The sequence below is a fragment of the Schistocerca serialis genome, chromosome 1 (assembly GCF_023864345.2).
Source record: "Schistocerca serialis cubense isolate TAMUIC-IGC-003099 chromosome 1, iqSchSeri2.2, whole genome shotgun sequence".
Classification (NCBI taxonomy): domain Eukaryota; kingdom Metazoa; phylum Arthropoda; class Insecta; order Orthoptera; family Acrididae; genus Schistocerca; species Schistocerca serialis.
In genome coordinates, this window is record NC_064638.1 from 32,286,124 (window position 1) to 32,574,481 (window position 288,358).

Genomic DNA, 288,358 nt, shown 5'->3' on the forward strand with positions numbered 1-288,358 from the left:
ATTCTCGATACAAACTTCTAGAACTTTTAGAGGCGACTGAGTAGATCCTATTCTCAACGGGAACCATTGTCCAGAAACATATCGTTTCCGCGTTACAACCATTTGATAGCATCCATAGTGAGATTTTCACTCTGCATCGGAGTGTGCGCTGATATGAAACTTCCTGGCAGATTAAAACTGTGTGCCGGACCGAGACTCGAACTCGGAACCTTTGGCTTTCGCGGGCAAGTCCTCTACCAACTGAGCGACCCAAGCACGACTCACGCCCCGTCCTCACAGCTTTACTTCCGCCAGGTTGGAAGGTAGGAGACGAGGTACTGGCGGAAGTAAAGCTGTGAGGACGGGGCGTGAGTCGTGCTTGGGTAGCTCAGTTGGTAGAGCACTTGCCCGCGAAAGGCAAAGGTCCCGAGTTCGAGTCTCGGTCCAGCACACAGTTTTAATCTGCCAGGAAGTTTCATTTGGTAGCATGTTGGTAACGCGACCGCTTTCACTACTAATTTATTAAGTGTGACCCAGTACATCATTTGCTCTATGTCCGCCCCCGGTGGCTGAGTGACGCCGGCACGGTAGCTCAGCGTGTTCGGTCAGAGGACTGCGTGCTCTCTGTAATAAAAAAATTCAGTCAAAGAATCAACGACCAACTTGAACGGATGTCTTGTGACGTCCGCCCAGACCAAACGCAACGAACAATATCGAACAAAATGAAAAAAAATAAAGAAATTTTAAAAAGTGGTCAGCGCGACGGAATGTCAATCCTAAGGGTCTGGGTTCGATTCCCGGTCAGGTCAGAGATTTTCTCCGCTCAGGGTCTGAGTGTTGCGTTGTCCTATTCATGATCATTTAATCCCCATCGACACGCAAGACGCCGAAGTGGCGTCAAATGGAAAGACTTGCACCCGGCGAACGGTCTACCCGACGGGAGGCCCTAGTCACACGACTTTTACGTTTTTATTTGTTCTATAATTCCACTCATTAATATCCAAAGAAGCAAAAGGGAAACTTAATCGCTGTTGTTTACAGTATGACCTCTGTCGAGTGTTAGGCGTCTCCTTGGAGCACCACAGTCAAGCCTGCTGATGGAGAAGTTACCCATTTCTCGAAGCTATTGCGTATTTGTGGCGATCAGGGTACGCGGTGGAGTCGGACGTTGTGGGTAACGACATTTATGAAGGCGACGTGCAGCCCTTCCATTACCATGTGCTTCACCCTACAGAAGGATCATGTCGATGTGTTCCGCAAATGTGACCTCAACCATGTTGCTCTAACACTCATGGATAGGTGAATGACTCTCGAACTAGGTCAGAGAGTTAGGATAGACGTAAAATGGCATCAGCCGATCCGACGTAAACAACTCCATCATCACTACCCTGCTGCATACCCACGTAGGAAACGTGTTTTCAAACGGCTGTAGCACGGGAACGGTACGTTTCCGGACGTGGTTTCCAACCCAGAACGTTGTCTGCTCAGTCCCCTCTACAAGTCTTAGAAGTTTATAACTGGAATTTCCGAACACCCTGTAGGTAACGATATTAATTCCGTCTGTATCGAGGGCGTTGTGTATGTCTTTATATTGGACGCCATTTCGGCAACTTCTGCACTCCTAACCTACACCATTTACCTATCCGAGGAAAGAGTGTAAGCTTATTCGTCCGTCGCAAACCTTCTTTCCTTCCCGTCTGGGCAAGCTGTGCAGTGACTAGAGTACATGTAAAGCTTACTGGGATAGTAATATTGGCATTTTAATTTGATATTCCCGACAACCGACAAAGTTTACAAAAAAATGTGAATCTCTTTGTCCACCCACACACTACTGAGAATGGCACATTAACAATTTGCAATTACCCGCCCCTATTACCTGCAGCTGCGTTGATAAATACTCGGCACTTGGCAATGATAACTTCTAGATCGAGAATATTAGGTAAGTTGTTGGAAGTGGTTAGGCGTTAGTGAAAATCTCGCTTCTGAGCACACAAAGAGCTCTAACCGCAGAACTCTGCACGGAACACGCGATGGTGCAATGCTGTGATACAGACCGTATATCTCCCTTCGAAGACGATGGCCAAGACGCCGTCTCTAAGTCCGTACGGCTCAATGGCTGAAGGCGAAGTCCTTCCACAATTCTCCTGTCTCTCACGCGTACGAAAACGCGGCGGAAGAATACTCTGTTTCGGCCAATGTCGAACGCTCTATCATCGCCGAAATCCCTCCACTGAGATTCTACCCAATGATCGAATAGGTCATGTCGCCCCTAGGCAAACGAAATTCCCGCCTTCGCCACGTGTTGCCCAGTACAGGTGGCTCCGGATGCCGAGCTATCTCCAAAGGCGCCGTATTGTCCCGCGTTTCCGGTGACCGCTACCTGCCGCCCACGGCGGCCCGGCGAGCTACGGCCATCTGCAGACTTTACATTCCACAATTCTCAACTTCCGACGCTTTTCACCAATGCTTCAAGTTTGTGGCTCAATCCTGCAGAGACGCAGGGAGTACTGCTCGAAAGTGCCTCATATTTATCATAATTCGATAGAGTCATGATCTGATGCCCTTGCCAGTTCCTTTATTATCAATACTAATGTTGGTAAGCTAACGTGTAAGTGCCCATGTCCTGGAACCTTACAAGAGGACCTACAGTTTAACGTGGGACACGACCTACGTGTTGTTTCTGGCTAGGTTAAAACGAAGATAAAAAAATCCTCGATACCCTTTTGGAGGAACGTACACTACTGCCAGTGTGTCAGACCAGATGTGTAGGTAAATAGTTTACTCCTAGGTTTGGAGGATTGAGTTGGCGAGTATCAGAAAATGTGACGAATAAGGTCATATGTTTTTATTACATTGCTTTAGACGCTTAATTGATTTACCCCGGTAAAGGACCGTAGGCCTTAGTATTTGACATAAATTTCAACTTGATATCTCTGACTGTTCTTGACAAAACGGGATCTTCACAGACGGACATACAAACAGAAGGTAGAAAAATGGCGAAAAAAGAAGCGTGTGGCATAATTAAAAACAAACATTTTTCGTAGTTTTCCTTTTCTAGTACCGTGAAACCTTGCTTCTTGACAAATTTTAATTTCTGATGAGTGAGTTTGTGAGTATCGAAATATGTGACATAAACGGCCGTATCTTTCGATTACATTGGCTTAGAAGCTTGAATTATTTACGCCGCCAAGAGACCATATACCTCAGTATTTTAAATAAATTACATCTTGATACCTCTTCCCAATACTGAAAAATACAGGTTTTAACGGACAGATATACAGACAGGCAATAAAGTTATCCCATAAGTGTTCCCTTTGTACCTGCTAAGGTGCAGAACCCTAAAAGGCATCAGAACCTACTCCACAGCGTATCACAGCCAACCATACCGTACGAGTTTGCTTTTCTCCTACGTTTTTCCAGTTGGTTTAGCATCCTCAAATTCCGTAACCAGTCCGCCGACCATCTGTTCGTGTCTGCGGCGATGATGTTCAAAAATGGTTCAAATGGCTCTGAGCACTATGGGACTTAACTTCTTAGGTCATCAGTCCCCTAGAACTTAGAACTACTTAAACCTAACTAACTTAAGGACATTACACACGTCCATGCCCGAGGCAGGATTCGAACCTGCGACCGTAGCGGTCTCACGGTTCCAGACTGTAGCGCCTAGAACCGCTCGGTGATGATGTTCCCATCAAGTTGTCCACAGGTATAAAATTAGAATTATGTCCATCATATTCTCCTCTTCCCTTACACAAACAAGTATTTAGTTGTACTTTCCACAGTGATTGCCGTTTCTGACGAACTGTCAGTTACAGTAGTTGTAATCCCTAGACGGCACAAAAACAAATGTAGTTACGAACGAACGTAAGAACTATCTTCATCTTTCATCACAATTGTTGTGTAATCATCTATAAAACCTCTCTCCCAGCAGTTACTTAAAATTCCAACAGAATTCTCTTTCATTACCGTAAATTAAAATATCCGACATGACATAAATGTGTATTCATTTCAGATGGAAACAAAAATTAAAAGATAAAGGAATGGAACCTTAATTCAGGCGTTCATATCAATGTACTAACAAGATTCTGGAAGGGATGACGTCCAGAACTGTGTAGTTTACCAAATTATGCAATAAACTGCAAAAAACCGTCGTAGTTGTAATATTAATTATCTTCATTGATGACTAGTTTCGAGCCCGAAGCTCATTTTCAAATCATCCACTAAGCTAGGCAACAACATCAATTACGACAGCCATATAGTTGTTCATTTCAGTTAAACACATGTAAAACAGTGTAGAACTGAACCTCATAAACCTAGGTTAAGTGTACGAGATTCAGTCCTGCCCTATTTAACATGTGTTTAACGGAAATGAATGGCCGTCCAAATGAATGGTATTGGAGAGTTTAGTGGATAATTTGAAAAATGAGCTTTGGGTTCGAAACTAGCCATCAATGAAGATAATTAATATTACAGGTTCGACGGTTTTTTTTGCAATTTATTGGATAATTTTTTTCATATTAATGACAGAGCTTTGGTAAATATTTTTTATGTAGTTCACGCTGACTCTTTAGTGATTAAAAGCCGATGCTAGTCGGGGGTTAACGTGTGCAGGCTCTCCGTCCCTCTTTGCAGTCCTGGGGTGTTGGGTAAGGCACCGCGCACTCCACTGGTGCCTCAGCGTGCTACGAGGTCGCTGCATCCTGTTTGTCGCGTTTGTAGGTCAGGCCAGTAGCAAACGCTGCGGCAAAACCATTCCGCCGCGCCTGATAAACTAGTCTGACGACTCCTCGCTGTCCTATTTGTGAAACTATGCAGATCGCATTACCCCCTGTTACGGTCACCTCAAAACTTGTTCTAGCAATCTAGCAGTAGCTGGCTGCTTGGCGAAACCTAGACGAGTGGCAGTTATTGCGAAGTCAGCACAGTCGCGACAAGGGAAGTGGCAGAATTCTTCTGGAAACATTTCAGTTGTTTCACAAACATTTCTGACCGCACCTCAATGAAATACGAGGTTTGCGAGGCACTAGTAGGCTCCGCATGAGTCGCCAACAAGAACACTAAAGTGTTTCGCTATGCAGCACACGTTTTATTACCACCAAGCTTTCGACGACACTTGACAAAACGCAAACATATTACTTCCTTTCATGTTCCATTCAAATAAAACTATGTCAAATGCAAAACCGATTTCTACGAAGCATGCGGCAGTGCCCCGACAGAAAAAAATCCGTGTGCACCTTATCACAACTGCCAGTGGAATATGTCTTCTTTTTCCCGTCTACATCTGGCGTTCCCCACTCATGAAAGCACTGAGGGCTTGGTTGTTTTCACCCAAACATCCTAGTAAACAGGAAATGGGGCAAAGAGATTTACAATTGGGAATATTCCCAGTTACAGCAATGGCTTGATAACCAAGGGACTTCTCCAGGAGACCTTGGTCAGAACTGAGCAATTAGAACTGCACTCGCTGACAAAAGAGTGGAAAAGCCAGAAGGGGAGCTGGTAACGAAATGGAAGTTAGTGGTCTGAGAAGATTGTGATGTTATTTCAGTAATTAAAAAATTGAGTCAAAAAAAGAGGTTTTCAGTGTTAGCTCACTTGTCTGTACGATGGTGCACCCACTCTGGTCTGAATTCCTGCATTGATTCAGCTGGGAAGGGTGTCTTAAGGCCGTTATATCTTCTCCCGAGGCAAACTGGCCACAGCTGTCCTAGCTGGTCCTTGATGCCCTGGGTACTGACGTCTGAGCTGGTCCCACACACGTTCTACCAGGGACAGGTATATCTTCACGGCTACAGCAGGACCTCAACATCACCCTCAGAACTACTAGACACTCATGCCACGTGTGGACGAGTGCTAACTTGTTGAAAAATAGCACAGCGACTGTGTTGCATGGGAGGCAATACATTAGGAGGCAGGATGTCACTGCCCTACCTTTGTGCCTTCGGAGTTCGCTCAGTCACTACTAGCCATGACATGAAGTGATACTCCATGGCCGGCCGGAGTGGCCGAGCGGTTCTAGGCGCTACAGTCTGCAACCGCGCGACCGCTACGGTCGCAGGTTCGAATCCTGCCTCGGACATGAATGTGCGTGATGTCCTTGGGTTAGTTAGCTTCAAGTAGTTCTAAGTTCTAGGGGACTGATGACCACAACAGTAAAGTCCCATAGTGATCAGAGCCATTTACCATTTTGATACTCCATGGCTCCCCATACCATGAAGACGAGACTAACACCACTGGTGCCTCTGCAAAATACTGCAGTAATGCGAGCTCTGCGCAGGCAGCCGCTGTACTCGTATACAGTGTTCATGTGGGCTGGTGCTGGATCGTAGTCCATCGCTCAGCAGGGTGCGACGCTATTCGTCAGCAGTCCGTGCTTCCCAGTCAGGCCACCACTCCAAACGATGTGTTGTGGTGTTAACGGCAGCCTGTGCACACCAATGCAGTTCGATAGTCTGGCTGCTGCTGGTTCAGGGTGACATAGAACGTCTCAGGGATGTCTGCACAATGTTGCGGTTCTGCTGTAAGCAGGAAGATGCCCATATCCGTCGCCGATTGAACATGTGAGGAACCAGCTGGGATGCCAGCTCCATCCCAGTACCAGTGTAGAGGTGGCAGGGGTAGATGAGGAGGGGCTACGACGTGCCTGGTGCGCGATACGGCGAACCTCGCTTGTGGTGGCAAGGCGACGTTGACGATGACCATCCCTGCTCTCCTGTTCCTATGCAGTCGATCATCGGTCCACAGTCACATCAGAATGCCCCACAAATCTGCATGTTACACGATACGACCGGCTGGCTAAGCGGAGACACACAATGAAATCCCTTTCAAACACTGTTAGGTGGTGGAAATGCAGTCTCATAAACTTATCTTAGATGATAGATTAATGAAAGGCAAACCTACGTTTCTAGCAATTTTACACTTAGTGAAAGCTTTTGACATTGTTGACTGGAATACTCTCTTTCAAATTCTGAAGATGGCAGGGGTAAAATACAGGGAGCGAAAGGCTATTTACAATTTGTACAGAAACGAGGTGGCATTTATAAGAGTCGAGGGGCATGAAAGGGAACCAGTGGTTGGGAAGGGAATGGGACAGGGTTGTAGCCTATCCCCGATGTTATTCCAAATGGTTCAAATGGCTCTGAGCACTATGCGACTTAACTTCTGAGGTCATCAGTCGCCTAGAACTTAGAACTAATTAAACCTAACTAACCTAAGGACATCACACACATCCGTGCCCGAGGCAGGATTCGAACCTCCGACCGTAGCGGTCGCTCGGCTCCAGACTGCAGCGGCTAGAACCGCACGGCCACTAAGGCCGGCCTATTCCATCTGTATATTGAGCAAACAGTAAAGGAAAAAAAAAGAAAAATTCGCAGCAGGAATTAAAATCCATGGAGAAGAAATAAAAACTTTGAGGTTCGCCGATGACATTGTAATTCTGTCAGGACTTGGAAGAGCGGTTGAACGGAATGGACAGTGTCTTGAAAGGAGGGTATAAGATGAACATCAACGAAAGCAAAACGAGGATAATGGAATGTAGTCGAATTAAGTCGGGTGATGCTGAGGGAATTAGATTAGGAAATGAGACACTTAAAGTAGTAAAGGAGTTTTGCTATTTGGGGAGCAAAATAACTGATGATGGTCGAAGTAGAAAGGATATAAAACGTAGACTGGCAATGGCAAGGAAAGCGTTTCTGAAGAAGAGAAATTTGTTAACATCGAGTATTGATTTAAGTGTCAGGAAGTCGTTTCTGAAAGTATTTGTATAGAGTGTAGCCATGTATGGAAGTGAAACATGGACGATAAATAGTTTGGACAAGAAGAGAATAGAAGCCTTCGAAATGTGGTGCTGCAGAAGAATGCTGAAGATTAGCTGTATAGATCACATAACTAATGAGGAGGTATTGAATAAAATTGGGGAGAAGAGGAGTTTGTGGCACAACTTGAGTAGAAGAAGGGATCGGTTGGTAGGACATGTTCTGAGGCATCAAGCGATGATTAATTTAGTATTGGAGGGCAGCGTGGAGGATAAAAATCGTAGAGGGAGACCAAGACATGAATACACTAAGCAGATTCAGAAGGATGTAGGTTGCAGTAGGTACTGGGAGATGAAGAAGATTGCACAGGATAGAGTAGATGGAGAGCTGCACCAAACCAGTCTCAGGACTGAAGACCACAACAACAACAACAACGAGAACACAGCATCTCCATACCATTCACAGTGACCACCTAACAACCAACACTGTTCGCATCATTATAATTTTATAGCCCACCACCTCTGGCGATACCGCTACACACGAACCACACTAATGCCCTCCGGTGACTGTTACCCATCACAGACAATAATTATTTACATACCCGTCTATGGTATGTAGATGTGTGATGATACACTGAGATCTGACTATGTCTTCTGGATGCTCCACTTTTTTGTCACGCAATCTATTTTTAATTTGTACGAGGACTGCCCAGAAAGAAATGCACCTTATTTTCTTTCTTCAACAATTCTTTATTGAACATAATGAGAATTACACATACGAAAGAATTGTGTTTTATCTTCACACACTATTTTTCCACGTAATCTGCATACCGTTGTATGGCCTTCCTCCACCGCGAAACAAGGCTGTGTGTGCCCTGTCGTTACCAGTGCTTATGCTGGTGGCGGTGCCGGCGCTTCACTGTGTGAATCGTCTCCTCATAGTCCTCAAAATGTCTTCCACGAATGGCATCCTTTAATCTGTCCTCGCGAATGACAACATCACCCCTCTGCTACATGTCAGGTGTGACAGGCGTGGATGGTCTCCCAGACCGCTGCAAATCGTCGAGCTCCGCCGAACCGCCTTCTGATGACATCACCCTCCGTACTTCTGTCGACGGCAGATGCTCCACAGACTTTGCACCTGCGTTCGTGAACTTTCCCCACAGTTTCTTTCTTTGCAGCGAGAAATTCAATTACGGCACGTTGTTTGTAACGTACATTACCTAAAGACGCCACTTTAAAACTGTCTTGCAGCTACACTATCTATCGGAAGTGACCGAAACTTGGCGTGCTCACTCGGCAGACTTCAGATAATACATACGTAACGTTTAGAATTCGTAGCATTGTTTTCTGTTGGGAAAAAATTGCGGTCCATTGCTTTCTGGGCAACTCCGCGTGTCTCAGACAATGTTATACACTGTGTGTACTAAAGTTTAGATACTGTGTGGGAGGAGGGCAAAGGGGAACAGTTCACTGAGATGCAGGATGTGTTGCAAAAGGTCATTGACAGTGTCGGCACAGTTTAGACTCCTCCGGAGACCACGAGCGTTGACCCATTCCAGACTAGGTGAATGTTAGAACTCCACAGCCGTGCTGTCCACCTGACGTTATAGGCAGAACACATTTCATACATGTCTGTCCAACAACTGGAGTCCACAATGTGACCAAACGTTCCAAGGTACCACCGATTGGAGTGTTTAGCCCTAGGCTGGTAACTAAGCCTTGTTACCCTGTAAGAGTGCATTTGATAAAGTTGGAGTGAGAACCATAAATCAACAGCATTATGTACTCTACTCGACTAGCTGCGGTTCAGTTTATTTAGAGACAGGATTCAGGTCAAAGTGGAGAATATTAATTTTATCGGCGTGATGGTACTGTCTGGCCGCATTGCATATAGCGAAAACATACCGTATCTCAGTGCAGCACGTTTAAATACGAGACTCGATCAGGTACGATAGCTATGGGCGATATTCATCACAGACGTCGGTGTTTCTACCTCATGTACGCATAAATAATGCCCTTCCCTTAACAGTTTATTGTTGACACAATCTGTTCACAGCTGACTGATTTTGAGCATCATTAGTGATGTTCAGAACTTCTGGCAAAAATGAGATCTCGTGTATGCGCACGGACGTGTAGTCACAATCAGACACACAAAACATTGTATCAGTCACGGATTCCTTCTGTGATAACATATCAGTTTGCCTAAATCCTAATCCCTTGCGCTGGACACATTTTATAGTGTGTGTCTGTCGATAGAAGTACACCACTCAGTGCCCTAGAAGAATCTGGAGCTGATAATAAAACGTCGGCTATGATTAAGCAAACTTTGACTATCACAATTTCCATAGTTAAATCGTTAGGTCACGTAAAAAAAACTTTCGAAATTAAAACAGGTGTGAGGCAAAGGGATGGGCTGCCTTCATTACTATTCAGTTGCATTTTGGTGGAAGTAGCTCGATGATATAGAAAAAGAAGAGAAGAAGGAGGAATAAATAAATACAGTGAAATAGGGTAGAAATAGAAGGAACCATGGAACTGACTACTCAGCTTTTTCTGATAACCTGGCTGTCTTAGAAGAGTCCCTGTCACAGGAAACAAAACATATATACTTTCTACAAGAGATGGCAGAGAAAACTGGATTACAAATTTAGTTTGAAAAAACCGTGTTCATGACCAACGTTACAGAGGCACCAAAATATACGAAATCAAAATATGGAAAAAAAGGAGAAAGTCTCGGTATATAACTACTTGCTACAAATAATCCAGGCATGTGTCTGGACAAAGCAGCTAACATAAACAGAGCCAGAAAAATGGAAATGGCGTTCAACTTAACAAAGAACATATATAACAAACAATCCTTATCTATCAATACAGGATTGAGTGCTAGTATGTGATTAAAACTTAATGTCTCTATGCCTCAGAATGCCTCGCCGTAGACAGAGCTAAGGATTTAAATAATTTGGAGAAGAAAGATAGAAGAGAAATTCAAAAAGTTTGGGGTTCAAAGAATGAAAATGGGAATTTGGAAATTGAAAAGCAACAAGCGGGTACACGAAAAAACTGAGAACATAGCAGGTATAATGAGAAAGTGAATAATTACATTTTATGGCCACTTAAAAGGAATGGAGAACAAGAGGCTGACAAAAAACTATTCAGCTTCGAGGACAAAAATACAAAACCCAAATTTCGTGGTCTATAGAAGAAGGATCTACAGGATCTGGGAATAATAGACAAAGACATAGAAAACAGATATTTGTTAAAGTAAAGGTACGAAAAGGCAAAGTTTCCCAGAATGAAACATAAAAGAAGAGGGGAACGACATGGATAGAAGGGAACAAAGAGCAAGTATGAAGTAGTATTGGAAAGCAAAATCAAGGAAAATAATATGAGACCATCAACCAGCTGTTTCACATGTATCTGAGTTGTCCAAATTCGAATAAAACAATAATAATAATAATGATAAATTGATTAAGTGATAAGATGGAGTAATGTAATACACCACATCAACTTTTAGTAACACTCAAGACAGTCCCTAATAGATAGTAAGGAAGACTTAAAGCGAAAAAATACGACGATAACGTAATCTACAACCACAAAGCCATACGGAGAGTTAGCTCGCAGGCAGGGAACGCGTGTTATGTCACACATGGACGTTGTGGTAGTATGCCTAAATCACCACTGATAAATGGTGAGTCACGTCGTTCAACAAGACCATGTTCGATCATCTCCCATACCCAACTGCCGAGAACTACCATGATGTCAGCGGGACGGTATATGCGAACTGTCCCTCCGTTTTTCCTCCGTCATAATGAGTGATACCTAGCTCACTCTAAGGGCAGAAACTTTACGATAATATGAGACACTGAATTATGCGTATTGCTAAAGAGATGTCATTAAACGAGAAATTTCACAGAGCACTAGGGAGGACAGGTACCGATGCACTCCAGTACTGGAACACTTTGCTGCGACGGTGTAACGTTGGACGCTTCGGAATTCCGCCAGAAGATTGCTCAGAACTTTGTGTGTCAGCCCAAGCAGCGTGACTCAGTCAGAGAGATTGCTGTTGGGCATCCGGTCTTGTGGAATCTGGGCACTCAAGCGCCGACCGCCGATGATGGCGTCTCACGCGATCAGTGCGAATACATTAGTCACTCAGTGGACTATCTGCTAGTGGAACGCACCAGCATAGCCAAGTAAAAATCGCGGTTCCCGTGATACACCTGTCTCAGTCAATAACGAGTACCAAGAAAGTTCCCCTCACATCACGATTACATAGTACAGGCAATAAAACCTTGAGTAATTAGCAACCAGTTTTCATGCAGACTTTTTTTTCAAAATATTCGAAAAAGTGATGCATTCAAAGGAGTCTCACATTTAAATAGAAACAATTTACGTAGCATATCGCAGTTTGAATTCCAGAAGGTTCACTCGACTGAGAACGTTATTCATACGTTCACTGAAAAAATATTACAAGCCTTGGATAGTAAAACATCACCAGTTGGTATTTTTTGTGATCTTCCAAAATCGTTTCATTGCGCAGATCCACATCATGTTAGCGTCTTAGAAGAACATAGTTTTATGGAATTGCTGGCTGTACAGCCAACTGGTTTGAACCAGTTGTTTGAACCATACGTAACCAAAACAATGCAAAAAAGTTTTGCTGATTTATTCAAACAATGTGAAAAATAGGAAAAGTTTCAGTGACTTAGGGAGAGGGGGCGGGGTGGAAAAAAATCACTCAGGGAGTCCCACAAGATACAATTTTCGGTCCATTCTTATTTCCCAATGTGGGAATGATCTTCCACTTAACTTTCATCGCGCAACATTTATGGTAGAGCACTTGCCCGCGAAAGGCAATGGTCCCGAGTTCGAGTCTCGGTCGGGCACACAGTTTTAATCTGCCAGGAAGTTTCATATCAGCGCACACTCCGCTGCAGAGTGAAAATCTCATTCTGGAAACGTCCCCCAGCCTGTGGCTAAGCCATGTCTCCGCAGTATCCTTTCTTTCAGGAGTGCTAGTTCTGCAAGGTTCGCAGGAGAGCTTCTGTAAAGCTTGGAAGGTAGGAGACGAGATACTGGCAGAAGTAAAGCTGTGAGTACCGCGCGTGAGTCGTGCTTCGGTAGCTCATATGGTAGAGCACTTGCCCGCGAAAGGCAAAGGTCCCGAGTTCGAGTCTCAGTCGGGCACGCAGTTTTAATCTGCCAGGAAGTTTCATATCAGCGCACACTCCGCTGCAGAGTGAAAACCTCATTCTGGGAACATTTATACGTCTTCCAGACGATATTAATGTTATATTAAATCTCACTAGAGAGAAAGCAAAGGAAGAAGTTGTTAACGATGTTCTCCAAAGACTCTTCGTAAATCTTGAGGAAACACAATATATTCACTTCTGTACAGCAAATAGAACCATACTAACAATTGATATGGAACATAAACAGGAGTCAGTTAAAAGGACAGAAGGCTAAAAATTTGTAGGTATGTATACTGACGAATACTTTAACAGGAAGAAGCGTATTTCTGAGTTTCTCAAACAATAAGGTCAGCTAGTTTTGCTTCTTGTATAATTGCTAGTTCTGGAAATAAACTAATCAACCTCTTGACATATTCTGCGTACTTCCACTCAGTAACATCTTATGGAATAATTTTCTAGGATAACTCATCACTTGGAAAGAAAGTACTGATTGCACAAAAGCGAGCAATAAGAATGAAATGTGGTGTTCACCAGCATTTATGAGTTAGTCATTTAAATGCATATTCACAATGGACATATCGCTAATGGAATTTGTCATAAAAGATCCACCATAATTGAGAAGACTAGTGATCTACACACCTACAACAGAAAAAATGACCTTTATTACTCATTATCATATCTGTTAGTGGCTCGGGAAGGAGGTAAATATGGGGCAACAAAAATGTTTAATCATTTGCCCAATAACGTAAAATATCTGACAGGTAGCAAAGCAAGTTTTAAATTTAGTCTAAAACTATTTATCCTGAACAATTCCTTGTATTTCGTGAACGAATTTCTGTTAACCAACCGGTAGGCCATAAAAAATATCTACTTTTTAAGTACAGTTGTATGATTATATGTGAAAGACTAAACAAATCCAAAGTTCATTAATGTTGACATTGATCATGTAACCAACCGTGTAAACTGACTCGTCAATACACAAAACTGCTAGGTGTTCATCACGAGCTGCACCCACAAGAGAAGAAACTGACAGAGCGCCGTGGTTTCTGCAGAGTCCGGACTAGTCCACGGACGTTATTTTATGATCCGTGGGCAGTCGATGCCGGCCAGTACCAATCATTTCTTTAGAAATATATGTGATTATATTGGATGATTAAATTATTCTCAGAAAGCAAACGGTCTACGCATCACCGTAATATGCTGATAATGCTGCGGAAATCTGTGAATGCCCAAAATGATTCTATATACGCTCAATTTGGCATTGCGTCATTTGATCTTCCGAGGTTACGAAACGAGGCAAGGGCATTACTCTGGTGAGTCTAGCAAAATATATTTTGTCTCAAAGAAATAAGGACCCACATTGGATCAGTGAACCAACAGTGGTATTGACAGTAATAACAAAGAGTCAGGTCAAGCTGCCCTATATGTAATTTCCAGTGTCGAGTTACTCTGCGCATACGGTAAGCGATGTTTAGTTAATTTATGTACCTCGCGCATAGAGGAATCAAGGTTGTCATTTATAATGGTCACTCACCCGGTACACTGTTTTTAAATATCATTTTTATACAATTTCTGCAAAATTCACAGGCATTTTATTGTTATCTCTTAAAGTATTCTTTATGTCGCTGTGATCTCGTTCTCTGCCTGCGGATGACCTTTACGTCAGTTTGCGTTGACTTACTCTTGTTTCTACTAAGAGATCAGTAGCACATAATTAACTACACGAGTTCGTTTCTTAAAGATAGCCTAATAACAACGAAAATGAGCAGAAAGGGGAAAAAAATAAAGGAGTACGGGCAAGTGAGAGTAAGACTAGCGCTCTGAGGGTTCCGTACAACATTAATTATCTGTGTAGAGGGTAATAATAATATTAGTGATAATAGCATTTATGTGTGATTCAATGGCCTGATGCAATTCTTACTACCGGATGCCACTTTTGCGGCTTGCCTCCCCACATCGTACCTCAGCTATGCAACCAGACGAAGGGGACCTACAGTTTAACGTGGAATCGAAAACACGAGTTGTTTCTGGTGAGTGCTCACGTTATCTGTATCCAGTAACGCCTTGGGCTGAGGATGACACGGCGGTCGGTCGTACCGTTGGGCCTACGTGGTCTGTTCGGGCGGAGTTACAATGTTTGTGAAAGACAATGGAAAAGATGTTACGCATCTAGATTGAATATATACATGTATTTTTCCAGTGTCATTTACAAACATTGTAACTTGTTTGGCGACAACAGTCAGCAAAGGTCTGAAGATGGCCTTGTAAGCCGAAAACCGGTTAATAAAACAATAATGATACCGTAGAACAAAAGAAAAGTAGTGCTCTTAATTTGTTATAATGTTTTTCTGCCAAGAACCGCGGGAAGATTCAGTTAACATGGTATGTGACTTATATGGTCGTACCTTTTGCTTGCATTAACTTTTGCTTGCATTACTTATTTACACCGCCAACGGACCATGGACCTTACTATTTGACAAAAATTTCAATTTGACATCTCCACCCGATCCTTAGAAATCGGATTCTGAAAGACGGCGGTATCGTTTGACTGCATTAACTAAGGAGTTTACATTTTTTGTACCGTCAACGAACTATGGACCCCAGTATTTGACACAAGTTTCTTCTTGATACTTCTAACTGTTGCCGGCCGTTGTGGCCGAGCGGTTCTAGGCGCTAAAGTCTGGAACCGCGCGACCGCTACGGTCGCAGGTTCGAATCCTGCCTCGGCCATGGATGTGTGTGGTGTCCTTAGGTTAGTTAGGCTTAAGTAGTTCTACGTTCTAGGTGACTGATGACCTCAGAAGTTAAGTCCCATAGTGCTCAGAGCCATTTGAACCATTTGAACCTCTAACTGTTCCTGAGAAAAGCGGTTTTAACAGATGGTCAGACAGACAAACAGATAGCAAAAAAAGTTACCTAGTTACACATTAATAATTTTCGGATTATTTCCTTTATTTTTACTGTGAAACTTTGCTCCCCCTTAAATTTTATGATTCCTGATCAGTGGGAAGTTCCCTAAAGTTTGTGATAATTGAACTTCGGAGTATCGAAATACGCGACATAAATGTGTATATCTTTTGATTGCATTAGCTTAGAATCTTAAATTTTTCGCACTGCCATGGTACCGTAGACCTCAGCACATGACATAAATTTTAAGTTCACACCTGTACCCGTCCGTGGGAGAAAGGTCTCTCAACAGGTGGGCAGTCAAACGGACAGACAGAGAGACGGATGGATAACAAAGTGATCCAAAAGGCTCCGTTTTTAGCGACTGAAGTAGGGAGCCCTAAAAAGAGAATAAAAATAAAGAAAGATAGAACTCAAAGATGACAGTTGTCAGTTGGTCGTAAGTAAAGTGAGTGGGTAGGAGACTCTACCTCCTGCTGCCTATTCCCTCTAGCTTGAGTAACCCCGTGGATCCGGAACCTAGTCGATGGCGTGTTTCCCGTTTCATCTCGGCGCTGAAAATATAGTCTTCTTTTCAAACTCGGGGACGGGTCAGAAGGCATGCTGACGGTTTAATGGGCCTGTTTCCCCTGTTTCTATTTATTTTTATCTTCGTACCGAGCAGTTCGCTGCCTCCAAGGCTCGTCACGTGGTTGCAGCCTTGACAGGCAGTACTTGGTTGGCACGCTACCGTTCGAAGGTGTGTGAGAAAATTGCCGGCGTTGCGTCCGAGAAGTTAGGTCCGTCACGCAATGCCTTGTAGGCAACAGTGTGCCGAAGCTGCTCTCTATAATAGAAGACCCATTAACTGTAGATTCCAGTAGGGCGTGGCGGTGGTAGGGTACAAAATGTGCGAGCGTTTACTTTCCCGGCGTGTACTACAAAAGAAAAGCTCTCGTCTTTGCAGCTACGGTGGCACCGCTGAGGTACAGCGACGTTTCGACGAGTGTCACGCTCGTCGTCTTCTGGCAGTACACATAACACTGCTATCCGGCTTGAAACCCAATAGTTAGTTACACCATCCATAGACCATTTGAACGATTCTTTTGTCGAAGTGATGTGGAACGACTCAGTTTACAGGTTGTGTATACGTGATTAGCGTTAACATTAATGAACACATAATCATTATGTTCCAACTCATGCAACTACATTTGAAAACTTTTTTTTTTTTTTTTTTTTTTCTCATCGTTAAAGTTATCAGTGGCTCAAAGAAGAGTTCAATATGTAGTAGTAAAATAGCTTTTAATCAACACATAATGAATACGAAAACCGACAGAGAACAGTACGAATAGGAGAATAAGAGAGAATTGTTTGGAGTAAAAAGGGTGCAATGCATAGATTCAATCTTTCTGCCCTACGGTTCAATCCGTATATCGAAAAAACAGTGGCAGAAATAAAATAAAGGGCGTAAAATTAAGGGTGAACGGATTTCAGTGGTAAGAATCGCTTACGACGTTACTACCCTTAGTGCCAATGGGCACCTCAGCCACAGTGTCTACAAAAAAAACGACACACACGGCTCAGTATCAGCACGCCTTCAGCCATCACCGCCCGGCACAGAAACCTGCCATTCTGAACACCCTCTCCTATTGCGCTACAGTCGTCTCAGACGTCGAAAATTTGCCGCTAGAACTAAGTCATCTCCGAAAATTCTTTCCTCAAAATGACTACAATCACGACTATGTATCACTCGCTGTCTCTGGTGAGACGTGCAGGAGAAACACTACCGAAGAGGAGAGCAAGAAACTTTCGTTTTTGCCTTTCTGTGGCTCAGTGTCGCGATAGATTAGTTGGCTTCTGAGAAGACACCGTTTTCAGGCTCCCAGCAAAAATGCAACAGCGCATGAGGTCTGTGAAGGACGATCTCGGGCTCAGAACGCCAGGACTGTAGAGAGTGCCATGTCAGTGTGGCTGCTACAACGTCGGCGGAAAGCTACGGACTGTGGAGCAGAGCCGAAAGTAGCTCGACAGGCGCTCACGCCTACGCTATAGCGAAAAATGAGCCGTCGCAGAACACGGTATGGAAAATCGACATCATCTTTTGTTTGACGAAAGATCTGTCGTTATGAGGACGAATAGATTCTGAGACAGTGCTGTAAAAGAAGCTATAGAAATAAATGTCATTACGAGTACGAATGGATTTTGACATAGCGCTATAAAAGAAGCTATAGAAATAAAAATATCTCAAACCAGCATCAACAAGGACGGCGGTCTGCCGCTCACCACACCCTGGGACCAGGCCATCGCCAGGCTGAGGCGGGGGCGGCGGATGCGCGACGAAAGCAGTATCTCTCGTATGTGATGAGGAAGAGAGCACCAGCAACGCGCCTATATAGCGGCGAGGCCCCGGCGGCACAGCAGTCGTGTACCGACAATGGTCGAGAAGAGCTCGGTCGAAAGCAGGTTGGATTTCGACCATCTGACGCAGCTAGAAGCCGGGCCATATTTTTTTATATTACAGGACACGTTGAACGAAATGAACAGCCTTGAAATATCTGCGTAAGGACTGGTCACGAGATTTTGCTTAGTTTAGATTGTTACTGCATCTCATATTGACATCTCTGATTTCGGAGAGCTTCTTGATTTAATCGGGGAGCAGAAAAAACGGTGGAGTATATTAGCTGAACAGCAGTTAAAGTTATCATGCAAATGACATATTTTCTGCATCACAAGGACTCATGGTTAGCCGTAGCCGCCCGGTGTGGCCGAGCGGTTCTAGGCGCTTCACTTCGGAACGGCGCGACTGCTACGGGCGCAGGTTCGAATCCTGCCTCGGGCGTAGATGTGTGTGATGTTCTTAGGTTACTTAGGCTAAAGTTGTTCTAAGTTCTAGGGGAATGGTCCTACGAGAAAATTCCCACTTCATCGCTACCTCGGACAAGCTGTGTCCCAACGCTCGTGCGCAGACTATATTCGCTTAAATCTTGATAACCTGCCATTTTAGCAGCAGCAACCGATCTAACAACTGTGCCAGACACTTGTCTTATATAGGTGTTGCCGACCGCAGCGCCATATTCTACCTGTTCATATATCTCTGTATTTGATTACTCATGCCTCTATCACTTTCATTGGCGCTTCAGTGTAGTAATAACAGGTATTTTCATGTAAACACATATTTATAATAGTGTCTTTTATATCATACAGAAAATGGCGTACACTTTATTCTGGAACTGACTGTAAGTGCTTGTACGAAAACGAAGACTGCATCGGACTGGTCAGAAGTAGCCAGTGTGATTCCTTTATGTGTCAAGGGGGGCCAAAATATGTGTCACTTACGTCCTAGATAAGTCCACAGTCACAGTATGGTGATGGTATGACGTGTTAGTTCTATGCAGGTGTTGTCAGTGGCAACTGTGGTTGAATTTCAGCCTCACAATAATAGTTACAGAACACATCTTGTTCCCTTTGCCACAGGTGCTTTCCAATGATTACTCCAAGAGTGAAATCCAACCATGACTGCCAACATACCACACCCGCACAGAATTAACACATCATTCTATCACAACACTGCCGCAGTTGGTAGATGCAGGACGTCAACCTCATATTCTCTGGCTACCATTGTCACAAAATGGAATCACAGGCAGCTTATGGGGCTGGTCAAAACGTAACAAGAAATCACCACGAACGTGAAGATCCTCTTGACAGCAGTGAATATAAATGTTTGTACATTGATTGAGGAATTCTAGCTGAAAGTTGACATGAAAATGTAATAGACCAGTCTGGTGTGTGTGCGTGTGTGTGTGTGGGGGGGGGGGGGCCGTGCTTACTTTGCTTATTCAGAAACTAGTTTGTTCAAAGATATTTCAGCTATTGTCCTTATTTAAGAGTCACTGTACATCTCAGTGAAATTTCTGTTTGGAATTAGTTAGCTGTTTCTAGATAGGCAGGACTGTAATTTCGAACTGGCTGCTTTGGTATACCCGACGTCCTGATAGAAAAAAAGAAAACAAAAAAAGCTTGTGTAAAAAGAAAAGAAAAGACAGACGGACTTGATCAGGAGTACCAATAGTTCCGCAGCACCGGCTTGGTAGCTCAATTTCACTAATTCTCTCTCTACGCAATTTCCACAGACAAAATTTCAAAGGCTGTCCGGTGACATTTTCTATTTTGGTGGAGTGGTCTTCAGTGGCTAGTTAGATAGTAATTGAATTTCATATATGCCAGATGTCACTTAAGTATGAGGTCACTGTAACTAGCATGAAGTACAGAAATAAAAAACTTCACAGCCAAGATCGCCTATTATATCTTTATTTATGAAGGGTGGTTTCCGCAAATCTAAATTGTCATTACTGGATCTGTAAAGAATATAGATCAAAAATACAAGCAGAATCCGGGTGTAGCCGGCCGAAGTGGCCGTGCGGTTAAAGGCGCTGCAGTCTGGAACCGCAAGACTGCTACGGTCGCAGGTTCGAATCCTGCCTCGGGCATGGATGTTTGTGATGTCCTTAGGTTAGTTAGGTTTAACTAGTTCTAAGTTCTAGGGGACTAATGACCTCAGCAGTTGAGTCCCATAGTGCTCAGAGCCATTTGAACCATTTGAACCAATACGGGTGTATACGCCCCGGGACAAGCGGTAAAGCCGGGAAAAACGCGGAAATTTTTCATCCGGAAAAAATCAAAGAAAAACCCGGAATTTTATTAGAGTTCCGGGAATTTTTCATTGTTTTAGTTTTCAGTTCAATTTTCTGTAATTTTGACTGGTAAATACTGGTACACTTTACAGCGCTACTGCAGAATAATACTGCAGTAATAAAACATAAACGAGAGATAGCACCAAAATAAAAGTTAATTTGCAAAGAAAATGCACGACTCACAATAACAGAAGACAGTGCACACACAACCGTATGCTGACAGCAGACCGTCACAAAGACCGAAGACTGTGAAGCACTTCGTAACAACAAACTGCTTTTGATGAGCGTGACGTCACAACTGTTTACAGTTCTAACAGCTCGCGGGAAAATGTGCGGATGGTGATTCGTGAAGCGTTACTTTCAAAGTAAATTTCCTTCTACGCAAGATGAATTATGTCATGTGTAGGAATTTTCGACGAATTTCTTCAATCACGGAGCGTCTGACTGTCATTCAAAACTTAACACTTCGAGGATAAGCCACTTAGTAAAAGTTTGGGCCCAGAAGACCAGCCATTTTTGCCGTCATTCAAAAATTTTAGTGGCACCTTTGTGCTTGATATCTTAAAGAGTAATACAGTACAAAAGAAGTTCAAGCTTTAAGATTAGTTTTCATATTTATTACAGTTCTTTCATATGTTGAAAATTATCCAATGACGACGACAAAATTATCCTTAAAGAAATGCGAGGTTTGTTCTTGAACGATTTCAAGCGTAATTGGCTTGTCTATGTGAAAGGCGAAGTTTCTGGCGTGCCGAGAGATATGTTCGAATCATAGAAATCCCCGGAGATCTTTCCATAAACGTGCTGTTCTTTGCCGGGCTTCCATTTCCTACAGTGCAGGAAGTTCTACGTTGGTGTGTAAAACCTTTACTATTCAAAGGACTAATAAATGTTACAGCTCCGAGGGAAAGTGTATTGTCACACCCTGATAATCAGGTTGGATATAACAGGGCGGGATACATATTTACACAGCTTGGATATATACAACGTATCTTATGCAAATACACCTCAAAAAATCCCCATCATGTGTACAAAATACAATGCCGAGTGACCACCTAAAACTCAAGTGATCTTCTGTAAGGTTATTCAATATGATAACATATTTTACTCATTGTACTTGCGTTACAACTACTTGACCATACAGAGAGGTGGCGCAAATTCAGAAGTTCCGCCTGTGACGGGGTCACCAAACGTGTTTTGGTTTCCTGAAATCGACAAGAGAGCGATACAAAAATTGGACGTGTGGCAGTATAAGAATCGAACCCCATTCAAAGGCTGTGCAGTATCGTGCTGCATCATCTACGCAACGAAAACAACTGACACTAATTGCACCCGGCGGGCCGCTTCAATCTCCGCGTGCAGCTGTCTGATTGGCTAACTTCAATGTTAATCCAAAGGTGGTTGAATTATTTTGAGAAATTGCTGAATAAAGAAAATGTAAGAGTGAAAACTGAGGAAGGAGGGGCAAACGAAGGATTAACGATGGATATAAGTAGAGATGAAGTCGAACGGGCAGTTGAAAAGATGAAAAATGGGAAGGCACTTGGCTCAGACCAGATCCCCGTTGAGGTATCGACGTGTCTCGGTAAAAAGGGAATTGAGCTCCTTTGGGATTTAATGAAGAATATTTGGTGACAGGAGGAGATGCCAGACGTAATGTGCAGGACTGCAGTAACTATAGAGGTATTAAGCTGATGGCACACACAATGAAAATTTGGGAAAGAGTTATAGAAGCAAGATCACGCAAGGAGACTGTGGTGTGTGAAGAACAGTTTGGGCTCATGCCTGGAAGAGGAACGAGTGTTGCAATACATGCTTTAAGGCGGATAGTGGACAGACACGGGGAGCTACAAACCGATATACATATGGCTTTCATTGATTTGGAGAAAGCATATGACAGAGTCCCAAGGGACGAAATATGGAGAAGCATAAGAGAGCAGTGCGTGCCAGAGAAGTATGTGAGGTTAGTGAAGGAAATGTACAGAGGAGCAATGACACAGGTGAGAAGTAGTGTGGGCATGACAAAGGAGTTTCCAGTAAAAGTAGGGTTACATCAAGGGTCTGCGCTTAGTCCCTACCTCTTTGACCTGATTATGGATGTCCTGGTGAAAGATGTGAAGAAGGAAGCGCCGTGGAATATGATGTTTGCGGATGATGTGGTTCTTTGTGAGCAGAGCATCGACAGACTTGAGGAAAAACTGGAGGATTGGAGGAAGGCACTAGAAGAAAGAGGGATGAAAATTAGCAGGACAAAGTCAGAATATTTAGCACTGAAGGATGTGCAGATGAGGTCTTGCAAGATCCAGGATGATGAGCTGAAATCGGTGAGCAAATTTAAATACCTGGGGTCGTACATACAGAGGAACGGAGGGCTGGAAAGCGAGATACAACACCGAATAAATTGCGGCTGGAACAACTGGAGGAAAATGAGTGGAGTGTTGTGTGACAATAAGGTGAGCCTTGGGTTGAAAGGGAAAGTGTACGAGGCGGTGGCAAGGCCTGCTATGATATACGGGGCAGAGGCAGGGCCAATCACAGTAGCCCAGGAAAGGAAGATGGAAGTGGCGGAAATGAGGATTATGAGGTGAATGTGTGGGGTAAGAAGGAAGGAAAGGATTAGAAACGAATTTGTTAGAGGAGCTGTGAAAGTGGGACCCATGGGGAAAAAGATACAAGAGAGCAGATTAGGGTAGTACGAACACTTACAGAGGAAAGGGGAAGAGTATATCGGAGACACAGTTGGAGATATAAAGATTGAAGGAGCGAGAAGGAGAGGAGGACCGAAGATGAGGTGGGATAAGATATCCGGGGACCTAAGGGAGAAAGGATGGAAGAAGGAAGAGGCCATTGGTAGAGAACTAAGGATCCAGAAGAGCAACGCTGACCCTACGTGACGTGGGACAAGGCGACGATAAAGAAGAAGAAGAAGAAGAAGAAGAATGTTAATAAACTCGGAAACGATGCGACGCATCGAATTTTTTGCTAACTATTATTTCTCAGTACAACCTACGCTGCACCACACTTACAAGCTTTCAATACTTTTTCTGAATACCCTGTATAAGCAGTAGATTAGTACAGTTGATGTACAATGCTTTGTTTTATATAATCACAAAGATTGTAATACTATTTTTTTTAATTTTAAAAGAATTATTCCAAAAAAGTTTTGTTATTACACTATACTCTGATTAGGATTATATGGTTTGACCTGATTGTATTTTCTATCTGTGTGCTTTACGGACTCTGATGCCAACTTTGATTTACCGAACTCTGTCATCACAAATGTAATAAGCGAGTTTGGGTATTGAAGTTTTTACTTCTGTGATTCATAACTAGAATTCGTTTGCTTTGTGACCCTCATTCAGCTCTTTATACGCACAACATTACAAATGTCAGAGGTATGTATGGTGTGTCTGGTTTGCAAGCAAACTTGTTTCTTTCGCTCACAGTTTTATCTGGCAAGGCAAACTGGTTTCCTGGCAAGGGTGGCCGCGCCGACGTGTTGTGTATGCCCGAGCAGTGGGAGGGGGGTGGGGGGGGGGGGCGGTGACAACGCACACTCCACTACTCTCACTAGACGAGCGCCGCCACACTTTACACTTCTACGCGCGCCATTCACTCAGCAGAACTCAGTTAGAACAGAAACAGAATCGGGACGTACAGTAATCTATACGAGGGCTATTTTTCTTTTCTCCGATCGGTGATGAAATGGAAACCACAGTGAATATGAGAAATGTCTTTTACGCAACATTCAGCTACACCTTACAACTACTTCTCTGCATAGTCGCGCTCCAACTTGGACATCTGTAGCAGCATGGTCTCAAATTTGCAATATCCTCATCAGAGAGGGCTCTATGCTGGCTTGCAGTTCGTTGTCCGTTCCAAAACGCTGTCCTCCTAGCCAGCATTTTGTGAGCAAAGAGATGAAAATCAGAGGGAGCCAAGTCCGGGCTGCATGGTGCGTGATGAAACACTTCCCATCGAAACCGCTGCAGGAGCGTCTCTGATGGAGCTGCAGTATGCGCCCGAAAACTGTCACCACGCCTGACGGCAGCATTCCTCTTTGCTTGTTCTGAACTGCCCTCCGTAGATGTTGAAGAGTCACGCTATATGAGGCTGCAGTGATGGTCGTACCATGTTCTATGAATCACACCAACAAAAGTTCTATTCCACAACACAGTAGTCATACACTTTCTTCTCATGGAGAAGGTTCACTTGCACGTCTTTGGTTTACTCCGTGAATGAGAAAACATGCACTGTTTAGATTACTCTTTTCTTTCTTCATTTTAGAAATGTACCCAATACAATGAGCGAAAGGCTATTTGCAATTTGTACAGAAAGCAGATGGCAGGTATAAGAGTCGAGGGACATGAAAGGGAAGCAGTGGTTGGGAAGGGAGTGAGACGGGGTTGTAGCTTCTCCCCGATACTATTCAATCTGTATATTGAGCAAGCAGTAAAGGAAACAGAAAAGTTCGGAGTAGGTATTAAAATCCGTGGAGAAGAAATAAAAACTTTAATGTTCGCCGATGACATTGTAATTCTGTCAGAGACAGCAAAGGACTTGGAAGAGCGGTTGAACGGAATGGACAATGTTTTGAAAGGAGGGTATAAGATGAACATCAACAAAAGCAAAACGAGGATAATGGAATGTAGTCGAATTAAGTCGGGTGATACTGAGGGAATTAGATTAGGAAATGAGACACTTAAAGTAGTAAAGGAGTTTTGCTATTTGGGGAGCAAAATATCTGATGATGGTCGAAGTAGAGAGGATTTAAAATGTAGACTGGCAATGCAAGAAAAGCCTTTCTGATGAAGAGAAATTTGTTGACATCGAGTATAGATTTAAGTGTCAGGAAGTCGTTTCTGAAAGTATTTGTATGGAGTGTAGCCATGTATGGAAGTGAAACATGGACGATAAATAGTTTAGACAAGAAGAGATGTGGTGCTACAGAAGAATGGTGAAGATTAGATGGGTAGATCACATAACTAATGAAGATGTATTGAATAGGATTGGAGAGAAGAGGAGTTTGTGGCACAACTTGACTAGAAGAAGGGATCGGTTGGTAGGACATGTTCTGAGGCATCAAGGGGTCACCAATTTAGTACTGGAGGGCAGCGTGGAGGGTAAAAATCGTAGATGGAGACCAAGAGATGAATACACTAAGCAGATTCGGAAGGATGTAGCTGCAGTAGGTACTGGGAGATGAAGCAGCTTCCACAGGATAGAGTAGCATGGAGAGCTGCATCAAACCAGACTCAGGACTCAAGACCACAACAACAATAACCCATGTCTCGTCCTCTGTGACAATTTTGTCCAAAATATTCCTTCTTCATCACGGCGCCGCTGGAGAAATACAAAGGTGGCGTCAATTCGCCGTATTTTGTGAGGGTCGGACAGTAACTTGGGAACCGTTTTCTCACAGCGTTTGCGATACTGAAGTCTCTCACCTCAGGATGGTATAGACAGCTGACCTTGATGTTTAGGATAACGAATCATACAACACAGAAATTGTGGACTGACGATTTTGTCCATTCGACCGATCAACGCGCTGAACAATATCATTGGTTGACACTCGCTTCCTTGCCAGATCGTCTGCATCATAGACGTCTGAACGTCTAGTTTCAAAGTTCCTGCACCGTTGCCGCACTTTTCCGTCGCTCATTAAAGTTTCACCGTACACATCAACATCTGCTTGCACCTTCCGACACCTTCTCTACCGGCACGCTCACACCTTTCTCCTTCTGATTTTGAGTAATATTAATGACATGAACAGCAAGTTGCCGCAGCTTCCCGTGACGGTATTTTCTGTGACCACTTTTCGCGCACGCTCGCGAGATAACAATGTGCGCTACTTGGAATTGGAAGGAGAAATTGTCACGTGACGAAATTTGTTTCCACGGCAGTCGGGTAACTGCTTCGCACTGCCGAGTAAAGCATGACAGTAGATACGTCCAGTTTACTTTTCCTCCTCAAGGTTGCACTGGGTACCGCTAGCTTCTGCTTCGGGTTTGTTTTCCCGACAGTGTTAGTCGTGCGTTAATACTGATACACAGTAGTATGGACAGGTTTACTAAGGAAGAGTTGTCTAAAGTGTATCTCGTGCACGGTTTCACTTACTCTAACGCAAGAGCCGCACAAAGGCGATATTCTGAGCTCTGTTCGTAGTGACAGGACCCACATCACAGTCCTTATCTCTTTAAGAACTACTCTGCGTTTTGCGTTGTACGGTTTTGTGACTGTGTATAACAGGCTTTTTCGCTCATGTGAAGGTCTTTTCAAAGAAGCAAAGGCAATTGGAGGAAATAAACTGAATAAATCATAATTATATTCTTAGTCTGTAACAACTACTATTTCTTCTGTGTGTATGCCTCGGGAATGGATGTGTGTGATGTCCTTCGGTTAGTTAGGTTTAAGTAGTTCTAAGTTCTAGGGGACTGATGACCTCAGATGTTAAGTTCCATAGTGCTCAGAGCCATTTGAACCATCATTTTGAATAAGGACAACATTATTTCAATATGCATTGGAAGGAATCGTGTAGTTATCGTCTGTGGACATAGGTAGATAAATGAAAAACTAAAATAAAATTAATAATCCGTTTTCGGACAAGGGGATGCAAGTGTGTAATACGATATTAAACTTTCTGTGTTATTCTGAATTAATGCATGCATGTCCAGAGGAAATCGTATCGTAATTCAGAATAACACAGACACTGGACAAGTGACTTTGAAGTAAGTTGTCTCACCTATACAGGAATATACATAACGAATGTGTGAGAAAAAGTTGTAGACATACGGTTGATGACGTGTGAAGGTTTGCGTCTGACCATGAGTCGTGGACGGTTAGCCAAATGATAAGGTGACCACTCGCGATAAGCGGGGAATCCGGTCCAGCACAAATTTTCAATGTCGTCATTCCATTCTACAGCTGATGGTTGTCCATATTGACAGTTGCAAATACATTAATGCCAAAGTGTAAAATTGCGACAGTAGCCGCTATGCCACAGCTTCGGTAGCGTACGTACTCGCTACAAGACACATAACGTATCTCGAAAAATTTGACTTCCCTTTTCTCAGAAGTCGTCGAGTATCTACAGATAAGAGGAGACATGAGTAGGCATATTTTGACCCCTCTTTCTCCACACAAAGTTTCTGGGAAATGGGGTTATGGCATTTTCCGTGTTTTCATCATTAGCACACTGGACTCGCATTCGGGAAGGGGACGATTCAAATCCGCGTCCGGCCATCCAGATTTAGGTTTTCTGTACTTTGCCTACGCCGCTCCAGGCAAATGCCAGGGTAGTTCCTTTTAAATGGGCACGGCCTATTTCCTTCGCCATCCTTGACACAATAAGAGCTTCTCCTTCATCTCTGATGACCTCAGCAAGCGAGGTGGTGCAGTGGTTAGCACACTGGACTTGCATTTGGGAGGGCGACGGTTCAAACACGGTTCAGGCCATCCTGATTCAGGTTTTCCATGATTTCCCTAAATCGCTTCAAGCAAATACCGGGATGGTTCCTTTGAAGGGGCACATTTTTATTGTATTTTTACAAAAGATGTAATTATGAGATAGAAACTCCTGTTGATTGTGATCGTATTGACTGATACGTCTGTGTGTCAAACTGTCCTTTATAAGCAGATGATTTTACACTGTTGACGTAAAATGAAACTCACACACAAAATTGAATAACATTTAGACAACAATTATAAACCTTAAGCGTCAGCAATATTAGAGATGAAAGAGAAAAAAACGTGGAAGTTATTCAGAAGATACCTACAGAAGACTTTTTTTGTGGCACCGCCATACTGGTTTTTAGCGCAACGCGGATACTTAGTGGCTTTCACACTTTTAGGAATTATCAAACAATTCCTGGAGTGATGGTGCGTCCAGCGTGGAACGCTAAGGCTGGAGGGAATTTTTTGTGACAGTGTGTACCAACGAGGAGACAGCGCCTAGTCGTCAACTCCAATTTCGCCCAAACGTATCGTATGTGCAGTGCTTGGGAGGAAATGAAAGTGAGACAAAAGTCAGAACTCCAGATGGCTCACGTTTTAGAAAAATGAATTTTTGGCGTAGGTCGGAGGAGGAACCATCCATTTATGGTTGTGCAGTTACCAGGCAGCCGTTGGCGCAGCGCAAAGAGCACAGAACAGAAATCTCAGGCTTGTGGAGTCAATCACTATGCTGGTACTTTTTTAAATAGCAATTTTTACCTTACTTGTACTGCATATAAACCGAAATAACGCTCAATATATTCTAATTATTAATATTTCGATGTTATTGTTGTTGTTGTTGTGGTCTTCAGTCCAAAGACTGGTTTGACGTAGCGATCCATGCTACACTATCCTGTGTAAGCGTCTTCATCTCCGAGTAACTACTGCTACCTACACCCCTCTGAATCTGCTTATTGTATTCATCTCTTGGTCTCCTCTGTGATCTTTATCCCACACGCTTCCCTCCAGTGCTACATTGGTGAGCCCTTTATTCCTCAGAATGTGTCCCACCAACTGATCCCTTCTTTTGGTGTTGTATCACAAACCGCTCTTCTCCCCAATTCTATTCAGTACCTCCTCATTAGTTCCGTGATCTTCTCATCCGATCTCCATCTTTCTTCTGTAGCACCACAATTCAAAACTTCAATTTTCTTCTTGTGTAAGCCGATATCCTTCTGCAACCTACCTAGTCCGATGGCACCGGTGACAATACTGTTTGGTCCCCTTCCCGTAAATCAACCAACCAACGAGTCTGATGATCTCGCTGGTGACTGGATGTTAAAGCCAGTCTTCCTTCCTTCCTTCCCTGTGGCCATGCAGATTTAGGTCCTCTGTGATTTGCCTGCGTCGCCCCGGGAAGATTCTGTTGTGTTGACAGAAGAGCCAACACCGTTTTACGAGGGCAGGCCGAAATGCACGCGTTTTAGCTCACACAGGCTGGCGTGAGGAGGGAAGGACTATACTGACGTGACGTCTGGAACATGACAAGGAATGAGAATTCAGAAAGCTGACGTAATTAGTTTGATACTTAACTTTAATCCATTAACGATGAAGTTCGCTCTTGACAGTACATGATTCACAATATTATCTGTTCAGAAGACATAGTAACTGGATATGGCGCCTTGCTAGGTCGTAGCAAATGACGTAGCTGAAGGCTATGCTAAACTGTCGTCTCGGCAAATGAGAGCGTATGTAGACAGTGAACCATCGCTATCAAAGTCGGCTGTACAACTGGGACGAGTGCTAGAGAGTCTCTCTAGACTAGACCTGCCGTGTGGCGGCGCTAGGTCTGCAATCACTGATAGTGGCGACAGGCGGGTCCGACGTATAGTAACGGACCGCGGCCGATTTAAAGGCTACCACCTAGCAAGTGTGGTGTCTGGCGGTGACACTACGGATTCCAGGGTGGTTCCTTTGAAAAGGGCACAGCCGGTTTCCCTCCCCATCCCTGAAACAGTCCGCCTCTAATGACCTCGAAGTCTACGGGATGTGAAACCATGACCTTCCTTCAAAGTCCAACGGTGCGAGTACTCGAGTACTCGCCGGGAACCACGTGAGGGGGGCCCGTGTAGTGACCTCGCCGTCACACCCGTACCTTCACCCAGCGCAACGCACGTGACCGGGCGTCCCGAACGAGGAAAAACTACGCCGGCCGCTCACGTGGGGGACCGCGCGGCCGCCAATTGGGAATCGCGGCTGCCGGTGGCGGCACAGTGGTTGGTTACGTAAGGGGGCGGCTAGAGCCGTTATGTAAGGCGGAGGTGCGAGGGAGGCGTCCGCAGCCAGAGCGGAATTGAGTAGGTGGTGGGGCGGGGTGGGGGAGGCGCCCGCTGCGTGCTGCTAGAGCCGGACTGCGTAGGCCGCGCCAGAAGGCGCGCTGACCGCCGCACGTGACACACCGTCTACTCCGTTCTGCACGCCGCACCGACGCTGCTATGTGCGCCCGCCGCTGCTAGACAGACGAACATGCCGCCGTTTCCGGACAAAGGGCGCGCTGCCGCCCCCGCCGCCGCCAGGTACGTCTGCCTTCGCGCGCGCGATGCGCTCTTGTCACCGCGCACCATGTGACGGCATCTGCCGCCTGCGGGCTGCGGGGGCGTACCCCCCAGGGGGGACCGCGGCGCGACAGTCGTCGCTCGGCGGGTCACTCCTCCGTGCTTCCTGCCTTTCTGCAGCACAGACTTCATTCTCGCAATCTCGAGGCGAGTCAGTCCGCCGCAGTACACCTCGCTAATCATTCCTGTACAGTTACTCGCTTTGTTTACGCGTCGGCGACAAAAAATGGTGTGCATGCTGACAGTACTGCACGGAGGAAGACAGGTGTTGAGGAAGTGTTCTTCTCACAAAAAAAATAGAGTACAGTGACGGCGTCAATGAAGTAGCAGTGATAATACGTATCACTATAACCGCTCCAGTTGTTAAAAAATTCCCTATTTTACTCCAGAAGCGGTCGCGGGGTTTTCCAATGGAATATGTAACTGACATTGTAGATACAGCCAAACATTCTACCTAGAGATGCAATGAATACTTAAATACCTTATATAGCAGAAACGCCTAGACATGAAAAAGAATTATTTTATTTATTTATTTAACGGCCGGCCGGTGCGGCCAAGCGGTTCTCGGCGCTTCAGTCTGGAACCGCGCGACCGCTAATGTCGCAGGTTCGAATCCTGCATCCGGCATGGATGTGTGTCATTTCCTTAGGGTGGTTATGTTTAAGTAGTTCTGAGTTCTAGGGGACTAATGACCTCAGATGTTAAGTCCCATAGTGCTCAGAGCCATTTCAACCATTTGATTTATGTAACTTGATTTGATTAGGGCCATCAGGACCTCTCTTCCATTGGACCAGGGTTCTACATCTACAGTACAATTTTTACATCATAGTTACCTGCGAAATAACAATTTTAATATTACAAATACCGTTAAAATTATCTGAATGCCTGAAGTGGCAGTGGCAGTAAATTATACTGACTATGAACTAAGGAAGTTAATAGTGGCTATGCTTGTTTTACTGAAACTGCTGCCACTAATAGTGACAACAGAAATAATAATAATAATAATAATAATAATAATAATGACAACAGTAACAATACTGACAGTAAATACATAAAACTGAAACCAGTCACTTTTTTCAATAGTTATTTATCATTCCATAAGCCGGTTTTCGAATCTTTTCAGGTTCATCTTCAGACGGTTTTCTGGATGTTTCTGTTTCTACTATAATGCTAGATGTTGGCTTGCGACTATATGGAAAGCACCCAGCATTATGCTACAAATAGTGATGTAACTTCCCGAAAACCTTCCGAAGATGAATCTGAAAAGATACGAAAACCGGTTCATGGAATAATAAATAACTATTCAAAAAAGTGACTGGTTCCTGTTTTATTTACATTCAGTTAACAGTCACAGGTTCTAAAATATCAATAATGGACAAGATTAAGAATGACAGTGAGGATGTGACAAGAATTTGTAGGTGAAGAAAGCATGTGTTTTGTGATATAGCGAGTTCTGGACGCAGGAACTTTAAGCTAATCAAATTTTTGCTGACATTAATAAGTGGTTCATAGCCAATTCACTGTCAATAAACTTTGAAAAGACCCATTATGTGCAGTTCAGAACTTGCAAGAGATTTCCTTCTGGTGTGTGCATAAAATATGATGACATGGAAATAGGAGAAGCTGAGAGTGTAAAATTCTTGGGATTACAACTTGATAATAAATTCAGTTGGGAGCAACATACTAACGAACTGCTAATGTGTCTAAACAGGTCTGTGTTTGCAATGCGAAGGATGTCAGACATAGGAGATATAAATATAACAAAACTGGCATATTTTGCTCATTTTCACTTCATTATGTCATATGGTATCATATTTTGGAGTAACTCCACAAACAGAGAAAATTTTTTTAGAGTACACAAGAGTATATATAATAAGAGTAATGAGTAGTGTAAATCTAAGAACATTATGTGAAAACCTAATCAAAGAATTGGGCATATTAACCACAACTTCTCAGTATATTTACTCCTTAATGAAGTTTGTTGTAAATAGTACATCTCTTTTTCTAACTAACTGCTTAGTACACAGTATCAATACTAGGAATAAGAACAATATACATAAAGATTTAAAATCACTTACTCTTACCCAGAAAGGAGTCCAGTATTCAGCAACGCATATTTCCAATAAGTTACCAGCAACCATTAAGACTTTAGTTTCAGACAAGGCACAATTTAAACATAATTTAAAAGAATTTTTGGTGGCCGACTCCTTCTATACCATCCATCAGTTTCTCAACAAGTGCAGTAGACCATTTTAAAGAAAATTTATTATACTTCAATATTTGACAATATTTGGTTGTAACAGCCAAGTAACTACCTACTGTGTGAATGATGGATGTATGGAAAGCAGATGTAAGTATTAAACCTGTAAATATTACAATTTTAAATTTAATTCATGTACATAATTTTACTATTTATTGCGTGAGGATCATTATAATTAATGAAACTCAAGTTTTTCTAATTACATTTTAGTAATGTGTTTATCTGACATGTTCCACACCCAGGAGTATTACCTCTTTTATGGGTCTGTGGAATGAATAATTAATCTAATCCAATCTAATCTAAGGAGAGCGTATCACCTAAGAACACTGGGAAGTGGAGAAGATCGGGTTGGAAAAAGGGACGTACAGGGTAACAAGTGCGTACAGAGACAGTGCCAATCACAACTGTTGCTTTAGTAGACATGTCAGTAACTGTCTCCTGCACCTGCACACGGTATTCATTTTACGTATTACGGGAAAATTACAGCGAACAGAAAAGAAATCTAGTTCCATTGCGCGACGCAGATCGTATGCCAAATTCCTTATATTGCGGGAAGCTGAAAAAATAGGAAAGGTGTCATCCAGGCATTTCAAAACCTCAACGCTTATTCGGTCAAGAAAATTTGCACATAAAGAAACATCAAACAGTATTTAGAAGGCAGTATTTTGTCTTCTGGTTTCTTTGTGAATAATGACAAAACTTATTTTTTACTTCAGGTAAGCCGACTTTTTCACAGTTCAAACAATTACATAAGAACGTAAACTTATGAAAAATGTTTTCATTGGAAATTGTTTCAGCAGTGAAGAAGTTGGTTACAATGAACAAGAAAAAGCTCGGATGTTATTTGGCTTTAGACGTCAGTTAGGCTTTTTCTTTGTTCAAGTATTCAAAAACCTGAACGACTTCTTTGTTTCAGACGTTTGGTCTTTCTTATGGAGAACATTCGTTGTCAGTTTTCAACACAACGTTGCTCGTGTGAAACAACCTTTTCATGGAGCTCCGACCTTCACCTCTGGTTGCTTTTAACAATTAACTTGCCAACATTAATGATAATTCCACTGAATTTAAATATATCTGTCCATTCATGGAGGTATAATCGTTGTAAACGTGTAGTGAATGTGAATTTTGGTTGATCTTCCTAACAGTTGTGTTTAAGCCTAAATTAAAATGTTAAGTTTGTGTGACATACACCCGCATTCGCTTGCTTATCAACACACTTTCACTACTGCAATTGTTAATAAAAAATTTAATCAACATTTGTTTACTGAATGAACCCATTCCTTGCTACCAAATTTCTCATAACAGTCAGAAATACTTGGCCTTGGTACAAATAATCCCTACTCTTTCAGTAACTAGAGTGTCATGTGGCTTCTCAATTCTATTACTTCACCTATGATTTGGCTTATTTTACGTTTGATGAAGTCGCCGTTTTTCGCAGAAGTTATGTAACTATTCATTTGTAAATAAAAGCCCTATTTCTTACTGCAATATTGTTGTTTCATCTCCGCGACGCATTTTGCGTTTGATGTGAAACACATCTTTAGCGGCTGCTCCGGAACCACGTTCAGTTGTGGTAAAAATTTAAATTTAAAACAGTTCAGGTCCTAAATTTTTATGTAGATAAAGCGGTATGAACAATTACATTTTGCCTTTTATGGCTATCTCTGTGGTTCTCGTCACGCGATCAGAGGCTGTAAAACCACTTACAGTACACTTATCGCAATTCCGACGCTAGTATGTATCCAGTTTTAAGCGTGGATTTATGAAATTTATGTCCTACGCAGATACAATAATACACACTATTCCAGGACGCCCACCGAAGGTGCTGTTCACATGAAAGGCGAAACGCATCTAGGATATTAAATACCGACATTTGCGCATGAAACAGGCGCCTTGTTTACACACGAATATTTACATAGTTTTGCAGTGGAAAATGGTCACTGGAACAAACTCGATACATCTCTTCTTTCTCGAACCGTGTTGATTATACACACAATTTATAATCGCTTGTTTGCGTGGCCATCTTCCGCAGAAGCTGTTAACATCTGTTAATATAGGTTATCCGTCTTCAGCTGACTGCAGTCTAATTAAAAAGAATTACACCAGACGCGTTTCGCTTTTATTTACAAAGCATATTCCGTGGTTATTCTGTAAATTGGATACATACGTTTGTACATTTTTTGATTGTTTTAGATAAAAAAACAGCGATTTCTTTATAAAGTTGGCCTGCGAGTTACTTGCGGTGTTTCTTTAAACAATCTTCTCCTTCGCACCTTGCTAGCAGTGGTCGGCGTCGACAGGTGTCACATCTCCACTTCACAGTTTTTGGCATTCTGCAGTATTTCCTGCTCTGCAATATTTACGGTTGACTTTCTTAAACTGTTTTTCATTCTGCACTGCCACCGTGTTTATGCTGTTCGTGTGTTGTCGTTCACGTTGTAGGTATTGACAACCTATGAAACGATTGTGTGTGTGTGTGTGTGTGTATGTTCACATTCTGTGCGCATTTCTGGTGCGCGTCAGGCGAGGTACGAGCCACTTATATTTCCATACTGACCAGGCAGCACCTAGAGCAGCGGAAACAGTTCAGTACGGTAATCCGTGAGTTGTGTAATTAAGTCCCTACATGGAAAAATTTTTCATTTTCTGTAATTTTCACTTTTTACGTTATTTACACAGCAAAAAGACATAAATAATGCTCAGTTAATTGGGTTTTCAGTAGCTTCATAAAGGCACGAAAAGAAATGGGAAGGAAGATTTTGGATTGAAAATAAATTTCTAAGAAAGGGTTGTAAGTATAGCGTCCACGTGGTCTCTGCAAATAAGATTCCAAGCAGGGATTGTAATTAAAGCATCAGGGACTTTGTATTCCGTAAGTTCCTTCCTCACCCCCTCGGCAGCTGCAGCAGAACACTAGTTTCCCACTGCAAGTAAAATAGGCCCATCGAGAGAGGAAAAAAAATCTCGTTGCGAGAAGACTGCATCAAAAAACACTCCATCACCATCTATCCTCTACAATATCTGGCGTTGTTTTCTGCCAAACTCTACGATGAGAGAGATAACGTTTCATTAATACAAACTAAGTTTGTTTTTCTACTAAATCTGTAAAAGAGTCATATAATTGTAAGAAAATGCGGATTTTATAACATGTGGAAGATGCCGATAAAACCACTGCTTCCTCTGTTCTAACGACGAACATCACCCCAGCACTTCAGAATAATAAAAGTATCTAATTTCGTATACCAAGTTCTCGTGTACGCCTTAAAATCTCCTCCTGAAAATTTACATGCAATTCCAAATTTTGCTTTGCCTTTTCTGTTTATGCCTTTTATGGAAATATTGACTGGCAATGGCAAGAAAAGCGTTTCTGGAGAAGAGAAATTTGCAAACATCGAGTGTAGATTTAAATGTCAAAAAGTCCTTTCTGAAAATATTTGTATGAAGTGTAGCCATGTATGGAAGTGAAACATGGACGATAAACAATTTAGACAAGAAGAGAATAGAAGCTTTTGAAATGTGGTGCTACAGAAGAAAGCTGAAGACCAGATGGGAAGATCACGTAACTAATGAGGAGGTACTGAATAGAAGTGGAGAGAAGAGCAATTTGTGATACAACCTCAGCAAAAGAAGGGAACGGTTGGTGGGACACATCCTGAAGCATCAAGGGCTCACCAATTTAGCACTGGAGGGAAGCGTGTGGGACAAAAAGTCATAGAGGAGACCAAGAGATGAATACCATAAGCAGATTCAGAGGGGTGTAGGTTGCAGTAGTTACTCGGAGATGAAGACGCTTACACAGGATAGTGTAGCATGGAGCGCTGCGTCAAATCAGTCTTTGAACTGAATACCACCACCACCACCACAACAACAATAACAACAACATGGAAATATTAATAAATAGAATATATTGATCGTTATTTCGTTATATATGCAGTACAAGTAACGTAAAAATTTCTATTTAAAAAAGTACCACCGTGGTGATTGACTCCGCGACCCTGAGAGTTCTATTCCGTGCTCTTTGAGCTGCGCCAACGGCTGCCTGGTAACTGCGCAACCGTAAATGGCCTCTTCCTCCCCCGACCGGCGCCAAAAATTCTTTTTTTTCTAAACCGTGAGCCATCTGGAGTTCTGATTTTTGTCTCACTTTCATTTCTGCCCAAGCACTAGACGAAACTGGAATTAACGACTAGGCGCTGTCTCCTTGTTGGTACACACTGTTAGAAAAAATTCCCTCCAGCCTTCCACGCTGGATGCATCATCACTCCTGGAATTGGTTGCTGGTGCCTAAAAGTGTGAAAGCCACTAAGTATCTGCATTGCGCTAAAAACCAGTATGGCGGTGCCACAAAAAAAGTCTTCTGTAGGTACCTTCTGAATAACTTCCACGTTTTTTTTTCTTTCATCTCTCATATTGCTGACGCTTAACGTTTATATTTGTTGTCCAAACTGTTGTCCAATTTTGTGTGTGACTTTCATTTTACGTCAACAGTGTAAAATCATCTGCTTATAAACGACAGTTTGGCGCACAGATGTATCAGTCAATACTACCACAATCAACAGGAGTTTCCGTCTGATAATTACATCTTCTGTAAAAATACAATAAAAATCATGGGCGAAATGCTACGATCTCCTCGTGATAGTGTTTAATAATGAAAGTCCTGACAATTTCTATTTTGTCGTGCTCATGGTAATTAGAATTTGTAATGAATCAACATAAGTTGAGAATGAATGAATACACGAGTAGTAGTTTTGCTCAAGTTTGTGGTCCGTGCCCTGCTATTCAATTAATCAGTCTTTTTTTGCCATTTTCGTAATTATCTGAACCATTCTTCATAGTTTAACGGCACGCAACGTTAAACCTCTGTGCGGAAAGTTGCAGTCCGGGTCGCCTCTCTGATGTGACAACGCTCGGCCTGGCGTCCTTGGGAAGCCTTGAAACTTTACCGGTGTGGTTTCCTTCCACGATGATAGGGTAAACTTTCACCTCAGTTGACGTTACTTTCTTTATATATTGATGATACAAGCTGGTGTTCATTTGATTCTGCACAATTACTGTACAACAATTATTATGCAATCTTCTTCATACCACAGTTGCCGTGTATTTTACGGAATTTTTTAGTCGGTGCTCAGAAATTATAATGATGTGAATTAAATGTTTAGTTACGAAGGATTTCGTCGAATAGACTTTAAAATAAAATGGATGGAAGTGTGTAAACTGTTTTGTTATGTAACACTGACGTTATGCAACGAATACTTTTCCTTCGTATATTTAAAAGCAAGAAAAACGCTGTTGAATATTTCGTCTGCAAGAGACGGCCTTATGAGCACAGCGACTGTTGATAAATATGAATAAAACAGTTTCGGCGTCAGTCATTTGTTTATTTGCCACTAAGCGTATTGATGTTTCACACGATCATATTCAGGTGGAGAACTGTTTATTTACACGGCTGCTGTTGGTGAAGAGTACGGACGTCTTTTCACAGTAGCTGAACAATCACCTGACCACGTTCGAAGTCCGTGAGTTTCGCGGAGCGCCCCATTCTGCTCTCTCACGATGTCTAACGACAACTGAGGTGGCTGATATGGGGTACCTGGCAGTACGTGACAGCACAATGCACCTAATATGAATAGCGTATGTTTTTTGGGGTGTCCGGATACTTTTGATCACATTGAGTACTTCCCGCGGAATGACCACGACGAGACATTAGAGCTAATACAGGGACTTACTGGCAATCATTCTTCCCACGGGCCATTTGCGAGTGGAACAGGGTAGTCATTTATACATTGATAACATTAGTAGCCCTATCACGCTTCCTTGGGAACACCCAATGCTTATTTCGTTTCTAATGGACAATCACCGTCCACCATGAAGTACTGCGTTATGTTCGCTGAACATTCTTTGAGTCAATCACATGTCAGAAAAGTAGTACACAGCAGAAGGCAGTCTTTAAATCTATGATTACAGAATCCGTCTGTTCAACTGCATGTGCTGTTTGAAAGGTTTTGTGTGTTCACGCAAGTGGTTTGTACCGAATCCGTGCAAATACGTTGAGAAAAGATTCGTTCTCTCAAGGAATGCTCTTGGATTCTGCAACAGACTTTTTTGCCGATAGTGGGCTGTAAATTTGTGCGTCCGCTTTTTAATTGACCTCTGCTCATTTCCAGATACGTGGTGCTATTCGGTACGGCAAACTGCACAGAGTTCTGGTGGAAGAGGACTTATTTGCACACTAGCATTCTCCTGTTAAAACAGTCCAAGACGTTGCGTAATGACAACCACTCACGATTTTACTCTTGGCCGGCCGGAGTGTCCGTGCGGTTCTAGGCGCTGCAGTCTGGAACCGAGCGACCGCTACGGTCGCAGGTTCGAATCCTGCCTCGGGCATTGATGTGTGTGATGTCCTTAGATTAGTTAGGTTTAATTAGTTCTAAGTTCTAGGCGACTGATGACCTCAGAAGTTAAGTCGCATAGTGCTCAGATCCATTTGAACCATTTGATTTTAGTCTTATGTAATTGATCAGCCATGACTGTGAGATCCGGAAACCGGTTACCATCTCATTTCTCAAAGACAAAAAGGTTGTTTTTTTTCGGTGCATTTGTTTTTGTTTTTTATTTTCGCCTACTCACTGTGTTTACGGATAGCTACGTCTGAGGTAAGCCGTAGTATATCAAAGTTTCGTCAACAGTGACCCGTCGACCTTCGGAATATGTTTCAAATTTTCCCAGTACGATTCAGTGACATCCAGTTTCGAGTCAACAACAGCGGTATCCAGCAGGTACTCAGCGTCTTCAGTCGAGACATTACGTAACCCGTTCGTATGGGGACTTACCTCTGCAACAATTTGCTTAAGCTTCTACAATCTTATCGTGAATATTAACGACTATTTCTTCAGCATGAAATCCAGTCAAGCATAGACAACGTTCCAGAGACCAAAGGCTAGGGCGACCACCCTTGAATTCCATTATCTAGTAGTAAAAAGGCTGAAAACTGTGAACAGCTAAAGTAAAAATGAAGCAAGCCACAATACCAATTATTGTAGACGGCACATTTCAACAGTTATGATTGCGAAAATTGTGCTAGCATTTCAAGATTTCTTTAAATATGCGTATCACTCCAAAGATTAATCAGAAACACAGCCAGATAATAGACAAAACATTACTTTATGACGTTACAAATTCGTTCGAGGGATCAAAAAATGAAATGTTCCTGGATGTGACGTTGGTTCAACAGGAATGGTTCCAAATGAAAGAATTCTACTTCAAAAGAAAGCCGCAAAAATGTTGTTAGCGAGCGAAGACATTTCTCTATCTCACTAGAAAGTAGACAGCATACATAAACCACAAGTACAGCCTCCTCTTCTGGACTGTACCCATGGTAGTCACTGTGGTTATCACCAACCCACAGGGGAAAAAAAATTAACCAGGTGTGGTAACAAGCTGCAATGTCCTTTTGTGTTGCCAGTTGACGGCCATCTAAACCGTGGAGCACTGTTACCAATGCCCGGCGGCAACGCTTATGTTCCCGCGACACATGGTGCATCGAGGTACGTTCCCCAGTGATGGTGTCGAGACATCTTGCCCGTATTGGGGTGCCACCCAGTCGTCGTCGCGTGATCGATAAACGTCTGTATGATGATCTGCAGACGGCACCTGGAATGAAAGCTCACGAAGCATGGTGTAATAATAAAGAGTTTGCCATCTCGTCTTATCCTGACCATAGTTTATTAGAGCTCTACTTTTGTTCCCGAGAGAGTTTGGCACCGAATTTGATTTTTTTTACTTTTTCTCTCTCTTTCTGTGTGAGTCTCTCTCTCTCTCTCTCTCTCTCTCTCTCTCTCTCTCTCTCTCTCTCTGTGTGTGTGTGTGTGTGTGTGTGTGTGTGTGTGTGTGTGTGTGTGTGTGTATGTGTGTAAGTTCCTTTAGCTGTTTGTGTTGCCTTTTCTGTAAAGTACCTTTAATGTAAGAAGCAAAACGAACAAAAACTTTTTTTAGTCCTCACTTTGTTGAATCAGTTATAAACTAAAATACTTTCACTTTTAACAGTTTTCAATAAACAAAAACTCACTGATGATGACACAGAAGTGTTGAGGGTAACAAACAAAAAACAGTGTTTGCAAAAAGGCGGAACCAATTCCCTATAATTTAACTGCAAATGTGGAAAGAAAGGACAAGAGTCGCACATTCAAAAGATTAACTTGCAGTAGTTTCTATCGACTAAAAACGGACCTAACCCCTCCATTTTAATATCGTCTTAAATAGAAAGCATGGAATATTGTATTGTTACTTCTATGACATTAATGGTGGCAGCAAACATTGTATTGACTGGGTGTTGTGTGCTGTCCTTAGGTTCGTTAGGTTTAATTATTTCTAAGTTCTAGGGGACTGATGACCATAGCTGTTAAGTCCCATAGTGCTCGGAACCATTTGAACCAGTTTTTGAAACATTGTATTGCAGCGACGCGAAACGAAACCGCGGTTTTCGACTCCACCAATTCGACACGTGGACGAAAACGGGATGCTACCTACAAGCCTAGTCGCCCGAAACCTTGTGAACTAAGCTTTATTACGGGGAAGTGAAAGTGTTACAAACTGTCGTTAGCTTCATGCGGCTATCTCTAAATCTCCAAATGATACTAGATTGTGAATTGGAAAAAGGTGGTGTGATACAGGAAGTTCTCTGCAGGCTTCCTGCGGATAAGAAAAGACCGAGATGACCAAATAATTGAACGTCGGTAGACGACATTAGAAAATATATACGCACTATCAGCAAGGACTCATTTTGCTGTAAATCGTAATGCGTGCAAGAGTCAATTTGATGACTTTATCCAACAGTGGGTGTCAAACGCGTGTGACGATGATCAGTATAAAAAGGTTGGAAAATTTCCCATTTATCCCAAAATGTGGCGCTCGATGAAAAAATACAACCAGAATGACAAAAATCGTTCATGAGTAAGTCGAGGTAAAATCGCTACAAAAATACCTACTAAAACGCGCCCCACTGCCTCGAATAACTGTGAAATAAATGCTTTTGAAGATCCCTCGCGCAGTGCCATACAAATGGCTCCAGATCTGTTGCATCAGTACAGGGTATCAAACACGGAGGCAGGCGCAAAATTCGGCTTCTTCCGGAAGCGACGAAGACTCGAAAAAAAAAAAACTGAATGTACTTGGAATCTTGAAAATTAACATAGCGGAAAATCTGTGTGTTAGGTGATATGTTGTCCTTTAGTACTAAGAGTACCAAGCAAAGGGCCGAGGCTGTTGTGTTTCTGTAGAGCAACGAGAGCTTTCAAGCAAGCAAAACATAATAGTAGTGCTTGCAGAGGCGATCTTTTTATTTTTGCTGATACCAGCTCTTAGCTGTCACGGCGTGAGTAACTAGCCCCATTCTAAAGCACGTTACATAACGCGGCGTTACGTCAGTTGAACAAGACGGCATCAGAGCAGGTATGCACGGACTGTGAGCCTTAATCCATAATCAGTATTACAATTTAAACAAATATTTATTTATTTAATTACTAATGGTTGGTGAATGTCTGCGACTGTTACGACAATGAGTTTGTTTCTAAAATAACTATTTCTTCTCCCAGTCTTGAGTTTCTTTCTACTTATCTATTGCACGACGCGTTTCAGGGAAAAGCACGGTGATCAGCACCACTGTCCCTGCAACTTAATCCTCCCCAAACAAGCGGCACGCACATCAGCGCTGCAGAGGGCAAATAAAATACATTTGAGAAAAAACAGCCCGCAAAAGGAAATGAACATAGATTGCTGTTGCCAATGACCGCACTGTTTTCATGGCTGAATCAGTTTCCGGCAAGGTAAGGAAAGATGCAGATACGCAGTACACTACAGAAGATGAAGAGGTAAACAGAAGTGTATACAGCTACATTCTCAATACATCACAAAAGAATGCAAATATCTTCAGAAACCACAAGACAAATACTGGATTCTCTACACGTAATAAACTACAACACAAACTAATATATAATTTAAAGTGTAATCATGACATATATTCAGATTCCGGAGTATACAAAAGAACATGCAGGGAATGCTCCCTCTTCTATCGAGAACAATCAGGCCGAGATTCCCACATTAGTTATACAGAGAACTTTACAGTATACACTTACAACAGAAAAACAACATTATAAATAGTCATAAAAATATACAATAAAAGAAGAAATTTGGAAATATAAAGAAAAATGTCAAAGACTTCCACTGACTAAATATATGGATCGTTTGGAAGAACTGGAGGTAGGCATGACAAAAGATATAAAGAAAAAATATTAAATGACTAACTGGAAAATAATTTAGTGAATTTCTTCAGATGCTTTGATTGTAGTGTCTTCAATTTTTTTATTCTGTTCTCAATTTCGGTGAAGGTGTCACATGCCTCTACTCGGTCGACTTTCCCGCTCCGCTGACGCAAGTTGCACCCCTCTGCCGCTAGTGAGCTCCGAACTGTAGCGTGGAACGTGGCGGCGGGTAGTGTTAACTGCGTCGGTGCGTGACAAGCAGCGTGCTGTAGTCGAGTTTCGAGTTTCGAGTTCGTGTCTGCACGTGGAGACGGTGCCAGGCCGCAGACGAGCGCTGAGACATCTGCAACAACCCGACGACACGGTCTCACTGACATCATACAGTCGAGACTTGGCCCCATCCGATTTTCATCTGTTCCCAAAATTTAAAGAACAACCTCGAGGACTTCTCTTTGATAGTGGTGAAGTGGTGCGAGCAGCGGTGACGTTGTGGCCCCATCAACGAAGTCAGACATTCTTCAGCGATGCTATCAACAACCTGGTCTCTCGTTGGGAGAAATGTGTTCGTCCGCAGCTCGTGGTCGTGCGGAAGCGTTCTCGCTTCCCGCGCCTGGGTTCCCGGGTTCGATTCCCGGCGGGTTAGGGATTTTCTCTGCCTCGTGGGTGTTGTGTGATGTTCTTACGTTAGTTAGGTTTAAGTAGTTCTAATTTCTAGGGGACTGATGATCATAGATGTTAAGTCCCATAGTGCTCAGAGCCATTTGAACCATTTTGAAATGTGTTCGTTGCCAGGGTAACTACGTTGACAACTAAATCTGTAGACATGAAGAATAAAGATGTAGTATGTTAAAGTTTGTTTTACTTAAAAAGCTTCAAGAGTTTTCATATAAAAAATTCGGGGGCATTACTTTTCAGCACGCCCTCGTAGGATAGCCCACGAGTATATCACAATCTGCGGACGATCTGTAGTGTTATCTACGCGAACTATCTGTAAAACTATCTTTGAGACTGTTTTGTTTTTGTACGTTTGTTGTTTCAGCGTGTACCGAACTCAGTAAGTTATGCATGGTACGTAATTTGTGTGGGTTTCTGCAAAAGTGGACTATAAGAAAACCGTTAAGTAAAAGTTTATAAAACACGATCGTTAATTAAAAATCGTGCTTATTTACATATTATAGTAAAGACAATAGAAAATATGTGAGCCTTCCGCTGTGGCCGAGCTGTTCTAGGCGCTTCAGTTCGGAAACGCGCTGCTGCAACGGTCGCAGCTTCGAATCCTGCCTCGGGCATGGATGTGTGTGATGTCCTTAGGTTAGTTAGGTTTAAGCAGTTCTGAGTCTAGGGGGCTGATGACCTCAGATGTTGAGTCCCATAGTGCTCAGAGCCATTTGAACCCTTTGAAAATATGTGAGCACACCGGAAACATCACAAATAAATGGAATAATATCCGAAAAACGTGCTGGAAAATGGGAATCATTTCGCGAAACGCATCGTACAAGAGCTAAAAGATTATTGTCACTGGCATCTGAAAAAGTTATTTGATAAACAAACTTAAATATTTATTTGTTTATTTGTCATTTGATCATATTGACCATAGAGCCATTTATTATTATTATTAGCGAATGTCGCCATTGGAGAACGATAAGCAGGTTATATTTAGTCTTTCTTATACTTCTTCTTATTTTCCAAATATTTCTCCATTTTCTCCCCGAAGGCGTTCTTTCGTTCGTCAGTCCACTTTGGTCGGTACGCTTTTGTTATACCTCTGGAATAAATGTCTATCAGTTTTGCTTCTGAATGTGTCCCTGTCTGATGTCTTTGTTACGTCAATTTTTGCTTTTGTCGAATCCTTATTAACTTTAGTTACCGAACGAATTGATGCTTTAAGGGATGTCAGATAGTCGAATAGACGAAAATTTGAATATTATTTTAGCCTCAAACCTAGAACAAAAAGCTCGTAATTCTTTACATATCAAAACGCTATGTGTTGGAACATGTAATTCTCGGATTGCAGGTTTACCTTCCCTCCAAATTGTGCACAGCTGTGTTAACCCAGACCTGTTCGTGTCACTGCGAAACTTCGACAAACCCCATGGCGCACACTACAGTGTGCTGTTGCTGCTCCTACTTCCTCCGGATCACCGTTAGCGCCGTATTCTAGGCTGCTAGCCAGGTTGGTTCCTTTTCCTCCTACTATAAGTACCTGGGCTACTACAGTGAAATCTCTGCACACTGCCCCACTCTTCGCTATCACCATCAAGCTGAGCTTGGCGGGAGGTTTCACGATGCTTGTGACCTGGTAGTCCACGCTTAACTTTTACTGTAATGTTTGGTCTACACCTCTCCCATGACTGCTACCTAGCAGCAGGAGTCTTTTCTTTCTACTTGACTTTTCTACCAACCTCCTCAAGGTCGTTCCTACGAATCTGTTGCAACCTACTTTGCTGAACAGATGGTCGAGCCTCTTGTTCTCCTTCTTCAGCTAACAAATCAAACTGAATACTAATCGGAATTTGAAATGTGATTTCTGAAGGTTTCTTCCGTTGCTTGTTACCTGCTACCTTTCGCAAATTCTCATTTTGTCTTCCCCCTTCAACCTCTCTCATTCAAAACACGCCATTTTTAATACTGGCTGAAAGCACAAATCTTTCTTCCTTGTTCCACGATTCTCTTGTCTCGACTGCATAACCTGCAACTCAACGGGAGGGCCTCATCTGATACTTTACCAGCCTCCCTGATACAACTGACGCAATGAAACACTAGACCATCATCCTGACATGTTTCTCCCATACTAAATACGGCAATATCTTCCTGTATCATACGTGACAGTTAACAGAGGAACATTAACTTACGCTTAAAATACAGAAAAGTAAGAACTGGCGAATAATTATCTTCCGACGAATAGTGCAGCAAATTTCTAGGCAGCAGGCATGCACGAGAAAAGGTACTCGTTGAACCTAAGTTTTCATTCACAGAAGGGACGAAAAGGATGAAAACTAAAAGAAAGAACGGTATTTTTAACAGCAATATTGAACAGACAGTAACAGTTAATTCTGTGAACCACTGTAACGTATGCAAAACAACGGGTAGCATTCCGCAACTACTCACATCTGATATTAGAACACTTAGAGACATTTGAAGTGAAAGAAAGGAAGGAAACAGGGATAATACGGATGGAACAAAGAAAGAAAGAATACAGTCAAAGAATGAATACGTTTCGGGAAGAGAAAAATAGAGTAAACAAGAAAACATTGAATGCTCATGTAACATTTAAGTGGAAACACATCAGGGCAAAAATGAATAGTAATAATAGTAAGAAAACAAAACTCTTGGACACCAATCGAACTAGCAAAAGGTCAAGGGAAGAGATAATATATTCCCCGCTATACATTCAAGTTGTCTCACTGGAGACAGATTATCAGATTAGTTTGTGCTTTGAGATGAAAAACAGGCAAGACTTCAGTTACTTGCTGAAGGTCTTGCTCATTCCAACATCAGTCCTGGAGTGCAGTGATCACCCACAGCACGTGCGGACCTGTTCTAGAGCCGGCATTTTCAACTCACGTAACACCGAGTTATGTAACTAAGTTTATAATAACACACGTCACTGGTTCTGCACATTACAACTGCTAGTATCAGCAATGTGGCCCAAATTCTACTGCAGAATTTCGACTGCGTGACAAACATTTGCTCCTGAAAAGCACAATAGCCATTTCCGCGGTTAACATACCTATTGCTCTGAATATCAAATGTTAATAGAATGCGGCTACAGAAATTGATTGTAAAACGCTTTCTGCAGGTCAGATTGTTATTTCAGTTTTTAAGCCGCAATGCGTGCTGGGCGATTGAATGCACTACAGATTTTGCTGCTCCGCAGCGGAAAAAGTCTGGTGGAGTCATGTCCGACGTGCGATGGTGCCATAAGTTTTCTGAGACGACACGCCCCCCCCATAAAACCTCCAGAGGACTCCCGGTGTTGTTAGCTGTGTGCGCAGCGGTGCCATCATGTTGCGATCATGAGTACATGCTTTCTTCCTTTAGCTGGCCAATGAAATTGTGGCTCACTAAACAATAACGCTCACTGCTCACGGATTTTTCAAAAAATAAAGCTCTATTAATGTACTGTGTTAGTATTTGTATCTCCACTTCAATTTTCTGATCAGCAGTGGTGTTTCAAGCACAGGATGAGTATTCTCTGTTGACATTGTCACGTGTCTTGTATGTTAGCATGACCAGTCAGGTGGAACGAGGCCGCAACAGTACAGAAGGTGACACCAAGAATATCTGTGGTATTCCTTCCAATGAAAGATGTAAACCGTTTGCAGTAACGGATTCGCTTTTCATGATCCACATGTTTGCGCTGGTGTCACTTTATACGGAAACAATAATCAATATTCTCCTAACCGCTTTATGAGCGCTTGCAAGCCCGATATCTTTTTCTTGCGTCAACTTGTTATTTATTTATTTATTTACATGTCAAGTTCCGTAGGACCAAATTGAGGAGCAAATCTCCAAGGTCATGGAACGTGTCCGCACATGAAATTACAACACAGAAGTAATAACAGATAAAAATAAATGTTCATGGACCTGAAAACAGTCAATCCATAAGTTTAAGTAAACGCTATCAGCAATACAATAAGAATCAGCTTAATTTTTGAAGGAACTCCTCGACAGAATAGAAGGAGTGACCCATGGGGAAACTCTTCCGTAATGGTCCAACTTCTGGAGCAATATTTTATGATCAACACAATCAAATGCCTTAGTTAAATAAAAAAATATGCCAAGCGTTCGAAACATTTTGTTTGGCCCATCCAGTACCTCACAGAGAAAAGAGAATATATCATTTTCAGTTGTTAAACGACTTCTAAAGCCGAACTGTACATTTTATAACAAATCGTGTGATATAAAATGATCAATTATCCGTACATACACAGCCTTTTCAATAACTTTTACAAATAGATCTAAAATTATCTACATTATCCCTTTCTCCATTTTTATAAAGCGGCTTTACTACTGAGTACTTTAATCGCCCAGGAAACTGACCGTTCCTAAAGGAAAAATTAAAAATATGGCTAAATACAGGGCTAACATGGGCAGCACAGTACTTTAATATTCTGCTAGACACTCCATCAGAACCATGAGAGTCCTTAGTCTTCAGTGATTTAATTATTGATTCAATCTCCCTCTTGTCTGTATCACAGAGGAGTATTTCAAACATCAGTCTCGGAAAGGCATTTGCAAGAAAGATATATGATTTCCTGTAGAAACTAAATTTTTATTTAATTCACCATCAATGCTCAGAAAATGATTGTTAAATACTGTACATATATCTGATTTATCAGTAACAGAAATATTTTTACTGCGAACTGACTTTATACTGCCAACCTTGTGCTGCTGACCAGACATTTCCGAATGCAATGTGATTGCTGTGCTCTGCTGCAAAGAGTCAGCAATGTTCAACAACTTCTGCTCGTTGAGTTCAGGTGGTCTTCGGCATGTAAGATTGAGCGTGTTTCTATAAAATTCTATGTTTACGAACCACATTACGATTAGGTACAGCTGTTTCCGACAATTCTTTTAGCCTATACCTCTTGCACTAAATCTGTGTATTTATCGTCTTCTCGAAACACATTCTCAACGATAAATATACGTTCAACAGTTGAAAACACAACAATTTAAAGGCAAATTGAACGTCTCAGCGCCGGCTGCTGTGGCCGAGCGGTTCAAGGCGATTCAGTCCGGAACCGTGCTGCTGCTACGGTCGCAGGTTCGAATCCTGCCTCGGGCATCGATGTGTGTGATGTCCTTAGGTTAGTTAGGTTTAATTAGTTCTAAGTCTAGGGGACTGATGACCTCGGATGTTAAGTCCTATAGTTTTTAGAGCCATTTGAAACACTTGAACAGTTACAGGAGACGGGGCACTGGCAGAAGTGCAACTGTGTGGAGGAGTTGTCAGTAGTGCTCGGGTAGCTGAGTGTGTAGAGCATTACCGCGTGACTGCTACGGTCGCAGGTTCGAATCCTGCCTCGGGCATGGATGTGTGTGATGTCCTTAGGTTAGTTAGGTTTAACTAGTTCTAAGTTCTAGGGGACTGATGACCACTGCAGTTAAGTCCCATAGTGCCCAGAGCAAGCCACAAGCAAGTAGAGCATTTGCCCGCTGAAGGCAAAGGTCCCCCGATCGAGTCCCGTTCAGGCACGTAGCTATAATCTGCCAGGAAATTTAAATCAGAAGGTATCTGAAAAGCAAAATTCCGAAACATACAGGATTAAAGTTTTATAGTACCCTTCATCTTCTGGTTGAAGATTACTTTTCACATCTTTAATAGCCAAATACGTTTCCTCGAAGTTTCACCGTCTTGATTTATTTTTAGTCAAACAGCGTGACATTTTGCAACATAGAATTGAAAATCCTGATCAGATGCAGACGACAATCTGGAGCAAAACATCGTATGTTATAGCCACATATGGATCAGTACGTGATATTAAGGAATATGTTTTTTGGGTTGATAATTTTTAAAATTTAAATACTATAATCTGCAAATTATGCAATTTGTAATGGAAAAAATTTTCACATGTAATTTGGCAGAATAGCAATAAAGCCACTGACGATGTCGCAACTTTACGGAAACGTGTTTGGTTGTTACACAAGACGAATTTGTGCTTGTTCAAGGCAGAACGGTATTTCTATAATTTTATGATTCTGTTGCCCTACCAACACTGCTGTACGGAAGTGAATCAAAGCACGGAGATGAGCTGTCAAGAGGTGTAAAATAACAGACAGAACCAAAAATGTTGACTGCAGAAACTAACGGAACCGTCTACAAACAACGGACTGCCTCTGGTCCAGATTGTATACCAGTCAGGTTCCTTTCAGAGAATGCTGATACAATAGCTCCATATTTAGCAATTATATACAGCCGCTCGCTCAAAGAAAGATCCATACCTAAAGACTGGAAAATTGCTCAAGTCAAACCAATACCCAAACAGGGAAGTAGGATTAATCCGCTGAATTACAGGCCTATACCATTAACGTCGATCTGCAGTAGGGTTTTGGAACATATACTGTAATCGAACATTATAAAGTACCTCGAAGAAAACGATTTATTGACACATAGTCAACACGGTTTCAGAAAATATCGTTCTTGTGAAACACAACTAGCTCTTTATACTAATGAAGTAATAAGTGCTATCGACAGGGGATGTCAAATTGATTCCATATTTTTAGATTTCCAGAAGGCTTTCGACACCGTTCCTCACAAGCGTCTTCTAACCAAAATGGCGCCTATGGAATATCACCTCAGTTGCGCGACTGGATTCGTGATTTCGTGTCAGAAAGGTCGCAGTTAGTAGTAACAGACAGAAGTCATCGAGTAAAACAGAAGCTTTTTCCCAAGGCAGTTTTATAGGACCTCTATTGGTCCTGATGTGTACTAACGACATAGGAGACAATCTGAGTAGCCATGTTAGAGTTTTGCAGGTGATGCTGTCATTTACCGTCTTGTGAAGTTATCAGATGACCAAAACAAATTGCAAAATGATTTAGATAAGATACCTGTATAGTGCGAAAAGTGGCAACTGACCCTGAATAAAGAAAAGTCTGAAATTATTCACATGAGTACTAAAAGAAATCCGCTGAATTTCGATTACGTGATATGTCACACAAATCTGAAGGCTCTAATTCATCTAAGTACTTAGGGATTACAATTACAAATAACTTAAATTTGAACGATCACATAGATAATATTGTGGGTAGAACAAAGACTGCGAATCATTGGCAGAACACTTAGAAGGGGCAACAGACCTACTAAAGAGACTGCTTACACCACGCTTGTCCGCCCTATTCTGGAGTATTGCTGTGCGGTATTGGATTCGCATCAGGTGGGACTGACGGATGACATCGAAAAAGTTCAGAGAAGGGCGGCTCGTTTTGTACTATCGCGAAATAGGGGAGATAGTGCCTCAGACATCATACGTGAATTGCAGTGGCTGTCATTAAAACAAAGGCGTTTTTCGTTGCGACGGGATCTTCTCATGAAATTTCAATCACCAGTTTTCTCCGCCGATTGCAAAAAGACTCTGTTGGCTTGCACCTACTTAGGGAGAAATGATCATCATGATAAAATAAGAGAAATCAGGGCTCGCACAGAAAAATTTAAGTGTTCCTTTTTCGCGCGCGCCGTTCGAGAGTGGAAAGGCAGAGAGACAACTTGAAGGTGGTTCATAGAACCCTCTGTCAGGCACTTTATTGTGAACAGCAGAGTAATCACGTGGATGTAGTAGTAAGAGTTAATCTACTGGCCTCTAAAATTGCTACACCAAGAAGATGACGTGCTACAGACGCGAAATTTAACAGACAGGAAGAAGATGCTGTGATATGCAAATGATTAGCTTTTCAGAGCATTCACACAAGGTTGGCGCCGGTGGCGACTCAAACAGCAGTTGACGGGCGTTGCCTGGTAAAACGTTGTTTTCATGCCTCGTGTAAGGAGGAGAAATGCGTACGATCACGTTTCCGACTTTTATAAACGTCAGATTGTAGGCTTTCGCGATTTCGGTTTATCGTATGGCGACATTGCTTCCCGCGTTGGTCGAGATCCAATGACTGTTAGCAGAATACGGAATCGGTGGGTTCAGGACGGTAATACGGAACGCCGTGCTGGATCCCAACGGCATCGTATCACTAGCAGTCTAGATGACAGGCATCTTATCTGCACTGCTGGAACGGCTCGTGCAGCCACATCTCGATCCCTGAGTCAACAGTTGGGACGTTTGCAAGACAACAACCATCTCCACGAACAGTTCGACGACGTTTGCAGCAGCATGGACTATCAGCTCGGAGACCATGGCTGCGTTACCCTTGACGCTGCATCAGACAGCAACGCCTGTCAACGACGAACCTAGGTGAACGAATGGCAAAACGTCCTTTTTTGAGATGAATCCAGGTTCTGTTTACAGCATTGTGATGGTCGCATCCGTGTTTGGCGACATCGCGGTGAACGCACATTGGAAGCGTGTATTCGTCATCGCCATACTGGCGTATCACCCGGCGTGATGACATGGGGTGCCATTGGTTACACGTCTCTGTTACGTCTTGTTCGCATTGACGGCACATTGAACAGTGGACGTTACATTTAAGATGTGTTACGACCCGTGGCTCTACCCATCATTCGATCCCTACGAAATCCTACATTTCAGCAGGATAATGCACGACTGCATGTTGCAGGTCCTGTACGTGCCTTTCTGGATACAGAAAATGTTCGACTGCTACCCTAGCCAGCACATTCTCCAGATCTCTCACCAATTGAAAACGTCTGGTCAATGGTGGCGGAGCAGCTGGTTCGTCACGATACGCCAGTCACTACTCTTGATGAATTGTGGTATCGTGTTGAAGCTGCGTGGGCAGCTGTACCTGTACACGCCATCCAAGCTCTGACTCAATGGCCAGGCGTATCAAGGCCGTTATTACGGCCAGAGGTGGTTGTTCTGGGTACTGATTTCTCAGGATCTATGCACCCAAATTGCATGAAAATGTAATCACATTTCAGTTCTAGTATAATATATTTGTCCAATGAATACCCGTTTATCATCTGCATTTCTTCTTGGTGTAGCAATTTTAATGGCCAGTAGTGTAAAATAAACGAAAATATGAATCAAAATGAAAACAAGACACTTGTAGAGCGGGGAAAAGATAGGATTCCTAAAAAGGGAGTTAACAGCTAAAACGGAAAGTGAACAAGAAGTGTTTGTGCAATGCAGTGCTGTTTTGTACCGTAATTCAGCAGATGCCCAGAGAGAGTGCGCTGTTGGCACGTAGCCTTCTTTTGCCAGACAGCCCCACGGGTACCTCCTACGCCCTTTTCCCAGTTAATTGCGCCACACTTTCTCGCTCCATCTGGCACCGCGGACCAGTCGCAATTTTCCTCGATACAGTGTTCGTCTCTCTGCCGCTGCTCCCCGTGTCTGTTAGGTTCTGGTCGTGGAAACATCGCCTACTTTTCGCAGCACCAGGACGACACCTGTGTCCCGTGCGAGCCTCGCAAACCGGAATGCTCGCCCTGGCCTGTGGAGGCGCCCCCAACTGCCAACGGTGGGTCCGCTGCGTCACGGCACCAGTTCTGAGACACGGCGAGGCCACCGGCCTCCTCCGACATTCCTTTGCGAGCCTTCCGCACGTCACTGCACCGACTACCAGCCTCGCCGGCAGTGTCCTACAGTACCTCTGCACCTCCATCTCTGCAGTACCTCTGACACCCACGTGGCTGCTCGGTGCGCAACAACTGCCTTTCCCCTGGACACCGACTAGTAGCAGCACAGTACATGCGGCACAGACGCCGACCTCACACTCGTACCACTTCAGTAGTACCGCTCAGGTTCTGTTCTATGTACGGTTGGCGTCACCGTGTGAGAAGCAGGAAATTTAACCTCTCCTTGGCAAGACGTTTCCTCCGCTACCTGCATCAAAGTCTACGTGGATACTCCACAGATCACACTTAAGGGCTGGTGAACAGTGAATTTACTTTATTTACTCGCGATTCATCGAGAACATTAACACATTTAATCACACTAGGTGAGCGTGGAAGTAGTTGCCAGGGAGTAACTGAGGAAAACGAAATTACCTTTAACAAATTGGAATTTTATTCATAAAAGCCTTTTCAAAAACAGATTTAAAATTTATAAGCAGGAAATATCAAGTTACAATTTTATTTAGAGGCAGAAAGAACAATTTTGACAGTACGAACCTTCGGACAAGGAAGCTTGCCGCTCCCTTTCGACACGGTCGTAGTCACGACCGCTCACAACCACCTCTGAAAGACTACACTGGTGCAAATCTGCAACACACCAGATTACTTTAAACAAAAAATTTTAACAACTCAAACAAACACATTAACTATGCACCCCGTAAGAGGGATGGAAATGGTACAAACACTCACGCTACGAAATTATTTGCCACCGAAAGTGCAATTTGTTTTTCTAAATGGGCTCTTATGGTGTAAGGGTGGCAACTTTATAAAAATGACTATTTAAATAAAACCAATGAAATTCAGACTTACATAAAATGTACAAAATGCTCTGCATTACACATATACCGCCTCGCAAGATGATAGGCAAGATAAAAACCTATTTCAGGAATTCGGCCTTTGCACCTTAACTATAGAAATTCGTTAACACTGAATCCGACAAACATGACAGAGGTAGCTATTAACGTATGGCAGATTGACAGTGGGATTATTGAACAACCCGAACCGCAGATTGCTCTAACCCTCCCCAACTCCACAAGGGAAAACGGACCACCCAATTCACAAATATGACCTTCCCGCGGGTCGGCAAACGGAGAAGAATGGTGGGACGACCCCAAAACAAAGCGGCTGGTGACCTCACCAAGAAAACAAGTAGAATTTAACAAGTAAATGAAACGACATATCTCCAATCACTTAACTTCTAATAAACTGCGATTTCTGGCGAAGACCTGGCGCAGCACCCCCAACGCTCTCCCGAACCGTCCGCTGCCAGCCGCTTCAACGGACGCAGGAAGGCGCGCCGATCTCCCGTCTCACGGCGTCGCAGCTCGCCCCGGCCAGCTCGATGTCCTGGTTTCACTCCTGTTGCTCCCGTGTGAACTGCGAAGCCACTACCCCTTTCTATACGGCGCGTTCCACTGGACTCACGTGGGGACCTCTTGCACCAACGCTCAAGGCGGACAATTCATCTTGTGTGTCACTGCGTGAACAACCAACCAACCGATCCAATCTCCAATGACCGTTGCCGGAGCAACTCGAGCAGACTGGCGGCCTAACGCGCAGACTCAGATGCAGGAACTAAGCCCCGACCTGGCGACCACTTGCTCAGTTCTGTTACTGGCGGAGTGGAAAGACTCTCATTTTCTGGCTTAAAGTTTTGATGCAAACGACAGACATACTCGCACTCCAACGTCAGACAGACACTAACTGCCGCACAAACGCGAACGAGAGACGGACCAACAAACGGTGACCTAGCCTCACCCCCGACTGACCAGCTGGCGAGCTCATAGCGCCCCTTAAATGCACGTCAGCAGGCAACCTTCCCCCTTTCCCACCAGAGGGAGACACCAAAGCTGCGATTGCCACAGCGGCGCCACCGCCAGAAACGGAGGGCGGCTACTTCACACAACGCGCTGCGGCGCGCTCTTCAAACAGCAATTGTTTTTTACCACGGCTCAGCTGGTTCATCGTACCACCTTCACAATAATTCTTTATTATTCCAATCTCAAACAGATCGCCGAAAAGACCAACACCCATATCTTTCCGTGCGAGCTCCGATTTGCCTTATTTTATTACGATGATCGTTTCTGCCTCTGTAGGTCGGTGTCAACCAAATATTTTCGCGTTCGGTGGAGAAAGTTGATGATTGAAATCTGGTGAGAAGATCCGCCGCAACGAAAAATGTCTTCGTTTTAACGACGTCCATCTCAAATTCCATTACATGTCAGTGACACTCTCTCCCTATTTCTCGATAACAGAAAACGTCCTGCTCTTATTTGAACTTTGTCTATGTACTCCGTTAATCCTATATATCCCACACTGCGCAGAGTGTTGTGTACGCAGTTTAGTAGAGCTGTTGCATCTTCTAAGTTTTCTGCCGACAAAACGCAAAAACGCTTTCTCCACAACATTTCCTATGTTATCTTTCCACTTTAAATTGTTCGTAATTGTAATTCATAGGTATTTAGTTGAATTTACCGCCTTTAGATTTGATTGATTTATCTTGTAACCACGGAGTGTAGCCATGTATGGAAGTGAAACATTGACGATAACTAGTTTAGACAAGAAGAGAATACAGCCTTTCGAAATGTGGTGCTACAGAAGAATGCTGTAGTTTAGATGGGTAGATCACGTAACTAATGATGAGATACTGAACAGAACTGGGGAGAAGAGGAATTTGTGGGACAACTTGACTAGAAAAAGGGATCGGTTGGTAGGACTCGTTCTGAGGCATCAAGGGCTCACCAATTTAGAACTGGAGGGAAGCGTGGAGGATAAAAATCGTAAAGGGAGACCAAGGGATGAATACACCAGGGTGCGATTTATGCTTCTACCAGTGGGGGGGATGTCTTAGGGGGTTAGTAGAATTATATGTGTTACTAGCTTGGACCGTGGCGTTACGCATGGTTAAACAGCTATTTATAAATATATGTTAATGCCGAAACTCACTATTGACGCGTATGCACTATCAGAAAAGCCATCTCTTGTTATATCTTTAAAAGTACATTATAGGTAAAGCTTATTTACAAAATCATCTACGTACGGGTACAGATGTACGAGCGGAATTCAAAACGTAGAGGCACATTTGTGAAAAGTTGTCTTATTCTGATGGTAGAAAACTGAAACATATTAATTCCGTTAATAGTAAGACTTATTAAAAACTTTCATTGTTCGGATCCACAAATTTACATTATATGTAAAGTTTTACTCCAATACGTGGGAAATAAACATCCCAGGTTGGGATGCATAAACTAAAACCAGAGGAGGGGATGGTCTGATGCAGAGGGGGGAAATCCCCCCCATCCCCCCCTGCAAATCGCACACTGGAATACACTAAGCAAATTCAGAAGGATGCAGGTTGCAGTAGTTATTCGGAGATGAAAAGGCTTGCAAGGGATAGAGTAGCATGGAGAGCTGCATCAGACCAGTCTTTGGACTGAAGACCAAAACAAGAAGAACAACACCAACATTGTATAATCTTTGTAGTAATCATGTGGATGACCTCACACTTTTCATGATTTAGAGTCAATCGCGAAGTATCCCACCATACAGTTATCTTTTCTAAGTTGTTTCGCATTTTGTTCTGATCTTCTAACGACTTTACTAGACGATAAACGACAGCACCATTTGCAAACAACCTAAGATGGCTGCTCAAATTGTCTTATAAAACGTTTAAATAGATAAGGAACTGCAAGGAGCCTATAACACTTCCTTGACGACCGCCAGAAATCACTTCTGTTTTATTCGATGACTTTTCGTCAGCAAGCTGTGACTTCTCCGACAGGAAACCACGAATCCAGTCGCATAGCTGAGACGATATTCCATAAGCATGCAGTCTGATTGCAGACCGCTTGTTAGGTACGGTGTTAACAGCCTTTTGGAAATCCAGAAATAGGGACTTAATTACAGATCCCTTGTCAGCAGCACGCAACACTACGCATGAGTAAAGAACTAGTTGTGTTTTAGAAGAGCGATGTTTTCTAAATCCGTCTTGATAATGCGTCAGAAGACCGTCCTCTTCGAGGTAGTTCATAATGTTCGAGCACAATAAATGTTCCAAAGTCCTGCTGAATATCGACGATAATGATATGGGCCTGTAATTTAGTGGATTACTCCTACTACCATTCTTGAATATTGGTGTGACCTGTGCAACTTTCCAGTCTTTGCGTACGGATCTTTCCTCGAGTGAACGGTTTTATGTGACTGTTAAGTGTGGAGCTATTGCATCAGCATTCTCTGAAAGCGACCTAATTGGCATACAATCAAGAACGGAAACCTTGGTTTTATCATGTGTTTTAATTTACTTCATTACACCGAGGATATCTACTTCTAAGTGACTCATGTTTGCAGCTGTTCATGATTGGATTCTGGAATATTTACTTCGTCTTCTTCGGTGAAGGAATCCGTTAAGGCTGTGTTTAGTAACTCTGCTTTAGCAGCAGTAATGTCCTATATCTGCCGCATGCTGACTGCAGCAGCAAAAGTGATCAGTTACCAAACAGTTTATTGCATTTCTGTTGCAGCTTCACCTTGGGCTGCATTCCAGGCTCCGTTCCACATCATTCCAGCTTTATATTAGTTGAGGCATAAGAAAATGCAGCGCGACGCAGTAGTAAATTTTTATTGGGTACTTATGGATACGTAATTGCTGTTAATAGCTGCTCTGAGCTCGAACTATGCAGAGCGCTAGGAGCCAACATGGCTGACTTTATGGTACTTCTTACTGCAGCGATGCACCGGATGCAGCGCGTTCCTCAGCCTCGAAACTCGCAAGTATTGGCACAGTGATACTTCAGCTGAATTGTAATGTTACGGCGTAATTTCTCTACTCGGATATTACTTCGCTGTAAGAACGCGATCATTCGCTTATCAGAACATGAGGAAGACGCGGAATACTGCGTAAGAACCTTATACACTCTGTGACCATAGAAGTCCGCACACAGCCCACGTAGTGTGGAACTCTTCACCAGACGTTTCAGCTACCACTGACGACGGCTGCCCTCTCAATAGCAGCGGGAACGTCTTTAGTTTTGCCACATCAGGAACCGGACTCACACCCAGAATAACCCGTAACCAATGCAACAAATATTACTGTTGTGACTTGGCGAGACAGCCAAGCCACTACGAGGTAGCCGAAAGGCACGCGTTTAAGCTCACGCAGGCTGGCGTGAGGTCTGGAACAGTTAAAGGAGTTGAGTCTAGTAAAAAAGGTACATAGCTGCTGGAATACTTACCTTTAATCCATAATTGGTGAACATCGGTCGGACGGTACATGCATCACAAGATAAATAGCAAATGATAATGGCGCCTTGCTAGGTCGTAGCAAATGACGTAGCTGAAGGCTATGCTAACTATCGTCTCGGCAAATGAGAGCGTAATTTGTCAGTGAACCATCGCTAGCAAAGTCGGCTATACGACTGGGGCGAGTGCTAGGAAGTCTCTCTAGACCTGCCGTGTGGCGGCGCTCGGTCTGCAATCACTGACAGTGGCGACACGCGGGTCCGACGTATACTACCGGACCGCGGCCGATTTAAAGGCTACCACCTAGCAAGTGTGGTGTCTGGTGGTGACACCACAATTACATAGGCCAAGCTGCCAGAAATTTGAGAATTTGATTTAAAAAACATTTATAATAATACAGACTGGATAAATTTAGCAAACCAGCAGTAGCAACAGACATTATAGACGCAGGCCTTTGAATATCGAAGACAATCTCGAAGTTTTGCACAAAATCGGAAAGAACAAACAAATGGATACCGTGTAAGAAATGGAAACTTTCATTCATCAACAATCTTAACGAAATAACAAAATGCAACAACTCAAAATTCTTCAGCAATCATAAGAAGCAAGTTCTAATGCAATACATTTAAGATGAACAAATGTGGAAAAAGCGGCTACCACACTGTCAGTATCGCGTATATCGATGTGAAATGCGATAATCGATAATTATTCACACACTGGAAGGTCACCATATTCCATTAAGTGTATAGTGTTTACATGTATATAGAAACATTTGTGCAGTTCAAAAATGGTTCAAATGGCTCTGAGCACTATGCGACTTAACTTCTGAGGTCATCAGTCGCCTAGAACTTAGAAGTAATTAAACCTAATTAAACCTAACACATCCATGCCCGAGGCAGGATTCGAACCTGCAACCGTAGCGGTTGCTCGGTTCCAGAGTGTAGCGCCCAGAACCGCACGGCCACTCCGGCCGGCATCTGTGCAGTGAATAACGTCGAAAAACCGTGCCAAAATAAATATTGCAATTGTGTAATGTCTCACTACAGTTCGACCTGTGTACCAATGACGCAAACGTAGCTTTAGGACGTCAAATTCGTAAGTGAACAACTGTGAAATAAAAAGCTGTATCACCCGGGTTTCGCACCACATCAACCGGTGCAAAATTACCCGCATCCTACACAGGCTGTGGTGTCAGCCATTTTAAACGACGAGACACAAGTCCACATCAGCAGAAGACGCCACTGGGCTTCAATTGCCGGCCGTTGTGGCCGAGCGGTTCTAGGCGCTTGAGTCTGGAACCGCGCGACTGCTACGGTCGCAGGTTCGAATCCTGCCTCGGGCATGGAAGTGTGTGATGTCCTTAGGTTAGTTAGGTGTAAGTTGTTCTAAGTTCTAGGAGACTGATGACCTCAGTGCTTAGAGCCATTTGAACCATTTGGACTTCAATTACTCGCCAACCATGAACCTCCCCACCTTCCAAATACACCAACAGCCACACCAGTTGCGAACAATAAACAGAACTCCTATGTTAATTTAGTTTAAGACATTGTATTTTTAAGTAACAATTTTCTGTGTGCATAAACGCCTGAAGACGAGGAGAACATACCTGTAACACGGTGCAATATGTTAAATGAAATATAAAATACATGACAGTGACTGGTAGCAGGAAATACAAGTAATTATTCCACGCAGTCATGGTTCCGAAACGTAGCCAGTCTGGCCTCAAGTAACAGAAGAACCTTACAGTAATTTAGTTACGTTGCCCACAGAAGCCTGTCCCCCCCACGTGACACCTGAACTCAATCCGTCGTTTCACAACACTGGGAGAGGCCTACGGCGGCAGGGCAGCCAGCACGAGGTGTCGGCGCCCGCCCGGCTTTCACCTCTCAGCACGTGATCATGATGCGGACGCACAGTTAGCCGGTCCTGCCTTCCTCCTGACTCTGACTCACCAGCACGCGGTTTGGTAGCCGTGGTGGGGACGGAAGTGTAGGAGCCGGGAGCGCCAGCGAGCTCCGAGAACCTGCGTGCCTTTCTGGCCTTCGTGTCTCACGACAGAGACTCACCGCGCAACACGCATACTCTGAGAATGCGGAGAATCCTCACGCACCGGGCCACGTCTCTTGCCGGCTCTGATCTTCATAACTGTAGCCAGCCGTTAGATGCTCTCCTACACCCTTTGCTTCCCGCCAGAGCGAATGTAAGCGGGCGAGCATCCGCAGAAAATTCGTTTTAGTCCCCCCCCCCCCATCCGCTTGTAAGAATAAATTAGTGTTTTCATTGGAAATATGGAAGAGAACACGGTGCACGAACGTTGAATCACGGGACCACGACAAATGCTTAGTACTTCCTTTTTCACTCCGAAACTGTGATATTCAGAGATAAATATCGAGTGAGGCGAGAGAGCTGCTGGCGATGCGGCCAAATGAAGCCGCACAAGAAATCGTTAGCACATAAATTTTATGGTATCATACACTGAAGAGCCAAAAACTGGTACACCTGCCTAATATTTTATAAGGCCCCCGCAAGCACGGAGAAATGCCGCAACACGACGTGGCATGGACTCGACTTACGTCTCAAGTAGTGTTGGAGGAAACCGACACCATGAATCCTGCAGCTATCCATAAATCCGTAAGAGAACGAGGGTTGGAGACCTCTTCTGTACAGCACGTTGCAAGGCATACCACATATGGTCAATAATGGTCATGAAACTTCCTGGCAGATTAAAACTGTGTGCCGGACCGAGACTCGAACTCGCGATCTTTGCCTCTCGCGGGCAAGTGCTCTACCGTCCGAGCTACCCAAGCGCGACTCACGCCAGCTACTGACAGCTTTTACTTGTGCCAGTACCTCGCCTCCTACCTTCCAAACTTTACAGAAGCTCTCCTGCAGGAGAGCTTCTGCCCGCGAAAGGCAAAAGTCCCGAGTTCGAGTCTCGGTCCGGCACACAGTTTTAATCTGCCAGAAAGTTTCCAACATCATCCACAAACAACATTAACCGTCCCTATATTGACTAAGTGCAACAGGCGTGGAACCCAGTCCCATAAAATGACATCCGGCACCTGTAAAACACAGTACATGCATATGTGCATGCTTGCATTAAACATCTGGCTTGTTAATGTACCAAAACTTCACATTTGCAATGACTTACCTCGCGCTTAAATTAACCTGTCATCTTGCAATGTAATCACTTAAATATGTCACCCAGAAAAATGAATTCCCGAAGTTTCATTGTTGTTGTTGTGGTGGTGGTCTTCACTCCACGGACTGGTTTGACGCAGCTCTCCATGCTACTCTATCCTGTGCAAGCTTCTTCAACTTCCAGTACTTACTTACACCTACATCCTTCTGAATCTGCTTAGTGTATTCATCTCTTGGTCTCCTTCTACGATTTTTATCCTCCACGCTGCCCTCCAATGGTAAATTTGTGAACTCCTCTTCTCCGCAATTCTATTCAATACCTCGTGATTAGTTGCTTGATCTACCCACCTAATCTTCAGCATTCTTCTGTAGGACCACATTTCGAAAGCTTCTATTCTCTTCCTGTCTAAACTATCGTCAATCTTTCACTTCCATACATGGCTACACTCCATACACATTATTTCAGAAAAGATTTCCGGGCACTTAAATCTGTACTTGATATAACAAGCTTCTCTTCTTCAGAAACGCTTTCCTTGCTATAGCCAGTCTACATTTTATATCCTCTCTACTTCCACCACTATCAGTTATTTTTCTCCCCAAATAGCAAAACTCATCTACTACTTCAAGTGTCTCATTTCCTAACCTAATTCCCTCGGCATCACATTATTTAATTCGACTACATAACTTTCATTATACTACATCAACTGTTTTTTTACTGTTGTGATTTTTTTCCCGTCAGTGCACACATTTCAAGAAAATTTGCTGTAATGATTGATTTATTAATGAAATTACTACCGCGAAAATGACAGCTTTTGAATAATTTTGCATGATATATACTATTTAACTTCTTTACTATGAAGTTAAAGACAAAAAGAGAAGAGGCAATATTTCAACTGTGGGAGCCGTGAACCTTAACCTCTGCACTACGCTCGTTTGGTCGAAACCTAACGAACATTACTGGTACAGGAGCTTCGCATAAAACATGAGCATCGATTTTCTCGGCAACTAGTGGCCGTTGCATGGAAAGCGTTTAACTAGTGCCTATAACATAGAGAATCCGTGATTAACAGGTTAGATGGCTCCCTCGTAAGCTTCGTGTGCGGGTAGAGCATGGGTGTGGCCAGCTCCCAAATTCTAAAGAACGCAGACTGTAGGATCTGTTTGTATTTGTAATATTAAATAAGACATTGATTAAGCACTCAGATTTAAAGCTGTCTGTTGGATTGCTTCGTACACTGCGTGCAAAGCTGCGACGGGGTTGCCTCCATTAACGCGCTGCATGGACGGGTCTTGATTGATGCACCGGTTTCTTACGTCACTGTGCGAGCTCGCTCGGCCGTGGAAAATAAATCAGCTCTCTGTGCGCGCCACAGCATTTTTCTGTGTCTTGTCGTGGCACTTCTTTTCATTCTTTATCCGTAAGTCCAATTTAGCAAGTCGAAACAAGTTTCGAGCTTTGTTAATCTGTTTGCACATAAGGACTGCGTCGCGTGTAATGACTTGCTAGTGGTTGTCGGATTCGCGTAAGTGATGCACCATCTTCGCATCCTGCGATCGAGCTACGTTGTACGAAAATAGATTTCCATGGCGCTAATCAGACTGAGTAATTTGCTGCAGGGTGCGTAACGACGTCATTGCACTTGACTGCTGTCACCGCAGTCGTGTGTGCGCTGCAGTATAGCCTACTCTACACAGGCCGGAGCCTACAATATGACAACACGGCGAAACTGTCAAATCGATAGCCGGACGCGCAAAATGAGCGTCTCGTTGCACAGTAGAAATTACTCGTTAATATATGTGGTTGTGCGTTTAACGTGTGTACGCAAGAACGAATCACTGATATCTTCCTCTTCAAATAACCACAAACGTAATTTTAACAAGCGTTAAAATTGTGAATTGTGCGTAGTGCAGACATCAAATACCTTATACACTAAAGCGCCAAAGAAACTGGTATAGGCATGCGTATTCACATACAGGAACATACATTATTGGCCATTAAAATTGCTACACAACGAAAAAACGCAGATGATAAACGGGTATTCATTGGACATATTATACATGAACTGACATGTGATTACGTTTTCACTCAATTTGTGTTCATAGACCCTTAGAAATCAGTACCCAGGACAACTGGCGTATTGTGACGAGCCAGTTGCTCGGCCACCATTGGCCAGACGTTTTCAATTGGTGAGAGATCTGGAGAATGTGCTGGCCTGGGCAGCAGTCGAACATTTTCTGTATCCAGAAAGGCCTGTACAGGACCTGCAACATGCGGTCGTATCATGCTGAAATGTAGGGTTTCGCTGCGATCGAATGAAGGGTAGAGTTCGACTACTTTTGAAGCAGTATGGACTATCAGCTCAGAGACAATGTCTGCGGTTACCCATGACGCTGCATCACAGACAGGATCGCCTGCGATGCTGTACTCAACGACGAACCTCGGTGCACGAATGGCAAAACGTCATTTTTTCGGATGAATCCAGATTCTGTTTACAGCATCATGATGGTCGCATCCGTGTTTGGCGACATCACGGTGAACGCACATTGGAAGCGTGTATTCGTCATCACCATACTGGCATATCACCCGGCGAGATAGTATGGGGTGCCATTGGTTACACGTCTCGGTCACCTCTTGTTCGCATTGACGGCACTTTCAGCAGTGGACGTTAAATTTCAGATGTGTTACGACCCGTGGCTCTACCCTTCATTCGATCCCTGCGAAACTCTACATTTCAGCAGGATTATGCACGACCGCATATTGCTGGTCGTGTACGGGCCTTTCTGGATTCAGAAAATGTTCGACTGCTGCCCTGGCCAGCACATTCTCCAGATCTCTCACCAACTGAAAATGTCTCGTTAATGGTGGCGAGCAACTGGCTCGTCACAATACGCCAGTTGTCCTGGGTACTGATTTCTAAGGGTCTATGAACACAAATTGAGTGAAAACGTAATCACATGTCAGTTCATGTATAATATGTCCAATGAATACCCGTTTATCATCTGCGTTTTTTCGTTGTGTAGCAATTTTAATGGCCAATAATGTATGTTCCTGTATGTGAATACGCATGCCTATACCAGTTTCTTTGGCGCTTTAGTGTATAAGGTATTTGATGTCTGCACTACGCACAATTCTCAATTTTAACGCTTGTTAAAATTACGTTTGTGGTTATTTGAAGAGGAAGATATCAGTGATTCGTTCTTGCGTACACTGGCCACTGGCTCCTCGTAACGCTAGCCTCCGCCACGGGAACATCGCGAAATCATTGCTGAGATTTTATCGGCGTGATTAATTGCTGAGTAATCTACCTGCCAGCTGAAATGACGGTACTTTTGAGCAGAACGTTTCAATGAGTGGCCCATTCGTCATATTCAGTTTTTACGTACTACGTGTACTCGCCTTCTAGACTGAGCTGCCAACACTGGTGATCTGTTTCGGTTTCACACGTCTACGCCGCCCTTTGAAGACCATTTGTTTTCCTGCGTTCGTGAAGCTGTTCCACGAAATTTCCATCTGATAGGCGTTTTTTCCCTCTCTTGAGGCTGAGATAGCAGGCGTGATATCAATAAACTGAGTGCCGGGTGCAAAGCTTTTCTTGGATTGAAACACCTGTCGTCCTTTATAATTTACCCCGGCGATTTTATTTCCATTGATCGCAGACAACGGTCAACTATAGTTAGTTTGCTTGGCTGTTTTAGTTTTGAGTGTTCAAAAAATGGTTCAAATGGCTTTAAGCACTAAGGGACTTAACACCTGAGGTCATCAGTCCCCTAGACTTACTACTTAAACCTAACTAACCTAAGGAGACAACACACATCCATGCCCGAGGCAGGATTCTTACCTAAGGCCGTAGCAGCAGCGTGGTTCGGGACTGAAGCGCCTAGAACCGCTCGGCCACAGCGGCCGGTTGAGTGTTAATTTCTTGAAAGTTTCAAACTATTTGCCAGACTGGACCTCGAACTCAGAACTGTGCGTATCAGTGGCAATGCAGCGCTCTTCAGACTGAGCTATCATCGCGCTCTCTCAGCTTCACTTCTGACAGCTCCTCCCGGCTACTTTCCAAACTGCCAAAAAGCTGTCATTCGTACCATGTTGGACTGGCGTTCCTGGAAGAAACTGCCTGGCCTAGCCATAGTTTAGGGAATTGTTTCCAGAATGAGGCAGTTCCATCTCCAGATCTTTCAATAGTTTGCCCGTATGCTACAAACCACATTTGGGCAGTATACACCCAGGTCTGGCAGATTTCAACACTACAAAGGAAATGAGTTACCTGTTTGAATGCAAATAAAGTCCCATGACTCTGTGGGACTGTACCGATTTTTCGACAAATTGTACCAGAATACAGCAAACATGTGCCTCTTGATATATCTTTCTCCTCCTCTCAGTTTCTCTTCCACTGGCATTACTGAATTTTCCAGCAATCCTTGCTGGATCTCAGTATCAGTTCCCCTGGAGAACAACATGAAGGTATATTGCAGTATGGCGATGTTACATACCGAGGCAGCACAGGAATAGCTGAGTAAACCACAGCCCAGCATTGCTTCATCACAGGAATGTGTCAACACAAGCCGATCACCACACATAAACTTTTCGATATAGTCATTCACCGGATTACGTCATCGCCACTTCTGTGTGTGAGTTTGAGCAAGTATAGTGGAAAAGTGTAGGAAAAACACCCGCTGAACTGCCTTCGTTACCATCATAACATCAAATAAGACGCACTAGATAAGACGTGACAACGCCTATCAGGGAGCTTACGGAGACCGCTGTCCGCTCATAATAAACAGGACAAATTTGGTCATTACGAATGATGTCTCACAGCAAAGCCTCTCCTGATTTCAATATAAATACAGAACCAGCTAGCTTAGACTCAGTCGATCAATAAGGTCCATGGTGTCCACGTCAATCACACGTGATTCTCTGATTATTAAATTGCAATTTCTCGTGTAAGATTGTTCCGTTATTGTCACACTGTCCCAGTCGCATTCTCGCTACCTGGCGTGATAACAGCACTGTAACCACAAACAAACGAAGCCACAGTCCAGGACTGCAGCTTCCACGGATGGGTTGTTCATAAGTGCTCCACCACCTTTCCAGTTCAGGACACGAGCTGCTCTTATACTTCAGTTTCATACAGACCTAACTACTGGGCCAGTGTGACAACATCAGAATTCATGGCATCCGACAAGGTGGTCCATCCGAAGAGACAATACAGGCAGAGACAGGAGGGACCGGAAACTCTCAGGGAGACGTGTGAATAAATTCTACATTCACCGCGGTCACGCCTTCTCCACAGCGATCTGCCGCATGCCTAAACGCCTATGGACCGGCGTGCGGGCAAGCCGCCGGTCCACGAACCACGTGTCGATGATTCGGCTAACACGGCGACCACCGTCAGCCTTGAATCTGCCACTGATGATAGCACATTCCATTACAGCTTACATAGCAACCGGCCTCACTGAGGCCACAGCTAGTACGTGTATAATGAACAATAAATTGTGTAATTATTACTCTTGTTTTACTGGTGTCTAACAACACCTTACATGTCCTGAGGCCACATTCTCTGACAATACAGTAGGAGTTCCAGCCCGGCAGTGGGCGACCCTTACAGCGATGAGACTATCAGGTGCTTCCAATCCCAGCATGGTCGCCAGATATTACGAACCCTCCCCTCCTCTTCTTTGATGTTACGCGAAGTGCGGAAAAAAATTTTCGCTACTAATGTCTGCGTTGTCATTCTCTTTGCAGTAATTACTCTGCAAGAGGTGAAAACGATCATTATTAGGCTGACACGCATCATTTACCTGCACTCGCACGTCCGATATTCGCTAATTTGTTTCCTTAAGGGCCGTCTGCGTCGATCACATCCGCTAGACAAAGTTAGATATTCTGATTGCAATTAGAGAGTTTTCTAATCCGATCACTGCTCAGGAAAAAGTACGCAGTTCTCCACTTAGCTTTCCAAACTGGCTCCATGTAACGCCCTCGGAATGTCGTAAAATATGAATCGTAGGATGACATTTAAAAGATACGTCCCACAAAATCAAACACTTTACTAGCAGACCTGTCTATTTACAATTTACCATACGTCGCAAGGACCGTTTCTACTAACCAACTTCTGCAGCAGCTAGCTATTAATTTTACAGTCTGACAGAAATGAAAACACCTGTCTGGACAAATAACAGCTCAGTGACCTTCAGAAATTGGCACCGCCTCCTATATGAGTCCGTTCTAGCAACTACAAACGTAACTGTGATATTACAGTTGTTGTCCGCATTTGAATTCAGCTTTGACGCTCATTGAGGACCACGAGTTGTTAACAAAATATACAACATCCAAAAGAAGGACAACTGTAAAGTACTGGAACTAAATTACAATCTTAAGAACGCGCGTGAAAACGCCAAGTAGTAACTCTTCGACAGAATGTGTACTGTCCTTGGTAAAAGTACAACTGATCATCTAGCCAGACCTGCTCACAGCGTAAACGAATTTCCACTCTGAATGGAGGAAGTGACAGTATTAAGTAAGGAACTACGCAATCTGTATGGCTAAGTTAGTAATTTATTTTCTCAGTGTTTCACTATTTTTTATTTTTCCTTCGTTTCAAACATGCAATCAAATAATGACTTTATAAGAAGTTAGAAACGATTGTAATTCCATTTTTGCACCCTGAGACCTTAGAAATACAATAAAAGAAGTTTTCTTAGAAGTTGATTAGTGTTCGTATTTGCAGTATGCGGAGCCCACACAAGCTTCACTGTGCAGTTTGTATGACTGTAGGATACGAGTTTATCTCCTTAATACACTGCCCGGCAAAAAAAGCTCCCAGAAGACATGATCGGATGTCATGTGCGTCCCGTGCGTACCAGAGGCGGTTAGAGTCGCAGTTCTCCGTGACGAGCACAACGGCCACCAGAACGCAACACTCTTGTTCGTTGTTAGTGTTGTTACCAGACCTGGTAGGTATGTAAGGGACGTAAGCAGCATCATATGTTGAGTGATTTCAGTGATCATTGTGGGGGTTACAGAGATGAAACGTATTCGTATGAGGCAGCGTTATCAGCAAATGACAGAGTTTGAAAGTGGCGTCATTTTGTCTCCATTCGGCCAGCTAGTCAAATCGTGGAGTACCCAGATGTGTGGGTCATACTGATCTGACACTCGCCCGATTTTGGACTGCATGAGACGGTCAACCACGTCTGACTACCGTAAGGAAAGATCACAGCATTGCGCACAAACCACCTAGTAACCCCTTCGCAGCTTCACCTGTCATCTGACAAAAAGTAAAGAACTCCCTGCAACATTCTGCTTCACCTCTCACCGTTGGTTGGAGACTAACAACATTCGGACTAGGCAGCTACCACCCCATGTGACAACACGAACGGCTGTCTTTCGAGTGACGACTCGAGTGGTGACACAGAAGGACGGAATGCTGACGTATGGCTTCGTTTTGTGTTCAAGGGTGCATCGCCGTTTTGCCCTACCCCGGATGACGGATGAGCATCATTGCCGAGCATGGCGGTGACCTGTGAAAATGTCCCATTCCTCCAACGTTTTGGCGTCATGATGTTGGGAGCCATGGGGAATGACTTTAGGTCACGGCTAGTAGTAATTGACAGAACTCTGCACAACGGCACGCTCACATAAATCTTGCGACTTCGGGAGTTGCGCCTCGTACGAACCACCGTGCTCTTGTTTTTCAGCAGAACAATGCTCGTGCACACAGTCACGTGTGGGAATGTACTGTCCCCATATACTGAGTTACTTCCCTAACCAGCAAGACGCTCAAATCCCTCCCTGACAGAAGATCTGTGGGATCAGCTCCGACGTCAAATTGATCCCAGTGGCAGCGTCCAGCACATGAGGGAACAGTTACAACAGTTGTGGCGTGGGACAACTTGCCTCAGGAAGGAATGCAACATCTTTATGACGCTCTCCCCAACCGATTCAGTTCCTGCATCCGGGCTAGAATGAATGTCTCATCACACTCATAAGTGGGCCCATACAGCCAAGTTCCCTGTAGATTTGGTTCGATATTGTAATTACTGAAATAACATGGCGTACCTTCTCAACCCGTCGAGGTTAATTCCGTTTCGTCCTTGGGTCAGATTGTGTATTACTATCAAATACCGCATCTCGAGCAAAGCACCGAGTCTAAAATTTAAATATACACTCCTGGAAATGGAAAAAAGAACACATTGACACCGGTGTGTCAGACCCACCATACTTGCTCTGGATACTATGAGAGGGCTGTACAAGCAATGATCACACGCACGGCACAGCGGACACACCAGGAACCGCGGTGTTGGCCGTCAAATGGCGCTAGCTGCGCAGCATTTGTGCACCGCCGCCGTCAGTGTCAGCCAGTTTGCCGTGGCATACGGAGCTCCATCGCAGTCTTTAACACTGGTAGCATGCCGCGACAGCGTGGACGTGAACCGTATGTGCAATTGACGGACTTTGAGCGAGGGCGTATAGTGGGCATGCGGGAGGCCGGGTGGACGTACCGCCGAATTGCTCAACACGTGGGGCGTGAGGTCTCCACAGTACATCGATGTTGTCGCCAGTGGTCGGCGGAAGGTGCACGTGCCCGTCGACCTGGGACCGGACCGCAGCGACGCACGGATGCACGCCAAGACCGTAGGATCCTACGCAGTGCCGTAGGGGACCGCACCGCCACTTCCCAGCAAATTAGGGACACTGTTGCTCCTGGGGTATCGGCGAGGACCATTCCCAACCGTCTCCATGAAGCTGGGCTACGGTCCCGCACACCGTTAGGCCGTCTTCCGCTCACGCCCCAACATCGTGCAGCCCGCCTCCAGTGGTGTCGCGACAGGCGTGAATGGAGGGACGAATGGAGACGTGTCGTCTTCAGCGATGAGAGTCGCTTCTGCCTTGGTGCCAATGATGGTCGTATGCGTGTTTGGCGCCGTGCAGGTGAGCGCCACAATCAGGACTGCATACGACCGAGGCACACAGGGCCAACACCCGGCATCATGGTGTGGGGAGCGATCTCCTACACTGGCCGTACACCACTGGTGATTGTCGAGGGGACACTGTATAGTGCACGGTACATCCAAACCGTCATCGAACCCATCATTCTACCATTCCTAGACCGGCAAGGGAACTTGCTGTTCCAACAGGACAATGCACGTCCGCATGTATCCCGTGCCATCCAACGTGCTCTAGAAGGTGTAAGTCAACTACCCTGGCCAGCAAGATCTCCGGATCTGTCCCCCATTGAGCATGTTTGGGACTGGATGAAGCGTCGTCTCACGCGGTCTGCACGTCCAGCACGAACGCTGGTCCAACGGAGGCGCCAGGTGGAAATGGCATGGCAAGCCGTTCCACAGGACTACATCCAGCATCTCTACGATCGTCTCCATGGGAGAATAGCAGCCTGCATTGCTGCGAAAGGTAGATATACACTGTACTAGTGCCGACATTGTGCATGCTCTGTTGCCTGTGTCTATGTGCCTGTGGTTCTGTCAGTGTGATCATGTGATGTATCTAACCCCAGGAATGTGTCAATAAAGTTTCCCCTTCCTGGGACAATGAATTCACGGTGTTCTTATTTCAGTTTCCAGGAGTGTACATAAATTCCGTGATCGGTATCTGTTTCACGACATTCAGTGAAGCACCAAAGAAACTGGAACAGTCACGTGTGTTCAAATACAGATGTACGTAAACAGGCAGAATGCGGCGCTGCGGTCGGCAACGGCTACATACGACATCAAGTGTCTGACGCAATTGTTAGATCGCTTTCTGCTGCTGTGACAGGTTATCAAGATTTAACTCAGTTTGAACTTGTTGTCGGCGCACGAGCGATGGGACACAGCATCTGCGAGTTAGCGATGAAGTGAGGATTTTCCAGTACGACAATTTCGCGAGTGGTTCAAAATGGTTCAAATGGCTCTGAGCACTATGGGAGTTAGCATCTGAGGTCATCAGTCTCCTAGAACATAGAACTTCTTAGACCTAACTAACCTAAAGACATCACACAAATCAATGGCCGAGGCAGGATTCGAACCTGCGACACTAACGGTCGCGTGGTTCCAGACTGAAGTGCCTAGAACCGCTCGGCCACTCCGGCCGGCATTTCGCGAGTGTACCATAAGTATCAGGAATCCAGTAAAACATCAAATCTCCGACACCGGTGCGGCGGGAAACAGATGCTGCATGAACGAGCCCAGCGACGACTGAAGAGAATCGTTCAGCGTGACAGAACTGCAATCTTTCCGCAAATTGCTGCTGATTTCAATGCTGTGACTTCAACAAGTGTCAGCGCGCGAACCATTCATTGAAATGGGCTTTCAGAACCGAAGGCCCACCCTGGTGACTGCAGGACAGAAATTTATGCCTCGCCTGCGCCCGTCGATCCGACATTGGACTCTTGGTGACTGGAAACATGCTGCTTGGTCGGATGAGTCTCGTTTCAAATTGTATCGAGCGGATGGAGGTGTACAGGTATGGACACAACCTCATGAATCAGTGGAAGCTGCATGTGAGCAGGGGACTGTCCAAGCTGGTGGAGGCTCTGTAATGGTGTGGGGCGTGTGCAGTTGGAGTGATGTGGGACTCTGACGGGTCTCACGTATCCTGTCTGCTCACCTCTGTCCATTCATGTCCATTGTGCATTCCGACGGATTTGGGCAATTCCAGCAGGACAATGCGACACCCTACACGTCCAGAATTGCTACAGAGTGACTCCAGAAACACTCGTCTGAGTTTAAACACTTCCGTTGGCCACCGAACTCCCCAGGCATGAACATTATCGAGCATATCTGGGATGCCTTGCAACCTGCTGTTCAGAAGAGATCTCTACCGCATCGAACTCATACGGATTTATGCACAGCCCTGCAGGATTCATTATGTCAGTTCCCTCCAGCACTACTTCAGACGTTAGTCGAGTCTATGCTACGTCGTGTTCTTGCACTTCTGCGCGCCCGCGGGGTACCTACACGATATGCGCTAGAGATGTCTTCTACGGACAAAATGGGTTTTGATTGCTGGTACATTTTGAAGACCGCGGAGCTTGTGGGCTAACAGATGCATGAATTCTTGTTGCAGGGTGCACGCAATGTTTTAGTCAATGCAATAACTGAAAACAGAACCACAGACATCTAAGCAAATAGCATTGCGGGCGACTGGAAAGTCTTAAGTTTTCCATATTTTCTGAATGCTGATCTTTTCGAGTAAGCTTCTGGAATCACTATAACGGTCAGGGCATGCAAATTACATTGAGTAGCCCGGCTATGAAGTGAAATGATCGTATGAAGTGTATCGTATAAAAAGCAAACATCAGACTTTGAATTTTTGGTATGGTAATGGGAAATGCAGTCTGTCTACGAAAAGCACTTCTACCCGAATATTTGCGGGAGGATATGCGGACGGACGTTCACGTCCTCTGTATGACATTTTCGCCCACAGGTCTTAAATAAAGATTTCCAGTGTCAGTAAAGTCTATGAGCCTAAACTCAGTTCGCCGGCATTAATTCTAGTGTAGCCGGTACCCCAATCTAATCCTCTTACCGCTGAGACATAACGCCACACATTAGTCAGGCAGATCCTCCGTGCCACTTTCCCAACACAGCAGTCACCCTTTGGAGGTCGTTATTGGAACAGTGAGCCGGACGCGACCTGTATCCCAAGTCTTTCCTTACTTCGACTACGCTCTTACCTCGTCTCAAACATTCAGACTGCTACTGCTTCATACTCGTTTCTCTCTCTGGACTAGCACGCCGGGGAGAATGGATACTATGAAGAGCGAATAAGCTAATGGCTAAACACTGTTTCCGGTACATATCTCTCATGATGGAACTTCCTAATAAACTGAGACTGTATGCCCGACTGGGCAGGGCACTTGGATCGTTTTCCCTCGAACCCAATGCCCGTCAACGCCTTGTCCAGGTCTGGATTCTCATTGGGTAGCAACGTTGCTCCAAAATAAGTTTTGTTTGGGTCTTTACTCTTTCGAATTGTTCGATGTGGTCCGCCACGAGTTCCTCTCTTGTGCCAAGCTATTCATCTCAGAGTAACAGTTGCAACCTGGGTCCTCAATTAATCGATAAATTTATTTCAATCTCTGTCCTCCCCCACAGTTTTTACCCACTGCAACTCCCTCTAGCACCATGGCAGTTATTTCCTACTGTCCTAACGGATGTCCTGTCATGCTGTCCCTTCTTCTTGTCTATATTTTCCACATATTTCTACCCTCACTGATTCTGCGGAGAACCACTTCATTTCTTATCTTTTCAGTCCCCTTAATTTTCAGTATCCTTGTATAACACCACATGTCAAACAATTCGATTCTCGTCTTTTAAGGCTTTCGCCGGCCGGAGTGGCCGAGCGGTTCTAGGCGCTACAGTCTGGAACCGCGCGACCTCTACGGTCGCGGGTTCGAATCCTGCCTCGGGCATGGATGTGTGTGATGTCCTTAGGTTAGTTAGGTTGAAGTAGTTCTAAGTTCTAGGGGACTGATGACCTCAGAAGTTATGTCCCATAGTGCTCAGAGCCATTTGAACCATTTTTAAGGCTTTCCCAAAGTCCATGAATAACAACCATACAATGACATTTCGTCCTCAAATTAAGTGCAGTCTTTTATATTAACAGACATACTTTCTGTCGGGAATGGCCCCTTTGCCTGTACTAGTGTGCTATTTCTTCTGTGTGCTTCGTCCGTCATACTTTAGTTTACTTCCAAGGAAGGAAAACTTCCTCACTTCAACTAATTAAAAAAAAATGGTTCAAATGGCTCTGAGCACTATGGGACTCAACTGCTGAGGTCATTAGTCCCCTAGAACTTAGAACTAGTGAAACCTAACTAACCTAAGGACATCACAAACATCCATGCCGGAGGCAGGATTCGAACCTGCGACCGTAGCGGTTCCAGACTGCAGCGCCTTTAACCGCACGGCCACTTCGGCCGGCTTCAACTAATTCGTGATCCTCAGTTTTCATGTTCATTTTATTACAACCTCATTTCTACTAATCCTCATTTTTTCGTGTTTCTTCGGTTTACTCTTATCCCACATTCTGTGTCCAGTAGATTATTTATTTCGTTCAGTATGTCCTGCAATACTTTCTCGCTTTCATTGACGATAGCAGTGTCATCTGCAAATCTTATCGTTCATATTCTTTCATCTCGAACTTTAATCTTCCTCCTCAACTCGTTATCGCTTATTCCATATCAAATTGAACAGCAATGGCGAAACACCGCATCCCTGCCTTACATGCCTTTTATGCTTTTTAATCCAAGTACTTCGTTCTTCCACTTCTGTTTCTTCGTGCTTGATCCTTATACATGCTGTAAATTACTCGTTTTTTCCTATAAGTTACCCTTCTTTACCTGAGAATTTAGGATACCTTGCACCTTTTAACACTGCCAAACACTTTTTCTAGGTCGAGAAGTGCTATGAAACTCTGTTTTCTTAATGTTCTTTCATTAACAATCAAAAAGACAGAACTGCCTGTCTGGTGTTTTTCTTTCACAAACTAAATTGAGTGCCATCTTACACATCTCCAATTTTATTTTTCATTCTTCTGGATAATATTCTTTTCAGCAACTTATATGCATGACCTTTTACGCTGAATGTACGATAATTTCCGCACGTGTCTGCCCTTGTTATGGCTAAAAATGGCTCTGAGCACTATGGGACTTAACATCTATGGTCATCAGTCCCCTAGAACTTAGAACTACTTAAACCTAACTAACCTAAGGACAGCAGACAACACCCAGTCATCACGAGGCAGAGAAAATCCCCGACCCCGCCGGGAATCGAACCCGGGAACCCGGGCGCGGGAAACGAGAACGCTACCGCACGACCACGAGCTGCGGACAGCCCTTGTTATCTTCGGCATTGTTGGGTGATATCTTTCCGGAAGTTTGCTGCAATGTCTCCAGTCTCATGGATTCGACACGCCAACTGTAACAGTCGTTTGGTTGTCATTTCCCTAAAAATTTGGCCGGCCGGAGTGGCCGTGCGGTTCTAGCCGCTACGGTCTGGAGCCGAGCGACCGCTACGGTTGGAGGTTCGAATCCTGCCTCGGGCATGGATGTGTATGATGTCCTTAGGTTAGTTAGGTTTAATTAGTTCTAAGTTCTAGGAGACTGATGACCTCAGAAGTTAAGTCGCATAGTGCTCAGAGCCATATGAACCATTTTGAAGCCCTAAAAATTTCAGAAATTCCGAAGGAATGTTATCAATGACTTCGCCTTATTCGTTCTCAACTCTTCTAAAGCTCTGATGCTAATACTGCATCAGCTTCCCAGTACTCTCTTTCAGTCACGCCATCGAACAGGTGGAGACCCTCAGTGTGTTCTTTCCACCTATCCGCTCTGTCCTGCTCGATTAACAGTGGAAAACCCCTGCACTCTTACTGCTGACTCCATTGCTTCTAATGACATAAGTATATACCACCGGCAAATTCACGGTGTCGTCTTTTTCAACGCTAAGTATAACAGTTTCTGATACGGGCTGATGGAAGAAGACATGGAGTCAGTGCTTCGATAATTCAACACAAAACAAATAGCGACAATCGGGATAAGTGCTGCAGAAAGCAATCGTTCAGAAAATGTGAATAGTATGGAACGTAACGAATACGTTACGGTGTGGTCGGAATTCAGTAAGACTGTTTTGTAGTATTACAGTGAAAATATATCTCATTTCTTGAATCTGAAGCTGTTAGCGGCCATCACCTAATGCGATGCCTTCATCCTACCATACTAAGCACTGTGTGTTTACCTTGCAGAGCATTCGTGTCAGAGAGAATTTAACGTGTAAATACATGGTGTAGGACAGGCCCCGAAATAAGCGTGCGATCACTGTTGAAGCCGGACAAGGTTGTTTTCCCCGTTTATGACCCTTACAGCCTCGCCAGACACATCTACGAATTAAATGTGCGCGGACACTTTAGGAGGTCTGGTTGTAAAACCGTAAAGAGTGTGGCTGATTAATTCTTTCTGGAGAGTTACGACCACTCCAAGGACAATAGCTGGAGGTAGGCTCTGCGTCTGCCGAGGTCGCTCACAGCACAAAAGCTCAGGAAGGATTCTCAGAACGCGGGTGAGGCTCGCGACAAAAAGCAAGAGATTTTTCACCTGGCATTCTACGCATATTTCGTTTATTTTTCACGCCGCCGCGTCTTTACAAAAGGCACCTGATAATGGGAACTTAATCTTTCTTCAAGACGAAGTCCCAAACAGCGACAGGTCGTCTGTCTAGTTACTATTTATCTCCCCATCTTGGGTTTCACTTTAAGGGGAGTTTTAATGTCTCCGGAAATACCTGTAACCAGCCGCCTTTTGTAATGGATCAATTTCATTAGACGACGACCGGTTTCGTATCGCCTAGCGACTCATCTTCAGGTAGTATACCCATTTAACGATTATTTGTAGCATAGTGGGGATCGTGTAACTGTGACAAGATAAAAGAAACGATCAAGTAAACACTGAATGTGGGCAGTTATCAGGAATTACTTGGATCATAAAATCGACTTGAAGCCATTACTTATAGTTATTAGCGTCCATGGTGCACACATTACATTGAGAAACATAATTTTGGTTTTCCAGTTATTTCACGGCGCTAAAGGAACTTTGCCACAAGGAACAACTCCCACACGCTTTGCAGGATGTAAAAGAACCAAAGAGAGTGACTAAAGTTGATGTTCGAAGAATGTGCATTGGAGCAGAGATTTTCTTTGCTCAACACATTCGTTAGGTGCACACTGATGACAGTAAATATATTTAACGATTTAAATTACCATCACTGTTACAAAAGTAAGATATATTGATTACTGCAACATTAACACCTACTATTCACAAAATCGATAAAATTAGAACAGAGGATGTTTCTTCAGTGATTGACTTTCGTATTGAAATCACGTTTGAGATGTTCATTCTAGCTTAATACACATTGATTATGACCTGTATGTCAAAGATCAACATGTTGGTGACTTCGTTTAACGATAATGGTAAGTTATGGGGGCATTTAGGTGACTGATATAAGGAGTGGGGTAGAGTGTGTGTGTGTGTGTGTGTGTGTGTGTGTGTGTGTGTGTGTGAGTGAGTGAATGTGTTAATTCTGGGTATTTAGCTTCTGAGTAACTACATAATTTTCCAAGGTTGAAGATTCTTTAAAATTCTCACAAACTGACTGTTTGCTAAGTCAGTTTGTTCATTCAAGATGGTATGGGATATCTAAGGTTATGATTAATTGTTCCAGAAGGTCCATATTTATCATATTTATTCCCTTGTGGTGCGAGCTTTGACGGATTGCGCGGTCCCTCCGTCCGGAGGTTCGAGTCCTCCCTCGGGCATGGGTGTGTGTGTTGTCGTTAGCATAAGTTAGTTTAAGCAGTGTGTAAGACTACCGACCGACGACCTCAGCAGTTTGGTCCCTTGGGAATTCACACACCGTTTTGTTCCCTTGTGTTCCACATATGGAGATTTGTTTTTATATTGGTAACAGAATGACTATTTTGTGCTAGGTGAAGGGAAAAACTGAATGTATTTCGATTTTTTAAGCGGAGATGCTGTTTCTTGAGAAAATCCTAATTCACCACAAGGCCAGTGTTCCACGTGCATATTCAATAGAAGTTTTAAGGGAAATTTTCTTCTCAGTGCATATATACCGTTTTCCTGACAGCAGCTGAGAAGTTTTTATGTTCCCACTGTAATACTGTATCAGCGACGTCCTTTTCTTACCAAGTTTTTCTTATGTAGCTTTTTTTCCTGTCTGTCTGTCAATTCGGTGCAACTTTTGTAATTGGTTTTAACTTCCGTATCAGCTAGAGACTTCAAAATTTTAAACATAGCTAAGAACTTGATAACAGTGCGGAATTAGCTCGTTTTCTTATCTGTAGTGTAGCGGACGGTACTCAGCGTTCCTGGTTCATTTCCCATCTTCCTGTTCCAGTCGTGAATGGGTATTTGGAAGAACGATTCCTGGTAAACTTCTGCGTTAGTTCGAATATCTCTAATTTTTACCTTCACGGTCTTTCCGCAAGATATACGTAGGAGGAAGCAGTGTATTGGCTGTGGACTAAAAAGCAGAAAATAATTATTTGAATAAAAATGAGTTTTCATTACTACACATTTTTAAATGAGATTCAGAAATATAAAATAATTTTTTCTAACTCATGCAGTTTACAAATGTATATAGACAGTCCTGAAAATTTACGACTGTGGATTTTTAATAGCTGTGAAAATACTTGTAAGATGTGAAACGAGAAACGTGGGGGGCGCGCAAAACATAGTTTTTGTGCATTAATAGTTCATCTTCTCACTTTTGTTGCATATGTCCTACATTTTTTATTTTATTAAATCTTGCAAGTACTTTCATAGGTATTAAAAACTTACAATAACAAATTTTCAGGACTGTCTGTATGGGATTAGGAATCTGTATGGCGGTAGGAGAAATTAATTTATACTTCTAGTCGAATTTAAAAAAGTGGCATATTAAAAATTCATTTTTGTTTAAATAATTATTGAGTTCTGTAGCGCGCGCCTGGAGCTCCCCTCACACCGCTACCAGCATATCAGATGGATGTGGGATAACCCCATCGGTTTGCTCGAGTAAGAGTTCAGTATGCATACACCGGGGTATAAGTCCGCGGATTTGTTCTCGTAGATATCCTTCGGGAATTCGCTTAATTACGATCTACCGTTATCCGTTCAGCCACCCATGGCCTACAGCATTCCCACCAGAGGCTGCATTGGAACATATCAGGTATTAGATGATTTCCCAATCGTGTAAACAACGCATGTTGTCAAAGACGCCTGCGGATAGCAGAAGAAGGAGATTCCTGCCGAGAAAGGTGTCTCCCACCGCTGCCTTCGTAAATGCCAGCCGGTCGACGAAATTGGCAGGTGGCCGACAAATTGGATCCTCGCAGCTGGTGCGGAAGGTGTGCGTGTCAGTTGAGTTTCCGGAACCGGATCGCCGGCAGCGCATTCCGACGCGTGAGGAGGCCGTCTCAGCGTGCGGCTGTGCGGTGCGGGGCGGTGCTGGGTTTCCTCGAAACTCGCGTGGGATCGGTTTCGCGTCAAAGCACGGCTCACTCCGATCCGCTCCACTGCAAGGACGCGGCGCGCGCCACACGCAACGCCGGCAGCGGCGCCGGGGGAGGGCAGGCGTCCAGGTCTGCCGCCACTGGCTGCTGGCATAGTCTCAAGGCGCCGTCACCTGCTGCCCCCAGCCTGGCAAAGCTCGACAGCTGCGCACCTTCGATCACTGACGGCGGTCAGTAGAAGAACTGTCTCTTTTTCCTCGTTTCGTTACGGCTTCTCTAGGATCGCAGACAGCCCCTTCGTGGACTGCGCTTTCCTCTTCTCCTGCCACTGCCAGTACCTCTTCATCCTCTCCCTTCCTCCCTGCAGCTCTTCTTCCGAAAGCCTCAGTATCATCGTCATTTGTATGCTCCACTGGTTTCTCTGCCTCATTTTCCTACATTCTCTGTCGTTGATCTCAGTCATATTGGTCACTGTGCACTCGCTTCACAAATTTTACTTCTTCCACCTTGATTCTAAATTCCGCACCATCCTTCTGCGTTAGAGAACTCCCACGATTTCTGCCCCTTCTCTTCTGCTGTCCCATCTTTCTTAGACTACTTCGGTCTTCTTAATCAAACGACCAACAAATCTTGCTCTTTACACTCTGATTTCTCCTCACCCTCCAATTCTCCCCTAGCTCTTGACAACCATCTCTCATCAATATAATGAATAATCTCTCATCAATGTAATGAATTTCCTTGAGACAGAGAAGTTGCTGTCCACGCATCAGCACTGCTTTAGAAAGCATCCCTCCTGCGAAACGCAACTCGCCCTTTTTTCACATGATATCTCGCGAATCATGGAGAAGGGTATCAGACGGATGCCATATTCCTTGACTTCCGGAAAGCGTTTGACTCGATGCCCCACTGCAGGCTCCTAACTAAGGTACGAGCATATGGGATTGGTTCCCAAGTATGTGAGGGGCTCGAAGACTTCTTAAGTAATAGAACCCAGTACGTTGTCCTCGATGATAAGTGTTCATCGGAGGTGATGGTATCATCTGGAGCGCCCCAGGGAAGTGTGGTAGGTCCGCTGTTGTTTTCTGTCTACATAAATGATCTTTTGGATAGGGTGGATAGCAATGTGCGGCTGTTTGCTCATGATGCTGTGGTGTACGGGAAGGTGTCGTCGTTGAGTGACTGTAGGAGAATACAAGATGACTTGAACAGGATTCGTGATTGGTGTAAAGAATGGCAGCTAACTCTAAATATAGATAAATGTAAATTAATGCAGATGAATAGGAAAAAGAATCCTGTAATGTTTGAATACTCCATTAGTAGTGTAGCGCTTGACACAGTCACGTCGATTAAATATTTGGGCGTAACATTGCAGAGCGATATGAAGTGGGACAAGCATGTAATGGCAGTTGTGGGGAAGGCGGATAGTCGTCTTCGGTTCGTTGGTAGAATTTTGGGAAGATGTGGTTCATCTATAAAGGAGACCGCTTATAAAACTCTAATACGACCTATTCTTGAGTACTGCTCAAGCGTTTGGGATCCCTATCAGGCCGGATCGAGAGAGGACATGGAAGCAGTTCAGAGGCGGGCTGCTAGATTTGTTACTGGTAGGTTTGATCATCACGCGAGTGTTACGGAAATGCTTCAGGAACTCGAGTGGGAGTGTCTAGAGGAAAGGACGCGTTCTTTTCGTGAATCGCCACTGAGGAAATTTAGAGAACCAGCATTTGAGGCTGACTGCAGTACAATTTTACTGCCGCCAACTTACATTTCGCGGAAAGACGACAAAGATAAGAGAGATTATGGCTCGTACAGAGGCATATAGGCAGAGAAGATCCTAGTTGTGGTACGAGGTACCCTCCGCCACGCACCGTATAGTGGATTCCGGAGTATGTATGTTGATGCAAATGTTGATCAACTCTTTCAAGTCCTAATATCTTTCTTAGCTTTTATCTTTCTTCTCTATATTTGTTCTGCACCGTGTGTTCGTGCCGTCATCGTGTCAGTCCTATGTAGTAGCGTATTCCTCACGATTGTCATAAGGTGTGAGATCTTTGCCTAGTCATATGATTGGATAGACACGAACCGTTCAGTGCAGCAAGCGCAAGAGCTACAGTGATGCTCATGCAAGTGCAGCGGTTTGCTGTTAAAGTTCTCGTACGTCGAAGAAAAGCTATGCAACATGTTATTACCTCAAACATGCATATTGCGAAATGACCATGACAGTAAAAATCAGGGGAGTGAGAACGTGTGCGCCGGCTTTCAAACTTCTCGCACACAGTTTTGGGATAGAACAGCAAAAGACGTTGAGAAAGCTGAGGAGGAAGGGTGGCAACGCGAAGTTCTTTCCACCGCATATCGAAAGATGACCGTGTGTGGTACAATTGTAGAGTAAACGTGAACTCTGTCCACAGGACCGAGGGCACGTATCGCTAACGCGTCATGCTCGGCAAATGAGTACTGGATACGGTATGGAGGGGTGGGGAATCGGCACACTGCCCTCCCTGCCCTTGTCGGCATTGTTGACCTCGCAGTCGCCACTTTTCGATCAGGTGGCTCCTAAACTGGCGTCAGGAGGCTGTGTGCACCTCCTTGCCGTCCTTCCACAAGGAAAATGTCCCTGTCACTACCAGGAATCGAACCCGTGCCCTCCGCATGGGAGTCAGCCGTGCTGGCCATTCAGCAGCACTCAAAGATATTTCGTATATCTTCGATGAAGCTGTACCGTCCGGCACTACCACGCAGCAGGTCTGTCTCTCCTCGGTCCAGGTCTTCTGCATCCGTGACGCTGTACATACCACACATATCTTAGAACTACGTAGAAAATCCGTGACTTCATCATAGCCGGCTGGGGTGGCCGAGCGGTTCTAGGCACTACAGTCTGGAACCGCGCGACCGTTATGGTCGCAGGTTCGAATCCTACCTCGGGCGTGGATGTGTGTGATGTCCTTAGGTTGGTTAGGTTTAAGTAGTTCTAGGTTCTAGGGGACTGATGACCTCAGAAGTTAAGTCCCATAGTGCTCAGAGCCATTTTGAACCATTTTTGAACTTCATCATAAGGCTTCATTTGCTGGGGATTTGCCGTTTACCGCCTACAGGCGACAAATCACCATATATACCAACAACAGCACAGTCTTTCTCAAGATGCTCCTCCAGCTGCCTCTGTGACTACACAGCTACCTCTCATTGTTTGCGCTGAATCCCTACTAATATTATGAGTGCGAAAATAACTCTGATACATTTTCACAACTAAATCGGTGAACCAATTCACGATAAGATAGGGTGTGCAGATAGCCTGAAATATGAGGTAGAACGTACTCTACCGTAATTTAGAAAGTGTACAGTAAAAGATATTTATTAATTTCAAAAATATTAGCGAGTTAGGAGAAATATTCAATCTTTGAAAAGCTGTTTACTCTTTGACTGCCGCGCGGGATAGCCGTGCGGTCTAGGGCGCCTTATCACGGTTCGCACGACTTCCCCCGTCGGAGGTTCAAGTCCTCCCTCGGGCATGGGTGTGAGTGTGTTGTCATTAGCGTAAGTTAGTTTAAATCAGATTAAGTAGTGTATAAGGCTAGGGACCGATGACCTCAGCAGTTTGGTCCCATAGGAACTTATCACAAAACTCTTTGACTTTTCAACTTTATCATATTTTATTTGTAAATAATAGATTTCAGCTATCAGTCGTCCTTTGGAATTTTTATTGGCAGATCTAGATTTCAGCTAGAAACTAGCTATTCTCAATGCACTATCCTTTATTGGTCAATTCATGTCTATGCATGAGTATTCAATGAACTGTGTACAAAGCCAGACCAACAGGCTTACATGCATTGACCAAAAAAAGTATAGTGCTTTGAGAATGGCTAGTTGCTAGCTGAAATCTAGATCTGCCAATAAAAATTCCAAAGGACGACTGATAGCTGAAATGTATTATTTACAAATTAAAAAAAAAAAAACTGTCTCTGCGTGCAACAGCCTCTGAATGGAGGGTAACCTGATTTATCATATTTGTGGAAATGCTTCTATTGGTCAGTATGTTCTACGTAATACGATTCTAACTAATGATTCCAATACTTATACAATCCTCAACGTCATTAATTCGTACGTCCATACTAATCTTTTTAAATGCGAAAGTAATTCTGTCTGTTACGTTCTCAAGATTAAATCGATGGACCGATTTCGATGAAATTTGGTGTGGGGATACCTTGAACCACTTTGGAAGGTAAAATAGAAAATCGGCCTCCTAGGAGCGTGTAATAGGGAATGAAACATCATTTTTTTTCACACCAAAGAACATAAACTGTGGAAAAAATGATTAAATTTGTTGTAAAATGAACATGTTGTGTAATGTACATCGACTTCAGTATCACCATTCCTAGATGGATTGGATTACAAAAAGTAGCTGAAATGCTATTATAATTCACACGGGACTTCACTGACAGACGTTCGTCTAGCATACACTCTCAATATTATCTCGCGCATCCCGATCACCTTCCTCCATACAGATGGAAGGTTTCGTACACCATTATCCATCTCTGTCGACCTCTCGAAAGAACTGTCCTATGGCACTTATGACTTCGTCTCTTGTGTTGCAGCGCACGCCACGAAGAATTTCCTTCGTTTTGGCGAATAGGGGGCTCATATCAGACGATTACGGTATTTCCCACCGAACAAACGCTGCAGCTCCTGCACAGGTTTCGCCATGTGGCATCGTGCATTATTATGAAGCATGATGGGATGCAGTCATCACCGATCCACATACAGCAGAGAGGCGAAGACGTCAACTGACATGTTGTCTATGGGTGGTCGTCCGAACAGACCAAACCTGAATGACGTCGCTGCCATCACGAAACAACTTCACCCGTCTCGCCACTGCATGATATGGCAATGCTGTATCACGCAGCCCCTGATAATATTATTGTGCGCTCCGACTGTATGCCATTTCAGTCTTCATCAATCCATGTTGCTAGGGCGCCTCAACCGGCCTTTGGCACTTCCAGACAGTACACACTACAACTGACTCAAACACAGCCGTCGTTGCTCATTCCACTGTTTCAACTGTGCTTTTGCTATCAGTTGCAGACAGCGCGCATACCTCTGGATGCACGTCCTTCGTGCTATGCCAGAGACGCCACTGCTTTTTACCCAACCCTAGTAGCTGCGCACTCCTCCCCACTGCCGTCCACAAGCGCCGCTCAGCAGTGGTGCTGTGCGTGCCGCATTTGTTAGCCAAGTGAGGGGGTGGGGGGGGGGGGGGGGTGCTGCCTGAACAGGCGGACACGTGAGGGCAGCTGATGTTATTGCACATACAGCAGCCTACTTACTTAACATCACTCATTACGACCAAACTGCTGACTTAGAGCACTGCTGCAGCTAGCATCTAGTCACCTATATTTTCATACTGTCCGGTCGCAGTTTCCATTGTACAAGACCTTGCCTCCGAACTGTTTTTATTTGAAAAGTCTTGAATCGTTTTACATAAAACAAATGTTAGTAACATTCTACTTCTTTATTCTTCCAATGAGAGACCAGTGTTATTACTGGGGCGGGACCAAACGGGAGCGGCTCGCGAACAAACAAACGAACGGGAGAGGACGGACAAGAACAACGACGGACGACCGAGCAAGACCTTACGAACAACAACACGCAATAAGCAACAGGGTCACAAGCGACAACCTCACGAATCCACTCGTACCCGGAAACAGAATAAAGTATACACGCTGTCTGTAGGCGATATGTCAATAGACTCACTCGAATATCAGACTGCCTCGCTGAGCGAGAGGCAGGCCCTTAAATACAGGATAGGGTACGTCGGTATTGGCTGCCGGGACCACGTGCTCCACCATGGCGCCCCCACGTTATATGCGGGGGCGGGAACGCATGCAGCCACGGCTTACGGCGCGGCGGCTGCAGAGACCTCTAGTGCTAACCGAGGTCCATGGCGTCGAAACCCGCGGCGCTCGGTACCAGAACCAGTTTGTTGATACTGTCACTGCAGAGTGTTTGACTTCGTTGACAGAGCCACAACCTCATCTCTGGTTGCACCACCTTATCACCATCGAAGTGAAGTTCTCTAAGTTGTTGGAAATATGTAAACATAAAGGAGAAACATTTAGAATCTTAATAAGGTTTGTTTTATTTAAATGGCTTTAAGAGTTTTCACATTAAAAAAATTGGAAGCATTACTTTTCAGTACCCCACTGTACTTCGTTATAAGAGTTTCACATGTTCCCAGCTAACGTTCAAAATGGTTCAAATGGCTCTGAGCACTATGGGAATTGTCATCTATGGTCATCACTCCCCTAGAACTTGAAACTACTTAAACCTAACTAACCTAAGGACGGCACACAACGCCCAGTCATCACGAGGCAGAGAAAATCCCTGGTCCCGCCGGGAATCGAACCCGGGAACCCAGGCGTGGGAAGCGAGAACGCTACCGCACGACCACGAGCTGCGGACTCCCAGCTAACGCTATTGACAACTATTCTACGTGCTGGTGTGTGTTCGGCCGGTTTTCGCCTTATGTGAGCATTTCAGGGTCTCGGCAGTGGGAACTGCTCGCTAAACTTTTCGATCGTGAACAGTGCGCGATGGTCTATATCAGTTCCAAGGAGAGAAGAAGTCTTAACTACTCTCCCCAATCATATATTTAAATAATACGTTAAATGATTCAAAAAGGTGTTCAAATGTGTATGAATGCTTACACACTACTTAAAGTAACTTATGCTAAGACAAACACACACACCCATGGCCGATGGAGGTCGTGGGGGTTAAATGATTGTTTATCCTCTGCTGCATATTTCAGACAAATAAAAACAAAGAAACCCGACAGCTGTAAATGTACTTAAAACTAAAAATTACAGGCAGTGCTGTGAGATATACAAAAAACAGCTTCAAACTGCCTCTAAATCCATAGTGATGCAATTGCTGCATTAATTCTTACATCTTCATTTTCACACCTCTCACAGCCATTGAAGGCGCTTGGAAAATATTTCTCAGCGCATTCAGACGAAGTATGCTATACGATAGCATGTTGCAGGAATATCTCCTACAGGTATGTAGAATGGTTAGTCGCGTTCAGTATTAGAGAAAAACAGCTAGTATAAATTGTTCGTGTGTGATACACAAAGGAGCAACTACAAGTAATGGTTCATTAATTACGTGCCGTCAGTTAAAGCCATTTGCGGAAGTCAATTAGTGTAACTGAAACATCAGGACACTCATTTTATTTTACTATCGTAATTGTTCGTTGGCAGCGACTTGAATTGTAAAACGTGTGTTTATATAAGATTCATCCTCCTTCCCCTTCTTAGTCTTTTTCTTCTTCACTTACATATTGCGCCATTTATTGCCTGTTACACAGCTCATTTTTCCTTTGTGCTACCAAGATCTTGCCAAGATCTCTTTATTTTCCTGGATCCACTCTGTGCATAGCGAGCATTTAGTTTCCTCCTGTTCGCCATGCTTCTCAATATGCTTTATGTTTTATGCTTTTGTTGATTTTTCGATATGGTACGTGTATGATAAACTCATAGTTCACCTCGTAAATCACTGTAATTGTCATAAGACAAGTCAGAAACTAAAACACTTTACCAGGTCTGATTTTATATTACTAAGAGTAATTTCAGTTTGGGTAGACCTTTGTGTAAGATAGTCAGTTATTTGATATTATGAGTTGATAATTTCGTATTATATTCAGCACAAATATCGGAGAACCAAGGGGGAACAGTAAGAACAGGTGTCAAGATTGAAGTTACCGGACTAAAAAGGACATAAATCGTTGGTGTTGCACGTCACACGCAGCGCTGCACCTGTGTGTTGTACGAGCAAGGGCGGAGATAAGTCCAGGAGCCGGATTAAAAATCATATTGAAAGGATACGAATGATAACAACTTCTGATAACATTTCTATTCTCAGCGCAAGTGAGGATGAATTACAAGTAGTGCTGCATTGAACGGCAGTCTAACGAGCACAGAGTATGACTGTGAGTAAATCGAAGAAACGCGTGCTTGAATGCACGCCTAGCAACGATGCCTGACTGACTATTGCTCCCTTTCAAACACACCTGGAAAACTGGAGTTTACCTTAGAGGCTTCCACAATTCGCGCTACCAGCTCTTCATGCGTCTCGATAGGTGTTTCGTAAGCCACAGAATTCAGGTGCCTCTGACGGAATACATCAAGGCGTGTCAAGTCGAGGCAACGTGTAGGCCGTGTCCCCATCCCACCAGGCGCTGTGCAGTTCTCAAGTTCTCACAAAAGGCCTATCCAAATAATTGCCCACCAAATGAGCGAAGTGCACAGATGCACCATCATGTTGTTATATGCGCTGTCGTACGTTGAGTGGGACATGTTCGAATAACTCTGGCAGTGTTTGTTACGGCGTAAAGTCAAGCGCCGGCCCGCCAGTCGGGAAGATAGAGAAGAGATGGCTGTGAGAAGACGTCAGCCGATCGCCCGCTGACCGACCCCTCTCCAGGACGACAACGCGACAGCAGCGGGCGCTGTGTGGAGAGGACACAAGCGCAGCGACCGAATGGCGAAGCCCCAGTTCAGTAGCTGCTTCAGGACTAGTGACTTGTACAGAAGCGTCGACGCTCGTTATTTCGCTAGTACTGTCTATGTAGCACAGACTTTGGAACTGTATATACTGAAGACCGCTTATTTTATATGTCGTCCTTTGCTTATGACGCATCGGTGTAATTGACAAAGTTAGTTATTGCATGTTTGCTTATTGTAATAAAACTCATTAGTACGACTATTTGACTGTTTGTCTAGCGAACCGAGAAGGCATGGTTCCTAGACACCCCATATTTGACAAAGAGACATAATAGTGTTTCCCGCAAGAATATTCAGTATCAGCTTGCTTTCAGTCGTCGGGTGATTGTGTGTGGAGCAGGCAGACTGGCGCCTACCGAACCAACCCATTCGTTGACGGCGAAGTGCTCTTGGTGACCACGAACAATGGCGGCGTGCGGATTTTTCCCACCCCACATTTGTTGATTTGTTGACTAGCTGTTGAATACACCTTCCCTTCTGAAGGATGTCACACCTCTAAAAAAATAAAAAGTACCAATTCCACACACGCCAGACCATGGAATAGCTTACACCAATTCCCGAACAACACTCTGCGAGCTTGTTGAGGTCATGTTTTGTAACAGTGCTGAAGTCTCTTCTTGAAACTCTGGTGCCGGCCGATGTGGCCGAAAGGTTCTAGGCACTTCAGTCCGGAACCGCGCGACCGCTACGATCGCAGGTTCGAATCCTGCCTCGGGCATGGATGTGTGTGATGTCCTTAGGTTAGTTAGGTTTAAGTAGTTCTAAGTTCTATGGAACTGATGACCTCAAATGTTAAGTCCCATAGTGCTCAGAGCCGTTCGAACCATTTTCTGAAATTCTGGTGTACGCAGTGTGCGATGACGGCCGCGTCTGTCCGGCCTTCGCACATACAACAAAATGAATGCACTGGATTTAGACGTTCGCGTTAAATACACATGCGCCATTTGGATAACTTGTCAGTAGATTAGTCACCTCAAGCGCACCTGTTTCTCACACGGACCTGTGGATGGTGGTCAACGTGCATTGGTCTGGCACTCGACTATTCGGAAAGCACTGTACATACAACTAGCGAGCAGGGAGAACATTTCCGTCCGCCGTCCCGTAAGCACAGTGCGTGTCTGCCCTCTGCTCCCAAGAAAAGTGCTCCATTTCCTGTCCACTCCGGATAGTACTAAACACGAGAGTGTCTCCATTTGTTGACACAATGACGCACGACGAATCAGATGTGCAGTGACCACAGGTGCCGACCTCTGTCCCACATTGTATCATACCGTCATTTGCGTTCACATCCCAGAAAATGCCAAAAGAATGTTGTGTTGTCCCACCCGAAATTCCTTCTACCATTTCGATTCGGATGGCGGACTGTTTGCCTACCTTCCCGGATGTGCGCGACGCTGTTAAATGACGCCTAGGTACCGAATGCTGAGAGATATGAACGTAAGTTGCTAAGTGAAAGTTGCTTGTTATGACCAGCTCTACCAGCCCTCTCATTTTCTACATGCGTTTTACAAACACCCCGTGTGCACTACAACATAGATTCAGCGTTTGCTAACAGTGCCATCTTATGATGAAATCCAAAATTACCAATTATTAGGAGTTTTCCTTTTCCTATTCATTTTTATACTGTATTTTTGACGTCTGCTTTGGAAAAACTAGGTGGCACTATGAACAAATGTTAGTTCCATATTCCAGCGTATATGAACTCCCCTGCGAATACTCATTTCAGGATGACGTCAGCGTAACAAGATGTTAGTACTGTGCTTTACTCGCTTGTTTTATAATTTATTTGGCAGGTATATTGTAGTTGCGCTTGAAAAAGGTTTCTTCATATTTTCATACCTGAAGATGACTGAAATCAGTCACTGTGCATCACTGGTCCTGTTTATTAAACAACATAAAAAATTACTTACTGCACCAGAACTACCCAAAACGTTGCTCTGCAAACTGCTCAGCCTCGATCTTCATGTGCCCTTATATTTAAATACTTCAGTTGTGTAGTTTATAGGTGAGGACTCTGATTCTAGTCCCGTTTGATTAACTCTGGAAAATCCATCGCCACATAATGTACCGCAACTGTTCGTTCCTGCTACGTAGATAATATCTCCTACACTCCACCATTTTCTCTGCAAAAACTGGGCTCACGAACGTCAATAGAACTAGGCGGAAGAGGCGCTATGGATTAGTGCCTGTAGGAGCTTTGTAGCATGAGTGTCTGTGTCCATACGGTGTGTGACGTCAGCAAGACGTCAGAGCTTTTGATCCGTGCGGTGACAAAACCGTGCGCAATCTAGTGTGGGAGCGTGTACTGGTTAGTGCGTAACAGCGTGTGTTAGTAGCAGATGCCCTATTGCTGTGCTAATCGGAGTGGTCCAGCGAAAGGAGCCTCCATGTGGACGCACCAAGATAAATGAGCGTCGTGATATTTCAGACTTTCTTGGGGAAACTGATGAATCCCAACTGGATAAGTCTGGAACCGAGCTAATGTTATTTTTATTGGAACTATATTTCGACAACATCCCTTGTTGCCTTTAAGAGGTGTGAGGGAAACTACTAGAGAAACTGTCATAACAGTGAGAAAAAATAACAACATTAGCTATAGTGTTCTTCAGGCGGTCGTCAGCAGTGGATATATTTTTCAGGAGATTCATGACCCTTAATTGCATTAGAACAATCTATTAATTTCCTACCGGTTTCGGGCACTGTCAATCATATGGCACGAAAATTGCCTACTGCAAATCACATGTCGATCATATTGAACCGCCGGCCGTTGTGGCCGACCGGTTCTAGGCGCTTCAGTGTGGAACCGCGGGACCGCTACGGTCGCAGGTTCGAATCCTGCCTCGGGCATGGATGTGTGTGATGTCCTTAGGTTAGTTAGGTTTAAGTAGTTCTACGTTCTGGGGGACTGATGAGCTCAGAAGTTAAGTCCCATTTGAACCTTAATGCAGAGCGTATGTTATTCTATTGCGGGGTATCAGCCTACAGCTGTGTGTTTATCTTCTAAGACTCACTCACCACAGAAGCGGGTGATATCCTTGTGCACAGCCACACTGCACCACATTCCTCACACTCCTCCCATCTCACTCACATGTATTTCATTTCTGATACCGTGAAGCGCAAGGCAGCACTACAGTCCGTAAAGTGAAAACAGTAACAAGTTAAATCGCATATTTTACAAGAAAAACGCCTTTTGCATGCTGTACATTAATTTTTTTGTTTTACCGATGCACACAGACGCATTTCGCCTCTTCTACAAGGCATCTTCAGTGGATGTCCTGCAATATTACATGACTTGTTTTCGTTTTCACATATAGTTTACAGATTTGAAACAGTTCATGGAAATTTTTGTGATGAAATGGTAAAGTACTTACAGATTAAGCATCTACATCGGCTTTCTGTCATATGGAGAACTGTTTGAAATCTTTCTGATTTTATTATAGCCACTCCGTTTTCGATACATAGTACTGCAACTGCCACTTTCTGTGTCTAGAACGTCATTTCTTTTTGTAAGACTGTTTGTCAGATTTTGGTTTGAATTTGGGTGTGTCTGGGTTTTTTATGTGTTTTATGAGTTGTTTAACAGTAAGATGTTCCTTAAAGTTCTGTCATCTTCTATTTTATAGTTTTCGAATAGTAGTTTCAGCATGGATGAATTGAATCACAAGCCTGCTACAAGAATTAAAGACACGAAAATAGAGTGAACAATGAAAAAAATATCTGATAACTTCGCAAGAAAAGTACCACTTATAAAAAATTAAGGTAGAAAAGAAACTCCTACTAATTAACCAGGTGAATGTAACTAGCCATTCACTGTTTGATCATACAATAAACAGTAATCGCAATACATGATCACAATTCCAATTTCTCTCCTCAGTATACCGTAATCACACACACACACACACACACACACACACACACACACACACACTCAGACACATATATCAACACACATACAGTAAAAAGTAATTGAAACAAAATGTGAGACTGAAGGTAACACAGAACCAAATGACACTCTACGCACAGAAAACGCTATGTTTCGAAAACGGAGTCAGCACAAGAAAAACAACAAGCCCGTGAGACAGAAAGCTGCTTAATTTATAAATAATGAATGAGACGTTTATATGTAAGTACCTTCGCATTTTGTTATAAGACTTTCCATGAAATGTTTTAAATTTATAAGCTAAATGCGAAAACGGAAAAGTCACGCAATATTTCATAGCACCCACTCAAGATAACTTGTAAAAGAGACGAAACGCGTGTGGGTGCATAAGTAAAATAAAAAATAACGCACAGGACGCAAAAGACGTTTTTCATTTAAACTACTGCAATTTATGTACAGCAGCTGCGAAAAGGGCCACCATAAGAAACTTGTCAATAGCAAGTTGTCCTCAGTAGCAGTATCTTGCGGAACTTAAGGTTTAGTGCAAATGGACGCATTCCGTCTTGCCGACCATGTGGAAAAGCGATAAATGCTGAACAGCGGTCTCAAGTTAGATGAGACTTGGAGCGCAAGTAACATTTCGCTGCGCTTTCGCGCCTGATGAAAAACAACTTCTAATTTCTAAGGCAGTTCTAGTTTCTGTAAGACCTCATATATTTTCAGTTTATTTTGAAGATTTTTGCAAGGCATTTGTGTCACAGAGCGTTAAGCGATGTTAAGAAAATTTCTCTCCAAATACTCAAATCGTGACACTTCTGAAGAGTCTACGCAAAGAAAAAAGTATCTTCCGAAGTGTTACCGACAAAGTCTGCCACATATTCGATCCGTGTGTGAAATCGAGGAATTCTAGCTTACGTTAGACGAAATTTCAGACTCTATTGGCGGGAAAGTTGGGAATGTTATTGTATGGGTGTTAAAAATCCATGAAGTGAGTTCAGTAGTGTTATGAGGACTCTGCTGTGAATGTTACAGCTACGGTGAGCATTAAACGCGGTGTTACTGAGTTCTTTGGTAAAATTTTTATTCCATTTGTTGCGAATTGTCCCGGAATGTAGTGGTGAGCGACAAATTGTACACTACAGGCCATTAAAATTGCTACACCACGAAGACGACGTGCGAAATTTAACCGACGCGAAATTTAACCGACAGGAAGAAGCTGCTGTGATATGCAAATGATTAGCTTTTCAGAGCATTGACACAAGGTTGGCGACACCTACAACGTGCTGACATGAGGAAAGTTTCCAACCGATTTCTCATACACAAACAGCAGTTGACCTGCGTTGCCTGGTGAAATGTTGTGATGCCTCGTCTAAGGAGGAGAAATGCGTACCATCACGTTTCGGACTTTGATAAGGTCGGATTGCAGCCTATCGCGATTGCGGTTTATCGTATCGCGACGTTGCTGCTCGCGTTGGTCGACATACAATGACTGTTAGCAGAATATGGAATCTGTGGGTTCAGGAGGGTAATACGGAGCGCCGTACTGGATCCCGACGACCTCGTATCACTAGCAGTCGAAATGACAGGCATCTTATCCACATGGCTGTAACGGATCGTGCAGCCACGTCTCGATCCCTGAGTCAACAGATGGGGACGTTTGCAAGACAACGAACAGTTCGACGACGTTTGCAGCAGCATGGACCATCAGCTCGGTTACCCTTGACGCTGCATCACAGACAGGAGCGCCTGCGATGGTGTACTTAACGACGAACCTGGGTGCAAGAATGGCAAAACGTCATTTTTTCGGATGAATCCAGGTTCTGTTTACAGCACCATGATGGTCGCAACCGTGTTTGGCGAGATTGCGGTGAACGCACATTCGAAGCGTGTATTCGTCATCGCCATACTGGCATATCACCCGGTGTGATGGTATGGGGTGCCATTGGCTACACGTCTCGGTCACCTGTTGTTCGCATTGACGGCACTTTGAACAGTGTACGTAACATTTCAGATGTGTTACGACCCGTGGCTCTAGCCATCATTCGATCCCTGCGAAACGCTACATTTCAGCAGGATAATGCACGACTGCATGTTGGAGGCCCTGTGCGGGCCTTTCTGGATACAGAAAATGTTCGACTGCTGCCCTGGCCAGCTCGTTCTCCAGATCTCTCAGCTATTGAAAACGTCTGGTCAATGGTGGCCGAGCAACTGGCTCGTCACAATACGCCAGTCACTACACTTGATGAACTGTGGTATCGTGTTGAAGCTGCGTGGGCAGCTGTACCTGTACACGCCATCCAAGCTCTGTTTGACTCAATGCCCAGGCATACCAAGGCCGTTACTACGGCCAGAGGTGGTTGTTCTGGGTTCTGATTTCTCAGGATCTATGCGCCCAAATTGCGTGAGAATGTTATCACATTTCAGTTCTAGTATAATATATGTGTCCAATGAATACCAGTTTATGCATTTCTTCTTTGTGTAGCAAGTTTAATGGCCAGTAGTGTACATAAGCAAACGAGAGACATGATTTTCAGGACACGAAAGACATGAATGCCAGTAACGCAGCTGTCGTTTGGAGCAGACAGCGACAGCAGTCGTCGCCTGTGGTTCGAGCCGCGCATCGCCTTCGTTGGTGAATCGCGCTTCACAGGTGCTGTCACAGACTCGAAGAGTGCTGAGTGTGTTCCTGCTGTGTGTTTCAGGGCGGCGAGGGCGGCGGCGGCCGCGGCTGCCGCTGAGCAGGGAGAGGCCAGCTCGCCGCTGCTGCAGTCCACCTCCTGCAGAGGTCAGTACAGCACAGTAGAGTACAGCAGGGTACAGCAGGGTACAGCAGGCTGAGGTTACAAACGTCGTGGGTATGCGGGCATACAGATGGCGGTAGTATCACGTACACAAGGTGCACGATGAAAGAGCAATGGCGGAGCTGTCATTTTACATCTACATCCACATTTATACTCCGCAAGCCACCCAACGGTGTGTGCAGAGGGCACTTTACGTGCCACTGTCATTACCTCCCTTTCCTGTTCCAGTCGCGTATGGTTCGCGGGAAGAACGACTGCCGGAAAGCCTCCGTGCGCGCTCGAATCTCTGTAATTTTACATTCGTGATTTCCTCGGTAGGTATAAGTAGGGGGAAGCAATATATTTGACACCTCATGCAGAAACGCACCCTCTCGAAACCTGGAGAGCAAGCTACACCGCGATGTAGAGTGCCTCTCTTGCATAGTCTGCCACTTGACTTTGCTAAACGTCTCCGTGACGCTATCACGCTTACCAAATAACCCTATGACGAAACGTGCCGCTCTTCTTTGGATCTTCTCTATCTCCTCTGTCAACTCGACCTGGTACGGATCCCACACTGATGTGCAATACTCAAGTACAGGTCGAATCAGTGTTTTGTAATCCACCTCCTTTGTTGCCGGACTACATTTTCTAAGGCCTCTCCCAATGAATCTGAAGCTGGTACCCTCCTTACCAACAATTAATTTTATATTCCATTTCAAATCGTTCCGCACGCATATTCCCATATATTTTACAGAAGTAACTGCTACCAGTGTTTGTTCCGCTATCACATAATCATACAATAAAGGATCCTTCTTTCTATGTATTCGCAATACATTACATTTGTCTATGTTAAGGGTCAGTTGCCACTCCCTGCACCAAGTGCCTATCCGCTGCAGATCTTCCTGCATTTCGCTGCAATTTTCTAATGCTGCAACTTCTCTGTATACTACAGCATCATCCGCGAAAAGCCGCATGGAGCTTGCGACACTATCTACTAGGTCATTTATATATATTGTGAAAAGCAATGGTCTCATGTGAACAGGCTTCCGGCGCGACGATGGCTGCTCATTGGCAATTAACAATCCATGTTGGCAGTCGTTAGGGAATTCAGTATTCCGAGATGCACAGCGTCAAGACTGCGCCGCGAATACCAGATACCAGACATCACCTCTCACCACGGACAACACAGTGGCCGACGGCCTTCACTTAACGACAGAGAGCAGCGGTGTTTCCCTAGAGGTGTCAATGCTAGGGAGTAGAGGTGTCAGTGCTAACAGACAAGCAACAATGCGTAAAGTAACCGCAGATATCAATGTGGGAAGTACGGCGGACGTTAGGACAGTGTGGCAAAATCTAGCGTTAATAGGCTGTGGCAGCTGACGACCGCTGCGAGCGCCTCTGCCAGCGGCACGACATCGCCTACAGTGCCTCTCGTGGGCTCGTGACCATGTCGGTAGGAGCCTGGACGACTGGAAGGCTGTGGCCCGGTCAGATGAGCCACGACTGCAGTTGGTGAGAGCTGACGGTAGGTCTCGAGTGTGGGAACCGTGTTGTCAACAAGACATTGCGCAAGCTAGCGGTGGCTCCACAATGGTGAAGGCTGTGTTTATATGGGATGGTCTGAGTGCTCTGTTCCAACTGAAACGGTCATTGCTTGGAAATTTGTTCCACTACTTGGAGGCCATTTGTAGCCATGAAGGGACTTCATGTTCCCAAACAATGATGTGCCATGTCACCGGGCCACAATCCTTCGCGACTAGTTTGAAAAACATTCTGGACCTTTCGAGCGAACGATTTGGCAACCAAGATCACCCGACATCGAACATTTGTGGTACATAATCAAATGTTCAGTCGTGTACAAATTCCTGCACCGACAACACTTCCGCAATTATGGACGGTTATAGAGGCAGCATGGCCCAGTATTTCTGCAGAGGACTTGCAACGACTTGTTGAGTCCGTACCACATGGGTTTGCTCCACTAAGCCGACAGGAAGAGGTCCCACGCGACTTTAGGAGGTGTCCCATGACTCCTGTCACTTCAGTCTCGTGTGGAGTGCAGCACGCCAGCGTACAGCGCACACAGTGCGTGGGCCACTTGTCGCTTACGTGTTGATCGCCACAATGTATTTAACCTTTTTTTATTAAAGTACTAAGCTCAAGTACTTCACAAATTGCTAACGCGCAGCAAAAGCTTCAGACTGAACGCTTTGAATTTTTGCAACAAAAGATGGAAGCATAATGTGTCAAAAAATTTGTATATGTATATATAATAAATAACTCAGAAAACACATTTTTTAATATTTCGCTCTTTTGTAGCTGTTCCTATAGCACAGTAACCAATACCATGTGGAAATACAAGGTACAATATTACCTATACGTGAAACGTAAAGAAAATTAAATGCCAAATAATGAATATTTTAATAGCAACTCCGAAATCTATATCTGTCACTGTCAGTGAGTGTTAGCATCAAGAAAACTGAAATTTGACCTACTTAGAAAATGCAATTTTGCACGTGTTGTTCGAGGGACCCAATGTCATAATTTATAATATGAGAAGCCAATGTCGCTTGATGTGAAATGGTTTATTTCGTGACCAGTTTCGTAGCTAGTTGTCATTTTCAGATTCTCAGATCTCCCAGAAATGTAAGTAACAATCGCTCTCCTTGACATGCTGCAAAAATGCTTCAGTTATAGCAATACAGCTCCACACTGGTTTGCCAAATATGTAAAACTTGCTAAATAAAATATCCTTAGCACCAACAAGGAGTACAGAAGCAAAAACAGATACATCAGTCTTCCTGAGTTTTCATCGGCGCTTCATCTTTACTGATGCAAATGTTTTGCGCGTGTACTCCTTATTGGTGCTATGGATATTTTATTTAGCAAGTTTTAGATATTTGACAAACCGTTGTGGAGCTGAATTATTCTAATCGGAGCATGTTCTCAGTATGACGACGATACTGACGTGCAATTTTATTTGTGGGAGATATGAGAATCCGACGATGACAGCTAGTTACTGTCCAAACTGGTTACGAAATAAACCATTTCGCATCAAGCGACCTTGGCTTCTAATCTTGTAAGTTATGACATTACATTGCCCCAACAACACGTGTAAATTATATTTTCTGAGAAGGCCACATTTCAATTTCCGTCTCGCTAACACTCATTGACAGCGACAGCGCTAGATTTCGCAGTTGCTATTAAAACGTTCATTATTTGGCATTTAATTTTCTTTACGTTTCACATGTAACTGATATTGTACCTAGTATTTGTGCATGGGATTGGTTATTATAGTCTATAGACACCTATAACATAGCGAGAAATTAGAAAAAAAATCGGCTGCTTTATTTCAGTTATATTTGCACGTCCCGCATGCTTTTCCTGTCTCGTTTCAATTTTTCGTTTCGTGTAGTAATAGACCAAACGCAAGTAAACAAATAAAGAAAGTATCCTTCAGGAATTCCACATTGACTATAAATCGGAATAGTCCCCCATTCGGATCTCCGGGAGGCGACTGCCAAGGGGGAGGTTACCATGAGAAAAAGGTTGAATAATCAACGAAAGGATGACGTTCTACGGGTCGGGGCGTGGAACGTCAGAAGCTTCAACGTGGTAGGGAAACTAGAAAATCTGAAAAGGGAAATGCAAAGGCTCAATCTAGATATACACTCCTGGAAATTGAAATAAGAACACCGTGAATTCATTGTCCCAGGAAGGGGAAACTTTATTGACACATTCCTGGGGTCAGATACATCACATGATCACACTGACAGAACCACAGGCACATAGACACAGGCAACAGAGCATGCACAATGTCGGCACTAGTACAGTGTATATCCACCTTTCGCAGCAATTCAGGCTGCTATTCTCCCATGGAGACGATCGTAGAGATGCTGGATGTAGTCCTGTGGAACGGCTTGCCATGCCATTTCCACCTGGCGCCTCAGTTGGACCAGCGTTCGTGCTGGACGTGCAGACCGCGTGAGACGACGCTTCATCCAGTCCCAAACATGCTCAATGGGGGACAGATCCAGAGATCTTGCTGGCCAGGGTAGTTGACTTACACCTTCTAGAGCACGTTGGGTGGCACGGGATACATACGGACGTGCATTGTCCTGTTGGAACAGCAAGTTCCCTTGCCGGTCTAGGAATGCTAGAACGATGGGTTCGATGACGGTTTGGATGTACCGTGCACTATTCAGTGTCCCCTCGACGATCACCAGTGGTGTACGGCCAGTGTAGGAGATCGCTCCCCACACCATGATGCCGGGTGTTGGCCCTGTATGCCTCGGTCGTATGCAGTCCTGATTGTGGCGCTCACCTGCACGGCGCAAAACACGCATACGACCATCATTGGCACCAAGGCAGAAGCGACTCTCATCGCTGAAGACGACACTTCTCCATTCGTCCCTCCATTCACGCCTGTCGCGACACCACTGGAGGCGGGCTACACGATGTTGGGGCGTGAGCGGAAGACGGCCTAACGGTGTGCGGGACCGTAGCCCAGCTTCATGGAGACGGTTGCGAATGGTCCTCGCCGATACCCCAGGAGCAACAGTGTCCCTAATTTGCTGGGAAGTGGCGGTGCGGTCCCCTACGGCACTGCGTAGGATCCTACGGTCTTGGCGTGCATCCGTGCGTCACTGCGGTCCGGTCCCAGGTCGACGGGCACGTGCACCTTCCGCCGACCACTGGCGACAACATCGATGTACTGTGGAGACCTCACGCCCCACGTGTTGAGCAATTCGGCGGTACGTCCACCCGGCCTCCCGCATGCCCACTATACGCCCTCGCTCAAAGTCCGTCAACTGCACATGCGGTTCACGTCCACGCTGTCGCGGCATGCTACCAGTGTTAAAGACTGCGATGGAGCTCCGTATGCGACGGCACACTGGCTGACACTGACGGCGGCGGTGCACAAATGCTGCGCAGCTAGCGCCATTCGACGGCCAACACCGCGGTTCCTGGTGTGTCCGCTGTGCCGTGCGTGTGATCATTGCTTGTACAGCCCTCTCGCAGTGTCCGGAGCAAGTATGGTGGGTCTGACACACCGGTGTCAATGTGTTCTTTTTACCATTTCCAGGAGTGTAGTAGGGGTCAGTGAAGTGAAGTGGAAGGAAGACAAGCATTTGTGGTCAGATGAGTATCGGGTAATATCAACAGCAGCAGAAAATGGTATAACAGGTGTGGATTCGTTATGAATAGGAAGGTAGAGCAGAGGGTGTGTTACTGTGAACAGTTCAGTGACCGGGTTGTTCTAATCAGAATAGACAGCAGACCAACACCGACAACGATAGTTCAGGTATACATGCCGACGTCGCAAGCTGAAGGTGAACAGATAGAGAAAGTGTATGAGGATATTGAAAGGGTAATGCAGTATGTAAAGGGGGATGAAAATCTAATAGTCATGGGCGACTGGAATGCAGTTGTAGGGGAAGGAGTAGAAGAAAAGGTTACAGGAGAATATGGGCTTGGGACGAGGAATGAAAGAGGAGAAACACTAATTGAGTTCTGTAACAAGTTTCAGCTAGTAATAGCGAATAGCCTGTTCAAGAATCACAAGAGGAGGAGGTATACTTGGAAAAGGCCGGGAGATACGGGAAGATTTCAATTAGATTACATCATGGTCAGACAGAGCTTCCGAAATCAGATACTGGACTGTAAGGCGTACCCAGGAGCAGATATAGACTCAGATCACAATATAGTAGTGATGAAGAGTAGGCTGAAGTTCAAGACATTAGTCAGGAAGAATCAATACGCAAAGAAGTGGGATACGGAAGTACTAAGGAATGACGAGATACGTTTGAAGTTCTCTAACGCTATAGATACAGCAATAAGGAATAGCGCAGTAGGCAGTACAGTTGAAGAGGAATGGACATCTCCAAAAAAGGGCCGTCACAGAAGTTGGGAGGGAAAACATAGGTACAAAGAAGGTAGCTGCGAAGAAGCCATGGGTAACAGAAGAAATACCTCAGTTAATCAAAATATCCACGGGTGTGCTGCCGGTCTATAGTGTCCAACGGGCACAATATTTCGGCGATCACTCATGTCGCCATCATCAGGTGAACTGACGGACTGAGCTCCTGTGAACGTGCCGGCACGGAGATCCGTACGCTATGGCTGCTCAGAGAGAACTGGGTTCGGTCGCGGCGAAATATTGTGCCCGTTGGACACTATAGACCGGCAGCACACCCGTGGATATTTTGATTATCAAATACGCCTGGAGAAACTCAAGAATCACAAATACTTCAGTTGATTGATGAAAGGAGGAAGTACAAACATGTTCCGGGAAAATAAGGAATACAGAAATACAAGTCGCTGAGGAATGAAATAAATAGGAAGTGCAGGGAACCTAAGACGAAATGGCTGCAGGAAAAATGTGAAGACATCGAAAAAGATATGATTGTCCAAAGGACAGACTCAGCATACAGGAAAGTCAAAACAACCTTTGGTGACATTAAAAGCAACGGCGGTAACATTAAGAGTGCAACGGGAATTCAACTGTTAAATGCAGAGGAGAGAGCAGATAGGTGGAAAGAACACACTGAAAGCCTCTATGAGGGTGAAGATTTGTCTGATGTGATAGAAGAAGGAACAGGAGTCGATTTAGAAGAGATAGGGGATCCAGTGTTAGAATCGGAATTTAAAAGAGCTTTGGAGGACTTACGGTCAAATAAGGCAGAAGGGATAGATAACATTCCATCAGAATTTCTATAAGCATTGGGTGAAGTGGCAACAAAACGACTATTCACGTTGGTGTGTAGAATATATGAGTCTGGCGACATACCATCTGACTTTCGAAAAAGCATCATCCACGCAATTCCGAAGACGGCAAGAGCTGACAAGTGCGAGAATTATCGCAGAATTAGCTTAGCAGCTCATGCATCGAAGCTGCTTACAAGAATAATATACAGAAGAATGGAAAAGAAAATTGAGAATGCGCTAGGTGACGATCAGTTTGGCTTTAGGAAAAGTAAAGGGACGAGAGAGGCAATTCTGACGTTACGGCTAATAATGGAAGCAAGGCTAAAGAAAAATCAAGACACTTTCATAGGATTTGTCGACCTGGAAAAAGCGTTCGACAATATAAAACAGTGCAAGCTGTTCGAGATTCTGAAAAAAGTAGGGGAAAGCTATAGGGAGAGACGGGTCATATACAATATGTACAACAACCAAGAGGGAATAATAAGAGTCGACGATCAAGAACGAAGTGCTCGTATTAAGAAGGGTGTAAGACAAGGCTGTATCCTTTCGCCCCTACTCTTCAATCTGTACATCGAGGAAGCAATGATGGAAATAAAAGAAAGGTTCAGGAGTGGAATTAAAATACAAGGTGAAAGGATATCAATGATACGATTCGCTGATGACATTGCTATCCTGAGTGAAAGTGAAGAAGAATTAAATGATCTGCTGAACGGAATGAACAGTCTAATGAGTACACAGTATGGTTTGAGAGTAAATCGGAGAAAGACGAAGGTAATGAGAAGTAGTAGAAATGAGAACAGCGAGAAACTTAACATCAGGATTGATGGTCACGAAGTCAATGAAGTTAAGGAATTCTGCTACCTAGGCAGTAAAATAACCAATGACGGACGGAGCAAGGAGGACATTAAAAGCAGACTCTCTATGGCAAAAAAGGCATTTCTGGCCAAGAGAAGTCTACTACTATTAAATACCGGCCCTCACTTGAGGAAGAAATTTCTGAGGATGCACGTCTGGAGTACAGCATTGTATGGCAGTGAAACATGGACTGTAGGAAAACCGGATCAGAAGAGAATCGAAGCATTGAGATGTGGTGCTATAGACGAATGTTGAAAATTAGGTGGACTGATAAGGTAAGGAATGAGGTGGTTCTATGCAGAATCGGAGAGGAAAGGAATACGTGGAAAACACTGATAAGGAGAAGGGACAGGATGATAGGACATCTGCTAAGACATGAGGGAATGACTTCCATGGTACTAGAGGGAGCTGTAGAGGGCAAAAACAGTAGAGGAAAACAGAGATTGGAATACGTCAAGCAAATAATTGAGGACGTAGGTTGCAAGTGCTACTCTGCGATGAAGAGGTTAGCACAGGAACGGAATTCGTGGCGGGCCGCATCAAACCAGTCAGTAGACTGATGACAAAAAAAAAAAAGAAAATACTCGTCAGTGAATCCTAAATCTTACAGCTTTCGTTGATACTTGAAAACCGTACCTACTGGACACAACCGAACTCTTCCCGCAGTCTAGCAGTTAGCTCTGCTGATTTACAGCAACCACTTTCTTGTTCTTACAGAATCTCTCCCTTCGGAAGGAAACCTACAAAGTTTCCGTCCCTTTTGTGCTTAAAAAGTACAGCCGAAAGCACAGCACAGTGACATTAATTAACATGAATCTTATGAAAATACAAAATACTTCCTGTGCTATACAAGCAACTTAAAAGCGCAATATGGCAAAAACTTTCCTAAGACTCGATTTCAGCCTATAACGAACTGCAGACGATGGCAAGCGGTGTCCAAAAGGACGGCCATACTTCCCCAATATAGAGGCGTAGCAACACGGAATACCATATTACAGTACAGTAAATCTGTTCATTCTCAATATACAATACAGCATGAGTTATAAAAGAAGATAAAATAATCCAGCACCGATTGCTACTATAGACACGAAATGAAGAACAGTTACTATTTGTCTCTTTCCTGGAGTCATCGTTCACAAAATAAGTAAAAATATTAAGCATTTAACGAGACTCTGAAGACTGCACGATCCAGACGCATATCACATGACAGGTAGAACTGCAGAATTGTACTAGCTGGCGGTGGGAAGGGACGGGAAAGAGCTCAGTTCATCGTAGGATAAGAGCTATCTATAGTGGTAAAGCAGTTCCGACCACGGCGTGCTAAACAGCACGGGAGCCGCATGTGTGGGTTCCGTGCGGGCCGAGGTTCGGTCTGTTCAGACTTTGCTCGGTTCTTCTCGCAAGTAGCTGGTACAGCGTGACATTTCACGTGGTACAGCGGGGTTATCATTTTCCGGTCTGCACAACTCTCTTCAGTTCCGCAGAACAGTGGAGTCAGCGCTTTTTACCACTCGCTATTAGTAAAAAATTTCCCATTCCATCGTGGCAGGCTGTTACAGCAACCGGTATAAAAGTATTTCAGAATAGAAACAGTCTCGGTTGCGAAATTATTTAATGCCAATGATGCGTTTCGCCTTTTTGGGGCATCATCAGATTGTGTAAATGTACCTGCACACGTGACTCATCAGTCATAGAACCACATATAATGTAAAATAGTACAAGTAGCTGGATACGTGACCCATCAGTCATGAAAGCACATATGCTGTAAAATGGACACCAATGTTGTCGGACACATAATACATTCGATACGATACGACGCTACTGTAGTGCTAGTGTTATTCTGGTTACGATGCGAAGTTCCTCTGGACGTGGATGCATGTGCAAAGGAACCGGCGCTGCGGTGACTACAGCCGTTATGAAACACATGAAATGTATTCGCAATTGCGAATAAGGACAACCATCAGCTGTAGAATGGAATTACGACAGTGAAAATTTGTGTTGGATCGGAACTCTAACCCGAATTTCGAAATTATCGCGAGCAGTCCGTGTACAACTGAGGGTGATACCTATACTTCCATAGGTCATCAGCCATGCGTCTGTGATCTGTACTCATACGTGCTTTATGCATATTCCCCTGCATGCATGCATGCATATCCAAGCATCTTAATCTCCGAGAAAACAGGCACCGAAGCAATGTGACGTGCAATGCCCGGAGCTGACGTCAGGCAGGTCCCCCACAAACTCGCGCCCGTCTCGCAAGGTGGACCGGCCGCTCCGCTGGTGACCGAGCCCGCGCGTTTCCCTCCTTCGTCCCCGCGAGCACGCCGTTCCGCCTCGTAGCGAGTCCGGCTCCCAACTCTCCGGCCGCCAAAAACAGCCGCCAGATCACAACAGCGGCAAAGATGGTAGTGCAGCCGGGTAATCGATAGTCACGTGCCGAAGAGCTGGCCTGCCAGAAATGGCGCACCTCGGCTCAGTCAGAATAACACAGGGACTGCAATATCGTGTTTATCTGCCGATACCGGGGAAGCGAGTTGCCAGTACGACGTCTGACGTGCATGGTAATATGCATAGTGGATGTACGAGTGCAGGTCGTAGACGCGTGGTTTTACTGACATACGGAAGTTTGGGTCTGGCTGTGTGTCGTGCACGGATAGCCAAATGCTAAGGCGACCGTTCGCAATAAGCGGGAAATCCACGTTCGAGTCCCGGTCGGCCACAAACTTTCACTGTCGTCATTCCATTTTAGAGCTGATGGTTGTCCTTATTCCAAATTTCAAAGATATTTATTGTATTACATAATCTATTGCCGGCCGGACTGGCCGAGCGGTTCTAGGCGCTACAGTCTGCAACCGGGCGACCGCTACGATCGCCGGTTCGAATCCTGCCTCGGGCATGGATGTGTGTGTGATGTCCTTAGGTTAGTTAGGTTTAAGTAGTTCTAAGTTCTAGGGGACTGATGATCTCAGATGTTAAGTCGCATAGTGCTCAGAGCCATTTGAACCAAGCCGCTACTACCGCTCCGTTTTACGCAACCCGCACGGCGTCCATATTAGCAGCGGTATCCAGATAAGCGACATCTACCTAATCGTTATTAAGTTTCCTCTCAAAACTTTGTACGACTTTTATCAAACGGAATCATTATGTAAAAAATTCATGTCAGGACTGGGCATAAGTTGCACAGTATTTATGAACCGAGATACACCTCACTTCTGCCATACTTATCCAAGTGTCTTCAGTGTTTCTTTGTCTAATTACCAGTGAAGTCACACAGGTTTTGGATATCGTTGTAAGTTTATACCGTTTGTAGTACTTAATCTTTCTTTCAGAAACATTGCCTTAAAAATTGTGTTTCATCATTCGGAGGAACGAAATTAATAGGAGATATCAAAATGGGAAGCACGAAAGTAACAACTTTCCAGTATAAAACCCAATGAAGCGATTTATATAACATGCGCTTACAGTTGTTTCATAAACAAAATTTGTACTTACTGAAGCAGTTAGTCTGTAAAGTTTTGACAATGTGCTTCACATTTCTACAACGAAATGGCCAACAAAGTTGTTGTGTCGCGTGGGGTTGCATAAAAGGACATCAGTAGAACCAGCTGAATCATTCTGTAAAGTAATCGTTTCATTGGTTTATATACCGGAAAGTTGTTGGAGGAGGACATTAGTGTTTAACGTCCCAGCGACAACTAGGTCATTTGAGACAGAGCACGACGTCATATTAGGAAAGGATGGGGAAGGAAATGGGCTGTGCCCTTTCAAAGAAACCATCCCGATATTTGCCTGAAGTGATTTACGGAAATCACAGAAAACCTAAATCAGGACGGCCAGATGTAGGTTTGAACCGTCGTCCTCCCGAATGCGTGGAACATTCTTACTTTCACACTTCTCTTTTTGACACCTCCTGTTAATGTCGTTGTTTCCGATAGCGAAACACACTTTATAAGGCAATGTTTCTGAACTATTGGCGAAAAATTAAGTTCTACATTCGGAATACACTTAAAGAGACATCCCAAACCTGTATGACTACACCGCTTATTACACAAGGAAACACTGGAGGCACTTGGATAAGTATGGCGGAAGTAAGTCGTAGCTTGATCCAAAGATACTGTGTGACTCGTGGCGAATCCCCACTTGTACTGCCGGCCGGAGTGGCCGAGCGGTTCTGGGCGCTACAGCCTGGAACCGAGTGGCCGCTAGGGTCGTAGGTTCGAATCCTGCCTCGGGCATGGATGTGTGTGATGCCCTTAAATTAGTTAGGTTTAAGTAGTTCTAAGTTATAGGGGACTGATGACCTCTGAAGTTAAGTCTCATAGTGCTCAGAGCCATTTGAACCACTTGTACTTTTTGCAGGTCAATTACGTTTGCTAAGAGTCGCCCAAAGCTCTGAGAGGCTTTCATCTGTTTGGATGTCGTTCCTGATACGACATAGCTCTGGTCGCATAAAACGGACTTGTAGGGGTACCTGTATGTAAATGGCGTCGTGGGTAGCGTCGGACGTATATCTCGCGGAAAGAAGAGGCATGAAGGTAACATTAGCGAGATTCGAGCACACACAGAGCCTTACCATTAATCGTTCTTCCCGTGAAGCATTCTATGGTGAAACAGGAAAGCAGGAAAGTGACAGTAGTGCGCAAACTACCCTCCACCACACGCCCTAAGGTGGCTTTCAGAGCATAGATGCAGAACATGTCATGGTGCTGCATCCTTGCCGTACTCTTCCACCGACTTAGCATTCGTTACCGAAGCGTTGTTCTCGTAGAAAACTTACTACCGAACGATACTCGACGTCAGTAGCGGGATACATCTTTTTATTTTGGCTCCACCGCCACCGTGTTAAGCTAGTGTGGCGTGTCGATTTTAATGTGTATCTTTTTTTTATAGGGCTGCAGAAAAGCGCCTGCACTCAAATAAAACGAATTAAGTATGTTACTTTATTTATTCGAGGTGATAATGAATATTTTATGACTACTGTTCGTTCGATCTATCGTGTAAAAACTTGAGAACCTTACGTTTCTGACAGTACCGGACTATAATTCTGTGCAATATTTTTAGATCTAAGTGCAAAGAGAGACAGAAGAATTCCGTTTACAGCACTGGCAAGTTATGCAATCTGAGTATTCTTAACTTCTGGCTTAAGCAGGCGATTAGCAGCAACCGTAAGATTCCTTCACAGTTCTTGCCATTTACTACCCGCGCGTGTAAGGTTAATGCGAAGCGCCTTAGCTGGCGAGACAGGGAAGGGAACCAGTTCCCCGAGGCACGTGCGAGTGGCGGGTTAACGGCCGTTGCCCTCGCACGTCGCTCACACAGAGCGTAGTTTTTAAACAGCTCTCCGTGCTCGTTTAGGAAAATGATGGGCTCGCAGAAAATTTCGGACCACCAATACGATAAAACACGAACGAATTTTACACCAATGGCATAAATACACGATAAAAATAACTTTGTGTTCGTTGCTCAATGCGTATCTTCGCCAGCGTGATCCTTTTCTCCAATTTTTTTTTTTTTTTTTTTCTCAGAGACCAGTGGAATTTAGTGAAACAGAGTCGTGAAATTCTCTGCTGTGTTGGTTCATCAAAGATGATGAACTGCTTGTATCTCTGTGTCATAGACCTATCACTGCAGTACTGTCCTGTGCCCAGAGGATGGGCGCAACTATCACCAAATGGCGCCAGGCTTCCCCTCCGTCGCGGAGCGCTAAGCCACTTAGCAGTTGCATTCCACACCCACCGGACGTTTTGATTACACTCCTATTTTTGAGGGACTGTCTCGTGCAAGTTCGACGTTTTTAAAAGTGCGTCACGAATGATAGACCTTTCGGCGTCTTACTTTCTTGTAAGTTCCTACATTTAGTTCTGTTTACTTTTAGACTCAAGCGCCAAAGGAAGTCGTATTCAAATACAGCGATATGTAAACAGGAAGAATACGGCACTGCGGTCGGCCACGCCTATATAAGACAGCAAGTGTCTGGCGCAGTTGCTTCCGCCTCCTTGATTTCTATCTCACCATCTATGGCCGTCCTATCGCCCTCACTCCCACCCTTAAGTACCTTGGCGTCACCCTCGACTGTCGCCTCTCCTGGACTCCCCAGCTCCGGACAATCCAAGCCAAGGCACGCTCCCGACTCAGTCTCCTCAAGCTCCTCTCCGGCCGTACGTGGGGTCTGGACCCCTTCACCATCCTCCACACCTATAAATCCCTCACCCGCCCTATCCTTTGTCATGCCCATCTGGCTTGGATCTCCGCCCCCCCTACCTTTTATCAATCCCTCCAAATCATTGAACGTCATGCTCTCCGCCTCGCCTATCGCATCCGTCTCCCCTCCCCCACGCGGATCCTCTACGATCTCATCCCCTTCCCCCACCTCCTCCTTTTCCTTGAAAGGATACGGATCCTGTACACCTCCCGCAAACTCGATCCTCCTCACCCGCTCGTCTCCCCAATCCTCTCCCACCACCGCCCGTTGCCGCGCCTGTATTCGCACGTGCCACCCGGTCTCCATCTCTCCACCCTCCTTACCCTCTCCCAAGGTGGCTTCCGCCAGCTCCCTCTCCCTGATGATGCCCTCCTCCCCTCCAGCTACCCCTCCTACCAACTTTGATCCTCCCACCCTCCTCCTGTACTTACTCCTCTGGGCACCCTCCCTCCCTTCTCTCCCTTTTCCCTCCCTCCTCCTTTTCTCCCCCCTCCTCCCCCGGGCCTCCCCTCCCCTGTCCCTCTCCTCCTGCCCCCGTCTCCTAAGCCATTGGCATCCTTTTTTTCCTGCCCTCTCCCTCACCTCACCCCTGTTCCCCTCTTGGCAGGTCCCCGGACTCGCACACGCTCCGTGGACATTCGCGCACCGGAGATCACCGCCATCAGTGTATTGTGTGTGCCGTCATGTTTAGTGTTCAGTTTCGCCGTCACACTCCATTGTTCACCAGTGCCATCGTCTTCTTCAGTGTTTGTGCGTCGTGTCAACAGTTCGTAGTGTGGATTGTCATCGAGTGTGAACGGCTTCTTGTGTTTTTATGTTCATGTGTCTACTGTTTTTTCCCGCCGTTCTTCTAAGTGATGTCTCTTCTCTGTTTATCTCCTTGTACTCTCTTCGGCTGAAGAGCGGCGTCTTGTGCTGCTGCCAGCCTACCTGCTTGTTCAGGTGTCAAAATAACAATAAAGTAAAAAAAAAAAAAATGGCGCAGTTGTTAGATCGGTTACTGCTGCTACAATGGCAGGTTATCAAGATTTAAGAGAGTTTGAATGTGGTGTTATAGTCGGCGCAAGAGAGATGGAACACAGCATCTCCGAGGTAACGATGGAGTGCGGATTTTCCCGTACGACGATTTCACGAGTGTACCGTGAATATCAGGAATCCGGTAGAACATTAGATCTCCGACACCGCTGCGGCCGGAAAAAGGTCCTGCAAGAACGGCACCAACGACGACTGAATAGAATCGTTCAACGTAACAGAAGTACAACCCTTCCAGAAATTGCTGTAGGTTTCATTGCTGGGCCATCAACAAGTGTCAGCGTGCGAATCACTCAACGAAACATAATCGATATGGGCCTTCGGAGCCGAAGGCCCACTCGTGTACCCTTGATGACTGTACGAGACGAAGCTTTACCCCTCACCTGGGCCTGTCAACACCGACACTGGACTGTTGATGACTCTTAACATGTTGTCTGGTAGGACGAGTCTCGTTTCAAATTGTATCGACCGGATGGGCGTGTACCGATTTGCGGACAACCTCATGAATCCATGGACCCTGCAAGTCAGCATGGGACTGTTCAAGCCGGTGGATGCTCGGTAACGGTGTGGGTCGTGTGATACGGGAGCCCTGATAGGTCTAGGTACGTCTCAGACAGGTGACACGTACGTGAGCATCCTGTCTCATCACCTGCATCCATTCATGTTCATTGTGCATTCCGACGGACTTGGGGAATTCCAGCATGACTATGCGACACCCCACACGTCTAGAATTGGCACAGAGTGGGTCGAGGAACACTCTTCCGAGTTTAAATACTTCCCCTGGCCACCAAACTCTGCAATATGAACATTATTGAGCGTATCTGGGATGTGTTGGAACCTGCTGTTTGGAAGAGATCTGCACCCATTCCTCTTACGGTTTTGTGGACAACTCTGCAGGATTTATGGTGTCGGTTCCCTCCAGCACTACCTCAGACATTAGTCGAGTCCATGCCACGTCGTGTTGCGGCAGTTCTGCGTGCTCGCAGGGCCCTACCCGATGTTAGGCACGCGAACCAGGTTTTTGGCTCTTCAATGTGTAATTTTCGTTTCTCGCTAAACTACTTGTATTGGGGTATTGTTGTTTCATTGCACTGTATATACTGGTGATGTTGAACGAGCTAAAATGCGCAAAATGTCGCAAACAAGTGAACTGTGCTATCACGTCTTTACCGTAATAATTTAGCTGCGATTAATGAGTGGCTAGAATTTCGCTTATTAACGTGTCGTTTCCATCAAATGACGGACGGCTGTACCTCCCAGTCTGTATGCCTTTTTAGGCAGTTTGTAGTTTTAGTGTGTTCCGAAGAAGGCGTGGTTATCCGCGCCGAATCCGACTCGATTTCCAAGCGAGTCGGATTCTTCATAATCATTATTGTATGACAACAGACTTGATATTTTTTTAAACAATTTGTGTCAGGATCATGCAGACAAATAAACCCAAAAATTCAAATAGAGAACACATCTTCTTCTTTTCCAAGTGCCCTTGTCCCGCATCGGCTCACGGTCGGGATGGTTACGCACGGTTTATGCATGGTTAATTAAAGGCGTGGGCGGATGCCCTTCCTGTCACCACCCCGTCTACTACACATGAAGAGACGAATGACGAGGGCGATGATGAAATGATCAGGACAACACAAACACCCAGAACCTGGGCAGAGAAAAATCCCCAACTCGGCCGGGAATCGAACCCCAGGACCCCGTGGGCCAGAGGTAGCCACTTTGCTACGAGCTGCAGACCAAGTACAAAACACATAAAACAATTAATTTAGAATGATCATGTCCAGACATAAGTGACTGGACGATTAAACCATGTAGCATCTAAAGTGAAGCACCTAGAGCCGTCTGCTGTACACCTAGCTCACTGCAGGACATGGGACAAGGCAGACAGCAGAGCTGGCGGTCCGGTGATTTAAGCTTTGACGCGGTCACGGTTGGCACTGATGCCTACAGATCCCCAGTACTGGAGACCAGATCTCGATCTTCCGACTCTAGAGTGCAAGCGATGCGAGTGCGCTCTATAGTCCTCTACATTTGCTGACCGGAACGGAAGTGTTCACATGGTTAAGACCGATAGGGAACGTTTTGAACTAGTCCTGTCCGACCTAAATGGTTATGTCAACGCTTATGCTACGATATACACTACTGGCAATTACAATTGCTACACCAAGAAAAAATGCAGATGATAAACGGGTATTCATTGGACAAAATACTATACTAGAACTGACATGCGATTACATTTTCACGCAATTTGGGTACATAGATCCTGACAAATCAGTTCCCAGAACAACCACCTCTGGCCGTAATAACGGCCTTGGTACGCCTGGGCATTGAGTCAAACAGAGCTTGGATGGCGTGCACAGGTACAGCTGCCCATGCAGCTTCAACACGATACCACAGATCATCAAGAGTAGTGATGGGCGTATTGTGACGAGCCAGTTGCTCGGTCACCATTGACCAGACGTTTTCAATAGCTGAGAGATCTGGAGAATGTGCTGGACAGGGCAGCAGTCGAACATTTTCGGTATCCAGAAAGGGCCGTACGGGACCTGCAACATGCGGTCGTGCATTATCCTGCTGAAATGTATGGTTTCGCAGGAATCGAATGAAGGCTAGAGCCACGCTTCGTAACACATCTGAAATTAAACGTCCAGTAGTCAAAGCGCCGTCAGTGCGAACAAGAGGTGACCGAGACGTGTAGCCAATGGCATCCCATACCATCACGCCGGGTGATACGGCACTATGGCGATGACGAATACACGCTTCCAATTTGCGTTCACCGCGATGTCGCCAAACACGGATGCGACCATCCTGATGCTGTAAACAGAACCTGGATTCATCCGAAAAAATGACGTTTTGCCATTCGTGCACCCAGGTCCGTCGTTGAGTACACCATCGCAGGCGCTCCTGTCTGTGATGCAGCGTCAAGGGTAACCGCAGCCATGGTCTCCGTACTGATAGTCCATGTTACTGCAAACGTCGTCGAACTGTACGTGCAGATGGTTGTTATCTTGCAAACGTCCCAATCTGTTGACTCAGGGATCGAGACGTGGCTGCACGATCCGTTACAGCCATGCGGATGGCTGTCATCTCGACTGCTAGTGATACGAGGCCGTTGGGATCCAGCACGGCGTTGCGTATTAGCCTCCTGAACCCACCGATTCCATATTCTGCTAACAGTCATTGGATCGCGACCAACGCGAGCAGCAATGTCGCGTTACGATAAACCGCAGTCGCGATAGGCTGCAATTCGACCTTTATCAAAGTCGGAAACGTGATAGTACGCATTTCTTTTCCTTACACGAGGCATCACAACAACGTTTCACCAGACAACGCCGGTCAAGTGCTGTTTGTGTATGAGAAATCGGTTGGAAACTTTTCTCATTTCAACACGTTGTAGGTGTCACCAGCGGAGCCAACCTTGTGTGAATGTTCTGAAAAGCTTATCATTTGCATATCACAGCATCTTCTTCCTGTAGGTTAAATTTCGCGTCTGGAGTACGTCATCTTCGTGGTGTAGCAATGTTAATGGCCAGTGGTGTAGTATAGCCAAGATACATCAAATCCGCTCCCAAACCTATTTGTCGACTGTGAATGTTTGATCGTGTGAGATCAATATACCGAGGAATAGATGCATGTCTTGATTCTTGAATTACAACTCTGAATTTCTATTTAAAATAGAACTGTTCTTCATATCAGCCATCTGAGTATCATAAATTGTCGGTCAATATAAGGAGCGACAGAAAAGTTTCCGTCTTGAGTGCGTAGGTGCAATGCATACGCAACCCAGCGCAAATCCCATGCGTGTGTAGAGGAACCGACATCTAGGCAACGGTCGGTGTGCCCTTCGAATGCAAACTTTTCTATCGCCTCTTATAGAAAACAACTTTATTTGCAAATGAGATGACACAATTCCATAGACATTATTGGTCTCAGACACATATGATTTTGTGTATGTAGGCCGAAGTGGCGAGTGAAAAATTGTACCAGGGTCGGGAAACGAGCCTCGGTGTGCTGATTACCAGGCAGGTGCGTTAGCCACCGAGCCGCCTTGGCACGGCGGTTCACGCCATCGCACGGATTACCGTGGTACGTGTCCCTCTTCCATCCAGATTCTCACTGCCGCCCCGGACTACTTAAAATTCCCCCTTCGTGTGTAAGTTGGAATTTAAAGTAGTCGGGGGCGGCAGTGAGAATTTGGATAGAGGAGGGGCACGTGGCAAGGTAATCTGCGGAGCTGGATGAGCCGCTGTGAGAAGGCGGCCCAGTGGCTCACGCCAGTTCCGCAGCAGACGCCCCCGAGGAAGGACATGCTTTCGTGCACCGCAGCGCGCTCGCCTGCACAGTTTTTAGCACAGCGGAAGTGCTATGGTGAGTACTGTGATTGATACTACCATGGAATCAAATATTCGCAAATGCACCTTGAAGTTTGCATTCCTATACAGTTTTGAGCGTCCAAAAGAGTCTGAATTAGGTGAGTGGTTTCACGACAATATTGGTCTACCTGACAATGAAATACTACCTGCAGATCAAAACTGTTGCCGGACCGAGATTCGAACTCGCGACCTTTGCGTTTCGTGGGGAAGTACTCTACTGACTGAGCAACCCAAGCACGACCCCCCTTCACAGCTTTACTTCCTCCAGTACCTCGTCTCCTACCTTCAAAACTTCGCAGAAACTCTCCTCCGTGTTCGAGTCTCGATGTGGCACACAGTTTCAATCTGCCAGGAAGTTTCATACCAGCGCACACTCCGCTGCGGAGTGCTGGAAATATCCCCCAGGCTGTGGCAAAGCCATGTCTCCGCTATATCCTTTCTTCCAGGGGTGCTAGTTCTGCAAGATTCCCAGGAGAGCTTCTGTGAAGTTTGGAAGGTAGAAGACGAGGTACTGGCAGAAGTAAAGCTGTGAGGGCGGGTTGTGGTTCAAATGGTTAAAATAGCTCTGAACACTATAGGGCTTAACATCTGAGGTCATCAGTCCCCTGGAACTTAGGACTACTTAAACCTAACTAACCTAAGGACATCACACACATCCATGCCCGAGGTAGGATTCGAACCTGCGACCGTAGCTGTCTCGCGGTTCCAAACTGAAGTGCCTAGAACCGCTCGGCCACACCGGCAAGCGCTAAAAGCAAAGGTCCCGAGTTCGGGTCTCTGTCCGGCACACAGTTTTAATCTGCCTGGAAGTTTCATATCAGAGATCACTCCGCTGCAGAGTGAAAATTTGATTCTAATGAAGTGGCAGGTTTTCAGTACGATTTTTTAGCAAACGCCATATTTGTTAAAATACGTGATCACGAAATTTGTGCTAGTGCCTAAGAAACTTCGGACTTTATCCGTACAAACCGAGAAGTTAGCAAGGTACCTATCACTTATGGAGGTGTTGAACTAAGGACAGTCAGAATATTCAGTATTCAGTCTGAAGAACCTTTGGATCACTTGCGGAAAACACATGACCTTTATGGTTCCCTTCTGCCAATAACGTCTGAAAAATGGACCGAAAATAAAATAAAGAGAGCTAGAATTAACTTACAGAAACATATCCCGTCATATGTACTCATTCAGGGATTTAAAGGCTCTGATCACTATGGGACTTAACATCTACGGTCATCAGTCCCATAGAACTTAGAACTACTTAAACCTAAGTAACCTAAGGACATCCCACAACACCCAGTCATCACGAGGCAGAGAAAGGGGATTTAAAGCCTTAGTAATGTGTGATGGACAACCGTACATCTGTGCCAGTTGCGAATTCACCGATCATTTAAAATCAGCATGTCCAGTAGTGAACATCTTGCGTACAGACATCCGCCCGCACCCAGACAAGGTGCAAGGAAACTTACGTAACCGCTCAATATATGCGTCTTGCAGAGTTGCGCTACATGAGCACACACTCCGGAACAACGGGTAGTACACTTACCGGAAACTCTGGTACAAACAAGTACCTTAACAGCGAGTACTGAGGTGCTCCCGGCTGACCACAGGGGACCTTAATGCCTGCGTCTGAGTCGGACCCGGAAGAAGTGCACACCTCTCCGTTGTTATGAAACACATTCCGCAGGAACCCGAAAAGAACAAAACAAATCTGCCGGACTGCTTACGGACAGTTCCATTAAGTTTCGGGTGTGCAGCCGCAAGAATTCTCCTTCTTCCAATATTTCGGCCGTAAAACGTTCAGCCATCTTCAGAGTGAGCCGCAAGACTGCCGCTCCAGTGCTCGCTTCGTCCCTTATACTCGCGTACCGCGCGACTGCTATGCACCCACAGATGCAAGTGCGCCAGAGACGTTGGTCGGTGGCAGAGACGTGCACAATGCGAGAGTTACATCTATGACTTCGCAGTCGATCTGCGCTGGCATGTCGATATATCATTGTGAGCTGCACTGTGACGGCGTCTTTGTGATTTTATTACAGAAAATGCCGGTTTCCGTGATTTATCTCTATTAATTAAATTCGACGTCAAGAGAATTTCAATTGCCTGCTTGACTATCGAGTCCCAAAAAGATGATGTAGTTGCCAAAATGTCGACGTTGTCATACAACATACTGTGACCAGTGTCAATACAGTGCTCTGCCACTGCCGACTTGTTAGGTTGTAAAAGTCGTGTGTACCTCCGGTGTTCTGTACATCTTTCTTGGACAGTACGAGTTGTTTGCCCAATGTAAGAAAGGCCATATTCACATGGAATTTTGTAAACTCCAGATTATCGGAGCAGCGAATCGTCTTTGACGGAGCCCACGAGTGCAGCTGTCTTGGGTGGAGGACGAAAAATCACTTTAACATTGTGTCTGCCGAGAATCCGTCCTATATTTGATGAGAGGCTACCCACATATGGCAGGAAGGCTCTAGATTTAAAGGTTGCTTCATCTTCTTCTGCTTTCTCTGTGGCCTCTTTCGGTTTCATTTTCAGTGCCTTCTGTATTTGCTGTGGGGAGTACCCATTGTCTTCAAACACTCTCTGTAAGTGGGAAAGTTGATCTTGCAGACTGCTTTCGTCAGAGATAATATGCGCTCTGTAGGTCAAAGTTCGGAGAACACTCATCGTCTGGGCAGGATGGTGGCAGGCAGCTATTTGCACGTAAATACAAGTCCGTGTGCGTCAGCTTCCGATGCACTTCATGTATCCGATATACTTCATGTCCCATGTTAAGGTACGTGTCTGTACCAGAGCTTACGGACACATCTGACGAATCTCAAATACAAGTAACAACAAGGCCGACTGACGTGGCACATCAAAAGATGTCACACTAACGCATGCCGGCACAACCATTGCCGGTGGAGAAACCGACAACACACCACAGAAATCTGAAAGACCAAAACGGCAATCGCGCAACCAAACGCCCGAAGAGCTACAGGACTTGGGCGATAAATCACAATGGACGCGTAAAATGTTGAAAAACGAGGGGAAAGTCATACGCACACAAGAACGTGATGCACGGACAAAATCCAACACGGACGAATAAACTGATCAGATGAACGTCGACGGGCAGGAAACCGGGAAAATTCAAAAGGCTGACTCTAGCGTATTAAACACCACCCGAAACTGGTCTGGGAACAAGGGCGACTAAGCAACTTCACTGAATATCTAGTTTAACATCATGCAAGATTATAAACTTGCGACGGTATTCGTTAATAGAATTGCGTCGTGTGTTAAAATTAAAGCAGTAACAGATCACCTACGTGCTGCGGATTTAGACATAAACTTTTTACAGGAAAATGTGATCCATATAATTATCGATATAACGATGAGGTTTTAAATAAAGGAACTAATAGGGGAGCAGATATTTTATTCAGGCAAGGCATACAACCCAAAATACGAACAGTTTTACCTTCCGGCAACGGTTTTCCAGGAGATTTTATTAGTGAACATGTGTGCACACTTGGGAAATATTTGACGCTGACACAGAAGCAGTTTTTCCGAGCTGAAATACCAGTTTGTTTATCAGAATTTACAGTGTAATAATACTTGGGCCAGATTTTAATTCTTGTTAAATAACCTGTATCGAACCCCCAGTTTTAATTTTTGCTATGACTTACAAATTATTACCGAAGGCCTGCAACTAAAAGACTCTTGGATACACTTCTGTCCAAACACATCCAATTTTACGTATGCCAGCCATGAATCCGCAAGTAGAGCTATGTTTATAAGGACTTTGTAAGTCAAGCTACCAATTGCGAAATATGCCCAGTCAGTTTCTCAATTCATGTATCTCTGGAACTCGACCGATAAAATGTTTTTATGGAAAGGGCCGTGTGGCGCATGAATGTCTCGTTGTTTAAAGATGGTCTGTCTCAGGCAGTCGAAGAAGCTCGGAACAAATGTATCCGAAGATCACCAGCATATACCGAATATGTAGTATGGTGACGCAGCTAATAAAACGAAGCCTATAGCTGTGCATAAAAAACTTTGTTAAAGAACAATCACACTGGAGGCGAAATAGGCAGGAGTAATATTTAGCGCTATTGCGAGACCTATACGAGGATAAAAAGAATATAACTTTAAATATGCAAGTGTGCGAAAGCCAAATTAATCGCACTCGCTAGACGTTCCTTGGACGGCATCCAAGTTAAAGCATGAAATCTAAGTATGTTCCAAATGAACCGAGCTCCATACACCACAATATGCCCAAGACTACTCTGGCTAAGCAGAAGGTAATTACCAAACTTGTGGACCCACAGAACAATGAGTACAACACCCAGACCGCTATCAAGGACTGTACTGTGAACTATTTTATTGAGCTTTTTTGCAAAATCGGGCTCGAGGGAAGGTGACGCTGTTTTCAAGAAACACTACTGAGAAAATTTAGAGAACCGGCGTTTGAAATCGACAGCCGAACGATTCTACCGCCATCAAGGTACAATGCGCGTAACGACCTCGAAGATAAAATAAGAGAAATTAGGGCTCATACGGAGACATATAGACAGTCGTTTTTGCCTCGCTCTGATTGTGAGTGGAACAGGAAAGGAAATGAGAAGTAGTGGTACAGGGTACGATGGCTTGCAGATGGATCCGTACCAGATAGGGTTGATACAAGAGATAGAGAAGATCCAACGGAGAGCAGCGCGCTTCTTTACAGGATCCTTTAGTGATCGCGAAAGCGTTACGGAGATGATAGATAAAATCCAGTGGAAGACTCTGCAAGAGAAATGCTCAGTAGCTCGCTACGGGCTTTTGTTGAAGTTTCGAGAACATACCTTCACGTGGAGTCAAGCAGTATATTGCTCCCTCCTACGTATATCTCGCGAAGAGACCATGAGGATAAAATCAGAGAGATTAGAGCCCACACAGAGGCATACCGACGATCTTTCTTTCCACGAACAATACGAGACTGGAATAGAAGGGAGAACCGATAGAGGTACTCAAAGTACCCTCCCCCACACACCGTCAGGTGGCTTGCGGAGTATGGATGTAGATGTAGATGTGGCCTAGTGACAGCGCACGTATCAACATGTTACGTAACGTACCAGCAACTTTTACGCCGGAGGACAGTGCGACATTGGCTACAAGTATAACGCCCGCAGAAAAAGAGGAAATAATTGCCCGTGCCCCAAAACAAAAAGCCGCTAGCTTAGACAGACTGTCAGTTGAATGTTACGCTCATTGCTGGCACACCATTGGTGCAGAATTTACAAACATGTTCAACGAATTACTCTTCAACCAAAGTTCTCCTCCGGAGTTCAATAGTACTTGTACCAAAAATCCTCTCTACCGTCTTGCTAAACTATCGACGAGTCACGCTGTTAAATTCAATTTCAAATTATTCACGCACATAATGAATAACAGGATGAAACCTATACTCACGTGAGTGACTGGGCGTTATCAATCCAGCGGTGTGACCGGACGCTCGATGCTAACTACACTAGAACAATACAAGGACATCACCTACATTACGTGGGTCAACAAGACAAGCCACAGCATTTCTTGAGTTCGATAAGGCGTTCGATTGAATGCACCATGATTTCTTGCTTCGAGTGATCAGATGTATGGGATTTAACGATGCCTTTCTGCGCATACTACATCCACATAAGACGAGACAGTAATGTCCACTTTCAACGACCTTATATGAAATTTTCGTGAAGTCTCTTTAAAAAAAGTTCTACTTCTAATTGGCAGGTTTATGCATTTTCGAGAAGAAAACTGCTTGTCACACGCATGCAGACGATGTCAGTGTAATAGTCACAAACGACCATGACGTACAAAGAGTCAAACTCACATTACGCGATGACTTCAATGATACTGGTGCACAACCAAGTAGAAATAAATCTCAGCTCTTACTTTTAGGACCGCGGAAAGATCAGATTCAAACCAGCCAGCTACAACAGACGGACGCAAGAAAACCATTGGGCTTGATTATCACACCAGACGCCAAATCAGTGATGAAACGTAAGTAGCAAGAAAATCTCAAAACAATACGCGCCGCTTTCAAAGAATGTGCTGGCAGAAATTTAGATCGCATACAGAAAGTTCAACTAATAAACAGTTATACGAGGGTTGGAAGTTAAATAGTGGCAACTATTTAATGACAACCGATACAAAAGAGTGACATGTTTGCACCTGTTACTGTCCTTCAAAGTAGTCACCAGCTTTGTGCAGAACCCATTGACAGTCGGCCGGTGTGGCCGAGCGGTTCTAGGCGCTACAGTCTGAAACCGCGCGACCGCTACGGTCGCAGGTTCGAATCCTGCCTCGGGCATGGATGTGTGTGATGTCCTTAGGTTAGTTAGGTTTAAGTAGTTCTAAGTTCTAGGGAACTGATGACCTCAGATTTTAAGTCCGATAGTGATCAGAGCCATTTGAACCATTTTTTTGAACCCGTTGCCAGCGATGTGGAAGGCGTAGTATACCGTTAGTAGAGCCTGTTCTGTTGATGGCGCGAATGGAGCGGTCTAAAGCTGTGGTGATTCTCGTGTACGACTGTGATGGTGTTGTCCTAACGCGTTACGTTGCTCCACGGCAGACTTTCAATGCAAAATATTAGTGTTCGTTTTTGGAGAATCACCTGCGACCAGCTTTGCGAAAGAAGCGGCGACGCTTTCTGCTCAACCCACCCATCATTTCGCGCGCCAATGCGCCGGCGCATACAACACAAGCTGAGGCTGCTCTGTTCGGTCGATAGGACTGGGAAGTACCGTACCATCCACCATACTCCACGGACTTAAGTCCTTTTGACTTTGATTTGGTTCCGAAGATGAAGGAAACAGTTCGTGGCATTCGCTTCAGAACTGTTCCAGGGATTCGACAGGCAGTAGACAATATTTCACCAAATGACATGTACGCCCCTGTTAGCTGACGGGCGACGGAATGTTGTACATAACGGACCGGGTTCGATTCCCGGCTGGGTCAGAGATTATCTCCGCTCAGGAACTGGATTTGTGTTGTCCTTATCATCATAATTTCTTCCCCATCGACACGCAAGTTGCCGAAGTAGCGTCAAGTAGAAAGACTTGCACCAGGCGAACGGTCTACCCGACGGGAGACCCTAGCCACACGGCATTTACATTTTACCAAATAACATAGCAGTGATGATCTTTTCCTCTGTGGGACATTCTGTCTGACGATGTAACTTCCGACACCGATCACAGATGCTAAATGTCGTTTTCGAGTGTGATAAAGTTATTTCGCGACTTTCTGCCTGTGATTCCCGGCCTCCTATTTCGTTCCGTTCCCAGAAACCTTAATTCTGATAGGTCTTATGCTCAGAACCATGTGCTGCCAAAATCAGAATGTCATCGACTACAGAAATTTTTGCGCATCCTCTTCTGCCCTTTCACCACCATCCTCCTCTTCAATGTTTTTGCGAGTTTCCACACAACGCAATGGAAGGATCACGTGTCAAACTGCTGGTTATGTGAATACGTGGTGTCTGTTGTTTTATACATGTCCAAAAGAACAGACACCACGCGCTATCCGCAGCTATGATACAAAGTATGTATGCAAATTCAAGGTGGATGATGGTGGGGGGTGGGGGGTGGGGGGGGGGGGGTGGCGGGGGGAGAAAGGAAACGGAAGGAGAGGAAAAGGAAGGAAAGGGATTACTGATGTACGAAGGAACAGACCCACCCATTCATGTAACTGATTGGCCTAGATGGGCAATGGATTCACCCTGTTCACTGCAGATACACAAGTACGCCCCACCTCCTGGGGGAATCTCAGAGTGGCGAGCGTGGAGGGAATGGACAGGGCGGCGGATAGGTGGCGTTTGGCGGGACTGTAGGTCGGTCGTGAGGTGAGCCGAAGTACTCCACGCAATTGCGGTAACCCTGTGTACCGGATGGCGGAGTGGTTAACACACACCCCCTGGAAAGCAGAAGGTCCTGGGTTCGAATCTCAGTATGGTGCACATTTTCACTCGTCGCCGCTAATTCCGCGTAATGTCCCGCTGCAGGTGACGTCAGTAATTCCTTTCCATCTTCAATTTACATATGAATTATTAGTTACGCGTGAACGGGAAAGGGTTCGCATTCTGTTTTGCGTAGCAAATTCTTCTGACTGAGTTACTCTAGCGTTAGTTCGCTTTGCACGTGTTACAAGTTTCCTCATAACTTCTAGTAACGTAGATGACCAGAAACGCGATACTCGATCTCTGCACAGGATTAGATAAGTTACATATAAACTGTCTAGCAGCATACTCATGCAGAATTAATATGGGAAAAGGAATGGTTCTTACAGATATTACGGCATAATACAAGTTCAAAATATTGAGACAAGTAGATTTTGTAGTGATCAGCACAGAGAAGTGTGTGCTTGTGAATTAATACATAAAAATGATTCACTCTGAACTGCAGCTGTACATAGGTCCCCCCTGAGAAATTGTGAACAGTGTATGAGGAACCCGGATTCCTTACTGTGCTATCTGTGTGACAACAGAAAGCAGTTAACAGTGTCTCATGACTTCAATATAGATATTCTAAAGGATTCTGGTATGAAAACTGATCTGTAAATCTTATTTAGATCCTACAGTTTTCTCTCATTAATTAACTTTCCAACACGGGTGGATAAAGACAGAGGGACATTAACTGATAATGTTTTCTTAGGTTTAGCTCAAAGCAAGAAAATAACTGTTTACATCATAACAAATGCTCTCTCTGATCAAGAAGCACTGTTAGTTACGATAAGTAAAATAACGTATATTACACTATGGACACTCTTCAGTGGAAACCAAGTTCAATAATTAATGACTCCAGGATAAATGTGTTTAAGAATAGTTCACAGAGGATGACCTGGGATGAAATTTATAATGAAACAAATGTTACCATAAAATTTAATCATGTTTCATGATAAATTCATATCATAATTTGAAAATAGCTTTCTGCGTAACCTAATCAGAAAGGACATTACATAGCTACATAAAAACCATGGCTCACTACAGGAATAATCAATATATTGTGAAAGGAAAAGGGAAGTGTATCAGTTGACAAGGACAAGTAGAGATCCGGCAGTAGTTTCACATCAAGAAAACCTACTCAGAACTACTGGTAGAGGTTATTAAAAACCAAGTAAACGCATAATGTGAGAAATCAGTAATTGTGACAACACACTTAAAGGCTGTCTGGGTTGCAGTGAAATGAGAGATAGGGCAACGAGTCACAGAACAGGACAACATCACTATTGAATTGAATGGAAGGGCTATAAGTGATGAGTCACAGGTGGAAAATACATGTAATAAACATTTCTTAAGTATAGTAGAAAGTATCGGGACAAACTATTGAAAACAAAATCACAGCAGTATATTGAAAGAGTAATTGTCATAACATTCGGTCATATGGATGTACCAACAACTTCTGAAATTAAGGAAATTATACATTCTCTCAAAAATTAAAGCTCACCTGGTTTTCATGCTGTTTCAAATAGAGCACTTAAGGTATGTTCCCATATAATAAGCCTGGTCTTATCTGATATATGTAACGCATCACTGACTCAAGGCATTTTTCCAGAGACAGTCAAATATGCCGTTGTTAAACCTCTCTTTAAGAATGATGATAAGAGAGGTGTCAATGGCTACTGACCTGTTTCACCGCTGACATCATATTCCAAAATCATTGAGAAGGTGGTGTATTCCAGAGTAGTATCTCATTTTAGCAACAATAACATCCTCACCAAATCACAGTTTGGGTTTCGGAAGTGTTGCTCTACTGAGAATGAAATTTACATTTTATCTCACAAAATTTTACAAGTATTAAATAATAAAACAGCACTATTCAGTTCTGCACATCTGTAGGCCACTGATAACCATAACATATGGCGAGGAAACAATAAATAGGCTGGAAACTTCAAAATTCTTAGGTATGTTCTTGATGAGAATTTAAACTGGAAGAAGCACATTTTGGAACTGCTAAAACAATTTAGTCCAGCCACATTTGTACTTAGAGTCATTGCAAAGCTTGGCGAGAGACAAATCATTAAGTTGACATATTTTAATTCAGTAATGTTATATAGAATAATGTTCTGGAGTAACTCATCTTTAAGAAAGAAAGTCTTTATCGCTTAAAAACGTTCTATAATAATACCTGGTGTTCACCCACAATCATCTTGTAAACATCTGTAAACATTCTGACTACTGCTTCACATTATGCTTATTCGCTCATTAAGACTTTTTTGAAAATACCCACTAGAATTTAGAAGGAGCAGTGGTGTATGTAATTACAATAGCAGAAGGAAAAATGACGTACATTACTTCACGTTAAAGTTGACTTTAGCACAGAAATGGGCGCAACAAAAATTCTTGATCACTTACCTAATGATACAAAATGTATGACAGACAACAAGATAAAATTTGAAAACAAACTGCAAACGTTTCTCCTTGACAACTGCTCCTGATCCGTAGAAGGTGGGGTGAGGAAGGGGGAAGGGGGGAAGGGTAGAAGTTACTAACTCACATGTTAAAAGAACTTATAAATGTTCAGCGTGTAGCCACGTTTACAAATTAATTTGTGGTTTGCGATGTGAGTGTAAACTGACTCTTTCCACATCATTACAACTTATCCTTCAAGTTGATCCTTGGAACAGTGAAAAAACTAACTTTTATAATTTGATAATTTCTTCGCACTGTGTTATCTGTAACAAAGTTCTTTCGAACGAATTGTTGTTTATCTCGATATAAGAATTGTTGAAACACACCAATTTATTATATTCAGCTAGAAGAGTTCTCTGCTGAGTATTTACAACAAAAATAACTTATGTTCATTGAAGAAAGAAACTGAAAACGAACATATATTTCGAACGAATCGTTGGTTTATCTCAGTATGAGAGTCCTTAATCTCCTCCAGTTAGTTATATTCAGGTTTTAGAGTTCTCCTCTTGATATCTGCTCACACAACGTCCAAGTTCACTAAACAATCAAACTAAAACGAATAATTTTTAATCCGTCTGACTGACTGAATGCTCTTCACCGACATCAGTAGATTAACGTAATATCATATGTAGTAAATATACATATATTCTTAATGTAATAAGTACACTTGGAAACAAATATCATTTTCAGATTTCCTTTTGTCGAAAATTTTATAATATGTGAAGTTGTTTTATTAGCCAAACATGCTTTAAATTTTAATATCTTCTCTCTTGGGCACCTAATTTGTATAAAGCAGACCCACTTAAAGAGCTCTCGAGCGTCTGTAATGATAATAACGAAAACTTTAAGAGATTTTAAATAATTAGAAAAAACTGCGTGAAGGTGCTGAAATATGATGAGTCATTCATCACACTGAAGCGAGACCTCAACGTATACAAGTTTCCACTGGCTGTAACAATACAGAAACAGTTAGGCAAAGGGGCCACAGCCTGGATGAGCACTATGGCGCGAAACGTCTACAGCCAGATTGGTTCACAATGGGGGTAACACCACGAGTAAGGTGCTCACTGCAATTGTCTATCATATTGTTTGCATGTATATCAAAATTTCCGCACTACATCACATCGCCTGCGTGTAAATATTAGCTAAGTTGTTAGTATTGTTTTAAATTAGAAACTGGGTGGCCCCAGAAAGGCTTCCTTTTCTGTGGAATGCACCCAGACATTGCGATTTTACCGTCAGATTTCCTTACATATTGTGATTTTCAGAACAAGACCATTTCCAGGCCGTGCTGCGTTCTGTGTGCGACCAACAGGTTTGGCTGTCAGTCCGAAGAATGCAGATCCGCTTGTCCTGGGGCAACCAGCCCGCGCTTTAGGTGTCGCCCAACGAGCGAGGGAACAGGTTTAGCCTGCCTCGTAATCCTGTAGATGAATATACTGTCGTGCCCGCTTCCCAGAGGTCGCAAGCTTAGGGTAACTGCTTGTCTCTCTCTGGCTCAAATGGCCAAATGTGCTTCGTTATCGAGATCGCCTGCTTAACTACACCAGCGCCAAGTAACTCGATACCGAAGCAAAGGATTCAAATCTCGGAGCTGGGAGAAATCTGCCGGATTCGGCAGAGAATAAGGAGTGCTGGAGCTGCACAATTCCTGAAGCTGGACGTTTCTGCCAGTGTAGTGCGTTGGGAACCAAACATCTCCAGAACATTTTGTGAAGGGTTGCGACTGTTAATAGTGCCCAAGAAACTCGTCATTAAACCTTACCACAATTTCGTTCTTGAAAAACATGGCTAATAACAATGGTGGAATATTGTCGCAGTATATACGTTGAGTACCGTTACAAACGAGGAATAACATTCGACACGAATTGCTAACAGTACTAGTCTCTTATTTTAAGTTAGATAAAGGAGGTTTATGCAAGGCAGTTCTAAATTCTGCAGGTGTGGAACCGTTGATTTCCATGGCTCGGCAAGTTAATAATGTCAGACTCTTGGTATTGTGGTGAATATTATTATTACCGTACGGTATTACAGAACATACTCATTTAGATATACAATGATATTGTAGGTTATGTTCAAATTTGACAATCGGACCGCAGCACTCCGTGTGCTTCTCGCAAGTCTTTCAGATCTCTTTTGAAAGCATGGATTGGACAGTTATGCGGTGTGTGTATTATTGTCTCCTCCTCCGAACTAGTTGCAGCCAACACTTTCACGGCGACCACTTCTACACTTCTGCCAGGCCACGCTAGGATGCCGTAGAGTTTTGACCATTCGCGACGAGGAGGATCAAACCATACAGGCTCCGTCGCTAGGTTTTGAAATTGTTTAGAAGGGCATGATGACAGACTTACACTGACGTGAAAAAAAAATTCGACGTCAAAGAGGATTTGTTCGATACAAACGAAAGTTGGTAGGCGTGTTTCTACACCTGACGGATTATGTCTGTTTTAATTTCGCATCAGCCGGCCGGTGTGGCCGTACGGTTCTAGGCGCTTCAGTCTGGAACCGCGTGACCGCTACGGTCGCAGGTTCAATCCTGCCTCGGGCATGGATGTGTGTGATGTCCTTAGGTTAGTTAGGTTTAAGTAGTGCCATGTTCTAGGGGACTGATGACCTCAGATATTAAGTCCCATAGTGCTCAGAGCCATTTTTTAAAATTCGCATCAGTCGCTTAAATGGGACTCTGTTAGCGTCACTGTGAGGATGCAAATCAGGTTTGCTTTACATAAAAGCTAAAACGGTCGTGAGCGCTAGTTACCTTTGACGTTGATGTTGATCAAAATGCATTTTAAGCGACAAAGAAGACATGGCTAATACCTCACTGAGTTTGAGAGAGGTCATGTAAGAGAGCTACGAGAAGGTGGGTGTTCCTTTGGCAATACTGCTGAAAGACTTGGCAGGAATGTAGCCACTGTACGTGACTACTGGCAGAGGTGGTCCCGAGAATGTACGGTCGCAGAAACAGAAGGGTCCGGACGGCGGCGTGCCACTACTGACAGGAAAGACCTTCGTGTTCGGCATGTGGCTCTGGCGCATCCTACTACATCTGCAGTAACACTCTGAGCAGCAGCTAACCGCTTCAAATCGGCTCCTTCACCGACAGTTCCGAGCCAGACGCCCTGTAGCGTGCATTCCGCTGACCCCCAAACCACGGCCGTTTGCGACTTCAGGGGTGTGAATGGAGAGCTCATTGGAGGGCAGGATGTAGGTCTGTTGTGTTTTCTAATGAAAGCTGTTTCTGCCTCGGTGCCAGTGATAGCCGTGTGTTGGTTAGGAGGAGCCAGTTCTGGGCCTGCAACCAATTTGTCTGCGTGCTAGACATGGCTGGACCTACACCTGGAGGATCTCGTATGCTAACAGCAGTCATGTGGTTATCACATGGACTGCGTCTACTAACTGTACGTCAATTTCGTTATTCGACCTGTTGTGCTGGCCTTCAGGGGCAGCATTGGCTCTGAGCACTATGGAACTTAACGTCTGAGGTCATCAGTCCCCTAGAACTTAGAACAACTTAAACCTAACCAACCTAAGGACATCACACACATCCATGCCCGAGGCAGGATTCGAACCTGCGACCGTAGCGGTCGCGCGGTTCCAGACTGAAGCGCCTAGAACCGCTCCGCCATTCCGGCCGGCTTTTTCGTCTTCACGTTGACCTATCATACCTCGCGGATCCCATACAACGGACTGACGCGCGCGCACGCACACACACACACACACACACACACACACACACACACACACACATCACTGCCATCCCTAAAGTCAGTGGTGGGCGGTCAGATGACCACCTGAAGCCAGTTCTGCACAGTCGACCGCACTGTAAACAACCTACGATTACTACACAACACCCAACACCCAACCAAGGATAGGAAAAGGAAATGTAGAGGTTGGGACGTGATAGCTGCAGCGAAGCCTGTGTGCGAAAGTTCTGCATGCATTCGACAGTTCATGAATTGCGCTGTTTGATGAAGAAGGTTGGGGAAACGATTATTGCGACATTCTGTGTGGTATGGGAACATGTCTGTGGGACGTCATTGGAGTGCTTACTACCGAGAACGAAAACCTGTATGGCTCGAAGCCCCATCAAAGTGTCCCTACTGTGGGCACAATAATGGGCGTCTCCAAAAGTGTTATCTTGCAGTTAAGAATGACCGCTGAAGGTGGGTATTCTTTGCGAAAGCATGCCGCTACTTGTAGACGGACCACCCCACCGATAGAGGATCGATACGTAGCCCTAGTGGCAAAAAGGAGCGCTCAGTCCTAGGCGGATCGCTGAAGCCTTGCAACCGCTACCAGTACACTTGCCTCTGTCAGAACCACTTCTCGGCGATTAAATCAGGCTGGTTTGTATACACAGAAGCGTGTTAAATACGTCCCACTTCAACCACACCATTCTCGAGAAAAATTTGTTTGGTGTTGAGAGCACGTTGGTCGGTGTCAGCAACAGTGGTCCAATTCAATGTTCTCCGACGAATCACACTTCACTGTGGCAAGTGATTCTGGCCACCAATCAATATGGAGAGACAGAGGACCACGTTACACCACAGAATGTCCAAGAACGTTACCGACATGGCCTGGGCATAATGGTGTGGGCAGGTATTAGGCACAGCGGCGGAACACCGCTGCATATCTTTGCGCGAGGTAGCGTTACAGCACTGCGGTGTTGCAGGGAGATTGTTCTGGATCATGTCCGTCTGTTTATGGGTGCGCCACGTCCCGAATTTCTGTTGATGGACGACAATACCCGTCCACACAGAACCACTGGTGCCCAGGACACACTGGAAAGTGAACATACTGAACGTATGCAATGGCCTACGTACTCGCAAGGACTAAACCCTGTATGGCATGCCTATGATGCTGTTGGCAGTCCTGTTTCTCACCAAACACCCCCTCCGCAAACCGTGCAAGAACTAACCGTCTTGAGTGAGGACTGTGACAATACCCCCAAAGGAGTCCTCAACAGTTTGGTATTCAGCATGTATGACAGGTGCAAAATGTACATTAGTGCCTGACGAGGGTATATTCCTTACTGAGTGTCCGATATCGGTCTTTACGTTGAGAGCCTGACCTGTCTGAAGCATGAACATTATTTATGTGTGTTATACTGCTTTCTTATGTAATATTTTTCGTTATAAAACACCATTCCGCTTCTATTACATATATATTGTCTTAACCGAGGTGACTCCATTACTCTCGTCCCACACATATAGCTCATTCAAACCACAAAGGAGAAACTGGATACGGGCACATGTCTTGCATCCAGAAGGAGCGACTTTAAAATCCTCGTCCAGTCATCCAGGCTTTCTGTGGTTTCTGTAAATAAACATCCTCGAACACTATGTGAAGATGTAATAGCGAGAAGTCGAAGTGAAATAAACTCACTGGCTCTGTTGTACTGCAGCACATTGCCTACCTGAGGACTTTGCTGTGTGTCCCCCTACAACACAGCAATCAGCTACCGACGACACGATCGCGTATCGCGGGTGGCCACGCTTCAGGCGTCGTCTGTTGGGGCAGGCAAAAACGCCTGTGAGCAAACGCTTAGCCGCGCCTGCCTCGTATGTAGTTACACGTTCCGGACAACAACAAAACGCCAACTTGTGGTCCGCCTCGGAGTTCCTGGCAGCCACTAAGAGAGGCCGTCGGTTCGCTGCCAGAATAGCGCCGTTCTACGACCACGGCGCCGTTATCGCGCGTACCATTTTCTACACTAGGTCACGTGCCCGGAAGTCGACCTCGCCCTATCATTGCGCAGCATGATGACCGGTGAACAACCACTGGATTGCGGTTCGAACTCAGCCATCGAACCTGTTTCTTCCTTCGAGTCCTCTGGGCCAGCTACCGGCCCTTCAAGCACACCTCTCGCTAAGGAACTACCGTCGGACAGCAGCCTTGCTGTCATTAACTTATAATCCCTACGAAGCTTAGGGAGTGACTTTACCGCTTCATACGCCGACAAAGTGCATATGGCTTCTCTTCCGCGACACCCTGACTAACTGTGTCATTAACTCCAAAACATTACAAGTGAATCTGGATGTAAACTGTTTTGTTACTCTTGCTGGCCTTCGGTCAAGCCATCACTGTTTGTCCTCCTTGTTGTGACTCAGAGTATCAAACGGACTATCATTTGTATGTAACTCAAAACTCCATGAAGGAGACTTGTGTTTGTCAATATTAGGTAAACTTATTCTACACACATAAAAAAAATTGCATTACCTCGGTTCCCAGAAATTCTGAAGATCGACGTTGACGATATTGTATCACAGACATAGTCCCTTTGACTGTTCAGAGATCTCACTAAACCTGCCCAAAGATGTAAACAACTATGCATGAGGAACGCTTATTAGACGGAGGGGGGTCTGACTGCCGATCAGTTCCAGTCATTACAACAGGAAGGAGGTACACGACTCATGTAGTCTGTAATTCAACCACGCCTAAACCGTCAATACCGCGGCTGGATCGCAACCGCATTGTCACTTTGTGCTAGGAAGGGCTCTCAACAAGGGAAATGTCCAGGGGTCTCGAAGTGATGTTGTTCGGACATAGAGGAGATACAGACAGACAGGAACTGTCGATGACATCCCTCGCTCAGGCCGCCCAAGGGCTACTACTGCAGTGGATCCCCGCTACCTACGGATTATGGCTCGGAGGAACCCTGACAGGAACGCCACCATGTTGAATAATGCTTTTCGTGCAGCCACAGGACGTCGTGTTACGACTCAAAATGTGCGTAATAAGCTGCATGATGCGCAACTTCACTCCCGACGTCCATGGCGAGGTCCATCTTTGCAACCACGAGATCATGCAGCACGGTACAGATGGGCACAACAACACGCCGAATGGACCGATCAGGATTGGCATCACGTTCTCTTCACCGATGAGTGTCGCATAAGCCTTCAACCAGACAATCGTCAGAAACTTGTTTGGAGTCAGCCCGGTCAGTCTGAAAGCCTTAGAAGCACTGACAAGTGAGTGCAGCAAGGTGGAGATTACGTGCTGTTTTGGGGTGGCATTATGGGGGGCAGACGTACGCCGCTGGTGGTCGTGGAAGGCACCGTAACGGCTGTGCGATACGTGAATCCCATCCTCCGACCGATAGTGAAACCATATCGGCAGCATATTGGCGAGGCATTCGTCTTCATGACGACAATTCGCGACCCCATCGTGCACATCTTGTGAATGAGTTCCTTCAGGAAAACGACATCGCTCGCCTAGAGTGGCCAGCATGTTCTCCAGACATGAACCGTGTAGAAAATGGCTGGGATAGATTGAAAAGGGCAGTTTGTGGACGACGTGACCCACCAGCCACTCTGAGGGATCTATGCCGAATCGCCGTTGAGAAGTGTGACAATCTGGACCAACAGTGCCTTGATGAACTTGTGGATATTAGGCCACGACGAATACAGGCACGCATCAGTACAAGAAGACGTGCTACTGGGTAGTACTGGCGTGTACAGCTCAAAATGGTTCAAATGCCTCTGAGCACTATGGGGCTTAACAGTTGAGGACAGCAATCCCCTAGAACTTAGAACTAACCTATGGACGTCACACACATCCATACGCGAGGAAGGATTCGAACCTGCGACCGTAGCAGTCGCTCGGTTCCGGACTGAAGCGCCTAGAACCGCTCGGCCACCGCGGCGGGTCACGTGTACAGCAATCTGGACCATCAGCTCCGAAGGTCTCGCTTTGTGTTGGTGCAACATGAAATGTGTGGTTTTCATGTGGAATAAAAAGGGCTGAAATGATGTTGATCTTTACTCCAGTTTTCACTACAGGTTCCGGAACTCTCGGAACAGAGGTGATGCTAAACTTTTTTTGATGTGTGTACATTGTTTTCCTGGCCCATGTTCTTGTTGTGCCACCACCGGCGCGCAATATATCACACTGCTTCGCCCTTCTCAAGCCAAGCCCGTCATTGGATATCACCACATATGTAACCTGTATTCTTGATGCCGAGTTGCTAAACCCGAGCTGCTACCAGTTCTTGAAATAATGGTGCTCAGGGGACCAAAATGAAAAATCCATCACCAGAAATTAAAGTCAGTTCTCATCAGTTCGAAATGCTGATAGCGTACCACGGTAGCGGACTCAACAGCACACATCATTTGCTCGCAGTTCTACCATGGACGGACGCTGTGTGGCATGAATCAGTTGGATGCATTCGAAATGCAGGCGAATCCAGTGGCGTACGTACGGGTTACATAAATAGCCCAAGGCAACGTGTTTTCTGAAAAGCTGATAAACAGGGTACGGAAACCTGTAGTTGTCAGGCCTGATTCTGCAGCAGGTTCATTAAGGCAGTCGTTTTATAGAGTCGCGGCTTCACTGAGAGTAAATCGTCATTCCCCACCAGCCCGGCGCGTGTGTGGGAATGCGATCAATTACAGATTGCCATCGCATGCAGGTGTATTGGCAGGGCTCTGTCAGACTCTCGTTGACACGGCGTGTTGGGCAACGCTGTTGTAACGAAGGAACTTGTTAGAGCAAGCCTCACGAGCTGTCTACTTTAGCACTGATATCGCAAAATCCTAGTCGCTTGTTTACCTTGCTGTCATTCGTTTGAGCGTTGCTTCCAGACACTGGTGTATTACGAAATTATGCACCTCTTCACTACACAAACACCGGCAGTTCCTTGTCCTGTATTACGTTTATGTTCGTCGTCGCTTCTATTCCACGACAGACATCACTGTATCAGTAACTGACTAATCTGGTTCATCCTTCAAGGTTCACGGTTCACTGTCCCAGCTTCAGATTGCCTATCTTACGGCTTGCAGGAGCAACGAAAATGTGATTTTCAATATTTTATATAATTATTGATCGAATTGATAAATGTAAAATGGTATTATGGTATTTCATTGAGAGGCATAACCTGTTGCTAAGGTATAACTAAAACCATGGCTCTTGATGGCAAATACGCTAACCGTTCAAAAATGATAAAAGATAATACACGACTAGAGCAGGTCTCCAGTTGTAATTTTTTAAGATGCGATGTAAGGTATGACATGGGCCAGGATATAGAAAATAAGTTTAACAAATATCATTCAGTATTCGGGATGATAAATATTCCAGAACAAAATATCGAAGGAAACAAAATTAAAATTTTATAAAACAATGGATACACGTGTACTGTTATATGTAAGTTAAGTCATGGATTCCAAAAAACCAAGATAAACGTAAACTACAAGCAGTAGAAATGAGATTTATCAGGAAAGTGAGAGGTGTTGCCATATAAGAAATGAAGATATTAGGACACAGCTAGATAGTTATGACATTAATGAAAAGATTGAAGAAAATGAAACATTGTGGAAACATCACCCACAGAGAATGGGTGTAGAGAGAAACCCTCGTCAGACCAAGCTGTACCAGCCAAGAGGGAGAAGAGACGTAGGGAGAGCCAGGACGTCGTGGCAGTAAAAAGTAAAGACGGATCAGGGACAAGTGCGTAAACCCTGAAGTGCAGAAGAAGAAGAAGAAGAAAAATCTTATGTCAGAGGCTTAGCACAGTAAGACAAGTAGGCCCTGTTACGGTGTACAGCACGCAGACACTGCGGTCATGTCTTGACGCAGCGTATCTCCCGACACGCGGTATTCATTCGGTGTCTGGCAATGAGCGCACCTGGCGACGTCCAACCAGGTTTACACCTAGTCTGAAACCTTTATGGAACTTTCTCTCTGTAACACTCCCACAAAATGAAGAAAGGAGATATGGCGCAAACACTGAGATGCGTAAAAGACTAGTTTTTGCTTAAAACGAAACACAAATTCCCCACACCGTACTCATCCAGTGTTTCATACTGAGAGCACTTCGCGAATTCCAATAAACTTTAAAAATAATTTCAAACTACTTCTAAAATTTTCCTCGCTTAGTGTCAGATATTTAGCATATTAAGACATATGGAAACTAGTCATAATTCCATGTTGCTACTCCAACCGGGTGTAAAAAGAATGTGCGCAACGGAAAATACTGAACGGGAAAATGAATATTTAGCCCTGCCTGACTACCCCATGAAGCAGATCTTAGGATCTCTTAATGGTGATATTATCTCCTCCTTCTTGCTCTTTAACATATAAATTACAACATAAACATAAATGAATGTTTTGGGGAACTAGCAATCGTTAAATGATAAATGTTGTTTCTGCTTATACATTTATTGTAGATTAAAACCCCTTCATATATTACAAATCTTTACATATCTATTTCCAATGGACTTAAAGAAATAGAAATGAATTTCCTAACTAATATTACTGATCAATTGCCCAAATCTGCCCCCTTTTATAGTTACGCGATCTAATATAAATAATGACTGGCATCATCTACGTACAAAACACTAGAAAACACTACTTTGAAAGCTGATCTACAGTGGTGTGCAACCTCAGAGGAAATAAAACATACGTGATCACAGCTGTTTAGCTTTATAGCCCCAATAAGCCGAGGCAATTAGCAATATCACCATATGTACTGCGTCTGGTGTGTGGAGAGATGGTTGTCGTACACGTCTGCGACGGTGGAAGTGCTCGAGCCACAAACTAAAAAAACTCTTTCGAACACTAGGACGGCAGAAGGCGGTCCTCTGACTATTATAATCTAATCCTGTCTTCTCCTCCCTGTGTTCTACAGACAAGAAAAGCGAACTCCCAGCCACAAAGATGGAATTCAAATAACGTCAACCTGAGTATAGACAGATGAAGTGCTCTCAATCACTGAACACTGCGTACTCAACGACGACTCCCTACCTGGAGGCGAAGTCCAGATTTGTATAAGTTCGCTACAGTGCCTAACCGTTCTAAATATACAATATCCTGAGAGCAAGACAGCAAGTCCGTCTGTACCAACAAAAGCTGATACTGAGCAACCATCAAACACGGGCGCTCAAAACAGAAGACCTCCTTCTCTCCGCCGTTGGCTTCGCAGCTAGGCTCGGCTTCCCACCCTTGTAGCTGCAGAAGGCGAATCATATTCTCGAAAACACGGAATGTTCTCATTCTCTACAGATTCTTCCGAATGCCGACCAACCATATTTTAGTCTTTTGCCATCCAGCGCGGAAACTTTGCGAGGAAATATCTATTACTAGGAAGTAACTCAGCCTGAGTGATTTCTGATGTAAGGGTTCCTCGTTCCTCTATGCCATATCCAACATTTTCAGACTTTCCCAGGTATTATCCGGTTATCCTTCCGGCCGCCGCTGTACTGTGCTTGAGCGCTCAGGTGCCCCGACCGTCCGTCACGGGCTACTTCCTGTGTCAAGCAGGACCAACACACCTGTGCGGACTTTTCCACCCAGGGCCTGAAGTACGCATGCCATTTCATTTCCACTGGCGTTCCAAACTCTACTAGTATAGGCAATCATTCATTACGCCGTTTTGATAATGAAAATACTCCATCACCTTTCATGCGATAAGCGTTAACAACTATTTACAAAGTGTATGTGACAACGTCAGTCTTCTTTAAATATCCATATATACGATGCACAACCTATCACACGATGCCTAATTGTGGTTTTAAACCATGGCAAGGTATGTAGATGAGTGCTTGTAAGGTGCGAAATTATAGCCACTTTACAAAGTTTGAAACTGTTTTATACTTGATAGTCCTGTTCTTTAAAGAATCGGTGGTTTAGTGAATAATGTATCACGCATTAACCAAGGGAACATTCCTTTCGTTTGCGTGGTGCTTGTTCTTCCTGCTGGTAATATTTATAAAGAAACCTTACTTTGAAGTAATCTAAAAATGAAGGAAATCTCTCGAAGAAAACTCTACTTGGAAGTGTAGGTTCAAAATTAAAACTTGTGTACTAAATTAATAACTGAACCCACCAGATAGATTTGTAATGCGTCAGACACTAAGATCCCTATTACGACTTTTTTCCGATTACTGCAAATCATTAATGAACTATTGATCTTTGAAGCTAATGACTGAGTTATACGAAACCATCTACGCTGACACAATTACGTTCACCTAAAACTCGTTTATCCATACTGAAACGTTATGAGCGGAGAACCGTTTCATACGCAGTTGGTTGCTTGGCGAATCGAGAAAGAGTGGACTTTTTTTGATATATGAATACTATTTCGTTTTTCATTCATTGTTCTGGCAAGTAGAAAAGAATAACGAGATTACGGAACGCTAAGTTAGCCTAACTGCAGTGTGCTTGGATTTCTGCTCGCTCAAAAAAATGGTTCAAATGGCTCTGAGCACAATGGGACTTAACATCTGAGGTCATCAGTCCCCTAGAACTTAGAACTACTTAAACCTAACTAACCTAAGGACATCACACACATCCATGCCCGAGGCAGGATTCGAACCTGCGACCGTATCGGTCGCACGGTTCCAGATTGAAGCGACTAGAACCGCTTGGCCACAACGGCCTGCTCTGCTCGCTCACCGACAGAGAAAAACCTGCGCAAAGTACGCGCTCCACTATCGATGATACAGTTAGAACCGACCGAGGTAGCGCAGTGGTTGGGGTACTGGCTCCGCTTTCGGGAGGAGCGGCTTCGAATCCCCGCCCTGTTGATCCCGATTTAGGTTTCCTGGGGATTCCCTAAATCGATTGAGGCGAATGCCGGGGTGGTTCCTCTGAAGTGAAAACGACCTATTTCCGTCCTAATCTCTGCTCTGTCCGAGTTTATGCTCCGTCTCTAATAACCTCGACTGTACATGTGACCTTAATCTATCTTCCTTCCTGAACAGATCTGATAATTATTTCTACATCTGATAATTATTTACACTTTTATACTTCAAAAAGATTTAAAAAATGGCATCACTTACATGCTCCTAAGACACAACGCATTTTTAGAACGCTTTACCTTTTGATGGACGCAGTTATTAACATAATTCGAAACTGTGCCGCGTGTTGCCTCCAGCGATTTATGTTTCACGTCTTAGGCCCGGTGCCACTTTAGGATGCAAAAGGAACACAGAGGGGGCCAGTAAGTAGTATCGGTAAATGTCTCTGCCCACAGACCACCGACTTGAAAATATTATTGTGAGGGGGCGGGGGGAAGCAAGAAACAGTATGTAAGATACTACACGTGACAACTTTGCATTTGTTTGCTTGTGGTCAGCGTTTCATCGGATTTCTGAATCCTCCCAACGGCAAAAACGTAGTACCACAAAATTTTATTGGGAGAGAGGAATGGTGATGAGGCAAGAAACAGTATATAAGATACTACATGCAACAGTTTGTTTACTTGTGACCAGCGTTTTACCGGTTTTCTGAGTGCTCTCAGCGGCAAAACAGAAAGTTGCAATACCACTCGTTTGCTTTGATCCCTGACGTCATTAAGAAGGTGGCCATCCGTATTTCAAGCATAGCCAACAAAGCGACCATGGCGTTACTTATTACTCCTGCGAGCAAACATAAAAATCATACGAAATATTTAACTCCAGCAACTAAAAAAAGAAAAAAAATTCAAACCAACAGGACAACTTCGAGAAGCAGTGGTTTTGGGTGGAGTAAACCAAAAATATGACAATAAATATAACAGAATCATTCCAAAACAAATATTAAACAAAAAATCAAGCACTAAACATTCTGTCAATCGATAACCAAACAAGGGCAAAACAAGCAGTATCGTAAATTTTGCTTAACCTGTATATTCAAAACGAAGTCCACGACATCAGTAACCCACAGTCAACCCGAAAACAGGGTACAGCAAATTTCTCTTGATATATATATATTGAAAAAGTCCTCGAAACCAAACAGTCCACACGCAAATCCATAATTCTGTATCGCAGATTTCGACTGCCGTACATAGCTCAAACGTAGATCACGATACTGGTGACCAACACACAACTCGAAAATCCAGAACATCAAATTTCACGTGATCTACACACAGTAGCTCAAATTAAATCCGTGACACCGAAAACCATAACATTTATGTCGTAAGAACGTTATCTAAACCTTCATGAGCCCTAGCAGGAAAAAAACGAAGCTCACAGTACAACAAAACAAACTCATTCCCATAACTAAAATAAAAAATGTAACGTAATGATGGGAAACCAATATGTACGTTTCCTACTAACCACAAACGAACACAATTATCAAACACTAGCAATAAAAACGCTAAAATTCATAAAAACTTGAATTTTCATCTATGTTGATATACAAACACCACTAAAAACATAAACACGCAAATAGCAGCATCGTCGAAGAAAAATGTCAATTTCTTGCTCGCCATATCTGAAAAATCATTTACGCATACTCAAAAATTTAGCGATCCTATTTTGTATCCTTCGCGCAGGTCTTGCTTCACTAAACTTTCCAGTTTAATGCATTGAGTTCCAACAATCAAAAAGCTTCAGTCGGCCACATATTTGAAAAGATACTCCGTGTGTTTGTACGTTGACCGCTATGCGGTGTGGGTATGACTCGGATTAGCCTCAGTTGTTTCTTCTTTTTTTGTTTTTGTTTGTCGTTTGCTGCGCACACGACGTCCACATAGAGTACACGCAGAGCCACTTTGTTGCCTGCTAGTCACAGTTTTGTCTCCTTGTCCTTCTCAGTCCTGTTCCTTGTACTCACCTTGTTTGTAAGATATTAACAATAGTACCTCTAACGCAGATGTTTTACTTGAACGCTGGTGTTGCCTAAACGCATATTAAGTTTATAAATCAGTGTTTTGGTGGTGTTCACTTTATTCAAGGTAACAATACTCCTTAATATCATGCTTGAAATGAATTCTATATGCTGCCATGATACTACAGCACTGGAGAGCACTAGTAGTTTTGCGATATTGCCACAGACTGAACGAGCAGGCAAAAAAAAAAAAAGAATTCGGAGTACCGAAGAAGAAAACGCAAGATGTGATCATCTGTCCAAAGACACCTTCACCTGCTACAATTAGGTATACGTTACTTCTCAAGCAGGGAAGCAAATTTGTTTTATACATGCCGATGCCTTGATAATGGTAAATATTGTCTGGAATTACAGAAACGGACAAATGTACGATTTTGAGGTGAGAAAACCCGATTTGGAAACTAGAGAGACCAAAATTACGAATACAAATACACAGTGTGATCAGAACGCGAATGTAATAATAGAAGTTACGAATGGCTGGTTCCACGACGTAGAAGCATGCTTCATTACGTGCACAGTCGCTCACATGGTTGGGCAGGCAGTCAAATCCGACGTGTATCGCGTGCAGTCCAGTTCTGCGGTCAGCCCATCCACCTGATCTCAGTCCCTTCGATCTGATTTTGTGGCGTCACGTGAGACGTCTTGCGTGTACGAGGCACCTGCTGTGACTAAAAAGAAGCTCCAGGAAGAATTCCTGCTGGCTCTGAGAATCCAGCATCGGTGGCGTTGTAATACAGGTGCGACAGATCTTCGTGCATAGCAGCTGGGAGCCACACCTTCGCTACCTGTATGGATGCACCAAGTTCTGCGAGATGTACTCTTAAGTAAAATTACGATCCCAATGTACGTACTGGAATTTTCAGCGTCAGAAGACCAATGATAATTTTGCTTTATTCTCGTTTCACTTGTAGCTACGGAATCATTCGTTTCCAGAACGCTCTGGACCTGAAATTGAGACATTTGACCTTATCGGCCATCTTGGAGGTACACTACTGGCCATTAAAATTGCTACGCCACGAAGGTGACGTGCTACAGACGCGAAATTTAACCGACAGGAAGAAGATGCTGTGATATGCAAATGATTAGCTTTTCAGAGCATTCACACAACATTGGCGCCGGTGGCGACACCTACAACGTGCTGACACGAGGAAAGTTTCCAACAGATTTCTCATACACAAACAGCAGTTGACCGGCGTTGCCTGATGAAACGCTGGCCGACGTGGCCGTGCGGTTAAAGGCGCTGCAGTCTGGAACCGCAAGACCGCTACGGTCGCAGGTTCGAATCCTGTCTCGGGCATGGATGTTTGTGCTGTCCTTAGGTTAGTTAGGTTTAACTAGTTCTAAGTTCTAGGGGACTAATGACCTCAGCAGTTGAGTCCCATAGTGCTCAGAGCCATTTGAACCATTTGAACCTGATGAAACGTTATTGTGATGCCTCGTGTAAGGAGGAGAAATGCGTACCATCACGTTTCCGACTATGATAAAGGTCGGATTGTAGCCTATCGCGATTGCGGTTTATCGTATCGCGACATTGCTGCTCGCGTTGGTCAAGATCCAATGACTATTAGCAGAATATGGAATCGGTCGGTTCAGGAGGGTAACACGGAACGCCGTGCTGGATCCCAACGGCCTCGTATCACTAGCAGTCGAGATAACAGGCATCTTATCCGCATGGCTGTAACGGATCGTGCAGCCACGTTTCGATCCCTGAGTCAACAGATGAGGACGTTTGCTAGACAACAACCATCGGCACGAACAGTTCGACGACGTTTGCAGCAGCGTGGACTATCAGCTCGGAGACCATGGCTGCGCTTACCTTTCACGCTGCATCACAGACAGGAGCGCCTGCGATGGTGTACTCAACGACGAACCTGGGTGCACGAATGGCAAAACCTCATTTTTTCGGATGGATCCAGGTTCTGTTTACAGCATCATGATCGTCGCATCCGTGTTTGGCGACATCGCGGTGAACGCAAATTGGAAGCGTGTATTCGTCATCGCCATACTGGCGTATCACCCGGCGTGATGGTATGGGGTGCCGTTGGTTACACGTCTCAGTCACCTATTGTTCCCATTGACGGAACTTTGAAGAGTGGACGATACATTTCAGATGTGTTACAACCTGTGGCTCTACCCTTCATTTGATCCCTGCGAAACCCTACATTTCAGCAGGATAATGCACTACCGCAAGTTGTAGGTCCTGTACAGACCTTTCTGAATACGGAAAACGTTCGACTGCTGTCCTGGCCAGCACATCCTCCAGATCTCTCACCAATTGAAAACGTCTGGTGAATGGTGGCCGAGTAACTGGCTCGTCACAATACACCAGTCACTACTCTTGATGAACTGTGGTATCGTGTTAAGCTGCATGGGCAGCTGCACCTGTACACGCCATCCTAGCTCTGCTTGACTCAATTCCCAGGCGTATCAAGGCCGTTATTACGGCCAGAGGTGGTTGTTCTGGGTACTGATTTCTGAGGATCTATGCGCCCAAATTGCGTGAAAATGTAATGATATGTCAGTTCTAGTATAATATATTTGTCCAATGAATACCCGTTTATCATCTGCATTTCTTCTTGGTGTAGCAATTTTAATGGCCAGTAGTGTGTAATCAACACTGAGACAACGCACGTGAAATCATTTTCTGACAGTCACGACATTTTCTGTGATAATTCTATTTGCAATTGGCAAAATTAGTGACACGTGCACAAAAACGACGATTATATATTTGAAAGTTGTTGTAACCCTTTCAGACCCTCTGGCTACAATTGTGTTCATTAATATTTACTGTGTTATAGCTTCAACGGAAATATTTTTCCCAATGGAAATCTGAGGTACGCCAACTGTTGGGCATGACTATGAAAATATCTGCAAGTCAGTGCAGCAGTGCACAGCAGTTCGTGACCACCAGAATACACGAATTTGGTTGGTTAGCTATATTCCACTGCATAATTAAATATTGTTATTGTTATTTTACATGGTAATTATTGAATGATGATTTTACTATTTATTACAATAGAGAATCTTAGACCAAATTTCCAGTTGGTGTGATGAATGGCATGTAGCGCTAATGTGGAAAAACGTAATTTAATGCGGGTAACTATAAAGATCAAACCCGTAGTGTTCAGGTGCAGTATTATCAGTGTCCTGTATGACAGAGCTAAGGCGTTTAAATGTCTGGGCGTGACGTTGCAAAGTGATCTGAGGTGGAACGGGCGTGTGAGAACTGTGGTAGGGAAGGTGAATGGTCGACTTTGGTTTGTTTGGAGAATTTTAAGAAAGAGTGGTTCATTTGTAAAGGAGACCGCATTCAGGACGCTTGTGCGACCTATTTTTGAGTACTGCTCGACTGTTTGGGATCCGTACCACTTCCGATGGAAGGAAGACATAGAAGAAATTCAGAGGCGGGCTGCTAGATTTGATACCGGTAACTTCAAAACAACACGTAAGTCCTACGGAGATGCTTCGGGAACTCAAATAGAAATCTCTGGAGGGAATGTGAAGATCTTTTCGAGGAACACTATTGAGAAAATTTAGAGAACCGGCATTTGAAGCTGACTTCCAAATAATACTAATGCCACCAACGTACATTGCACATAACGACCACGACGATAAGATACGAGAAATTAGGGCTCATACGAAGGTATACAGACAGTCGTTTTCCCCTCGCTCTATTTGCGAGTGAAAGAGAAATGGTACAGGGTGCCCTCCGCCAAGCACCGTACCGTGGCTTTCGAAATATCTATGTAGATGTAAATGTAGAATATTTCGTAACTAGTTATTTTAGTCCATAAAACGAAGCCGCCAAAGTATGTTTTGAAAACGGGTGCATATTTTCGTACAAATCTTGCATCTAAAATCACTAAAAAATCAATTAAGAGTATTACCACATAAGGAAAAATGTTCCTTCCTCCATAGAAAATTCAGATCTGATAGAGGAGAACCGAAATCAAACTGTTATTTAGTTTGAGTAGTCGACCCTACCCAGTAGTTGAGAGGGCACATAATCCCCATGGTTATTTAAAAGGATGACATACAGACTGAACTAATGACGAAATACAAAACACTATGATGTCTCGAAGAATGAAAAGGGAAATTAGGAAAATAGCAACGTAGACGACGCGTTGTCGAATTTCAGTGTTTCGTCCCTGCAACCAACCTGTGCACTCCACAGGTCTACAGAGGTATTGAACCATCGCTATTGACTACCTCGGTACCATTGCCTGTCTCATGCAAGTCTGTGGTGAATGAACACATTGCTGGGGTTCTATTGTAATCCAAATCATCAGTAATGCCAGCCCTTCAGCTTATCAGAAAACGGATTAAATTCTCATCTGTCTTCCTCAGTTGCGTGTAATAATACGGTATATTGAAATTTTTTACTTTTGGGCCGTCTAACTACAACTGAATGAAACACAATTTTCGCGCCATATGTGTTTCGCCTTTATTCTCTGCAAGGCATCTTCAGTGGCCTGGAATATGTATACATTTTTACTGTTTAGTTTTCATTTTGGGGCAATGTACCTATACGTTATAAACAGTTCTGGTGGTTTGCTTTTTCTGTGACAATAGTAATATCTCAAATTCTACTTACAGGTTGCGTGGACGACTTTCTGTATATTATGTTCCATGAAACAGAAACATAATATGTAGAAAATCATCCACGGAACCTGTAAGTAGAATTTAAAATTCGATGATATTCCATTATCCTTGTTTTGCATTTGTTGATGTTCATCTTTTATCCTATTTTCAAGACACTGTCCATTCCATTTAACTGCTCTTCCAAGTCCTTTGCTGTCTCTGACAGAACTATAATGTCATCACTAAGCCTCAAAAGTTTTATCTCTTCTCCCTCGACTTTAATTCATACTCCGAATATTTCTTTGGTTTCCTTTACCGCTTGCTCAATATACAGATTGAATAACATCGGGGATAGGTTACTTTGTCTCGCTCTCTTCTCAACTACCGCTTCCTTTTCGTGCCCCTCGACTCTTACAACTGCCATCTGTTTCTGTACAAATTGTAAATAGCCTTTCGCTCCCTGTATAGTCCTGCCACCCTTAGAATTTGAAAGAGAGCATTCCAATCAGCATTACCAAAAGATTTTTCTAGGTCTACAAATGCTAAAAACGCAGATTTGACTTTCGCTAACCTATCTTCTAAGGTAAATCGTAGGATCAGTATTGTCTGGCGTGGTCCTACATTTCTCCGGAATCCAAAGAGCCCTTCCCCGCAGTCAGCTTCTACCAATTTTTCCATTCTACTGTAGACGATTCTTGTTAGTATTTTGCAACCCTGACTTATTAAACTGATAGTTCGGTAATTTTCACATCTGTCAGCACCTGTCTTCTTCTTGAAGTCTGAAGGTATTTTGCCTGTCTCACACAACTTGTTCACCAGATGAAAGAGTTTTGTCATGGCTGGCTCTCCCATGGCTATCAGTAGCTGTAACGGAATGTTGTATACACTACTACTATATATTATGTTCTTTACATTATTTAAAAATCATTAACAACTATATACCAATAAGACTGTATAATAATAAGAAGTCTTTGCTGTTAGATTTAGAACCATACGACCCACCTTACATTTCAAGGCGGTGGGTTACTCTGTACTGTTAATTAATGAAATACACTACACCACGAAGATGACGCGCTACAGACGTGAAATTTAACCGACAGGAAGAAGATGCTCTGATATGCAAATGATTAGCTTTTCAGAGCATTCGCAAAAGGTTGGCTCCGCTGGTGACACCTACAACGTGCTGACGTGAGGAAAGTTTCCAACCGATTTCTCATACACAAACAGCAGTTGACTGGTGTTGCCTGGTGAAACGCTGTTGTGATGCCTCGTGTAAGGAGGAGAAGTGCGTGCCATCACGTTTCCGACTTTGATAAAGGTCGGATTGTAGCCTATCGCGATTGCGTTTTATCGTATCGCGACATTGCTGCTCGCGTTGCTCGAGATCCAATGACTGTTAGCAGAATATGGAATCGGTGGATTCAGGAGGGTAATACGGAACGCCGTGCTGGATCCCAACGGCCTCGTATCACTAGCAGTCGAGATGACAGGCATCTTATCCGCATGGCTGTAACGGATCGTGCAGCCACGTCTCGATCCCTGAGTCAACAGATGGGGACGTTTGCGAGACTACAACCATCGGCACGAACAGTTCGACGACGTTTGCAGCAGCATGGACTATCAGCTCGGAGACCATGGCTGCGGTTACCCTTGACGCTGCATCACAGTCAGGAGCGCCTGCGATGGTGTACTCAACGACGAACCTGGGTGCACGAATGGCAAAACCTCATTTTTTCGGATGGATCCAGGTTCTGTTTACAGCATCATGGTGCTGCTCGCATCCGTGTTTGGCGAAATCGCGGTGAACGCACATTGGAAGCGTGTATTCGTCATCGCCATACTGGCGTATCACCCGGCTTGATGGTACGGGTGCCATTGGTTACACGTCTCGGTCACCTCTTGTTCGCATTGACGGCACTTTCAACAGTGGACGTTACATTTCAGATGTGTGGCTCCACCCTTCATTCGATCCCTGCGAATCCCTACATTTCAGCAGGATAACGCACGACCGCATGTTGCAGGTCGTCTACGGGCCTTTCTGGATACAGAAAATGTTCGACTGCTGCCCTGGCCAGCACATTCTCCAGATCTCTCACCAACTGATAACGTCTGGTCAGTGGTGGCCGAGCAACTGGCTCGTCACAATACACCAGTCACTGCTCTTGATGAACTGTGGTATCGTGTTGAAGCTCCATGGGCAGCTGTACTTGTACACGCCATCCAAGCTCTGTTTGACTCAATGCCCAGGCGTATGAAGGCCGTTATTACGGCCAGATTTGGTTGTTCCGGGTACTGATTTCTCAGGATCTATGCACCCAAATTGCGTGAAAATGTAATCACATGTGAGTTGTAGAATAATATATTTGTCCAATGAATACCCGTTTATCATCTGCATTTCTTCTTGGTGTAGAAATTTTAATAGCCAGTAGTGTATTTCGTGCACCTTACGTTAGGCAACAAAATTTACACCTTCAGCCTCTGGAACAGATTATGTAATCTGGTTTGCCTAAGGTAAAGTGCACGAAATACACTCTAAGGCAAAAAGAAGCGGCGCAGCATGAATGGGAGGGCAACAGGTAGATGTACTGATAAAGAAACGACTGCAGTTTCAGAAAAACTGAGCAAGTCAATAACGTGTTGGTCCACGTCTGGCTCTTATGCATGTGGTTATTCGTCTTGGCATTCACTGACATTATTGTTGAATGTCCTCCTATGGGATATCGCGCCAGATTCTGTTCAATTGGTGAGTTAAATCGTGAAGATCACGAGCTGGCTGGAGGGCTCTGACCATAATGCTCTAATCGTTCGCAATTGGGGAGACATCCGGCGACCTTGCTCGCCAAGGAAGGGTTTGTCAATTTGTCAAGCACGTGTGCCGGGGCAAGGGGAGGGGGGGGGGGGGGGAATTATCTTTCTGAAATATAAACCCAGGATGGGGTGTGAAGAAGGTCAAGAAAACGGAGCGTATAATATCGTCGACGTGCGACTGTGCCACTGTGCTATAAGGGTGCCGCGAACGACGACCAAACGGGTCCCGCTTTTCTTCCTGCTTGCCAAACCCTGCCTTGGGCAGCAAGGTCTCCGCATCTCGCCCTTTGGAGCATTATGGGCAGGGCTCTCCTACCAGCTCGGGATTTTGAAGGTCTAACGCGTCAGGAGGACATCCAAGAATTCTGTCAGTGAATGTCGAAACTGCTGAGTTTGTAAACTGTTCACGTACCACGTACCATGCGTGGCAAGATGACGCTAACCAAAACCGGCGTCGAGAGAAGTGTGCTGTGTAGCACGGGCCGCAGAGGACAAGGGTGAACGACGGCTGCGAAGTTGTAAGCTTCCAGCAGCGTCTGCTCAACGACCGTTCAGTGTACGTTGCTACGTATGGGCCTCTGTAGTACGTGCCTGCTTCGTGCACCCCCTGCTGACTGCTGTTCATCGATTCATAGGCACACCAATACTGTTGTTGGAAGTTCACTGAGTGGCGACAGGTGGACTTTTCACATGAATCACGTCTTCTGAGCTCCATCGGACAGATGACCGCTGGCGTGTACGGCATGAAACGTCCGAGAGCAAACATCCTGCAACAAACAGTCGAAAAGTACTGGCAATATCTGGGCGACCTCGTCATTCTAAAAGGCGCAGTCTCTACGTCTGTCGTTGGGGACCATGTACACCCCTACATGCAATACGTTTTACCTCGGCACGACGGCATCTACCAGCAGGAGAGTGCTAGTGTCACTGCTCGCACTGTGTGTGCGGGGTTCGAAGAGCACCAGGGAGAATTCGCTGTACTCCCCTACCCAGCAAACTCCCCGGATTATACGCAGGCGACAAGCTACGAGAACATCTCGGTCGGGCTGTCCGCGCTGTGGCCCCCAACCGAGAACCCTAGCGCAGCTGGCACGGCAAAGATCCACAACCCCGTCAGTACCGTCGAAAACCTCACTGGTCCCCTTCCTGCACGTCTCGCACGATCCGCGCTGCAGAAGGTTGCCATTCTGCCTTTTGACAGGTGTACACGTTGATGTGACTGGACAGTGTATTACCATAACTAGAATCTGAGGTAAATGTTCGCTTCCCTAGCGTTACTCTGTGAAGCGGCCAGTAGAGGAAATTAGCGCTACGTCACACGAGACGTCCGGTCGTGGCTGTGTAGCGCTGCCCGCACAAGGCAAGGGTGGGTCGCTATTTTAAATATAGACTAACTAATATCACAAGGAAAAGATCTATGGCTGTGCGGGGAATCGAACCTGAGTCTTCTTGCAGTGAAACACTCACACCCATCATTTACTGAGGAGCGCTTACGCCACAGATAGCGCATCATGATCACATGATGTGCGTCTAGCAAAGACGTTAACTCCGCGGTCATGTCCGGAGGCCCGGGAATGCATACCGGTCACTCCGTCATCCTGTTCATAAGGGGTTATCGCATGCATCTGGTTGTCGTGCTACTCTCCCAGCCGGTGTTAGTTTTCCGAAGCCGCGCGGGATTAGCCGAGCGGTCTCAGGCGTTGCAGTCATGGACTGTGCGGCTGGTCCCGCCGGAGGTTCGAGTCTTCGAGCCCTCCCACGGGCATGGGTGTTGTCCTTAGGATAATTTAGGTTAAGTAGTGTGTAAGCTTAGGGACTGATGACCTTAGCAGTTACGTCCCAGATTTCACACACATTTGAACTTTTTTTTGTTTGTTTTTTTTTTGTTTTCCGAAGTCTGGAGTTTCTACTTTTCACTCGAGTAGCTCATCCATTGGGAATCACGAAACTGAGCGGCACACCTCTTTCGTGTCCTTCCACCGAGGAAAAAAAAGTCCCTGCTAGTACGGGCAATCGAGTAAAGATGTGCGACGTAGCAGTCAGGGACGCTGACCGCTCAGCTATGAGGGTCTGCAAAATGGTCGCCATAATTTGTCTCGCTTCTAAAACCATTGCACTCTTTTGAAGTACTTTCACTTTTGCCAGACCACTGCTTTGACTGCACCTTAATCTCAGTGGTATAATGATAAATCCATCCTTGGTAAGCAGTTACTTAGTTTCATGTTCCATGAATCATTTTGCACGATAAATCGTACTGATGTCGAACGAGTCATTTTACTTTCACATGACAAATTAATTTGGGCATTTATAAGATCTTTTTCTTTTAAATATACAGATGTGAGTTAGTAAACCGTACCCACCACCTTTGACCATTACAATAATAAAATTTCTTCTACAGAACAGAAGGAGTTGTCAAGGAGAAATGTCTTCAGTTCTTTATCAAATTTTACTTCGCTGTCCGTCAAACATTTTATACGACTAGTTAAGTTATCAAAAATTTTAGTTGCAGCATTATGCAACCCCTTTTGTGCTAAAGACAACCTTAACGGTAAGTAATGTATGTCATTTTTTCTTCTGATATTGTAATTTTTTTTCTTTTGGACTGCAGTGAATTATTTAATGAAACTCCACGAGGGAATAAATATACAGAGAAGCAGTAGTCACAATGCCCAATTCCTTAAACAGACGTCTACGAGATGATTCCGGATGAGTACCACATATTACTTTTACACCTCGTTTTTGACCAGTGAAGACTTTCTTTCTTAAAGATGAAACACCCGAGAACATTACTACATAAGACAGTATCGAATGAACATAAGCAAAATATGGCAACTTACTGATTTGGCCGGCCGCGGTGGCCGTGCGGTTCTGGCGCTGCAGTCCGGAACCGCGGGACTGCTACGGTCGCAGGCTCGAATCCTGCCTCGGGCATGGGTGTGTGTGATGTCCTTAGGTTAGTTAGGTTTAAGTAGTTCTAAGTTCTAGAGGACTTATGACCTAAGATGTTGAGTCCCATAGTGCTCAGAGCCATTTGAACCATTTTACTGATTTGTCTCTCCGCAAGAACTGCAGTGTTTAAAAGTGCAAATGGTGCTTAATTAAAATTGTTTCAGGAGTTCCAAAATACGCTTTTCCCATTTTAAATGCTCATCATTACAGACACCTAAGAATTTTGTACTTTCCATCCTGTTCATTATTTCGTCACCAAACGTTATATTTATCATTGGTGTAGAACCCTCAGATGTGAAGGTCGAAAATGTTGTGCCTTTTTAAAATTGCGGGTGAGACCATTCGCAGAAAACTAGTGTTTTATCATTTCTTTTGTTTCTGTATTTATGCTTGGACTGATTAAAATTCGTCATTTGCAGAAGGAACTAATTATGCTTGCTGTGTATTGTACGTAAGATGGTTTACATATATGACGAACATTAGTGGACCTGAGACTGACCTTTGTGAAATCCCACATCGTGGGCGGAATTTTCCAGACTACTTTGCTACCAGCAATTTTTTGGTTACATATGACTTTATGCGTTGGTTGGCTATATCTATGAATCCCATAAAACTTTACCTTGCAGAATACTATGATTCACCGGGTTAAAGATAGATCGCAGAAAATAATAACCGGCACTGTGTTATTATTTGATGCTTGTAAAATTTGGTGGTGTAAACTGCAGTCTCATAGAGAAGTTCGTAAGCGAAATCTGTTCTCTCAAGAGCCTCACCATACATACTCCTCATCACCAGTTTCATCAAAACTAACCGAGCGAGATGGCGTAGTGGTTAGCACAAGGGACTTGCATTCGGGAGGACGACGGTCCAAACCCGCGTCCGGCCATCCTGATTTAGATTTTCTGTGATTTCCCCAAAATCGTTTCAGGCAAATGGTGGTTTCTTTGAAAGGGGTGGTTTCTTTGAAAGGGCACGGCCGACTTCCTTCCCCAACCTTACCTCATCCGATGACACCGATGACCACGCTGGTGCCAGCCGTGGTGGCCGAGCTGTTCTAGGCGCTACAGTCTGCAACCGCGCGACCGCTACGGTTGCAGGTTCGAATCCTGCCTCGCGAATGGATGTGCGTGATGTCCTTAGGTTAGGTTCAAGTAGTTCTAAGTTCTAGGGGACTGATGACCTCAGAAGTTAAGTCCTATAGTGCTCAGAGCCATTTGAACCTTTTTGAACCACGCTGGTCTCCTCCTCGAAATTAACCCCAACCCCTCATCCAAATTGATGCTTGGTCAGAAATGAAACTGACAGAAGTGAGAACTCCAGATTACCAAGCTTTTTCAGAAAAACAGCATTTTGGCGCGGTTCGGGTGACACCGCGCAGGGAGCTGTTGGCGCAGCAGAGAGAATATGAGGGTCCGGGGACGAGTCACTAGGTGGAAGCTTTTTCATTCTTTTTTATTTTCAATTTTTACGTTACTTAACATTGCAAACAAACTGATATAATGCTCATTTTATTGTATTTATTAACATTTTCATATAAAGTATGAAAAGGAAAGACAACGGAGCTCGTTCCCTTGCTAGCTCTCGACCGAGCAACGTAAATTTTTCTAGAATATTGTGAGCACACAGTGACAATACTGTCTTCCTATATAAATTGTAAAACAACCATGGACTTGTTAAAATGCGGCGTTTATGACGTGAGAAAACTGCCGAGAAAGTTACTGCTTCCCTTCTTTTTTACGACGAATATCACATTAACACGTGTAAATCATAAATTATAAAATAATAAAAATATCTAATTCTATATACGAAGTTATTGTGTACGCATTACAATGCCTCCCATGAAATTTATTTGCCAGCTGGGTTTCACCCATAGGTTTCGTTTGTCGGTGAGTTCAAACCTTACAAATCTGACTCCCGGCTTCGTATGATGGTAGTGTTTCCCTCAGCCCGTTTTGTGTTTCTTTTTGTTCCCCACCTCTCTGTCTGCTGGAGGATTTGCCATGAGTCCAGGCGAGCGAGTAGTCTGCGATCTTTGCTTCTCCTGTACCAGGGAGCGGATTTTCCGGTTCTGCGACGGGCGAGTATGGATTCTGCTGGCTGCAAGCAAGGTTATGTCCAGTGAAACGTAAATTTAAATGCGTATTTGCGTCGTGCTCCTAACTGAGAACTTGTGTGCATCAAGCGCTTACACAACAGCTAATGGGCACACAAAAAGAATAGAGGAGAATTGTAGTGCGGATAAGTGAAATACGTCTGCTTAAAACCAATAACGAAGTTCAGATTGAAAACACGGATAATATTTATTGTTATGTAAACGATAAACATAAAAATGGAAAGCACAGTTTACCGTCTCCCACTGAAATTTCCGTCGGGCTGCAGTTTCTTCTTCATATCTTGTACCCCTCATACATAAAATTTAAACAACACAGCAGGCAATCGATAACTCTGTCGAAGCTCTTAACTGATTTCTACTTCCTCTTATAACACATTAGCGTCTCACCTTAATACGGTACAGGCAAATATAATGTTATAACTGCATTAACATAGGATATTGAGGCTGCATTATTCTTGTTATGACACGGTGTCATAGCATTTCCTGGCTCTACGAGAGATAAATGGACTGTCCGCTCTCTTTCAGTACAATTTTTCCTACAGTTTTATAAGTATGTAACTATCAGAGTGTTGGTTATGCACCCGTTTTGGTCTTGTGACACTTTAAAATATTTCTCAGTTGTATTTTACACAGATTTTACAAGTTATTTCCGGTGATGAAAGCGGCAACATGTCACAAAGAATTAGAATTGATGGGAATTTTGAATTACAAGTCTGGTGCATACCCAGCCACCAGATCCCATGAGCAAAAGTTACTGAAGCTGGCCATTTCTAAAAAAATAGCGTGAAATGACCGAGGGACCAGCTATGGATAAAATTATTTTCGATATTTAGTTTCATGATTGTCCATGAATAATACGGTGTGATAAAGTTCAGTCGCATGCTAACCACAAGTCGATGGGTACAGACACCATTACAGGCTGTTGTTGCTTGAGGTATCGTTGGCATTTCAAACTGTCACTAACACCTTATGCATACATGGGCTCATTAGTTTTACTCATATTTTCAATTTTCAGTGATTCCGTTTCTAGTCTCGCTCGCTGTTCAGTTTATGCAACTTGAATACTGAGATGTGGTGTTCAAATGACAGACCTTTCGCAAATAAATATGCATGACCTTTCACATGCGATTACGACAGATATTAACTGTCGGTTTTAGTACACATTACTATATCTACCACATGTAAAAGTTTCAAAGACTGTGTCGTCTAAAATTCAAGTTCTGATGACGCTGCTGTGTACTCGAACGAACTCCAAACTGAAGCGAACGGCTCGAACCGATCCGGAAGGCGGGAGAACTTGTGAACACTGTTTCGGGCTGAAAATGGTTCAAATGGCTCTAAGCACTATGGGACTTAACATCTGAGGTCATCAGGGCCCTACACTTAGAACTACTTAAACCTAAGTAACCTAAGGACATCACACACATCCATGTCCGAGGCAGGATTCGAACCTGCGACCGTAGCAGTGGAGCGGTTCCGGACTTAGGCATTTCAAATCGTCTCTCCTTTGTCACTGTTAACAACACCAATAGCCACATCTTTCATCGTAAAGCAAATGTGCTTCAAGGTCCTAACGTCTCTCTTGTACACCTTCTACATCGTCGATATATCTAAAAGACTTCCTCCTGTTCACCATTTGCAGTACGCCATTGATCCCGCTTTCCTAGTCCTCTAACCTACACTACCCAACGGCCGCTTCAACTCAGTTTTAAAGCGGTGTACCCAATGGCTGCTCGAAACAAACGATTCGACACTCACAACGTCTGCCTTGCACCTGACAATTTAAGATCGTAGTATCCAATTAACTAACACAGTGAAATACCTCAGATTAGCCCTCGGCTGCAAACTAACTTGAAAACCCCAGTTAATAATTATCCAATTGACAGTCTACAATAGACTAACAATAGATTTCACTCCCCCACTATTTACCACACCTACAAAACGTTTAGCTGCCCCATCCTCTCTAACGCCAACGTTGCCTGAATATCTATGCCATCCATTGTCTGTCAGTCCATCTAAACCTTGCAACCAAGCACTCAGTCTTCCTCGCTGCATACACTTATGCTTCTCTTCTAGATCCCTATAACAGTTCATCAAGTTGCTATCCTCGTCCACAATAAACATTCCTGTATATCCTTTATATCTCGCCAACGTGACTGCAATAACCATACTATCTCGCTCGTAGTTACCAGTACTGGTATTCTACAAAGTCAGCACCAATATATCCCACTGACTGTGTATTTACACGCCCTCCCTATGTTCCCTCAATGCTTTTGCCAAATCCTCTGCACCGTAGACAAAGAAATCCACTCTGGCACTTCTCTTCCTATCGTATCAAAGCGATTCTTGCCCATCATTTTTCACATCACGGTTCCCTCCTTTCCCGTTCTATCATTTTCTTTACCCTGAATAATCGTGCCTACTCTCCATCTCAAGCCTCATGCTTCCTGCTACTCATTCTCCCACATTACATACCAACTTCACGCGTCACAGCATCATTTAGCGCTCCAGCTTCTAGTTTATCCCTTCTTAATGAATGTCCTAGAACTTAGTATAGGGTACTGGTATAATAACTGCCATTAATATTGTTTGTTAAGACAGTTTGTTAAGAAGTTTTCTACATCCTCAATTTACAAGTTTATTTCAATCAATTTAAAAATACTGTAAATATCATATCATTCTGATAGTTTGCATATTTTATAAGAGCTTTCGCGTGAAAAGCGTCAATTTTATGGCTGTCAGATCATCCTCGCTCTAACGGACAAGGGAATAAAATTACAATATTGAGGAAAAAATTAGACACAGTATGTCGATGAAAAGTTGCAGGAGAGCGTATTTACACCGTCGTTGACGAAGCAGCATTCAGTGATTTGTACGTGAAACATATGTCACATATGCATCCCATTAATAGACACTGGATAGATATTAGAGACTGTCACAGTAAACTGTTACGTTGTTCCATTTGTTGTTGAAATTGCCTGCATTAGATTCAAACGGTGCAGATTCATCAGCAAAATGACAATGGTTCAGCTACAAATATTTTTGTTTAATTCGGCATATCCCGCTACATTCCGACATTTATGCTTGGAACTCGCCCCTTCTTCTTAATACCTCGATCCTTCCATTTTATACTTCCTCTTCCACTGTTTTTTTTTCGTACCTGGAACATTTTGTGCTCTTCATGTAAGTTGAACAATTACTCATTTCACCTACGTCTGTGAAATTTTCAGTTTCTAAGATGTTAAAGGTTTTGATTAAGTGACTCTGCTATACCGAGGTATTCTTAAGCAAGTTTCACAATCTACATTTCATATGTCCAGTCTGATGAATGTGTTATTTTACAGTTTTGCTCCTCGCCTTTCGCGTTTCCTATCACTTGAAGTTACAGAATTGTTTAGAATCGAGCTATCCTGTACAATTTCTTTATTTTTTGATAAAATGTAGTCAGTTTAATTTTTATTCTGATTTGGCATCCGCCAAATTGCCGGCCGGGTGGCCGTGCGGTTCCAGGCGCTAAAGTCTGGAGACGCGTGACCGCTACGGTCGCAGGTTCGAATCCTCCCTCGGGCATGGATGTGTGTGATGTCCTTAGGTTAGTTAGGTTTAAGTAGTTCTAAGTTCTAGGGGACTGAGGACCTTAGAAGTTACGTCCCTTAATGCTCAAAGCCATTTGAACCATCCTCCAAATTCATCTTATATTTGTTTTCTTCTGGAAGAATATTTTGATTTTCCCAGCATATTTTAGGTTCTACTACTTCCCAAACTTTTCTAGTTACATATCGCAAGTTTCGATCTGAAGAACTGACGCTGCTTTTTCGTCCTATGTTCAAGTTCATTTATTAATTCGTATAGAAAGCAAACAATGATAAAATTACATACTGCACTACGTAATGACACGTAATATCAAAACATGTAAAGAGTATCAAATAATGTCTGTCCAGAATTTTGTTAAATCGCGGGCACTATGTTTCGCTGCCATCAAGTACTCCATTGTACAACTCGAAAGGCACTATCTGCAGTTAATGAAGTGGCTGTGGTTTGCTCTTCGCCACATTCATAGCTCCTAGATGGCTAGGGGAGCCCCACTTTAATATACTGCTTCTGGATCAGTCGACACCTGCGTAAATTCTTTTTAAAGATTTCCAAATATATAAGTGTTCGTCATGTCCCGTGGGCACATGTTCAGTTGGTAGCATTCAGTCTGGAGGTTGAGTGTTTCGTGTCCTCCATCATCTTAACCCTTTAATCTGAGAAGGTTCGTTTGGATTTTCGACTATGCGGAGGAGACTCATCCAAGCCCTGAGTCGCTGGTGGGCAGGTTGACATCCATACGATGGGCGTACATGCGAGGCGCGTGATTTGGATGTCGCGTTCATGGAGGCAACTTCTCCTCTGATACCTGGTGTGGCGGTTCCTGACCGAGCAGTAACGTTCATGACGTAGTTTTGACCTCAAGCTACAAGTGATAAGTCTACATGTGTCATTCAGACAAGCGTCGACTTGTTTAGCATGACTCGTTCTGTACAAAACAGTAGGCGGATTTACCACCGCCTGCACCTCTTCGTAGGTCTCATGTCTCCTCACTATAAAATGAACGTGTTGGCGCACGGTCTTAACTGCTTTCCATGGAATGTCTTTCTGTTTACTGGTTTACGAAGTCACGCACACGAGGTACAGCAATTAGAGAGTGGGACTGCTCGTCTTATGATCCATTAATCGTGGTATGGTAGTCCGAGACTCTTTCTCGAACTTTAACTCTGTCCCCACGCCGTGGCGCGTATCACCAAACTGTTCAGCTAACGAGCAGTTTATTACAAAAACTGCTGTGCCCCCGTGGAGCCTCGAGGAATGCAGCGGACAGAATTGTTTAGAGTAGTGAGAATTGCGAACTCATAAGAAAACATCCCCAACTTGATTTCGTAATTTAAGGACGAAAAAGCACACTTGTAAGATATCCTGTGCGAAAATTTGAGCCATTATTCTGATTGTACGCAGTTATGACGTTCTGAAAGTTCAGCTTTTAAAAAGGCAGGCGGGTCTCTTGTTTGTCACTCGCTCCGACCCTCTGCGACCGTTTAATGCCCGAGCGCCAAGTACTGTACCGCGAAGTGACAACCAGAGCCCTGCTATTAAAGAACAGCGCAACTAAAAAAAATGTACTTCACTTTAACAGTGTCAGCTTTACACTCCAAAGAAAATAAGGTACAACACCTATGTTAATGGTTAAATAGCACTACGTTACTTCATTAGTGACACAATCATTCGTTTCATACATTTACATTGTATTTGTTCATCGTAACATAAAAATGGTGAAAGCAAAGATATCTCTGGCACTAGTAACGTGTTAAAAACCACGCAATTTGATGGAATAAACAAAGCACGTTACCAATGTCAAAACAATCAAAACAATGTTTTACTGCGTGTTCAAAGTGGTCTGGCCGGTCATTGGTGTAACCGCTTCGGTACCAAGCATACTGAAAGACCAGTCAGAGACTGGTGCACATAACTGCCTGTAATGATTTGCATTATAAAATAAATGTCGTGAGACGAGGGCCTCCCGTCGGGTAGACCGCTCGCCTGGTGCAAGTCTTTCGATTTGACGCCACTTCGGTGACTTTCGCGTCGATGGGGATGAACTGATCATGATTAGGACAACACAACACCCAGTCCCTGAGTGGAGAAAAATCTCTCACCCAGCCGGGAATCGAACCCGGGCCCTAAGGATTGACAGTCCGTCGCGCTGACCACTTTTTTTTTTCTCGTTCGTTGCAACTGCTCGGGGCGGACGTCGTAAGACATCCGTTTAGGTTCGTTGTCGATCGATTAACTCAGTTTTTTTATTACAGAGGGCTGCTAACACTCTGGCCGAACACGCTGAGCTACCGTGTCGGCACCACTCAGCTACCGGGGGCGGACAGGATTTGCATTGAAGTATGTTGAAGGATGTTGTTACGCTGGCCGAAGTTCAATCGCCGCCCAGAAGCCGTGTCGAGATGATAAACCAGCGAACAGATCCCTTGAATATGGAAAGGCCAAATACATCCAGTGGTCGACAGCATCTTATTTCACCTGGAGGTATCGTCACTGCAGAAACTGCGATGCCTTCTCCTTCGTTCTCTTCACGCACTGACAAGCTTTTGTGCCCGGAAAATGAATCCACGATTAAGATTGTTCCTATACCATCTGGTACGATTTTAGAAAACATCTTCTGTTGCCACATCCGTAAATGTTCCTAGTTTACTTTTTCAGAAGATGAGGCGACTTTTACATTACTGTCCGAATGAAACTAACTTCGTCTGGCTCGCGGCCCAAACGTCCCAATCGAATCTTTCAAAAATACAAACAGAAGTTACAGAAAGTGTCCATCTGTAGACACCGCAGGTATTTTTGTGCAGCTGTGTGTCCTTTCATTGAAGAACTACACGAATATGTCGACGTCTTTCGTCGCTTTTTTGGTAAGTGGTCTAATGGATGTTATTTCTAAATTAAAACTGCTCCGATCCATGTTGTACACATTCTGTTCACCGACCGTTTCCATAACAGCTTACCGAGCGAGGTGGCTCAGCGGTTAGCACAGTGGAATCGCACGCGGGAGGACGACGGTTCAAACCCGCGTCTGGCCAGCGTGATTTAGGTTTTCCGTGATTTCCCTAAATCACTTCGGCAAATGCCGGGATAGTTCCTTTGAAAGGGCACGGCCGTCTTCCTTCCCCATCCTTCACTAATGGGATCGATGACTTCACTGTTTGGTCCCCTCCACAAAACCAACCAACTAACCAACAATCTCTTCACATGCAGTAAGTATGGCTGCCTCAATACCCAGCTTTTTAGTTGTAATAACATGGGCTATTTTTCGCTACGCAATACCATGCTTGTCCTTGAAAGCGTACATCGACACAGCAGATGCTTTAAACCTCTTTAGTCCCATCTCCATTGCGGTTTGAACGCTTCACATTGTTTATCGTCATCTGAAAGCGTCATTAAACCTATCTACATCTGCGTGACTACTCTGCACGTTACACTTAAGTGCCTGGCAGAGGGTTCATCGAACATCCTTGACAATAATTTTCTATTTTTCCACTCTCCCTTGGAATTTGAGTTGTTCGTAACTGTAATTCCTTGGCATTTAGATGAATTTACGGCCTTTAGATTCATTTATTGTGTAACCGAAGTTTAATGGATTCCTTTTACCATTAATGTGGATAACCTCACACTTTCAATTATATAGGGTCAACTGCCAATTTTAGCACCATATAGATACCTTATCTAAATAATTTTTCAGTTGGTTTTGATCTTCTGATCAGTTTGCTAGTAGATAAATGACACAATCGTCTGCAAAGAATCTAAGACGGATGCTCAGATTGTCTCCTAAATCGTTTATGTAGACCAGAAACAGCAAAGGGCCTATAACACTACCTTAGGGAACACCAGAAACCACATTCGTTTTATTCGATGACTTTCCGTCAGTTACTACGAACTGTGACCTCACCGACAGGAAATCACGAATCCAGTCACATAACTGAGGCGACATTCCATAAGCACGCAATTTCGCGACAAGCCGCTTATGTTGTAATGTGTCAAAAACCTTCTGGAAATCTGGAAATACTGAATCAATTTGAAATCCCTTGTCAATAGCGCTCAACACTTCATGTGAGTAAAGAACTGATGGTTTCACAAGAACGATGTTTTCTAAATCAGTGTTGACTGTGTGTCAATAGACCGTTCTCTTCTAGGTAATTCATGACGTTCGAACACAATATATGTTACAAAATCCTGATGCATATCGACGTTAATGACGTGGGCCTGTAATTTAGTGGATTACTCCTACTACCTTTCTTGAATATTGGTGTGACTTTCCAGTCTTTGGGTACGGATCTTTAGTAGAGCTAATGGTTGTTTATGACTATTAAGTATCGAGGTATTCTATCAGCGTATTCTGAAAGGAACCTACCTGGTATACAGACTGGACCGGAAGATTTGATTTTCATAAGCGATTTGAGTTGCTTCAGTACTCCGAGGATATCTATCTCTAAGTTACTCGTGTTGGCAGCTGTTCCTGATTCGAATTCTGAAGTATTTACTTCGTCTTCTTTGGTGAAGGAATTTCGGAAGGCTGCGTTTAGTAACTCTGCTTTAGCAGCGCTGTCATCGATAGTATTTCCACTCCTATTGTGTATATCTTGACCAGGGGTTCCAAAAAAATTTTCTCGGGGACCCCCTCATCGAGTATGATTGGTACCTTGTCATATCACAGTATCAAGTACCTAAAAAAGCCAAATTAAGAGTCTTTTTATACATTTTCTATTTTTGGTACTTAGAAAAAACATTGAGCGGCCAAAACAAAAAATCTGTTATCATACGAAATATATTTAATATATTTTCTATTCTAATAGCATCTTGCGGACCCCTCTGGCATAGCTCGCGGACCCCTGGGGTCCGCGGACCACTTGTTGGGAACCACTGATGTAGACTGTGTTGATCTTAATAAGTTCCCCTTGCTGGTCCTGAAAAGCAGATTCCAATTCTTTCCAAATGTACGAAAGGCAACAGCTTATGCTCCTCTGTTACGCACGGGACAAAGTGTTATCGTGCTTGGGCCGGGCCGAAAGTGCGCGCATTGGCGGGGGGGGGGGGGGGGGGGGGAGCTAGGGACAAACAAGTGATGCTCTCTGGTATTTAAAACTGTACTTTCAGACGGTCAGAATAATGGAATGGTCCAAGATTTACAAGAGGATCGACTGCTGCTGCTGATACTTTGCACGTTTGCTTTTTCCTCCTTAAAATACGAGGTTGAGTTCGTGAACCTTCCTTCCCTTGAATGCGAGCAGCGCTAGTCGAACGAATAGGAAAAGTGAACAAGTTTTCCTCGTCGATTTAGATTCTAATGTGTCAGACCTCCTACACGTTTTTCGGCGGAGCACACCAGCACTGAGCTGATCGATTCCGATGAGACTTGTGACAGAGTAAAGCCCGGCTCACACGAACGACTCTGTGGTCAAAGTCGATTACTCGAAGTGCGGGCGCCTCTCTTTCCTGCGTGTAAATCAGCAGCCAACCACGACGTGAGCGCCTATATGTAGTGAGTGATATTGGTGTGGGACTCTGGAGTTCCGAGTATGCTGAATGCTGCACATGCGCAATAGAGAGAAGTTATAACCTATTGTGATTGAACTCACTCTTGTTATGGAAATGGAATTTGTGCTTTTCTGTCTTCTTAATCTTTGATATGTTGTCTGCATAGCTTTTGCGGCACACTGAAAAGTTACACAACGTCCTGATATTTTTTGCTTCTGGTGTTTCCCTACAAGAGAGACGAAGTATCTGAAAGCAAAAAGGATTTGCATTTTATAGAGAGAAACATACACTATGCGGAAATAAGAACCTAAATAGACAAACGTGTTTTGAAATTTCCTGGCAGATTAAAACTGTGTGCCGGACCGAGACTCGAACTCGGGACCTTTGCCTTTCGCGGGCAATCTGCCAGGAAGTTTCATATCAGCGCACACTCCGCTGTAGAGTGAAAATCTCACAGCTTTACTTCTGCCATTACCTCGTCTCCTACCTTTAATCTTCCAGGAAGTTTCATATCAGCGCACACTCCGCTGCAGAGTGAAAATCTCATTCTGGAAACATCCCGCAGGCTGTGGCTAAGCCATGTCTCCGCATTATCCTTTCTTTCAGGAGTGCTAGTTCTGCAAGTTTCGCAGGAGAGCTTCTGTAAAGTTTGGAAGGTAGGAGACGAGGTACTGGCAGAAGTAAAGCTATGAGGAGGGGGCGTGAGTCGTGCTTGGGTAGCTCAGTTGGTAGAGCACTTGCCCGCGAAAGGCAAAGATCCCGAGTTCGTGTCTCGGTACTGCACACAATTTTAATCTGCTAGGAAGTTTCATATCAGCGTACAGTCCGCTGCAGAGTGAAAATCTCATTGTGGAAACGTGTTTTAATGAAAGTTATTTCAAGAGTGAGAAATCAGAGTTACTGGACAAGAAAAGTAATTTTCGTTGTTAGTAAGAAAACAAGATACAAAGCACAAAGCAAAAAGGCGCTATTTACTGCGTTCCATATATTGTCTGATGTGTTTGCAAGTATATATTTTCTGGAACAAATGAGTGTATATGTTCTGAAATATTTGGATGACACTTCTCCTATTCTTTCCGTTCTGAGGAGTGCAGAGAATTTACCACACGACCTTTGACAAGAAGTTCCACTATGAATTCTGTTTTGGTCATTAATGAACTCTGTTGTCACTGGTTGTTCCTGCATTTTGTTACTATACTTAGATTTTTCCGTAAAACATCACCAACTCGACCTCGTTATTGGGGGCTGTTATTCTGATAGTAAGCAATTACCACCTTCTGAAAGTACAGCTTTTAAACAGCCTCACGCATCGCTTGTTTGACCCTAGCTCCGCCCCACAGCGCACGCCTTAGACCCAAGCGCGGTACCACTTTGCCCTGTCAGTACCAGAGGAGTGTATGAAAAGAGCTGATGCCTTTTCTAAATATGGAAAGAAGGGGAATCTGTCTTTCAGGATAGTCAAAAGGAACTTTACATTATTAAAACGGGATCTGTACTTCTGGAGCAGATACCTTGAAAACTAGGATACGCATCAACGAAAACTTTCCAGGATCAACATAGTCTGTCTAGCTAGTCCCTCATAAACACACTTTCATCATTCGCGTGCCAAACTGCACAGCAGACATCTCTCACAACACCGACAATTTTGGTTTTGACATGTAAACGAAAATAGCTAATCAAAACAGGCGAGAGTCAATACCGGAATAAAATGCGAGGGACGCTGCAGTACACGCCCTTGTCTCGAATGGTCAACTGAGACGAGAAAGTGGATCGTGTAGGCGGGGCTTAAAGACACAGTTGACGCCATTACAGATAGTACGCAGATGTTTTGGGCAACGCATAATTAATTTGGCTGTTTGTGTACCGTATAGCGGTTGCCAAAGCGGAAGTTGCGTACCCTTACGTAAGACAGTTTAGTGTAGCGAGCGGTCGCCGCCACTGCTGCTGCTGCGTGTCAACGACTCTGCCGCTGGCTTTTTCCGGCGCGTGTCGCCCAGCCGGCAGCCGGCAGCCGGCAGCCGGCAGGTGCGCGCGATCCTCTTAGCGCGCTGATCCCCGCTGCGTGCTGCCAGCCGTGCCGCGCCGTGCCGTGACTCGCCTGCCTGCCGTGTTGCAGCCGAGTACAGTTCGCTGTTCCCGCCGTGGAGCGCCGAGATGCTGCCCACGGCAACTCCGCCACCGGCGCCGGACCCCGCGGTCGCGGCCGTCGACGCCGCGCGCCACGAGGTCAGTTCCGCAGCCGCAGGCCGCTGTGCGCCACCCCGAGCCGCTCACCGGCCGCCCTCCACAGTTCCTCACACTTCCACCGGCATGCCTTACTCCTCCGTAGACGATGACTTCGAAGTAAGTACCCAGCCTATTCTTTTACTGTGACGTCACTCAAGGTGGTTCCTTCAGTATCTTCGACACTAGTTACCGACGACTTTGTAAAGAATGCGAATGTGTCGAGTGTAGTGTGGAAACAAGTGCAGGTCTTCACTACTGCTCCAGTCATCACCCTTCGAGGTTTCAAGCACTCTCGTCTTAGGTGAAGCTGTGTTTAATCCTTATGACCTAAACATTTTTGAAACTGCCATATCTGCATCTATTCTGTTACACAATACACCGCCGTTGTCCATTGTGACACCAAGGATATGTAGCGTCTTAATACTTCTCATCCCATTTACTACATTCGCGGAGATGACTTGTAAAATTGATTGCTATAAGGCAAGCCTCCATCCAAGAATTTAACTTTTCTTGGCTGATTTCAACCGAATTTTAAAATCACAGCGCGGCCCCTCCCACCGGAGATTCGAGTCCTCCCTCGGGCGTGGGTGTGCGTGCTGTTCTTAGCATAAGTTAAGATTAGTTTAAGTAGTGTGTAAGTCTAGCGACCGATAACCTCAGCAGTCTGGTCCCTTAGGAATTCACACGAATTTGAACGTTAAAATCACATCTATGACGTAAACATGTAACAATACCCAAGCTCCGAAGTACAGAAGTTTATTGGTTTTTGAGTTTTGAATTTTTAATACGACTTTAGTGGCATTTTAAAAAAATCCTGTTTTAGTACTTAGACCTCAATTTTCACATTCCAGATTTTTAGTTACATTCACAAAACGTCCTCCAACAGTGCTACATATTCATTTCATGAGACATGTTAATAATATAGTTTCAGTATTTTTATCAAGTTTAGAAATTGAAATTTCCGTAATTATCCGTACATAAATGTGATAGTGAAACAGACAAATTACATTTTGGATGGTATTAATAAACTAGCTGCAGTGACCAGCATTGCCCGGTATTTTTAATATCTCGCACACAAAGTGATTGACCCTCTGCCTTGCTGATACTCGCAGCGACTGCAAGCCGCATGGGGGAACTACAATCGCTTTAAATCGAAGGGCACATTCAAATCACCGGGTATCAACGGAACGCGCGGAATGAACGCGTCTCCACTGGCGGCATACCCCGTGGTGGTGTCCGCAATTACGTTCTGCAGTAGGTTCTTCACGGCCAGCCTTGTTCCACTGATGTGCCAACGGCAACTAACCAATAAATAAGACTTTGCAATCACGTTTCTGTAAAATTCTCGTGCTTTCGCTCTTCCTGCAATCTAGTGACGTCTGATGGTACTATCTACAAGATGAGTCTTGCTGCTGTAATTTACTCTCGCTATAGAGATTACAGTCAGTTTATCACAATATATTTCGTTTATTACGCATACAATTTTTCATTCAGTTTATTCATTGTTTTATCTCAATTGAGAAACTTGGACTAAATAGATAAAGAACTGTGAAGTAAATCGGTCAGGTACTTTTCGAGATGTTTGGAAACAACGTTGTCCACCCTAATGTTCATTAGGAGATCGTGCAGAAATTTGAAGTAAATTAGTCAAGCACTTTTTTAAAATTTTTGGTAACAACTGTTCCCCTTTGTATATTACATGTTTAAAGTCAGATTACGAAGTCTTATGTAGACAGTGCTCTTCCTCTTATCTTGAAGGTAAAGTGAGCAAAATGTCATCAAGATCGGAATAAAACTGTAGATTTGTATGAATTCCAAACAAACAAACGGACACTCTTTTTATTTATACAGATAGAAAAGTGCAAACACCTCAAGGGTACTTCCTGCAAAAATTCCATTGAGACTGGTTAGTATCTGTGTTTTTGTTGGCATTGCCCTTAGAAGAACAAATTCACCTGAAAACTGAGTATACAATTTTATTAAAACACGAATACTAGTCAAAGATACATGCCCATTAAAATTCATTAAGGGGGGGGATACCTTGTTTCATCCTTTCCTAGTTTTGGCCGTAATTCGTATCGTTGTTTGGTTCTGTTCACCGTTCCCTTGGCTTGCCAGCTAGACATTGTAGTGCAACTGCCGCATCCTGCCTCATCAACCACCTGCCTAATATAGTCTTCTCTAGACTTGCTCTTGCGAGTCTATCCTTCCACTCTGGTTGTTAGCTCACACCATTGCAATTTACTGCACATTTTCAAGATACTCTCTTTCTCATTAGGTGGGCCAATAACAAATCGCGCAGCGCTTCTTCGGATCAATTGTTATATGCTAATACCCTTTGCGCTACATCTCTCGCGTTCTGTAGCATTGCAGAAGATAGGTCTGGTGCGAAATTTCAAAGCGACACTTACATCCACATGATTACTCTGCTATTCATAGTTATGTGCCTGGCAGAGGGTTCATCGAACCACCTTCCATTCTCGAACCTCGCTCGGGAAAAACAGGAACTTAAATCTGTCTGTCCCAGCTCTGATTTCTCCCTGTGTAGGTGGGCACCAATAGAATATTTTCTCAATCCGAGAAGAAAGATGGTGATTGAAATTTCGTGAGAAGATCCTGCCTCAAAGAGAAATACCTTCGTTTTAATGATTGCCTCCTAATTCACGTGTCATGTCTGTGGCAGTCTCTCCCCTATTTCACGGCAGCACAAAACCACCTGTCCTTCTTTGAACTTCTTCCATGTCCTCCGTCAGTCCGATCTGATGTGAATCCGAAAACACGCACGAATATTTCAGAAGCGGGTGGACAAGTATGGTCCCTATAGTAGACCTGTTGCACTTTTTAAGTCTTCTGCCAATAAATCCCAGTCTTTGGTTGCTTTATCCACAACATTATCTACGTTATCGTTCCAATCTAAATTACTCGTAATTCTAAGCCCTAATCTGTTGTTGTTGAGGTCTTTAGTCCTGAGGCTGGTTTTATGCAGCTCTCCATGCTACTCTATCCTGTGCAAGCTTCTTCATCTCCCAAAACCTACTGCAACCTACATCCTTCTGAATCTGCTTAGTATTTTCATCTCTTGGTCTCCCTCTACGATTTTTAGCCTCCCTGTATTTTACCTCTACCACCTTCAGAATTTGAAAGAGAGTATTCCAGTCAACATTGTCAAAAGCTTTCCCTAAGTCTACAAATGCTAGAAACGTAGGTTTGCCTTTCCTTAATCTATTTTCTAAGATAGGTCGTACGGTCAGTATTGCCTCACGTGTTCCAACATTTCTACGGAATCCTAACTGATCTTCCCCGAGGTCGGCTTCTACCAGCTTTTCCATTCGTCTGTAAAGAATTCGTGTTAGTACTTTGCAGCCGTGGCTTATTAAACTGATAGTTCGGTAATTTTCACATCTGTCAGCACCTGCTTTCTTTGGGATTGGAATTATTATATTCTACTTTAAGTCTGAGGGTATTTCGCCTGTCTCATACATCTTGCTCACCAGATGGTAGTTTTGTCAGGACTGGCTCTCCCAAGGCTGTTAGTAGTTCTAATGGAATGTTGTCTACTCCCAGAACCTTGTTTCGACTCAGGTCTTTCAGTCCTCTGTCAAACTCTTCACGCAGTATCGTATCTCCTATTTCATCTTCATCTACATCCTCTTTCCAATTCCATAATATTGTCCTCAAGTACATCGCCCTTGTATAGACCCTCTATATACTCCTTCCACCTTTCTGTTTTCACTTCTGCGCTTAGAACTGGGTTTCCATCTGAGCTCTTGATATTCATGCAAGTGGTTCTCTTTCCTCGAAAGGTCTCTTTAATTTTCCTGTAGGCAGTATCTATCTTGCCCCTCGTGAGATAAGCCTCTACATCCTTACATTTGTCCTCTAGCCATTCCTGCTTAGCCATTTTACACTTTCTGTCGATCCCATTTTTGATACGTTTGTATTCCTTTTTGCCTGCTTCATTTAGTGCATTTTTATATTTTCTCCTTTCATCAATTAAATTCAATATTTCTTCTGTTACCCAAGGATTTCTACTAGCCCTCGTATTTTTACGTACTTGATTCTCTGCTGCCTTCACTATTTCATAAGTAATCCATTCGTCTTCTACTGTATTCCTTTCCCCCATTCTTGTCAATCATTCCCTAATGCTCTCCCTGAAACTCTCCACAACCTCTGGTTCTGTCAGTTTATCCAGGTTCCATCTTCTTAAATTCCCACCTTTCTGCAGTCCCCTAAGTATTTAGTTGAATTTACAGCCTTTAGGTTTGTGTGAAATTTAGCTAGTCAACTTAATACTCATGTGCCGATGATTTCATACTTTCCGTTATTTAGAGTCAATTGCCACTTTTCACTCCATACAGACATCTTGTCTAAACCATTCTGCAATTGGTTTTGATCATGTGATGGATTTACAAGGCGATAAATGACTGCATCATTTGCAAACACTCTAAGAGGGCTGCTCAGATTATGTTGTTTATGTAGATCAGGAAGAGCAGAGGGCCCAAAACACTTCCTTGCGGTACGCCAGATATTACATCTGTTTTGCTGGATGACTTTCCGTAGTTACTGCGAACTGTGACATTTGTAACAGGTTTTGGAACGGTGTAGAAAGCCTAGTGGAAGCTTAATAATATGGAATCAATTTGAGATCCCCCGTCGATAGCATTCATTACTTTGTGAGAATAAAGAGCTAGTGGTGTTCCACAAGGACGATATTTTATGAATTCGTGCTATTTGTCAGTAAATCGTTTTCTTCGAGGTGATTCATTAATGTTCGAGCGCAGTATATGTTCCAGAATCCTACTACAAATCGACGTTAGCGATATGGGTGAGTAATTCAGCGTACACTTGTTTCCTTTCTTGGGTAACGGTGTGACTTGCACATGCTTCCAGTCTTTAGGTATGGCTCTTTCGAAGCGCGAACAGTTGTATATGACTGTCAAGTATGGGGCTATTGTATCTGCATACTCTGAATGGAACCTGACTGGTATACAATCTCGACCGGAGATCTTGCCTTTTTTAAGTGATTTAGGTTGCTTCGCTGTTCTAGATTCGAATTTTGAAATATTTACTTGCCTTCTTTTGTGAAGCAATTTTGGAAAACCATGCTTAGTAACTCTGCTTTGGTAGCACTGTCATCAGTGACATAACCATTGTTATGACGCAGTGAAAGTAGTGATTACGTGTTGCCGCTGGTGTACTTTACACATGAGTAGAATCTGTTTGGGTTTTCTGGCAGATTTAGAGACCGATTTTCACTGTGGAAACTATTAAAAGCATCTCGCATAGAAGTTCACTCTAAATTTCAAGATTCTATAAAACTGGATGAGTTGAAATCTTCGAATAAATAAGAGATGGCCTTCTTCTTAGCCGACTATGTCATTAGTTAAAATAACTAAATGTTTCGACATTTCGAGAACTTGTAATTGCTTCAAAAGTCTTCATAGGAATCGTTTACTGAATGCTTAATATGTTTATTGAATAATTTTTTGCGCTTGCCACCGAATTTATTAGGTCATTTATTTCTTCTTGGTAAGTCTTTGTCCTTAACCCAAATAGCCAAGTTTGTTGCCCTCTACACCTTTTTAATATTTATTATCAGAGCGACAGGTACCGATTTCATTTGACTTTTATTTCTGACTACAGATCGGCACTTTTTTGCTATGCCGTCTACTCTTATTAGTTGAGCATCTATTGGGACAGATAAATCCGTCAAGGCATGAGCAGCTGATCCGTTAACTGTGTTATTGTCAGAACACGGAGCTTTTTGAAAAGGCGCTTTACTGGGTCTGGCCTGAGTTATGACTTACTACCAGCTGAGAAAGATCTGTCGTTTTCCAAATTATTCGCAGCTCATTTGTTGATCATTACAGTCAGAACGCAGTGCTAGTTAGGACAATCTCCAATACTGGCCATAGGTAATGCACTAAACGCTGAGATTCTTAATGTCTAATAGAGAGTAAACGGAAAAGTAATTACTTTAATCATTCGTTTTACTGCGGACATTTCATCAGAACTCATTATGCATGCAATGAACGTCGCACAGGAGGAATTACAAAGCTAAACTATTCAGCGCACATACTACACACCAGCGGCAAATGCTCCTATCGAAGCACACAACAGGCGAATATGGTCCTGCTTAAAAGGCTCTGACTTAATAGTGGGGTACTAGCTGTCGCATTCTGTTTTCCTCAGGACCTTTAAAACTTTTCCGAAATATTTTGACGTGCGAATACATTTGCAGTTTTTTATAGTGAGAGAGAAGAAGACATTGACAGTGCCAAAGAGACGGAAAAGTAATAAAATTACTGGACGATAGTAGACGGTGGTTGTGTTCTAGAAAGAGCTAAGGAGACAACGGCAGTGTGACATAAAGAGAGGAACACAATACCAGTGGAGCATAGTTAACAGTGACACAATAGTGCTAGGAAAAGAGTGAAGGAGGCAGTGCCAGTAGGAGAGTCTATGACAATGACCATGACAGCGAGGAGGACAGGGACAGAAAGAGTGACAAGACACAACAGCAATGCGAAGGGATGAATGAGATAGTAAAGGGAAGGAAGAGAAAGAGGAGACAGTGACCGTGAGAGGAGACACTAGTAGAAGTACAGAGCGAAGGAGACTGTGGCTGTGAGATAGTGAGAATTGGAGAGACGCAAAGAGATAATGGCTATGAGTTGGACCGAATGAGTGGCTGAGCACGGGCGAGTGGCACTGGTGGCTATGAGGAACACACAGCGACGGCCTGGTGTGTGTGTGTGAGCGAGTTACGGGAGTTTGTTTGCACGAGAGATGAGCTGCACGTTAAGAAGAGCGCGGATACGTTGGTATGCCAAAATGTTTGGGAAAATTGTCGTAGGTGCTGAGGAAGGTAGAATGAGGCAGCTGGTGTCCCGTGTCTCAGTCAGCCTTTTAGACAGCAACATATTCGCCTGTTTTGTGTTCCGATAAGAGCGTTCTTCGGGTGGATCCCTTCTTTTCTGTACAAGAGCAGAGCATAACTGGTGCCTGACTCGAAATATTGAAGTAAGAATTACGTGAGAATCAAACAGAGGACAATTTAACAGAAGAAACACAGAAGACGGGGGTGGAAGACCATTGTACTATCATCTCCTTTGCATCAATACCATAAAAGTATCTAAGTGAGATTTGCATTACGATTCTACTCACGCTCAATTCTTTGAGGTTTAACCAATTCACAAGGCTGTGCGATAATTATTTAACATACTAACTGTGTCTGCTGCTTTCAGACGGCCGAACTAGAGCACGTGGTGCATTCTGACTCAAACTGTTGTGCTGCTTTGTAGAAAGCGCACGAAAGAACAGATATTCTTGCAGGAATTGTAGCTCATTAAACAAGCAAACTGACCAGAAGAGTCATTGATTACCAAACACGTGGCACAAAATCGACACACAAAGACAAAAGCAATTTCCACAAAATATAAGATTAAAAATCATTAAAAAAATAACTCGCTTCACACGCTTCAGATAAGCTAAAGTTCTTAAGTATTTCACCAGTTAAACATAACGAAGTCCTAACTCGACCTGATTCCTATCACCTGAAATCCCCCTTAAGAGCTACGATCCGTACTCAGCAAACGTTCACGAAAGAGTGCCCCTTTCTATTTCCAGATTACCTAGCTCCTCGTTCAGCGGAAGCTACCGGAGGCGTAGCCCTCCGTCACCAACCTCAAACACAAAAACAGACTTTGACACAGCCCTCGACTAAGATGGGCAAATCTCCCTGTTCAGGTATTGGAAACCTAAGTTGGTCATCCTGTGCTCTCCTTCGAACGAGAAGCAACGTCGTCTGCTCCCAGCAGACGATGACCAATTCAGTGATTCCCAGAAAACAAAACCGAAACCCACATTAAAACACACATATAATAATCGATAGGCCTTATTTGAGTGTTCAGTCTTTTTGGAAGAGTTCATGAATTGAGCTAAAATCAGGTAGTAAAATGAATAAGTAGTACCGAATTCGACAAGCGTCTTATGAAACGACTCTGTCAAATACATGCAGGGGTGTCCAATCTGCGTATTTGGACTGCTGCCTGCGCCAGCGTGCGACGACCGCAGGTCAGATTCACCGCATGGTCATACCCCGAGGTGATTTAAACCCGCAAACCGCCCACCAGAGTGTTGTTTCACCATGTATCAGCATTATCCATGATTTAGGAGTATGAGTGTAGTTTTTATGAATAAAGCTCGTAGGTTTGCAGAGAAGGCAAATAAAATTGATTTTCGCTTAACTGCAACGTCGAGAGGGGTATTATTGGCTTTATATACAATAGAATACTTTCCAAAGTGTTCCCACAATGTGAGGAAAAAGCTAGTGTATCAAATGTTTTGTAAATGCCTGTGATTACAGGCAATTCGCTACTGACGAAAAGACCAGACCGTAAGATGTTCCACACCGTCACATCTCATCGAACCAAAGGACACTGTCGCTGCAGCGAACGAACACAAAGACACTTTAAGACGAAAGACGATGCACCACGAAGGAATCGGTGGAAGTGACGTACATGTGTAGTTAAACAAATGATTACGATTTCAGAAAAACTGGATGAGTTATTGAAGAGAAACAGATTCACAAGTTGAACAAGTCAGTAGAGCGTTGGTCCACCTCTGGCCATTGTGGGAGCGCTTATTCAGCTTGACATTGACTGATAGAGGTGTGGGATGTCCTCCTGAGGGGTGTCGTGCCAGATTATAACTGGGGCGTCCTCCCGAGCTTGTTGGAGTGGCCTGCCTGTAATGCTCCAAACGCATGAAGGCAATAGCAGGAACTGTCGCCGTTTGTTGGTGGGCAGTATCTTGCTGAAACGTAAGCCCAGGATGGCTTGCGATTTGCCGAAGAATATCGTCAGCGTACCGCTGTGTTGTACGGGTTGCACGGATGACAACCAAAGGGGTCCTGCTATGAAAACAAATGGCACCCCAAACCATCACTCCTGGTTGTCACCCTGGAATCCCGTTTACTGGAGCAGAATTGTCTTCGGTGATGAGACCTGCTTCGAACGGAGCTCCGATAAACAGCGAAGATGTGTCTGGAGAGTCCCTGGACAGCGGTGGGACATCGACCTGGCTGCCGCCCGCCAAAGGGCCCAGTAACCAGAAGCTATGGTCTGGGGAGGTGTCGTTTCATAGCAGGACGCGTTTGCTTGTCATCCGTGGCATTATTACAGCACAGCGGTACGTCGACGATATTGTCCGCCCCGTTTAGGTACCATTCGGTTTACATTCCAGGAAGATAATACCTTTCCACACGCGACGAAAGTTTCTACTGCTTGTCCATATTGCCTGCCAAATCCTACCTCGGCCAGCAAGGTCGCCAAATCTTTCGCCAATTGAGAAAGATTGGAGAATTTTGGGCAGGGTCCTCCAAGAAGCTCGGAATTTTGAGGATCTAACGAGCCAATTGCACAGATTTTGCACGATAGCCTTCAGGAGGAGATGCGACAAGTCTGTTAATCAGTGTCAAGCCGAAGAACTGATTGCATAAGAGTCAGATGTTGACCAATGGTTTATTGAGATGCTCAATATGTGAAGTTCATTCTCTGGGATAAATCACCCAAGTTTTCCGAAATTGAAATCGTTCGTTTATCTGTACATGTATGTCACTTGTACCAATTTCCGTCTCGTTCGGATAATTCCTTCGTGGTGCTTCACTTATTTTGTCTTGGAGCGTATCTCTCGTGAGGACCACAGAGCCCTGTTTGAGTTGTACGCCATGTACAGCAAACCTTATAAATCCTTTCTCTCCCTCACAATTCAATTACGGTGATTTTAGGGCCATTCTACGGGTGCCGTGCATTAGTGTTTCCGGTGTGTGGCTCCTGCGCAGTAAAATAAGTCCCGGCGATGTATTATAACACAGTTATAGGTAGAAAATGAAACCCAACGAAATAATAGTTACATTAATCTAAATTATGGAAATGAATGTAATGTCTTAACTGGCTCTTCCTTCATCGACCATCTTTCATTCTACATCCGTCGCACAGGAGCAACAGGTTCATCTGCCCTGGCTGTATGTCTGTTTTCGGTTAAGTATATTGACAATTTTGTCTCTCTCAACGGCATTCCCATTAGAGGATGTAGGTAGTCAACAGAAAAATGCTTTCTCCCAGCAGTGCCTTGCTGTTGGGGAAATCCCAGACTTTACAACCGCAATATATACTTGTTCTTCACAGCAATAGCGAAAGATATAAGTCATGCGCAGAAAAATATTAGATCATAAATCTCATTTACATGCTGTTAAAGTTCCCTACATTTGCATCCTCGACAGCTTAAGTCTGTAATTTATGATGTTGCGCACTCAGTTCGTTCGGTGCGCACTGCATTTTTTTTTTTATGCGTAGTAATACTGATATTTCGGAGAGCTTTTCAGTGAGTTACGATATTAGTAACAGTCGCAATCAAAGTGAATTAAGCGGCGGCTACAGTAATTAACCGGAACGTTACGACCACCTACCTCGTAGTCGGTAACCTTAGGCACGCGTATCCTCGGCGATGCAACGCGGCATGGAAGCAATGAGCAATGAGGTATTGGTAGGTTGCTGGAGGGACTTGGGACCACAACTGCACACACACGTCACCTGATGTCCGCGAGTCCTGGGGACGGGGGCGGCGAGCTCTGACGCCACGTTCAGTCACATCCCAGATGTGTTCGATCGAGTTCAGGTCTGGCGAGTTGGGGGGGGGGGGGCGTGGCAGGACCTCAACTGGAACTCACCACTGTCCTCTTTGATGCACTCTATCACACGCCTGCCCCGGTGACATGGCACGGTGTCTTGTTGAAAAATGCCACTGCAAACACGGTCGTCATGAAAGGGTGTACATGGTCTGCGACCAGTATGCAGTACTCCTTGGCTGTAATAGTCCCTTGCACCTACTGGACACAGGGATGCCCACGTGAATGCTCGCAAGAGCATAATAAAGCTGTCATCAGCTTGTCTCCGACCTGCAGTACCGGTATCAAGGAGATGTTTCCTGTAAGACGACAGACTCACGTCCTCCCGTCGCCATGACGAAGAAGGTATCGGGATTCATCACAACATGCAAAGCTCTGGAACTGCGCGCTTCCTCCAGTGCGGACGATGATCACGCCCCCATTCCAGTCGCACCCGCCGATGTGGCGTCCACACTGGCACTTGCACGGGTCGTCGGTTGCGGAGGCCCTTCGTTATGAGTCTTCGGAGCACTGTGTGTTCAGACACACAGTACAGTTGATGAGCCAAAAAGCAAGCCAGTTTCCAGAATGATCAAACGTTAGAAACTAGCTAGTTGATCTGAAAAAATTACTTGTTTAAACTAGCAGCCTGGTGGAAAAGAAGTCGTTCAGATTTATCAGCCTGAGGTGCCCGCCCAAAAGAAATCACTCAGTGTTGCCGCAATAACAATACAAACTTTCAAAGTTGACGCGAGAGGAAAATGTAACAATATGGCACTGGAAATCTGGGCCCAGAAACGAAAGTGTCGAATATTGTAATGTCAACCGTACTCTGGAATGAGTCTACCGTTACGAATACCAAACACTACACTTGCGAAGAGCCATCAGCACATATTTAAAGTGAATTTGTGGGCAGACGTAGCTAATAACTGATGAATAGGTCAGCATCTGTTTCCTGCAACTGACATATATACTAACGTCAAGATTCATACGCTTGTCGAATACCATGTTACGTGTCAATACTTCAGTATGTCTGTTCGTGGTGACTTTTTACTAACACCCTTCGTACAACGGTCACTTTGTATTTCCCACATGATCTATTGCACCTATATACACGGTGGTCCACTGATCGTGACCGGGCCAAATATCTCACGAAATAAGTGTAAAACGAAAAACCTACGAAGAACGAAACTTGTCTAGCATGAAGGGGGAAACCAGATGGCGCTATGCTTGGCCCGCTAGATGGTGCTGCCATAGATCAAACGGATATCAACTGCGTTTATTCTTTTTTTTTTAGTAGGAACCCCCATTTTTTATTACATATTCGTGTAGTACGTAAAGAAATATGAATATTTTAGTTGGAGCACTTTTTTCGCATTGTGATAAAAATGGCGCTGTAATAGTCACGAACATATGGCTCACAATTTTAGACGAACAGTTGGTAACAGGTAGGTTTTTCAAATTAAAATACAGAACGTAGGTACGTTTGAACGTTTTATTTCGGTTTTTCCAATGTGATACTTGTACCTTTGTGTACTTATCATTTCTGAGAACGCATGCTGTCACAGCGTGATTACCTGTAAATACCACATTAATGCAATAAATGCTCAAAATGATGTCCGTCAACCTCAAAGCATTTGGCAATACTTGTACCGACATTCGTCTCAATAGCGAGTAGTTCGCCTTCCGTAATGTTCGCACATGCATTGACAATGCGCTGACGCATGTTGTCAGGCGTTGTCGGTGGATCACGATAGCAAATATCCTTCAACTTTCCCCACAGAAAGAAATCCGGGTACATCAGATCCGGTGAACGTGCTTCGACTGCAGCGCCATCTAACGGGCCAACCATAGCGCCATCTGGTTTCCCCCTTCAAGCTAGACGAGTTTCGTTCTTTGTAGTTTTTTCGTTTGACACTTATTTCGTGAGATATTTGGCCCAGTGACTATCAATGGACCATCCTGTATAATGGTTCAACTCCTGGAGCAATATTTTCTGATCAACACAATCAAACGCCTTAGTTAAATATATATATAATCAGTTGTTAAACCACTTTCAAGGCCGAACTGTACATTTGATAGCAAATTATGTGATATAAAATGATCAATTATCCTTACATAGACAGAATTTCCTGTAACTGTAGCAAACACCGATGGCATAGGAATAGGTCTTAAATCGTCTGCATTATCCCTTTCTCCCTTTTTATAAAGTGGTTTCACTATTGCCACTCTTGAATTAAACGCACAGAAATGTTCATTCGAAGCGACTTGGGGCTAATTACCAACTGTAACATGGTTGTAAGGGAGGCAAATACCCGACTGAGCATCATTGGAGAAATACTGACGAAGGGTAATTTATCTAGGTTGGAGGTCGATCACAGAAGCTTCCTCTTACCTACTCTTGAGCAATGTCGCCAGTATGCGACCCTTAACTGCTCACTTTGCAACTGGGCTTATTTCCACAGCCCGATCATAAGCACATGGGCAACAGTGCCCAGTGGGACACACAAGCGTGTTTAGCTTGTGCCTCACTTGCACGATTTCTGTTGGAGTTGTGGCAGTCTGCAGTGCAGTATCAGTTAAAAATAGTTTCCTTTGTCCCAAACAGAGCTCCCATAATGGCAGTGGCGGTAAAACTAGAGAATTCCGGCGCACCGACAGTAATTCTTCCTACGCACCAATAGGTGATGTTGCTAGCGGTGTAGGAATGGGGAGGCTTTATGGATAGGGATTTGGGGAGGGGCGGAACGGTAAATCACTGATGTTACTGCAACAACCCGGCGACGAATAAAAAGATATTCACCACTATGTGCATGACGCATACAGTGCCTGATCAAAAGTTTCTGGGCAGCTGTTAGAGGGAGCCTTCAGGGGCTCTGTCCAATCTCCACTTTATGGCGATCTGAACTCCACTGAGGGCTCTCCCAGCGAGGTGTCTGGGTGTCGGTGGAGCAATAGCTGAGCTGCCCATTCTTTCTCAAGAAGGTGATGTTCTTCGGTGGGGTCTAGGGCGAAGTCCACGTTTAACTCATCCTATAGGTATTACATTCTGCTCAGGTCGTTACTCTGGGCAGGCCACTGCGTCTCAGGAATGTTACTGTCCACAAATCTTTGCCTCACAGATGCTTTTTTTTTATGACAAGGTGCATTGTCATGCTGGAACATCGTTCTCTCTGAACTGTGCCTCTGCTGTACGCAGTCCACAATACTATAAAGGTGTTTATTTCCTTCGACAGTTCGCGTTATCTTAAGCGTAATAAGGGAATCACAGACTAGTTGCGAAAGATAACCCCATACTGTAACGTACTGTACTTCACTGTTTATTTTTTTATTTTATTTACACGTCTAGTTTTGTAGTACCAAATTGAGGAACAAATCTTCAAGGTTATGTAACCTTTCAGTACATGAAATTTCAACATAAAAGTAATAACAGATGAAATAAAATATTTATGAATCCAGAAAAAGTCAAGCCGTAGGTTTAAGTAAACGCAATCAACGATATAACATAGCTATCAGCTTACATTTTCAAGGAACTCCTCGACAGAATAGGAGCGACCCAGGAGAAAACTTTTCAGTTTCGATTTGAAAGCGCGTGGATTTCTGCTAAGATTTTTGAATTCTTATGGTAGCTTACTGAAAATGTATGCACGCCTTTCTGCACAAGAGTTAAGGAAGTGGGATCCAAATTCAGATTGGATTTCTGCCTAGTATTAACATGGGAACAAGGTGATACTGTTAACAAGAAACGACAGTAAAGAATATATATGATGAGAGAACAGTGTCAGAATACCCAGATTAGTGAAGAGGGGTCGACAAGAGCTTCGGGAACTTACATCACAGTGCCCGAACTGTCCGTTTCTGAGCCAAAAATATCCTTTGAGAAGAGGAAGAGTTACCACAAAATATAATACCATACGACATAACCGAATAAAAATGACTAAAGCAGGCTAACTTACTTCAGACATCGTTCGAATAGTGAAAATGGCAGCGGTAAGTCTTTGAAAAAGATCCTGAACGTGGGTTTTGCACGACATTTTACTATCTAACTGAACAACTAGAAATCTGAACTGCTCAGTTTCACCAATCATATGTTCATTCTGTGAAATTAAAACGTCAGGTTTTGTGGAACTGTGTGTTAGAAACTTTAAAAACTGTCTTACTGTGATTCACCGTTAGGTTATATTCTACTAGTGTTGAACTTATGTCATGAACTGCATTATTTGAGACAGAGCCAATGTTGCACACAACATTCTTTACTACGAAGCTAGTGTCATCAGCAAACAGAAATATTTTAGAATTATCAGTACAAATAGAGGGAATATGATTTACCTAAATAAGGCACAGGAGTGGTTCCAACACCGATCCCTGCAAGCCCCCCCCCCCCCCACCCACCCTCCTCCATTTGACCGTGACCCACTCAGACCCCACACCACTGCCATTCTCAACATTGTGAATAATGACCTTTTGCTGTCTGTTGTTAAAGTAAGAGGTGAACCAGTTGTGAGCTACTCCTCGTATTCTATAATGGTTCAACTTCTGAAGCAATATTTTGTGATCAACACAATCAAACGCCTTAGTTAAATCATCAGTTGTTAAACAACTTCTAATACCGAACTGTACATTTGATAGCAAATTGTGTGATATAAAATGATCAATTATCCTTTTCAGTAACTTTAGTAAACATCGATGGTATAGAAATAGGTCTAAAATCGCCTACATTATCCCTTTCTCCCTTTTTATAAATCGGCTTTACTAATGAGTACGTTAATCATTCAGAAAACTGACCAAAGGAAAAATTACAAATATGGGTACATACAGGACTAACATGTGCAGCACAGTACTTTAATATTCTGCTAGACACTCCATCATACTCATGAGAGTCCTTACTCTGCAGTGATTTAATTATTGACTCGATCTCCCACTTCTCAGTACCACAGAGGAGTATTTCAGACATCAGTGTCGGAAAGGCATTTTCCAAGAGAGTAATATGATTCCCTGCAGAAATTTAAGTTTTTATTTAATTCACCAGCAGTGCTTGTTAAATACTGTACATATATCTGATTTATCAGCAACAGAAGTATTTTTACTGTGAACTGACTTCATATCGTTGACCTTGTGCTGCTGACCAAACACTTCCTTCACAACTGACCATATGGTTTTAATTGTATCCTGTGGATTAGCTATTGTATTTGCGTACCACACAATCTTTTTCTTCCTGATAACATTTTTAAGTACCTTAGAGTACTGTTTGTAATGGGCTACCGAAGCTTGATTGTGACTACTTATAACATTTTGATACAATTCCCACTTTGTTCTACATGGTCAGCGGTAACGTTCTCTGGGAATTCGCCAAACAGAAATACTTCCATCCGATTGCCGGAGGGTATAGCGTGATTCATCACTGCAACTCACTCCCTTCCAGTTGTCCAGTGTCCAGCGGCGCCACTTCATGCGTCGCTTGTCATTAACAACTGAAGTGTAAGGGCTATGAAGGCCTGATCGACCACTGTGATCCAGTCTTTTTAAATACCAACCCACAGTAATTGTGCTAGCTGGACTTCTGGTAGTACTTTGTACCCAACAAGTAATTCCTTCCTATGATTTCAGTCGAGTTTTACAACTGCCCTCGGCATTGCTCTACGCTCCCTGTCCGGCAGTACACGAGGTATGCGTGTCCTTGGTTTGACTCAGGTTGTTGTTTAACGTTTCTGTTTCACAACCACATCACAAACAGTAGACGCAAGCAACTTCAGAATGATTGAAATGTCCCTGATGGATTTGTTATTCGGGTGACATCCAAAGACTGGTCCACATTCAAAGTGCTTGAGCTCTCCTAACTGTTATTGCTCCTCTACTGACAACATATTACTTCTCGCCTCCTTTTACAGTAACGATTTCGCTTCTCGTGACATCTGCTGGTCCGTTCCGTATTAAGTAGGGGCGTGTGGACACTTTTGACCAGATGGTGTCCTAGACAGCGGGATCCGTAGCGTATGAAAAGCAAAAATCGACGCTAAGTCGGTGGACGAGTGTTCCTTAGAGGACGAATGTTGCAAATACACATAATGCGAATCGAAATCAGTACCGATGAACACAGATGAAATCGTCTATGCAACACATATTCAGAGTTCCAAATCGAAGTCCAGGTCCAGAAAAAAGAAATAATTAGTGTATCCAAGAACGGGGGGAATGGGGGCTTCAGCGAGTAGATGCGAATATCCTATCCGCCATCCCAATCAGTGTTGATGTTGTTGTGGTTTTCAGTCCTGAGACTGGTTTGATGCAACTCTCTGTGCTACTCTATCCTGTGCAAGCTTCTTCATCTCCCAGTACTTACTGCAGCCTACATCCTTCTGAATCTGCTTAGTGTATTCATCTCTTCGTCTCCCTCTACGATTTTTACCCTCCACCCTACCCTCCAGTACTAAATTGGTGATCATTTGATGCCTCAGAACATGTCCTACCAACCGATCCCTTCTTCTAGTCAAGTTGTGCCACAAATTCCTCTTCGCCCCAATTATATTCAATACCTCTTCATTAGTTATGTGATCTAACCGTCTAATCTTCAGCATTCTTCTGTAGCACCACATTTCGAAAGCTTCTATTCTCTTCTTGTCTTAACTATTTATCGTCCACGTTTCACTGCCATACATGGCTACACTTCATACAAATACTTTCAGAAACGACTTCCTAACACTTAAATCAATACTCGATGTTAACAAATTTCTCTTCGTCAGAAACGCTTTCCTTGCCATTGCCAGTCTACATTTTATATCCTCTCTACTTCGACCATCATCAGTTATTTTGCTCCCCAAATAGCAAAACTCCTTTACTACTTTAAGTGTCTCACTTACTGCATTTTTGTATTTTCTCCTTTCATCAATTAAATGCAGTATCTCTTCCGTTACCCAAGCATTTCTACTGGCCGTCCTCTTTTTACCTACTTGATCCTCTGCTGCCTTCACTATTTCATCTCTCAAGGCTACCCATTCTTCTTCTACTGTATTTCTTTTACCCACTCCTGTCAATTGTTCCCTTATGCTCTCACTGAAACTGTGTACATCCTCTGGTTCTTTCAGTTTACTCAGGTCCCATCTCCTTAAATTCCCACCTTTTCGCAGTTTCTTCAGTCTTAATCTACAGGTCATAGCCAATAGATAGCGGTCATAGTCTACATCTGCCCCTGCAAATGTCTTACAATTTAAAACCTGGTTCCTAAATCTCTGTCTTACCATTATATAATCTATCTGAAGCCCTCTAGTATCTCCAAAGTTCTTTCATGTATACAACCTTCTTTCATGATTCTTGAACCAAGTGTTAGCTATGATTAAGTTATGCTCTCTGCAAAATTCTACCAGGCGGTTTCCTCTTTCATTTCTTAGCCCCAATCTATATTCACCTACTGCGTTTCCTTCTCTTCCTTTTCCTGATGTCGAATTCCAGTCACACAAGACTATTAAATTTTCGTCTCCATTCACTACCTGAGTAATTTCTTTTATCTGATCGTACATTTCATCGATTTCTTCATCCTCTACAGAGCTAGTTGGCATATAAACTTGTACTACTGTAGTAGGCGTGGGCTTCGTGCCTATCTTGGCCACAATAATCTGTTCACTATGCTGTTTGTAGTAGCTTACCCGTACTCCTATTTTTTTATTCATTATTAAACCTACTCCTGCATTAGCCCTATTTGATTTTTTATTTATAACCCTGTATTCACCTGACCAAAAGTCATGTTCCTCCCGCCACCGAACTTCACTAATCCCCACTATATCCAACTTTAACCTATCCATTTCCCTTTTTAAATTTTCTAACCTACCTGCCCGATTAAGGGCTCTGACATTCCACGCTCCGATCCGTAGAACGCCAGTTTTCTTTCTACTGATAACGACGTCCTCTTGAGTAGTCCCCGCCCAGGGATCCGAATGGGGGACTATTTTACGTCCGGAATATTTTACCCAAGAGAACGCCATCATCATTTAATCATACAGTAAATCTGCATGCCCTCGGGAAAAATTACGCTGTAGTTTCCCCTTGGTTTCAGGTGTTCGCAGTACCAGAACAGCAAGGCCGTTTTGGTTAGTGTTACCAGGCCATATCAGTCAATCATCCAGACTGCTTCCCCTGGAACTACTGAAAAAGCTGCTGCCCCTCTTCAGGAACCACACGTTTGTCTGGCCCTTCAACAGATACCCCTCCGTTGTGGTTGCACCTACGGTACGGCTATCTGTATCGTCGAGGCACGCAAGCCTCCCCAGCAACGGTAAGGTCCATGGTTCATGGGAGGGTCCCAATCAGTGCATTGCGCGCAAAAGCCCTGGCCGCTAGATGCACAGTTGGCTGGATAAACGTGGGGAGTGCGGCGGTGGTGGGGGGTCGCTCAGAGCGCTGTAGGGGAAATGCCGTTCTACGCTTACATTTTTTGTACATCCACGCCCACGCTTGCATGGGACCATTCAATCAGATTTACTGTCACCTCTGCTTTCGTTAGTACACACAAAGAGTTCCGCCGGAAATGCAGCGATTTATTTTCGCCTATCTTATTAGCCATTTTTAACTTTCAGAGAAGTCTGATGAGTGGCGAATTTTGAGTGGAATCTACACATTTGTCTGGTTGCCATGTCGTACGCCAAAGCACAGTGAAGTTTACACTGTCTCACCTCACTAATATGTTGTGCATACGAAATTGCGAGAGAATTCTGAAACAGTGGTTTATTAAGTTTATTAAGTGATGAACTGGGGAAAAGTGAAGTCAGTAACTTATGGAAAAGCACATCTACGGTACAAAAAAGTAATGTCTTCACAAACGCTGTTGCAGAACTCATAGCCTTTCTCAAGGACCCATAGCCTTTCTCGTTTCACGAGCTATTGAGGTCACTTAAAAATTACATTCTTTCACCGAAAAAGTATGTAGCCATTGGCATAACATGGTTGATAATGAAGTTTTACGTAATAACGATGTGGAAAAACATTCTCCTCTTTGCGTGGTATCATTTGCCAAAATCTCATTTCAGTATCTGAAATCGTTTATGAAATATCAGGAATGCTGTGAATATTTCACTTTGGCTTCATCGCTGGCACGGCGCAATCACAAATGAGTGTGAGTGTGCTACATCATATCAGTTTTTTCAAGATTGGTAACGGGTAGATACCTCTACCTAAATCTAAAGAAAAATTCAATAAGTTAGCTAAATTTCATATGCAGCAACATATTATGTAATATCTACTACATGCAAAATCATAGCGACCTCTATTTTTCATTGCACATTTTCCCGAACTTCGCGCATTATCTTACTTTCACGTAAGAAGGCAAGAAGAGAATAGAAGCTTTCGAAATGTGGTGCTACAGAAGAATGCTGAAGATTGGATGGGTAAATGGCTCTGAGCACTATGGGACTCAACTGGTGAGGTCATTAGTCCCCTGGAACTTAGAACTAGTTAAACCTAACTAACCTAAGGACATCACAAACATCCATGCCCGAGGCAGGATTCGAACCTGCGACCGTAGCGGTCTTGCGGTTCCAGACTGCAGCGCCTTTAGCCGCACGGCCACTTCGGCCAGCGGATGGGTAAATCACATAACTAATGAGGAGGTACTGAATGGAATTGGAGAGAAGAGAAATTTGTGGCACAACTTGACTAGAAGAAGGGATCGGTTGGTAGGGCTTATTCTGAGGCATCAGGGGATCAGCAATTTGGTATTGGAGGGCAGCGTGGAGGGTAAAAATCGTAGAGGAAAACCAAGAGATGAATACACTAAGCAGATTCAGAAAGATGTAGGCTGCAGTACGTACTGGGAGATGAAGCAGCTTGCACAGGATAGAGGAGCATGGAGAGCTGCATCAAACCAGTCTTAGGACTGAAGACCACAACAACAACAACAACATCATATCAATTTTTTCACGATTGGTAACGGATAGATACCTCTACCTAAGTGTAAAGGAAAATTCAATATGGTAACTAAATGTAATGTGCAACAACATATTATGTAATATGCACTACATCGAAAATCATAGCGAGCTGTATTTTTCATTGCACATTTTCCCGAATTTCGCGCAGTGTCTTACTTTCGCGTAAATATCACAATAACTATGAACATTAACGAAATTATGGGAAATTATGGGAACCTGATATATAAAGCTATAAGTAAAGCAAAAGTAATTTTTTTTACCGAATAGTTTCTGTAAAATCGTTTGAGAAATATTACAGGGTGCGCGCGTCGATTCTGTCATCGCTGATCGGCCGAAACATGGAAAACACTTATGGGGCTCCCCTTCCGAACATACGAATGAACTCGGCCAGCGCTTTGCACGAAAACTGTTCACTGCGAAGTCGTCCACCGTACCCTGCACGAGCTGCACATGTTTCTTGTAGACTCAGCAGCGTACAGGGCCACCTCCATTTGATGCGCCCCTATGCGATCGGTCTGCATGTCGCTGGAATGACGTAGTGGCCCCCCTGACCCTAGAAATGCGACGTGTCGCTACAGTTGGTATAAACTCCACTTTTCTTTGCAAATAGTGTAGGTCACGCCTTTGCCTGGACAAGGCGCTTCCCAGGAGAACGCTTATAAAGTCCATGAATCCGCGGGTCGTTTATTCTTACATGGATTTCCTCGTCAGATAATAATCCCATCAGCAGTAATCGTCCTTAGCCTTCTTATTCGAAAACAACATAAATACCTACAGTGGAAAATTTGCTTCATGTGTTTCTCCTTGGACGAAGAAAGAGAGTCAAGCAAAGAAAGAGCGAGTGCGACACTTGAGAGAGCCATTGCAGCTGTCCAGCTGAGGCGTCTGTCAGCTTGCAGCATTGCCTGTATGGCGAGGCGACTGCGTTGCACTTATGTAAAGAACCTGATCTACAGGTGCAGAAGGAAACAATCTGACATCACGGCTTATTAATTAGACGAAGAAGCACTTACAATACATCGTGACAAAGTTAGTGGTCACGAAAAAAAACATACGTCTTGCAAGGGCACATCAGTCTTCCTTCTTCCCGCTGAGAAGGCCGTAAAGTTTGTATAACGTTTTTGCGCTAACATCTCAATGCGTAGCAAAAGTGATAGTCAGCGACACAGTACTTCATACGCCACTTACAATAAAAGTGCGTGTGAAAAACTGTAGCAGAATGCTCCACTCTTCTAACTATGCAACGAAATCAATGTCTCCATAGACAATCCTCAAGCCACCGTACGGTGTTTTGCGACTGATGCCCCGTACCGCTACTACTCATTTCTTTTCCTGTTCCACTCGCAAGTTGGGACGAGGGAAAAACGACTGTCTGTATGCCTCCGTATTACTCTTAATTTCTCGTTACCTTATCTTTGTGGTCCATACGCTCAATGCATGTTGCCGGTAGTAGAATCGTTTATCAGTCAACTTAAATTGCCGGTCAGTTAAATTTTCTCAGTAGTGTTACTCGAAAAGAATGTCGCCTTCCCTCCCGGGATTCCTATTTGCGTTCCCGAAACATTTCCGTAACACTTAACGTGTTGTTCGAACCTACCGGTAACAAATCTAGCAGCCTGCGTCTCAATTGCTTCGACGTCTTCCTTCAATCCTCCCTAGTACACACCACAAACACTCAAGCAGTATTCAAGAAGAGGTCGCGCCACCGTCTTATATGCCGTCTCCAGTACGTGAACCACTCTTTCCTAAAATTCTCCCAATTAACCGAAGTCGACCATTCGCGATCCCCACCACAGTTCCCACATTCTCGCTCCATTTCATATCGCTTTGTAAACGACGTGACTGTGCCAAGCAGGAAAGTAGTAATGCCGTATCCCAGTGTTACAGGTTTCTTCTTCCTACTCATTCGCATTAACTTACATTTTTCCACATTTAGAGCTAGCTGTCATAGCGAAACAAACTGAACCAGTATAGCAGGTATTTTGAGCTAATCTCTCTAAGTTTGGCGTTAAATTGCATTACTAACCCCATATTAAAATAAAGGTACGAATGTCAGTACAATACAAGTAGAACTATGTACAAAGCTTTCAATACAATTACTGTGAAAATTCAGAGCGTTTAGATTATTTAATTACACTTGCACTAGGTATTCCCAAGACCGCTTCATACTGTATTTTACAAGAGACAAAAAAAACTGGTACATCTGCCTAATATCTTGTAGAGCCCCCGCGAGCACACATAACGACTAATGTCTGAAGTAGTGCTGGACGGAACTGACACCATGAATCCTGCAGGGCTCTCCATAAATCCGTAAGAGTACGAGAGGGCGCAGATCTCTTCTGAACAGCACGTTGCAAGGCGTCCCAAAAATGCTCAATAATGTTCATGTCTGGGAAGTTTGGAGGCCAGCGGAAGTGTTTAAACTCAGAAGAGTATTCCTGGAGCCACTCTGTAGCAACAATGGACGTGTGTGGTGTTGCATTGTCCTCGTGGAATTGCCCAATTCCGTCGGAATGCACGATGGACATGAATGGATGCAGGTGATCAGACAGAATTCTTACTTACGTTTCACCTGTCAGAGTCGTATCTAGACGTATCAGAGATCCCATATCACTCCACGTGCACACGCCTCATACCATTACAGAGTCTCCACCAGCTTGAACAGTGCTCTGCTGACATGTAGGGTCCCTGGATTCATGTGATTGTCTCCATACCCGTAGACGTCCATCCGCTCGATACAATGTGAAACGAGTCTCGTCCGACCAGACAACATGCATCCAGTCACCAACAGTGTAATGGCGGTGATGACGGTACCAGGTGAGGTGTAAAGCTTTGTGTCGTGCAGTCATCAAGCGTACACGAGTCGGCCTTCGGCTCCGAAAGCCCATATTGATGATGTTTCGTTGAACGGTTCACACGCTAACACTTGTTGATGGTCCAGCACTGAAATCTGCAACAATTTGCGGGAGTGTTGCATTTTTGTCACGTTGAACGATTTTCTTCAGCTGTCGTTAGTCCCGTTGCTGCTGGATCTATTCCCGACCGCAGGGATGTCGGAGATTTGATCTTTTACCGGATTCCTGATATTCACGGCACCCTCGTGAATTTGTCGTACGTGAAAATCCCCGCTTCATCGCTACCGCGCAGACGCTGTGTCCCATCGCTCGTGCCCCGTCGATGACACCACCTTCAAACTCACTTAAATCTAGATACCCTGCCACTGTAGCAGCAGGAACCGATCTAACAAGTTCGCGAGACACTTGTTGTCTAATACTGGCATTGCCGACTGCAGCGCCGTGTTCTGCCTGTTTACATATCTCTGTTACTGATTACGCCTGTCTGTACTGGTTTCTTTGGCGCTTCAGTGTAATTGTGACACATTCGACAATCCTAGATAAGCTCACCGGAAAAGAAACATCATTTGACAACCTGCAATTACGGCCCTGGACTTCATAATCACCTGGATTCTGCTGGGAAGTGAGTCAACCAGGTTGTGCAGCTAGGTCGCATTTAGGTCAAGCCACGCGCTGAGTATCCGACAGTGAAATTCAACCAAATTGCGGGTATACTGGTGTCGGCGTTTTACGCCCTGTTCCAGCATGTCCCCATGTCAAATCAGGTTGTTTTTCAGGCCAATCTAGATGTAATAGTGTGGGGGAGTGTTCAGAAAACAAGTCACATATCCTCCGATCCCCCATGAACTCTGCTGTTGTCATCTTGAAAAACAGCGATGTTAACAGCATACTCACCATGCTGATGTTGACTTAAAGGCAATATCTGATCATTCAGGATGTTTAAATAAACATGCTGGTTCATGTTAGTATTCACCTCAGTGAGCGGGCCCAGTTCACGATAAGAAAAACACCCTCAAAACATCACAGATCCACCTCCTGCTTGAATCTGATTCACATTCAGGATGAAATGCTTCATTTGGCCTTTGGTACCCTCGATGACATGCGGCATCAGAATACAGGCAAAAATGTGATTCGTCAGGCAGACCACATTACCTTCTCCCAGTCAGCTACTGTCCACGTTAACTATTTCTGGCCCATTCAAGAGACGCACTTTTACGTGCCTGTGTGAGCAGTGGTGGCCGACTCCAAATGTTGATCGCATGACGTTCACGTCGCTGTGTTGTCTCGCTGACAGGCGAGCACGGACCTTCAATCTCTGCCTGCAGCAATTCCTGTCGGGTTTGGAAGCGATTTTCGTTCAGAAGCCGTGAAATTAGTGTTTAATGCCCCATCGCCAATGAGACCGTTAGGGACGGAACACGAGCTCCGACTAGATAATAATGGGGAAGCAAATTGGCCGTGCCCTTTCAAAGGAACCATCCCGGCATCTGCCTGAAGCGATTTAGGGAAGTCACGGAAAACCTGGATTAGAATGGACAGACGCAGGTTTGAACTGTTCTCCCCCAGAATGCCAGTAGAGTGTGCCAACCACCTTGCCCCCTCGCTGGGTGAGATCTGGACATGCACTCACACATGCTGCTATATATGCATGTTTCCCAACCTCCAGCCATCATGTAGAGTGTCGTTACGTGCCTATAAATTGCATTTTGTTGCTGAAATGATTCATTTCTATGCAATAAGCTTCCTTTCATGGAGAAGGCATCTAAGTAAATCTCAAGCCACAAGAGCAAAAATGCAGTATTCTGATTTTTATCGAAATGTGGTTAACCTATTCGTAAGTCAAAGAAATATGAATCAAATTAGTCTATTGTTTACATCTCCTGCTATGATTTTGTTACAGTCTGCGGCAATTGTTTCCAGCAAGAAGATTCATGTGAATTTCCTCTGGGCCAGATTGTTGGACTCACTATTCTTAGCGTATATTGCTGCCATGTGGCATTTACTTGTGAAACATGCAGCATGTCGATTTCATTCAGCACAACATTTCTTCTCATAACATGGTGGGTGGGCGATGCATTGCTACGTAGCTGCACCTACCAGGAGGACCCGTCCTGAATAGAACTATGGGCACTGTTTTTCCTTTATCAGATTTAAACTTCGTTCGAAATATTAGAAAATATTGTGAACAATTCGCTTCACCAGAAAAATTCAGTCCTATCTCCAGTTAACCATCAGCATTATTTAATCTATTATATATCATTGCAAAGGCCGTAAATGCACGAATTAAGAAACAATTGGCCACGCGGGATTAGCCGAGCGGTCGAGGGCGCTGCAGTCACGGGTTGTGCGGCTGATCCCGGCGGAGTTTCGAGTCCTCCCTCGGGCATGGTTGTGTCTGTTTGTCCTTAGGATAATTTAGGTTAAGTAGTGTGTAAGCTGATGACCTTAGCAGTTAAGTCCCATAAGATTTCACACACATTTGAACATTTCTTAAGAAACAATTAAAAATAAAGAGACCAGATGGAATGCATAAGGAAAGCAAACTAATGTAAACCGCCCTACAAAAGAGCAAATAATCAGCACATTGGGACAACTGACCAGGAGCAAATGTAAAATTTCCTATCAGAATAGTTGAACACATTGGTCCGAGAGCAGGCGCTAGGTCTGCAGCAGCGTCGTAACGGGAAAAGCTTCATCAGTCGGGTTCACGGAACGAAAAACAGAGTTCATTTTTATGTCATCCATCGCATTAAGATAGACTTGGACACTATCCGTTGTCAGCTGTAATCTAGATCGCGGCGTCACGGGTTGGAATCTCGGCCGGATTCGAGATTTTCATCATTCTAAAGCGGTATGTACACGTTATCCTACTCATTTCATTCATTTCTCATCACAAAGCCGCGCAAGTCACCCGACTGGCGTCAAATACAAGAACGTTGCACCAGGAAGCCGAGCGACCCTGGACGTGGCCTCCTAAAAAGTGATGCGGTACAATAATATCATTTCATTTCATGCTTGCAAAATAGCGTCACTAGCTAACAGTTCGCATTACTAACGTAGCTGCAGCTACAACTACTCGCGACGATGTGAGATGGAGCGTATACCTTCTGTACTACTACCGTTTCCTCCCTACCACGTTCCGGTCCGTATTGATAACTGGGAAGAATATCGAATCGAATTTCTCTGATCATCTTGTTGTGGTCATTACGAGTGTGGAAGTTCATAACGTATTGCCCGACTTGACTTGCAACATATGCTCTCCAGAATTCATAATAAACTTCGTGATACGCAGTGCATACCTTACGACATCTGCCACAGGAGTTTTTTGATCATCTCTGCCACGCTGTGGCGCCTAATAGACGATATCGCCACGAAATGTGCGTCCATCCACTTTGGTTGTGCTGCCTACTTTCAAATTCACTTTCGCACTGTCTATAGCATTAGACAGCACAAATGAATATCTTAATTCCCATCGTTTAACAACACCCCAATGATTGATCCTGACGATTCTCTTATACTTGAGCCTTCTCTTTACCCTTACAAATTTGTGATTTGCTTCTATGTCTCCTTTAGTGTACGTCTTAGAATCCAGCATCTATCTGATTTTGGATTCTTTACCTTCACCACGATGTAATAAAACTCTTAGTTTCCCTTGTGTCGAAACCGTTTCCAAGTGCACCTCCTCTTCTTGTGGTCGTTGAACAGTGTATTTACTATTACTAGCTTAAATTCATTGCAGAACTCAAGGTGCCTTTCCCGTCCGTTATTCCTGCTATCGAGATACACTACTGGCCATTAAAATTCCTACACCAAGAAGAAACGCAGATGATAAACGGGTATTTATTGGACAAATATATTATACTAGAACTGACATGTGACTACATTTTCACGCAATTTGAGTGCATAGATCCTGAGAAATCAGTACCCAGAACAACCACTTCTGGCCGTAATAACGGCCTTGATACGCCTGGGCATTGAGTGAAACAGAGCTTGGATGGCGTGTACAGGTACAGCTGCCCACGCAGCTTCATCATTATACCACAGTTCATCAAGAATAGTGACTGGCGTATAGTGACGAGCAAGTTGCTCGGACACCATTGACCAGACGTTTTCAATTGGTGAGGTTTCTGAAAGTATTTTTATGGAGTGTAGCCATGTATGGAAGTGAAACGTGGACGATAACTAGTTTAGACAGCAAGAGAGTATAAGCTTTCGAAATGTGGTGTTACAGAAGAATGCTGAAGATTAGATGGGTAGATCACATAACTAATGAGGAGGTGTTGAATAGAATTGGAGAGAAGAGAAATTTGTGGCACAACATGACTATAAGAAGGGATAGGACATGTTCTGAGACATCGAGGGATCACCAATTTAGTATTGGAGGGCAGCGTGGAGGGTAAAAATCGTAGGGGGAGGCCAAGGGATGAGTACACTAAACAGATTAAGAAGGATGTAGGTTGCAGTAGGTAGTGGGAGATGAAGAAGCTTTCACAGGTTAGAGTAGCATGGAGAGCTGCATCAAACCAGTCTCTGGACTGAAGACCACAACAACATCAACATAGTTAGAATGTTACTGTTTTGCATATTACTTTTTTTTTTCTCCTGATCACCCTCCTCCCTGCAGTCGCAGAGATCCAAGTGGGAGAATAATCCAGTATGTTATGTCAATGGAGAGATCATAACAACTCTTTTCCAGTTACTGGCCATATGTCTTATTGACAAGCACAGCAAATCTTACACCAATTACACTATTTTCTGCATAAATTGATAATATTGTACATTTGTCTGAGTCTTCCCATTTACTTGAGTAACCCCCACTGTATCTTGTTTAAGATTTAGCATTTTCTTCTCAGATTTTTCTTGCTTTCCTACCACTTTCACACTTCTGACATTCCACATTTATAGGGTTAGAATGCTACTGTTTTACAGATTATTGTTTTTCTGCTTATCACCTGCCTCTCTGCAGACCCAGAGATCCAAATGGGAGAATAATCCAGAATCTTACGTCAATGGGGAAATCGTCAAGACTGTTTTCATTTACAGGTCATATGTCTTGTGGAGACCCATTACGTGCGTTTAACGCAATGGGTTCCATTGCCTTCCGTATCTTCAAAGCGTTGTTCACTGCTGATCCTTTCGTTTATTAAGCTCAGTTTTCTACACAAGGACTAAACTGTGCCCCATAGCTGTGTTCACAATTCGGCCCTATCTGACAAGATTATTGGCAGAATGGGGATGCCAAGGCCTTTGGCCATGATTGCTGGTGATATATTTCCAGCTTTAGTGACAGGTATCGAAGCCTGCATCGAAAAGCTCTCAGTAGTAGTGCAAGGCGCTGCTCCCACATCAAGGTGACCTTAGTTGTTTTAAGAGCGCATACGTACGTGGGATGACAGCGGCCCTGCTTGTCCGGCCAGGTGGTGTCGCTGCTGGGCGGCGGCCTCGGCCACGAGCAGGTGATCGCGGCGGTGGAGGTGTCCTCTCTGCACGCCAGCGGCGCCGACGCCGAGGCGCAGCCCCTGCTGCTGCGCGACCCGCCGCCCTCGTACGCCGCCGCCCACTGCCTGCCGCTCGCGACGCTGGCGCCGCCCACCGGCCTCGCAGCCGCCGTGCCGCCCCTGGGACCGCCCACGCCGCCCACCCCGACGAGGACGCCGACGTCGCGCGTCAACAGCAACAAGTGGCAGCCCATGCTGCCTGCTAAGGTAAGCACACCCTCCCTATACATTCGCCAGTCGCTCTTCTACGAGCCTACTATAAATGATTCATTCGCTCTCAGAACTCCATATTTTCCGAAGTACCCTGAAGAGGCAAAGAAATTGCTACACCTGCCTGATATGTAGGGCCAACGCGAGCATACAGAAGTGCCAGAACACGACGTGGCATGGACTCACCTAATGTATGAAGTATTGCCGGAGGAAACTGACACCATGAATCTTGCAGGACTGTCCATAAATCCGTAAGAGTACTAGGAGATGGAGATCTTTTCTGAACAGCACGTTGCAAGGAATCCCTGATATGCTCTATAATGTTCACGTCTAGAGAGTCTGGCGAACTGCGGAAGTGTTTCAATACAGAAGAATGTTCCTGGAGCCATTCTGCAGCAGTTCTGGACGTTCGCACTGTCCTACTGGAATTTTCCAAGTCCGTCGGAATGCAAAAACAGACATAATGTCTAATAGGATAGCCGCAATCTGTGATTTTACTATGTTACTTATAGTCCGTCTTGATTGAAAAATGTTTATTTATATGACCGGTTTCGGTTCTTCTAGAACCATCTTCAGATCTGATATTTCGGTTACAGGAGTAACCCGTCCAAATACAGCAACTTTCACATGCTGCGTGACGTGTGTATTTGGGCGGGTTACTCCTGTAACCGAAATATCAGATCTGAAGATGGTTCTAGAAGAACCGAAACCGGTCATATGAATAAACATTCTGCAATCCGTCGGAATGCACGATGGACATGAATGGATGCAGGTGATCGGACAGGATTCTTATGAACATGTCACCCGTCAGAGTCGTATCTAGACGTATCAGGGGTCCCATATCACTCCAACAGCACACGCCACACACCATTACAGAGCCTCCACCAGCTTGAACAGTCCCCTGTTGACATGCAGCGCCCTTGGATTCAACAGGCTGTCTCCATACGCGTACACGTCCATCTGCTCGATACAATTTGAAACGAGACTCGTCCGACCAGGCAACATTATTCCAGCCATCAACAGTCAAATGTCAGTGTTGACAGGCCCAGATGAGGCGTCAAGCTTTGTATCGTGCAGTCATCAAGGGTACACGGGTAGGCCTTAGGCTCCGAAAGCCCATATCGAATATGTTTCGTCGAATGGTTCGCACGCTGACACAGCACTGAAATCTGCAGCAATTTGCGGGAAGGTTGCACTTCCGTTACGTTGTAACGATTCTCTTCAGTCGTCATTTGTCCCGTTCTTGCAGGATCTTTTTCCGACCGCAGAGATGTAGGAGATTTGATGTTTTACCCGATTCCTGATATTAACCGTACACACGTGAAATAGTCGTATGGAAAAATCCCTATTTCATGGCTACCTCAGACATGCTGTGTCCCATCGCTCGTGAGCCGACTATAACACCACGTTCAAACTCACTTAAATCCTGATAACCTGCAACTGTAGCAGCAGTAACCGATCTAACAACTCCGCCAGACACTTGTTGTCTTATATAGTAGTTGCCGACCACAGTGCCTTATTCAGCCTGTTTACATATCTCTGTATTTGAATATACATGCCTATACCAGTTTCTTTGGCTCTTCAGTGTATTATATCTACAGATATGACTGATACAGGAATAGAACCATAAACTGACCAAGTCTGCATTTTGCATTCTACAAATGTTTTACATGTCCTCCTCCAGTCACACGACACACGTCCAGGGAGTAGTCGAGTTTGTTCCACATATTACATAGCAATATCGTGCCAATGGTCATCACAGCTTTACTGATGCGTTCTCTGAGCAGTTTGTAACAACGCAATTGCATTTACGTAGCTTGTACGATCAAATGCCAAGTTTCGCTTATTACGTACTGTGCCCCTACAGAACAAATAGTCCTGTCACGGAAAAGCCACGTACAACACTTCCGTCTGCTACTGCTATATCATAACCTTAAAGTAGGAGGCAGGTCGTGAAATATAACTATCTAGTTAAAACAATTATGGTATAAAGCAACAGAGCAGTGTTACCCTCTGAGAGGAATAGTGTTGTGTTGACCGAGTTGTACCTAACGGGGGTGGCTTATCGGAAATGAAAGTCAGAATTACGTAAATATTTGAACAGTAACAAACAAAATTTTTGCCTATCTGCACTGTTTAACGGATAAAGAAAACGGTCGCCAGCCTAATTAGGCTAGAGAATGATTAACATCCTTGTTCAAGAAAATAGTTATTAGTAACTTTAACGGATAAACACAACCTATACTTTGTCACACGCGAGTGCAATGAACTCTGACACATACATATGTTTACGGTAAGATTGAAGCTAACAGCTAGAGCAGCACAAACTATTTGCAAAAATATAACAGATACCGAAACACACTATTACTTTCAGGGCTTGTTCAAATTGAATGGTCTTTATAACATTACTATTAACATTCACTGCAGGATCATAAATTGGACGTAGATTAAGTCTCTCTCAGTTAAATACTTTACTATTTAAAATGAAAGTTAATTGGAATCTACTAACAGGTTGCTTCTCACTATCTTCTGAATAAAGAAAGTATGATTTTCACAAATAGTGGTCTTCCCGTTACTTGTTACCCTAGCATTAGTACAATAGACAAACTGTGGATCCTGTTATACTATTAATATGCACTTCCAATACACAAGAGAGACAAACACTTAGCAATCATGAACATACACTCCTGGAAATGGAAAAAAGAACACATTGACACCGGTGTGTCAGACCCACCATACTTGCTCCGGACACTGCGAGAGGGCTGTACAAGCAATGATCACACGCACGGCACAGCGGACACACCAGGAACCGCGGTGTTGGCCGTCGAATGGCGCTAGCTGCGCAGCATTTGTGCACCGCCGCCGTCAGTGTCAGCCAGTTTGCCGTGGCATACGGAGCTCCATCGCAGTCTTTAACACTGGTAGCATGCCGCGACAGCGTGGACGTGAACCGTATGTGCAGTTGACGGACTTTGAGCGAGGGCATATAGTGGGCATGCGGGAGGCCGGGTGGACGTACCGCCGAATTGCTCAACACGTGGGGCGTGAGGTCTCCACAGTACATCGATGTTGTCGCCAGTGGTCGGCGGAAGGTGTACGTGCCCGTCGACCTGGGACCGGACCGCAGCGACGCACGGATGCACGCCAAGACCGTAGGATCCTACGCAGTGCCGTAGGGGACCGCACCGCCACTTCCCAGCAAATTAGGGACACTGTTGCTCCTGGGGTATCGGCGAGGACCATTCGCAACCGTCTCCATGAAGCTGGGCTACGGTCCCGCACACCGTTAGGCCGTCTTCCGCTCACGCCCCAACATCGTGCAGCCCGCCTCCAGTGGTGTCGCGACAGGCGTGAATGGAGGGACGAATGGAGACGTGTCGTCTTCAGCGATGAGAGTCGCTTCTGCCTTGGTGCCAATGATGGTCGTATGCGTGTTTGGCGCCGTGCAGGTGAGCGCCACAATCAGGACTGCATACGACCGAGGCACACAGGGCCAACACCCGGCATCATGGTGTGGGGAGCGATCTCCTACACTGGCCGTACACCACTGGTGATCGTTGAGGGGACACTGAATAGTGCACGGTACACCCAAACCGTCATCGGACCCATCGTTCTACCATACCTAGACCGGCAAGGGAACTTGCTGTTCCAACAGGACAATGCACGTCCACATGTATCCTGTGCCACCCAACGTGCTCTGGAAGGTGTAAGTCAACTACCCTGGCCAGCAAGATCTCCGGATCTGTCCCCCATTGAGCATGTTTGGGACTGGATGAAGCGTCGTCTCACGCGGTCTGCACGTCCAGCACGAACGCTGGTCCAACTGAGGCACCAGGTGGAAATGGCATGGCAAGCCGTTCCACAGGACTACATCCAGCATCTCTACGATCGTCTCCATGGGAGAATAGCAGCCTGCATTGCTGCGAAAGGTGGATATACACTGTACTAGTGCCGACATTGTGCATGCTCTGTTGCCTGTGTCTATGTGCCTGTGGTTCTGTCAGTGTGATCATGTGATGTATCTGACCCCAGGAATGTGTCAATAAAGTTTCCCCTTCCTGGGACAATGAATTCACGGTGTTCTTATTTCAATTTCCAGGAGTGTATAATTTTCTACTATTGCAGTTTTCCATTTTTACCACAGTGAAACACAGTGTTGACCAAATTGCAAGAAACTGACTCACCTTTTCAAATTTACTACAGGCAGCAATGTGATCATTTACTAAGCAAAACTTTATAAGCTTCAGTTTTATGAACTTTTAATCTTTAAAGGAAACAGCAAATTGTCTTTATTACCACAGTCTTCTGCTTTCAAGTAAATGATTAAATAGATGACTTTAAAACTTTACAAAACTACATTTACTGCCTCCCACAATTTCACTAAATCCACGGTAAATATGAATATTCCCTTCTCATCAAAGCTCAAACAACATTATGTAATGTTCTGAGGCTTTCATTTTTTCCACAAACTAGGACACTCGGTAATCATAGTTTAAATGGAGAAGAACCTGAAAGGTGTTGTGATAGTGAAAAATTAAGGTGGGTACATGAATTCAATTATAAGTTATCTTATGTTTGAACACACTAACACATCCAATAAGCTGATCCTTCACTGTACATTACTATAGCATTCCGTTACAGTGATTGCGCAGTGTGGTGGCAACTGTATGTTGGTGGGTGGATTTGCAGGCAGAATTGCTGGACGCTGTCCCTTGTTGGTGGCGATGATGGTACCAATTCCAGAATCGTTCCAGCTATTTATCCATCCATCCGAGGCATTGGAAAGCGGCAGAAAAAACCTCTCTCGGAACCAGCACAATATGCAACTTTTAAACAGCAGTTCACAGTTTGGTAGCTCGTCCCCGACTGACTCTTTGTTCCACCTTTTCTACCTAGGCCAACCACAACTTGCGCGCGTTACTAAGTTCCGCTCCCGAGGGGAACCACAACAACTTTTACATACAGAATAATTCAGAACCCTAAGTGAGGATCAGCAGTTTACATAACAGCAACTAAACACATTAAATAAATCAGAACATTTGCACATATTGACATTTCTACAAAAAATTATTCACACAGAAATTACAATTATATATAGTAAGTTTTGTTCCCTCCAAATGGGATAAAGAATTTAAATGACAGATATACTACATTGCATAGAGTCAAATCATGACATCAAAGTTTTAACAAAGAAAGGAGTATACAATTTTATGTTATCGATTCAAACACATTTACAGATACTCAATGTTATAACATTAAACCAAAGCAAAAGGCAAAATAAATCCGTACAGCATTAGAGCGCAGCGATGTAGGAGATTTGATGTTTTACCCTATTCCTGATATTAACGGTACACACGTGAAATGGTCGTATGGGAAAATCCCCATTTCATGGCTACCTCAGACATGCTGTGCCCCACCGCTCGTGCGGCGACTGTAACACCACGTTCACACCCACTGAACTCTTGACAACCTGCCACTGTAGCAGCAGTAACCGATCTAACAACTCCGCCAGACACTTGTTGTCTTATATAGTAGTTGCCGACCACAGTGCCTTATTCAGCCTGTTTACATATCTCTGTATTTGAATATACATGCCTATACCAGTTTCTTTGGCTCTTCAGTGTATTATATCTACAGATATGACTGATACTTTGTGGGGGGTGGGGGCAAGGGAACACACACACATCATCTTCGCCCCTACTCCCAGTCCAACGTTCGTCGTTTAGGTAGCGACTTGCCAATCTGCCTCCGATCAGTAGTCGGACTGTCACTATTCTTGTAAAATACCTTCACGGTAAACTGACCAATGACACAGTGATTTTTAAATGGCAAGGAATTTTACACAGGAAGATGCTACTTCCTGCCAATTCTTCAGGGTTGCCACTACAACTTTCAGAATTCCCCGCGTATCCGTCCCACCCCGTATTGTTCAAAGTTGGGCTTACATCTGCAATGTTCGTCGTTACAAATAACACTCTTCAGAATATTTCCGCTGGACTCTGTTCCCTTAGATTTCCTATAATGCTAGGAAAAAGTAGAGCAAGGTGGGACACATTCTTAAGAAAACAGCGTTACAGGAAAGTATCGTTGAAGGAAAAAGAGAACGCTAAGAAAATACACAGGAAGAACAAAAACGGTTTCCTGACAGATCTGAGGGAACGAATATCTTACCAATAATTGATACGAGTTCCTTTTTTTATTTTTTGGGGTCAAGATTGACCTTCCGCATATACTCTTTATTGCTGAGATTCACTATAGAGTAAAGTAAAAGAAGTTTATATTACGGAGGCAGTTTTGCGTACCTGATGGGAAGAAACTGTAAGAGCGAACAATCCGGTACAGAAACCGAATTATTGTATTACTTTTTTCTGTAGCTTCATTAGCGACTTTTCGCTTTAGAAGACATACTTGAAAAGAGTCTTCTTATTTTTCTTTCTTTAACTCGAACACCAAGTGGACTGCAGCTGGTTGCGATATGCAAATGTTGAGCGCCTGCGCGGAGTGCGAAGTCCGGCTTAAGTCGAAGTGGTCAGAAGTAGCGACGACGTAAATAACAACACGCTGTCAGCTCGACGCTTATACATTCCTCCACGTGGAGAATATATGGAACTTCCTGCAGTCACAGGTTCAAAAATAGAACCGGTATTCAGAAAAATACGACAGAGATATTTTTTTGTTATTGCACTACTTTCAGAATAACTTTCCTTTATCGAGTCCGCTTTGCTTAAAAATAGCTCCGATACAACAACTTTTTAATACAAAATGGTCAGTTGAAAGCTTTAAATAAGTAAGGAGAAGACAAATTCCTTTCACAACTACATTGTTGTAAAAACCATAATCTATGAGAGAAAAATAATAACACAAAGAACGCATATTTAACAAAAATTTAGTCATGTTTTGACTTTATATTGACGCAATTTGTATTTTTTCCTAGATGAAGCTAAGGAATGAAACAGCTGATTCGTTCCTTAAATAACGCCTATTTTTTAGGGTACTGTACATTAATCGATAAAAACGGAACCCTACGTGGGATCACTTTGTTGCCCTTCTGTCTGTCTGTCTCTATTAAATACGAATTTCCTCCGGAACAGGTAGATGTGTCGAATTGACATAATGTCAAATACTATGGTCTAGAGTCCTTGAAGGTGTAAAAATCAAGTTTATATTTCGAAACTCGCAAACTCACTCACGAAAAGCTTTATGGCATTTACCGTTAGCCTACAATCACGAAATTGGGAAAGAAACAAATTTTCACTAATCTGAAAATTGTTAATGTGCAATTGTATCCCTGTAGAAAAACATTGTTATTTGTTATCCGATTGTCTATCTGGTTGTCAGTGCGTCTATTAAGGCCCATTTTGCGCACAAATGGGAAATTGTATCAAATTGAAATTTATGTGATATACTAAGTTCTGTTTGCCCTTGGCCGTGTTTAAAGTTTCTAGGTCAATGCAATAAGAATATATTACAATTTATACCATATTTTGATACTCGCAAACACACCTATCAAAACGTATAGGCTACTTCCTGTTGACACAGAATCATGGAACTAGACAATAAACAAGATTTTACTGCACAGGTAAAGAAAAAAAAACGAAAATCGTAAATTTATAACTACATCATACGAAACAAATACTTCTTTTCTTGTTGTCCAACTTTCTGTCTGTCCATATGTTCCATACTATGATCTAAGGTCCGTTGACGGTGTCAAAAATTTAAGCTTTTAGAATCTTTAAATTATACAAGAAACAAGGCTTTATAGCACAGGCAAAGGGTCAAATCACAAAAGTGTGAATTTGTAGTTATATCGCACAAAAAATTGTGTCATTCTCGAAATATTAGAATTCTCGCAATTGATATCATGTCAGTAGCGATATCGAAGGCAGGAGAAAGTTGTCGAAACTGCCGATTCCCGAAATGATTAGCTATCTGTACACATAATTAAGTTTGTATAGAACCCTATGTGTTCGAGTGCTGCTTGCTGCTATCTGCATCTTTTTAAATTTAATTTTATTCAACAAAAACTTTTTAATTCTTGTGACTTTCATTTGTATATAACTTACTTGTTAATCCTTGTCGCCTTGAATCTGCTCCCGTCCTTGACTCTCACACTTGTCCCATTGTTGTCTGACCTTCGCCACACAGTGCTGGAAAGCGTCTTTTAGAGAGTGCTATTATGCCTGCGACTTGGACGGGTGACCATCTGGGCCGCCATGAGCTGTCGCCATTTTTCGGGGTGCACTCAGCCTCGTGATGCCAACTGAGGAGCTACTCGACCGAATAGTAGCGGCTCTGGTCAAAGGAAACCATCGTAACGACCGGGAGAGCGGTGTGCTGACCACACGCCCCCCCCCCCCCCCTATCCGCATCCTTAGCCGAGGATGACACGGCGGTCGGATGGTCCCGATGGGCCGCTTGTGGCCTGAAGTCGGAGTGGTTATTATGCCTGCGACGAGTTCTCCTCAGTACAACAGAACTGCTTCCACTGATCAATGTTTTTGATTTTGGAAACAAACAGTTTGAGTTCTGTTGAACGGAATCAGTAGTACATGATGGTTATCTTAAAAAGGGTCATGATAAAAATACCACACGAAACTTGCCTCGTCTTGCCACAACTATGCACCCCTTTGTTTGGTTTTTCTCAGTAAACGTTAAAAAAACTGAGACTGTAGTCTCCAAGTTCTTTATCGATTACTGACAGTTCGTGGGCTACATCCTCGATTTTGTAAATGCTGACGCCACCACCTGAGGTGGATGCCTTCTCAATTGAGGTCCCATATCTGAATCTACACGCACGGAAATCGCAACACCAAACAGCTGTGCGACATAAACGAAAGTTGGTAGGCGTGTTGCTGCATCTGAAAGACGATTATTCAGATTTCGCGCCAGTCGCATAAGAGTGGCGCCAGTACCGCCACTATGTGGACGGAAATCAAGTTTGCTTCAAATACGCGATGTAACGGCTGTCAGCGTTAGTTGCCTTTGAGATTGAATGTAATGGACTGATGTCAGTCACGAGTGCCTTTAAGACGATAAAAACGCCGTTATTAACACCTGGCTGAGTTTGAACGAAGTCGTGTAACAGGGCTGGGAGAAGCTGGGTGTTCCTTCTGCGATACTGCAGAAAGACTTGGCAGGCATGTAGCCACTGTACGTGATTTCTGTCAGCGGCGGTCACGAGAATGTGCGGCCACGCGGCGCTGCCGAGAGAGAAGTCCAGCGTGAGTCTGAGCAGCAGTTGGCACCAAGTGACTCGACGGACTGCTACAAAACGGTTACTTCAGGGATAGCCCCGAGCCAGACGCCCTGTAGCGTTTATTCCTCTGACCCCAACCCACCCCCCTTTGCGACTTCAGTAGTGTCAAGCGAAAGCTCATTAGAGGGAAGGGTAGAGGTTATAACACTGCAGCTGTTTTTACGTAGCTTGTGTAATCAAATACCAAATTTGGTTTATTACGTACTTTGCCCCAACAGAACAAATAGTCCTGTCACGGAAAAGCCACGTATAACACTTTTGTCCACTACTGCTATAACATAAATGGTTCAAATGGCTCTGAGCACTATGCGACTTAACTTCTGAGGTCATCGGTCGCCTAGAACTTAGAACTAATTAAACCTAACTAAGCTAAGGACATCACACACATCCATGCCCGAGGCAGGAATCGAACCTGCGACCGTAGCGGTCGCTCGGCTCCAGACGGTAGCGCCTAGAATCGCATGGCCACTCTGGCCGGCTGCTATACCATAACCTTAAAGTTGGAGGCAAGTTGCAAAACAAAACTATCTTGTTAAAGCAATTATGGTAAAAAGCAACAGAGCAGCGTTACCCTCTGAGAGGAATTTTGTTATGTTGTGTTGTGTACATAGTTCCGCGTAGTCAGCGCATACACAACTTTCCCACTAGAGCGCGCCCCGCTAAGCACAACAGCGCAGGCGCAGCACTCGTCCATCTCCGCACTACGAGATGGCGCTGTCTTAGAGATGGACCAAATTCTGCTTCCGCCGATCTGCGTATTAATATGTAACGCAGCCAATGAGATTCCTGCTAACGTAGAACCTTTTCTCCTCGCGGATCACACTCACGCAGTGATACCTGAACGCGCAAGGTATTATAACGAGTGTACAGACCTCCGATTAGTCAGTCTGCATTAGTCTGCATTAGTCTGCACCAGTCTATAGTCAAGTTTCAGTCTGTGCCTAATAAGATTATCATATTCCTATACATAGCCATGAAGATAAATGTATGACACTTTGTCAAGTATCGTCGGCCGCGGTGGTCTCGCGGTTCTAGGCGCGCAGTCCGGAACTGTGCGACTGCTACGGTCGCAGGTTCGAATCCTGCCTTGGCCATGGATGTGTGTGATGTCCTTAGGTTAGTTAGGTTTAAGTAGTTCTAAGTTCTAGGGGACTGATGACCACAGCAGTTGAGTCCCATAGTGCTCAGAGCCATTTGTCAAGTATCAGAGATATGTGAGAATAAGATTAACATACCAAGACCAAAGGAACTTCAGATTGTCAATTATAAATAGCATCCAGAATCAAGTTAAGTAAGGTTTATGATTTTTATTATTTTAATAAATATGTGTGAAAATTAATCAAGTTCTGTTTAAACTTGGTCACCGTCAATCTGCTACTCTAAGCGTGAAAGTGGCATTTCTATCATCTGACCTAACGGCAGAAGATAAACACGCCACGATAAGACCACGAGACATATTGCTGACACTCGCCTACTTCGCTAGAGCGACAAGTCAAATAATCTGATGTTGTGTCTACCGAAGGTCTTACAGTACGCACACCACATGTTGACCGTGTTGCACCTAACAGAAGTGGCTTATCGGAAGTGAAAGTCAGAATTACGTAAATATTCAGACATTAACAAAAATAATTTATTTATCCACACTGTTCAAAGAATAAAGAAAACGGTCGCCAGCCTGATTAGGCATTAGAATGATTAATATTCCTGTTTAAGAAAGTAGGTATGAGTAACTTTAACGGACAAACACAACCTATACTTTGCCACATGAGAGTGTAATCAACTCTGACACCTGGATATGTTACGTTAAGTTTGGAGTTGACAGCTAGAGCAGAACAAACTATTTGTATAAATATAACAGATAACGATACACACTTCAGGGCCTAGTCAAACTGAGTGGTTTCAATAATATTACTATTACAATGCACTTTAGAATCATAAACTGGACATAGGTCTAATGTTACTTTTCAAACATATTCCTATCTGACATGAAATATAGATATGGTGTACAGCAAAATTAGGTATTGTGCATAGATTAGGTCTCTCACTACTAAACACCTTTTTATTTAGAATGAAAATTAAACGGAATTCACTAACAGATTACTTCTCACTGTCTTTTGAATAAAGAAGTTACTGTTTTCATAGATAGTTGCCTTTCTATTAATCGTTATGTAGCATGACCACAATAGACAAACTATGGATCTTGTTACAACATTAATATGCACTTTTAATACACAAGAGGAACCTAATATTGCACAGAATTTGACTTGAATAGCAAGAGTAATTGAAATTTTCTATAATTAAGTAACTATGTGCCTTTGAACTACTTTCAATGGAGGGGGGCCCTTAATCTTGACCACTGTAGCAGAGCAAACTAAACACACTTTCATTACATCAGTCAAACACTTAGCAAGGATGAACATATAACTCTCAACAGTTGCAGTTCTGAACTTTTACTACAGTGAAACATAAAATTGAGATATTTGTTAGATCCTTTCAACAAACATTATTAATCTTAGCACACTCTATTGCCATATTAATTTTAATATGCTTTCAATAAAGGACACTCGATAAACGCTTTACTGTGGGAGGGACGCTAAGTGGATATGTAACTGAGGATAAATCACGGTAGGTACAAGAGTTCAGTCAAATTTTACCTTATATTTAGGTACACCATAACATCCTATGATCTTTCACTGTACATTACTATAGTGTTCCATTACAGTGATTGTGCAATGTGGTGGCGATTGCATGTTGGGAGGTGGATTTGCAGGTAGAATTGCTGGACTCTGTCATTTCTTGGTGGCGTTGGTAGATACCAATTCCAGAATAGTTCCAGCTCTTTATCCATCCATCCGAGGCATTGTAAAGAGTAAAGAAAAGCCTCTCTCTCGGAACCAGCACAATACACAACTTTTACATGAGCAGTTGATAGTTTGGTAGTTCGTCCCGGACTGACTCTTAATTCCACCTTTTCTACCTAGGTCAACCACAATTGGCGCGCGCTGCATGCTTCCGTTCCCGAGGGGAACCACAACACCTTTTACATACAAAATAACTAAGGACCCTAAGTGAGGATCAGCAATTATATAACAACAGCCAAACATATTAATTAAAACAGAACATTTGCACATATTGACATTTCTACAAAAAAGAAACTATTTAAACAGAATTACAATTATATACAGTAAGTTTTGTCTCCCTCAAAATGAGACAAAGATTTTAACACACTAACTCTACCTAGCAAAGATTTTGCTTGCTCTTTACACATGGTGATGTGTCGGCAGCTGGGCCGACACCTTGTAGGTCGAGATGGCTGAAAATGCATGCTAGACTAACGCGGACGGGCGTGAAGTACTGGAACAGGCTACGTAATTAATGCTATGAAGAAAAGTACGTAGCTGGATTAATACTTATCTTTAATCAATCATTGTGGTACATCGCTCTTGACGATACACAGGAGACTTTAATTACAATCACTTTAAGGCTAATGGCGCCTTGCTAGTTCGTAGCCATTAACTTAGCTGAAGGCTATTCTGTCTCTCGGCTAATGAGAGAGAAAGGCTTCGTACATCTAGTCGCTAGCTAGGTCGTCCGTACAACTGGGACGAGTGCTTGTTCGTATCACGAGACCTGCCTTGTGGCGACACGCGGGTCCGACATGTACTAAATGGACCGCGGCCGATTTAATCTACCACCTAGCAAGTGTGGTGTCTGGCGGTGACACCACACATGGTTCCAATTATTTCATTCAGCACGACTCTTAGCCAGACCGTGTAGATAAACAAAGATATCCAGTACATAATATTTCGTATAACATTGTGCTTACACATTCGTCTGTCTCATACAATGCACTCGAATGATCGTTAATGATACAAACTACTACAAAATCAGTAATGCAGTGTCAGAGATATTACATGACGATGTACACAAACATGTAACTACTTTGATTACAACTATGTGACAAAGCCATGCACACTGTAAAAGGAACTGGAATTATGTTATACATTAATGCAAAACAGTCAAGTACACACGCCAAAAAAAGTTTTGCATCACCCTGGTTCCCAGAACTCTTGAAAATAGACGTTGACTGTGGATAATGCATCACAGACACAGTCCCTTTGACTGTTCAGAGATGTCACTAAACCCGCCAAAGACGTAAACAACCACGCATGAGTAACGCCTATTAGACGGAACGGGTCCGACAGCCGATCAGTTCCAGTCATTCCACCAGGAAGGAGGTACACGGCTCGTGTTTGTAGTTCAACCATGCATCAACGGTCAATACCCCGGTTCGATCGTGTCCGCATTGACACTTTGTGCCGGGAAGGGCTCTCAACAAGGAAAGTGGCAAAACATCTCGAAGGGAACCAAAGCGGTGTTGTTCGGACATGGAGGAGATACAGAGAGACAAACTGTCGATGGCATGCCTCGCTGAGGCAGCCCACGGGCTACTACTGCAGTGGATGACCGCTACCTACGGGTTATGGGTCAGAGGAACCCTGACAGCAGCGCCACCCTGTTGAATAATGCTTTCCGTGCAGCCACAGGACGTCGTGTTACGACTCAAACTGTGCGCAATACGCCGCATGACGCGCACCTTCACTCCCGACGTCGATGGCGAGGTCCATCTTTGCAACCACGACACCGTGCAGAGCACCCAACAGCACGCCAAATGGACTGATCAGGATTGGTCTCACGTTCTGTTCACCGGTGAGTGTCGCATATGCCTTCAAGCAGACAACCGTCGTAAACGTGTTAGGAGGCAATCCAGTCAGGCTGAACGCCTTAGACACGCTGTCCAGTGAGTGCAGCAAGATGGAGGTTCCCTGCTGTTTTGGGGTGGCGTTACGTTGGGGCCGACGTACGCCCCTGGCGGTCATGGAAGGCCCCGTAACGGCTGTACGGTACGTGAATGCCGTCCTCCGACCGATAGTGCAACCATATCGGCACCATACTGGCGAGGCACTCGTCTTCTTGGACGACAATTCGCACCCCCTTCGTGCACATCTTGTCAATGACTTCGTTCAGCATAACGACATCGCTCGACTAGAGTGGCCACCATGTTCTCCAGACATGAACCTTATCGAACATGCCTGGGATAGATTGACGACGTGATCCACCAATCATCTGATGGATCTACGCCGAATCGCCGTTTTAGGAGTGGGACAATCTGTACCAACAGTGCCTTGATGAACTTGTGCATAGTATGCAACGATGAAAACAGGCATACATCAATGCAAGAGGACGTGCTACTGGGTATTAGAGGTACCGGTGTGTACAGCAGTCTGGACCACCACCTCTGAAGATCTCGCTGTGTGGTGGTACAACATGCAATGTGTGGTTTTCATGAGCAATTAAAAAGGGCGGAAATGATGTTTATGTGGATCTCTTTTCCAATTTTCTGTACAGGTTCCGGAACTCTCGCAACCGAAGTGATACAAAACATTTTTTGATGAGTGTATAATACAAGAGTGCTTCAGCTGTCCTAGGTATGGGTTTTATGCAACCCGGAACACCTTCAAATTCTTCGAGGGAGATTTTGATATTCTCTCCCTCGCTACACGCAAACTTTTAGTCCTACAGGAAAAATGAACAGCATCTTTCTGCAAGTAATGTGATGTAGCTGAATTTTGTACTGGAATACCTTTATTGCAGGGGCCGAAGCTTAAGAATTATTCAAGAGAAACGTACAAAAGTGATCTTCAAATGTGTTTTCCTTGGATAACTCGAAAACCATTGCCTCTAGCGAAAACCTATCCCAGTACAGATTGTAGTACAGTAAATTTCCTGCAAAGAGGTCCTGTTCATTTTTTGTTTTGTGTTTTGTTTTGTAGCACTAATATTGTGGACATAGCGAACGACAGAGTACGAAAATCTTGCTCGTGGTATTTTAAAGTGTCACAGGTTGCACAGAACCCATAGACAGGGGCAACTGAATCATACTGTATGTAACGTTATGTGCTGTGTTAACTTCGCACTGCACGTCCAACCACCAGAGTCGCCCACACAAAACACTTATGGTTATAGACAACCGACATGCATTGCAATGAAGTAGAACAGGCAGTGAGACAAATGAATGAATAAGCACCTGGTTTGCACAGATCTGAATGGTTTTGGTTACGTGTTGTTGTTTTTTTGTGGACCAGGACCGGCCACAGAAGACGAACTGGTGCGGCATCTTGCTGGCCTTCATGTCCGGCGCGTGCTTCACGCTGAGCTCGGCGGCGGTGAAGGCGCTGCGCACGATCGACCCCATGGAGCTGCTGGTGGTCCGGTCGCTGCTGCAGGTGCTGGCGATGCTGCCGCTGGTGATCTGGGGCCGGGCGCAGGGCCAGCTGCTGGGGCCGCCCGGCTACCGCCTGCTGCTGCAGCTGCAGGTGAGCGCTGGCCTAATCCTTAGCGGGCAGGTCGCACTGTATACCTGGTAATAATAATTTGCAAGAAGAGTCCACACACCTCAAAAGCATTTTTAAGCGAATGGATATTTCCAGCAACAAATTCTAGAATGCAAATACGTGATCTCGAAGAAGAAAATAATACCGGTACATTAAAAGCATTTTTGCTTGATGTGGGTGCTCTTTCCTCGAAGATAAGTTGTATTCTCGAAAAACGTGTTAATGTGATTTTCCGGTCTCCTAAGAAGATTGCAGCCTTACTCAGTTCTGTGAAGGATGGTTTACTGCTTCGTGAGGCGGGTATTTATCAGATTCCTTTCGGGAACTGTGATATGTCATACATAGGTCAGACAACACGCACCGTTAATGAGAGGTATGTGGAACACCGAAGAGACACGCGCTTACTACAGCCAGACATATCAGCTGTGGCAAAACATTGTACAGATACAGGTCATTTGAAAACAACAGTGACATGTGTTGTGTTGGCTGAAGAGCCAACACCGTGTTACTAGAGGAGGCCGAAATGCACGCGTTTTAGCTCACACAGGCTGGCGTGAAGAGGGAAGAACTATACTGACGTGAGGTCTGGAACATGACGAGAATTCAGACGGACGTAATTAGTTTCCTACTTAACTTTAATCCATTAATGATGAACATCGCTCTTGACGGTACATGATTCACAATATTATCTTTTAGTAACTGAATACGGCGCCTTGCTAGGTCGTAGCAAATGACGTAGCTGAAGGCTATGCTAAACTGTCGTCTCGGCAAATGAGAGCGTATGTAGAAAGTGAACCATCGCTAGCAAAGTCGGCTGTACAACTGGGGCGAGTGCTAGGGAGTCTCTGTAGACTAGACCTGCCGTGTGGCGGCGCTCGGTCTGCAATCACTGATAGTGGCGACACGCGGGTCCGAAGTATACTAACGGACCGCGGCCGATTTAAAGGCTACCTCCTAGCAAGTGTGTTGTCTGGCGGTGACACCACAACATGTCTTTTCTCGTCGAGACCCAGTCAAAGAGCAAGCCAAGCAACTGGACCCTCTCGTCTGATCCGTCGACCAGGGAAGACACGATTGACACGTTAACGGCAAAGTGAGATGGAGCACCATCATTTGGCACCCACATAACTCTTCTGATGATCAATGGCACATCTTCCAGCAGGGGAGGTAAAGTCATCCGCAAGAAACGCCGATAGCTCCGGTGTATTGGGGAACGTGGAAGAATACTGGTCCTAAAATACGGTCGCCAGTTATCCCAGCCCACACATTCCAGCTGCACCGATGCTGGTGATTTGCTGTTACCTCACTATGGGGACTCTGCATACTATCCCACAGACGACCGTTATGAAAGTTGAAGATACCACTCCGCATGAAGGCAGCCTCATCTGTGAATAAGATGGATGACACAAATCCTGGAATCGTGGTTGCCTCGTGAAGAAGCCAGTGACAAAACCGCTCCTGATGTGGAAAGTCTGTTGCTAGTAAGCTCTGCACACACTGAAAGTGGTATGGGTAGTAATGATTGTCATGGAGAATGTTCAACAGGTTTGTCTGGCTTACCCCGTACTGGCGGGCCAACTACCTAGTGGTGACACAGCGGTCGCCTTCCACAGTGTTAATCACACTTTCCCCCAAGTCTGGTGTCCAAACATTTCGGGTACATTCTTCATGATTTCCTGCGGCCTGAAACAACCCTGTCTCAGACAAATGGCGAAACACTGTTGCAGACATTGAATCGTGTGCTTGTTGTTGGAGGGGATAGGTCTCCTGACGCAAACTTGCTGCCTGCCACCCATCGTCATTTGCCTTTCCGTAAGTGAACACTGTGGTGTCACCGCCAGACACCACACTTGTTAGGTGGTAGCCTTTAAATCGGCCGCGGTCCGTAAGTATACGTCGGACCCGCGTGTCGCCACTGTCAGTGATTTCAGGCCGAGCGCCGCCACACGGCAGGTCTAGAGAGACGTTCTAGCACTCGCCCCAGTTGTACAGCCGACTTTGCTAGGAAAGGTTCACTGACAAATACGAGGTGTGGCTAGAAAAAAACCGGACTAGTACTGGTGAAACAATAATACGAATGCAATAAGGCTGAAAGTCGTGTGGCCTGTGAATTGACTGTCGCTCCGCCTACTGCTCGAGTTTCATCTGCCTCCTGCACTCAGTCTGCCCGTGGCGTCTGTTTTAAGTAGTTGATGTTTTGTCTGTGCGTCGGAAAATGTTGAGTGTACAGAAAGAACAGCGTGTTAACATCAAATTTTGTTTCAAACTAGGAAAATCTGCAAGTGAAACGTTTGTAATGTTACAACAAGTGTACGGCGATGATTGTTTATCGCGAACACAAGTGTTTGAGTGGTTTAGATTTAAAGATGGCCGCGAAGACACCAGTGATGACACTCGCACTGGCAGACCATTGTCAGCAAAAACTGATGCAAACATTGAAAAAATCGGTAAACTTGTTCGACAAGATCGCCGTTTAACAATCAGAGCAGTGTCTGAGTTAACAGGAGTTGACAAGGAAAGTGTTAGGCAGATTCTTCATGAAAGTTTCAACATGAACAAACTGTGTTCAAAAATGGTTCCAAAGTGTCTCACAATTGAACAGAAGGAACGCCGAAGAATGATTTGTTCTGACATCCTGGAAAACATTGAAAGTGATCCCACCTTCTTACAAAATGTTATTACTTGCGATGAATCGTGGTTTTTTACTTACGATCCCGAAACTAAACGCCAATCGATGCATTGGAAAACTCCTGGTTCTCCACGACAAAAAAAAGCACGAATGTCAAAATCGAAATTCAAGGCAATGATGATTGTTTTTTTTGACATCAAAGGGATTGTGCACATTGATTGGGTACCAGAGGGACAAACAGTGAATCAGCATTACTACGTTAGCGTCCTGGCTACCCTACGTGAGCGAGTACGGAGAACGATTTGTGGAGAAAAAAGTCATGGATCCTTCACCAAGACAATGCCCCAGCTGACAGTGCGTTGTCAGTGAAGAAGTTTTTGGCAAAACACAACATTCCCATCTTAGATCATCCACCCTACTCACCTGATTTGGCCCTCTGTGACTTTTTTCTTTTCCCTAAAGTCAAGTCAGCTTTGAAAGGAACTAGATTTGAGACTGTTGAAGCAGTAAAAGAAAAAGCGACGGAAGTAATGTATGGACTTACCGAAAATGATCTGCAGCATTGCTATGAACAGTGGAAAATTCGTATGGAGCGGTGTAGAGACCGAGGAGGAGAGTACATTGAAGGAGATAACATGAAATTGTAAATAATTGTAAATAAATGTTTTTTTCCAGCATCAGTCCGGTTTTTTTCTAGCCGCACCTCGTACGCTCTCATTTGCCGAGACGATAGTTAGCATAGCCTTCAGCTACGTCATTTGCTACGACCTAGCAAGGCGCCATTACCAGTTATATTGAGATTATATAAATGTATCATCAAGAGCGATGTTCTACAATTATGGATTAAAGTTAAGTATTACAGCAACTGCGTCCGTTTTTCTGAGTTCTCATTTCCTTGTAATGTTCCAGACCTCACGCCAGCCTGCGTGAGCTTAAAGCGTGCATTTCGGCCTCCTCTAGCAACACGGTGTTGGCTCTTCTGCCAACACTTCAAACACCGTGTCAACAAAGTCTCGATTCGAATATGGAAGAATTGTTTACGATGCTGTATCACATCCACTATAAGGTGAGTCAGCAAGGAAGTGAATTGGACACAAAATGGCAGGAGAGGGTGCTAGGGCATGACGTATGAGGGACAGCACCACCCTCTAGGAGGAAACTGTGCATACCGTAACTGTGCCTGCATGGTGCAGTGCGTATTAGACTGCAGTCTCTGTAACAAAGTATGACTGAATAAATGGTCTCTTGCATGGAAATCATACATTTCTGGACATAAGTTCATTAGACCTTTTTTGTTCTGTACCCTCTCATCAATCAATCCCTAGAGTCTGTACATGGTGGAAAATATCACCCTGTATAGAGAATGTAATCTTAATCTTACTGACACCAGTTACTCTCTCTGAATTTACTTTCTCTTGACTTTAAAGTAATCAGAACAGTACATCTGCCATTGTGTATTTCACTCCACACCTTGACAGCATAAGAAGAATTTTAGACATGCACTAAGCACAGTATACTGTGACTATACAGTGAAGACACAGTTACAGAGAAATGAAACAATGCAGGAAAAAGCATATGGTGTAAGCAGACTTACTTCATCAGGAGGGACACAGAGACTTCAACGCCCAGTTCTGTTTCTAATCACATTATTCAGAGATTTAAAAAAAAAAAAAAAAAAAAAAAAAAACACTTTAAACAAATCTGATTACATGAATTGAATCTGAAGGCTAAGAGCTATTTGGTCTTATCCATCAGCATTTGCAGGTTGCACATATGAAGAAATATTGCATAATCTGTGTGGTCGCTTGACATACTTCTGGTACATCCTTCTTTATCAACTGCCCACCACTGAGGCTGTGTGTCTGTCTTTCCTCCAAGTGTGCATCTCTTGCATCACACTCTCCTCTCCATTGCCCTGTTCACGACATTCAGAATCAGCTTCCCAAGCTTCTCCTGGCAGTATGGAATCTTGTACATTAATGTTAAACTGATTATTGTACTACTTTTGTCATTAGGCCTACACATAAAACAGTTAAATCAAATGATCCAGACCACTCTCCTTTTTGTCTTGAAACATTAGAATGGTCATCCCCATTGCTTTAGCTTGGAAATTAATAGTTGAAGATTAAAAATAACTGTTTTGCTACACTTCACAGTGCCTAATGGAAACACATAGGCTGTTTGCACCCCCTGACAATCACTCATAGTTGACTCCCACTCTTCCACTGCATAATATACCTGTGCTGTATAACGTATAGTTCACTGTCTCTTGAACACCATTTCTTGCATTTAGTGATGTTATTGGTATATTCTTCTAAAGTAGTCACATAATCTGGGCTGCACTGTTCACATTGTAATTATATATGTCTGTGGTTTCGCTACCGCAGTGCATACGATAATGCAGATGTTGACTGTATTGTTTCACTATTTTTTGGCCTGGTGAATCATAATGAAAATGGATCCAGTGAACAGCATTATATTACTTAAATGTAATTTCAAGAATGTAACGTACTCAACTTTTTATGGCTATAGTGCAAAGCAGGCAGCGACATGGAGCAGTTTAGGCACTGACTTTTTCAACGCCAACACGTGGAGGATCACCTGTTTTGGCTAATGAGGTGGTTATTGCACATTTTGTGAGTGCACAGAGATACTACAGGACAACAAATCACACACTAATTCAAAGTCAGATAACAACAACAAGTGAGTAGCACACTAACCCTGGGCACTTCCTCATGATACACCACTGTAGCAGTGCACCTTTGCTCACTACATGTTGCAATGCTTGGAAACTAGGCTGTGGTGCGTCATCACTGCATAAATTATACTTTTGCTTCATGTTCATTTCTTATTGCTTAATGCATTTTAACATTTATTCCATATTATTCACTGTGCGTGAAATACATGACTTCAGCTACAATGGATACAGATGTATTACTCAGTAGTGACATATTTGTGCTGGACTGTCACTTCAAAAACTTTGCAGGGAAGGGTGCTTTAAACTTGTCAGACCGAATGTTTGTTGATTATTTCTCACAGTTCTGGGTGAGATTTCCTGCTTATTGCCAGCCATTGCCTGAACCACTTCGGCTATCTGTGCACACATCCTGACCCAATCCAAATATTCATTATCACTGTCCACTCTCTTATATTGAAGTATTATGTAGCCAACTTCTCACTTTAAGCTCGCAACATTATTTAATTCCAACACAGGGGGTGACACTACAACAAGCAATTGAGACCATTTTTATTGTCATGTGCCCTGTCTTGGCTAATGATACTTGCATTGGCCAGTACATTCATATCCATTGCAGCTGATATCAGGAAATTCACATTCCTGTATAATTTGTACTATTATTTGATACAGTTGTTGATTGTCAAATCATAAGTAACTTATTTAGTGAACTATCATCAAATTTACATTTTCTCTTTGACATTTTATCACATTTGGAACGAAATGACGTGGATCTGTGAGAAATAATCAACAAACATTTGGTCTCACAAGTTTAAAGCACCCTTCCCTGCACATGAGGCTTGAGCCATCATTTGATGCAAAGTTTTTCAGCCTTCAACAACAAGGGCAACACTACTGAAAATAATTTATAGCCATGCCCATATTCTGGTTGGCCAAGGTTCATATCTATAACCATTACCAATTGGTTGTGAAGTGGACTGACAAGGCAGCCAGTCCACAGTGACGGGTAGCCGATAGAAAGGCACGCGTACACACTCACGCCGACGGGCGTCAATTCTGGAACAGGATAACTATTGAATGGTAGCAAGAAAAGTACGTAGCTGCTTTATACTTAACTTTATTAGTTGATGACTACAGCATTCTTCTTGAGACATTTATACTATCTCTCAAAGTAGGTAAGGCTAATGGCGCCTTGCTGGGTCGTAGCCATGGACTTAGCAGAAGGCTATTCTAACTGGCTCTCGACAAATGAGAGGAAGGCTTCGTCCATATGGTCGCTAGCAATCTCCTCGTACAACTGGGGCGAGTGCTATATCGTCTCTCGAGACCTGCCTTGTGGTGGCGCTAGGTCTGCGATCACACAGTGGCGACACGCGGGTCCGACATGTACTAAATGGACCGCGGCCGATTTAAGCTACCACCTAGCAAGTGTGGTGTCTGGCGGTGACACCACAGGTTGTAACATCCAGTTCTTCTCGGTGATTCAGTTAATACTAATGATGCTGGATAGAAGGCTAAAATGTCGAGCATGTCAGGGATTTTCCATATGTCTGATGAATCTAGAGGTATATGTGTTGATGCACATGGATCCAGATACAGCTCCAACTTAAAAGTGCAAAAAGTCTGTGTTGCAAATATGCAGATGTGATGGTGGCTAATCCATGCTCTTGTCTCCCTGCAGGACCCTGTACTAGCTCATCACTGCATGCGCCACCTTGTGGTTTCTGGCTCCAAACATGTACCACTGTCAAAGCAGCAGGAAATATCACACTGTGACAAACTCATCCCATTAATCCTTGAAACTAATCACTCTTTGCATTTGAACTATCTTGCATATTGATATTCCAGTCATCGACTTCAGTAAGGCATACTGGCACTTTGTCTAATGTTTCTTAATCACTAATGCTGATGGACTCTGTAGGACGTCCTCTGAATTGAAGTTATTCAGTCATTGTTTCTAGGTGTTGCAAATTTCACGAGTATAGTATATTTGGGTGAATTTTCAACATAATATTTTTACTGTGTGCAACATTGTAAGGATATCAATAGGAGGCTATATAAACAGCCAAATTATCAGAGATAGGTAGAATCATGAAAATTTCATCCCTTTATGGCCTGTGCTCAAAATATTATTGTAGTACAATGGTGTAATGAATGGTTTGTCTTCACAGGAAACCTCTAAATTCAAATAAGTCTGGTAATAATTCAGCACAACAGTGTCAAAAGTAATACTGCATGCATATGATGATCCTAAATTATTGAACTGTAAGTAGAGTGATGTTTTTGCCAAGTTTATCTCATCTCAAGGAAGTGAGATTTATTTAGTTATTTATTTATCCTGTTGATCATGTGCAGTGCAGTGTGCAAGACGAAAATTTAATACGACTTACATCTAGTGTTCATAAATAAATAATCAAGATTGTATGTAAGCCTAAACATTACAAATTATGTAAATTAAGCTTCATGTATTCATTTACTGCATAGAAGCAGTGGTATGGTAGATTTTTCAAATGCATTTATATTTAGTATATGTTTTAAATCATCAGGCAACATGTTGAACAGTTTTATTCCAATATAGCATATACCTCCCTGACGCAAGTGCATATTAGCTGGGTTACATGTAACTTTCCTTTTAATCTAGTGATGTGATTGTTATAAATTTTAATGGTCTTGATTGCAATATAATATAATAAAATTACTATAGCATATTGTGAACAACACCATTAAAATGTATAATAAATAGTAGAGATCACTATGACTCCCTCAACTGACGATGTCAAGTCTTATGAACTATTGTGACTGTGTCTGTCAGAACTTTTTCTTAAACTACTATCATTGCCAGTTAAGCCATATGACATTCTCAAACCATTATCCTTAACCCAAATTTCCTACCCTTGCAATTGCTCCCATTGAAAGCCTTCCTGAGGCACTATCCCACTACCATCCACTCCAGATCCACCACTGGCAAATCCCAAATACAGAGGCAGAGCAGCTTGTAAAACTATTACATCTTGTTCACCATTTAACTTGTAACTACCATACAGCGTTTTATGTAGGAATGATGAACACTAAACTAGCTAAGTGCATCAATGTGTATGGAAGAACCATCACCATGCCAACTTCCAGTACCGAGTAACTGGATGTGCTCTACAGCAAGATTGCTCTGCTACACCACATGGGTTATTTGAATCCCTCCACTTGATACTATTAACAGTTTCCCTGAACTCCGTGGATCAAAACTTGCCCTCCAAAATATCCTTGCATTCCAAAACACCCCTGGACTTTAACACATTCCCTCCTCCATTACGTTACACCATTTCCTTTATTTTCTTTTTTACTTTTACATTCTCATCCTAATCCTTCTCTCTCCCCTTTTTGTTTTCCATTGCTCTGTTCCGGTACTTATCTAGTACTTAATTTGTTTTTCCTTTATCTCTTAATTTATTTTGCTTCTCTATTGTCTTGATTATCTCTGGACTGGTGGTTACCAATTCACATCATTGACTTCATGATGTCTCTGACCTTCAACCCCCACCCCCACCCCCTGCCCCTAGCTTTCAACTTGGTCTACCCTTGCCCTCTCATCCTGGGCTCTTAGTGATCTCCCTTTTCTTTTTAACTTTCGCCAAACTACCTCTCTCTTATCCTCAAGGGTGGAGCTATCAGTATGAGAAGCTAGGATAGTCTCACGTACACACATCAAAAAATGTTTTGCATCACCCCTGTTCCCAGAACTTCTGAAGATCGACATTGACTGTGGATATTTTATCACAGATGCAGTGTCTTTGACTGTTCAGAGATGTCACTAAACCCGCCAAAGACCAAAACAACCATGCATGAGCAATGCCTATTAGATGGAGGTGGTCCGACAGCTGATCAGCTACAATCATTCCACGGCTTGTGTTTGTAATTCAGTCATGCCTAGGCAGTCAGTACCATGGTTCAATCATATATGCATTGTTACTTCGTGCTAGGAAGGGCTCTCATCAAGGGAAAAGTGTCCAAGCATCTCAGAGTGAACCAAAGCGATGTTGTTCAGACATGGAGGAGATATAGAGAGACAGGAACTGCCCATGACATGCCTCGCTCAGGCCATCCAAGGGCTACTGCTGCAGTGGATGGCTGCTACCTACAGATTATGTCTCAGAAGAAGCCTGACAGCAATGCCACCATGTTGAATAATACTTTTTTGCAGCCACAGGACGTTGTGTTATGACTCAAACTATGCACAACAGGCTGCATGATGTGCAACTTCACTCCCGACATCCTTGGCGCAGTCCGTCACCCTGCAGCATCATACAGATTGGCCCAACAACATGTTGAATGGACCACTCAGGATTGGCTTCATGTTCTCTTCACCAAAGAGTGTTGCATAGGCCTTCAACCAGACAATGGTCAGAGAAATGTTTGGAGGAAACCCAGTCAGGCTGAACACCTTAGACACACTGTCCAGCGAATGCAGCAAGATGGAGGTTCCCTGCTGTTTTGGGATGGCATAACGTGTGGCCGATGTACGTCGTGGGGGTCATGGAAGGCGCCGTAACACCTTAATAATACATGAACGCCACCCTCCGACCAATAGTGCAATCTCATTGGCAACGTATTGGTGAGGCATTCATCTTCATGGACGAAAATTCACACCTGCTTTGTGCACATCTTGTGAATGACTTCTTTCAGGATAATGACATCACTCGACTGGAGTGGTCAGACATAAACCCTAATGAACAGATTGAAAGGGTCTGTTTATGGACAAAATGACCCACCAACCACTCTGAGGGATCTACGCCAAATTGTTGTTGAGGAGTGGGACAATCTGGACCAACAGTGCCTTGATGAACTTGTGGATAGTATGCCATGACAAATACAGGCATGCATCAATGCAAGAGGTCATGCTACTGGGTATTAGAGGTACCAGTGTGTACAGCAATCTGGAGGACCACCTCTGAAGATCTCTCTGTATGGTGGTACAACATGCAATATGTGGTTCCATGAGCAATAAGAAGGGATGAAATGATGTTTATGTTGATCTCTATTCCAATTTTCTGCACAAGTTCTGGAACTCTCAGAACTGAGGTAATGCAAAACTTTTTTTTATGTGTGTATTTCTATATGTGCCTACTGGCAGCAATGATTTTCATCTGCTGAAGATAAGTATTGGTCAGCAGTTCTGTCTTGTACTTTTGTATTTTTCTTGAGTGAATTTTCCTTTTCATACAAAAGACTAATATTACATAATTCCCTAGAAAACTTACTGTGGAGACCAGTGGACGCACGCTCAGTGAAGCTCATATTCAGATAGTCAGTAAACTAAGTAGGGCCAGTTAAGGTCCAAGTGACAAAGGTACCAAGCACCATGCTGGGAGTAGTGTCAGATCTGCCACAACTACAAGATTTCTTTACAGAACATATCACAGTTAATAGTGACCTTTTGGGGCACCGACCTGAGATGGGCACTAAGGCACACAAGTACAAGATTTGTATAAAGTGTGTACCATAATTAATAGTGAAAACTAATGCAAGTGAAATGTCTCAAATGTAAGTCACTTGTATGAAAAAATGTTCTCAAACTGGTCCTGAAACTGTCTTGACACATGCACATGTATGAGTTAAACAAATGCTGAATTTTGCCTGCTTTTCACATATAAATCTGTCTCATTGTGGTGACCTGCAGACAGGACAGCTAGCATACTTGATGTAATCTTCTGGGCTGTTTGCAGCTAAGGATGAGAAAAGTATTTCTAGTACAGAATTGTGCAGTAAGAATATTACATAAAGGTTATAACCAAACAGGTTGCAGAAGCCTGTGCAGGGATCTAGGGACCCTTAGACTTATATGCCAAGATATACATTACATGATTGCATTTGTAGTTAATAACAAGAGTAAATTTAGAATGAACATGAAACTCTGAACCACAATACTAGAACTAAAAGTAAGTTCGATGTAGTTGAAAATCTTGTTCCACATAAACTATACATCCCTATCTAGGTTAGGGAAGAGAGTTTTATATTCAGATCAAAGATCTGTAATATGTTACAACACAAGTCCCATACATCCCCCCCCCCCCCACCACCACCACCTATTCCAGTCTGGTCACAAGCATCACATTTCCCATCAATGGTGGAGCTACTGTTGAAGCAATCATGTGATCTACAAACTAAGCTGCAACCACTGTGCTGTTTTCTACGTGGGCATAACAACCAACTAGCTGCTTGTCTGCATGAATAGCCACCAAAAAACTGTGGCTAAGAGATAGCTGGACCACCCAGTTGCTGAACATGCTGCCCAACAAACGTGTTTCACTCCAATGACTGCATCACACCCTGCACCATCTGGAGGACCCTTTCTACCAACACCAGCTTTTCTGAATTGCACTGGTGGAAACTCTTCCTGGAATATGATGTATCCTGCATTCCCAAACCCCCTGGCATCAAAGTTCACTAGTCTGTCTTTCACCCACCTATCCCTTTCCCTGCTCCCACTCCAACACTACTCAGCATTCTAATCCAACAATATACCCACTAGCCCTTTCCTGCACTTCTTTCCTTTTTTGCCTCTCTCGCCCTCAAACCTCCTGACTGCACCTGGCAGCCCTACCCTGTCTCCACCATGTCCCTGCATGCTCCTACAAGAAACACTACACCAACCCCCACCCCTAACTTGCTGTCTCCTGTCTCTTCCCTCCCCCCCCTCCCCCCTTCACCCTGCCCCAGCCTCCTCTGTATGTCCATCATTATGGCTTCTCTCATAAGGCACAGCTGCTTCTGCTTGCAGTCTGGCCACAGTGGCCAGAGACAGTGCTCATGTGTGTGTTTGTGTGTGTGTGTGTGTGTGTGTGTGTGTGTTATACTTGCATGGCCAAAAGCTCAAATTTATCACAATCTTTTTGATGTACCTGTCTCTGACTTAACATCTCTTCTGTATGGTGAGTAGCAGTCTATCACATCAAGCAAAAGACAGGAGCACTGCAGGCCTATATTCAAGCAGTTAGGAATTGTGACAGTCTTCAGCAAGTATGTGTTTTTATGTCTCATCAGCGTGAAAGAAAACCAAGGAATCTTCAGCATGAGGCAAGATATACACAATCACAATACCCGTAAAAAGAGGAGCATCGAAATACCCAGGTGTCGACTGACGTGATCGCAAGACAGCTTTCCAGTGGTTGCCCTAAAGATGTTCAACTCACTGCCTCAAGAAGCGCAATCCCTGCTGCTAGGAACATTCAGAAGGAGAGTAGCACAGGACCTGAAAGAACGCCCATTGTACTCCATTGATGAATTCTCTAATAGTGACCAAAGTGAATGGACAAACAAATATTGTTTCTATTAAGTATAAATGTCTTAATTTTGTGAATATTTTTTTAAATGTATGTATGTAATTAATCTTGATGCAGTCTGTCCAGTCATGACCGGTAAACAACACAGATCTAGTAATAATAAAGTAATATCCTTTTCATGATACTGTTGAAATGCATCATTGGTAGACATGTAAATGGAAAATCCTCTGATATTTAAAAACAAAATAAAGTTACTCCTCATTAAGCATACCTTCTACAATTTATTGAGATTTCAAGACTGAAAATTCTACATCAGCTACCGTTTAGGTTAAAAATGCCTTGCCTTGCCAGTATGTAGACAGCTAACAGTGATCTGAGTAAAGTTATATTACTGATCTTTTAAAGCATGATATTAGATAGAAACAGCACCTGAGAAGTGGAAAGAAAGGAGCTTTTCTGCTAATATGCATTAACAGTAATTCTGATAATCATGAGTATGAGCAGATTAGCACTAGTTAAACTTTTCTGTTAGCAGGCTTCATAAAAGTACCCTGCAGTGACTTCTTCTACACTCGTTCCACATCCATGAAGGATTTCCTCTATGATGGAATTCAAAGTACACTGCGTGTGAACTGCAATTCTAGGGTTAATCTTTCACTCTGCTGTGGATTGTAGGCAATTGTAAAACTACCTCTCAGAAAAAGTCTCATGGAAGACCATGATGTAACCATAGAACCCTGGATATTTAGGTAAATGCTCTTATCTGCAGGCCTGTCCAAGTATGTCTTGGAACAAGTCTCACAGCTTCGAGCAATTAGTATATCCTGCCTGCTGTCCAAACTATGTGGAAGCCCTTCTGCACATCTCAGGCAACTATTTGATGTGTCACCATACTGAGGATTTCCAGGACCATCAAACATTCTTTGCAGAATGATATTATTATAATAGCCTTCATAGTTTAACTGCTGCAGTGGAAAAAATTTAGGTTGCATGCACAACAATGCTGCTGAACAAAATTAGTGCTTTAGCTCTTTTTCTGACTACTCAGTACTTCCCATCAGTCTTTCTCCATAGGCAAGGTGAATAATGTATATCTGTGTACTGTTCTTCGACATGGAGGTGGAAGGTTTGAATCCTAGTTGTGAAAGAACTGTTCATTAGCAGTATTTGAGTAGTACGAGGAGGAGTGATAGTGGCATTGGTTTTCATATCACCAGACTTTTGTGCCAATGCCACGGGTATTGAACATACTTCCATAGCGTCGCATGGAGCAGACAATGCTGTTGATATTGATCCATCATTTGGATGGGAATGTTAAGCTTAGTGGTTCCCTTGGTGCTACGTGAGAGGAGTAGTCTATGTGCCAGCACTGTGCTTCACACTTTCCTTTCTCTTACTGTCATAAGACACAAACATGGCACCACACACTACAGTCACCTGCATTCTACAGACACACACAAAGATATCCCTCATATACCATAAGGGAAGGGTCCAATTGTGTGCAGCGGAAGAAAACCCTTTTTGATTATCAAGCTGAGCAGTCCCTCTCCTAGCCAATAATGCCATACCAACTTCTTTTTCTTTTCAGCCCATTAATTTCTACTGTCCATCAGACTCACAAAATTGTCCTAATCCTAATAATATAAGGGGTGATCAAAAAGTTTAAGGGCGTTGCTACAGCATATATGCAATGTAGCATGACTCTAGTCACGTATTTAAGCATGAATGTGGAGGTAAAGGATTAGGGTGGCATTCATGTTTTTCCAAAATGCATGCAATAAATGTGAACTAATGCAATGTTATTATCAAACATGTCCAAACAGGACCAACATACTGTTATTCTTTACTTGGCTGTTGAAGAACAAACAATGGTAGATATCCAAGACAAATGGCTCAAATGGCTCTGAGCACTATGGGAGGTAACATCTGGGGCCATCAGCCCCCTAGAACTTAGAACTACTTAAACATAACTAGCCTAAGGACATCACACACATCTATGCCCAAGGCAGGATTCGAACCTGTGACCATAGCAGTCACACAGTTCCAGACTGAAGTGCCTAGAACCACTCGCCACACCGGCCGGCCATCCCAGACATCCATCAGAGAATGAAGAATATGTATGGGCAACATGCCTGTCAATCGGCTGCTGCTTTATGATGATACACATCTCCACATCACAAATGTCATAATGCAGAAATTATGTTAAGTTTAAATGAGTACCCACCCTATACTCTTGATCTCTCCCTATATGATTATCATGCCTTCAGTCCCTTTAAAAAGGCCTTGAAGAGTTGATGATTCCTATTGGATCAGGATGTACAGCAGGCAGTTATGGATGTGCCCATGCAGCAGGACTCATTGTTTTACCAAATGGGTATCTTCAACCTGGTGGAATGATGGCCTCAATGTTCATGGTGATTTTGCCTGAATGGCATAATGATTATGGACTATGGCCTTGAATGAACACTTTTTGATTGCTACTTGTAAGCTTAAACCAATTTGTTATGTAATATCACAATTTTTGTTGCTGCAAGCCCCCTCCCCCTTTTCACTCTGTCCCTTTACATACACACTATTATTTATTTAATCAACGAAAACAATTTGGCACTTTTTGTCATACAATGATTTACGATTTTTTATGTCCGTGATCATACATTTGTCACTTTATAACTGTGATATACACACATGAAACAAAATTTGCGTACCCCAGTTCCCAGACCTCCTGAAGTAAACGTTGACTGTGGATATTGTATCACAGACACACTCCCTTTGACTGTTCAGGGATGTCACTAAACCCACACAAAGATGTAAACAACCATGCATGAGCAGTGCCTATTAGATGGAGAGGGTTTAGTTCCAGTCATACCACCAGGAAGGAGGTACATTGCTTGTGTTGTCTGTAGTTCAACCATGCCTGGATGGTCAATACTGCAGTTTGATCGTGTCTGCATTGTTAATTTGTGGCAGGAATGGCACTCAACAAGGGAAGTGTCCAGACATCTCAGAGTGAACCAAAGCGACGTTGTTCGGACATGGAGGAGATACAGAGACACAGGAACTGTCGATGACATGCCTTGCTCAGGCCTTCCAAGAGCTACTACTGCAGTGGATGACCGCTACCTATGGATTATGCCACCTTGTTGCATAATGCTTTTCGTGCAGCAACAGGATGTCATGTTATGACTCAAACTGTGCACAATGGGCTGCATGACGTGCAGCTTCACTCCAAATGTCCATAGCATGGTCCATCTTTGCAACTACAACACCATGCAGCATGGTACAGATGGACCCAACAACATGCTGAATGGACTGCTCAGGAGTGACATCACGTTCCCTTCACTGATGAGTGTTGCATATGCCTTCAACCAGACTGTCTAGCGAGTGCAGCAAGGTGAAGGTGCCCTGCTGTTTTGGGGTGGGATTATGTGGGGCTGACACACACCACTGGTGGCCATGGAAGATGCTGTAAAGGTTGTATGATATGTGAATGCCATCCTCCGACAGACAGTGCAACTATATCAGCAGCATATTGTCAAGGCATTCGTCTTCATGGATGACAATTCGCACCCCCATCATGCACATCTTTTGAATGACTTAATTCAGGACAATGACATCACTCGACAACAGTGGCCAGCGTGTTCTCCAGACATGAAATCTATCGAACATGCCTGGGATAGATTGAAAAGGGCTGTTTATGGGCAATTGTGACCCACCAACCACTCTTTTATTTATTTTATTTATTTATTCATCCGTGGAACAATAAATATTGTATGGATGTCGTCAGACATCTGAGGGATCTATGCTAAATTGCTGTTGGGGAGTGGGACAATCTGGACCAACAGTGCCTTGATGAACTTGTGGATAGTATGCCACAATGAATACAGATATGCATCAAAGCAAGAGGACATGCTACTGGGTATTAGAGGTACCGGTGTGTACTGCATCTGGACCAACCCCTCTGAAGATCTCACTGTATGGTGGTACAACATGCAATGTTTGGTTTCCATGTTGCCAGTAACCAAACATTGCAACAATCCAGAAGGAGGTAATAATTAAATTGAATTATAACTACAAGTAAATATCTGGATTGTAACTGTAAATCAATAATGACTTCTTGTAATGCTCCAACAAAGAAAGAGATAGTGATGTTACAAGAATTATAGTTTCCTAAATGTGGTGCCTTTTCAGTTTAACACTTAGTTACATGATTGAAAGTAATCAGTATTGCCATAGTGTCAAATATGATGAGATTAGGGAAACCATATATTCACTTTTCCCTGCTAAGCAATCTAGCTATATTCAGTGACTTTGTTATTTAATTGTTTGTGCATTGTCTGTCTGCTGTAGGAATACTTATTCAGCTCAACATTTGTCAAACCACTTCCAACTTGATGAGATGTTAAACTGCAGCTGTCCTCTTTTCTCCAGACTTGTAAGTGGCTGTTGCAGGATGTGCAATTATCATCTCTTCAGTGTATTTATCATTTGTGTTCTTAAAGAGAAAGTAAGCAGATTATGTACTTTAACTGCATCACTCCATGCAATTATCCCATAAAACAACAACAAATGAAAATATGCAAAGTGTATTAGCATGTCCACACACAAACAAACATAATGCAAGACACTTATCTGGGCAAACTGGATGAATGCTGATGTGATAACATCATTTCATTTTATTACGAACACTTCAGTCTCCAACTGTATTGATGACTTTTGTTAGATGAAATACAACACACTTTGCAGTAAATAATTTGGGTTTGTACAGTATGAATAAGATATAAGGCAGCTGTATTTATGGAGAGAATTCTATTTCATCATATGACTTCTTATTTACTTGATATTGCTCTCATCATTACTGTTATGAATTTTTGTATATTATATTTGCTAAACCTCCACTTTCTTCTATCTTTCATTATTGTTAGTAGACTTAATTGTGTAGATATAGTGGTCTGACATTCAGGATGATCAGCTTTAAATTATCAGTTTGGCTATTCAAATTTATATTTCACAGGGTTTCCTTGAACAAAATCATGAAAATTTTTGTGTAAATCCTGTCAAAATTAAATATCTGAGTTCCTTCATGAGTCTTTGCCACATTGTAGCTTGTGCTCTGGTTCTGGTGACTTCATTACTCACAGCACGTTAAACTGTTGGTCTGTTGTGTTAGGTTATCTTGTTTCTGTTAAGTTCCTTTCACACTGATTGTGTATCCTGCCTCAGAATAGAGTAATTATTTTTAAATTTGCACTACAGTTCAAGTTTTCAGTAGTATGCTATTTCTCTTTGATTAATTTTGCACCAGTGCTAATAACATGCCTCCTCCATGAACATCTCATCATAAATGGCATGTGGAGGTAAGTGACATGTGTAAGGGGAAAGAACATGTTGAAAACAAGAGCAATGACTATGCAAGAAAAGAATGGGATACGTCTGCCAAAAAATGGAATAAAAACATCAAAAACAGCTGCTGTAATATGAGTCATAAACCACATAAATAGGGTGTTTTGAGAAGAACATCAAAACTAATAGATAAATAAGCAGAAAAAGAGTTGCAAAGTTGTAGAGTGTGCAGTGGAATGATACAAGAAGACAAAACTATGTGGAGTGAATCGCAGTGCAAGTGGGCTGGGCCATAACCAAGACATAGGAACAAAGAGACACCATGTTGCAGGAACTAAAAGCTAGCAAAAATCCTGCACACAAATATCCAGAAACAAATACTTGACAAGGACCATTCTGTTCTTTTAGCATTTGTTTATTGACAGTACAGTATGTTCTACATCTATATTCCACAAGCCACTGGACGATGCATGGTAAATGGTAAATTGAACCGCTACCAGTTGTTCCCTTTCCTGTTCCACCTGCAAATAGACTGTCTATATGCCTCTGTAAGAGCCCTAATTTCTCTTATCTTCATGGTCCTTACAGGAAGTGTATGTGAGCCTGTCATGAGCAAAATGCTGCCAATTACATCATTTGAGCATGCCTCCTGGACCATCTTAAAGCTTCAGTTACTTATATGCTCCTTCAATTCCTTCCAGACTTGGCAAACACTCTCTTATGATGGTGTGTGACTGATACCTCTGGAGATGATGGATGTAATGGAAAGTTATACTTATTCACAGAATCAAGGTTGTTGAAGTGAGTTACTTCATGTACTCTAAGCAATGTATTTGCTTTAGTTGAAGCCAACAGCCCCAGATATATTCTGTCCCAAAGTTGTTGATCTCTCAGTGTCATAAGAAAGTGTGGTGTAATTGGTAGTGTACTACTGTGAAATGGAGGGATCTGGGTTTGAAACTGGTTGGGCACATAGTCTTATCTTGCCAGATACAGGGTGACAATTATTGAACTATATGAAAAAAACTTAGTTTCGAACTATGGTGTGCAGACAATTTGTTCAACATTTAAATGTCACTACAGATATTCACATTTAGATTAAGACATGTTTTATATGCCTGCCATCATTGACGATGATGTGGTGCTGACAAATAGCGAAATTCTGCATGACCCTCTGAAGTGTCGGAACATCGATGCTGTTGATGACTTCCTGACTGGCTGTTTTCAGCTCAGCAATGGTTTTGGGGTTATTGCTCTACACCTTGTATTTAAAATAGCCCACAAAAAGGAGTCGCATGCATTCAGATCCAGAGAATATGGCGGCCAATCAAGGCCCATGCCAGTGGCCTCTGGGCACTTCAGAGACAGAATGCAGTCCCCAGAGTGCTGCTCCAGGACATCAAACACTCTCCTGCTTTGATGGGTTCAGCTCCATCTTGCATGAACCACATGTTGTCAAAATCAGGATCACTTTGGATAATGGCATGAAATCATCTTCTGAAATCTTCACGTACCATTTGATAGCTGCCATGCCATCAAGGAATATAGCACCAATTATTTCATGACTGGGTGCTGCACACCACACAGTCATCTGTTGGGGGTGAAAAGACTTCTTGATCACAAAATGTGGGTTCTCAGTCCCCTTACTGACAAACCCATCCAAAAGAAAGTGGGCTTTGTTGCTAAGCCAAACCATATAGTACACACTAATTCCCATCCTGCCCCATGGTCAACCATGCAGTTTGAATGTCCTAACACAAACCATTTAGAAGTTATGATAATTGCATTTCGTATAGTTCATAATTATCATCCCATACAGTTATATAAATGCAGTTAAAAATTGAAGTGAATAATCAAATGAGCCTTAGATTTCACAGTTGGTAATCGATTAGAAGTTCAAACAGATTAAAGACAGGGAATGCCAATAAAGCCTAGGTGAATTAATGTTCAGGATATAACTTTGTATATTGAAAGATAAAGCTAATGAGAAATACAGATGCAGTATTAACTTAAGTAGACAAATACCTCCAAACCACTGAGATAGAAACTGCAGATGCATGTGGGAGTTATTGGGCAAGATTCATTATCAATAGCAAGCATAAATTTATGACAGGATCAATTACCAGTCTCTCCCTTGGATTCACCTGAACGATTTACAAAAAAATTAGTTTGCTAGTACATATATTCCCCAGTAGTACTATTGTCATTGGAACAAGCTTTAATCATCCACCAACCAACTAGGACATATGCAGTTTTGTAATTGATGGGCATATAAAACATCCTGTGAAATAGAATGGCTTCTCTGAAAACTAGCTAGAACAGATAGTTCAAAAACCCACTAATGGTGGAAACATATTTGATCTAATGGGAAGAAATAGATCTGTTCTGAGGATGTTGACATTGAAACTTGTATCAGTGACTATGAGACAGCTGTAACAATACTGAATACCAAGATACAAAGGCTAACTAAAACAAGGAAAAAGATTCACATATTCAGAAAACATTAGTCATATATCACTGAGGATTGTCAAACATTTAGCTCTGAACAAGAGCATGCAGATGAACTGTGGCTGACATTTAGAAGAATAGCTGACTGAGCATTGTATAGATATGCCCAAATCAAACAGTTTAATGTGGGAGGGACAAGCTCTGCTATACAGTGTCTGTAAAGAAACTTCTAAAGAAACAGTAATTACTACACAATAGATACCAAACAAACCATAAGAGTATAGATAGAGAGATGCTAAATGAAATATGTTTGGGTGTCAAAAGAGCAATAAATGAAGCCTTCAAAAATGAATAAATAGTGGCATAGTCACAGCAGAACACACAGTGGTCCAGAAAATTATTTGCATCTTTATTCCAGTTACAGGCCACAATCATATACAGGGTGCATAAAATAAAGCTGGCCCAGAAAATATTTTAAATAAGATTGACATGGCATTGACCCTTATTAATGAACATTGCAGAAGATGCTTGAAATGGCCACAAATAATGCTGATGCAGTGCTGTGTTTGATTCCTGAAACTGTTAGACATGCATACCAGTTGTGCCTGAAGGATATCAGCAATTGTGTCTTCAGTGTTCTGCTGTAGTTCTTCCAGCGGTGATGATTACTTGATTACAGAGAGATCAGCTTATCAAGGTGGACAGGAGATTGGACTGCCTTTGGTGACTGTCCACTCCTTACCAAATACCTCATGCATTCAAGACAAAGTTGTCAAGGTGGTGTGTCTTGTTGCTCTGTTTTGCCAGAAATATCCATACAGTCATCCATACTCTGTGAGTTGATCCACATATGGTCCAAACAGTTTCTGGACATAGTAGTCAGCATTTATGATATGGACATCAGTCATTTCAGACCAAACACTAACCTTGGCATTGTACATTGGCTCTTCAAAGTACTGACGAGGATTTTCTGATGCATGTTTTGTGAGTTCACATAGCCTGACATGCTGAATGAGGCCTCATCTGAAGAAATGAAAAATAAAGGATCCAAAAGTATCTGATTACACTTAACTCAGAAATCACTGGCAGAACGTAATATCTGAAAGTTTGTCCAGATGCTCCAACTCAAGCGCAACAGAAAATCTTAAGAGCTACAAATGCAGGTCCATTTCAATAAGTGTCAATTCCATGTCAGTCTTATAAATATTTTCTGGGTCAGTTTTATTTCACCCACCCTGTGCAACAAGTAATTATTTTCAGTCTATGATGACCATCTTCGAGGCCTGAGCACTGACAGTTTTCTAACAATAAATGCCATAGTCAAATCTTGTTGAAAGACATCTCACAAAATCTCAGAAATTCTTGTCATATGTAAATACTGTCAGTGTCCTGAAAGTTGGTACCCAGGCACTCATGGATGACATGTGAACTGAAATCAAAAGTAGCAAAACAGAACTATGGAACTCTATTTTCAAATTTTACTTTACTAAGAAATTTTTGGGATTACTGTTTCTGTTCCACTGTTGCACTGCTGCAAAGATGAAGAACATAGATAATAATGTCAGAGGCAATTGAAGAGCAGCTGAAATCAGTAAAACTGAACAAAGCTCCAGGGACTGATGGAATCCCTATCAGGTTCTCTGCTGAAGCTGTGGCTTAGTTAGCCTCCATTTTAACCGTGGATCCTTAAAGTGAGAAACTGCCCAGTAGGTGGAAAAAAGCAAGAGCAATCCCAGGGTTTTTTTGGATGATCCATTTTTCTACTATGAAGTACTATCTGAAATATCTACAAATATTCAGCCAGGTTTTGCTAAGTTTTAATTACTGCCAAGATTAGCAGTTCACTTTAAATGTGCAGAAATATAAAACTGTGAACTTCACACAATGAAAAACTATTAGATTCTCTGAGTACATTATCAGTGAACCATAACTGGAACCAGTCAACTCATACAAATACTTCGGTGCAGCAGCATATTGGATTATAAAAGGCAATCATCACATAGGCTCATTTGCAGATAAAGTACATGGTAGATTTCCATTTGTCAGTAAACTAAAAAAAAAAAAAAAAAAGCAATTACACTACAAGGGAGATAGCTTAAATACATTTGGGTGGCTTATCCCTGAATATTGCTGAAATGTGTGAGACCTGTAAGAATGAGTCTCTCAGTATATGTTGAACAAAGAAACCCAGTGAGTATGGTCACAAGGTAATTTGACCCATGGGAGGGCGTCAACATCATGCTGAAAAATCAGGAAACCTAAACTGGCAGGCACTTGAAAACAGGCCATGAAAGGCTGCTTAAAAATATTCAAGAACCAAAAGTAGATGAAGAATCTAGAAATATACCACAACACCCTTCATATTGATACCATAGGAATCAAAAAGGAAAGATTGACCTAACTGCAGTGAACACACAGGTATTTAAGCAATACCACTTCCTACACTCTATACACTAATGGAACAAGATGAAGATCTAACAAGTGGTACAATGTTAAGTATCCTCTCATGTGCACTTCTCACAGAGTTTCAGATTCTAGATGTATATGTAGATTGCATAGTGTTTGGACCAATGTATCAGTAATTGTACCTTGCATGGTGAAATAATAGCATAAGAAACTTTCGGGTGAGGGGACTAATTTCACACTATGAAAAAGGGAGGTAGGATTACAAGCTTATGTCTGACCAAATTTCCTCACAGACTTACATATATATGAACTTTATGGGAAAAAGTATAATGTAAATAATTTTCTGCTGAAAACTAATGTAAAATAATAAGCAATTTGGCTTACAAAAAGATTTAAAAATGTAAATAATAATATGGAAAGTGTAGATTGCTACTCACCTCATAGAGGAGTCAGAGGCAGGCCCAAAGAAAAAGGATGCTAAAATACGTTAAGCTTTCAGACAAATTCACCCTTCTGAAATAGCAACCAAACACACATTCACACAAGCAAATCTCACACAAATGTAGCCACTGACAGTGGCATTGTGTGTATGTGAGTTGTGCTTATGTGGATGTTAGTGTATTTTCTATCTTAAAAGAAGGACTTTGTCCATAAGAGAAAAATATATTAGTAGTATTTTTGTTGTGCTGTCTGAGAGGCAGCAGCTCCTCTAGGTGGTGAGTAGAAATCTATTCTTTCCACAACAATAACAACAACTGTTATTCCATCCTGGACTTTTCATTGTTTAAAATGTAAATAAGTATTTCAAAGTACTATGTCAACACAGTTGTGGTTTGAAGTTACATGAAATAAATTCATTAGTTTTATTCATAATCTATTTCTTAAAGTTCCAGTTTGCAATATATTTTCCCCTCTGTTAGTTCATATCCTCAGTATTTATGTTTGCTCTACACCTACACACCAGTTATTGTGAACACATTTTTAAATCACAATCCAATGATCACTCTAATTAGAATTTAGTTTACAGTACCTTATTTTTTGGAAACAATCAGAAGAATTTTCATTATTGCCTTTTCTTTCCTTTAGTCATAGTATACAATAATTTTTATCATTTCCTTAACAGAAATAGTCATCATATAACCAAAAAAGACTTTATAATTTATTTGTAGTATCTGCTGCAACATTTCATGTGTGGATATTTAAGATGGTTTCTATCATTAGAATTTTACCCCCCACCAGCTATCTTATTACAGATTAATGACTACTACTTCAAAAATAAATTTTCTCTTCACTCCTTTGTCCTTCAAGAGAGTAACATTCTTTCTATAACTTTTTGGGTTGTAATTAGAATTAAGGCAACAGTAGGAACATTCATTATATTACATGATGTTTTGTATTAGAGAGAAAGCAAAGCCAGTACTAACTGAATTTTGCACTGGTGCTGGAATTGATGACATTATTAAGTTGTAAGCGCTTTCCTGGTGTTCTCCAAAATATTATTTATTTGTTCACAAATCAGCTTTTAGCTTCTTAGGCCTTCATCAGGTAACAATGGGCTGAGAAGCCAAAAGAGAGTTCATAACCAAACACATAACATTTCGCCAAAAAAATTTTCTTTTTCATAAAGCCAATACAGAACAAAAATCTTCAGCACTTATTCTGAAATTAAAGTAATAGATCAATGTTGTGACCTTCTGCCTTTCTGTTACAGGGATTTGTTGGTGGAATGACTCTTGTTCTGCTGTTCTTCTCCTTCCGGAGACTACCTTTAGGGGATGCAACAACAATTATCTTCAGCTCACCTGTTTTAGTCATGGTACTGTCATTCATTTTTCTGAGGGAGCCATGTGGATTCTTCCGTACTTTCATAGTTTTCCTGCTTGTTACTGGTGTTGTGCTGATAGCAAAGCCACCATTCATTTTCAAGGTAAGGCAACATATTTGTCTATTCTGTATATCAATTTCCGTGCCTCAAATTTGTGAATGCTGCAGTTCGAAAAATTGTATGCCTGTTACCTTATGTATGAAGCAATTGATATTCTTAATTCTTGGTTCGTGACTTACCATTCATGTAACAGAACTTCTCAGTGTTGATATGATGTGTCTAGAATCAGGATTTGTCAAGTCACAAAAGGCATATTTTTCAACATGAATGAAAAACCTTTAGAGCCAAAATAATGATGACGACAAACAGTTTTCTTCCATAGTTACATCTTTAATGGTTTAATGTTTAAGTTCTATTGTTTTGTGAAATTTGATTCATAATGAACTCATTTCTTTGTTAATTTAAGTTTTTGCCTTGGAAGTTTTTGGTCCAATTTTTGATAATTTTACTTTTCTTTTTATAAAGCAGTACTCTTTTTAATTTCCAAAATCTTATGAAAAAGTACTTACAAGATCTGTTCAAAAAATTCTGTAACTTTGTCCACGAAATTTTTCTACACTACTTTTTACTTATTGTGCATGGTCTCCTTTGAAATACTCTCCTTTACAATTGATACACCACTCCAACACCATTCCCAGTTCTAGAAGCTATCTTGCTATGCCTCTTGCTGGATCATGTGAAGTGCCATCTGTCAATTTTCTTTTATCTCATCTATCATTGCAAATCCTCATCCTTTCAGTGGGGTTGGAAATGGGCCACATCTGGAGATAGAGTGGATAGTGTAATGACGGTGGCCAGTAACACTTTTGGGAACTATTGCAGAACCATCAATTGCTCAATGAACTTTTCTGAACTTGGGTCCACAGCTGTGACAGATTGTTGAAATGAGTTGATACCACCCGCAGCTACCATTTTCTTTTATTTTTAGAACTGCTGTACAATTTCAATCTCAGATCATTTTCAAGTACACATATAAAAATTCAGCAACAGAACATAATGCCATACTACTATCTGCATGTAACATGTGTAGGCACTTAACAGCATTCGCAGCAGTGGTATACTCACATTAACCACTGCACAGTCAAAACTTTTAAGTAAAGTGCAATGTTGTGTGGAAATAAATTTGTGGCATGCATTCATGTTAACAGTGCTAGTACTACTGGTTTTATAGCAACTACGACATTTGCACTTACAGGCACAATGACTATGGATGCCATGTAGACGTACCTGTGCAGATACTAGTACATCATAATGTGTCATTACTGAATTTTTGTATAAATACTTGAAAATGGTATAAGACCAAAATTGTACAATACTAGAACAAATAAATGAAAAAGACAGACTGTTTAAAAAAAGCAGTCACATTCTTATTCACCACAGACAGTCCATACATAATTGTTACACATGACAGAAATACATAATTTTTTTCATTATGAACATATATGTAGAACATTTAGCTACATAACAGCTTCTTGATATTGTTATCAGTTGACTCCTTATTGTCAGACATGCCAAGTAGGCTGTGTCATCTACAATCATTCCAGTTTCTCTCTGTCCATTTTAAATTAATTTCATACTGTATCCAGGTAGACAGCTTATGGCCTGAAGGGTGTAATGATTCTGTTTTTGAAGAACAGCTTTTATACTTGCAGTTCACATACGGAGGTTGCTCAGACTTGGGGCATTATTTCAGAGCAGTCTTTTATTAATGAATGTATCTCGTCAAACTGATACTGTTTTGAACAAGTAAGAAATGTTTGATGAACATTTTTCTTGTTAACATATTTAAAATCAGCAGCGAGAAATGTTTTATTATTAATAAGTTACAGTGTGTAATCAACAACTGACAAATGTAAGAGCACAGGAGGGGAGATGGAGATGATGCTGCATAAATCCCTTGCCTTCAGCATTGAGGAGTTGGTTGTGTGGTGGGCACTTCAAAATTTCTTAAATTCTCAGAAACAACTCTCCACAAGCTAAATTCTGAATACAGTGTAAAAAATAGATCAGAGAAAAGTTGCTGTCCTTATACAAGACTGTAATGGTACTGTAAAATCTAGAATCATCTGTTCCCACTCCAGTGGAGTACACAAGCTTAACCGGCAGTCACTGCACCTTTTGTAAGTTGATATATTTAAACGAAAATATAGTAAGCATCTACTTGCAACAGAATCACCCAAAAAATTAGATCACAGGAAAGATACCAGGAGAAAGAGTACAGGATATATTTCTCTTAGTAAAGAAACTACAAATACAGAAGCATAAAGTACCAGAAATAGAATATAATAGAGGATATATAAAAACTGTATTGAAGAAATAAGAAGCAGAAAAGAAAAGTTTCTGCAAAAAATAGGATGTGGAAGAGACAGCCATGACTTCATGCTTTAAGATATGTGCCAGCAATGTAAACATGGGAACCTTGGAAGTGCTACAAATAAGAAGTTGCACGGAAGCTGGAAAACTTAAAGAAACAGAGTAAAATGTACAACAAAATGCAAAGTGAATAGGTGAAATATGAAGTGAAAAACAAAATTACATGTTGCTGTCATGAAAGATTACTATTATTATTTCAAAAACTATAATATTACCCAGTGCATACAAATTCCATGTGTAATATATAATATAATGGACTTAATATGTAGCGATATATCAAAAATTGATAATACTTTCTTTTTCTCAGTATAAAAATGATATCTACATAAATATGTATTTTATGTGTAAATTTTTGTAACACATTATACTCTGAGTGTAAACTAATAAAACTTCTTTCTTTTCAACTTTCAGAGTGGGCCAGATGTCTACGATGTAATAGGTTACACATGTGCAATTTTTGCAACTATCTTTACAGCACTGAATATTGTTGTAATGCGTAAATGCAAAGATGTTCACTTCTCAGTTGTGGTGCTGCAGTTATCAATATGGTCACTTCTCATGTCAGCAGGAACGTTGCTGACACTGGGGCACCGCCATGACATTGGTGTATTAATCCACAGGACATGGTATGAATGGCTCTTGGCAGTGGCAGTGAGTGTTCTGGGACTCACTGGGCAAGTCCTTGTGGCAAAAGCCCTGAACTTGGAGGGTGCAGGAAAAGTATCTGTTACCCGTTCTCTTGACATTGTCTTGGCTTTTATCCTCCAGGTTTTTGCCTTTGGTGATTATCCTGACTGGGAGAGCATTCTGGGGGCTTTGATGGTGCTAGTTTGTGTTGTTGGGATAGGTCTGGAGGAACATGTATACTACATTGCTGGCATACTGCCATAATGAAGGCAATGGCACTGCTTGTATTTTGACATTACTATGTACTGCCATCAAGACTGTCAATGGAATCATGCAGAAATACTTGCTCATATATATATATATATATATATATATATATATATATATATATATATATATATATGAATATAATTGAGGGAAACATTCCACGTGGGAAAAATATATCTAAAAAGAAAGATGATGAAACTTACCAAACAAAAGCGCTGGCAGGTCGATAGACACACAAACAAACACAAACATACACACAAAATTCTAGCTTTCGCAACCAATGGTTGCCTCGTCAGGAAAGAGGGAAGGAGAAGGAAAGACAAAAGGATATGGGTTTTAAGGGAGAGGGTAAGGAGTCATTCCAATCCCGGGAGCGGAAAGACTTACCTTAGGGGGAAAAAAGGGAAAAAAGGACAGGTATACACTCGCACACACACACATATCCATCCACACATACACAGACACAAGCAGACATTTGTAAAGGCTGACGAGGCAACCATTGGTTGCGAAAGCTAGAATTTTGTGTGTATGTTTGTGTTTGTTTGTGTGTCTATCGACCTGCCAGCACTTTTGTTTGGTAAGTTTCATCATCTTTCTTTTTAGATATATATATATATATATATCCAAAGTATTAATGAGAATAAGGCAGCCTCACCTAAAATGACAACATGTTTTAGCAATTACAGAGATAAAACTTGAAATGATTTTCATATAAATAAACGAATCAGCCCACATTGTGTTGTAATGAATTATCATCATTGAACAGCTCATTGTAATGGACAAAACTGTTAGCATAAATAATGTTCTGCTAATTTTGGCCAAGCAGAGACCACTATAACTACCAAGCCATTAAAGCGCACATGTCTAAACATCATAGAATTTATATCCCACAATAATGAACAAATAAATTGATATTCTACTTCTTTAGTTATTATTCCCTGTGGCTCACACAAATTCAGACTAAAAATTTTATGTTTGTTAATGAATAATGTTCTTCCCAAAAATGGGCTTGTAATATACCATACAAAGTGATCATAGCCATCCACAAGCATGGTGTATGCTAATGTGATATAAATGCAATTCCACTGTTAATGGTGTTAAGAATGTTTCAGACATTTTAGTAATCAATAAAATGCTCTGAAACATATTGAAATGCTCTGGTAGCTTGTATTGGTGAGAAAAATGCAATTGAATAATATTAAAATCATCTAGCTTCTTTTTTTCCCCTTGAGCCATTGGAACAACAAAAATTGAGTTCAACTTATTCAGATCAGAGAATCTATGATAAGCTTGTTGAAAGTCAAATCAAGAAATTCCCTCATCACAATAAATAAATAAAACGAAAGTTATTTATAATTGCCGTTCTTTTTTTTTTTCATTCTAAGAAAGTTTCGGTTATTTCAATTACTACAATACACAATAAACAATGTACAGAGGAAATATAATGATGCCATGGTCTCATATTATTAAAACAATTGCTTATTATTGTTCAGCTCTTAAACTGTTGCCATTAATTTTACAGGTAATAGGTAATAGTACTTTAGGGGTCCATTTTTTAAACTTGAGAGCAGATGAGTTGTATGCCTTGCCCATTTAGACCACTCTTTCTTTCATTTATGTAGTGCAGGATATGAAGCTTGATTCTGAATGAAAACAGTGTTAATAGCTGTTTGTAATCTGCATGAGTATAACCTGAAAGTCAAAGAGGCAGTAAGGACTGAGAAGGTAAAGAATCACTGCCATTAAATGTCTTTCTTCTAATGTACCTGATATCTGAACAAAGAACTGTGAAATGTTTTTGATATGATTTAAGTACGGTAGAGATATTGGAACCACATATGACTCTAAAGTACTTTGAACATACTGTCTCAAACATTTTTGATGTTTTACTCAAGCAGATTTCAGTGCTGTGAATTCTTTAACTGCTTAACTTCACATTTAATTGTGTATGTAGCAGTTTTTTCAAGACATTGACCCTAAACTACTTTCATGATAATAAAAAATGGACATAACTAGTGAGTTTTAAAATCATACATACCAAAAATGACTACAAAATAAAAATATACTTCCGTTTAGGCTTGTAAAAGTATCTAGCTTTCAATTTCGAATTGGGAATAATTGTATAGTTTTTTTTTTTATGTGACACAAACATCAACCTAGTGATGAGAAACCCAGGATGGCCAATAAATACCTACATGAGTGTGAATCACTGCTCACCAAGTAGAGAAGGCATTGAGTGGCAGAATGGCACATGCAAAAGACAAATTAATAAATGAACTTCTAAAGACTTTTACACACACACACACACACACACACACACACACACACACACACACACACACACACACAGCTCCTTCCATCAGTCATCCTTCTCGCATTGCATTCTGACTGAACCAGTAGAATTCATTGATTGTGTATGTGTCTTTGAGCTTTGTGTGCATTTTTAAACTTCATAGTAACAAATTTTGTAGTTCAGCATTTAATCAGCCTTTTCCGTGTTCCTCTTTACTGCTAAATGCCTCCTCTATTCAATTAGTAGTCGTATACCCTCATGCAGATGTTCATTAACAATATATATGCACTTTTGCCACAATGTACTTTTTATTGACAACTATCCAAGAACATAAAGGCCAAGCCCTGATATTTTATGGCCTCTTTCATGTATTTGTAAATAAATAAAATCAATTAGGTAGAACTTCAACGGGTACATCACAACAGAATAGATTATACCCATATAATATTCCATAGCCTGATGCCATAGAAATGTTGCCAGCAAAATAAGTTTAATGCTTGAAAGCATACATATTTTGTAAATCTTTGTGTTTTGTACTTACAGTGTTTCTCTGACTGATGGAACAGATTACAGAATAGATTATACATGTAAGTTTATAAGCAGATTTTATATTTAAGAAAAGATTTTTATTTTTCAAATGTTTATGTGTACTGATAGAGCAGCAACAAGAATAGACAGGATTCCTCCATAAGAATTCTTGCAGCATACTTGTAGGCTTTAAGAGATTTGAAGTTACAACATAAAAATATTTTTATTCATATGACTTACTCATAATGAAAGACCAGAAACTTATGTTGATCTGTATATGAATACTAAAAGAAAGATGTTTACAGGAAGATGGATACTGAAATTTATATGTAAATGATTTTCATGTTCAATGGAAATATTTTTTGAGGCACAACACAAAGTCTCTTAAATTGTAAAACCTTAATGTTTGTGGTTTTGTTCAATAACTCTTCTGTATGTGCAAGTATAAGTTTATATAATAAAGAAAAAAATTATGTTTTTACATTATTTTTCAGTTCATGAAAACTCTGTGTGTGTGTGTGTGTGTGTGTGTGTGTCTGTCTGTCTGTGTGTTCTTCATTCCCTAAAAATCTCATGCAGTAGAAGTAGGCAACAGAAATGACATTGGTTTATGAGGCCAAAATAGGAATTCTGGATGGGAAAATGTGTAAAAAGTGGTTGTTAGATATTTCAAATCTATAATTGCCAGTGAAGAAAATAAAAGAATATCTAGTGTTAACTGCATCCTACAGAAGGGAGCAAATGTCTTGTAACACGGACATCTGAACATACATGAAAAGGAGAACATTTTCATACATGTGAAGTTTGTGAAAATAAAAGAGCAGCTTATCTGTAGTCCACAACATTAAAACATAACAACATTGTGAGTCCTGTTAAATTATGATAAAAATTATGGAAAATCATCTAGCATTGTCATGTTGCAGTTTTATTATGGCTGTATCCTCAAATGCATCATAGTCTGCCATACAGCTATGAATTCTTATCCTTTTTTTTACTAATCAAAAAGAAGTTATGAAATTAGTTTTTCTGGAGAATACAGACTTACAAGAGTTTCCCTGCTGCTACCAAGTTGTGTGAGACAACCAAAATATCGTTATTTTTAGGTATAATATTTTAAATTGTGGCAAATTCTATAAGCTCAGGAAGTAACTGTTGGCAAAAGTTCTTAAAAAAAAGTAATTGGATTGAATTGCAATAACTTGAAAAAATATGTACTCAATTACAGTTACAAACTATATTTTCAAAAAGTAACTTGTATAGGTAAAATTACAAATTACAACTACTTTTAAGTTGGGCATATTAATGAACTAACTTAAAAAAAGAATAAAAAAGAAAAGAAAAACTAATAATATAAAGTCTGCATGGGGCAAACATAAAATACAAAAAAGATGGACTGATTAACTTACAGAACAAAAGAATCCAACATCCGCTACTCCAACACATTCATGCCCACTTCATTATTGCCTCAGACAATCCTCTCTCTTACATCTAATGACTGCTACATTGTTCAGCATCCATCATTCACTTATTGACTCTGTTGTCACCAAAGGAAAAGTGAAGCCTCTCACACTGTACCTTCATGATCAATAGTCTGAATGAGAAAGAATGGGCATTGTGACAACTGTCACAAGTAGAGGAAGATAGGGAGAATCATCATACAGGAAAAAGACAATGAACACAGCAGTTAATAGAATGATGTATTTGACCTTTGTTTAAAAAAATGAGGATGATACAAGTATCAATAAAAATGTTACAAACACATTCAGTGTCCATTTGCAGTGTTAGAATGCCACTGAATTTACAATTTCAAAGTTTTTATCACGGTTTTTATCTCGGTTGAAACAATCTCTTTGCACACACTAAAGAGGCACTTTATAGGAACAGTGGAGGGTATCCCTGCATTTTGTTTTACAAATGATTGTTTTAATTATCTGTACTGCATGAGAAGTTTCACTTTAGTTGAACTACTGGGGAGATATGAAGATGCCTCATCCAACTCTCCAGGGTGTGTTGCTGAAGAAACAGCATTGAAAAACAAAACTACTGCACCATTTCCTTCAATCATTTCTACATTTTTTGGAGAAAATCTTTCAATATCCTCCATCCTACAGGTGGTAAGCAGATCTTTCTTTATGAAACAAATATCTTCTTCCTTCTCATGTCCTCCCAACCAGGAAAATTCTAGTACTGGTATCAAAGCTGTTGCTATGATTAGGTTCTTATCTATCATGATGGGGCCAAATCTTTTTCGTAGGCCTATCATCAAGGCTCTTGTCAAAGGTCTGCAGTGCAATATGGAACTGCCAACCTTTTTTTTTTTTTTTATTTTTTATTTTTTAGGATTCCTGAAGTGAACATTTGATAGTAGGAAGCAAGTACCCAATGTACGTATTCTTTTCAGCTTGAAAAATTATGTGCCACTTGCCACTGCAGTAGGCTTCATGACCCAAAATGAAAATTATTAAATTAAAATTCATTAATATCATAACATACCAATGTTTAAAGTGTGTATGTTTTATGATAAAATGAGGTTAACTGGCTGTAACAATTAACTGAATCAATTTATTAAAAATGAAAAAACAGAAGAATTTCAGTTATTACAAAATTTATTTCTCTTACATTCACAAACCTTCATCACCTCAAATGATGTTTCTGTGGATAAAATAAGTAGCTGCAGTTTTATTAACCCTTGAAGAGGTAGTAAGATTCAAAATAAAATTTTTAAACTTTTTTTTCGTTTTATTTTTAGTTGCGACCTATCATTTATGTTTACGAGGATGGCCCTTATAAATGTATTTTATGACTTCCATAGCATATCCTAGTTTCGAATATTCTTTTGCTTTAAGAAATACTGTTGCAAAATATATTTTGCTGATTCACATGGGGTTAAATGAACCATATATTCAGGTGTTAACTACTCAATGGTTCAGTTAATGCCAGTAAAAACATGCATTGTACCTACTCCTATACTCACTGGCACATACCAATAGAAGCATTATTAAGCATTAGGAATTAAACATACTCTGAATTACAGGGTTCATGATACCAAAGGGTAAGATAGACGATCATTGAGCTGCTGAAAGATGCAGTTAGTCAACATATCCATGAAAATTTTCTTTATGGAAATTAGAATGAAGCATGAGCATTCCCAGGTCAACACATAAATGATAAACAGAAAAGATATTTATTCTAGAAACAGGCAACAACGATTTTAGGCTGTCAAATGAAACTTAAAATTTTTCAGAAAAGTGGAGAAACAATACCTAACTGTATTACTTCCACACACGATACTCGTTACGACCAGAAAACTGCAAAAATTCTTGCATATGGATTTGCTGTGGAGTATGGAAAATCTGTACCAAAGAACTGGGAAAGAGAGAATGTAGCTGGACTGGAGTGGGTCAGGGCATTCATTAAACTAAACAGACTTTTATAGCATTCAACAGAACAGACAAGTGTATGAACAGCCGCTAACTATACGAGAACAGATGCAGATGAGGAAGTGTTAGACAACAAAAAGGTTTAACTGCAAGACATGTGCTGTCTGGATGAGACAACCAGCGACCACTGTGCAGAAACCACTGGATGCTGTGTCAGTCTGGCTACAGACCTGTTGGACAAGCAATGTCTGTTGGAAGTGGTTTGTTAAGGTGTAAAGTCAAGTGCCGGCATGCTGGCCCAAAACAAGAGAGCATAGAAGGCTATAGAGAAGACGTGAGCCAATTTCACGCTGACCGACCTCTTTCCAGGATGACAATGTGACAGCAATGTTCTCTATGTGAAGAGAATATTAGTGCCACACTGACTGGTTGCAGCCCACTTCTACACCGGCATCAAGATTAGGCACTTCAAGACCAGCGACTTAGGAACTGTATATGCTGAAGAGATTTCTTATTTGAATGTCATCCTCTGCTTGCGACACTTCTGTGTTACTGTCAAACTTAAGTACTGCTGTTGATTCATTTCGTAATAAAACTCTTTAATATGAATTGCTTGAATTGTTGTCTAGCGATCTGAGAAGCAGGTTTCCTGGACACCCCATCTTTGGCAACTAGGCAGGATCCAATATGGTTCACTTGTGACCATGATTGGAATAAGTACCCCTGTACTCAGATTGCTTGTGTTTCCTAAGGTGCACTTTAATGATGACATTCGCACAGTTTCCCACAATGGTCGGGAGGGTGGAGCCACAGTCTCGCTCTGGATGAATAGTGAATTGTTTTTACCTGTTCTATACTAGTCAAACACAGAAGGACCACAAAAACACCCTAAAACAATTCTGGACAATTAAAAAAGCTACACAAGGCACCAGCCATATCATGTGCAAAATACAATGGTATTATTTTACTTATTCTGATACCTCACACAAGACAGCCTACATCATCTTGATCTGGGATATTTGTTCCTTTCAAGAAATTCTGTAATGCAGCACTTTCTTCTTATAGCAAGCAAAGAGTTATCAGTCACAGCCTGTGATGCTGATGGATTACTCGAGCTGGCCGGAGTGGCCGTGCGGTTCCAGCCATTTATCTCGTCTGTGGGACAGTACTTCGAATTCTGGGAGCTTCTTTTAGACATACGATCGGCTGTGTGTCTATGGTCTTTTCTTTTTCTTTCTTTTTTTCACGATCTGTTGTGGGTTTAGAAATATGTCATGAACTCGTAGTTATATAATTGTTCTGATTTTCCTGTGTATGCTTAGACACCAGTGTGCTTCGAAAAGTGAGGAAAATAAGAAATAGAAGCCTTAACATCCTTGACTCCAGTGGAAAATATAAATTAAGCCCACTCAGCATTTTAGAATAGTGATGGACTGCAGCTGTATGACTCAGAAACTTTTCTCTCTCTGGCAGTTGCTTGAAATGAGCAGCTGAAATTCGAAAAGTGGTGAGCGTCCTATTTAGTGTTACAGAGATATTTATTTATTTATTTTGAGTAGTAGGTGAAGGGGTGCTCTGTGTCGAGTTGGAGTCTGCATTCTAATAGGTTCGAGTAGTATTGTGATTTCTTTAACACCAGATGTGTAATATTGTCAGTTTGAAGTTCTACTGTGATCTTTAGAAATAAATAAATTAATGTGAAATCTATTCCTGTAAACTGATTAAGCAATGGAGCGACTTTTTTTGGGAAGGGTGGGGATGGAGGGGGCGATGGGTGGGATGTCATCTGGTGATGGCATTCCTAATTGTTTAAATAAATAAATTGTGTAAATAAACACTATATTGAGCCTCCCAGTATGGCAGCTTAACACAGCTTCATCAAGTGTACCCCCATGTTTTTGCCGAGCATGGGGGAGGGGGGGGGGGGAGAGGTGATGGATGGGGGGAGGCTGAAGGGATTGGTGATAGACATGATTCCCCAGAGAGTTGGGTGAAGGAACCCAGGTGGCAGTTGTGGAAACCCCATGACATTATCAGGGGGTGGGGGTAATTAATTGAAGAAGTACTTTGTATAATTGATTTGATATCAATTTGACATAAATTGTACCAGTGCCACCATTACCCTACTACTGATATTCTCTTTGATACGAATGAAACCACTCATTTTGTGGCACATGCTGGAAATTTTATGACATTTATGCTGAACCATAGACATTGCTGTTGGTGGGGAGGCTTGGTGCCTCAGCGATACAGATAGCAGTACCGTAGGTGCAACCACAATGGAGGGGTATCTGTTGAGAGGCCAGACGAATGTGTGGTTCCTGAAGAGGGGCAGAAGCCTTTTCAGTAGTTGCAGGGGCAACAGTCTGGATCATTGACTGATCTGGCCGTGTAACACTAACCAAAATGGCCTTGCTGTTCTGGTACTGCGAACGGCTGAAAGCAAGGGGAAGCTACAGCCGTAATTTTTCCCGAGGGCATGCAGCTTTAATGTATGGATAAATGATGATGGCATCCTCTTGGGTAAAATATTCCGGAGGTAAAATAGTCCCCCCATTCGGATCTCACGCGGGGACTACTCAAGAGGACGTCGTTATCAGGAGAAAGAAAACTGGCATTCTACAGATCGGAGTGTGGAATGTCAGATCCCTTAATCGGGCAGGTTGGTTTGAAAATTTAAAAAGGGAAATGGATAGGTTAAAGTTGGATATAGTGGGAATTAGTGAAGTTTGGTGGCAGCAGGAACAAGACTTTTGGTCAGGTGAATACAGGGTTATAAATTCAAAATCAAATAGGGGTAATGCAGGAGTAGGTTTAATAATGAATAAAACAATAGGAATCTGGGTAAGCTACTACAAACAGCACAGCGAACGCATTGTTGTGGCCCAGATAGACACAAAGCCCATGCCTACGACAGTAGTACAAGTCTATATGGCAACTAGCTCTGCAGATGAGGAAGAAATTGAAGAAATGTATGATGAAATAAAAAAAATTATTCAGATAGTGAAGGGAGATGAAAATTTAATAGTCATGGGTGACTGGAATTCGGTAGTAGGAAAAGGGAGAGAAGGAAACATAGTACGTGAATATGGATTGGGGGTAAGAAATGAAAGAGGAAGCCGCCTGGTAGAATTTTGCACAGAGCATAACTTAATCATAGCTAACACTTGGTTCAAGAATCATCAAAGAAGGTTGTATACATGGAAGAACCCTGGAGATACTAAAAGGTATCAGATAGATTATATAATGGTAAGACAGATATTTAGGAACCAGGTTTTAAATTGTAAGACATTTCCAGGGGAATATGTGGACTCTGACCACAATCTATTGGTTATGAACTGTAGTTTAAAACTGCAGCAACTGCAAAAAGGTGGGAATTTAAGGAGATGGGACCTGGATAAACTGAAAGAACCAGAGGTTGCACAGAGTTTCAGGGAGAGCATAAGGGAACAATTGATAAGAACGGGGGAAAGAAATACAGTAGAAGAAGTATGGGTAGATTTGAGGGATAAAGTAGTGAAGGCAGCAGAGGATCAAGTAGGTAAAAAGACGAGGGTTAATAGAAATCCTTGGGTGACAGAAGAAATATTGAATTTAATTGACAAAAGGAGAAAATATAAAAATGCAGTAAATGAAGCAGGCAAAAAGGAATACAAACATCTCAAAAATGAGATCGACAGGAAGTGCAAAATGGCTAAGCAGGCATGACTAGAAGACAAATGTAAGGATATAGAGGCTTACCAGAGGAAAGATAGATACTGCCTACAGGAAAATTAAAGAGACCTTTGGAGAAAAGAGAACGAATTGTATGAATATCAAGAGCTCAGATGGAAACCCAGTTCTAAGCAAAGAAGGGAAAGCAGAAAGGTGGAAAGAGTATTATGGAAATGGAAGAGGATGTAGATGAAGATGAAATGGGAGATATGATACTGCGTGAAGAGTTTGACAGAGCAATTAAAGACCTGAGTCGAAACAAGGCCCCGGGAGTAGACAACATTCCATTAGAACTACTGATGGCCTTGGGAGAGCCAGTCCTGACAAATCTCTACCATCTGGTGAGCAAGATGTATGAGACAGGCGAAATACCCTCAGACTTCAAGAAGGATATAATAATTCCAATCCCAAAGAAAGCAGGCGTTACAGATGTGAAAATTACTGAACTATCAGTTTGTTTTTTAAGGGGAGTTGGAATGCCCTATCTCGCCAATGTTAAATTTGCTAACTTTGTGTACCTTTTTCTTTGGAACTATTATCTTCAGAACTTTGAAATTCTGGCAGAGGTTTTCAGCATATATTGTGAGCCCACTGAACTAGAACCAATGTTTTCTTTTTGTTGGTATAGTATTTATGAATTTTTTACCATTAAGCCATTTTTTATTGGAAAAAGTATAACATAAACTTCCCTAGTTCAGAGAATAAGCCAGTTCTTGTCATGATTCTAGTTCAGTGGCCTCTTTGAACTGTTTTGCAGCATTTCTGAAAATTTGAATGTTGTTGGTTGAGTGGTTTATGAGATAAAGGTACATGTAACACTAAAAATGTCAAATGCCAGAAAATGCGATTAAAGTAATTTATTATGAAAATTCACAAATACCTTTTATTCTATTATCAAAAGTGTCCAGCAGAGTAATCAGGGTCATCTTCTAGTTCTTCTTCTTCACCTAGAAGCTTTCTTCTCCTTGCTGCCCTTGCTTTTTTTGTATTAAATTCAGCTGCATACTGAGCCTTCCTTACTCGCACGCTGTCCAGAAGCTGAAGACCTCTGATGGTGTTGATACCAGGAGCAATGCCGAGCCTTGCCATGACCTTTAGCCTACCCATATGACCATCATTGAATGAAATAACAGCATCACTGACTCCCCATTTCAATGTTTTTATCCCAACAAATACATTCTTAGGTACACGAGTCCAAATGAGGTTGTTGAACGACTCGTTTTGATTCTGGGTACAACCATGAAGACATTTTCGCAGAAGATCAGGATGCCCCAAGTCTCTATATATTGGTTTAATTACTTCCATAACAGCCAATGGAATATAATTTTTATGGTGATAAGGATCCCCAGTAGCTTGAGATTTTCTATAATTGCACCATGACTGAGGACCATCTGGACAAGCAAAATGTTGAGGATTATCATCAGTTGATGATCGATGTAAATATGTGGCCCATACAGCTTGTCTCATTTCCTGCAAATTATTTGCATTATTTCTTATTGCCATACCATAGTATTGTTGTAATTCATTTATAATTTTATCTGACAGGCGACCTCTAATGGTTTTACCATCTGACAAAATTTTGTCCTTCAGATTCTGTTTCAGTTTCCTTAGACGAGTGCCCATTCGTTTCTGAACATGACCGACACATTCTAGTTTAGTTATTGTCTTATTGACATATGGCATGGATTCTGTAACACTTTTGTATGCCTTGGAGTCCCCATCTCCAAGGAATTTTGTGTAAAATACTCCCCGTTCTTTTTCTGATCTGCTAAACATTTTCACAGCAGCGGCAGCCTCCATGCCTCCACTCGTACCTTCATAATTCTTGCTACATATGTGAGCTGCTTCTATCTTACCAGATGCACAATGGTAACAATGTTTAGTGAGCACTTCATAGTCCAAAACTTTACCGCTGTCCACACTAGTAACAGTAGCAACAGCATTTTTGGATGTGTGACCCCTTTTCTGCCAGGTTCCATCAAAAGCAACAGGGATATCTGGGTTTCCTTCATTTATATATTTTGCTTCACTGGCAGCAGCTTTCATTGATAAATCTGCTACAGACTGAACAGCATCTCCTATCACTTCAGTGTAATTGTCAATTTTAGCAGGTGGAGGTGGAAGATTCATTATGGCACAAAATGTTTGAGCAGCAGTATGTCCTTTACCAATTGCTCTCATTGCATACATTAGCCTGATATTACTCTCAAACAAATTGCTACTGCATGTTTTAGAGCTCCAAAAACAGGTCTCATTTTCACAACTGGCACAAACTATAGCAATTTTGCAGGAAAGTCCTATAGATTTTGTTATGTTCATATCAAAAGAACCTCCACAAAGATTACAACACAAACATTTCTTCATAAACTCAGTAAAAACAGGAAAGTCGACTAAAACATATTGTTCATTAGAAGCTTCATCTGTAATTTCACTTGCACAGTTTGATAACTTCTTTTTTGATGCACTGGTGGGCGTGTCTCCTTCACACATCTCAGCTGTACAAACGTCAGAACTTTCACCAGCATCAACAGGTGCTGAAGCAGAATCACTTGAACAAACGTTATTTGTAAATCTATTACCGCGAAACTTTCGCTTTTTAAATAATGATGCACTCCTAGGCATCGTAGAAACTACGCACTCACCACTGAAAGTCAAAACAAGACAGATAACAAACTCCAAATGAGCGACAAACTAAACTCGAGGCTCAAAACAAACACTCACAGATCAAAAACTGAACAATAAACACAGCTAGTCGTAAAAACAATGGTACCTATGGAAGGATCAAAGATTCTACAACTGAAGAGTGAAATCCACAGCCTTCTATATGTAATGTTTTCGGAAATGCGAAGATTTAAATGTGTACAAATCACAAGATGGGTAACTTTGCTGGGCGCACATGTAATTTTGAAAAATTAAATAAAAATACTTCCAATTGGAATTTCTTAACAAATTTTGCACCATTTTAAGCAGAAAATTTCAAATTAAGTTATAAGGTTAAAAACTGAAAATGTGAATTTTTTCCATTTTCCGGCATTCCAACTCCCCTTAACTCTTTTAATGACCCTAATCGGGTTCAAAAATTTTAAATGGTCTCTAATTTGTCATAATAATTCATGGCTGCAAAATACTAACGTGAGTTCTTTACAGACGAATGGAAAAACTAGTAGAAGCTGACCTTGGGGATGATCAGTTTGGATTCCGTAGAATATGGGGACACATGAGGCAATACTGACCCTATGACTTATTTTAGAAGCTAGATTAAGAAAATGCAAACCTACGTTTCTATGATTTTTAGACTAAGAGAAAGCTTTTGACAATGTTGACTGGAATACTCTCTTTCAAATTCTGATGAAGGCAGGAGTAAAATACAGGGAGCGAAAGGCTATTTACAATTTGTACAGAAACCAGATGGCAGTTATAAGAGTCGAGGGACATGAAAGGGAAGCAGTGGTTGGGAAGGGAGTGGGACAGGGTTGTAGCCTCTCCCCGATGTTATTCAATCTGTATATTGCGCAAGCAGTAAAGGAAACAAAAAAAAAAAATTCGGAGTAGGTATTAAAATCCATGGAGAAGAAATAAAAACTTCAAGGTTCGGCGATGACATTGTAATTCTGTCAGAGACAGCAAAGGACTTGGAAGAGCAGTTGAACAGAATGGACAGTGTCTTAAAAGGAGGATATAAGATGAACATCAACAAAAGCAAAACGAGGATAATGAAATGTAGTCGAATTAAGTCGGGTGATGCTGAGGGAACTAGATTAGGAAATGAGACACTTAAAGCAGTAAAGGAGTTTTGCTATTTGGGGAGCAAAATAACTGATGATGGTCGAAGTAGAGAGGATATAAAATGTAGACTGGCAATGGCAAGGAAAGCATTTCTGATGAAGAGAAATTTGTTAACATCGGGTATAGATTTAAGTGTCAGGAAGTCGTTTCTGAAAGTATTTGTATGGAGTGTAGCTATGTATGGAAGTGAAACATGGACGACAAATAGTTTAGAGAAGAAGAGAATAGAAGCTTTCGAAATGTGGCGCTGCAGAAGAATGCTGAAGATTAATTGGATAGATCACATAACTAGTGAGAAGGTAGTGAATAGAACTGGGGAGAAAGGGAGTTTGTGGCACAACTTGACAAGAAGAAGGGACCGGTTGGTATGTTATGTTCTTAGGCATCAAGGGATCACGAATTTGGTATTGGAGGGCAGCGTGGAGGGTAAAAATCGTAGAGGGAGACCAAGAGACGAATACAGTAAGCAGATTCAGAATGTTGTAGGCTGCAGTAGGTACTGGGAGATGAAGAAGCTTGCACATGATAGAGTGGCATGGAGAGCTGCATCAAACCAGTATCAGGACTGAAGACCACAACAACAAACAATGTTGCTAGTACATCTTACGAAATGACCTTGTTCATATGTTAAATTCATAAGTGATACTAATCAACCCAATGTATAATACTTCCATTTTAGTACCTGAAAATGGCCTAAAGGAGAAATTGTAGAGTCTGACATTACATAAAGGAAATGCCAGAAGAAGGCATCACAATATCATTTAAGAAACAATATGAGTATAGTAACCATTGCTGGCTGTCAAGGAAGGAAATGATTTGCTTGGAAGACAATTTTCAGAGTACAGTCCGAACTGTAAACTTAATGGACGCATGTGTTGATGTGATTCTCGTTATAAACTACTATTCTAGAAAATAATGTGAAGATTTTGGCACTGGATCAGTGGAGGGGAATGTTTGCTGAGACGGCTTATTTTCTTGCATAGCACCAAGTTTGAATTTAAAATGAAAATATGTCGAAGTATTGCTTGTCATGGAGTATCATCTTACAAAGTAATTTTAAAGCTACACTGTTCTGAGAGTGGAGCACAGGGTTTGCACGGAGAACTGTTTTTCACACTGCGCGCATACGTTTGCCTGTAGATGTAATTGTACTAATGTGCTTCTCGTCACAAACTAGTACCCGTATCTATGAAAACAATATAAGAACTTCAACGTTCGAACAGCTGTGATAAACATTTATTAAGTGCCGGGACTCTGATAGACATTGCGTTTTGATGTGTGAAGTATGTTTCTTTCATGTTGCCGACTACAGCCGCTCAAACATGAGGAGACTGTAGATCACGTTTTTTCTACAGCATCACTATACGAGTAGCCATTTTCAAAATAACAATTACAATGTTTCTTACAATTAAGAGTTTCTCAGCCGGACGTTCTCTCTTGTAATTATGTTTCAAAAACAGTAGTTTTGATAACCACACAGCTTTTCCCTGAATTTACATATAGCGCTGTTATTTAACATTGTTGTGACATCTAACAAATATTTTTAATAATCTTTTTGAATTATCACAACTAACATTTTTGTTAAATGCTTTTTTACTCCAATACAAAATCAATGTGCGATCACTTCTATCCTGGCATGGTTTACTTTCTCGTGCAATTTGTATGATCTGGATATTCTTAACCTTCCTGCAATAAAACGAAATTTTCCATTCTGTATTTATTTCTTTTTCTTCCTATTTGGAAATCTGTATTTAAAGCACGTGTGAGTGTTACTCCTAGGTTTGTGTGCTTATCGAGATTTCATGGGTAATAAGAAGACTTATACACTAGCAAAATCCGCGTATTGGGTAGTGTTGTTTCCAAAAACTGTCCCGTAACTAATATAAAACCAGAGTTCAAAAATCTAATCATACCGGAATAATTAAGCATCAGGTCAAGGGTGGGGACCACCTCCTGGAAGAGTTTCTGGAAAGCACTATCTGGCAGCTGCTCATCCTCCCATTCTTCCCAGAGATATCAGAACACAAGTACAGTCTTGCTCAGTGCAGGTCGACCAGCAGAGTCTGTTTTACAACTCGAAGGAGGCATGAGCAGAAATGCCGTTCCTGGCGAGGTCTGGAAGGATGTTTTTGTGAACAAAATGTAGAAAACATTGCATTCTTCGAAATACAGGAGATAAAATTAGAAAGTGGATTGGTTGGTCAGTTTGTGTTTTGAAGGGACCAGACTGCTACGGTAATAATAATAATGAGCATATTCCATTGGTGACCGGGAGACCCCTCGCGGGGCAGTTCGGCCGCCGTTCTTTAACGCCACTACGGCGACTTGCGAGTGAATGAGAATGAAATGATGTTGAAAGACACACAACACCCAGTCATCTCGAGGCAGAGAAAATCACTGACCCCGCCGGGAATCGAACCTGGGACCCCGTGGGCGGGAAGCGAGAACGCTACCGTGAAACCACGAGCCGCGGACACTGCTACCGTCATCGGTTCCAAAAACTTCAAACACCCACACAGAATAAATTTTGCAGCAGCAGTCTGGATAAAATGTATCATTCTGGCAAACTTCGGGATAAGGCCATTGTCCCGACACTTCAGTAAAAAACACAGAGAACTTAACAGTCTCGCTCGCTTATTGCGTAGCTTCTCCAACCTCTGGATTTGTAATGCCATCACCTCACCGAAGAGGTATCTGATGTGATTCTTGAAGTTCCCCCAGCATATTGAATGATCGATGAGATTTCGGGATTGCAGCCGGATTATGCTGACTTCTTGCCATGATATTTCGGCTGGCAATCGTCCAGCCATCTTCAGGTAAGTGTCCGTCACTGGACTCTGCAAGTTTTTTTTTTTTTTTCTATGTTGTCATTTTGCACCTCATACAGGGTGGGCTGGAAGCGGCAACTTTACTCCGCTCTTCAGCCACAAGCAGTACAATAAGAGAAAAAAAACCAATGAAGACACAAAAGTAACATAATGGTGGTTAAAAAATTGTAGACACAGTAATGAAAAAACATGAAGCCGTTTCCACACGACGAAAAACAAGAAAACTGTGGACAAACACTGATGATTTAGACGACACACGTGAACGAAGGAGCGTGGGCGGCGAAAAACACTGAATCACAAACACAACGGCACACACACGAAAAACTGATGGCGATGATCTTCGGTGCGCTAATGTTCACTTAACGTGTGCGAGTCCGGGGACCTGCCAAGAGGGGGAAAAGGTGGTGGGGGAGGGAGAGGGGAGAGCAGAGATGCCAAAGGCAGAGGAGGTGGGGGGAGGAATGAAGGTATGGAGGTAGGGGAAGCCTCGGGGCAGGAGGGGAGAGGAAAGGAGGAGGGAGGGAAGGGAGAGAGAAGGGAGTGAGGGTGCGCTGAGGAAAAAACACAGGAAATGGGAGGGGAGGATCAAAGTTGGTAGGAGGGATAGATGGAGGGGGTGAGGGCATCATCAGGGAGGGGGAGCTGGCGGAAGCCACCTTGGGAGAGGGTAAGGAGAGTGGAGAGATGGAGAGCAGGTGGGACGTGGGAATACTGGCGCCGCAGCAGATGGGGTTGGGAGAGGATGTGAGAGAGAAGCGGGTGAGCGGGATCTAGTTTACAGGAGGTGTAGAGGATCCGTATCGAGGAAAAGTCGTACAGGATCCGTGTGGGGGAGGGGAGACAGATGCAGTAGGCGAGGCAAAGAGCATGGCATCCTTGGATTTGAAGGGATTTGTAAAAGGTAGGAGGGGCGGAGATCTAGGCAGGGTGGGCATAACAGAGGGTAGGGCGGATGAGGGATTTATAGGTGTGGAGGATGGTGGAGAGGTCTAGACCCCATCTACGGCCAGAAAGGAGCTTGATGAGATGGAGTCGGGGGCATGCCTTGGCTTGGATTGTCCGGAGGTGGGGGGTCCAGGAGAGGCGACAGTCAAGGGTGACGCCAAGGTACTTAAGGGTGGGTGTGAGGGCGATAGGATGGCCATAGACGGTGACATAGAAGTCGAGGAAGCGGAAGGAAGGGGTGGTTTTGCATACAATGATCGCCTGGGTTTTGGAAGGATTGACTTTGAGCAACCACTGGTTGCACCAATTGGTGAACTGGTCAAGATGGGATTGGCGAAGGTGTTGGGAGCACTGCAGGGTAGGGGTGAGGACAAGGAAGGCAGTGTCGTCAGCGTACTGGAGAAGGTGGATGGGGGGTGAAGGCGGCGGCATGTCCGCCGTATACAAAAGGTACCGAAGAGGGGAGAGGATGGAACCTTGGGGCACACCGGCGGAGGGGAAAAGGTTGTAGGAATCCGTGTTACGGATGGTGACACAGAAAGGACGTTGGGAAAGAAAGGACCTGATCAGACGGACGTAGTTAATAGGAAGGGCGAAGGTTTGAAGACCGGAATGCCACACCCGGTCATAGGCACATTCAAGGTCGAGAGAGAGGAAGATAGCGGAGCGACAGGAACTGAGCTGTTCGGAGAGGAGATGAGTGAAGTGAAGGAGAAGGTCATCGGTAGAGAAGGACGGCCGAAAGCCACACTGGGTATCGGGAAGGAGGCTGGTGGATGCGTCAGGTAAGGATGGGTTCCCAGACCTTGGTGAAGACTGAGGTAAGGCTGGTGGGACGGTAGGAGGAGACAGCGGACGGTGGTTTGCGGGTTTAAGGAACATCAGGATGTGGAAGGTTTTCCACTGGTCGGGGTAGTAGCCGGTGGACAGGACTACATTGTTGAGCCTGGCCAGGGTGGAGAGGAAGGAGGCAGGAGCTTCACGAAGGTGGCGATAGGTGACACGATCGTGACCAGGAGCGGTGTTGCGTTTCGTGTGAAGTATAGCGATGATATCCTGAGTAGTGATGCGGGCATTGAGTTCGGTGTGTGCAATGTTGTCCAAGTACTGGAAACCAGGAGCAAGGGAGCGAGGGGAGAGACAGAGGTGTCAGTTCGATCGCGGACATCTGGGAAGAGGGAGTAATCGAACTGGGGATCATCTGGGATGGTAAAGATATTGGAGAGGTAGGAGGCAAGGGACGTGGGCCGCCACGGCCTCAGACAAGGTCTGCTGGAGGAAGGAAGCAGCGTGGGTAATATCATCAGGGTGGTGATAGGTGGAGACTGCAAGTTCCCGGAGTCAGCGGCGTACTGGGGAAGGTGGACGGGGGGTGAAGGCGGCTGCAAGTCCGCCGTATACAAAAGGTACAGAAGAGGGGAGAGGAGGGAACCTTGGGGCACACCGGCGGAGGGGAAAAGATGTAGGAATCCGTTTCATTCGCGAAAACGCATGCGCATTGGCCTCCGTCACAGGAGCGTCCTCTATCGAAATCCGCGCCCTCTGGAGCTACTGTTCTATCTGTGGCGTGCAGGCGCATGCGTAAAGGTGAAAACTACATGTCCGCCCACTGTCGGAATGCTCGCACGCATCGCTAAAAACAGACGTCAGATGTCGCCAGATGTGCCATTGTGAATGAAATGTCAGGTTTACACGCAGTGAACTGGACGTCATATCGAAACAGCTGTTTCATCTACATATGGAGATTGCATCCAGCCTGCCATTACTCTCTTGAGCATGGGTCGATGGCGTGACCTGGGCAAAAGCGGACTGGGTCCGTAAAGAGTCTACATCAAGACAGGTTTCGAAGTTCGCCCAGCTGTCAGCAACGTTGCCGCAAGAAGATACTTTTCGACGTTCCGTGGTCAATTTAACGGATAAAGTTTTAGACAGGGTAACACTGTCTGTGCTTGGGAAAGGCTTGAGCTTCGCCCCTACGCCGAGAACCCTGCCTCTGACTGATTTTATTGGTGCTGTTGAGGAAGCTACCTCTTCCTAGTGATGCTGCATAAGAAATAACACGTGAAGCTTGCTCTGCACTCACGAAAGCTCCACGTCAGAAGAGCAACATTTCTGCCATGAAAAGGGCCACACTACGAAAGCTATGAGAAGATCCTCAAACGGTGGTCTTACCAGCGGATAAGGGAAGCGCTACAGTGTTGTTGCCGTGTGAGGTTTATAATCAGAAGATTTTCAACTTGCTGAGTGAACCAATGTATCGGAAGACTGACAAAGACCCCACAGCGAAAGTGGAGAGGAAAACATCAGCCCTGCTGAATTCGTGTTCTATTCCGCAAGAAGTGGCCAAAAGACTAAGACCTCACAGTTCTGTGCCATCCAAGTTATACGGTCTTCCGAAGATCCATAAAAAAGAGGTTCCGTTACGGCCGATCGGCAGTAATATTGACGCCCCCACGTATGATTTGGTGATACATCTCGCCTCTCTACTGAGACCTTTTGAGGTGTAGTGCGTGCATCATGTTCGCAACTCGGCTGACTTTATCAATAGACTGAAGTCACTTCAACTCAGTGAAACTGACTTACTAGTCAGCTTTGATGTCATCTCACTTTTCACTAAGGTTCCCCTTGTGAATTCTTTGTCACTCATCAGCAATAAGTTCACGGCCGACATAACAGCGCTTTTCCATCACATCCTTTCCTCAACCTACTTTTTATTTAATAACGAATATTTTGAGCAGACTGACGGTGTTGCCATGGGCAGTCCTCTCTCGCCTTTGGTAGCAAACTTTTTTATGGAAGACTTTGAGGAAAGGACACAAGACTCGTCAGAACTTAAACCGAAAGTTTTCTGGCGATATGTTGATGACACCTTTGTAATGTGGCCCCATGGTGAAGAAGAACAGTCACAGTTCTTGCAACATCTGAATGCAATCCACAAGAACATCCAGTTTACGATGGAAGTAGAGAAATATGGTTGCCCGCTGTTTTTGGACGTCTTGGTTACCAAGAGAGTGGATGGGTCATTAGGGCATTCTGTCTACCGTAAGCCAACACATACGGACCTTTACCTGCAAGCGTCGAGTTGTTATCATGCTGCACAAACTACCGACGTCCTTAGAACGTTGGTGCACCTGGCTCATGTTGTTTCTGATGGAGACAGCCTTACAAAGGAGCTGGAACACTTAGAGTCGGTGTTCAGAGGTAATGGTTACTCTCCACTTCAGATTAGAACAGCGCTAAGAAGAAAGAAACGTGACCACCTACAAAATCAAGAAGATAAGGAGCTATTCAAGTCCAGGGCGTTCCTTCCACACGTCGGCAACCTTTCATCTAAAATAGGCATGATTCTAAGGAAACATCAAAGTGATCTTCCAGCCACCGGCGAAGATTAGTGCCCTTCTCGGTTCAGTAAAGGGCGATCTGAGTCTGCTGAAGGCCGGGATCTACAAAATTCCTTGCCAGTGTGGCAAAGCATACATCAGTCAGACGACTCGCACAGTACATGAAACGTGTGCTGAACACGAACGCCACACTCGCCTTTCGCAGCCCAGTAAATTGGCCATAGCTGAGCATTGTATTACTATAGGACACGCTATGGACTTTTCTGCCACGAAAATCTTGGCCCTAGCGAAAACTTTCTGGGATTCAGTAATTAAAGAATCTGTGGAGATACGCCTAGCGCAAAATCTTATAAATCGTGATGGCGGTTTTCAACTGGACAACGCCTGGGATCCGGTGATCTCTCTAATTTCCTCTGAGAGAAGACACTTTATTCATAATGACATGCCTGGCGACATCTGACGTCTGTTTCTAGCGACACGGGCGCGCATTCCGACAGAGGGCGGACATGTAGTTTTCACCTTTACGCATGCGCCTGCGCACCACAAATAGAACAGTAGCTCCAGAGGGCGCGGATTTCGATAGAGGACGCTCCTGTGACGGAGGCCAATGAGCATGCATTTTCGCGCTAAGTTTTTGCTATAAAGCTGACTCCGGGAACTTGCAGTCTCTGGATCCCTCATCTCCACTCCATCCAATCCAAAGCCCACAACTGCCTCCGACTCCTCAAACTCCTCTCTGGCCGGACATGGGGGTTGCACCCCTCTACCATCCTCCACACCTACAAATCCTTAATCCGTCCCATCCTCTGTTATGCCAGTCCCGCCTCGATATCTGCCTCCCCCCCCCCCCCCCCAAATTCTATAAGTCCCTCCAGATCCTTGAACATCATGCACTCTGCCTCGCCTTCCATCCCCCACATGGATCGTTTATGACCTCGTTTCTTTCCCCCATCTGCTCCTATTCCTCGAACATATCCACATACTCTACACCTCCCCCCGCCTTGATCCCCCTCACCCCCTGGTTGCTCCTCTCCTCTCCCGTCCCCACCCCCTGCCACGCCTTCACTGTTGTGTCCCCCCTACCCTTCATCTCTACACCCTTCATCTCCTTTCCCAAGGTGGCTTCCATCAACTCCATCTCCCAGATGGTGCCCTCTCTCCCTCCATTTATCCCTCCTATCAACTCTGATCCTCACCGCCCTCCTTTCCTCCATCCTTTCCCTGGGCTCCCTCTCCCCCCTTTCCATCCTGTATTCTCCCCGCCTAACCTCTCCCTACCTCCCTCCTTCCCCCCCCCCCCTTCCAAGTCCTTTTGTATACCCCTCCTCTGCCTTCCCCACTCCGTTGCGTCCGCTCAGCACCCCTCCACCCCTCTTATGGGTCCTCATCCTCCATTGGCTCCTTTCCCCCCTCTCCCCTTTGCTTTTCCTCTCCTTCCCCCCTTTTTTATTTTCCCATCATCTGTCCAGTTTCCCCCCACCTGCTCTCAGCTGTGGTCTGTCATATTTGCCAACCTTTTAGTGCAGTGTTCCAGGGAATGTTCAGTGTTGTTTCGTCTTTCCAAGTGTTGCGAACAGAAACCATGCTGCCGCTGGGTGTGAATTTTATGTCTTTTGCGAACTGAAACTAGACTGTCGCCGTGTTTTTTAATTGTCTGTCTATTATTTTACCTGTCTGCTTCATATGTATTTTATTAGCATCATCATCCCTTTATTCTATATTTTAAGTTCCATGATTTTTCGCCATGTTCCCATTTAAGTCTCTGATTTTATCATCTGTTTTTTATTATATATTACCTTCACCTTTTTCAAACAAAGTCTGTTGGCTGAAGAGCGGCATACTATGATGCTGCCAGCTCGCCCCCTTTGGGGGGAATCGAAATTCAATAAAGGAAAAAAAAAGAAAAGAACTTGCTGTCTGCAGTGACGGACACTCACCTGAAGATGGCTGGATGATTGCCAGAAGTGGCAAGAAGTCAGCATGATCTGGCTGCAATCCCGAAATCTTATCGATCATCCTTTGTACTCTTTACACAGGAGGCTTCCATGAGTGACTACCATTTTCTTCAGGAATTTTTACAAAACCGAGTTTTCAAGGTGTATGTGGGTTCTGCTTGTGTGGTTTCAGCTCTCCAAGACTGCAGACGCGTGTGTAAGTTGCGTTTCTGTGTGTGTGTGTGTGTGTGTGTGTGTGTGTGTGTGTGTGTACTGCTGACAAAGGCCTTAATGGCCAGAAGCTGTAATTGTGTGAATCTTTTTGTTGTGCCTATTGCGACTCAGCATCTCCTCTATATGGTGAGTAGCAACTTTCCATCTGTCAATGCTGTCATCAGCGAAGAGGATTTTTTCACCTTCAGTAACACTATTGGGAAAGTCATTGATGTATATCAGGAACAGCATTGGTCCTAATATGCTACCTTACAGAACCCCTATATTAATGTATGTTGGTTCTGATATGTGTTATACTTCAAATAGATCTAAGCATTTAGCAAGTGTTATCTCTACTCTTTGTACACTGTCTGTTAGGTATGATCGAACCAGTCATTAGCTATCCCTCTTATTCCTAATGCTTCCAATTTATTTAATAGAATCTTGTGGTCGACTGTATCAAAAGCCTTAGAAAGATCCAAAAATATGCCTGTGACACACTCATCTTTATCAAGAGCATCAAGTACAGTTTTTGTGAATTCTACTATGGCTGACTCTGTATTTTTGCCACTTTGGAAATCAAACTGTGATTCACTTAAAAGATTGTATTTATTCAGGTAATTCATTAATCTGTCTTTCGTAGTTGCTTTTTTTACTTTTGAGAATACTGACAGCAGGGAAATGGGCCAGTAATTTTCTGTCTTTTGCACTACCTTTCTTAAGCAAAGGTGCAACTCTTGCCTGTTTTAACTGCTCTGGAAATGTCCCTTACATGACTGATTCATTTATCATATTTGTTAAGGGGCCTTTATAATCCCTATGCATTGTTTCAGTACACACATTAGTACTTCGTCTAAGCCTACTGACTTTTTAGTTTTTGAGTTGTTTTATTGACTTTGTTCTCTGTGGTTGGAAGTAACATCATTGTATTTAGTGCAACATAATTTACAGGTGTTATATTTGTTTGGGGTAATTTTTGCTGTAACGTCTCTGCAATACTTGAAAAATGCTTGTTTACATAGTTTGCTAAGTGCTGTGGATCATTTATTACTTTATCCCCCTCCCTTAGCAGTATGTCATTCTGCATTTGTTTGCCTCTCCACACTTCCTTTTTTATAACATCCCAGACTACTTTGCTTTTATTCTCTGCATTATATATTATTTTGTCATTAAATGACTTTTTTGCAGCAATCAGCACCTTCCTATAGATCTTTTTGTATCTATGATAGAAATTTTTCTAGTTCTCTTGAAAAATATTTTATTTTGATTTCTGATGGATGTTTTTTGTAGGCTTGTAGTTTAGGGAATGATTCAATGCCTGACTTTACTGTTGTTATTTGACAGAGATGGTCTGATAGTCTGAGATCTTTTACAGCTACATCACATTTTTCCCTGTCCATATTTGTGGCCACATGGTCAAGTACTGATGAAGTTGTTGTGGTAACCCTTGTTGCACTATTGACCAATAGGGACATGCCAAAACTTTGAAGGATGTTTATGAAAGTGCTGCTGGATTCATTTATGATGTTAGTGTTGATGTTAATGTCCCCACACACAATTATGTTGACCTTTGTACTTGAGACTTTATCTAGAACTTCTGTTAACTTCTTGAAAAAAGTGTCCACACTACCACAGGGAGATCTATACACACACAAAATGATTAATTTCTTGGTGATATCAAGCCCTGATAATTCAATAGCTGATATTTCAAAGTGTTTGTCTTCACTTACTATACTGAGGTCATGTCTTGATTTGAACTGTGTTCCTTTTCTGATATAAATGCATGATCCTCCACCCCTTGAAGTAGTTTGCCTTTTCATACAATGATGATATTACAGTTGGATTTCTGTGTGTCTACACCAGTGCTCAGTGATACAAACTACTGTGCAGTTCAAAGATTGGAGCTCAACTTCTAATAGTTGTATTTTATTTTTTATTCATTGCATGTTTTGGTGGAGGATTGTTAAGTCTGTGAAGTGCCCCATGTCACTCCTTCCAATGGTTTGTTTTTGTTTGTGACATCTAGTATATGCGATATTTGAGGTGTTAAAATCTGACTTGTGAGTGATTGTTTCAGTGTTTTTAAAAGTGCTGGAGATATTCTTTAGGCAGGAGAAACTGTTGACTGGATTTATCCTAAAAAGACCTGCTTTTCCTACCTATGACAACAAGTATTTGACCATGTGTGGCCTGAGATCCACCACCTATACTTTCATGAATCAGCTGTACCAATCTTCCCTTCCCAGTCCTGTTTAGGTGCAGGTATGCCTAGTGGAACCACATCTGCTGATAGTCCCGATGAGCACTACAGAAACATGAGCAAAGCTGGGTGTCCTCAGAGCCATCCCTAACCCCACACTGATTTGCCTCACAGTTCCATCAAGGTGAGGTCGATCATGATGCCAGAACAGCTCTACAAAGTGTACATTGGTGCCATGAGTCAGGAAGCTACCTTGTCCAGGTCACCACCTATGTCATATGACCCATCCCTATCCAAACTGTTTCCCGCCCCACCCACTACCACTACATGGTCCTCTTTTGTAAAGTCCTTACATAAAGACCCTAAGTCCTCTGTCACATGAATTAGCCCTGCATTTGGCTTGAAGATACTGGTGGCCTGGTACGCTGCCCCTAAATTTCCAGTAACTGAGGCCCTACACCTCACCCATAGCTAAGATCTAGCAGCAGCACTTTTTTCTTCAAAAATGGCTCTGAGCACTATGGGACTCAATTGCTGAGGTCATTAGTCCCCTAGAACTTAGAACTAGTTAAACCTAACTAACCTAAGCACATCACAAACATCCATGCCCGAGGCAGGATTCGAACCTGCGACCGTAGCGGTCTTGCGGTTCCAGACTGCAGCGCCTTTAACCGCACGGCCACTTCGGCCGGCCTTTTTTCTTCCTAAAACTTTGTACATTTCTAGGCTTCTTGGTTTTGGTGGAAGTGTGCTGCATATTTCTTGCTCCTCATTCTAGCTGAGGCTCTTCTCCACTTAACTCTGGCAGTGATAGACACCTGTTTTTGGTGTTGACGATAAAACTGTCAGATCACATTCTGTTTCTTCCTACCCTCCTACCACCTGCCAGTTCCCAACCACCCTCCTCCCCCCTATCTCCCTTGATCCTTATGAGTTTCTTCCTTGGTTCCTCCAACTGTGCCTGAAGGGCACAGATTTTGCTTTCCTGTTCCCCAAGGAAAATGTTCCTACTGCATACTCTGCAGTTCCAGGAGAGAGCCTTAGCTTCAGCTAAAGAACAAGTTTTTTCAAAAACAAACGCTGCTGGGATGCTAATACCCAGTTGTGTGACAAGAACGGACACTACAGCAAGTATACAAAAGAAAGAAAATTTAAATTTGACACTATTTCCTCGTAAATGAGTTCTTTCAGTGGACAAAGAAAATACCTGTGATCTTGCTCGATGGCCATCTTGGCATGTGACTCATGTTTATCATTGCATCAAGTGTGTGAGTGGCGTAGGATGTTTAGAAGTGGTCTAACAGCTTTCAGGGATGCCCCAAGACTAGTGCAGGATCTCCATGTAGTAGTGGACAAGAACATTGCTTTACTAGAGAGCTTGCAAAGGATAACAGACACATAACTATGGACAAAATAGCTACTAGTTTGAAAGTCAGTATTGGTTCAGCACAGAATATTGTTCACAATGTACCTTATTCTGCCAATCAGACTATGAATGAAGCTGCATACAGTGTGTGGGGGATATTTGACGTATACAGAGAAGGGAAGCATGAATGGCCACAGATTTGTTTGACTTCTGGGAGAACTTAATGGGCAGACACTTTAATATTGGTACAAACTTCCCTACTCAGAATATTGGTGAAGTGAGCTTTAAGTGATGAGTCTAGGAATATACTGCAACCCACCATATACCATTTTCATAGGGATCACAAAGACAAGGTTAGACTAATCATAGTGTGTACACAGGATTTAAACATTCTTCCAACTATCCATACGTGAATGGAATGCAAGAAAGCTGTAAAGACATACAGTGGGAAGTACCCTCTGCCATACACTACACAGTGGTTTGCAGGCTACAAATGTAGATGTAGACTGAATAAAACAGGAAATAGGCTTGTAGCCTGTCTCTCTCTCTCTCTCTCCTCAACCAGATCGTCGTTTCACATAGTTCAGCTCTCATAACTGCAGTCTGGTTTTTGAAGTCATACAGTGATTTAAAAGTTATTTATGTTACACCAACTATCTTAAAAATTTCTAGGAGTGTAGTTAAAGCAATATTGTTAAAAGCTTTCTCTGAATCTACAAATGTTAGACTAGGAGGAGATTTTGAGAAAGGCAAAGTTGTAAGGTTAGTACTAACATTTCTCACGAATCCAAACTAATTGTCTCCAAGTTATAGTTGTATCAGTTTTTCCATTCTCCTGTAAATAATATGAGTAATTATTTTGTAACCATGAGTCTTTAGGCTTACAGTTCAGTATTATTCACACCTGTCAGCACCTGCCTACTTTGAAATTGGAATTTTTACATCCTTCCTGATGTACAAGGCTATTTCTCCTTTTTCATATCCTGTACTCGAGGTCCAATAACTTTTTCTTAGCTGGTCTCCCACAGCTATCAATAATTCAGATGGAATGTCATCTACTCTACAGACCTTATTTCCTCTTAGGTTTTCAGTGCTCTGTCATATCCGCCTCACATTATCATATCTCTCATCTAATTTTCACTTACTACTTCTCTTTCAGTAATATCGTCCTCAAGTTTTTTCCATTTTATAGATTATCTATATTTTTCTTCTACTTTTCAGCTTTCCCTTCTTTGCTTAGTGCTAGGCTGCCATCAGAACTCTTGACATTCCTTCAACTGCTTCTCTTTCCTCCAACAGTCTCTTATTTTCCCATACAAGCCATATGTCTTTACCCTAGTTATGCATGTGTCTACAGCTTAGCCTTTGTCCTGTAGCCACTCATGCTCATCTGTTTTGCGCTTTGTCAATTTTATTTTTTAGACACCTGTATTCACCTGTGTCTGCTTCATTTTCTTCATATTTTATATTTTCTCCTTCCGTCAATCAAATCTCTTTTTGAATGTATGACACTCTCTTGCCTTCCCTATTTCATCTCTCAAACCTACCTGTTCATAGTCTGCTGTATTAATTTCCCTGTTTTAGTCCAATGTCACCTAACACTCTCTCAAATTCTCAAAGATCTCTTGTGAGGGGGAATGTAGGAAATTCAGTAGGTGGGACTTCCCTATGCTGTAGAAACCAGACACATGAGATGGGTAACTTTTGTCTGAATGCAGAATCCATGTAACACCAAATATATATGTGCTGACAGCTTTCTCATCTTCCTTCAGGTATCACAACCCATCGCAGTAAGCTTAAACACTCTGAGTGGTCGGGTACAGTTTACCTAACGTCTGCAGAGGATGAACAGTGAGACAATGTCAAGATTACATTAGTTAGTGTGTGTTTTTATTCATTTATTCTCATGCTACTTTCCACTGATGCTGTTTTATTGTGAATGGAATATTAGAGCCAGGTACCACTAAGATAGCACTTTCTAATATCTTGTTGTAAGAGTTTCACATGACTGTCATATGTGACAGTGGATTTATATCTTGTAAAAATGTATGCAGTTAAAAAAATTATTGCTGAATGTTTGTTTATCAATTCTGTCACATAATGCTATTTTTGACTGATAATATGCAAAGTAGCTATAATAACAACACTAATAACAACTATAATAACAATAATAATAATAAAAGGAATAATGACTTTACTCATTTTACCATCAATAAATATTTAACTTTATTGTCAGGTGATGAGACGTCATGAGCTGGAGGAACCATTTGACTTCAATGGAAATCAGAGCCTGATGAAACATCAAGGAATGATGAGGCCTTTGCACCACCTACTGAGCCAAATCTGTAGTTTTGCGTATGGCGATAACTCAGTTGGGATGGCCCCACAACTACTTCTGCCACAATGAAGTAAACTTCCTTGGCGCCATGCAGAGGTGTTTGAGCCCTTTCCACCTGCTCTAGCTTTTAAAGAAGCAGTATGGGAAAGAAGAAAGCAGTATGGGAAGGAAAGGACGATAAACCAAACCAGTACTTCATAAAATACAATGTAGATCAGCACTGAGAGTTTTGGACTCATCTCTATCTGTACAGACCAGATTTCATTTGCATATACGGGCAACTCATTATAAACACAAGCTAAAGAATTACATGGATTATTTAGAATATCTGTTAAGATGTCTTACATTCACTACCCTAAATAGAACACATCATCCACTGTATGAAAGTATAACCATTTTTCCATTTATCATGTTATAATTAAATACTGCAGTAGTTTGCTTTTCATTACTAGTTTACAGAATATAAAACCAGTATGTTACCCACTTCCATTACTATCATCTGCCTGCCTCAAATGCCAGTGTATCACATACATTAAAAAACAAAGATAACATTTTATTCAGAGTAACAGAATCATTGCTGTAGAGGGATCAAGATATTTTTCTACTAGTGGATCTGAAGAGTTTAGGCCTACCTCTGGGCTACCCTTATTTGTGCGTTGATAAACTCTGACTTTAGAATGATAGTTCCCTAACTGTTTGTCAGGTTGGTTCAGAGTATGGATTGTTCAATCCCTCTTTTGGGTTGCTAGGCCACAGAATTTAAAAATGGAAAAGTGTGGTATGTTACAACTACAAGTAATGGAAATTAGTGAAGTGCTATGGCAAGGAGGACAAGACTGTCCTCTCAATATGGCATCCTCCTGAGCAGTCCCCTCCTCAAAAAACAATTTCAGGGGAGGGAAGGGGGAGGGAACTAGTTTACCTCCAGAATATTTTATCAATAGGATGCCCTTTCATTAAGTTGTGCAGTAGAGTTGCATGCTCATAGAAGTATTGCCTCTAATTTCCCCTCACTTTCAGACACAGCAAGAGTATGCAGGTTGACTTCACAAGACCAGAGCATTCAATCATGCAGACTTTTGCCCTTGCAACTTCTTGAAAGGACACTGTTCTTCTTCAGCAACCATGGATTAGTCTGATCTCTATCACTCAGCCACCTAAGCCACACAACCTAGGCAAGCACCATGGTTCATGGCATGGGGGGCCTTCAGTGACTATTGCAGCACAATACATGATTTCTTATGAAGACATAAATTCTGCTCATATACAGATGACAACAGTAGTAATTAAATTAGCATCCAGACACTAAAGGATTACAAAGAAACTGAATTTGAGGGTGTAGTCCAGTCAACGTAAACTTAAAGAGCAGCACCTTCCTTACAGGGTGACTGAGAATCAGACTGACTACATTTTCCCTGCATTTCCTGACCATTTCTCTTATGTATTTCTTACATTCAGGAATTGCTGGTGCTCAGAGAGAGAGAGAGTTGAGAACAGTAATCTGCTTTAATGTTTTGTTTGAATTATGTCAAAATACAGGGTGATTGACTTTAATTGTAAACTTTCAAAATGCTGTAGAAATAACACCACTGGTCAGAATGATCTCAAATTGCAACAAAATATTATCAGTGATGGCAGAAAAATGTATCGCAGAAGAAAAAAAAAATAGCATGAAAACTGATCAGTAGATGGCGCTGTATGTGTCAGAATATGTAAATGGAAACACCTGTCATGTGCACTACCCACTGAACCTGGTATAAACATGTCAAGTACATGGCTTTTCCTCCTTTTATGTCTGCGACATTTGCCATGACTGTCTCAATGTAGGATAGCGCTCTGCTTGTAAGGCTGTATTACAAGAATGATGACTGTGCACACATTGCTTTACAGAAGTCCTGGACACTGAAGGGTTTGAAAAGAGGTGTTGGTCTGATAACTGCCCTGCGTCTGGAGATAATATTCAGAAATTCGAAAAGATGAGTTCTTTTGATGTGCAACCTGGGAGAGGGAGGAGACAAAAATTGATACATGTCAGTGGAAGCAGTGGCCACAGCAATGCAGGAGGAGATGAGTGGTGGTGTGCAAACATGTAGTGCATGGAGAATTGTCCAAAGAAAGTGCATACCCATGAGCAAAGTATGTAAAATCCTATGAAACATCCTTCTTTGCTATCCATTCAAAATTACCCATGTGTACAAGATGTTTTGCTGTTGACCTTTGCTTTAGAATTTCTTGCTCACATGGAAGTGGACAAGCTTGGCAGTGGAAGATTGTGTGGACAGACAAAGCCCACTTTGATCTGACAGGATATGTCAACATACAATTGTCAAATACAGGCAATGGAAAATCCACACGCAGATCAACCAGTACCACTTCATCCTGTAAAGGTCACTGTGTGGTGCCGGTTTTCAGCATCATTTTCATAGGGCCATATCTTTTTGAAGAGACAAGTGCTTCCTGTCCTGTTACCTGTACCATCACTGGTAAGTGCTGTGAGTGTCTTTCTCACAACCACATCATTTCATCTCTCCAACAGTGTTGATGTGTGGATGGTATCATTTTTATGCAAGGTGACACACCTCTGCACATTGCAAATCCAGTTAAGCAGCTGCTGAAGCGCCATTTCGGAAATGCTACAATTATCAGCCGCCACTTCCATACATCCTAGCCATTCCGATTACCTAATCTTAATCCATGTGACTTCTGGGTGAAAGATGTGGTGTTCAGTGTTCCAATTGCAAACTTTGTTGCACAATGCATGCCTTTAATGCAGCTCATTCTGAACATGACCCCAAAAACACTTTGATCAGTTGTGGAACATGGTTTTCTCAATTTCAACGTGTTGTGGAAAACAGTGGACAGCATATTGGACATGTTTTGCATGTCACACTGAAATTAATAATTTGATTTGATTTTGATTGATGCCTTTTATGTGGTTTTTGGCCTCAGGGCAAATAAAAACTGATTTTTCCCATCTGACATGATATGAACTTGCTGTCGAGGATGGGCTTACATAACTAACAGTGGTACAGTTTATTTAATGTCAAACGTACACCTTAAGCATTGTTGTATGATTCATTTGTCATTTGTAGTAGACCACTATTAAATTATACTTACAGCACCATCTATTGCTACATTTTGAAACTATTTATTTTTCTTCTGCCACACGTTTTCCACCTTCTCTGATAATATTCTGTTGCAGTTTGACATCATTCTATCCAGGGTGGTTTGGAAGTTGAATTTTAATTAAATTTAATTATAATTATACTGTATATGAATCTGTATACCACCTAGGTGACTAAATGCAGATGGGGAGAACCTAAGCTTTCGGACCTCATCAGTCGTTGGGGTGGGGGGGAGCAGGAGGAGGAGGAACTAAATAAAAGTATGAATCAGGACACTGTGAGACAACTATCACAATCAGATTAGGTAGTTGTATCGGGAGAGGCAGCCGAAAAGAGTAGCCAGGCAGGGCAAAGCAGAGTTACCAGTGGTGGCTGCCGTGCAACTGATGGACTCCTAGTCATTAGTTAAGAACTTCCGTGTGTCATATCGTGGGAGTAGTGTCAGTTAGTATTGTCAGTCCCATTTCAAATAGAATGGCGCTGATTAGAATTTCTGTGCAAATAGTTGTTCTAAAGGAATTTTACCTATGAAAAGGACAAGTATATTAGCAGATGTTCTGAATGAAGACAGAAGTCAAGTTGTAAACTGCTCTTAATGAGTCATTCCAGTGTTTATTCCAAGTCTTACCTTGTGTAACAAGCAAATTTTAACAACAGACTCAGATCAAGACAACTACTCACATAGGGTGACCGAAGGTTTTGCTTCTTCCCAAAACCTGTCAACCAATCCAGAGTGATGCTCACATTTGGGATGCAACAATACCACATGTACACAGTATGAGCATTGTCTTCACAAAGTTATTGTTCAATGCAAAGAAAATGAGGAAACCATCACTTCATCCCTAGTTTTTTAATGTATATTTCTGTTCGCCATAGAACCAGTGAGTAAGATTACCACGACATGTGCCAGAGAAGTGGATGCAGCACCTGCAGTGATGCCCATGGCAACTGCAGGTGAAGCACCAGGTTGGGGGGCGGGGGGGGGGGGGCAGTTTCATCTGCTGTGGCTGCACCAACTGTATGAGCAGCTGTGCCAGAAGTGGTAGTGGCTGCAGGTGGGCATGGACCCGTGCAGGTGTTGGCACCTGGCAGAACTTTACTACATCTGGAGACAGAGTGCCCAAGACTGGGACGATGAATGTGTGTGCACACACACTCAATTACTTACAGACACCAACTGTGACAGCTAAAAAAAAATCTTGTCTACATGAATGTGCAATCAGGATTTAATGCCCAGCTGATAACAAACCCCAGAGACATAATATGAGGAATGGATTTGCAAGGAAGTGGCTACAAGCAACACTGTAGCCTCTGTGAGGAAAGCATCTGGCTGTTTGCACCTACTGTATGGCTAATGTACTTGAGGCAACCACATTGGAGGCATATCTGTGGGGAGGCCGGAAAACGTGTGTGCCCTGGTGAATGGCAGCAGTCAGTTTGGCAGCTGCAGTGACAACAGCCTGAAAAAGTGGCTGATCTGTCCTTTTATCATTAGCCAAAATGGTCTCACTATATTGGCACTGGGAATGGCTGTGAGCAATGGGAAACTTGACCAGTTGTCTTTTCCAAGGACATCCAGCTCCATTATGATGGCTTAGTGATGATGGGATCCCCATGGGTAAAACATTCCACAGATAGTTGCTATCCCTCCTCCTGCATAAAATTCAGATCTGCAGTCAGTGACTAATCAGAAAAATGATATTAGAAAAAATAAAAGTGGCATTCCACAAGGGAGATCATTGGATGCTAGATCCCTTAATGGAGTGAGTATCTCACTGAATTTAAAAACAGAGATGGATAACTGAATTGAAATATAGTCCAAATTATGTACGACTACAAATGAATAATGAAAATAGCAATGTGGCTAAGCAATGATACAAAGATAATAGTAAATGCATTATCAGAGCAGAAGATTACTCAGATATTAGAAGGAGTAGAACTTGTAGGAAAACATGGAATGGGGGAAATATAATTATGTATGTTGAAGAGACTTGGAGACACTGCTAGGTTTGAGATAGATATATGAAGCCTGTTTAATAAAAGATTATCATAATTTTTTATGGTTACAATTTCTGATGAAAGAATGCAATCTCACACATGAAGCTAACAGAATACGGTAACAAACACACTGTACTAGTTTCATTGTTGGCACTCGTGGTTTGCAGCAATGAGAGGCAGAGAAGCTGAGAAATTCCACTGTTGCAGTAGACAATGCTGAAGTGACACACATGATGAGCTACTCGACATGCAACATGATGCTTTGAATTTCTTCTTCTATTACAGAAAATCTCTGCCTGTGGCCTCTGCAGTGTTACAGGAAGCCTATGGAGAGAGTGCCACAGGCATTGACTCCATGGGGCCAGAGGGGGCCGGAGCCCTCTCAAATATACGTTTGGGGGGGGGGGGGGGGGGGGGGAAAGAGCCCCCCCCCCAATAATTTAAGGAAATTGTTAGTTATATTATGCTTTGTAAAATTACAAAATAATGTTGGGATTTATTTTCCTTGTTTCACAATAGTTACCTTTTAAAATACATTCAGTAATGAGTTAAAACAAATAATTATTATGGTAGTAAGCGGGTTAACTGAAAATGAGTGGTGTGCATCATGATAGTGTTATGGTGCTGCGAGCACACTTAGAATTTGTCCTGGTGCATGAAACTTCAGGAAAAGTCTGGCGCTGGTGGGCCTACCATGCTGTCGCAGTCATTCAGTGTGGATAGTTTCACTCATTGCATGCTGCAGATGTGTTTAGTGTTCTGACTTTAGTGTCTAGTGGACTATGACTATATTTTATTCATTTACTTTAGACTCTTAGTGAATTGTGAACTAAGTTTGCAATGGATAAATTTGTTACCAAAAGGGCATGCTTGGAAGTTGACGATACTGCAAGTCAACCTCCAACAATTATTGTGTCATCAATTGCTTCATCATCTTCAGACAAGAACTGTTCACAGCTGAAACCTGGACAAACTTGTAAGGGAACATCATTTCACAAGCCTTGGTTGATCAAATATACATGGCTAGAATATGATACATGGCTAGAATATGAAGTATCTACTGAAAAAAGTTTTTTTCAAAACCAGCAAAGAAACAGATGCTAAAAATCTATTACAGTTTTCTTCAAAAAAAGAAGATGGATTTACTTCTGTAGGGTTTTCTAACTGGAAATAGGTTTTTGAAAAATTCATTCTTCATGAAAATATGTTTATGCATAAAGAAAGTGTTCTGAAACTAAATTCTATCACTAACTGAAGAGTTGCTTCCCAATTGAATGAACAGTTAGATAGTGATATGAGGAAAGGTCATTCAGCTCTTAAGATGATCTTTACTACCGTGAAATTTCTATGCCAACAAGGATAGCAATTAGAGGATACGAAGATGTAAACTCATATTTTTTTGCCGGCCGTGGTGACCGTATGGTTCTAGGCACTTCAGTCCAGAACCACGTGACTACTATGGTCGCAGGTTCGAATCCTGCCTCGGGCGTGGATGTGTGTGATGTCCTTAGGTTAGTTAGGTTTAAGTAGTTCTAAGTTCTAGGGGACTGATGACCTCAGATGTTGAGTCCCATAGTGCTCAGAGCCATTTCAACCATTTGAACCAATTTTTTTTTCATCCCATGATATTCATAACAAGATCATTGATCTACTAGGGAAGTCTGTGTTGAGAAAAGTATTGGCTTCAGTCAAGAAGACAGAACATTTTCCTATTATGGTTGATGAAACTAAGTGATTCTTCAATTCATGAGCAAGTGTCATTTTGTATTTGTATTGTTGATGATTCCTTAGTCATCAACAATGACTTTATTGGCTTACATGAGATCCCAACACTGAATCACGAGCTCTGTTTAGTATTTTAAAAGACATTTTTGCTGGTCTTGATTTGTCAATGGATAACTTAAGAGGAAAGTGTTATGATGGTGCTTCGGATATGAGAGGAAAGTTCAAAGGACTAAAAATGTTAGTTCTGGATATACAACCAAAAGCACATCATGTGCACTGCACTGCTCACAGTTAAGACTTGGCAGTTGTAGACCATCTCCACCATATTAGGGATATTATGACTTTAGCCAAGAACTTAATAAACACCGTAAGGGAAACCAACAAAAGGATGAAACTTTTCTGAAGCATACACTGTGAGAGTACCAATAAGCAACCTGGTCTACGATCTCTTTGTCCAACTTGATGGACTATGTGAGCTTCTAATATCTTAAGAATATTGAAAAACTTTGAAGAGCTTCTAGAGTTTTTTGAAACGTTTTCTGCAGAGGAAAGAGCAGAGGCAGGTTACAAATGTGCAGGCTACCTTGAGTCAATGTTACAATTCAAGACTTATACCTTTTTATGCCTTTATTGCCATGCAATGAGCACAGTAGAGGATTTTAATGAAAAAATTCAATGCCCTCATCTAAATGTTGCTGATCTGGAAAAAATATATGAGGGCTTGATTTGTATATTGAATGGAAGGCATGGTAGTTTTGAACAGTTTTGGGAATTGTGTTTAAAAGAAAAACCTTCACAAGTTGATGATCCTTCACTTCCTCGGAACTGAAGTATACCAAAGAAGTAGGAAAACAATGAAGCCAGCTCACTGCACACTTTTGGGTTTTGAAAGCTACTTACATTGAAGTTTGTGAAACAGTGTAATCTTGCATTACTGAGCGATTACAGCTGGATTCACACAGGCCATTGCAGTTGAATAAGAGTGTTTGCTTTTCGTAAACAGAGGTGATACAAATTTGGAAAAATCAACTGAGTTTATGAAAAATGACCTATACATTGACAGACTGCACTTAACTTGAGTATGTTAGCCAAAATCACTAACTACTGGTCTTAAAAAACATGTGTGATGTAAGAAAGTACATTATACAAGAGCCTGCAGTTGGAGAAATGATATGTGATGTAGGGAAGTAGTGAAGTGCATTAAGCTTCTTCAGGTAGTTCCAATCACGATGACAGCAGCAGCAAAACAGTCATTTAGTGCCCTTAGACATCTGAAGTCGTATCTCTGAGCAACAATGGGACAGAAGTGATTGAACAACTTGGCTGTTCTTCACACTTTGGATTACTGAATATGAAGTCATTGATGACTAGTTGGATATCCATTTCATCCAGTCAGATGGTAGACTTTTGCATTTTTCTAAAGACAAACTAGCCCTAATATTAAAAATCTTTATGTATGTATTTAATTATCTATTTTATAATGTTCAGTTTCAGTTTAAAAATATTAGTACTATTTTAGTACTGCATTACTATATAACTATAGTACTGTATTAGTTATTTTCAAATACTTAAATATTTTTAGTGTGTAAGACTTAATTCAAACCTGCTGTTTACATATTTTTTGACTGAAAGTATTAGGCATACTGTATCAACTGTATTAAAGCATTAACTTTTAAATATTGTTTTTATTTAATGAACCCAGAGCCTTATTCAAAGGAAGCTTCAATTAGCTGTTTCACTCATTTATCAAAGTGCTATCACTGTGCAACAGCAATATTTTATGTTTTATTCTTTTAATGATAGTTTAGGTTTTACTTAAATATAATTTCAGTCTTTTCAGAGCTATCTATTCACTGCTCCATAATAGTCTATAAGCATGATTATTACAGCAAATTAAATTAGCTTTTTACAAAAATACCATGTGTGTTTGTTTTGTTTCTTTTTCAAAAGCCAAAAAATGTGTCAGGCTTGTTGAGTTTCCCGGAGTGTCAAATTATTGAGAGCCAAGTTTTCAGGGTTCTGATGTTGATCATATGACTCTACAGTGCTTAAAAAACTTAAAAACTCCCTATTTTTCGTCTAAAATTTAGAAAATTTCCGAGAGCAAGACCCCCATAATGCAGCCCCCCCCCCCCCCCCTCCCCCACGCAGTTTTTTTTTTTTATAAGTCTGCACACCTGAAGAATGCTCTACTCTACAGCAGAGCTGAAAGATGGTTACATTGTTTAAAGAGAGGAGAAAATTTCAAAGGAATGTGGTCCAATGCCCCTGCCAATGCCTTAAGGAAGAAAACACCACTGGTGTCATTGTGATGGATGAGCAACAAATAATCTTATGAAAACTTTTCAAAACTACTGAAAATTTCACTGTGTGCCACCAATATGTTGGTGACAAAAAATTTACACAGGAGATGTGGAAACCCACTGCACACACACAACTGTCAATTCCCAAACAAAAAGACATTCACATGTAGGTCTGCATGTAGTTCAAGTTGATGTGAAATGTAGATTACATGTTTCTTTCAAAGTTAATCATTGCTAATGAAACTTGGCTACATCACTTTGAACTTTCCTGTTTGCTCTTGGGATCAGTGTGGAAATCTGTTCCATCACAAACCCCAAATGGAAAAAGTGGTTGCTTCTGCTGGGAGATTTATGTTCATCTCAGTTTTTATATTTGTGGAATGGTTTATCAGAATGTTGCAACAGCACACACATCAATAACTGAACAATGCTAAAGGGATCTCCTGAAAACTTTGCAAATCTGTGTCAGGTGCAAAAGACCACACATCCATGAAACTGGCCACATCATGCACTAAGATACTGTACTGGTGCATATTTCAAATTATGTTACTGAATATCTTGCAGAAATCAATGATCCAGACTGATTCCTGAGTGACTTTTCTATTCCTGAATCTGAAAAACGGAAGCAATAGTGAAGACTCCGGAAGCAATTCTAAAGGTCTTCTCAAAAAAAGAATTCCAGCATGTCCTTGCAGACTGGCAGAAATGCTTGTACAAGTGAATTGCTTCCAAAGAACACTATTTTGAGGAGGACACCAAAATTATTTGGACATATTGTCAAAAACAGCTATGATCATTCTTTACTGAACAGCCACTGTATATTGATATGGCACAAGAGCTGGACTCTGACTGTATTTATTGGTTATACATTGCAGATTAAAACTGAAGAAATAGCACAAATATGAGACACTAAAGAGGAATTTAATAAATCCTATTCAAAAGAAAGTAGGTGCTCACTGGTGTGATTATTGCCAGACTATCTGTTTAATAATAATGGTCAAAAAGTACCGATACAAATTCACAGAATAATGGAAGAATTGCTAGAAGCCATCACTGTTGATGATCACTTTGGGTTGTGGTAAAATGTAAGAACATGCAAAGCAACAGTGTCTGAAAGATTTATGCTGTAAGGTAAACTGCAGAAAGGCAAATCCATATTTACAGTATTTTTATATTTAGAGAAAATTTTGATAATGTTGACTAAAATTTCTGAAAGAGTATATTCCAAAATGTCAAGGGTAAATACAGTGATTAGAAAGTTATCTACAACTCATGTATAAACAAAACTGCTAGTTATGAGAGGATCAAGGATGACTAAAGGGAAGCCCTGGTTGAGAAGGAAGTGAGATTCACCCTGATAAAATTCAATCTGTACATTAAATGAGCATAATTTGAACCCAAAGAGAAATTGAGAAAGGGAACAAAAGTTCAGGAAGAACTAGTAAAAAATGAAATTTTTCTATGACACTGTTAGATGGCAAACAACTTAGAAGTGCAGTTGATCAAAATGGATAGTATTTTACAGAGGGGTTATAGGATGAATGTTATCAAAAGTTAAACAAGGTGATGCTCATGGGGTTAGATTAGGAAATGAGACACTAGAAGTAGTTGCAGAGTTTTGCTATTTGGGCAGCAAAATAACTGACAAAGGCTGAAGAACAGAGATTACAGAATGAAGGCTGGCCACAGCAAGAAAAGCATTGCCAGAAAAAAGTTGTCTTTTATGAAGGTGTTAGTCTGGATTGTAGGTGCACAACAAAAAGTTCAGACTAAAAAAAGAATAGAGGCTTTTGAAATGTAATACTGTAGAACAGTGTTGACATTTAGATGGCTAAATCAAGTAATCAATGAGGTGGTACTGAAGTGAATTAGAGAGTAGTGAAATTTTATGGCACAGCTTCAGTAAAATAAGGGATTGCTCAGTAGAACACATCCAGAGGCATCAATGAATCAGCAGCTTTGTAAAGGATATAAGTGTGCTGTATAAAATTTGTAAAGGGAGGCCGAGGCTCAAATACAGACAGCTGGCAACTCGAAATGGATACAAGTTACAGTTGACAAGTGGAGACCAAGAGATCCACACTGTATACACCGGCACAGAATACTGTATCTTTTGTGTTGTCCCATTGTCACTGTAGGCTTCTATCATGGGAAGCAAGGAGAAGATGTTGTGTTATAGAAAGAGGGCACAGGCCACCAAACAACTGCATGCATGTGTAAATAGGTTCTTTATTAACATAAACAGAGAGCTGCTTACTGTAAAGCAAGTTGTTGTTGTACAAGATATTCCATAATAATCCATGTTAGTCTCTCTGCTGGTGAAGTAAACATCCCAGTAGGCACATTACTCTGGTTGCTATGTTATACCTGATACTGAGAATCTGGTTGTGACTTTGACTGTTTGCGACTGCAAGTGACTTGGTTGCGACCAATAACTCGACTCTGTCTGTGACTGCCTGGCCCTCCAGTCCGCAGTGGTGATCTAAATACTGGCTGTCAAGAGGGCTTTTCCTTCATTGTCTTTGGCCTCTCTCCTGATAGGCTCACTTGCTCTCATGCCTACTGTCTTGCATTCTCTTTGCCAATCAGAGTGCTGGCAATAGCTTATGCCAGCACAGTATCAAACTGACCTTCGGAAGAAGACCAAAATGAAAGCAACAAAGATAAGAAAAATAAAACAAGGTGCAGCTGTCTGGGCAAGTTTAATTGTGATATTTCAGTTTCATTTGCTTTGCATTTGGTATCTTGTGCTCTTACCATTATTAACTGCCTGTCACATCACTTCTCAGTAAAATGACCTTGTACTTGAGGGTGCTGCATTTTTTCCCAGCAGAGTATATTGCTTACTGGCTAAATCAGTTCTGATGCTTACAGCTTTCACAAAAGCTCAGCAAAACAAGAAACAACATGCAACAATACACTTGTCAACATTACATTAACAAATTAAATAAACAGTTAACTAAACTACATTAACTTAAAACTGTACCATATAACCTCTTAGCTGATGGCAGTGCCAGTGTGCAGCAGGAGTGAACACCTCCCCAGTTCTCCTACTAGAGGACTGGATGGAGCTACCCTGTGGAAGTCATTCTTTAGGCAGGCAGACAGATCTGTAGAATACAATCCAATTTGCATGCATCATATTATTGAGCTCGATAATAGTTGTTAGTGTGGCATCTCGAATGAAGTTTAAAATTGTGAACTACTTGATTTATCTTACATGTAAGTCATATGCTTCAGGTGACTTCCTCCACTCCTAACTGTTTTCCCTAATTCCCTGAACATTATCAGATATTACGGCTAGAACATCAGTACACAAAAGATTCCATGGTGTTGGTTTCTCTGGAGTTGCAGCTAGATACTTCACTGTAACATGAAAGAATAAAGATCTAAGTGCACCTCCATGATGGAAAACATCTTAACATCAAAGCTCTGTGGTTTCAAACTAAATAGCTCAGTAAATTTCTTAGTGTCAAGATATGAGACAAGTTCCCCCTTCCACCATACCACCCCACTGAGACTGTCAGAATTCTGTAAGATTTCACTTTATCTAAATTCATTCCCCTGAAAAGTCCCACTTGAAATGTAGAATTTTTAATCTAATGCTCTACTATTACAGCCACTTCTCTTTACCATAACTATTGACTTGTGACTGCCTGTATATTGACATATTTGTCACCTTTTACTTTTGGTGGAGAAAATAGGGGAAAAGAGGAGGTTATTGTGAATGATCAGAAAGAGAATACAGTCTTGGCTGGGACACTTACTGTGTGGAAATTGTCTACAACAAGAAACTGAAGAGGGGGAAAGTGGAAGTAATGTGAGACAGATGGAGGAGGAGAATTAGTATGCTGGTCCTCATCTAATGTTGTCCTCATACCAACGGATGAAGAAAGATGCTCAGGCTCACAAAGGGACTCCAGCTAAAAACTGTCACAAGACAGACACACTGTTATTACATATCCAGTATGATGGTAACTGTCAACAACCTCTGAAGGTGGTTGTTGGAGTTCTGGGTCAAAGTATTTTGGCATATGGGATCCACACTGTCCAGCAGCTTGTTACAGAGTTATTGCATTTCATTTTGTTTCTTTGCAAATTGGCCCAGTATCTGTATTGCACTGAAAAATCAGCATAACTATGCAAGTATTGAAGACACATCCATTAACAGTACTTGCTGCTTACAAGTCTGTTTCCGGACAAAATACACAATGTGTAACAACATATTGGCCACCTTACTCTCCAGCCTCAAACTGCATACCAAGTTTATTTTTCCAGCACTGTTACTCATACATGAAAAAATGACACAAGCATACACCCACATACAAGGGCGTAGGCGTACCCAGGATCTGAACGGGTGGTGGGGGGGTATGTCATACTAGTCTCAGGAAACAAGGACTCGAGAAAACATACTGCACTTCTTATTAAATAAAACAGTAAACCAGTGAAAAACTGCTTTTAATAAACATTTTAAATAGAATAATGCACTTGTACAATCCGAGAAAACATGCAGCATTTCTTATTAAATAAAACAGTAAACTAGTAAAAAAACTGCGAATATCTTCTGTAAGGGGGAGGGGGAGCGCCCCCCCCCCCCTCACCCTCGTTGGGTACGCCCATGCCCACATAGTAGTATGGATACACAGCTGACAATGAGTTGACTGACGTGCAACATTTTAATGAATGCATATTATAGACAAAAGAGCAACATGAAAATGCTGTAGTGAGGTGTTTCTGCAGTGGGGTGGCAGCCACAGAACTGTTTTGCCTGAAAGTTGCTGCATTTATCTATGTTTCTTGTGATGTACATTTTAATGAATGCATATTATAGACCTTTTTGTTCTTGTGAAGGTCTTTCCATGGAACCATACATAATATTGGTAATAAACTGAATAAATTATGCTTACATTGTTACTGTGTAACAACCTGCTGGAGACTGTGGGTCCATTATACCAAAATACTCTGACAGTACCCATGAACACCATCTGTTTCTCAGAGTTCTAGTTCACCCTGTATAATGTCTCCACCCCGAACATTGTGGGGCAATTGTTTTCACATTAATTAGTTCAGTTGGTATGATTCCGAACATAAACTAATTATTTGTTTCTGGAACCAGAATGATAGGTCTACTAAATGGATGACGATGCTGGTGCTTAAGGGGAGCCAGAACGATGAAAATGACAAAATTAATGTTTTTTATTATTATCAAATTATTTGAAGTTTTCTGAATAAAACAAATCAAGTTTCACCCTTCTAAGTGAATTCTAAGAGTGTTTTTTATTGCTGCAAAATTGACGCGCCACGTAAACGGTTGTAGCGACTTGGTGTGTCAGATGGCGCCGCTCAGTGGCTGCGAGCAGGGTTTCTTTGTGGAATTAGACAGTGTTTTGTTTTCCAACATTGTATGGCTTTATCTCTGTGACAAGTAAACATAAACACTACACTGTGTGTGTTGACTTGTGGAGTTTGCTTTATGTTGTTTAGCTGTTCAATTTTGTGTATTTGATGAATTTTGCTCATCCTGTTTTACGTATTTGGTTTGTCGATATCAATATGCCCCATTTTAGCAGTTGAGTGTTTAAGATAAGGCACAATGAGTGGAAGAAGAAATCTTTTGTTGTTTCGAAGGGAGATGCTGCTCTCAGACTGCTTCACTGACTGCTCCAAATGAATGTGATAGAACTTCTTCCAGCAAGAAGCTTTGTGACAGCAAAGAAAATTTTGAAAACTATGAAAGTGATAGTAATTATGTGAATGAAATAGTTAACATTTCCTTGCTCTCTAATATTTTGAAACATGACATACTATGCTAAGTTTGCAAAGAAAGAGGACGGGAATTGAAAATGACTTCAATAACATTTTACATGCTAAACCAATGTGTGAAGTGTAACAAATGTGATGCAGAAGTTTCATTTTTTAATTCTAACAGTGTTCCTTATAGTGATAATAATGGAAAGAAGGTGTATGATATAAATGTTAGGTTAGTGTATGGCTTGTGTTGCACTGTTCCTTGTAGTGGTAATAGTGGAAAGAAGGTGTATATATAAACGTTAGGTTAGTGTATGGCTTGTGTTGCATTGGCTAGGGCAGTGCTCCAGGGACAATGTTATGTGGAATTATGAACTTGCCAAAACCACCAACCAAGTTTGGATTTTATAATGAATTGGTGGGATCTTCTGCTGAAGATATTGCTCAAGCAACACTGAAGAAAGCAGTTGAAGAAGCTGTGACAGATAATGGGAATTGTAGATATTTAACTGCTGCTTTAGATGGAGCATGCCAACGTTGAGGTCATAAATCTCTAAATGGAGTTTTGACAGCTACCAGTGGAGACAGTTGCAAGGTAATTGATGTTGCTATTCTCTCAAAACATTGTAGATGTAACGGCAATACCAAGGACGAACATAGTGAAAGTTGTGAAGCAAATTATCACGGCATGTGTGCAGTGATGGAAGTAGAGGCAGTGAAAGCAATTTTTTCCAGATCCCAGAAGAGGATACTGATAATCCATCATATGGGGCAGGAATGTGTTATAAAACTTTGGAAGCCATTTCCCGTAACTTCAAAATTTTCATCTTTGAGATTCATTTTCTCAAAAACTGCTAACAGCATATCAATGAAATTTATACACAATATTGTTTACTTCTTTTCCTTCCTTTTTATAACAAATTGTAAAAAGAATATATTGTATAATTTAAGAGTTATAGAAGAAAAAGTGCAAAATTTTGGAGAAAAAATAAGCATCTGTTTAAAAAAATTGTAAAACAAAAACCAATAAATATTTCTTAACATGGCGTTATAACTTTGTAGAGAAATAGTCAATGAACATGTAGCAGAAATTTCAGAGCAATACGTTTAATGGTTTTAGAAAAAATGTTCCTTCTATTTTCTAAAATTAACATGGAGGAGCTGGATCATTCCAGCTCCCTGTAAGCATAAATTTTGACACATGTATCTCTGGTTAGCAATGAATTTAATTTATCTTAAGTTTCTATAGTTCAAAAATTAGTAATTACAATACAATTTCAAGACACCATCCGTTTTTGTATTGCATCATGTTCTTAAATTCTGTTTTGATAGTATTGCAGTCTGAAATCTTCTGAATGTGCTTAAGTTCATATTTTGGATATTAAGTGAATTATTTGAAGTTTAAACTTTTGTTAAATAAAATATAAATGGTGATTGAATTGGAAACTATGGGCGTTTCGTCGAGCATGGAATTATGTTTTACAAAAACGTGAAGCACTAATTTTTTATATCTTGCAGTCAAAAATAATTTGCTACTTCAAGCAATTAATTATGCAAAAACTCCAGTTACCTTTATAATATTCTCTTGTTATATTTACTTTTCAATGTGTCATTTTCCAGTTGTCAAAACATAAACCACAAAATTATGAATGGATACCTGCAGGAGAGGCTAATAGTAGTTGGGATCAAGAGGGACTCATACAGTCTGACAGTATTCATTCTTTTCTTCTTTTTTTGTTTTTATATTGCTTTTTGAGTCATCAGTATTCTGACTGGTTGGATGTGGCCAACCATGATTTCCCCTCCTCTACCAACCTTGTCATCTCTGAGTAGCACTTGCAGCCTATGTGTTCAGAAAGTTGCTGGGTGTATTTCAACCTCTGTCTTCCTCTACAATTTTTACCCTCAACAACTTCCTCTGCCACCACGGAAGTTATTATTTGATGTCTCAACAGATGCTCTATCAAGTCCCTTCTTCTTGTCAGTGTTTTGCATATATTCCTTCCCTCAGCAATTCTGCAGAGAACCTCCTTATTCCTTATCTGATCAGTCCACCAAATTTTCAACATCCTTCTGTAGCACATCTCAAATCTTTTCCAGTTTTTCCACAGTCCACTTGCCAATGCAAGTCTGTTTTTGATGCCCTCCTTCCTCCACCCACCATGGGTAATTTTGCTGCCTAAGTAACAGAATTCCTTAACTTTATCTACTTCATCATCACCAATCTCATTGTTTAGTTTCACAGTTTCTCACTGTTCTCATACCTGCTACTTTTCATTACTTTCATCTTTGTTTGATTTACTCTCAATCCATATTCTATACTTGTTAGACTGTTCATTCCCTTCAGCAGACCTTGTGATTCTTCTTCACTTTCACTAATAACAGCAAAGTCATCAGCAAATCTGGCAGTATATGGAGCATTTAAAAAGAATATACATATTAAAAATATTGTGTCAACACTATCAATCACTGCACAACACTTAAGTTATTGGAGGAACAAACACGTTTTCTTGTTTATATTCATTGCTGCTAGATGCCGATTGTTCTGTGTTTGCTTTGTTACACAATGCTCTGTATCAGAAATAATTTTGTGTTCTCAAATTTGTGAAGTGTAATTCTTCAATTACAGTGCAAATTGTTTCAGGATGAGGTTCCAAGCTGACCCTCCAATGACTGGAACAATTGTAGATAATATTGAGAGTTTGTACACACATTATGTGTAATTAAAGGAACTATTCATGGACACCTTTGTGTTCTGAACAAAAATTTTGCCATATGTTGTTATCGGCCTACAAAATCAACTTGTTGTGCTTGTTGGGAGTTACAACAGGCAACTCAAAACGAGCCAAATTTTTGTTTTTATCAGTTGGTTATGAAGCTGTTGAAGTTCTTTCTGTTGCGGGCTGTACATCATGATGACAAATGCAAACATCTGTCATTTTTTGATGAGCTACAGAATGCTATTGAAAATCATAACTCTTTCACATAATGCATCATGTTTATTGGTGAAGCAACTTTCCACCTTAGTGGGGAAAAAAGAAAAATGCCGTGTTTGATTTTGGGTGAATATTGTACATGGTCAACACGTCCATGTGGGCCATAAATTCACTGTGTTTTGTGTAATATCCTACTCATCTATTTACGGCCCATTCTTCTTTGATGGAAATATGGTTCTGACAGCAATATCTTGTTATGTCACAAAACTGGTTGTTTCTGAGGGTGAATGAGGACAACATTTTTCAAGATGATGTGACACCTCCTCACCAGAGTGTGTGAATATCTAAAAAACTCTACTGAGCCATGTGTAAAGCCATCAGCTGGTGGACAACCAAACCATTCGCAGCTGGCCTCCACATTCACTGCACTTGATGCCCTGTGACTCCTTCCCATGGGTTTCATTAAGTTATTGAGAACTGTGTTGATATAAAGACAACAGTGGGTTAAATTTGATTACTGATCCATCAGCATTGAATATTCATGTAACCAGTCAGTGATCAATTACCAGCTCGTATGTATTCAAACACTGATAACATTAATGACACCAGTACAGTGTATACATGAATATGAAAAAAGAAAAAAAAAATCTGAGATTTTTTCCAGGTTAAAAATACTGTATTTTCTCAGATGAAGATACACTAAACACTGTGTGAAAGTACATTTTTTGTCCATCTTAAATGACAATACACTTCCCTTGGAGCTGTAGATCTTGTCAGTTCTTTGACTGCTAATGGTTTTACAACTAACAAGAAACCCCCAGACTGTGGATATTATGTTTTCATACAATATGTCAGAGATTTTCAAAATTTTGGCATGTGTTGGTACCTTTCTCTTTTTCCTCCTTTTTTGTCCACTTAGAAAGTTGATAAACTACAAAAGTGAAAATAGTGGAATTTAACAAAAAATGGCCTTAATGCTGAAAGGCAATAATGCCTTTAAAGAAGTTGTGTATGACCCCATTCACAAAAAATTTTGGTCATGAAAGGGTTATTATCTGTCCTTATCTCTACCTCATAGACACACACACACACACACACACACACACACACACACACACACACACACACACACACACACACACACACACAGACAAATTAGCCTATGTGCTTACAGCACTGTGGAGGGTGGGAACTCGTGTTGCATTATGTCTGCCAGCTGAGGCATCATTGTGCCATCAAGCACTGTTCTGTTTCCATAGTGGACAGGTGACAGATGTAACAGCCAATAACCAGCCACTTGAATAAACAGAATTTATAGTCAACCCATTAACAAGTTTTCGTGTTCATTTGTGGGCTGAGGAATTCTGATTGGGCCTACTCAAAGACATCTGACAGGAATGGAAAGTGTAGACTTCAATGACACTTGTCATTCTTCAAACAGGGCAAATACAGGGTGTTTCAAAAATGACCGGTATATTTGAAACGGTAATAAAAACTAAACAAGCAGCGATAGAAATGCACCGTTTGTTGCAATATGCTTGGGACAACAGTACATTTTCAGGCAGACAAACTTTCGAAATTACAGTAGTTACAATTGTCAACAACAGATGGCACTGCGGTCTGGGAAACTCTATAGTACGATATTTTCCACATATCCACCATGCGTAGCAATAATATGGCGTAGTCTCTGAATGAAATTATCCGAAACCTTTGACAACGTGTCTGGCGGAATGGCTTCACATGCAGATGAGATGTACTGCTTCAGCTGTTCAATTGTTTCTGGATTCTGGCGGTACACCTGGTCTTTCAAGTGTCCCCACAGAAAGAAGTCACAGGGGTTCATGTCTGGCGAATAGGGAGGCCAATCCACGCCACCTCCTGTATGTTTCGGATAGCCCAAAGCAATCACACGATCATCGAAATATTCATTCAGGAAATTAAAGACGTCGGCCATGCGATGTGGCCGGGCACCATCTTGCATAAACCACGAGGTGTTCGCAGTGTCGTCTAAGGCAGTTTGTACCGCCACAAATTCACGAAGAATGTCCAGATAGCGTGATGCAGTAATCGTTTCGGATCTGAAAAATGGGGCAATGATTTCTTTGGAAGAAATGGCGGCCCAGACCAGTACTTTTTGAGGATGCAGGGACTGCAACATGGGGCTTTTCGGTTCCCCATATGTGCCAGTTCTGTTTATTGATGAAGCCGTCCAGATAAAAATAAGCTTCATCAGTACACCAAATGCTGCCCACATGCATATCGCCGTCATCAATCCTGTGCACTATATCGTTAGCGAATGTCTCTCGTGCAGCAATGGTAGCGGCTCTGAGGGGTTGCCGCGTTTGAATTTTGTATGGATAGAGGTGTAAACTCTGGCGCATGAGACGATACGTGGACGTTGGCGTCATTTGGACTGCAGCTGCAACACGGCGAACGGAAACCTGAGGCCGCTGTTGGATCACCTGCTGCACTAGCTGCGTGTTGCCCTCTGTGGTTGCTGAACGCGGTCGCCCTACCTTTCCAGCACGTTCATCCGTCACGTTCCCAGTCCGTTGAAATTTTTCAAACAGATCCTTTATTGTATCGCTTTTCGGTCCTTTGGTTACATTAAACCTCTGTTGAAAACTTCGACTTGTTGCAACAACACTGTGTTCTAGGCGGTGGAATTCCAACACCAGAAAAATCCTCTTTTCTAAGGAATAAACCATGTTGTCCACAGCACACTTGCACGTTGTGAACAGCACACGCTTACAGCAGAAAGACGACGTACAGAATGGCGCACCCACAGACTGCGTTGTCTTCTATATCTTTCACATCACTTGCAGCGCCATCTGTTGTTGAAAATTGTAACTACTGTAATTTCGAAAGTTTGTCCGCCTGAAAATGTAGTGTTGTCCCAAGCATATTGCAACAAACGGTGTATTTCTATCGCTGCTCGTTTAGTTTTTATTGCCGTTTCAAATATACCGGTCATTTTTGAAACACCCTGTAAATTTAGAGACAGCGTTTGTGTGTTCCTGTGGTTGTCATGTGTTGCAGTACAAATGCTGGTTCGATGCTGCTCCCTGTACTTCTGTCATGTACTAGTCCCTTGATCTCTCTGAATTTTCTTACTGTAGTTGAGCCTACGACTTCCTTTACAATTTTTATCAGCCACACTTTCCCTCAATAACGCACTGACTATTGCTCAGTGTCTCGGCATGTACCCTACCCTACCTTTTCCTCCCATTAGAAGTGGATGTAGTACTGCCCCAACTTTCAGAAATTTATGGCGAAAATTCTCTGAAAATTATCTCGAGCAATTAGTTAATGAGCCCACGGGAATAGTAAACAGTTCTGAAAACACACTTGACCTCTTAGCAACAAATAATCCTGAGTTAATAACGAGCATCAAAACCGATTCAGGGATTAGCGAACACAGGGCCGTCGTGGCAGTATTGAATATTGTAATCCCCAAATCCTCGAAAAATAAGCGAAAAATATACCTATTCAAAAAAGCAGATAAAAATTCACTTGAGCCTTCCTGAAAGACAATCTCCAACAAATTAATAATATAAATGTAGACCAGATGTGGCTTAAATTCAAAGAAATAGTAGCGGCAGCAATCGAGAGATTTATACTAAATAAATTAACAAACGACGGAGCTGATCCTCCTTGGTACACAAAACGGGTTAGAACACTGTTGCAGAAACAACGAAATAAACACGCCAAATTTAAACAGACGCAAAATCCCCAAGATTGGCGATATTTTACAGAAGCTCAAAATTTAGCGCGGACTTCGATGCGAGATGCTTATAACAGTTTCCATAACGAAACTTTGCCTCGAAACCTGGCAGAAAATCCAAAGCGATTCTGGTCGTATGTGAAGTATGTTAGCGGCAAGAAACAATCAATGCCTTCTCTGCGCTATAGCAATGGAGATGCTATGGAATAGAGTTGTGGCGATTCGTGAATGAGTCGTTCATTTGAACGACTCTAAATAAAGAATCGTAAGAATCGAATCGTGATACAGACGAATCGTCATTCAAAAGAATCGTAAGAACGATTGCGGGTTTCCGAGTCGTGACGATTTGAAGTTCCAACGATTCATCGATTCTTAGTACGCTATGCTTCGAAGGCAACTTCCGAGTCGTGCCGAATAATTACGACCGCCAGATGGCAGACAAGTGAAGAATGCGTGTGAACAAAGGAAGCTAGAAACGAACAAACGAAGTTCGTGGGCCGTAATATTACTCGAATACTCCTGAAAACCAAGCTGACACTTGGAGGTGGCTCACGGGAACGAGCGTAAAGGCATTTCCCATTTACTATCGCTACCATCAGCCACCGCGCCGACGTCAGCTTAGTTTGAGCGAGTAATACCAGTGTTGCCAATTTAGCGACTTTGTCGCTAGAAATGGCGACTTTTGCTTTCGTCTTAGCGACAAAAAAAAACCTTTTAGCGACAAAAATTATTTAGCGACTTATCTGGCGACTTTTGGAGTACTGACGACTTTTGAAGTACAAATCAAAACCATTTTGGGTCAGTATTTTCATTAACAAAACTAAGATTTTAACTATACAATGGGTACTACACTTACTTTGTTCTAGGTTTACTAAGTTAAATTAAGTTCTTAGCAGATCATGTAGCATTGTTCAACATTTAGTAAACCTGAATGTGGGAATTGCCTACAGAGTAAGAAAACCTTGACTATAGAACAATTCATTATTTATTACCCACTAGCCTGTTATCGTCGATAGCGTATCGATCTATAATTCTTCAACTTTTGAACTTCCTTTATTTTTCGAATTGACAAAAAACATACGTAATATTAAGTATAATAAAATACATTTCTGTACAGCAACCTCTAATTTTTCGAAATGTTAACTTGCAGTCAAATTATTACCACATGCACAGTGGTAACGCAAGAACAGTTCGGTGGGGGTATCTCAGACATTATTACATTTTAAACAAAGAACAATAGGACTGATATCGAGTTACCGAGTGAGTAGATTGTTTCATGACCTCTAGTTCGCCTGAGTTTTAATGTATTTTCAGTGATTATAAATTGGTGAAACTTATGTTAGGGTGGCATACATAATCGATTCACCGTAGAAGAAGAAGCAGTACGCTCAAAAATATCGGGATGCGTGGGAAGCAGAACTTGAATTCAATGGGTGGCTGAAACCAGTCGTTGGAGACTTATCCAAGGCAAGATGTAAAGTATGTGCAACAGAATTTTATGCTAAGTTGTGTTATATTAGATAGTATTCGTAAACTATTAAGCATAAACAAAAAATTGATTAAAAAAAACACAAACCACCTTACCTGTGAAAATTTTTCCGAAAACTACAGTTAGAATAGCAAGCAGAGCTGAAGGTGCCCTTTCTTTATTTATTGCTGAACATTGTTCTATTTTAGCTGTAGATCATTTAGGAATACTGTGCAAGAAGGTGTTTTCAGGTGATGAGGGCGCTAAAAACATGCAATTACATCGTACGAAGTGCACTAACATTACGACTGAAGTTTTGGCTCCCCATTTTACACAATCATTGGTTGAAGATATAGGTAACCAAAAATACAGTGTACTAATAGACGAATCCACAGATCAATATCTAAATCAATATCAATATCTAAAATGCTAGGTATCGTTATACGGTACTATAGTGTAGACAACCAAACCATTAGATCAGCATTTCTCGAACTCGCTGTAGTAGAAACTACAGATGCAAGAAATCTGGCTGCTGTTCTTGTGAATTCTTTGAAAGATCTCAAACTTCCATTCGCTAATATGGTAGGAATTGGCACAGATAATGCTTCTGCAATGGTTGGAATAAACAATGGACTTTTCGAACAACTCAAGAGAGAATATGGTTTGAAGCATTTGGTATTGATCCGTTGCATTTGTCACTCTCTTCAGCTTGCAGTTTCACACACCTCAGTGAATACCATACCTAGAAACATAGAGTTTCTTGTACGCGAAACCTACAATTGGTTCTCCATTTCACCCAAAAGACAAGGGGGATACAAAAAGATTTATGAGACAAATTGTGGAAAACAGCCACTAAAAATTTTGAAGGTCTCTGCAACACGTTGGC

At 42.9% G+C, this 288,358-nt stretch overlaps 1 protein-coding gene across 1 annotated transcript; it reads left to right on the forward strand.

Annotated features, from left to right (window-relative positions):
- Positions 1-30,385: 30,385 nt before the first annotated feature.
- LOC126410703 (solute carrier family 35 member G1-like) lies at positions 30,386-235,685 on the forward strand. Its single transcript, XM_050083373.1, has 7 exons — positions 30,386-30,514; positions 94,839-94,921; positions 162,732-162,958; positions 191,694-191,981; positions 207,387-207,617; positions 232,139-232,354; positions 235,097-235,685. Exons 1-7 carry the CDS (start codon positions 30,465-30,467, stop codon positions 235,574-235,576), a joined length of 1,575 nt encoding a protein of 524 aa, XP_049939330.1. The 5' UTR covers positions 30,386-30,464; the 3' UTR covers positions 235,577-235,685.
- The last annotated feature ends 52,673 nt before the right edge of the window (positions 235,686-288,358 follow it).

Bases quoted from the DNA above. Each gene is read 5' to 3' on its own strand.
- LOC126410703 (XM_050083373.1), top strand. From the start codon at position 30,465: ATGCCGCCGTTTCCGGACAAAGGGCGCGCTGCCGCCCCCGCCGCCGCC. The intron at 94,922-162,731 runs GTCAGTACAGCA...GCCGTGTTGCAG, and splicing joins GCAGTCCACCTCCTGCAGAG to CCGAGTACAGTTCGCTGTTC. The intron at 232,355-235,096 runs GTAAGGCAACAT...TTCAACTTTCAG, and splicing joins AGCCACCATTCATTTTCAAG to AGTGGGCCAGATGTCTACGA.